This window comes from Anser cygnoides, chromosome 24, assembly GCF_040182565.1.
Source record: "Anser cygnoides isolate HZ-2024a breed goose chromosome 24, Taihu_goose_T2T_genome, whole genome shotgun sequence".
NCBI lineage: Eukaryota > Metazoa > Chordata > Aves > Anseriformes > Anatidae > Anser > Anser cygnoides.
Genome location: NC_089896.1, coordinates 5,493,056 through 5,756,811, shown reverse-complemented (window position 1 = coordinate 5,756,811; position 263,756 = coordinate 5,493,056). Strand labels below are relative to the sequence as shown.

The following is a 263,756-nucleotide window of genomic DNA, read 5'->3' as shown; positions in this document are numbered from 1 at the left end:
CTATTATCTTCACTTCGGTCTCTTCTGTTAACCCCTCTCGCCCCTTTCTTTCCTCCTTCCCCCACTCCCTGCTCTGCACAAGCCCCGGGTTTGGTGCTCGCTTGCGGCCGCAGCCCAGCACCGTAGGAAGGGAGTGAAAGGAAGGGAAAAGAGAAGCATCACAACCTACAAACGGGACGAAATCCTGTCTGCTGATCTCTGAAAGAGGCTGCCAGCCTGGGAATGCGGGGATCGATTCTTGCCTTCGGGGCCAGAGGAGAGATGACAAAGGTGTGCCAGAGCTGCTCAGGACTGGCAGAGCAAGAGGAAAACCGGCCTTTGAGATCCTGAAGGGCTGTCTCAGAGCAGAAGGGGCTTTTATTTATCATCCCTTTGACTCTCGAGGCGAAATGAACTTTTGTTCCTCTTTCTTCCTTTCTGGCACAGGTAGGGAGGTGCATTGAAAAGAGGGTAAAAACAGAAGGAGCCGAGTGTGCTTCGGGGAGGGGAGCGGCTGCAGGTGAGCCTGCGAGGCGGGGACCTGGCTTCCAGGAGGTCCAGGCCGCCTTCCCCTCGCACCTTCAGCGCTGGCCTCAAAATTTGACAAGCCGTCAATGCCTGGATTCTCCTTGTACTCAGTGCTCGACCTGGAAAGGAGATTGGTTTCTTAGCCCCTATCATTTTATGGTAGTGTAATTTTTTTCTCCCCTGAACTCTTTGGGAAAATACGGCTCAGCGGTTTTGGTTCTTTTCAGAAAGAAAAATAGCAGATTTGCTCGGGGCACAGCGACTGCTTCCTCCTTGGGACAGGGAAGGGACGCAGCCTGTCCCTGCACTGCGCCACACACGGCCCCACCGGGCGCCCCAGCAGGGCTGATGCTTGTGGAGCCAGGGGGCTTTGCTGGTCGGGGTCTGTAGGATTCGGGGCCTCAGCCTCCCCCTGCCGTATAAAATGTCACCTCGGTGTGTTCAAAGCTAAATTCATGCTTTGCTGGTTCAAGGCCTGTAGGAATGCTAAAAATGCATTAAAAACAAATGGGGAAAAAAAAAACACAGCTTAACCACCTTCTCTTCCTACCCACTGGGCAATTACCAAGTGAATACGGAAATAAATAAAACATCCCCATAAATAGAGACATGCAGAAGAAATTAAGCACCTTCTGTTCACAGCTGTTGAGCTGCCGGGCCCGGCACAGAGCTGGCAGCTCCCCGCGCCCGCCTTGCTGCGGCTGGGACCTGCGGGGCCCTCGCTGTCCGACCGCTGCTGGATACGGACTGACCGCTTTGCAGGGCAGAATTGTTTTACCTGCTCTCAGTGACGCCGTGGCTGATCCGGGAAGGCAAACTGGATCCTGTCCTTCAGCAGCCCATGCTTGCAGCACCCACCAGTGCCCTCCTGCTCCCGTGTTAATCCCATCACTCCAGATCCCGGCCGTCCCCAGGGAGTGCCAGGACCAGCAGAGCCCACATGGAGCAGTTGTGAGCGGCCGACGACGTCGCATTTAGCTGCACAAACAGAAGCACTCTTTGCTTTTGCCCCCACGGATGGCAGTACCACAAGTCCCAGCCTCCCGGCTTCCCCAGCCCCAGCTGGCTCCGAAAGGGCAAAGCCTCGGCGAGCAGCACAGCTACCGAGGGGAGAGAAAGAGGAAAACGTGTGTGTACTTTAGGAGAAGAAAATCCTGAAAGAATATTGACAGTGGCTGCTTTTTTATTGCGACGGGGAAAAACACCCTAAGAAAAAATGAGGCTGTGTTCTATATAAAGCTCTTCGGAGGCTAAGATGAATATTTGCTGTTTAAACATGTAGCATTTAAAAGCCAGTACTTTCTCCCCAGCAAGATACGGAAGGTTTTTATTGGAAACTTGCTGTATCTACACTTGGCCAGCTGCGAGGAGCCGGGTCCCTCTGAGCCTGCAGCGGAGGAAGGCTCAGCCACTACTGCAGCCGCGCAGCTCGTCCTCGGCCTCTTCCCCGCTCCGCACAAAGAGGAATCAAAGGAGCCATAGGAAGCAGAACCCTGGGTCCGGGGCTTGTCTGAGGCCAAAATGAACCTCAAACAACTCCCACTCTGCTTCCTTTTGCTTGGGCCGTCGGGAAAGGTGGAAGGCTGCGGGGTCACGATCTCCGTCTCTTATCTCAGTGTTTCATCCCGCTGCCCACCAGCAGCGTACCAGAGCATTTGCCACGTAAATCAATAGCAACAGAGGTTTCTTCATAGACTTCATGGCATCAAGGTTAAAACTCAGCTGCGTATTTCCAGATATTTCTTTAATTTTTTTTTACTTTTTTTTTTAGGATTTTTTAGGAGCTTTTTGATCGTTTATATTTAAGATCTGCGAATTACCTTTCTTATTGGCTGGAGTTTGCGATCAGGTATCTTCAAAGCGCTTACGCAATAGGTGCTAAATAGGAAAGGGGAGCAGGAGAGGAGAGGAGAGGAGGAAAGGAGAAGCACTGTGGCAAGGAGCCAGGTGCTGGCAGCGGAGGTGCAGCCCCACGGCCGGGCTCTGCAGCACTGCCCTGGTGCTGGGTGTGCTGGGCTCTGTCTGTCCCTCCCAGCCGATGACGTGCCCCTGCTTCCCACCTGAATCTGCAAGCAGCTGTGTTTGAAAATGCTTTTTGAGTGACTTGTGGAGCTGTGAGCTTCCCCTCGTAACGCACCTAGAGCAGTGTAAGGATGGGGATCGGGATCGGTCCAGCCTGGAGCTGGTACCCCCGAGCGTGGGCTGGTGGCAGAGCACCACTCCAGGCTCCCTGTCTGTCCGTCCGTCCTGCCGGATGGAGAGGCACAGGGTCAGCTCCGTCTCACTGCACTGATGTTTGGAACAAGATGAAAGCAGCGATACTTTTATTAAACCTGGAAGTGGCCAGGAATTTGCATTTATGCCTCCTTTCTGGCCAGCAGAAGCCTGCACTTATGCAGAACATCAAATTCTTATCTCTGTTAAGGCAAATATTCGCTCTTGACCACAGAGGAAATGAAAAGTCTCTCCGTTATGTATTTATCTGTTTTAAAATAACATTTTCTAAATACCAGAAGACAAGGAGAGGGGAGTTGGAGGTCTGCTCTGATGAACTAAGTCAGTGTTTTGAAGAGGCCGTTTCCTGCACGACCAAGTCCTTTTCCTGTGCTGATGTCTCCCTTTCTGCACCATAACCTCCAGGGAGGGTGGCACAGCTGCAGGACCAGCAGCCTTCACTGATTACAAGCCCTCCCATGCCCCCAAATAAATCAACAGCTTGAGCTGGACTTCATGAGATGATAAAGGAAATAGTGCTGTTCATGTTGGCCTTCTCCTTCTGGAGTCTTTCAGACGGTGCTGTCCAGCATTCACCCACACACAAAGCACCACGTAAAAACCAAAGCCAGGACGTCTGCACCACCTCCTCTTCAAAGGGTCCAGTTCCTCCGTAGGTAACTTTAAGCTCAGTCACGCCTGACTTTGCTTGCAAAGAAATCTTGCGATGCTTTGAAAGCCTGGTGCTGCCTCATTTGCTCTCTGTCACGCAGCCTCTGTGCTGCACAAACACACGGAGCCGTGCCGGCTCGCTCCTGCACACTTCCTGCCAAGCAGGGAAGGATTCAGCGTGAAGAATGAGTGCGATTTGGGAGGAAGCCCAGCAGAACGTAACTTACCAGTGCCAGGATTTATGGTGCTCTTCTTGTGCAGCCTGTGTCTCAGCGCCCTCCTTTCGCCAGGCTCCGTCCCAGTGCAGGGGCTGAAACCTGGGCTCCAGCCTCTGGGGGTGGCAGCATCCCCTGCTCCATGCTCTGCGAGGATCGTCCGAAATCCCCTTTTTTTTGCCCCGTTTCTGAGCATCAGGATCTGGCCTCACCTTCCAGCCCCTCTCCCACCACTGAATTTGAGCCACATCAGACTTTTGGGGGCAAACCCTTTCTGTCTGGCGTCTGTTTTATGAAAATTGGGCCACGATTACTGATCAGACTTAACTGCTTGCAGAAATATCGAGCAAACATGAACAAAACTTAAAGCAGAAAAAATATTTCAGGAAAGTCTAAGCTCCAAAACAACCCCGTAATAATGTATTATTAATATTTTCATGTCAGCATTAATAGTAATGCAGTTTTGCAACTGTTTTAGTAATAACGCTACAGCTTTATGTATTAATAAGTGTAGTAATATTAATGCTGCTTTCTGCGATAAATAACATTGAAAATAGCACTGCTTTTCAGGGGTTGTTTACAACTTCTGCTTTTTGCACGTTTTGTCAAGCCAATGCCCCTCTCCAGGCTGCTAAGGGGTCTGTTTTTGTAGAGCATGCTCTGGTACAGCACGTCACTGCTCTCAGCACTGAATTTGTACTGTCCTGGGTAATTCCCATGCCTCCAGCTAGGGCTAAAGGTCCTCTCTATGTTTCTAGGTTTTCCTTCTTTATTCCACATTCCTCTGCAGGAGCCTCCTGTTCCGCCACCAACAGAGGCTCAAGGACAGAGAGGAGCTGGTCTGCCACGGAGCCGGTACGTGGGTTTCAGGCTGGTCAGGGGAACAGGTTGTGATTAAATCAGGAGCTCCATCTGGTTCGAGGCTCTAATCACAAGCAAATGACTCTTTCCACCTGGTGCTTAATGATGTTGCGGCTGCCAGGGGGCTCATAGGGCTGGTGGGCAGGGGGGAGCTGGCCACGAGCAGTGCTGGGATAGCCCAGGGGCGTGGGGATGGTGAGAGCAGAGTCCGACCGACCCAGAAACGCGCAGACCCTGACCTGGGGCTTCCGTGGAGCTGTTGTGGTCCTACGTTGCCGTAAGTATAAGGGGATGTACTCATTAATGTACTCATTAAGCTTGGTCAAGGGTTTGAATCCTGTTTTTTCAGGTCCTAGCTGCTGGAAAGCGGCCGTCAGAAGCCTCCTGGCTTGTTTGTGGTGGCTGTGCTGTGCAGCGAGGGGAGGTCAGCCTGGGCCTATTTTTTTTTTTTTCGGAGAGCTTGTGAGCCTGCAGGCTCCTCGTTGCTGTTTTTCTTTCTTAATTGGCTTTGAGTGTGGATGTGTGGATGTGCATGTGCCTGCCTCCCTCATCAGCAGCACCCCTGGTATTCAGCAGAGTAATTAGAACATCTAAATCTTCCCTATATGTCATCCAGACTTTGTAAAATTAACTGTGATTACTGGCACCAGCCTGCAGACGTGCCGGATTCCACCCCAGCACTCCCGATAAGCATAATTGCTCCTCATTGTTCCTCTGGAAAGTCTTGTGCTCGCTGCCATGCGTGCTCTTCTTCCTGCTTGCTTTTATATTAGTGCCGAGTTAAATGGCTTTGCTTTTTGTTGACTCGGGGAGGATTTATGAGGAGCTGCACACAACGGAAAGCAGAAGCGCTCCTTGATTGCCGAGCAAACAAAAGCCCTGGGTTTGGGGATGGCTCTTGCAATGAATCCTTCCCTGGGCCCTCGCTGGATCTGGGAGCAGGCAGAGCTCCTCAGCGCACAGCAGGTGACTCGGTCCCCGCTTCCCAAACCCTCCAAAGCCACACAGAGCAGAGGGTCCCCTGCGTTGTCACCGGTGCTGGTGGCACTGCTGTGCCCAGAGCCGGGGAACACTATCCTGCGGGGCTCGGGGGAAGCACCGCTGCTCCCTGCGGACTCCTGGGGCTGTGTGAGCGGCACCTCCAGCCGGTGTGCTTGCCCCTTTGAGCTTGAAAATGAAGCAAAAAGTTCGGGGCAGCAGGGGAGACCCCTGGTAGAGCGAGATGTTGCAGGAGCTTGGGTTTGGGAGCTGTAGCAGGAGTTGCAAATGTATCTGGCCGTAAGAACGGATGAATGCCGGGGGCAGAGCTGTGGGCATGTGTACGTGTGTGCCGAGGCTGTCTGGGGACCTGGCTCATGGCTCGCCCCAAGGACAGCACTGTTATACAGCCCAGAGGTGCTGGTTGAACACAAGCAGCCATCCGTGGCCTGGCCTCGTGGTGTGTGTCTGTGTGTGTGTTAAGGACCTGCCCTGGGAAGGTGCCAGCCCAGTAATTAAGTGGGGGCAGGCGAGGCTAAGGAGCGGGTATTGATCCTTACTAGTTTCTTGTTAAATGAGATGTGACATTGACCACTTGGCTGCCTGGTACTGAAACGGGCAGGTGGAGTGAAGAAGTACAGAATTTTTCCCTCTGTTTACTTTTTTTTTTCCCCTTCTCTTCCCCCCACCCAGCCCAGCCGGCAGGCAGAGACCAGCACCGCACCCCAGCTTTTCAGCTCGAGAGCTGCCCAGGTGTCTTTGAAGTTTCTCTCACTTCCCTTGCAGATGCTGGGTCTCTTTCACACCATTCCCATTTAAAAAAAAACCAACTCACTTCTTTAACAACTGTTAAAGACATCTCAGCATCATGGCTGTTCTCTCTGCTTTCAGGAGCAATATGGATTGCTGTCTTTAATTTTTGTATTGGATACAATCCCTCATGTTTCTCCTTAGCACGGCCAGCAGTGGGAACAGTTTGATGTTTCTTGGTGGTTTCTTGGGCAATGCCGGGGGCTCGGAGCAGGCAGGGGGCTCGCATGGCTACTGGCAGCGGGTCGATGCTCACAGGGACCAAGAGCAAGGGATGTGGCTGGATAAGGGAGGAGGATGCGTTGGGTTATGGTGACGGCGATTTCCCAAATTGGTTTTCTTTGGGATTTTCGCAGCCCTGGTGTGCAGTGGCACGGGAGCAGAAGGGTGGCAGGCAGCTGCCCAAAGGGACCCCTCGCTGCAGCCATGCGCCTGCAAGCACGGGTTTGCCCAGCGACCGGGGATCGTGAGGCCGCAGCAGCAGCTCCTGGGTGATCTTGTCGGCGTGTCGGCGAGGGCAGACCGCGGGAGCCTGGAAACACTGCTAATTGTGGGAAAACTGCTTCAAAACTCAGCCGAAAGAAGGCAGAGTGGCATTTTCAGGGAGAAGGTCTAGTGCTCTGTGCCTCTCTCTGCTCTCATTATATACCTCGCAATTGCTGTTATATATGCTTCAAAGGTTAATATATGTTTATGACGAGTGTACTTTTTATAAATGTTAATTAGCCCTGGTGCTAATTCGAGGGATTATTTCCTCAGTAATAAATGCTTTTTCTGTATTTTTAGGCACCGTTTTTATTAGTACCTGCTCCGTCGTTTGTCTAGGCAAGAACTGGAGGGACGTGGCTGGCGGGGGCTGCAGTTCCCCCCACACGCAGCAGGAATTTGGGCATGTCAGGGGGCTCAGCATCATCCTGCGGCTGGGCTGGGGCAGTGGGGAGGCACCAAGGGACCCCCCGAGGTGGCAGCTGGTAGTGGTGCAGGATGGCGCAGTGTCACGGTGGGATTTGGGCGTCTGATGTGGGGAACAGGGATCCTGGTTTGTCCTCCCAGCCGGGGCTGGGGATGCTCTGCCTGTTGGTGGGGGGCAATGGCCCTAAAACCTTGCGGACCTGAGGTCTTTCTGTCCTTGATGCATGGCCCAGGTCCCCCCAGCTGGCTTCTGCTCAGGCCTGTGGTGCACACGAAATGCTCAGGGATGGGGAGACCTGAGACGCAGACTTCATCTCTGATTTCCGTGGGTTACTCAGTGAATGCCCTTCCATTTACAACGTGGGGGGACAAAAATGGGATTTCAATCAGTGAAAAGGGAGCGGCGATTTCCCAGCTCCCATTAGCTGATAATAATTGCTTTGGGAGCGGAGGTTTAATCGCAGGATTTCATAGAGGAGCCACCCCCCTCTGTGAAATCTGAGCTCTCTGAGCGAGTTTCCAGCGACGTCCAGGCAGTAAATGTCCTCGGCCACCCGGGTGCTGTGGTGGTGGCCCTACGGGGAGGGCTGCTCGTGCGCCCACGGCAGTGGCGTGGGGTCTCGGGGCAGGCTCCCCCCTCCTCGCCTCCACCACCGTATCTTTGCCACACAAAGGTCAATTGAATTCATTACAGTGTAAAAATGAAGTTCTTGGATTGATTGAAGGTTCCTCTTTAACACTTCAAATAAATGTGTTGGTTTTACTTGATGGAATGCTTTAAAGGTCCATTATAAAGCACCCTTTTATATGAGAAGTAATTTCTTTACATCATTTTTCTTATCCTTAATTTTTGTGGAACATAATTATCCTTTCCCCCCCTCACTTCCTTTTCTTTTTAATCATTTTTTTTTGTCTTTTCCCTCCCCAGTGGAGAGCAAGCAGCATTATTTAACAGGACATTGGGATAAAATACAGTGGTATGATGGATACAACGGATGGAAAAGTAGATGGATCCATCCATCTTCGGTTTTCAATGGCTCCCATTACCATAACACTGGTAATATCCAAAAGCACCTTGGTCTTTAATCTCAGAGGCTCCGGGCTCCCCACCTGCTCGTGGAGACCTTCACATGAGCATCCTCTGGAAGGGACAGCAGCCTGGGCAAGACCACGGTAACTTTGATTTCAGATTTTAGGTTCGCTTTTAGGGTGAGCAAACCCGAAGGACAGTGGGACAGTTGGGTTCCCACATGGCATAGGATGTGCGGTGTCCCTGTCCCTGCTCCTGCTGGGGAAGGGGATGCCAGGGGGGTCCTTGGAGCTGCCAGTCCCATCTCCAAGGCAGCCCCTCCACCAGCAGCCTTCCCCCAACCAGCTCAGCCGTGTCCTGCTAAAGGCAGTGTGGTAATTCCTCGGGGCACGGTCGTGGTGCCCACCTGAATGGCGAGGAGTCATCGTCACAATTAATTCCTCTGCCCTGATTTGCCTTGCAGAGAATCCTGCTGAAAGGAGATTTGCTGCCCATTTGTGCAGCAATGCTGAGACGGGAAAATGGGGACAAAAGGGAGAATGTTCCCATTTGGGACTCGGTGACTAACTGCTCCGCTCTCTGGGGGAGGCTGCAGCAGCGATTATAATTCATGACAGAGCCATGATAATGAATGGCTCCATCCAGCTCAGCCGAGACTAAATAGCAGCGCAGTGCTGACACTTGAGGCATGGCCTCATGTGAAACCAGCGGTAAACAGGAGCTCGCTGCTGGCAGGGTTGCTCTCTCCTTTAAGGGCAGGTTACACTGACATTGCCCGCATCTGAGAGCATCCAAATGCTGTGATTCCCTCCTTGTCCCTGGGATCTGGGCCGGCACGTGGGGGACACAAGCCCCTGCCCCCTGAGCAGGCAGCTGGGGTTGGCTTGGGTTTGGCTGAGCAGCGCTCCGTGCCCCTTGGGGGGTTAACGCCAGAGCCCTGGCGCTCCGTCCTGCTCCCTTTGTGCTTTCGGTGATATTTGGGTTGCGGTGACATTGCCAGCAGTAGTTTGGAGCGACTGTCACTGCACAGGGCTGAAATGCACCCGAGGCCTCCCCTCCTTGTCAGCCGTTGGAGAGTCACTGAATTGCTCCAATAACGGTGAAATGAAGGGAAAAAAAAATAGATGGACCACAAATAGTGTCTGAGCACGAAAAGCAGGGGTTAAGGCGTGCGGTCACTCCGGGGAAGAGATGATCTTTAAAGCTGGGCCTAAGAGACCAAACTGAGCACGCTCAATTAGCCGTTGATTGATTATAACATTAATCAACAGGAGTTACGCTGCGCTGACCGCGAGCAGCCGGGCGGGCGTGCTGGTCGTGCCCAGCAGCAGGGACGGGGGCTGCGGTTCTGGGCAGCTCGGGGGGAGCATCACTGACGTGGCCAGAGAAAATCAGGGCAGAAAGAATGCAGAAATTCATTGCCTTTGCCCCAAGATGGGATCAGGCTGCAGAGGCAGGCTCTGCCTCCTCCCCAGGTGCCCAAGTCGGGTCTCTTGTTACGCTCGGTGCTGGAAAACTTCGGGTGTGCTTTGGAAAGGTGCCCTGCCCCTCCTGGCCATGCCTTCCCCTGTGCTGGGATGGAGTTGGGGGTTCCCTGCTGGCTCCAGGGCCGGGCTCATCGCTCAGCAGCGCAGAGGAACCAAAGCAGACAACGTGCTTAATTCCCATATTAAGGAAAAAAAAATCCCAGCGTCTGTTGGTGCCCCAGGGGATGGTCAGCACGGACCCGGTGGCTGCCAAGGTGCCAGTTGTGGCGCAGCGCGAGTAATGCTCCTTGTCAGCTCCCATAAAGCCTGAAATCCATCACCGGCCCTTTCCTCCAAAGGTTTTCTTACCGAAGAAAGTAATTACAATTTGTCCTTAATTCCAGAAGTGTGCCGAGGAAAAGGGTGGGGAGGGGGCTGCAGGAGGGCAGGGCTGGGGCAGAGCCACAGCGGCTGCCACCTCCCTCTGTCCTCAGCAGCCGTCTTGGTACCGGGTCCTCCACCCCCCTAAATAATGGGGGGACAGGGCAGGGGTGGCCCTGGGGACCCTGCGGTGCTGATACCACAGTACCCAGCCACCTGTCTGTGCCAGGGGGGAATCGTGTCCCCATTCCCATCCCTCAGGGTGCCCATCTGGGGCTGGCTGGCCCGGCCCCGGTGCTGATGGATTGCGCAGAATTTGTTTTTCAGCCCCGGTTGTTCCAGAGGAAGGGGAAAACCTCCCTCTGCCCGCGGATCTGATGCGATGAGACATCTGACGCGGAAGATGAATTGAGGAGTGCATCTGAAGTGCCAGCTACATGATACATCCTAAATAGGCTTCATTAGTGGTAACAATTAAAGTTACCATTGTGGATTGGGTACGGTTTCTATTAACTTTGCCCTTGTCTCCAACTTGGACTCACCTCGCAGTAATGAGCGGTGTCACTTCTGATCTATTCCTCATAATAGTTCCTTTCTCCTCTAAATCTGGGCAAAATATGATTTATGGGCAGCGCCGTCATCGCTGTGCCAGCCTCACGGCTCCGCCGGTGGGACGGGGTGAACGCTGCGCGGGGCTTCCAGCCTCTGCTCCCCCCTGTGTTGGGGCAAAAGCTGCTCCGGGGCACGCTTTGGGGTGATGGGCACAGGCTGTTCAGGGGCAGGAAGGTGCTGGTGGTTGTAGGGCAGGAGCAGGGCAGTGTCCAGCCGTGCCCAGCAGGAGCCCGGGGGGGGCAGAAAGCTGTCCTCTTGGAAAAGCAATTCTCCTGCCGGGACACAAGGAGCGAGACTGTGTCTGCGGGTGAAGTCTGGCTCTCTCCCACCGCCTTAGTGTTTCTTTTATCAAGGGGATTTATTGCTCGGCGAAATAAATTTTTAATTCCCTATTTTTTATTTGGGAAGCTGAACAGGAGCGGGGAGGGCAGCCCTGGTGCCAGGTTTCGGTCTCCTCTTGTGGCTGCGTTGGAGCAGGGCTCAGGGTGGGCAGGGGGTGGCGGCTGGGGGCAGAACTCCTGGGCTCGGGGTGCCCCCATCCTCCCTGAGGGCGTGCTCCTGAAAAACCCCAATTTGAGGCGTAAAGCCCCACAGTGCTCCCAGTGTACCTAGTAGACTTGCCCCTCGTCCAGGTCCCCTCAGGTACGGTCCCTGCACTCAGCAGATGCTCCCCCAACCGAGCGAAGTTTTCCAGCTGTTTTTCAGAGGTTTCTTTGCACCTTCCTCGCTCCAACCCTGAGGTTACAAGTCCTGCTCTTCGTGGGCACGTCGCACACGTGTGCTGCCGCTGTGACAGCGTTGCTCCCACCACTTCGTGCTGCTTGTGGGTGCTTGGAAGCCTGCCCCTGCCTCCATCCCCATCACCTCGGGGCTGCAGCCACCCAGAGCAGCCCCTAAGCCCCTGCCCAACAGAGAGCGAGCCCCGGGAGCAGCAGGAGCCCTCCTGACAAATACATCCCCCCCCCTCCTTGCAAAGCTGGCTGTCATCTCATTATATCAATAGTGATTAAGAGAGGAAACTGGCAGTTAATCCCCTGCAAGGTATTTTGATGATTAAATTGAAAGTGCCTGGTGTAAAGCTGTGGCATATTAAATTTGACTCTGGGCAGATCAAAAGGGAGGCAGCGGCTGTATGACCCTCCCGTCCGGCACGGCGCCTTGCAGAGGAGCACTCTCAGCCTGGGCATCTTCTCGTTTAAATAATTGGGTTGGGTTTTTTTATTATTATTATTTATTTATTTTGAATCCTTTGTTCAATGCAGGTAGAGGCGGAGATGGGAGAGGTTCCCACCTGGCATTTTGTCACCTTGCTCAGCTGAGAACCTGCCTCGGTCCTGGCTCAGGTATGGGACCCAGGCAGCAGATTTGCAGCCCCAGCACTGGTCCCGTCCCTTGGGGACAGAGAGCCCGGGTTTTGCTGCAGCTGTAGCACAGGGTGCCTCTCCTTGGGCTTGTCACGTCCCTGGAGCCAAACGGCTTCACAAGTGCTGGTGAGCAGGTTGTGTCCCCATCCCTCCCTGTCCCTGAGCCCAAGGAGGGAGCGGTTATCGCAGGGGGTCTCGGAGCAGCCCCCTGCAGCCGCACGCCCTGTCCCCTTCCCCTCTGCCCCACATCGGTTTGTCTTTCCAGATGGTTTACTCTGTTTAAAAAAAAAAAAAAAAAAAAAAAAAAAAAAAAAACGCAGGAAAAAAAAGTAGAGCCGTGACAAATGTTTCCATCAGCCTGAGTTAAACAGAATTTGATGCTTCGGGACCTTTCCCGATAATTAAAAGCCAAGTGATGGCTCCTTGCTGGTGAGAATTTATTCTGTCACTTGGCCGTAGAGAATCCCCCTTGCCAGGAAGCGTCAGGCGGCGGTGCCAGGGCTGTGCCCGGAGCTGCCGAGGTCGGGCTGGGTGTCTGCCCCTGTCAGGCTGGGGGGACAAAACCCTCCCCTCGCCACTCAGAGCCTTGCAGAGGCAGCGAGTGTGGCTGCTGGCCCCGTGTGCCAGGGCTCGTTCCTGCCCCTGTCACCTCCTGTCCTTGTCACCCTGTCCCTGCGTGCCAGCATGTCCCCGAGCAGCAGGAGCTGGGGCGTGGGGGACGGGGTGGGCTTCGGGGCTCCCCACGGGCTGCGGGTCACTGCTGCCTCCAGGGCAGCTCCTGCACGGAGAGCTTCAGCCCGGGGAGCCCATCGCTGCATCACCCAGTGCCTCTGACGTGGTCCTGGGCACGGGCAGGACGGATGGGGACAGCGAAAGTGGTGGCTTTTGGGGGAATTTCTCCGAAGCTGGGGAATTTCTCCGGTGCCCAGTGGAAGCACTGGGGGGGGTGCAGAGCGTGGCTGGCACTGCACCGGGTGGTGGTGGTGGTGGTGGGGATCCATCCCAGCAGGATGAAGGCAGCATCACTGCCAGCACGTGGTTGCCATGGCGATGCGTTTCTGCAGAGCCCCGAGCGGACGATTATTGTTATTTATTATTTTAATCTGGCCCTGGTCCCCGCTGCCGGAGGTGGCCTGGGATGCTTTCCTATTTGGGAGGGCGGACATCCGCACCAGTTCTTCTTTGGTCTGACCACGCACCCCGGGAAGGAAGGGGGGTCCCAGCCGGGGGCCCCCATACTCCTACCTACCAGGGACGGGGACCAGGCTGGGCTGGGACCTCGTGGTGCAGGATGCTGAGGTTGTCTCGCCCGTCCTCACATCGGTCGAGGAGCGCAGGGGAGCTGGCGGCTGCCCCCTCCCTGCTCCCACACAGCAGCGCTGGGGCTCTGCCGCCTGCACCGTCCCTCTGCCTCCCTCCTGCCCTTCTCTTCCCATTTTCCTTTCACCCTTTCCAACAAGTTTTTAATGAATTGCTGCTGAACTTTATAGGACAGAAGCAAATCCTGGGGACGGGGCTCTGGGTGGACAAGCTGCATTTTCCCCTCTGTAAAGCCTGGATGAGCTCCCTTCTCCTTCGGGCAGCGCAAGGGCCCTGTGATGGAGAGCGGGGCTGTGATGCCAGCCTGGCCTCTGGGTTCTCTGGGGACCCCGCGTGCTGTGCCAGCACCGCCCAGCGTGGAGCGGTGCAGGAGGGAAGTCAGGACTGCCTCCGTCAGTGGTTCAGGCTATGAAATAGTTTGTCTGCGTTCGTGGTGCTGCTGCTGCCTGCAGCTGCAGCTCGGTCAGCTCGGGAGCAGCACGCAGCTGGTGGAGCGCGTTGCTCCTCCTGCCGCTGTTCCTGCGCGGGCAGCAGAGCGCTCGCAGGCAGCACGGTGCGTTCAGAGGCACGGGCGCACGGAGCCGTGGGTGCTTCGGTGGCCTTGCACGCTTTGATATCCCAGCACCTGGAGGACGCCCCTGGATTTTTCCTCGCATGGATGCGTGCAGGGCACGCGTGTGCCTGGTGGTAGGGTCCCAGCAAAGCCCACGGACTGCTCCCGTGCTGAAAATCTCACCCAGTCCTGTGCGGGGATCGGAGACCCCGGTGACAGCCCAAGGCCACGGGGAAGGTCACAGCAGACCTCAGAATTGAGATTTCATCTTCTCGAGCCGCTCGATGCTTTGCTCTCAAAGCCATCCTTCATCCTTCCTCAGGGAAGGCGCCGCCTCGCCCAGTGGCGCGCGGAGCTTTTCATACACGCGGTATCAATCTCCGTGAGGGAAGCACTTTTATATTGAAGATCTGATGGAGGAATAAATTCCCATAGAAGTAGGAAGCAGAAGCTAATAGGCTCTTTCACAATAAAAGAATAGATCTGCTGACAAAGGCATTTCCAGGGCATCAAAATAAACTGTATTTTTTGCAAAGGCAAGGGCTCCTCCAGGGCTCCTTCACCTCTGCAGGCAGCTCAATCACAGCCGGCCCCGGGAGGCTGGGACCTGCCTCCTGATCCCAACCAGGGGTTACCCCAAGCTGTCACCCACGCAGAGCCATCCCCTGCGTGGTGCATCTCGGCTCAGTTACCTTTGCTCCTAAGCTTTGGTCTGGTTTAATCTGTGATTCCTTTTATTCCGGCGCATTCCTCCGATTCCCTTTGCTGGCTCTCGCTTCGCTTTTTGGGGTGAGGGCATCGTTTGCCCTGACTCTTGATCCCCAACAGCACCCTTCTGCACTAGGTGTGGGGTCCAGGTCCCGCTGCTGCAGGATCCAGCTGCCCCTGCGTGCCCCTTCCAGCTGGGGCTTTGCCTCGGGCACCCTACCTGGGCTGTCCCAGCTCGAGTCTTGGGCCATGGCCCCTGTTCCCCTCCCTCTGCCCCAAGCAGCCCCCGCTGCCCGCGCCCCTCTGCTCCCCAAACCCAGGGCACTTCTCCCAGCACCTCCCGTGCACGGCGCTGCTGCAGCAGCGTCAGCATCGCCCCGGCGTGGGGAGGCGTCTGCCCGTGGGGCCAGTGCCTGGTGCCCAGCTCTCGTCTTCATTTCCCCTTTTGAAAAAATATGCGTTAATTTGTCTTTTCTATCAATTGATTTTGCAGTTAAAACTGCTCTCTGCCTGCCCTTGATTCACACCCTCCAGGAAAATAAGCCCTATAAAAGAAATGGATACCCCCATTGCTTAAGAGACTAAAATTTACTGAAGACTTATGCGCTCCAGTCCCCAAAGGGGGCGAGAGGAAATGATTTGTTCAATTAATTATAAATGTTTTAATTTAAATGGCTAATGTAGAAGATAGTCAGATATAAAACAGCAAACTACTGAAGTGTTTTATGGGTCCTTAAAGACCACTAAATGCTTGTTCTGATTCTGCTAAGATCACTCAAATGACTTTTCTTCTTGCGTTCAGGGTAGGGTGCAGTGGGAGGCAGAGGGGGAGGCACGAAGGGGAGAGATTTCCTCTTGTATTTTACATACCTCCAGGCAAGTTGTGATCAATGTTTGCCGATTCATTTCTTTGGAGCTGGAATTTGCCTTTGAAAAACAGAAATGTGTCCTGTACAGTGGAGAGGTGAAAAAATAAAATAAAAAAAAAAAATAAAATAAAATAAAATAAAATAAAATAAAATAAAATAAAATAAAAAAAACAAAGCACAAGCAATCGTGCTGGGTCAAGGTCGGTGCCTTGCAGCAGGATCTGCCCCGCACCTGCTGCATCCCTGGCGTCCTCCCTGATGCCTCCTATAGCCCCAGCTGCAGAGGACGGTGCTCCCTTTAATTGCAAAGTGCAGATAATTCACGTGCCTTTGTCTGCTGCTCCTCCGCTGGTGTAAGCCAGCGAGGCCCTACGTGTCTCACCAGGAGCGTGCCGGTTTGTACAGGAAGCCTCCCCAGCCTGCCCTCTGTCTTGTCAGAAACTATCGACTTCAGAAATGCGGAATTATGGGGCTTATCGTGGGAAGAAATACTGCACGGAAAGAAGGAATCCCCAGATGGGAGTTTTCTGAGTGCATGGGAGGCAGAAGGAGCGTGTCGGTGTGCACGTGTGTCTGTGTAGGCTCAGAGCAAGACAGGCATAGGGAACCTGTGCGGTGCTGCCACTAATTCTCCTCCATGGTTCCGATTTTGATGCTGGAAAGGAGCAGACATGGACTGGGAGGAAGTAAACTGGCTGCTCAATAAGCACGTTGTCTCAATTTGTTTCTCCTTTTTCCTCTCCTTCTTCAAACTGCCCTGCCCTGAAAAGCATTTTCCTGGAGTTCTCAGCGTGTTGACCCCTAAAGCTTTGGAGCTATTACCTGACTAAATGGCTTCGCTTTCCATACCTCAGCAAAATCCCCTGCATCCAGCACAACCCGTCTCCTCCCAGGCCGCACAAAAACAATTACGGCAGCAAAAGCTTTACACAGCCGTAATTAGGCGCCCTTGCCATGCAACAGCAGGCTGTGCTCCGGGAAGGTCCGGGGCTTTGGCTGCTGCTTGTCAAGGGGGTCCTCATCCAGGTGGGCACCGAGCCCTCCCTGCCGTGCACCTCGTGCAGTGCTGCCCCTGGCATTAAGGATTTAAGTGGTTGCATTCAGGGGCATCTAGAAGAGGGCTGGGCTGGGAAAAGTGACCTGTCCTTGAGCAGAGACCACGGCATCGGGGGGAGCTGGGGCTGAAAGGTGGGAGAGATGAGAGGCGGCAGGAAAGCGAAGGGAAATTGAGCAGTTACGTTTTATTGAGTGAAATGCAAAAAGTGGGAACGAGCACTAAGAAGAAAATGGGATTTGAAAAATTATTACTTTGGAGATTATTAAAATGGAAATATTTGTGGCAGAGCGCGGAAATTGGTCTCTAAAAGCGATGCTCCCTTGAACCCAAGTGTCCTTGCGGGTAAGGGACTGATCCCCCCCGGGCTTAGGCTGTGCGTGTAGATTTATTCACTCTTACATCGGTGTTTGGGGCCTTTCCATTAAAAGCACCCTGAAATCCTACTGAGGTGAAATATTTTTCTCTCACCAGGAGAGGAGCATTGAAATGAGCAGGGGGAGCTGCCGGTGCCCTGCCGGAGCTGCCCGGTGCCGGTGGGACCGCATCACCTGCAGAGCGCGGTCGGGAGCGGGGGCGTGGGGCTGCTCAGAGCACGGGGGAGCTGCGACCCGTCTTGTTAGAAAGCAGAACGCCTCTCACAAATGGATTTCCAATTTCCCGTCCACCTGCTTAGCTGAGACAGATTTCTTGCTTTATAATTACTTTTTGGGTACTTACAGGATCCGGTATCCAGGCAACTTGATGCCTCCTAAATCCTCTCGCAAATCTGTTTGTTGGTTTGTTTGGTGGTTTTTTTTTTGGTGGTTTTTTTTTTTTTTTCTGTTGATTTTTAGGTGATGGAAAAACATCAGCCATATTCTTAAAGCTTTTTTCCCTGCTGCTTTCCTTCCCCAAGCCTCCTGGCTGGGCACAATGTCACGTCAGCATCTCAGGGCTGGGTTTTTTGGTGTGGCAGCCCCAGCAGGGCAGGGAGCTGAGCTTGTGCGTCTGCTCGGGAGCACTCAGCCACGTTTCCAATAAGGCACCGGCCAAACCCAGCTCACATTAGCAGTGCATCTTGGTGGCCAAACAGCATCCCAAGGCAATGGCCTCTCCCTGCGGTGCAGCCACCGGGATTCGGCTCCTGGGGGCTCGGCAGCTCTGGGTGTGCAGAGACCTGGGTGAAAGCCACCTGGGAGCCCACGGCACGCTACCAGTGAGCCCAGGCAAAGCCCATGGCTAAGTCTGTCCCTGCTCAGTAAACCATCTGGGTACATGCTCAAGGCTGCTTCATTTCAGGTTTTGGGTTTTTTTTTCAATGCCCTTCTGGACCAGGGCCCCATTGTAGGTGCTTTTGTTAAAAGAGATGAATTTAATGAGGCAGGCAGGCTCCTCAGCACAGCTCCTCTTACCTTCCCGTGGGAGCTGGACACCGCCGGCTGTGCATGGGCTGTCCCGTGGGGCAGAGAGCTGTGGCCCCAGGAGCTGTCGGGCATCGGTTTGTAGCTTTGCTCAGTGCTTTTGGGGGGAAGCAGGAGGCGTCAGCAGCACTTTCCCGGAGCAGGGCTGGAGGTCACCCAGGCACCGCTCTCAGCAGATGCAGGGCTGCACAGAGACCGAGCATCTGACCTTCCCCTCCTTCTGTTTATTTAAATGTTCATGGACAAATGAAGGAGGAAGAGGGGAGGGGAGGAACAGCAGCATTTGCTGTTGTTTACAGGCCCCAGCAGCCTCTTCATTAGCATGCAGAGAGCAGGGGTGAGTCTACACACCCCACAAAAGGTTACGCATCGAGATGCATTCGAAGGCTCTGACCTCTGTTGTGCAAAGCGTAATTTAATTAACTTTTGCCTGACTGTTCAAATGCTGGAATAATTTGGAAATCTGCATGTGGGTCACCTCCCAGGTGCTTGCTGGATGCCCCGTTCTGCCTGGCTCGGAGCCTCAGGGGCGTTTTTCTCTTCCTCCCTCTCCCCTCCGGCAGGCCGGGTGTCCTGCGGCGCAGCGCACCCGGGCTCCGAGCTCTCGCTTGTGGCCGTGGTGGCAACAATTAGGACATCAATCAATAAACTAATTCTCCCATTTACAGTCATTAGGGACTGCGGATCTAAGCATCTGCTTTTGCTAATGAGTTTAAAAGTTGGCTAAATATGGCAGACCTGCTCTCGTGGAGAGGGAACAACAGGAGCTCGATGCGGAATTGGACTCTGGTGAACACGACATCAATTTTAATTAGCGAGCTTCCACGGTTTCCCAACTAAGCCGACATACAGAGGGAAGGGGGCTGCGGGCGCTGCTGCAGGTGGGAGCCCAGCCCCTCTCCTGGGCTGGCCCCCATGGTCTGGGGGCATCCACACTGTCCTGGCCCGGCTGCAGCCCTTTGCTGTCACATTCATCCTGTTGTCTGGCGAGCAGTGGGTTATTTACACCTCCGGGCCTAACGCCTGCACTGCCACGGGGATGCTGAAGCTGGAAAAGCCCTGTCCTAGAGCTTAGAGGGAAGGGAGAAAGCTTTTCCTCCACCTGCCTCTACATGACCGTAAATATTCCTTAGAGACCTTGGCTCACGGGGGGACAGTATCTGCTGGGCTGGTGTTTGACCGATGGGCGCCTCCATCTCCTGCCCTCGCGGGGCTCTGCAGGGGTTTGGGTGCTCTCAGCAGAGCCCATTGGGGCTGGAGCCTGTGCAGGAGCTGCCCAGGTACCAGATTCCTCACTGGGATGCAGCAAGGCCGTCCTGGCTCTGACCCCGCTGCCCCACGGGTACCCCTGCTGCTGCGTGCCCACCTCCTTCTTAAGGCGAAGGAAAAAAGAGAAGCGCGGAGCCGTGCACCTAAATCTTCTCATTTATGACTTATGCTCCTAACTTTGACAAGTCCTTATATAACGGAAATTAAGCTTCAGCTGTATTAAATCTTCAGTGAGTTAGGCCTGCAGTTATCCTATTCCCTTGAAGATTTAATGACCGTCCCCGTGCGCCTGAGCCGCCAGTGCCCCGGGCCCGCTCCTCGCAGCGCCTCCCGGCCTGGGGTCAGCCCGCGATCCTTCAGGCTGGCCCTTCTCGGGTGGGAGCAAAAAGCAAAGGTGAAATCAAACTTCTCCTACGAAGTTCGCTCGTTTTGTGCCGTGTTTTGTATGATTTACTGGTGGCTGAGATGCCCCCAGGCAGCCCAGCTGGAGTGCCGGCAGCGCACGCAGCACAACGCGCCACGTTTCCACCGACGAGCGTTTTCTGGTGAGAAAGGTGCTGGGCGGCCGGGGGGTCCTGGTGCTGGTGCTGGCTGCAGCCACACAGGCATGCTGAGAGCTGAGCAGTGTTATCTGCCTCAGCCAATGCTCTTCTTCCTCTGGGCAGGCTAACAGCATCTGTCACGAAAGCGAAGCTAGTTTGGAAAGGCAATTATGCAAAGGCAAATGTGTTTTTAAGACAATGTGGAGCATTGTGAGCAGCAGCCCTGGCAGCTCACCTGCTCACAGCGATGCTTCTCCCTACAATTCGACAGTGTGAGCTGCTCGGTGCCCTGCCTGCGTGTGCCATCCCCGCACCGTGCCCTGTGCCCAGCCACGCCGCGCTCAGCCCGGGAATGTTCGCCAGGGTCTTGCCGGGCAGGGGAAGAAATGTTGCTCCTTGCAGCGCCAAGCCCCTGGTCCTCTCAAAGCAGCGCCGTTAGTTTCCTGATAGATCTATTTCTGCAGCACACCAGACATCACGTTTTCAGGAATCTCATGTTTCTCGGCGCGGGTTAAAACGGCAGATAAAAGGAACCATTTGCAAAGTCCTTTCTCCTTTTCTTGAGCACTCTTCGGTGAGTCAGATTGAGGCATTACCAGCTGTCAGAGGTGTTTTAAGGCCTGGCCTTCTCCGGATAAAAGCAAAGTCCAGGCAGAGGCTTTGGCTTTCAGCGAAGATTTCTTTTCCTGAGCTGTCCTCCCAGCGTGTTCCTGCGTCCGTGCCCCGCGTTGCGCGCCCTTGCAGAGCTGGCCGATGGGGACAAGGAGAAGGAACGGGCAGCCCAGTGCTGAGCGTGCTTTTATTTTAGCTCCTCCGAGGAAGTTTTGGCGAGATGAAAAGGGCAAAAAATCAGCCCTGTTTCATAAGGTGATTTTTTTTTTTTCAGTACCTGTAGTAATTTGCTGAACCAGAAAGGTTTTGGCACGGCTGAGAATAATTGCTGCACGTAGGGCACAGCTCCTGGCGGCCGCTCCGTGACAGATGTGTGCAGCTGGTGGGGAGAGCAGGATGCAGGAATTCGTGTTAATTGCCTGCAAAGGTCAGATCTGGTGGGGGGCTGGGGTTTCCAGGCTGGGACCCCCAGACAACAGCCTTGAAAGGGTGAACAAGCACGGCACGTGGGGAAGGCTGGGTGCTGGGTAGAGCTGCCGCAAGCCTCCTTAGCCAGCGCTCTTGATGCTCTTTTTAATACATATATTAAAAGGGTGATAATAAGCAAATCCGTCAGTTATGCAAATGAGTGGCAATTGCATCTTGAAGAGCATCCCACAGTTTAATTACATCATAATTGCAATGTAACACTTTAATTACCATATGCATTACAAAATCATGAGCACTGTTTTTAATCTCTTCACTAATATTTCAAATCAAACAGATTGCACGGGGCCCGCGCTGCAATCCTGCGAACAGCGGCACCGGCTCCGTCCCCGTGCAGCGGCAGAAGCCGCGCGGTGCCCTGGTGGTGGCCGGGAGGCTGCTGCCAGCAGGGCAGAGCTCTTCGCAGGTGGCTGGGTGTGTGCGGAGCCAGGCTGCATCCTCCTCGGGTGCTGTCCCCAGCTAAGGGAACCCGCTGGGGTCTGCAGGAGGCAGCACTGGGGCTGCGTACACCGGTGCTGTCCTCCAGCCTGGGAGCCCAGCACGGCACCAGCTGCACTGGAGGAGAAAGGACAGATCCGTGCCAGGCTCTGTGGTGGTAGGCAAGGCAGCAAATATGTGGTCACTCTTTAGAAAGCCAGAATATTTTAAAAATGCTGCAGGATATTCGCTGGAGCCATTTGGCTGGGCTCGCCCTGGAGCCACACGGGTCCGCCCCCCCACCCAGGGATGGCCGGGTGAGGTGGCTGCTCAGGGACAGGGTTGGGGGTTGCAAATGGACATTTTGGAAGAGGCGGTTTGATGAAATGCTGCCCTTGATCTTTGCTTCCCCTCGCAGCTCAGGAAAATGAATTTTGCATTCTCCTTCTCGCCCCCGAGAGGGAAACAATAATGCTTTCTGGAACACAGCTTTAGCTGGAGATTTGTGAATTTGATTTAAACCAGATTATTTCATAAATATTCCAAGTTTGCATGCTTCACTTTTCCTCCCATCCAGCTCCTTTCTTTCCCCCATAAAGGGACATCTAGTAAGTGACTTAAGAAAAATAACTGGCGGATTTAAACAACGGACTGAAATTCATGCCTGGAGACGCCAGAGAGGACTGCTTGTACGCAGTGATGTGTGCGATCGGGTGGCAGACGGATGGAGAGGAGCAGACAGGGGAGGTGAAACCACTGCTGTCATTGTGGCCATGCCCTGGCTCCCTCCAGCCCCAGCTTTCACCGGGCTGGGCAGCTGGGGGCTCCCCGTGCCCGGCCAAATTCCTGCTCCTTGGTACCACCGGCCCCATGCTGCCTGCAGGCAGCTGCAGCGGGGTCTGCAAAAGGACAGCACCGACCCCTTGTCCCCTTCCTCTGCAGAGGGGCTGCGAGCTGGGCAGGTTCTGCAGCACCGACCCCGCTCCCTTCCCTGGCACGTGGAACAGGGCTAAAGCCACCGCCGAGCCCTTCGCATCGCCACTGCTTTTACTGCAGATCCCTGGTGTGCTTCGCCGTGAGCTGGCAGTGATTTAAAATCATCCTGTGCTAATCCATATAAATTCTTTTAATCGCAGATTTAATCTCTTAAGCACGCAGTAATTAAATTACACGCCAGCCGGAGCCACACCAACGTAACGCGTGAGGTTCGCGGCCCCGGGGGCAGCGGGGAGAGCTTCGGGACGGAGCCCTGTGACATCTGCGTGCCTGCTCCTGAGGCCTCAACCACCATTTCCTTGTTATTGTTCCCCCGTTTGCTTTTCCGACCGCCTTGAGCTGCAGGGAGGGTTGTGCTCCCAGACAGCCGACGCAGGGCTGGGCACCTGGCTCCAGCGGCATCGCCCTGGGCAGGAGCAGGGGCTGGCCAAGCTCCAGCGGGCTCCTTCCTCCGCAGGACACGGTGGAGGCACAGCTCGCGCTTTCCGTGTTCACAGACTCTGGAGGAAGAGGAGATGCAGGGGAGGAGAAGAAAAAGCCCCAGCACCAGCTAACGGCTGGGGCAGGACCTGGAGCACAGCCCCATGTCCTGCGCTACTCTCAGAAAACTGGAGCCAGAGAGCTGCCGAGCTCCTGGGCAACTTGTGATCATCTGTTCTTCTCCTTTGCTCCGCTGCAGCCGTCCTCTTTCACCCAGCTGGACAGAGCCGTGCGTTTTAATGGGCTGGCATTAACAGAGGGAAGCGCTGTGACACGAGCAGCACATTAAGAGATTAAACTTTGTGGTGGGAAGGGGGAAGCAGAGATGAACTGCTGGGTGGAGAGATGACTGGCTTCGGGATTGTGACAATTACCGTACTTAATATTTTTTAACATTAAGAGCCAAATAGGGGCATATATTTAATTCATTAAAACAGTATGAAGTAGCTCCCTCCATCCCAATGCAGTTAATCGGTGCTCTATAGAGAAGTATCAGGGAATAAGTGTCTCCTAATGAAAGGGTCCCTGTAAGGTCAGCCTGCCGCTTGTTAGCTAATCGGAGACTTATTTGTTTTGCAAATTGCTCTCCCATTTTGAACCGCTGTGCAGTAATTTCCATGGCGGGGAAGCAGGAGAGAGTTCACGGGGCTGTTCTTGAAGCCCTCAATCTGTCACTGGGAGGAGGATAAAAATAGCCTGGAAAAGAAAAGGAGCAGGCTGCTGGGGCCGTGCCAGGCGTCCAGCCCTGCGCTGCGCAGCCGGGGACGTCGGGAGGCGGCGGTGGCACCGTCCTGCATGTGCCCGGGTGCCCTGCTCCTGCCATCCCATTTCTACGATGAAAACCACATTAACTGCAGTTTTGTGGATGGAGGAAACCAAACTGCTGAGAGCAGCAGGCTCTGATGGAGGCCACCGCACGGGGAGGCCAGCGCACGCCTGGGGACAGCTCAGAGCCCGCAGTGGGTCGGAGTCGTACCACGATGTCTGGCATCGTCTGTCCTATCCGTGTGTGTAAGGACGCAGTTATTTCACCCACATGCACGTGGGGATGAGCCAGATGTCACAGCGTCCCTTCACATCACCATCCCGAGCCGTCCCCTGGTGAATATAGCACCGTGCTCGCTCCCCTCTCGGACATGGGTGTTGCTTTTGGGAAAGAGGGAAGTAACCCCACTTTTTCAAGCAAAAATACAGAGCGATGCGTAAATTGGGCTGTCATCCTTCCCTCAGCAGTCTGTCAGCTCCGGTTCAGCAGCCCACCCCTCTCCAGGCTGTGTGCGGCGGGGACCCAGCGGCTGCCACTGCTGCTCCTGCTCACGTCTCTGCAAATAAGGAGCAAGAGCGCGGCGCCCGAGCTCCCTGCACGTGTGTGGGCGATTGACACCATGCGAGGGCCAGGCCTCGTGCATGGTGGTGACAGACCCCGGCACAGCTCTTTGGCTGCAAACTGCTGGCAGTGTTTCCCCTCTGGTTTCAAAGCAGGGTGACTGGGAGCACTGGGAGCTGCCCCTGGCTGCGCTGCTCTTTCCACTTGGCAGTTGCTTGCACGCAGCAGCACGGCAGTTAGGTGGCAGAAATGACCTTTATTTCCCAGTATCGTAGGTAAAAAATAGCCTTTGCTTTAATTTCCCCCTAAAGTAATATAGAGTAAGGGAACCTTCCAATGAGGCAGATCTTTTTTTTTTTTTCTCATATGTCATGGAAATGGAAGAATTTCAACAACTGTATTTGTGTGCAGGAGAGGTGGAAGCAGGTTAAGTGTCCAAGGCTGCACTGGTCACAGCAAGAAGGGGCAGCGCGCCACCCTGCTCTCCACGGGCCTGTTTCCCTTCAGCATCTCCCCCGGAGGCTGAACCCCAGCACACCACAAGCTGGATGTCCACAGGCTCTAAAATCCTGAAATGAAAGAGGCAAGTGAGAGGATGGAGCACGCAGTCCCTGGTGCCGGGGCGAGATCGGCACCGGCTCCTCAAACACAGCACATCCATCAGCAGGAGAGCAGAGCCTCGCTCAGGGCAGCACTGAGAAGTTCCCAGGGAGTGAAGCCAGCAGTGAACTTCTACAGAGTTTCTGTTTCTCTGCAGGAACATTTGGGGCTGCTTCTGGGTTTGACTTCTGGGAAGAGCTCCTGGATCCTTCCAGATAATGAGGCTGATTTCCTGCAGCTGTATCGAACCAGCACGGCGAACGTGCTAGGAAGGAGCCCGGGAATAACGATGCCTCTCCCAGCCAATTAATAACTCATGGCCTCCTGCTCGCGTCCCTGGCCAACGTAACCGTGGCTGGGCTGCCTGCCGTGCGGGAGGCCAGCGGCCGGATCCTGCACCCGCCAACGCGGTGGGGATTGGCGAAGAGCGGGCGGCAGGGCTGGAGGCTGCACTCGCCTGGTTCTTCCTCCTCCCCGAAATTAGCTGTGGTCATGTTGGGTTTGTGCAGTGATGGGATTTGGTTAATTCCTGCAGGTTTGTGAGGACTGGAGATGGCCAAGCCTGAGACGGAGCCTTCTGGTCGCAGACGGGAGCTGTGAGCACCACCAGGTGAGGTTGCTGCTCCTTGGTCGCTCCCAGGATTGCTCTGCTCGCTTGGCTTCAGCGGTATGGACGGACGGCAGGCGGCAGCCCCGAGGGACATCGTGCCATCATAACCCATGGGTTCTCGCTTCTCTCACAAGGACTAGAGTTTGGGGCAAAGTTGCCCAAGGACTAGAGAGACTCAGGCTCTCTCATGAGAACACGGGGGGATTTTTAAAGCCCAATGACCAACATTTCCTACCAGAACCCCTCTTCCCAGAGCACAACCTCCGATGCCAACACAGACACAACACCTCCACTGCCCGCAGCCATCTGAGGGGATCTGTGATTTCCAGTCAAGCGTGAGCCAAGGCTGACCTTCCTCGGCGTGCGAGAGCTGCCTCAGCTCCACACCTGCACGTACAATTTCAGGCTCCCCGAGCCTGAAAGCCGCCGCGGCGGGGTCGTGCCCCGCAGCTACCCCGGCCCTCGGCACGGCCGCTTCCCCGCCATGCCCGCCCGACGCCGGGGCTGCCGGCATCAAGGGCAGGCGGAGGAAACGCTGCGCCTTGATCCGGAGGGATAAGAATAGCGAGCGGCAGGCGGCGGCCGGTGGGGTGCAGATGAAAGGCGGCCGGCTCGCATTCTTCCCACGGCCGGGGCGATCTGCCCCCGCTTTCTTCCAGCCGTAATTGCCTGCCACGCCGCAGACGAGTGTCGCACTCCACCAAAGCCCAGGGCACGGCGAGGCCAGGACTCCGGGCTCTCCGTCAATGAGCGGGGAGGCGGGGAGGATGCTTTGATCCCGCTCTTCTTCCTCTGCGGCGCTGAGGAGTTGCGAGGCTGTGAGGAACGCGGCGCTTGGGCTCCGGCTTTTTGGGGACCGGCTGCTGCTCTGCCGTTTCGGGAGGGCTCTGGGCGGCGTGGTGCTGGGTGGTGGTGCTCAGCCAGCCACTCTCGCAGAAGACTCTCGCTGCCCCAAATCACAAAGCCAACGTCCCCGAGCACGTTGCAGCCCCCAGCCGTGGGGACAGTGGGCGCTCGCGTGGCCCTTTGTGATGGCAGTCCCCAATAACGCTGGGAGGCTGAGCTACTCCGTGTCCAGGCAGTAATTAGATCAGTAATTAGGGATGGCTCGGAGCCGCTGGCTCCGTATCTGCTTTGAACCCTTCTCCAGGCTGCTGGGCACCAGGAGGCAGGGCAGCGGGGCCGGTGGTGCAGAAGGTGCTGGATGTCCTGGCTCTGGTGGTGCAAGTCCTCCAGGAGCTGGGGCACGGCACAGCCGTCGCTGCTCACGCCTGCAGATGATCGTGGTGGCATTTCTTGTGTTAAACCCAGCTTTTTAGAGGATTCTCGAAAGGGCAGAGTGGCTTTTGGTGGCTTCTCCTCGCAGACGTCCTGGATTATTGGGGCCCTCCGAGGCGTTGTGGTGCACTAGCACCGAGATTTCCAAAGCCAGCAGCCGCGGCAGGGCGCTATGGCCTCTGACTTCCCTGTGGTTTTTCAGGTGCTTTTCTGTATTTGCTTTCATTAATTTGCCACACACACACAGCATAAGGAGGCTCGAAGCTCCATCTCCAGCCGCGGCAATCCAATACTTCCCCAGCGGAACCCCCCTGGAGAGCGTGCTCTGACGGTCAGCAAATTGTGAAGAAATTCACTGCATCCTTCAGAGCAAGAAATTATCCTGGAGTGGAAGTTATGGCTCTGGCAGCCTTACACTTACAGAAAAAATCCGAAATATAAAGGGTGGTTAAGACTGGAGATTTAACAGGTGCACTAAAAACCTGTGAGCAGGAAACACCTCAATCTGGGAGAACTTCAGCCGTGCCTTTTCCCTTTACGTGAAGGTGACCTGGCAGCGCTGTCCAAAGGAGATGAAAGGCAAAACCTACAGCCACGGGGTTTGGAAGAGCCAACAAGTGCCAGAAAAGGCAGCGTGCCTGGCAGGCACTGGATGGCCCCGTGCTGGGAGCAAGGAGAAGAGGCCTGAAATGTTGGGCAGAGGGTGGGAGCAGGCAGGGGAGGAGGCGGATGCTCGAGTCTTCTCCAAAGGATGTTTCCCGGGGCGAAAATGCGTAAATGTTCCCCAGAAATGTCAGGCTGGGGAATGAGCTCTACAGGTCGGAGCCCAGCCTGGCTGGGCTGTGTGCTGGGCAGCATGGCAGAGGGATAAGCTGCCCCTTCGGAAACACCCAGGGCTCTGCACAGCCGCCCTGCTGCCTGCACCCCATTACTGAGCAGCTCTTGGCATCGGGGGAAGCAGAAAATCGCCCGCCCCAATGCCCCCGCCTGCCCCGCGGGACAGCCGCTGCCCATCAAGGATGCAGAAGGAGGCAGGAAATGGTGGGGAAGCCTCCTCGTCTCTTGTTTTCTCCTGTTTTTAGGAAATGCCAATACGGAATGGGAATTTTGAGGGGGTCTCAGAGGCAAAAGGTCAGCTTGGACAAATTTCTCAGCCCGAACTAAAAATGGAAAGGGGCAAACCAGTTTGCTCGCTGATTTGCCAGGCAAACCCGCTCCAGCTTCAGATGGCAGCTAATTAAAGTGCTGACATTTTAAGACACAACGATGCAAAATCTCTTGCTGCAAGCCAAGTCTGGGCCCTTTTCAGAGTTCAGTTCATGAATTTGCTGCCCAGAGGGCCCAGGAGTGGCACAAGCAAGCCAAGCAGGCTGAGAAGGATTTTGGGCCTGGTATTTTTCTTAGGGTGTGAGCAAGCTTTTAGCCTTTGGAAGAATGCTGCAATGCTCCCCAGCACCTCTCCCCTGTGCAAGCAGAGCAAGGTGAAGCCTGGCCATCCTGCTTTGAAGCAGCTGCTTTTCCAGAAGGCTGGGGGGGGGGCTTTTGGGGGATCTGAAGGCAGCGGGGGGCTGCGAGCGGTGCCGTGCCATCTGCCTGCTGACACCGCGGAGGGGAGACGCGGGCTGCGAGCACGGGGCTGGCTGGAAGAGAGCGAGCTGCAATCAAGAGACATATTGTGGCTGTTTGACTTCCTGCGCGATGCATAATTTAGGAGACAAAATGCAAAAGTCAGCTCGGCTCAGCGGGGATTCGGGAGTTGATTTGGGGGAGTGTAGGAGCGGAGACGCCGTCCCTGTGATTGCTCGGTGCGGGGGGAGGCTGACAGGTGATGGGGAGCAGTTGGAAGAGGAACGATCCTGGCTGATCCTGGTGGTTGCAGATGGGCTCCAGCTCCGACTGATGATGTTGGCTCACGGGGCACTGCTGCCAGCAGCTTTTTGGTGCTGGGACGTTCAGCATTTCCCCAGGCTGTTCCCAGGAGGGGCCCCTCCTGCGGCGGCCTCGGGGATGCTGCAGCGAGATGAATAAATGGTGCTGTGCTCGATAAACAGCCAGGCGAGGGGGAGAAGGAGGCGTAGGGGGGCACCTGGAGCTTGGCAGGCTGCTGTGGAGGGGGGATTGATTGGGGCAGGGGGGTCAACAGCCGGAATGAAACAGCGGGGTGGCTGCAAGCACTGCCCCATGGCAAAATGTGGCACTGGGATGCGGAGCACTGGGATGCCCTGGTGGGGGCATTTCAAAGCAAATCATCCCACGAGTAGCCCTTTGGGGCCAGAGGGATGGCAGGAGGGATCTGCTCTCCTGCGGTTACCAGTGCCCTGAGCCCCTGCATCGGATGTGCCCCTGCTCCCCTGTGTACCCATTATCTGCTGGTGGCTGGGGATGCACCTGCCCCAGCTGCAGCAGAAAAGCTTTCCTCTCCACATGATGGAGCTGCAGCTTCTGGGTCAGCAGGGCAGGGACGGGCCAGCAGCAGCTTTCGAATTTGAACTTGCTTTAAAGCCCTGCTCCTCCTCGCCATTGCTCGTGCAGGGCAGCTGGGTTTACGTGAACCAAGCGGAGCCCGAGAGCAGCTATTTCCAAAAGGCCTCCTCCAAACCCAGCACCAGCTCTTCGCCTTCCTGCTCCCCCCTCACAGCCCTGCAGCAGAAATCTGGGAGGTGAAAGGAGGCTCCCAGGGCGAGCCAGGCCTGACTTTGGGCTACGGCGCTCCTGGAGCAGAGATGTCAGGGGTAAAATTCCCCCAGGACAGGCAGCTGCAGAGCTCCTGCTGCGGGCAGGGGCAGCTGAGCTCCAGGGAGCCGTGAGCGGCCGTGCAAGGTCCAGCCTGCAGCTCCTCGGAAAATAAATAACGCCACGCAAAGTGCTGCGTGAGCTCAGCTCGGAGGCCACACGCCGCGAGCTCCCGCAGCGCTGCCTCGCTCCCCCCGGGCAGCCGCGCAAGGTTGGAGCGAGGGCTGAAGGTGAGCTCCATCCTCACCCAGGCACAGACATTTTCTGCTCCGTCATCCTGAGTTTTCTGCTCTGCTTTGCCAGATTGTTCCAGGGGAAGCCGGGGAAGGTGCGGGCGCCGCACGGCGCGTTCTTCCAATGCCATCTAGTGTCTGGCGGCAGCCCCGGCCGGCTGCGTTGTGGCACCAGCCTTTATTTATTGCAGAAGGATCTTTGAGGGCCAACAGGCTGCTCCGGCTGGTTATTAAAAGCAGTACCTGCAGCGTGGATAACTAACTGGTCGGTGCACAGGTTGGGCTTGATTATTATTTGCTATCGCTTCCGTTTTGCAATAAAAGCTCACCCCAGCAGGATGGATGGCGAGGATGCGATGGTGTGCCTGGGGTGATTAAAGTCTTCCAGCCTTCCACCGCTTGTCTTGTAGCCCCAACATCACCTGGGGCTTAATCACTCAGAAAAGTGCTGTCATGTCTTATTGTCACCATATTGGGAGCACGACCTCTTTCCCATTTAGCTGCCATTTCAAAATAATACGACTTGCCAGGGGACAGGCATGACTCAGGAGGCTGGTAATAGGATATAAAGACTTTGACCTGTGGGTTGGCCATTTGGATGCTGCCAAGGTCAGCAGCAAGGGCAAAGATGTTGCTCGCACGACGATTATTTTGCCAAACGACCCAATACAGAAATAACCCGGCCCCTTTGCGACAACCAGCAGGGTCTGAAGGCTGGGTTGTTCCCGTTTTGAAGGCACCCCTGGATGCCTACCTTTCTCTACCTGGGTATTAGGATCCGATAACTGCCTGTGGCCCTGAGCTTTGCTTGCCATCATTGCAGGGACCTGTCTGGACAGACTGGGAGCTCGTAGTTCTGCCCTGGCAGGGGCGATGTGCCGCAGCAGCATCCCCCTCTGTGCCCCTGAGTTGCTTCCAGCGCACAGCAAGCTTCCACAGGACAGCATTCCTGAGCACCCTGCTGGCCTCGCGCCCTTCTCTCCATCAGCTGCAATGATTTAGGGCAGCACTGACCTCGCTTCCATCCTCAGCCACCAGTGACCGTGCGAATTTATCTCCTCGGTAGCAAAGCATCTCATCCAGCCCGTTTGATTCCGTGATTAATTAAGCTCTCACTAGAGATGAGGTTGCTCCCTCCAGCCACGCTTATAAATATTAGCAGACGAAGGGGTCCTGGCCGTGTGAGATGGCCGCTACCAGGCCGTGCTGTGGAGAGGTTGCCAGGGCAGAACTGCAGCAGAAATGGGGCCGCTGGAAACCCTCTGCTTACTGAACCTCAGCGCCTTCGTGCTGCAGCCCCCTCCTCATTAGCACACTACCCTCACCCCGCTGCTGCTCCAGCCAGGTCTTTAATTGCTGTCAGCCTCATTAGCAGTGACACCTTCTCACCATCTTCCCCTTAATCATGGGCTGCCTCCTTCCCCAGCCCCAGGAGCGCCGCATGGAGTGTGTTGGGTGAGAACCTCCCCAGGGCCCTCCAGGACCTGGTAAAACGGGGCTGAAGCCCTATTGCCACTGCTGTAGGATTCCCACTGAGCCCTAGGCTGTGGGGCTGTGGCCATGCAGGCTTTTTCCGTGAGCACCAAGCGATGGGGGTCAGCCCCGTGGCTTGTGCCCTGAGCCCCCAGCAGCTGCAGGGCCTCCTGCTGCAGCTTGCATTAAATGGGTGAGCCTGCGGTGCTGGCACCCCCAGGAAGCCCTGGGCTTTTTGCAAGGCTCCTAAGGTGTATTCAGTGCTCAGAGGTGGTGCCCATGGGAGCCCCATGGTAGGTGAAAGCCTCCTGTGGGGCAGCGACGGGGGCAGCAGCAGCAGGGCTGGCCTAAGCACCGAGCGCCTCGCCGCTCGCTTCGGCTGCAACAGCGCTGGATGCTCACCGGCTTTCCCAGGGGTTTAGGCAACATCCAGCCAGCTCCGCGTGTTTGCCTTTCACTAATCTGTTTGGTTTTTTTTAATTGTCTGCAAACAAGGTGCCTCCTTCTTTGCATAACAAACGTGTCGGGTGAAACCAGCCGCGGGTGGCCGCGCTGTGCGCCCAGCGGCCCTGCGTGCAGGCTGGCGTGGGGCCGTGCCCCTTTCTGCTCTCGGGACCCGGGTTTCCTTGGGAAGCCCCCGTTTTCCATCACTGCTCCCCACCTGCCTCTCCCCACCGTGCTGACTGATGGCCGCCAGGGTCCAGAGAGCACCACGAGCTCGGAGCCTGATGCTGCTTACACTCCGTAATTTCACCCCGAGCCTGTTTTGCTGTATTTATCCAGCATTAATAATGGGATTCTGCCCTACTAAAGAGCATCTGTGTGCAACAGAATCGCAGAAGCGATTCCTGCTGAGTTGGTGTGTAAAAGCCTTTGCAATCATCTCGTGCTGCAGACCTGAAGGACAGTTTAAATACAAGGCTCTTTAATAAGATGAAAACAACCTTTCCCCACTGGTATTCTGCCTGCTTTTTCATGCTGTGGGAACCCTCTGGTCAATACCAGGCCAGCTGCCCGTGTGCTGAGGGGTTTCCCTGGTGCTCCACCGCATCCCTTCCCTGCTGCCCCTTTCCTGCACCATCAGCACAGCACCAGGGAGGGGGCAGCGGCTCTGTGCCAGCCCCCAGCCTGCCCAGGAGCAGCTGCTGGCTGCGGGTATTTGGGCTGTACCCCACCCCAAACTTCCCTAGCTTGGCTTCTTAAAAAATAAAAAATAAAAAATAAAAAAATCAATTTTTTCAGACAAAAATAACAGCCATCACAGGTGCTTTCAGATGGGTGAAAGTGAAGCAGGGCCCTCAGGACACACCTTTGCTGGGTGCCCTGTGGAGTCCCTGGGGTTGGGGAGCCCAGCAGCTGGTCCTGGGGAAGGGCTGCCAGAATGGGGGGGCCTTGCCCAACAAGAGGAGCCAGGCCGCTTGCCCTTCACAGCACCAGCACCAAACGCATTTCCTCCCTTGAATATTGTTTCTAATCCAGGTAAATAGCTCCCAAAACTGTGCTGGCAGCACCGATGCTGCTTGCCTAGGGGGAAAGGAGCTCTGGCGGCCTCACCTACGGCAGGCAGAGGACAACGCCGTGCCTCGGCGTGTGCAGCGGGAAGATGGGCAGGACCGCTCACCCACCGCCTTGCAGAGTTTCCTCCGCCGTGTGATTCATGTCAGGAGCTTGTTGGGTGACTCCGGGATGAATGACGCTATATAAATGCAAAGCGTTATTAATATTTCATGCGGTAGGGAAAGCGCACAACTGGGGCTCGTTCCTGCAAGCCGAAGTGCTGCCGTCGGCGCACCTCCCCGGCCCCGAGCTGCTTTCCTCCAGCAGAGGGTGCAGCCTGGGGCAGCTCCCTGCCCCTGGAAAACAAATCTGTAGCAAACCGAAGCGGGAGAGGCAGCTGTGGGATGCCACCATCCCTTACGGGCATCCGTCTGTCCTGTTCGGGAGACGACGCAAACGCCCCGTCCCTTCCCTGCTTCCTCAGGAGGACATCCACTCGATGTGACTGCCCAAAAGAGAGGGTTTTAACCCAGAAAGCGGCAAGCCATGAGAGCCTCTTTGGATATCTGCAAGCCTGGGGCAGGGGGCTCCCTGCCGGGTGCTGTGGGACGAGGGGGCTGCCCTGGGATCCTGCTCCCAGAGGGGCTGGGAGCCCCCTTCCCATCACAGCCGCTGCACCGGCGGGTTAAAAATAAATAAAATTAGAAAAAAAAGGGCTTGTTTGATTTCAAACTGCAGAACTCTTCCCTGGAGCCATCGGCAAACAGTGGTAATTTACTTTACAGCTGTTTAGATTTGTTTCTCTCCATTTTTTTTAAAACCCAGCGGAATTGCAAATGAAACGTGTATGTGCTCCTCAGATGACTCGGGCTCTACGTGAGCTCTCGCACCCCACGCAGCAGCAGCCGCTCCCCGGACCCTCACCCCCCCCCGATCCCTGCGCCTGCGGTGCCCCGGGGGGGGCCAGGCCTCAGAAAGAGGCTTCCGTGGGAGGGGGTCCCCGTCCCGGGAGGGTCCTGGGCTCTGGGTTGGGGGGGCAACGGGAAGGGGACTTGCACCAGCTTGCAGCACAGGTAAGGGGAGCATGGAAAAGGTGGTTAATTAATTCCCAGCGAAATAATCAGCTGCCACCTACTCGTCAGAAGGCAGGGAGGGGAAAATGCTCTTATTAAAGCGTTGGCATGGTGCAAAGTCTGAGTAAAAGGGGATTACGAAGGGTGGGGTTTGGCTCCCAGGGCTTTGGCCACGTCACCCCCTGGGGGTACAAGAGAGGGAAGATGGGGAGAGGGCAGCAACACCCAGGCTGGCACCGTGCTGGGGGACCTTGGTGTCCCCAGGGCAGCCAGGGACAGGCAGCCCCGAGCCCCTGCCCTTCCCCACGGTGGTGCAGCCGGTGCTGCCCGGGGGCAGGATTGGGCCCCACGCAGCGCGGCAGTGCTTGGCCTGATGGGGCATGCAGGGATCTGCCTCGAAGCCTGTCCCTTCCCCCGGGAATCTCCTCCTCGCTCCCAGGAGCCCCAGGATGACTCACGCAGCACCTCGGCACCGGGCGATGCGCTCCTGCCGCGGGCGAGCACCGACCGAGCGGCGGCCTGGCCTCTGCTGGGACGTCCCCAGGTAAGGGACAGCCTCAGGGGCTGGGGGATGGCCCCCTGAAGCAGCACCCAGCCCTGGCAGGCAGGGTGGGCTGGTGGGGGGGTCTCCCACCGTGGGTGCACACAGCTGAGCTCGATCTGCCGCAGGGCGACCGGCACTCCCCGGGCTGCTGCCGGGAGCTTGCACGGGAAAGGTGAAAGCTGGATTTTGTGTCCCCAGTCCTGAGTCCGAGCCTCCCTGGCTCCGTCCGACCCCACGGATCGAGGCAGCGAGAAGGGAGCTCCAGGTACGTGCATGGGATCGTGTTGGAGGGGCCCCCAACTTACGGGCCAGCCCCACAGGTGGGTTTGGGCAGCACGGGCTGCGCAGAGCAGCAGGATCTGTATGGCGCTGCCAGCGAGGGTGAATCCTGTTATTTTATTGATAGAGAAGTTGTTTAAGGAGAGTTGGTGCCAAACAGCCCCGGGAGTCCTGCTTGGCCATAGACCCGCTCCACGTGCAGCGGGTTTATCAGGGTCAAACAAGCCGCTCGGGGTCCTGGGGCTGCTATGGGCTGAGATTAACCTGAGCTGATGAAATCTGGTTATAGTGGGCACCCAGCCCCAGAGCGGCACCTCTGCAGCGTTGGTGCTGAGCTGGTGCTGGGCTCCTGCTGTGCTGTGGGGCGGGGGGAGCGGAGGAGCTGTCAGATTCCAGCGATGGGAGAGGACGACGTGGCGGCGGAGCTGCCGGGTGAGTCAACGCCCTGGCCTGCTCCTGTTTGTTGTGCCGAGCCCGGCAACGTAAGAAAAAGAAATCACAAATAGCTGGGCAGCCAGGCGAGAGATGGGGAGGATGGCACGGGACGGGGGGAGGCTGAGCTGGGCATGGACCACGGTGGGCTGTGGCTGAAGGACTTCGCTGGGTCCCTGAGTCCCCGCAGATGGGGACGGAGCCCTGCAGGGGGACACCTCAGCCTTAGGTCAGTGCTGGGCACCTTTTGGTGACTTGGGGCACATTTTGTTGCCTTGGGGGACGCAGCTGCTCGGATGGGGACATCCTGCTGCTTTCAGGGACAGTCGCTGTCACCGTGTCTCCTCTCTTCCTAGGTTAGCTAACAGGACCAGGGGACCATGAACTGGGGGGTATTCGAGGGGCTCCTCAGCGGGGTCAACAAGTACTCCACGGCCTTCGGCCGCATCTGGCTCTCCCTCGTCTTCATCTTCCGCCTGCTGGTCTACGTGGTGGCGGCCGAGCGCGTCTGGAGCGACGACCACAAGGACTTTGACTGCAACACGCGGCAGCCGGGCTGCACCAACGTCTGCTTCGACCACTTCTTCCCCGTCTCCCACATCCGCCTGTGGGCCCTGCAGCTCATCCTGGTGACCTGTCCCTCCCTGCTGGTCATCATGCACGTGGCCTACCGTGAGGCCAAGGAGCAGAGGCGCCACGCCGCCGCGGGGAGCGACTACCGCTGCCTCTACCCCAACCCCGGCAAAAAGCGGGGCGGGCTGTGGTGGACCTACCTGCTCAGCCTCATCTTCAAGGCTGGCGTGGACGTAATCTTCCTCTACATCTTCTACCGCTTGTACAGGAACTACACCCTGCCCTCCGTGGTGAAGTGCGAGCTGCCCCCGTGCCCCAACATTGTGGACTGCTTCATCTCCCGGCCCACCGAGAAGAACATCTTCACCATCTTCATGGTGGTCACCACCTGCATCTGCATCGCACTCAGCCTGGTCGAGGCCACCTACCTGATCGGCAAGCGGTGCTGCGAGTGCCTCCAGGCCCGCAGCGGGGAGAGCTGCCAGCACAGCCGGGACTGCACGCTCTCCTGCGCCGAGCCTGAGGACACCGGGGGGCAGGGTTTCCCCCCGGGGGACTGCAAGCCCCCCACGACCTCTATCCCCAAAACCTCCATCCCCACAGCTTCCATCTCCAGAGCCTCCATCTCCACAACCTCCATCCCCACGGCCCCCATCCCCACGGCCTCCATCCCCACAGCCTCCATCTCCACAACCTCCATCCCCACGGCCCCCATCCCCACGGCCTCCGTCCCCACAGCCTCCATCCCCACAACATCCATCCCCACAGCCTCCATCCCCACGGCCCCCATCCCCACGGCCCCCATCCCCACGGCCCCCATCCCCACGGCCTCCATCCCCACAGCCTCCATCCCCACAACATCCATCCCCACGGCCTCCATCCCCACGGCCTCCATCCCCACAGCCTCCATCCCCACAACATCCATCCCCACGGCCTCCATCCCCATGGCCTCCGTCCCCATGCCCGAGCAGGAGCAGGTTCCTCCCTAGGGCTGCCCGTAGCCGCCTGCCTGCCCCAGCCCCTGCTCCTCCAGGTGGGACCCTTCGAAGTCCTGGTCGTGGGAGTGCCGGGGGGGCTGCACCGTCAAGGTGGGGGTCAGCCTCTCCCCTCCTTGGGGCAAGGCACTTTGTGTTATTCTGATGAATTTAGGATAAAAGGAGGTGCTGCAGGACGTGTGGGTGCTCTATGAGAGCCAGCAGGTGCTGCAAGGTGAGGGACGAGCAGCTCCATGGCAACTGGGAGCCAGCACCGAGCGCTGAGTGCGAGCCTGTCCCAGCTGGGGCTGGCTTAGCCGATCCTGAGTATATCCCTGCAGTGAATAAAACTTTCTGTCTCTACGACGTGACAGACAAATTAGTGGTTTTCCTGCTTTTTGGGCACAAAACTTCATGGGAGCTCTTGTGCCGAGAGGGGTGCAAGGACTGTGTCACCCCCAAAACGCATTGTCCCCACCGCCAGCAAAGGGACCCAGATGCGGGCCACAGCACTGAGCAAGGTGGACAGCTTCTTTACCCCCCTGTAACCACAGGCTCTATAAAAATTTAATAAATTCTTGATGACCAACTGGGACAAGAGCGTGTGCTTGGCAAGGAAGCGCAGGGGCAAGGAGCTGGGCGGGCAGAGCCCGCTGTGGGCTGCAGGCTCTTCCTGCAAAGCCAGAGAAAAACACACGAGCGAAACAGGCAAATAAAGGAGAGGAAAAACACCCCAGCCATTGATTAAACAATAACATTAAATGGCAGAATATGATCTCGTTTATTGCTGTAATATGTCGCGTTCTGCCGTGACTCAGGCTGCTCTGCAATTTCTAAGGCCATCAACAGTAACTGAACATTAGCTGGAATGAATAATTAACAATAATTTCATGGCGAATGCACTCATAAGTAACATTAACACTGAACAAGCAGCTCGATCTGTTACTGGTTTCGCTGTATTTAGAGGGTGCAATTATTATTTTTTTCCGTGTGCACAGAAAGCCCCAGTGCTCGCCGCGCCTGCTGCCGAGAAAAGGCACGGGGGGGATGCCGGCACCCAGCCCTTCAGAGCAGGTCTTTGCTTGGCAGCCCCTCATGGCAGCTCCTGCAGTTTGCAGCACCTCTGAGCCCCTGAACCTGGCCTCGTGTGAGCCCCTGAAGCCGATCTCACCTGAGCCCCTGCCTCTGCAAAGCGGTGTGTGGAGGTGGAGGGACCCCCATGGCCAGAAGCCACAGGGGGCCACCAGGCAGGAGCCAGCATGGCCAAACACCAGGGTGGAGAAGCGTGGGGGGGGGGGGCTCTGCCACCAGGCTGGGACCCCCTGAGCACCCAGCAGCTCCTTGCACCAACACCGGTGAGTTTGGAGACCCTTGGGGTAATGAATACAGTGAATATAGGCGGGTTTCTTCCACCCCTTTTAGGGGAAGGTGTGTTGATCTCTGGCTTCCCTCTGTCCTCTCTCCTTGCTGGATCATCCACCGGAAAATTTTCCTTGCCGAGACGTTCAGCGTCAGAGGACTGAAGTTGTTCTTTGTGTGAGCCCTCGCCTCTCGTTTGAAGAGCTGGGGCTGGGCTGTTTGTTTTCACGCAGCGCTGACTGCTGCTGATCGAGGCCGTCGTCCAACAGCAAAACCCAGAGGTGTTCCCCAGGTGGAAGCGATAATCGCTGCAGGAATGGGACGCATCCAGCTCAGCCCAGCTCCAAACACCTCTGCCCCACTTCCACACATCACAAATGAGACCTGACCGTCCAGGTGCCACTTGCTGGGCCACGTTATCTCGCCCCGAGCAAGCGTCGCGGCAGCTCTGCAAAGCTCCGGGTGCCTTGCACCATCCAGAATTAGGCTCAACAGTGGCTGGCATCAGCCAGGGTACCAGCACAGTCACTTGTCTTGTTATCGCAGGTGTGTTTCTGTACCAAAGGGAGCCGAGATCACGCTGGTCAGTGCTGCAGGAGCTGGGGACTGTGGCACCTTGGTGGGGCGCAGGGCACGTGGCGATGGGCAGGACTAGTGTTGGTGGCACAGTAAATAAGCTGGGGGATGTTACAATAAAAGCTGAATGTTTTCTACTCTTTGCATCATCATCCGGGGGACTGGTTTTGCTTGGGAGGGATGCCCAGAAGCCCCCGGAATTTTTGGGAGGGTGGATTTAAAACAAAAGCATGGCGAACTCCAGCCTAACCAGAGACACAGAGGGGCTCACATGCCCTGCGGTGCCGGGCAGGGCAGCCCATCCTTCCCAGCAGGGTCGTGTTTCTTCACGGTCTGATATCCGCCTGCTTGCTGGGAATTGAGGAGAAAACGTCTGATTTATGGCCAAATTGCTTGAGCGAGCTGCTGCCCCGCTCCCACGCTCCCGGTGACTCCCACACCCCCAGCGCCTGCGGGGAAGGTCAGGGCCCCAGGGATGCGGCAGGGGCACGGATCAAAAACCGGGCCAGGTCCCAGCCCTGGCAGGCGACCGAACGCCTCCATCTCGCAATGCCCCACTCAAGACCCTTTTAAAGAGACTTTGAGGTTTTTTTCCGATGGCGTTCGGAGGCTGTGTGCTCCGCCGCTTGATTATTTCCTTTATGGAGGACCCGAGGTCAGGCCACGGGAAGTCACTGGAGGTTTTCAGCATTCACGTGCGGCACCGACGGGGACGCGTAGGCAGGACGGGGCGCACGGGGACCCTCCCAGGGATGCCAGTGGATCTGGGCAGACTCTAAGGGTCCTGCTCCAGCTTGGGCATGAATTCAAGGGGTGAGCTCAGGCATATGGCGGAAAAGGGAACCCTCCTGCGGGGACTAGGAGCAATCCTGCTGCTCAGACCATGGCAAAGCCTGGCCACGGATGGGAGACTTGCTCACAGCAGGGCCGCCCAAATACCCGGCTGAGCGCTGCAAAACACGGGGTGTTTTCCTTCCCCACCCAATTGCCGTGGGGGAAATCTTCTGTCTGTGTCAAAAGGCGCTGAACTTTCTCACCGTGGCAGCATCGCCAGCCAGGCTGGGAGCCTCGGGGCATGCGGCCCCTCCTGAAATGCCCAAATTGCAGCCGAGGGGCTGTCGGGGTCTATGGGGTTTGGGGGAAGGGAGGCAGGTGCTGCCCCAGGAAGGCACCAGACCTGCTGGGTGGCTCTCAGCTCCTTGCTTCTTCCTTCTCTCAGGCCACAGCCCCCAAATTCCTGCCCCGGCTTGTGGCTTGCTACAAAATAGCTCAAATTCCTGATCCTGCCGATAGGTGCCCAGGGCTGGGTGGGTTCCTGGCTGCTCCGGGAAATGTGGGGAAATGGGTGCCTGCGCCTGCCCCTCTGATCTGCGCACCCCCAGACTCCCACGTCAGCGCCCCATTGGGGTGCCATTTCCCCTCTGCCTTTGGGAGAAGAGGGAAAAAGCCAGGAAGGGCTCAGGGTTGCAGATTTGGCACAGGGACTGCAGCCAGGTGCCATGGTGCTGCGGTTGTACAGGCACAGGAGCGAGCCACCAAGACAGGGAGAGGTGCCCTGGAACCCCACTGGGGTTTCCTTGGGGCTCCCCGGCCCCCTGCTCCCCACCGTGCCCCCAGCCTGGCCCCTCCAGCTTTGTTTGACCTCCTGGCGAAAAGAAATGCCGCAGGGCTCCGGCATCTCAGGGAGCAGCTCCTTGTCTGCCACGAGTGCCCTGAGCAAACCTCTCAGAGCATCAAGCACCCGCGGGGCTCTGCAGCTGGGAGGGGACCTAGCACGGTGCCGCGGGGCTCCAAGGCCACAGGGTGCTCAGCCTGGGGCGTGCCGGAGCAATGCCAGCCTCGGGCCAGCCGCAAGGCCAAGTAAAACGCAGGCAAGCGGAAACACATTCCTGCCTGGGCCACCATATTCCTGCCTGGGCCACCACATTCCTGCCCAAGCCACGTCCAGAGGCGTGAAATGGGGCTGCTCAGCGGGGAGAGGCAGAGTGGGGACATTTGGTGCCACTTGGCTGCCTGGGCAGGAGGATCTGACCTCCTGGGAGCCCCCGGTGCTCTGGAAGAGGGGTGTTCCCCTTAGGGACATGTCCCGGGTCCCCAGAGGATGGGATGGGACGTGGTCAGCAAGGCAGGGTCGCTCTGCAGCCGGTCACTGCCATCGGGTTTGTGCCAGCCTTTGGGAAAGGTCCTGGCTGGCAGCGCATGGAGCAGGGCGGTGGCCGTAGGATGCCGTAGGTGGGAGATATTGATGTTCTCGGTATTAGTAAGGCAAAAGCGTTTTAAAAATAGGTTAGAGTTGCATAATTTGTGATTCTTAGCAACCGGTGCTGTTGCCCCACTCGCAGCGGGTGCGGCTGGGGCTGAGGTACGGTGAGAGCCCGGTGCTGGCTCCCAGCCCCCTGCTCCCTGCGGGTCTGCTGCGGGTTCACCGTGCTCGGAGCCCCCGGGCACGGGGCATCGCCTGGCGGGAGCCACGGGTGTCACCGGGGGAGGAATCCAGCTCTGTCGCTCTCTCTGCAGGATTTGACCTGCCTTTATTATTCAACCTGAGCGTGTGCGTGCATGTGCGTAGACAGTAACCTCCGCGGAGCTGTTTGCCAGACTCACCCAGGTGCTAGGAGCAGAACAACTCACCCGCCTGCTCCCGACACACACGCTCAGCGCTGCGGACGAGACCCGAGCACACAGGGAGGCTGCAGAACACGCAACCAGGAAAGGGTTTCCCCACTCCAAAAGGAAGTCCCGCTCCCTCTGGCCACGTACCCGCAGGGCAGGTACCTCTACCATGGCTGGGGCGGAGGTTTTGGGGGGACATGAACCCATCAGTGCTAAGGGGGTGCAGGTGGGAGGTGTGTTACAGCCGTAGCTGGGGATGTGGTGCTGCAGTGGCTGAAGCTGGGGACTTTGAGCGATGCCAAGACCCCACAGGTGGTGGTGGGGACCCTGCCCCACGGGGCTGTCCATGGTGGTGCACCCACAGCCGAGCGCATGCACCCAGGGAGGCGATGCAGGGGGCACGGCACCCTAAGGAGCAGCAAAGGCCACCCCATCTCTGCTTCTCCATCCTGCCGCCTACTCCGGGGACCAAAAGATGCAGAGCCCCTCTCTGTTGCATTCACACCCCGGGCAGAAGCCAGGCACTTTCGGGCCCAACGCCCTGCACCCACGCGGGGCAGCACCCGGCGGTGACGCAGCGGGCTGGCACGCAGCGGCGCTGGGTGCTGCCAAGGGAGCTGGGCTCTGGGGGAGGCAAACCAGCGCTGGGGGCAGAGCCCAGCACACCTGGAGAGCAGCCTCTGCTCCGCCTGGCCCCCAGCCAGCACCGGCCGGGCCGTGGGGCTTGCACAACGCTCAGCACCACGCCCCGCGGGGCTCAGCTCCCGGCCCTCTCCCTCCTGCCCCGCTGCGGACCCATGGCTGGAGCTGGCACCGGGCTGAGCTGGGCAGGTGGGTGCTGGGTGGGTTGGTGCCGGGTGGGTGGGTGCTGGGTGGGTGGGTGGGTGCTGGGTAGTGTCACCCATGGAGCCCCAGGAATTTGGGGAATTTGCAGATGGCCATCTGGGGGGCTGGTGAGAGGGCTCTGGTCCTTGCGGGGTGTGCAGGGGTGACGGGCTCCAGCCTTCGCTCGGCAGCTTTTGGGTGCGGAGGGGAAAGTGGTGGCTCCCTGCTCCTGATCCTACAGCTGATGTGGAGGAAGGGCCGGGAGGGAGTGCTGGGCTTGCCCCCACCCCGGTGTGTGCTGCTGGGGGTGGAGGCTCTGCGGGGCTCAGACGTGGTGCAGAGGCACGCAGGGACGAGCAGAAGCACTGCCCTGGTGCAGGACCCCCAGCACAGCACCGTGTACCCGAGGCCGTGCTCCTTGGGGCGTCCCAGCACCAGCAGCACAGGCTGGCCACGCACACCCTCAGGGCTGGGCTCTCAGCAGCCCCACGGGCTCTGGGCAGTGCTTGAGGCTCTGATCCTTCCCCACAGCCCCGGGACACCGTGCTATACTGCACAGCCCTGCCCAGATGTAAGAGAGCAGCGAGCGGACCCCGAGCACCCAGCTGTGATCGCGCCACCAGCCATGCCCCGAGCTGGGCACTTCCCCACCCCCAGCCCGCGGTAAGCGGGGAAGGAGCCGGATTCTCTTGCAGGTATGTCTTGGAGGGTGCTGGGTTGGCAAGGGCAGCGCTTCTTTAGGGTGTGGAGTGTGGAAATGTTGGGCTGGTGATACTGGGAAGGGTCTCCACTGGAACCATATCTCCTGCTGGGCTGGGCTCACCCCTGCGCCAGCCACGCAGGCACTGGCTGTTGCCAATCCTTGGGGGGCTGCCATGGCTCGCAGCAGTGGGGCTGACCCCCAGCAGGGCTGGCAGGGGACCTGGGGCAGCCCCAGGCTTTGCCGCAGAGCCATTTCAGCCAGCACAGGGCCTCAGGGCTGCCGGCAGAGCCATCAGGACCCTGCCTGTCCCAGGAGCAGGGTGACAGCCGGGGTGACAGCCGGGCTGACGTATGTAGGCTCTCACTTTCAGCAGCTTCGCTCCCACCCAGGCTTGGGTTCCCTTGCACATCGCCTACAAGAGAGAAAACTCGCGTGTCCTGCCGTCCCCAGCTCTGCTGCAGCTGCTTCCCCTTGGGGCTCTCAGCTTTAGCAGGGTGCCGCAGCCATTTAGCCCAGTTCCCCCAGGTGGAAACTGGCCTGAGTGGGGCTGAGACCGGCAGGGTCAGAGTCTGACATCCCATGGGAAGAGCTGTGCCACCCTGCTGTGTCCCATGGGGAGCCCTGCCAGCTCAGCCCCGCTCCTGCCAGGGAGCTTCCCCCGCTAAGTGACTAACGGCACCCGTGGGGCTCCCCGAAGCCTCCCCTCCTTCATACCAGGGCTCTGATGTGTCTCAGGCACATGCAGCGACGTGCCCTGAGTGATCACACGTCAGTCGGTGTCTGGGTGTCCCGCAGCCAGGACAGGGGCTGGCAAGGCTCCGCAGGGCTGGTGCTGGTGGCCTTCAGCACTTGCCCCTTTGGGCAGCGAAGGAGGACGTGGTTGGGGGGATGGAAATGCAGGGTCCCCTCCTGCCCCCATCCTGAGGGGCCTGCCAGCTCACGGGGCTGCTTTCTACTTAAGGCTTTACTCTGCTGAAACACCCAGCACCACGCGCAGCCCCGTCATCCTCCCAGGGCACGGCCTCTCCTTATTTATCCTGGCCCATTCCGGGGAATTTTGTTGCCAGTTTATACCAACATACGTAATCGGGGACAGCGGGTGGCAGGGACTTTGCCAGGCTGAGCATCTCTTACGGCAAAGCCTCTATCAGAGGGAAGTGCAGAGAGGTTGAGTCACATCTGAGCGTCACCGTGGGAGCGCGGGGTCGGACATGTCCCCATCAGCCCAGGCTCTGCGTGCACGAGTGGGGTCGTGCCCCGTCCCCAGTAATGGATGGGGGAGAATTTGGGAGGTCAGTGGGGTTATGAGGGTCCAGGCCCTGCTGGAGCACAGCAGAGGAGCTGCCCCACTGCTGTGTCCTCCAGCTGCTCTTTCCCCAGGTTCCTGACTCTGGCTGCCGCCAGCGCCGGTCCCCATGGATTGGAAAACGCTGCAGGCGCTGCTCAGCGGGGTCAACAAGTACTCCACGGCCTTTGGCCGCATCTGGCTCTCCGTGGTCTTTGTCTTCCGCGTGCTGGTCTACGTGGTGGCGGCCGAGCGCGTCTGGGGGGATGAGCAGAAGGACTTTGACTGCAACACGCGGCAGCCGGGCTGCACCAACGTCTGCTACGACCACTTCTTCCCCGTCTCCCACATCCGCCTGTGGGCCCTGCAGCTCATCTTCGTCACTTGTCCTTCTCTGCTGGTCATCATGCATGTGGCCTACCGAGAGGACCGGGAGAAGAAGAACCGGGAGAAGAATGGGGAGAACTGCCCCAAGCTTTACAGCAACACGGGCAAGAAGCATGGCGGGCTGTGGTGGACCTACCTGCTCAGCCTCTTCTTCAAGCTTGTCATAGAGATCCTCTTCCTCTACCTCCTCCACAAGATGTGGGACAGCTTCGACCTGCCACGGCTGGTCAAGTGCTCCAATCTGCTGCCCTGCCCCAACATTGTGGACTGCTACATCGCTCGGCCTACAGAGAAAAGGGTCTTCACCTATTTCATGGTCGGGGCCTCCTCCATCTGCATTGTCCTCACCGTCTGTGAGATCTTCTACCTCATCTTCAAGCGGGTTGTGCAGAGGGTGCGCAAGTGGAAGAAGGCCACCAAGCGCTCCGTCAGCTACAGCAAGGCCTCCACCTGCCAGTGCCACCTCAAGATGGAGGAGAAGGAAAACAAGTCCCAGAATAGGTGTGTGGCAGCCCTACGGGCCTCGGCTCCCAACCTGACTTCGATCTGAGGGGGTCGTGGAAGGGGAAGAGGGAGGGAGAAGTGTCCTGACGTGAGCTGGGGATGATGGGCCCTGCGGGCGGCCACCAGCAATGCCACCACCAGACTTTTCAGTTTGGTGGCTCTATAGGGGAGGGTGACACGTCAACAGGAACTCTCCTGCTTGGTGGCCCCATGGGAACAGGACTGGTGTGAGGCCGTCGGGGGCACAGGGCAGGTACTCAGATGGGTGCAGGCTGAGCTGGGACACGCAGTGACACGGGCAGTGGATGAGGGGGTCCCTGTCCCCCACCGGACAGGATGGACACCACCAGGACTCATGACCATGGGCACGTTCATGGGGTGCCCCAGCAGCGAGGGCACGCGTGGTGGTGGCAGGGTGCCTGCTGCCCGCGGGCACGCCTGAGAGTGTCTGTTCTTTCCACAGAGGAGAGGAGCTGTGATCTCCCCTGCCCCACCCAGCTCGCCTTCCCCTTGGACCATGAGTTTTTCAAGCCTACACATTTCCCAAACCCTGGAGATTTGACCCTTTATGAGAAATGGCTGACCCCCAAGAAGGTTCCCCAAGAGTGGAGCATGGGGTGCCCAAGAAGATGCAGGTAAGGCGAGGGCAGCTTCTGAGCTCTGCTGGCTGCACACGGCGGTGCTGCAGGGCTTGGACACCACGCCGACACATGGACACGGGCCACGAGCTCCAAAAAGCAGCCCCCAAGCTGTCCCCAGTGGGGACGAAGCCTTTGCACTGGGAGGACACAGGGGACTGGGGCCAGCAGGGGAGAACAGCCGGGGGCTCCGATGTCCAAGAGCTTCTCTTGGGTCCTCCCGTGGTGACAGTCCTGGCTTGCTGTGCCTCGCATACACACAGACCCAAGTGCTGTTCCATCCATCCTCCTTTTTTTTTTTTGTACCAAGAAACAAAGAAAATCCTGGGCGCAGCTCCACAGCCAGAGCCTGCATCGCCGCCTCCTTCATGCTGCCAGCGTGAAGGTGCGAGCCTTGGTGTGAGCTCTCGGCGCACCCGAAGAAATCCCCGACGGGCAGGGCTCCGGGCTGCTGCCAACTGATTGTTCGTCCCCATTTGCCAGTACCGGGGCAGGAGCAGCTTCCCTCTCTCCGCTCATGCAAGCACCTTGCTGACATCCTGCCCAAGTGGCTTTTCTGGCTCTGCTGCTTCCCTCGGTGCCTTTGTACCCACCCCTCGGCTCGATAGATGTGTCACTCACAGCATTAGCTGTGAATCCAAGGGGCCAATAAACGTTACGCTGTTTGTGGACATTGGGATCTGCTCTGCGTGCTGGAGGTTGCAGGGGGGGGAGAGGTGAGGGCTGAAGAAATGCATTTGCAGAGGTTCCCCAGGAGCCTGTGGCCAGGGCTGGCAGGTCGAGCCCTGGGTCGCTGCCTGGCGGCTGCCTGCTCCCCCAGCTCCTCTTGTCACACGTCGTTACACTCAAATTCACCAGAACTGCATGCCGGCCCTCCAAGGAAATCAAGGAGGGATCAGCATCAATTATTTACTAAACCTCGATAAATATTAAAACAAATAGAAATGATTTTCACTTAATCTCTCCTTAAGCAGCTCTGTGTGGAGGGGCTGTTGGTGTTTCTCAGCCCCAGCTCCACAAACGTCTTGCAGCGTGTGCCACCACGGCTGGGGCTCGTGCTGCTGGCAGGGGGACGTGTCTCTGTGCTGGGACATGGGGCAAGTGCTCCCAGCACAGGCTGCTCAGCGCCGTGCCACTTGTGGCATCGTGGTGCCATGGGGCACCCCACACCAGAGCAAGGATGCTTTGGGATGATGCACATCGTGGGGTGTCTGACTGGGAAGCACCTCTGGAACCAGTGTGGGGTCTGTTTTGGGGTGTCCTCCCTGTGGCTGGTGTGGGTGAAGCACGTGCTGGGCACGGTCCTGCCGGTGGGTAAAGCAACGTGGGAGCCCGTGCACCCAGAGGTGGGGGCAGCTCCATTTCCTTTGTGGTTCTGAAGCAACCAGAGGTGATCATTTCCTCCCACTGGGGGCTGGCAGGGTGCGGAGTGTCCCCGAGGACAGGCGCCAAGCAGGGACACGTCACGGCAGGGGCGGTGGGAAGGGGTTAGCGGTAAACCTGGCGGGCTGGCTGGGAGGCGGCGCTGGGCCTCAAAGCACCCCGGTGCCTCGGCACGGGGCAGCACGTGGGTGTTACCCGAGGCACGGCAATTATGTTCTATTAAACATAACGATGCTGTTCCGGCTCCACCACCCTCTGCTCAGACCTGTCTGCAGGAGGAAATGCCACGTCTCGCTGCAGGACGGGCAGCAGCTCCCTGGCCTAGTTTCTGCTGACATTGCCCAAGCCCAAATCCTGCCACCCCCAGCCGGCCCCGTAAAGCCTGCGGTGACCGCGCCAGCCCATCGCCGCTGCTGCGGGGGCACAAATGGAGTCCCCCTGACCAGCAGGATTTCAATCAGCGCGTAAAATACCAGCTTCCACTCACTGCTTTCCCGAAGCAGAGGCTCTCTGCCAGCCCCGCTCAGGTCCCCTTGCTGGGAACAAAGTCCCCGCTGCCACCCCAGGGGCTCCCCGGCCACCCGCTGTCCCCATCCCCACGCCGGTGCCACCACGTCCCGTGGCTCCAGCCCCACTCTGCCCCCTGCACGCCCCGTCCCAAAGCCTCCATCGAGCCCAACCTTTGCCTAAAACCCGACGGCGGGGCGCAGCCCCCCCGAGTTTGCTCAGCACCGGGCAGGAGCTGGCTGAGCCTCGGGGCTGGAGCTGCGGCGTGGCTCCAGCACCACCCAGTGCCCACGCAGGGCACGGCCCCGCTGCCCCACGGAGCGAAATCCCTCGGACACGGCCCCCCCCGGACACCCCCCGGGCTGGAGCATCCCCAGGGGTCCCACGGCCCCGAGCCCTGCGCCCTGCGCCGCCTCCCGGTGCTGCCCCCGGGGGGATGCTCAGACCCCAGCCGAGCACAGGGAACTCGGCCCCCCCCCGCTCCCCCCGCAGGATTTTGGGGGCACAACGGGGCTGGGGACACCCGGGCACGGCCGATCCCACCGCCCACCTCTCCCCCTGCCCCCGCTGGAGCAGCCGGACCCCCGCTTTGCCCCGCTCAGGTTTTGTCTCCCCACGACCACGGGGGGGTTTTCGGTCCCCCCCCCAACATCTCTCCCCCCGGCAGCCCCCCCGGGAGGTGCTGGCCGTCCCCCCCCCTCCTGCTTCCCCGTCCCGGCCCCGCTGCCCACACCTGCGGCGCTGCGCTAAGCCCCGGCCCCCGGTTTCCTGCCCGCGCTCCTCCTCCGGCTCCCCCCGGCCCCCCCCGGCCCTACACGGCCACAGCCGCCCGGTCCCGGGACAGGCGGGACGAGCGCGGAGCTGCGAGGGTGAGCGGGTGGGTGCCTGGGGGGTGCGTGGGTGAGCGGCCCCCCCGAGCCCCCGGTCCCCCCCCGGGAACTGCACCCCCCTTGGGGGCACCCCTCCCTTGCCACCCGCTCCCTGTTTTGGGGTCACCCCTTCTCTGCTTGCAGCCCCCTTTCTGCTTCGCGTCCCCCTGCCGCCCGGTGGGATGTCCCTTTAACTGCCCAGCTGGTGCCTCTGGGTGCTTAATTGGCAGGGGTTAATTAGGAGCCAGCACCGGGGCATCTTCCTCTCTCCCAGCTGGGCTGCAGGGCTGGGTTCCTGTGGGGCGATGCAGGACGGGCTGGCTGGTGGCAGGGGGTGACACTGGGACAACTGGGGGGGTCCCAGAGCAGGTCTGGGTCAGTGCACGGTGAGTGGCTTTGGGGTGGTCGGGCTGGTGGGTATGGGGGAGCGATCTGGGGCTGGGGTGCTATCGCCCCCCAGCAAGGGAGCTGGCGGGAGGCTGTCCCCTTGGTCTGGGGGGCAGCCCCCCGGGTGGTGGGGTGGCTGCTGTACCCGAGGGGTTCGTGTTCCTGTCCCTGTGGCTGTGCTGCTTGCTGCTTTTTAGTGGAAGGCTGTAGGGCGGGGGGATTTGGGCAGCCCCTGGCCAGCGAGACCTCTGCCAGGGCAGCCCCGAGCTGTGGGTGCTGTGGGCTGGGTGCTGCTGGTGAATGGTGAACTTCTATGAGGTCTCTTCTCCCCCAGCCCCATATTTCCGTGCTGGGCAGTGGGGTGGCTCCTTCCTGGGCACCCCTGGGAGCTGGGCAGGCTCTTGCCATGGGCACAGCTTTGCTGCTCCCTTGTACAGCAGGGGGAGGTGAAATTAGGGATACCAAGGCTGGTGCAGCCCCGTGGAGGTGTCTCACCGGCCAGTGCTGCCTACTGCAAAAGAAATTCAGCAAAGAAATCCTGCTGGGCTCCCTCCCTGTGGTGTGCCCCGTGGGATGCTCTGCGGTGGGCTGGCCAGGGCACTGCGGAGTGGCCGTGTCCCGAGAAAGCCTCGGGTTTGTGCAGCCCCAGCTGCCCTGAGCTCCCCAGGGTGAAAAAGGAGGTTTTTAACTTTTTCCCCTTCCGTCTCTTCTTCTACCAGAAGCACAAGGCTCCCTAGAAGATGGGTGACTGGGGGTTCCTGGAGAAACTGCTGGACCAAGTCCAGGAGCACTCGACGGTGATCGGGAAGATCTGGCTCACCGTGCTCTTCATCTTCCGCATCCTCATCCTGGGCTTGGCCGGCGAGTCCGTGTGGGGGGACGAGCAGTCGGATTTCGTGTGTAACACCAAGCAGCCCGGCTGCACCAACGTCTGCTACGACAAAGCCTTCCCCATCTCCCACATCCGCTACTGGGTGCTCCAGTTCCTCTTCGTCAGCACCCCAACCCTCATCTACCTCGGCCACGTCGTCTATCTGTCCCGGAAGGAGGAGAAGCTGAAGCAGCAGGAGAGCGAGCTGCGGGCTATCCACAGCAAGGACCCGAAGATCGAGCAGGCCCTGGCAGCCGTGGAGAAGAAGATGTCCAAGATCTACGTGACGGAGGACGGGCGGCTCAAGATCCAAGGGGCGCTGATGTGGACGTACATCGTCAGCGTCATCTGCAAGAGCATTTTTGAGGCTGGCTTCCTTGTCGGGCAGTGGTACCTCTACGGCTTCTCCATGGTGCCCCGCTACGTGTGCAAGAGGGACCCCTGCCCGCACCAGGTCGACTGCTTCATCTCCCGCCCCACCGAGAAGAGCATCTTCATCATCTTCATGCTGGTGATGGGCCTGATCTCCTTGGTCCTGAACCTCCTGGAGCTCTTCCACCTGTGCTGCAAGCACCTCTTCAGCACCATCAAGAAGGTGTCGGTGCCGGCTGGCCCCAGCCGGGACACCTTTGCTGATGACCTGGCGTCGGGTCCGTACCCAGCCAAGCACTACCCGTTCCTGCCCATGGCCGGCAGCCACACGCCGCCCTTCCAGGCCTACAACAAGCTCTCCAGCGAGCAGAACTGGGCCAACTTCCACAACGAGGAGAACCTAGCGCTCAGCAGCCCCAGGCCCCTCTCGGACCCCTACGCCCCCAAGGCTCCCGAAGCCCCAGCCCTGGAGGAGAAGCTGTGCAGCCGGCCTGGGAGCTCAGCCTCCAAAAAGCAGTACGTTTAGTGCCGGGCTGGCCCTGGCGGGCTGGGGACTACCCCTGGTCCCCAGCTGAGCCCTGCTGCGGAGGATGTGGCTGCCCACCTTTGGGACCCGATGCTCACGAACTCGGCTGGGTGCTCCCCGGCCCCTGAGCAGAGCCTCGGCTCTCTGTTTTCCCCATGTACGCTGCGAGGAAGGAAACCACGCGGAAACTTCGGGCTGTGCTGGGACGGCGTGTCCCGGGTGGAGGGCTAGCTCCTGCCGTGGGAAAGGGAGCAAATCCCTGGGGATGGGATGGGGGCCACGGACTGTCCCCAGGGCTGTGCCTGGGGTCTCCTGCCCCCAAACTGCCCCCTGGGACTCGACGGACCCCCTGCCAGTGCGGGAGTGAGCGCACAGCCGTGGGAAGCCGCTCGTGCTGGCCATCAGCCGTCTCCTCTTCCTGTGACCCCTGGCAGAAATCCAGAGCTGCCAGCACCTCATGGGGGGGTTTTGCTGCAGGAGCTGCCCCCATCCCCATGGACCTTGGTGGGATTAACCCCGTGCAGCTCCACGTTGTCACCCTGAGCACCCCGGGAGCGTGAACCCCCCCCGTGTCCTGTCCCCAGACCCTTTCCCACGTGATGTCTCTAAGTTATTTTTAACCCGCTGGCCCCAGCATGGAGCTTTCTGCCTTACGGGTGCAGCTGTGCAGGGGAGTTGTGTGCAGCCCGGTGTTCCTGGGGGAGGAATAATTAGCCTGGCAGTCTCTGGTTTGGGGGGGTTCCTGTTTTAATTACTTTGCACTAGTTATCTCCTGCTGTGGGCTGGCGGGGGCAGAGGGGCTGACCGCTGCCACGTGAGCGCTTGTCCCGGCTCTCCCAGCCCAGCAAAGCTGTGACATGAGCAGGTGCTGCAGGCTCCTGCCCCTCCTGGTGCTCAGGACCAGGGTGTGAGCACAGGATAAGGGCATCACTCCTCTGTTCTCCTTCCTTTTCCCCCCCCCCCGCCCGGCTTGGAGTGTTGCGTCTTGCTGAATAAAGTTGGATGAATGAAAACGTGGAGAGTGCTGTGCCTGTGCTTTGTGGCTGGGGCAGGGATGCTGACATCCCCAGGACGATGGGGTGGGGGCGAGGATGTGCCAGGTGAGCTCTGGTTATTGCTCATCGCCAAAAGCCAAAACCTCCCTGCTATAGTACCCTCTCCCCCTGAGCCTCTTCGTGGTTTATCATGGGGCGTTGCAGTGCAGGTTCTGGGTGAAGCAGAAGGGTTTTGGGTGGCCCAATGCAGAGCTCGGCCCCATAGCAAGGGCCTCTCGCCCCCCTGCCCCAGCTCTGCTGCAGATAAACCTCGCTGAGGCTGCGGAGCTGCTTGCTGCTGAATAATAGGTGGAAATGAGCTGCAGATAAAGGCACGCAACGCGCGCTGGGGCTGTGTTTAGTTTCCCTGGCCAAGTGAGCCCAGGGCAGAGCCTGCTTTCTGCTGAGGGCCTCTTCAGAGAGGGTGGGACAGACTAAAAATACCCTGGAGAAAATGAAATATGGGTGATACGGGGCGATATCGCTGCCATCGACCACCAGAGGAAGCGGAGAGGGAGGCACCCTGCTGCGCTGCGCCCAGCTGGGGCTGTGCCCAAGCCTCTCCCTGGCTTCCCACCCCACACTGGGATGGGGACACGTCCCTGGAGGGTGCCAAAACCCCGGGCACACTGCTCCCTGCACCCTCCACCACGACACCAGGGCAGACCCCTCCGCGGGGACCTTCCCACGTGGAGACCCCCAGGACTGGACCTGGGCTGGCTCCCACCAGGCATCAGCAGAGCCACGAAACCCCGCAGCTCCCCACGCTCAGCCGGGAGGAAATGCCAGTGTGAAAGGTAACGGCGCAGCCGTGCTGCGGCCCCGCAGCCTGTTTACCCACCGGGCAGCCGCTGTTTTCTCCCCTCGCCTGTCCCGGGCTGATATTTTTGTTGGCACCGGGAGCGCATCACGCTTTTCCAAACAACCCTGCAAGGTGGAAAACAAGACGGCCGCGAGCCCCCTTGTCTAGAGGCAGCAGCCAGCAGGGTCATGCGTGCCCGACCATGGGGGCTGCAACAACACGGCCCCGCACGCTGCTATTGTTCCCGTGTTGGGACGGGGGCAGCCGCAGTGACCCCGCGCCGCCGGGACCTGCCCTCGGCGCACGCCAACAACAACAGCCAGGGCTCACCTGCACCATGGGGCCGGGGCGGCCGCGGGGCCGGGGTGGGCACGAGACCCCCCCCCAAAGGTGGGCAGGCGGCCCTAAGGCAAATAAAAGTTTGGAGCTGATAAGAGTGCTGGCTGGCCCGGAGAAGCCCTTTCGCAGAGCTCGGGGACAGATAGCGGCGGGACAGACGCGCGCGGCCTTTCTCACACCTCCGCGCTGCCTCCTGAGTAAACAGGCTCCTCCGGTCCCTTTCTGGGAACTGCACTCACTGGCCCAAAGCCCGGCCCTGTGCCATGGTGCTGAGCCCTGCAGGGGCAAGGGCAGGCGGGGGGCAGCGGGTGAGCAGCTCCCCATGGGCACCCGCGGCGTGGCCGCTTTTTTAGGGTGCTCGCACCCACCACCCCCCCCCGGGGCTGCTGCCGCCAGGACAGGCACTGCTTTCACCAAGCTGCTCTTGTACCCCCACCTAGGAGCCTGGGGGGTTTATCCCAATCCGAGGCTGAAGGGATTTTCAGAGGTGCAGCCCCCAAAAACTAACCCAGTGGGAGACCTCCCCGTGCCGTGCCCAACGTGCACGCTTTGCTCCGTGGGTGCAGGCAGCAGCGTGGGGCTGTTTCTGCACACACTAGAAGAAAAGCGAGTGCCCAGAGAGCAATGGGATGTGTTCAAGGGCAGCAGAGAGGGGGAGAGGGGGCTGTCAGCGGGACGTGCACCTGAGCTGACCTCCAACAACCTGAAGCTCAGGATGCACAGACGTGGGTGTCCCTTGGGCACGTAGCCATGCACCCCCAGTGCCATGCTGCCAGTTTTTGGGTCGCCACTCAGAGCACCTCCTAATCCAGGAAGAATTTGGGGGCAGCTTTCCAGCCCTGGAGAGGCTGTGCACTTCCCAGGACCCCAGTTCCCGCTGGGGCCATTGCTCCAATGCCAGCCCCAGCCCCCAAAAGCACTGTACCTGCGACAGCCCCAGGACCACGGGTTTGCAGGGAGCATCCTGCCCTCTGCTTGGGGCCAGGCTGGGTTCCCCCGCACAGCCCAGCCCCAGACCGGGGAGAGGAGCAGTGCGAGAGCTGCCGCAGCACGTCCCGCTGCAAGGATCTGCCTGAGGAGCTGGCTGAGCACCAAGGAGTTTATTTTTAAGCTTTCCCAGCATAGAGAAAAGAGCAAGCTTCTAAATCCGACTTGCTCACAGGAAGAGCGGCGGCGGCGGGAGCAAAATTGCAGCTGGGAAGGGAGGAAGGGCAGAGGCTGGGCAAGGTGATGCCAACTGGGGCCACAGCACGGCCCCCCCGGCCCATGGGGACCCGGAGATGGCCAGGGCAGGAGCAGTCGAGCCCCTGGGTGTTCACTGGGGGCTCGGCTCTGCCTGCAGCCCCCCCCCCCCCCCCCCCCCCCCATGCCAGCAGCACCCTCCTGAAGCACCCCAGAGCCCCAGCACCCACCACGGAGGCAGCACCAAAGCAGGGCACAATCCTGCCCTTGTCGGCCCCGCCACCAACAATGCGCAATGAAAGCAAAGCAGCCCCCAGACCCACTCCCTTCCTTCCCCCGGCGCAGGGCTATATTTAGCCCTCCAGGCATGGGCACGGCAGACAATGCGGCCCCCTCGCCCCGTGTGAGAACCGCGGGCGAGAGGAAACGCATTCAACAGCCCCAGCGAGTTCAGGCATCCTGACATTGTCCGTTCCCTCTGGCCACCTCTGTGTGAGCAGGCAGCAGCACCAGCACGGCCAGCAGCACCCGCAACCCGTGCCCACCCGGGGATGGGGTCTGGGATCCAGCCCCGAGCTGTGGCCACACAAAGAGGTGACACCGAGCGGGACGTGTCCACCAGAGCTGTCCCAGGCCAGGGCTTTGGGGAGGCAGCTTGATTTAAACCAGAGCTGCGCCTCTCTAAAAGCACTTCAGAGCTTTTGCTGGCTGCAGGAAAGGAGCCGGCAGCAGCGATTTGTGGGACCGTGGGCCCTGCAGCGAGGCTGGGATGCTGGGAAAGGACAAAAACAGAGCCTGGGAACACAGCCTGGGCTTACTGGGACAGAGAGCAGCGGTCCCCAGGGGCTGCGGGGACACGCCGGGGAGGGACAAGCCGTTTGCTAGCCAATGTCCCTTGGGTGAGCACACCTCTGCATCTCGGGGCTGCCGGCACGTCCCGGGTGCCCTGGGGTGACGGTGCTGCTCCAGGACAGGACACAGCAGTGGGAGTCCCCACAGGCCCCCTCTTGTCCAGTCTCGTCCCACAAAGCCACATCGCTCACTCAGGGCCTTGCTGGACGGGGAGCGAGGTGCTGAGCAGCCCCCGTGCCACCGCACGGTCACAACATCCCCAGCCCCCTGCAGCTGGCGCATCCCCGCGCTGATCTAAGCGGACATCCGCTGCGGCTGCCCAGGTGTGCCGAGCCGTGCCGAGCAGCTGGGGGGGGGCTCTGGGGTCCCCGTTCTTCCCCCCCTGCCTGCACACACAGCAGCTGGTGGGCTGGCGAGCAGCGTGCGGAGGGCAGGAGAGCTGCCTGGCTCCCCGTCTGCATCCTGCCTCCGGAAAACACAACCTGCTCCTTGCGCGCTGCTGGTGATGGACCCCCGGGGAGCAAACACAGCCCTGGCCAGGGCAGAGGCTCAGCTGCTCTCGGAGCTGGTGGGGAGGAAAAATGCGAACGAGGCAGGGACAGAGAGCCCTGAAACAGCCGGTGGCCCCAGTGCCGTTCCTGCCCTTTGAGCCGGGCACCAGCCCCTGCCCTGCAGCACGTGGGGACACTGGCTGACACCGAGTGCTAAGCCTTGGGGGGGGGGGGGGGAAACACCTTGCTGGGGAAGAAGGGCTGTGATGTCCGTGCAATTTTGTCTCAGGAGTCGAGCGCTGGCTGCGTGGTGCTGTGCACAGACCCAGCCGCACCACCAGGGCTGCGTCCCAGGCACGGTGGCATTTTGGCAGCTGCTGGCTTTCCTCCCTGCTCTGCAGCACGCTGCGAGGTGCAGCCAGCCTGCTGCCACACAGCTCCTCGAATTCAGACTCCTGGTCTGATGACAGGAGAGCATCCTCCTGCAAAGCTCCAGCCTCCGCGCTGGTCCACAGCAGCGCCTTGCACGTGAGCGGCTGTGCAGGAGCTCCCGTAGCCAACTTTTGCCATAATGGTTTATTCAACAACGCTTCCGCTCGCTCCTAGAGAGCCCCTGTGTCTGCCTGCCCCGTCCCTCGGTGCTCGCCGGCTCCTATTCTTGTCCAGCGAGCGCTTCCCGGGCAGCACATTGTTGGGATTCAATGGGAGGAAGGGTGGGTGTGCGGTACCGAGAATTTAGGAGAGCTGGGGCACCTTCCCAAACTGTGGCTGCTCTCGGGGAAGCCCCAGCACCTAAGGGGAGGCTGTGCCTCGTCCCCGCTGCAGAAAGCAGCTGGAAACGTGGAAGCACTGGCAAGGCAGCACGGTGGGCGCAGGGAGCAGCAGAGGCCGGGGCTGCCCAGCCTCGGTACCTGCAGAGCTGCTGTCGGGGGGGCCCCGTCCTTCCCCAGCATTGTTTCAGCGAGCCGAGTGGGCTCGGGAAAGGAAACGGGCCAGCGAGGCCCCAACAAAGCTCGATTGTGCCCTGCGGAGCCGAGCCTGAGAACAGGCAGATCAATCGGCTATAAACAGCCAAGGGAGCCGCGCTGTCGCGGGGTGAACAAAGGGATTTCGGAAGAAGTTTCCAAGCTGGGTCCGGCTGGTCCCAGCTGGGGGGGGGGCGAGGGGACCGTTCCCACCCCTGAGCACAGCAGGGACCAGCATCACCCCAGCCGGGCTGGGAAAGGCAGAGGCCAAGTGTAGGGGCCGCTGGGGTGGCAGCAGGGCATGGGTCAGCCCTTTCATTGCCCCGATTCCTCCTGCACTGAACACTTGTCGAACAGGCAGCAGCCACCCAGCTCCTCCCGGCTCTGCCTGCCTCAGCTCCCTTGCAAACAGCTCCGGCCGTGAGTTCCTGGCGGCGAGCTCGGCCAGAGGGCAGAGAGCCAGTCCCGAGGAGAGCGGGTCCGGAGGTAAACAGCCGGGGAGCGCAGGCAGTAAAGCTGTCAGCGGGGCAGGCCGGAGCACGGCAAAATGCTGAACTGGCTGCTGACATCAGGGCTTTGCGCGAGACACAACAGATTTATCGGCCTCGGGAGGGGAAGGCCAGGCTGGGGCAGCAAGCAAGGCCTCGCTGCGGGACCAGGGAAAAACAAAGCCGGGAGGGAGCGATAACCCCAGCGAGGGCCCGGCACGCTGCAGGCAGAGCACAGCAGCAGCACGGAGGGGCAGGCTGGGGGCTTGGTGCCACCGTGCTGGGAATGCTGCCGAGGCTCGAGGGGACACCACCAGCCCCGTGCTGGCTGCAGGTCCCCAGTGCTCGCTCCCCAGCACAGCACGTTCCTCCCCCTTGTCCCTCGGGCCCCCACCCAGCGCTGCCACCACCCTTCTGGTCTAGATAAGGAGGCTGAGGGGAAACAGTGACGTGACCGGGGGAGCCAGGAGGGAGGCACAGCAGCAGCGTGGGCTGGTATTTTGGTGCTCCAGCTCCTTCCTGACCACCACCCCTCCCTGGCTGTGCCAGGCGCAGCCCAGCTACAGCCAGGACACCACTCTTTGTAGAAGGGGGGCTTCCTGAAAACACCAGGATCTGAGGCAGGGTTTTGGCCAGGTGGCGATGGAGAAGAAGACACAGAGGCCCAGGACTCACAGAAGTTTAATCTGGCTGTTCCTGTACAGAGCAAGGGAGCTCCTCGTTCTCTATACATCTGAGCTTCACATTGGATGCAGTGCCAGGACACCCACCTCCCCTGTCCCCCTTTCCTGCTGCAAAGCCCTGGGACGACGCAGAGAAGAGCTCCCAGATTTCTTTCGATGCTCAGGCTCGTGGTGACAGTTCGGTGCTGCGGTGCTGCGGTCTCTAGCAAGCCAGTCTGAGTTCACAAAGAGCACGGAGAGCTGAAGGCAGGATGGCAGGCCCTCCTCGCCCCCGCAGTCAGCCCCCAACCCCACGTCACTCAGGTCCAAGCGCACTTCGGAGAGCAAATCCCTTCTGTTTTCATGCCCACAAAGAAACCGAACCTAAAGCGATGTGGGTGGAACCAGGCCAGGAGGGTTTTATGTATCAGGGGCCAGGACAGGCTGAGGGCTGCCAACTTCCACATCTCCAAAGCATCCTCCCCATCCCCGTACATTATGTGGGATGGGGTCTGGCTGCCGTCTGTAACACATCCACGGGGTGGGCAAACCCCGAGCCCTCCGGGGAGCCCAGGGAGGGTGAAGTGCAGCAATGGGGGCAGCGTGCGGCCCAAGCACAGCCAGGTGCGGGGGGGTCTGGTTGAAGACGTGCAGGTGACAGAGGAACCCCCCCAGCACCACGCTGAGGGACGCGGCCCCCATCCAGCTGGGGGTCCTCGTCCTCACCGAGCCCCCCCGGCGGGACGAACACCTTCATTAGCTCTTTTCGGGGCGGTTCCTGTTCAGCACCGCCCGGGGGGCGAACTCCAGCTTCTCCTTGAGGCTCACCACCTTGGTCAGGTCCTTGCCCGCGATCTCCTGCAGCTTGCGGTCCTCGCGCCGCTCCGAGATGCTCTTCTCCTCCTCCTCGGGGGGCGGCGGGGGGCGGCCGCGGAGGAACCACTCGAGGTGGTAGCCCACGGCGCCCACCACGAAGGCCACCGGGAAGGTGACGTAGGGCGCGTGGGTGCGCACGGCCGTCCACAGCACGGACCACATGGCGACAAAGGGGACAGCGCCTGGCACGACGGGCACGGGCACCAAGCTCACCACCGAGGCCCCCCCGAGCCCGGGGCTGGCCCCCGTGGTACCCCCCCGGGGCCTCCCGTTTAGGCCGCACCGAGCTCCGGCCGAGCCCGGCCGCGGTCAACGGGAACCGGGAGCCCCCCGGGGACCCCCCAACCGGTGTCCCCCGGGGTCGGGCAACCGGTACCGGGCCCCTGCGGCCCGTGCTCACCTGGGCCCGGCCGCAGCCGCCGCCGCCACCGCCCCTTCCGCTGCCGGCGGCCGGGCGAGGGGCGCGGGGCCCGGCGGGGCGGTGCTGCCCCCCGGCGGCCTCGGAGGGAGCCGCGGCGTCGGAGGAGCGGCCGGGCTGGGGCTGGCACCGGGGGAGGGACGCGGAGGGGAGGCCCGAGGGGAGGCCGTGGGGAGAGGAGGCCCCGGGGGTAGCCGTGGCAGGCCCACGGGGGGAGACCCACGGGGGGAGACCCACGGGCACCTCTGCGCTGCTCCCCCAAACACAGGGGGACCCACGACCCACTCCTGCCCCAGACAGAGCCCATCTCCAACCCTACAGACCCCTCTCACATCGCACAGATCCCTCTCCTGTCCCACAGACCCCTCTTCTTCCCCACAGACCCCTCTCCCTCCCCACAGACCCCTCTCACATCCCACAAACCCCTCTCCTGCCCCAAGGACCCTTCTCCCACCCCGTGGACTCCTCCGCCACAGACCCCTCTCACACTCCACAAGACCCCTCTCCCACTCTATGGACCGCTCTCCTTCCCCACAGACCCCTCTCACACCCCACAGACCCATATCCTGCCCCATGGACCCCTCTCCTTCCCCACAGACTCCTCTTGCACCCCACAAACCCCTCTAACACCCCACAGACCCCTCTCACACCCCACAGACCCCTCTCACACCCCACAGATCCCTCCCTCTCACACCCCACAAACCCCTCTCCCACCCCACAGACCCTTCTCACACCCTATGGACCCCCCTCGCACCCTACAGACCTCTCTCCCACCCCACAGACCCCTCTTTCATTCCACGGACCCCTCTCCCACCCCACAGACCCCTCTCGCACCCCACAAACCCCTCTCCTGCCCCCTGGACCCCTCTCGCACCCTACGGACCCCTCTCCCACCCCACAGACCCCCCCATAGCCACCCCACAGACACGACAGGCACACAGACCAGGGAAAGGCGAGCCGGGCACCAGCCACGTCCCCGCGGGGAGGCGGCCGCTGGCCCCGGAGTAACCAAAGTCGTCTTTATTAATTCTGGCGGTTTTGTTACAATAAAAACGGAGCCACGTGTCACGGTCACTGTACAGTGCTGGCAGGGCCGGGGGGCTCGGGGGGGCTCGGGGCGTCCCTTTGCAGGCACAGTGCTAAAGCTACGGCGTGGAGGCGGCAGGGCCGGGCTGGGGGTGGGGGCTGCTGGCTGGGGGGGCTCAGTCCCGGGGCAGACCCCCCTCCTGTCACCAGTGTGTCCTTTGCAAGCAGCAGCCTGGCTCCCGCTGCCCGTGGTGTGGCTTCTGTGCCCCCCCCCCCCCCCAGTAAGTGACACCCAGGTCTTTAGCACCGTCTTCTCCCCAGGGTACAAAGCAGCCTCCCCAAAAAGCATCGCCCTGCCACTGAGCCACCCACACCCCCTGCTGCAGGGGGGCACAAGCTGAGCCCACCCGCCCCAAAATCCTGCGGGGTTGCCCCAGGCCAGGGCTGGCCACGGGTTTGGGGAGGTGCCCAGCACCCATGGGAGCTCGTGGGCAGGGTGCTGGCGTGGATGGCGTCCTCCCCTCCTGCCACCCACCAGGACAGCCCGTGGGGAGAAGGGGGCTCGGGGAGGGCAGCCCTTGAAGGGGTCACAGTGCAGGCAGGCGTCCCTTTGGGGCAGGGGCTGTGGGAGCGGGCAGCTGGGGCTGTTCCCTTTGGCAGCTGCTCTCCGAGGGCTGCCAGCACGGATACACCACACCCCTGCCCCATGCGGGCTGTGCTCGGGGTGGGGACACCGTGAACGTGCTCAGGGATGGGGACAGATGCAGCATCATCCCTGAATGCCCCAGGGAAGCACCCGTCGGGGATCTCCTGGCTCTGCGCACAGAGGCAATGGAGCTGGAGCATGAGGGCTGTATCCCGGGATGTCCCCTGTCCCCACAGGGCACCAGGGACATGACAACCCCATCTGGGGTGTCCCATCCCCGCGGAACACCGGCAGCTTGGGGAGAAGGGGGGAACCCTTCAGGGAATTTCCATCAGCCCCACGCTGACAGCCCTGTCCCCGTGTGCAGGGGATGCCGAGGCCAGCCCCGGCCGGCAGCTCCGTGCCCGGCGTGCCCGCTCTGCTGTCCCCACACCAGGGCACTGCATGAGCCCGGCACTGTGGGGTCCTGCATGAGCATGGGGAAGTCTCCCCAACACTGCCGCCTCGCTCGCACGCCCTGCACCAGGTCAGAGAGTCGAGGGGGAACCGTCTGCCCTGTCCCCGAGGTGCTCCAAGTGTGCGGACAGACAGATGGACAGATGGGAGAAGGGGGCAGAACGGGTGCAGGACGCCAGTGCTGATGCTTGGTGCGAGGGAAGCGGGGCTGGGGGTTTCTGCTGCTCTGGTCCATCCCGCCCGCCAGAACACAGCTCTGGTCGTGTGTAGTTTCTGTTTTATTCCTTAGGTTATATTTATATATGTGTATAGGTCAGGGACCCCTGGGTTCCCCGCACACCGGGGCAGGAGGCGGGGAGCGGAGCGGGGCTCCGGCTGGGCACGGGACTGGGGGGCTCAGGGGGGCCCGTCCCCACGGCCGCGGGATTGCACTGAGTTACAGAGAGGCGGGGGGGGGCCTGCCTGCAGCCCCCTCCCCTCCCACCCAGCAGGGCTGGCAGCTGGGGTCACCTCTCCTTCGGACGGGACAGGGACCAAGGGGGGCCAAGGGACAGAAGAGCTGAGACACGGCCCCAAAGAGGGCAGGGGGAAGGAAGAGCCCTGGACCCTGGCAGAGGCGGGCAGGGGCATGCGGGCGGGGGGGCGACGGGACGGGGCAGAACCGGGTTGGTGTTCATTCACCGTCGGATCCATGAAACGTCTACGATAGAAAAAGAGAGAAGCTGTGAGTGGGCCAAGCGCTGCCCCCAGGGTGTCCCCGCGGCCCCCGATCACAGTGAGCGATGGACGCGCCGTCCAGTCCGGGTAGAAAAGCCGAGGCCCCCCCCTTGTCACAGCCGGGTCTGCGCCTCGGGGATGTAGATCTCGATGCTGTCTGCGCTCTCGGTGGCCGAGTTCTGGCGGAAGGAGGCGGCGCGCTTGGCTGCCAGGAGCCGCTTGCGGGCCTCCTGCCGCTGCCGGTCCACCGAGTCCAGGGAGCGCTCCTTCACCGGGTGCACCTTGGAGCGCGGCGGCTTCTTTGGTATCGGGGGAGGCACCTTCTTCTCCTCCTGCACGGACAACGGGGGGGCCTCAGGGTGGGCACGGGGCCGACCCCTCGTCCCCCTTAGCCCCCCTGCATGTGATGGGGAGGTGAGATGAGGCCGCGTGTCCCTTCAAACATCGGCGCGGGGCTGTGCGCCCGCAGCGTGCACGTGCGCGGGATCGTGCCTGGCCCTTTGCAGACAGCGCTGCCCAGAATCCAGCTGCAATATCACAGCAGAGGAATGGCCTCATTTTTTCCTGTTCTTTGTTTTTCAAGTGGTTGCTGAAAGCACCCGCTGGTTCTGCCGGCGGTAGCTTGGCAGCAGCAGTTTGGCCACAGATGTGTTTGGGGATGAAGAAGGGAGGGATGCGCACAAGCACCAGCCCTGTGCTCCCCTACCAAGCCCTGCCCTTACCTTGGGCTCGATGATCTTCCACCCGTTGGCCTTGAGCTGCTGGAGCTCCGCGAACTTCATGCTGACATCCTCAATGGAGAGCTGCAGCAGGTCCCAGAAGCCAGCCAGGTCTTGGAAGGTGGGCACTGGGAAGGCATTGGGATCCTGCGGGGACAAAAGGGGCCACATCATCCCACAGAGCATCGGCTCTGCTGCCCCCCAGCCCACCAGGCTGAGCTGCAGCCCCGCTCACCAGCCCCAGGATGCTGGGCAGGCACTCACCATGTTCTGCTGGCAGAGTCGGTAAAACTGCTGCACCTTCTGGGACATGAGGAGCTGGGCGCTGCCCACGGCGCTCCGGATCTTCTCCAGGACTGGCAGGGCCCAGGAGAAAGCAGACGGTCAGTTCTCCCATGGGGGCACGAGCATCCCTTCCCCATCGCTTGGCAAGGACCCTGCTCCATCATTTGGGGTCCCCAAGGTAACAACCCTGACCCCAACCTCTTGAGCCAAGTGGCATCACAGGGGGGATGCTCCAAGGCACTCCGCAGGTGGGAACCGTGCCAATGCAGCCCCAGGGGAGCCCGGCCCCGCAGCCCAGCCCCACTCACTCTCCTCCGGCAGGTCGTAGTCCTCGGCCTCCCGCTCCATCTGCTGGCACCAGCCCTCCATCTTCTCCACCTCCGCCTGCAGCAGTTTGATGAACCACTCGCCGTCGCGGTGGCACGGGGAGGCACGGCCGGAGTCGGGGAGGCTGCGGGAGCCCCGCTCCACCCAGGCGTCGCGGCGGGGCACCTCCACCGCGTCGTACTGCATCTGGTAGTCCTCCCGGTACGCCCACTGGCCTTGCGTGTGCACCGTCTTGTACACTGCATACTGCCGGCCGGACTCGGGCTCCGAGGAGTGCCGCTGGAAGGGGCGCCCGAACTGCAGGGCTTTGTCCTCGGTGGCCACGGCCAGGCCGGCGAAGCCCTCCAGCTCCAGGTCCGCCTGCACGCCTGCCGTCACGCTGTTGGAGCGCTTGAAGCGAGCTCGCCTGGGGAGAGAGAGAGCACGTGGGGACCCTTGTGGTGGCTGCGCCAGGGACGCAGAGGGTCCTGAGCCAGCCATGACGTTCCTGCCACCCCTGTCCCCCCACTAGTCCCATCGTGGGCATATGTGGGGTGAGAGAGGCTCGCAGGTGAGGCTGGGGATGCACGGTGTCTGCAGGGACAGCCCTGAGCAGCTGCATCTTGCCAGTCCTTCATTTCCTGTGCTCTTAGCCCGTTTCCATGGCTACCAGTGCTGGACGGTGCTGGAGGATGCCGAGGAGCGTGCACCGGGGTGGGTGGGCACGGACCCAGAGCTCGCTTCCTGCGGGCTGTGCAGGTTCACAGGCTGTGAGGCTCACAGCGCTCCCATCCCAGGCGAAAAATCACATTTTTTTTTGCAGAAAAATGCAGAGGTTTCACCTGGGCCTGGGCCAGGTTCCAAGCCCAGGGCTGAACCCAGCAAAGGAGCCCCCAGCACAGTGTGGGAGCAGGAGAGCCCCTTCCCCGGGCTGTCCCTTTGCAGCAATGGGGTGTGAGTGCGAAGGCCAGATCCTGCCCCATACGGGGGCAGCCAGCCTAGGATGAGGATGGTGCTGAGCTCTGGGGGAATCAGCTGGGAGGAGAGAGGGAGAAGATGCTGCGGCAGGAACCGGGGGGATGTGAAGCTTTGCAACGGGGGAAAGCCACGGCCAGGAGAGCTTGGCGGGGCTCGGCGCAGTGCTCGGGGCACGGCACGGCCTGGCCCCTCGGTACCTTTTGTCTTCCTCCACCTGCACCCCGATGGAGTGGAACTCCCTCTGGCTCCGGCTCTCCGTGTCCGAGTCGGAGATGGCCTCAACCTGCCGGGGACAGAGGGAGAGTGAGCTGGGCAGCCCCACACCTCGGGCGCTTCGGTGTGCAGCACCAGGAGGAGAAGGGTGCACCCTTGGGAGAGCAAGGGCAAGCTGGCGGGCACAGGGGTGGCATTAGGGCCACCGTGGGGACACACCAGCAGCCAGGGGACATGCAGCAGCCGCTCAGCATCACCCACACAGCTTGGGCAGACTGGGATTTGGGGCTCAAACCCAGGCAGAGGAGCGAAGCCCACCTGGACGCCGATGGAGGGACGCCATTTCCTCTGCCGAGCCAAGCTCCGCAGCTCCTCCCGGCCGGGGATGGCCTTGATGATGAGCGTGGAGGGCTTGGGGGCGGCGCGGGGCTGGACGGGCGGCAGGTCGAGGGACACGGCCGTCACCTTGGAGCTCTCCAGGCTCTCGGCCGAGTTGCAGCGGGCCGCGGCGTCTTTGGACCAGGCGGGGCTGCGGGCGACCTCGCCGGGCAGGTAGCTCTCGTGGGCAGACTCGGTGCTGCTCTGCGCCGTGACGGAGATGAGGGGCTTGGCTTTGGTTCCTGGAGGGATGGGAGGTGGAGCTTTTCTGTAACTGAAAGCTGTTGTGGGAGAGGCGCAGGATGAAAAGGCGCGTGAAAACACAGACACTTTCTCATTTCCTACCGCGAGCGAGGGCCCCGGGGAGCGGCGCCCACCTCCTCCCGCAGCGAAGGGCCCACAGCCCGGCCGGGTTTGCACCTCGGCTGGCGCAGACCAGCAGGGCCACAGACACCAGCTTGGGTTAGCCCTGCAGGACCCCAAGTGGCCATTTGGCCAGCTTATCCCCAGAAAGGGACAGGAACCTGCCCCGGCCCGTGCTGGATCAATTGCCACAGCATGCAGCAAGAAGGGGGAAAGAAGCAGAGGGAAGGACAGAAAATGGATGCTGGGGACGCACAGTAGACCCCAAATGAGGGGCTGAGCTATGAGCAGGATGCTCACACCCCACGCTGGGGGCTGCGGGGGGCTGGGGCTTGAGGGGGGCAGCAGCCCTGGGTGAGCAGGTGGGGAGACGCGGGGACCCTCGCGCTGCCGATGCCCTGCCACCCCCGGGACTCACAGGTGCTGGGCTTCAGGATGCTGCTGGTGATGGGCGGCCCAGGGGGGGCCGACATGGAGAAGAGCGAGAGGCAGTCGTCATCCTGGGAGCAGCCCGCCTGGATGGCCCGCAGGTAGCTGTGGCTCCGCATGCGGAAGCAGCCGGGCAGATCCAGCGCCTCCACCGCCTGCGACTCCACCTCGCCGAAAACGGACTCGCACACAGCCTCGAACTGGTGGTTGAGCTCGTCGTTGATCTGGGGAGAGCGGTGGGTGATGCTTGGGGTGGCGAACGGGGGACGGAGCCCAGCGGGGCAGGAGGTGCTCAGGGGAGCGTCTGCCCTCGGTCCCCGTCTTGGGGACACGTCCCAGCTGGGACAGGAGGCCCTACCTGGCCGGTGGTGAAGGAGCGCCCGTAGCCCTGTCCCCGAGGGAGCATTCGAGGTGGCGTGCCGCAGCTGGGACAGTTACAGATATATGAATCAGAATAGTGCCTACTTGCAAACCTAATGAGAGACAGTGGGAATAGAAGGGATGGCACCAAAAGCAACACATTCCAGCCGAGCGTTTGGAAATGCAGCCGCAGCAATGCTCCCGCAGGCCACCACTTGCCCCCCGAGCTCTTGTGAAGACCCCTTCCCACCTCCCCAACCTCCCAGGGGGGCCGGGGGCTTCCTGGCTCCTGCCGGAGGTGGAGGCTGAATGCCGGTCTCCAAAATCGTGCTGCACCACGCCTGCCTGGTGCTTTGCTCTCTGCCTGGGTCTGGCACAGAGATGCTCAGAGTGGGGTCCCCATGGCAGCCCCCCCGAGGTGGAGCTGCCCCTGGCACGGTGTCACTGCGCGTGGCTGTGGGCTCTGGGCACAAGCGGTGGCAGCAGCACATGCAAGGTCCCCGCTGCAGCTCTGCACCCATGCACGCAGCGAGAAGCTGCAGCGAGCGCTCCTGGCAGCCTTGCAAAGATGGGGGGGTCCCCAGCAGGGCATCCTCACCACCCCAAAAAGCCATCCCGGGTCCCCACTGGTACAGAGCCATCGGGAGAGGGGCAATTCCGCGCGACAGGCAGCAGGGACAGGGACAAGGACCAGGCCCGTTTTCCCCCTGGATCTGGGTATTTTGCAGCCATCTTGCAGTTTCACCTCTTCTCCCAGCCTTCGCACGTGGCTGCGGCCCAGGATCCCTCCCCAGAGCCCAGCACCAGCCCTTACTTGCTCCTGGCCTGGTCGGCGCTGGAGGAGCGGCGGTAGCTGTCCCGCCGCGTGGCCGCCCGGGGTGATATTTTGGCGCTGGCGTCCGAGTCGGCGCTGTCCTCGTCGCCCATGGCCTTGATGTAGCTGCCGCTGCGCATCCGCCGGCAGGGGATCTCCCCGTCCTTGCCCACCGCCGGGTACCCGCTCCACTCATCCTGCGGCACCTGGGGCAGGAGGCGAGCGTGGGCGCGCGCGATGCCACGAGCCAGCCCGAGCCCGGCGTGCGCGCCCAGCCCGAACCCAGGGTGCGTGTGGAACCTCTCCTCTGCCCTCCCTGCCCCAAATCCCAGAGGGCTGCTCCTTCCTGGCAGCCTCAGCTGCGTTCCCTGCTTGCCCCATATGGGGTTGTTTCCCAAAACCCGCTCCCACCTCGCAGCCCCCCCAGCAGGCGCGGCTGGGCCAAATCCCACCCATGCCAGCGCGGCCACCCGGCTGGTGGCCGTGCCGCCGGCACCACGGGGTCCTTACCAGGCTGCGGTGGCAGGATGGTGTCCCTGGGCCATGCGGGGAGGGCGATGGGGCCGGCACCCTGCCCCGATCCCCCCGCTGCCACCCGCCCTCGGATTGCCACTCACTGTCTCCTTCCCCCAGGAAAGGGAGCGAAGAGTTAATTAGCTTTTAATTGGAAGGGGGGTGACCTAGAAGGGAGCCTGGTGACGTGACGGGCCAGGCGGTGGCACTGGGCCAGGCACTAGAGGGATAAAAGCCCAGATGAGGGAGAGGGCACAGGGCTGCGAGGAGCCTGTGCAGGCAGCGCTGCCTCGACCCCAACCCACAGGACTACGGGGCAAGAGATTGCAGCGGTGCTCTGCGAGGAGACCCACAAGGAGAGGGGATAACTGCAGCAGCGCAGGATGAGGCTGCGCTGGGGACAGGGAGCAGAGCTGGCGTTGCATGGCCCCACACCGCCAGGGATGGCCAGGATGGAAGGATCCAGCCCCAGCTCGTCCCACAGCATCTCTGGCCGTGGTCCCGTGGGGCAGCCCTGCCCGGCCCCCTCACCTGCAGGTACTGGTAGGCTCTGTCTTTGGCCTTTGCCTCCTGAAGCATCAAGGTTTTCTCTGTGCCGCCGGCACTGGGGTAGGCTTCGCGGGCTTGGCTGACAGTCATGGTGTGCCAGGCACTCCTCTTGAGCGTCTGGCCGTCCAGAGACATGGACATGCCGGCGCAGGCCAGGCATTTTCCTTCCCCACCGCTCTTTAGACTCTTCAAGGTCAAGTCTCTGAAGGCACTTTCGGGAGCGTCCACGCAGTACTGGGTGCCCTGGTCCACGGCGTGCCGGCCGGACACCATGTAGCTGCTGTCGCTGTCCAGGTTGTCGTCGGAGCTCCACCAGCCCATCATCTTGGACCGGTGCCGGGAGTCCACCTTGCGGTCCTTGCTCTTGCTGCGCTTGCCGTGGCGGGACTGGTGGTGGTGGTGGTGGTGGTGGTGGTGGTGGTGGTGGTAGCCGTCCCCGCGGCCGTCCATCTTGGTGCCGTTGTAGTCCCGCTTGGCCGGCGCCTCCAGGGAGTGCGACTTGGCGAAGAGCTTCTGGACGGAGTGGACGAGGTGGCGGATGCGGCTGGGGCTCTCGCTGCGCGGCTCGGCGCCGCCGGCCCGCGGGTACTGCAGCGTGTGGAAGCCGTCGTGGTGCAGCGGCAGCTGCTTCTCGAACTGGTCCAGCAGCGTCGGCGGCAGGCGGTTGATCTTGCTGGCGGGGTGGGCGGTCGCCATGCATTCGTCGCAGGAGTCGTAGGGCTGCTGCTGCGCGTGGTGCATCCTCGGGAAGGTGCTGCTGGCGCTGCCGGAGGGCGGCTCGCTCAGGGGCCCGCCCGGGCACTCGCCGGCCGCGCCGGGGCTCCGCGCCGGGCAGAAGGGATGCTCCAGGGAACACGGCTCGCTGGGGCTGAGGAGGTACGGCTGCCGGCCCTCGGGGCCGTGCGCGACGTAGTCCGCGGGATGCTCGCAGTCCTCTGGGATGCAGCGGCAGCGGTGGCCGGAGGAGTGCTGTGCCTGGCTACGCTCCCCATGGTAGCCCTTCATGGTGTCAGCACCCGCCCCGTAGCCTCGGCATCCTGCAGGGCTGTCCCTGCGGGCTCATCTGCGGGGACAGACACGGGCACACCGTCACACTCCCCTCCGCCATCCCAAAACCCCAATCCTGCACGGGTAAAGTGTTTGGGCTGCGCTGTGTGGACAAACCGAGGAGGCCAGGAAGCTCCTGGGGCAGGATCTGGCCCTGGCTGAGCCCCTGAAACCCCACCTGGCGTGCTGGGGACCCGGCCAAACCGGGGCACAGACAGGCAGCGGTGCCAAGCACGCGCGGGGCTGCGGGGCTGCCTCTCGCTTGGCTGCCCGGGTGGATGCCGAAACGTGGGGATTTCTAAGGAGAAGCAGCAGCCGGCTACGAAGCATTCAAAGCAGATAGCTTGCAGACGGTGAGGGAGGACATTTCAACATCATCAGAAACTTGTTTTCTTCCCCGACACCAAATATTATGAAGTGTTTTTCCATTAGGAAAACGGTTCTGGCTGAGTTTTCCAGCCGTCGCGATTCACAGAGCCGCTAATGAGCTGGAGCGGGGAGCAGGACCGGGGGGGCTGCCGCGGCGCTGACATCTCCATCCAGCCCGTCCTCCCACCCAGCCGCCGTGCTGCCTGAGCGCCGCCGCCACCCCGCATTTACAGCAGCTCCCTCGACACCTCGCGTTCCCCCAGTGCCTCCATCCTCTGCCACCACGTGCCCAGGCAGCGCCACCACGCTCGTGTCGCTCTTGTTTAACCATTTCCTTAAGCAAAAGCAAGAACATCGCATCAGCCCTGCTCCAACAGAGTGCCTCTGCCTGGTGGCTCCGGGACTGGCTCTGTCCTCGCCACGTCCCCAGCTGCACCACGGTGCCGTGGGGATGCCCAGTGCCATACGCACCCCTGGGGGATTTGTCTTCCTACAGCCCCTCCAAGGCCCTGCCTTGGGTACGACTATAAGTGAGGAAAGTGCTTATTCTCCAGTGTAGCTTGGCTAATTAACAGGCATCAATTAATGCACGTTATCATATTTAGCGAGGGTGACTTGGGCACCTTGTCTCTGGGATCAGATTCAGGCGAGGTGGCTTCGCACAAAGCCGGATCAGCCTCCAGCCACGGTGACATGTCCGGGGACAGCCCCCAGGGGACACAGCGGGGACGAGGAGCCCTGGGGGCCACAGCCAGCCCAGCCGGAGCATGGGAACAGAGCTGTTGGGTGGGGAGCTGGGGGGAGGATGGACGAGGGCCCCCCAGGATGGCCGGGGGTGTACAGGGATGGAGAGGGAGAGCTCTGGGAGGGGACAGGGACTTGACGCCTCCAAGTGCAGCATGGTCTGATGGAGCTGCCAGCGTTGGCAGCAGCCGGGGAGTGTGCTCTCCCCCCCGGCAAGCCTCTCCCCTCGCCTTTCTTCCCAGCTTCAAGGCTGGATCACTCGGTCCCACTCGTCTCCCCCCCGCCCTCGTAATCTCGCTCCTGCTCTAACGAGGCTCACTAATTGCTGCCTCTTAAGACGAAGGAAGCTGCAGCCTGCTACAAAAAAGAAAGGCCTCTGCCCTCCCGGGGGAGCTGCGGCGACACGGGCGGTCAGCAGCAGGATGGATGGATGGACGGACAGACGGACAGACAGATGGACGGACGGATGGATGGATGGAGAGATGGGTGGTGACCACAGGCTCCCTCCCAGCCCCAGCTCTGCCTCCGCGGGCTGAGCTATCATCTCACGCTCACGGAGGGAAGTGCTCAGCTGATCCAAATATTGCCACCACATCAGGAAGAAGGAGTCACAACAGCCGAGCAGCCCGTTATTAGGAGCCGGGCGGGCTTTTGTGCTCGGGAATGGGAGGAATTAAACAAAGCCAGCGCTCCGGCGAGGCAGCGCCACGGCTCCCCCACAGCTGCTGGCAGCGGGAAGGGGACGGGAGCGCTCCTGGGGGGCTCTGCATGGGCAGCGTGGTTGGGGGTCCTATGCAGAGACCCCTGGGAGCCTTCCTGTCCCCACATCCCACAAAATCACAGACTCAAAATGGGGGAAAGAACCCAGCACCAGCTGAATTTTGTGCCATTTAACACCAGGGTAATTACCACCATTGGGAACCTACCACCCACACAATTATGTGCTAGGATAAACTGGAAGAGCATAATTACCATTACAAATAACTCACTTCTTGCCTTTATTGCATCCAAAGCCCGGAGAAACTCCCAGCAACAATTCCCTCACCACCAACTTCCTCCTGACTTTTGCTTCTGTGGCTTTCCTGCCCACCCCAGGGTCGGGGGGAAGGACTGGGGCTCGTAACCCCCGGGGTGCTGCAGGGCTCACCCAAACTCAGCTCCCCGCTTCACTTCCCACAGGGGCCCTTAGTAGAGGTAATTCTGCTTCCTTACACCGCCTGGGGAGATCTCAGCCTCGGCAGCAGCGCCGTGCTGCTTCCCCCAGCTGCAGGTACCCGGTGCAGCCCCCACGGAGCCCGGACCCCCGGCACCCCCCCGACACCCCAGTCCCACCCAGCACCCCTGGGCACGCGATGGGGAGGGGACAGGATTGCAAACCCCGCTGCAACACCTGGGTCTGGCAAAGCGTTGCAGCGCAAAACAAGGCTTTGCAAGGTTTCCAGGGCACACCCAGAGAGGCAGGACCCGGCTGTGCACTCACCGCCCGGCGCTCAGGGGGATGCTGTCCTCATGGCCCGGCCGCTGGCTCCTCCACACAGGGTGTCCCGGGGGCACCAAGGTCTGCAGGGAGAGGAAGCAGAGGGAGGAAGAGCAAGAGCGGTTGTCCCCAAAAAAGAGCCTGACCCAAATCCCCCGGGATTTTTAGCAGTGCCTCCTTCCCTCCTCCGACCGAGGCAGTCCCATGGCCAGCGCAGCCCCGCACGTGTTTCGCCCGGCTACGCCCCAAAACCATCCCCAGCCACATCCTCTTATGCAATTCCCTGCCAGCGGGCGCCGGAGCCGGCCCAGCGGCTGCCTCGCCGTTGACTTTGATTTGCTCTGGATCCGGCCATATGCTCCACAAAGGCTCCTCCTGCCACCTCGGCTTTCCAGCGCGAGCAAAGTGATTTTTTACAGCCGCTCGCCCGGCAGAGGCGCGCAGCGAGGATGGCGCGAGCCCGGTCCATTCTGCTTTGCAAATTAGCGACAAGTTTGGCAGCGCGGTTCCTGCTGGGGATCTTTATGGCTCGTGATGAAAGCAAGAGAGAACAAACACGCAGCTTGAGCTCCCGGCACCGCGTGCGAGCTGGAGTCTGAAAAAAAAAAAATATATGGTCTTCCCACTTAGGAGCTGAGCAAATTTGATCTACAGTCGCTGGATGAAAATAAATACGGAATACCGCCAGGTCGGTTCCACCGTGCTTTTAATCTATTTACTTTTTCCCAACTAGTTGTAAGCGAGAAGGATTGCAGAAAGCAAACATTTTATTTTATTACTAATTACTCTGTTATTTTATTAGGCTGTATTAGTAAAATTTACTCAGCCTGAAAAAAAAGGGGGCTTAGTAAAGGAATCACCTAATTTAGTACATAATTCTGCGTCGGGTAATTATTTTCTTAAAAGTTGAATTAGCTGAAAGCAGCTCATGGATATTTCATTAGTTGTGTCAGGCAGGAAAGAGATAGTGTAATTAGTCAGAAGTTTGTCATTCCTGTAAGTAATTACTTTACAGGGAAGGGTGAGGGCAGCCCCCTTTGGCTGTGCTCGCTCGATGGAGCCCATCAGGGTCCGGGGGATCCTCCCCAAAACCACAGGGGGGGATGAGTGGAAGCACCACGCTCCCCTGGAGGAGCCAGCTACGGGATCATCCCCTTCCCAAAGCGATCCCTGGTGCTGTCCCCCCACCCCGACCCCTCCTGGGGTCCCTCTCCCCAGGGACCCCCTGGCCGCCACAAGCCCAGCCTCAGCCCCGTTTGCGCAGAGGATGCCGTGCCCAGCGCCGTGCCCAGCGCCAGCGCTCCGAGAGCGCGCTCCCGTGCAATATTTATGATGCAGCAGGCACGGATGGAGCACAGCCGTGAGCGGGGAAGGTAGGTCAGGAGCTCCGGAGCACCGCGGCACCGAGCTCATCCAGGAGCAGAGAATTCAGGGAGAACAAAGGCAGCTTCGCCCCGAGCAGGGCACGGAGCGGTGCGCAGCCCTCTGCTTCCAGCGGCGCTCGCGCAGAGGGACGGGACCCAGCCCACGTGCTGCCCCGCCGGGCCCTCGGACAGGCAGCCGAAGGAGCCCCAGGAGAAGGCAAACCGGGACACCAAGCGAGCAGGATGCAAAGATCACAGCCAGCGTGCTCGGTGTGCTCAGGAAATCAAAGGCAGCTACCGGGAACGAAACAAAAATAGAGGGCTGAGACGGGCCCTGCCTGGGAAGAAACCAAGCAGAAACAAGGGGCAGAACCCAAGCAGAGGCAGCTTGAGATAAATAAGGGATGAGGATATTTTTTTAAAAAGTCATGAAGGACAAATGCCAGCTGAAAAATTCCAAATGTGGGCAGAGCAAGCGAGAGTCACCGAGCCTGCTGAGAGGGGCCAGGGCAGCCGAGCCTCGAGCACCACGTCCGGACACCCTGAGCCAGCTCCCGCTGCCTTCGTGCAGCCCCAGCCCAGCTGCAGGCAGCAGAGCCTGAATTATTCCCCTTCACTGATGCCGTTAATCGCAGGAGCTGCTCCGGCCCTGTGTGCAAGGAAGGGACCATTCCAGCTCCTCGGCCATCAGCAGGACCCAGCAGGGCTCAGCATCGCTGGGGTGACCCCAGCCGGGGACAGCAAGACCCCGCTGTCCCCGGGGAAGGACACCGAGCGTCGCTCTTCCCATCTGCCCCGCTCCGCGCGAGGGGACTCCGAGGACAGGTTGTTTGATGGGAGTAGTTTATTAAGCACATGATTAATTTTGGCACCGGCACCAGCTGCCTGACAGCTCCTTCTCCCAGAGCTGGGGAGAGCGAGCGCGCGAGAGGTACTGCCTCTGCTGATGCAGCGGTTGGTGGGATGAAAAATCCTGCAATGCAGCACTGCTTCTTAATGAGCCATTTGTCTTTGAGTCTTCTTGACTCATTACCATGCCGGGAGAGGGATGGGAGTTGCCCCAAGTCCCCATCTGAGCAATTACTCCTCGAGCAGAGCGAGGAAATACTGCCACACCATGCCCCAGCTGCCGGGGATCCCGCACGGCCGCCAGCACCGGGACTCCCCGCCGCAGCGCCGCTGCCTCCGGCTGCCGCTGCCACCGGTGCCGGGGGGAGCAGGGCCCGGGGCCCCCGCTGCTGCCACGGCCTTGTGCCAGCGCTGGAGCCGATCCCCGGGGACAGCAGCCAGGCTCTGTCCCCAGCTGGAGCATCCCCGTGCTGCAGAGGCAAAGCCAGCGGAGAGGGGACCCCAGCGCCCCATTCCCGTGGATCCTCAGCATGTGGAAGAGCTGCTTCACAAGCAGCAAAACCCTTCACAAATGGGAGGGGATGGGGCCGGCAGCCAGAGCACCTGGAAGAAATTGGGTGGGAAAGAAAGGGGCAGGAGGAAGGGGCTGGTGCGAGCATCCTGCGGTGGGCACAGGGAAGGGACAGACAGGGCCATGGGGCTAACTCCTGCTCCCTGATGGGGCAGTCAGAGAAGCTCAGAGATGGATTAATGCACAGCACCAGCACCAGTGGCCTCAGGGTGCTGGGAGGAGCAAGTAATTAGGGATGAGTGAATAATTAGGACAGGGGTAGCTGGGAAGGAAACGCACCTGGACAGCAAAGCAGTGCGTGCCAGCGTCCCCCCAGCTCACCCCTTCCCCAGCCTCCCTGCCACCGCTGCCCAAGCACTGTACGGCAGCAGGATTTGTGTCCCCACGGGGGCTGCCACCGCCCTCCGGTGTCACTGCCGAGCAGCTGGCGCGGGGCTCAGTGCGCTCCGACGCGTGCCCGTCGCCGGTGATGCCCACGGGCAGCTCCCCTCGCACGCACACCCAGCATCTGCCCGCACTGCCCAGGGCAGCAGCAGCCGGCACCCTGCCCCGCTGCCCCCCCGGCGGCTCGGCGAAGGTGACACTGGGGTCCCAGCGGGATGGACAGCCAACAGTACCTCTGGAAGCCCATGCCCCATGGACCCTTTCAGGCACCTGGGATGTGGCAGCCCCAGCAGGGACCACACGGCTGCTGCCAGCTGTGCCGCAGCCCCCAAGCTTGCAGCGGTGCCAGACGAACCCCCCGTCCCCACCCGCAGCCCTCAGCGTTTCCATTTCACCCTCCACATCCCCACCACAGCCCGCTCCGTTCCCACCACAGGGAAGTGCTGCGTCTGCTCCAAAAGCCACTTAGCTCCCCGGCCCCGCGGTGTAATGACTTAAGCCTGGGATCGTTTCAAAGCTGCTTTCGCGAGCTCAGGGCACGCGGCCATGCCAAAAGGCTCTGAACGGCCACCAGTGCTGCTCTGCGCCCTGAATTCCCCCCCCACGTGCCACCCCCTGCCCCGACCTCAGATGCCGCCCAGTAAAACCAGTTTCCTTCGCAGCACCAGCCCTGTTCTGCGTCTCTCCCTGCAGCAGGCCACCTTCTAGCAAGCAGGCTCTGGGCACAGTGCAGCAGCAGAGCCTGAGGTCCTCACCAGGAGGGATGTCCCAGGCCACCGAGCCCCCCCTGCCAGGCTGCAGCCCCCACCCCGGGGCCAAGGGCTGGGACGGGCACCACGAGCCCATCGAGCAGAGCTCACCAGTGGAGGGCCCAAACTGCCGCTTTAATCGATGGGCTTAATTTGCAAAGCTGATGAAAAGCTAAATATTTAACTACATAATTCTGCACGGTGCTCTCGGCGTGGGCCCAGCGTGGGGGCAGAGCGTGCGGGTGGGGGGGAACGCGAGGGCAGGGCGCAGAGCAGCGAGGAGCAGGGGCACGGCGGGGATGGGGGACACTGCTGGGACCACATCGGCACCGGTGTCCCCATCACACAGGGCACGGGGGTGGCACAGCCCCTTGCCCCCGGGCTGGGCAGTGCCATGGGTGTTCTGCTGCAGGCGTCCCGTGTCCTGCTCCCCACCTGCCTCCCAAGCATCCCCCGGGAGCCATGCGGGAAGGGGAGCGCGGCCCAAGACAGGGAGCTGCAAAGGGCAGCAGGACGGGCCCCCGCGGAGATTACACCCCTGATATTCCTGCTACAAGAGCTTAGAGATAAAAGAGATTTACAGGATTTACCAGCAATACAAATTGAATATTTAATTTTAGCTGCAGGGGACGAGCCAGGGCTCAGCCCCAGCAGCACACGGAGGGGCGCAGGCAGCAGGCGCGGGGCCTCCCGGCCTCCTGGGGAATCGTCTCCAGCGCTCAGGAGAAAACCAACGTCACTGGGAGCCGGGGGGGCGGGCAGCCCTGTGCTGGTGGGGCCAGGCACCCCCTGCCCCAGCCTGCCCCTAATCCCAGCAGCCACTTGCTGACTGCACGGCACAGCCTGGGGGTCCCTGGGGATCGTCCCCAGTGCCGTCCATGCACGGCCCCAGTGCCAGGAATACTCTGGGGGTGCTCAGGAGGGTCCCTGGATCCCACTTTCCATCCTGGAGGTGACACTTGCCTGCCTCCTGCTTTGCCACAGGAGCACAGGCTGATGGGCTGGGGACAGCAGGAAGGGACAACCAGAGCTGAGCACCCTCCAGGATGGGATGGAGAAGCCCCAAAGGGGACCTGCCCCCCTCCTGCCCTGGGGACAGTGCTGCACAGGGTCCCCGGGGTGCCACCCAGCCGGGACCCATCCTGCCTCACCTCTCCTCGGGTGCACAGCACCGGCACAGGTCCCGCCGCGGGGCGGGCAGGGGGAGGACAGCGCAAGATGAATGAGGGAGTCGAGAGGCTAATGGCATTGTCTGGAAAGTAGGTCGTGTGCTGAGCAAAAAGATATTTATATCAAAGCTCGGTCCCCCGCAGAAGCTCCCGAGCAGGGCGCAGGCAGCGCCACGAGCCCACGGCCACGGCCTCGGCCCCGTGCGGGCGGCACGGCCCCGGCACCCTGCACCCCGTGGCACCCCATACCCCCACCCCACTGCCCCGGCCAGGGGTCGGCACCCGCTGTGGCCCCGGCTGGGCTCTCACAGTGCCCCGGCTGTGCCACTCTCAGGGTGGAAATTAGAGATGTAAAATTATCCCGACCGCGAGGGAGTCACGGCGGCTCCGCGCCTCTCGCTGACCTGGCTGATGGCTGCGGGCACCACGTGAGGAACCGCGCCGGGTTATTTGTAATGTAGCTTTTGCTAATGTGTAAAAGGTCCCTGATGCTCCCCAGACGGGCAGCCAGCGCAGGGAAGGTCGTGGTGGGATCTCACAGCCCGCACACCCCCGTCCTGAGGCCTCAGCCTTGTTGCCATCCCCAGCCACGTCCCTTCCTGGGGGGGAAGATGCCCCGCACACAAAGCATCGTCCCCAAGGTCACCCCAGCTCTGCTGTGGGTGACCCGGGTACCAACCCTGCTCCACACCATGTCCTTCGTTCACACCCGCGTGCTTCCCATAAACCAAGGGAACCATCCCCGAGCACCTGGCTGGAGCCTGCCCAGAGGTTTTTACCCTTTTCCCCTGAATTTCCCCCACCCTGAAGGCTGCAGGTGCCCCCCAGCCCACGCTCGCCTGTCCCCATCCTGCACCCGGGCAGCCTTCGATGCGCCGGGCCGGCGCGGGAGCAGGTTGGTTTCCCATAATAGCTGTGTCGGCTGAATTTACAGCCTCGCTCCAAGTTATTAATAATAATGGCCTCACTCTTAAGTAGGGCTTTTCATCTGTCTCAAAGCCCTTTCCAGAGGACGTCTGCGGCATTATCACCATTTTATTAGCGTTTCGGCGGGCAGGAGAGCGAGACACGGAGGGAAGGGATGGCCGTGCCCACCACCCGGCTGCAACAGGGGCCCTGTGGGGAACGGGGACCCCGGAGCCCCCCCCATGGCGCAGCCCCATGAGAAGCGTGGCCAAATGGGGACCGAACGGCCCTCGGTGCTGTGCTGGAGGCACTGCGGTGATTTACACGGGCGGCGAGCCCAGGCCCTGCCGCGCAGATAAATCCACTTGAGGCAGCGATAAAACAGTGTCACCTCACCGGTAATCCGCAGCGCTCCCAGCGCGCTGAAAAATCGCGGGGCACGGCACCACCCGGCTGCTCCGGGCTCTGCATCGATAAACGCCGGCCCCACGCCAGCCGGGGCTTGGGAGAAACCCGGGGTGTAAATCCTCTGCCCTGGCAGAGCTGTGGCAGGAGAGCACCCCTGGGCGAGCACCCCTGGGCGAGGGCGAGCAAGCACGGCGGGTGCCCGACCGCATCCTGACCCCTTGAGGTTTAGGATTTGCAGCAGCCAGGTGGGACCGGGGCCGTCCCCAAGCCAGCCCCGTGCGCCCCCGTCTCCCCGGGCAGCAGCGATCCTGCGCTCCTCTGCTCCTCTCCCCGCCGATCGCAGCGGGGCTCCGCGGGCAGATTTATTTCCCTCTAAAAGTGCTTTGATCCGAAGTTATTTTTTGTTTACTAGCAACAAGGTATTGTAAATACATCTTTGCCGATAATTATAGAGTCTGGGTGCACACCTTAATCTCCATAAAATATCAGATGCTACAATTTGCCTGATTTAATGAGATCGGAGGCCGATACGCCGCTAAGGTGAGCTGTAAACTTGGGGAGGGGGGAGGAAAAAGATTGAAAATGCAACGAAAAAAGTGTTTCCCCCACCTCCTCCTCCTCCTCTTGGGGTGCAGCACCCGGACCCCACAGCCCCCCGCGGCACCCACCTCCTGCGCCAGCTCCCTGGGTGGGCCCAGGCTGCGCCGCAGCAGCTTCACGCAGGGATGGGCATTTAGGGCAAACGGTGCTTTTTATACCGTTTACCTCATTAAAAACCTCCAAAAGCTCAGAGGGACGCCGAGGCCACGCCGTGCACCGCGTGCCGGTGGAGGTGCGAGGACAGGGCACCGGGGTGGGGGGGGGGGGCTGCTGCTGGCCCCATGCCCCCCAGCGGGTCCGGGTTATGGGGCGGGTAGGAACAGGGCAGAGCCACGCGTGGCAGGGCTGTGGGGTGGCTGTGGGGTCCCACACCACACACCAAGGGCAAGCCGGGGGTCTGGGGGGGCCGTGCTGGAGCAGATGGGGATGGGGCCCAGGCTGCAGGAGCTCAGCACCCCCTGCCACGGCCGTGCCGTCACCCCCCTGCCGTGCCCCTCTCCGGAGGGGGACCCCCGGGCAGGGGGCTCAGCGTGTCCGGGCGGGGGTCCCCTCCCCGCAGCAGGGGGGGGCAGCCGAGGAAGCAGCAGGCTCCTCTCCATACCGAACACCGCCGTTTCCACAGCAACCTTAAAGGCCTACAGCTTCCGCCTCGCTAACGAACCCGCGCCGGTGACGTTCCCGGGGGACGCCGAGCCCATCACCCCGGCCTCGGGTCACGGCACCCTCTCCCTGCGCCCGCCCCAAACCCGTCCCCCCCACGGCCCCCGCACCCAGACCCCAGAGACGCAGGGGCTGGGGAGCCTTGCGCCCAGCGGGACGGGCACCCCAAAACGCCCCCGCTGCCATCCAGAGGGCACCGTGACCTACAAACGTCAGGCTGACGGGTTAATTAATTTCCTCCTTCCTCAGGCCGTTATCAGCTGGAAGAGAACATCACCTGAGACTGTTAATTGGGCTAATTATTCCAGGTTCAGATTTTGAATAATTAGTTACTGTTGTCTCCAGCCTTACTTCCACAGTTCTCTAAAAAGGGCAGGCGCGTTCCAGGCTCCCAGAACAAGGCAGGTGCCAGAGAGGGCAGGGGGCTGCGGTGGGGTCCCAGAGGGTGACAGCCCTCGCTGGGGACAGGAGGAAAGGAGGAGAGATGGGGTGAGAGGAGGGCGGAGGGGAAACGCCCCCAAATCCCCCAGGCACCCAAGCATGGGGCCAGGATGCTGGCACCGCCTGCTCCATCCTACACCATACAGAGATGCCTGCCCCAGGCCGAGCTCCCCCCACTTTAGGAGCTGCCCACTCACAAACCACTCACAGCAAATTCCCCCGAGGGCTCGCACCGGTCCCCTCCGGGCATCCGACTGCTCCTCGGCTCCGGTCGGGCTCCCCCTGGTAAAATCTCAGCCCCGTGCTTTCAGGAATCGGGATTTCCCCCTTGGGTTTCCCACTGTTTGGCGTGGAAATGCACCCTGTCTGGGCAGGAGGGCAGGCACCCACCCTAAAAAGGGCCACAGCCATACTGGTGCCAGCCAGTACTGGTGGTACTGGTGCCCGTGGGGACGCAGGGACCTCCTGCCACCCCTGGGGACATGGGTGGCGGGTGCCACCGGGTGGCCCAGGCAGGGCAGAGGGGCGAGCCGAGGCAGCGCAGCCCCCAGCCTCCCATACCCCAGGAACACCGCGCTTCCTCGCAGCCTCGTCCCCCGCTATTAATAGCCTTCGCTAGCCTCCCTGGGAGCCATTTGCATATTTGATTGCAACTCCGAGGCGGGGCAGGGCCCTTCAATCAGCCGCTCCCGCAGCCTCATTTGCATGGGTTGACATTTTGTGCCGGGAGCGCTGACACCGCCACCGGGCGATGGGGACGTGGCTCCGGGGGTCCCAGCTCCCCAGCCTGTGGTGCAGCCCCCAGCACCCCCTGTCATCTGCTCTGCACCCACCCGGGGGGGCAGAGCCCCCAGCACCCCTCCAGCCTCCCTAAAACCCCGTGGAGATGAGGGAGCTTTGGGTGGCCCGTGTCCCCAGGTGGCCTGCGTCGTCACTTTCCAGCCCGACCCGCGCCCCGGCCCCGTCCAACCTGCCCAGCGGGGTAATTACCTGCCCGGCGGGGTAATTAGCAGCGCCGGCAGCAGGGCAGGGTGTGGGGTGTCAGGCACACCGGCGGGTTGGCTGCTCGTCCTGCCAGCCTGTCTGGAGCTGCTGCACATCAAAGGCCGGTGGCAGGCTGGGATGTGAGGGCCGGGACGTCCCCAAGGAGACGGGGGGGCTCCTAAACCTCAGCGCACCCATCCGCATCCTCAGGAGGGACCGAGGGGACACAGGGACATGCCACTGATTGTCCCGTTTGGCCACATGGAGCTGGAGCAGCAGTTGGAGCAGCTGGACCCAGCACGGCCACGTGGTGCCGGGCTGCACAGCACCGGGGGCAGCTTCTGGCCACCACCAGGCCACCACCATGGCCACCACCACAGCCACAACTAAGCCACCACCACAGCCACAACTAAGCCACCACCACGCCACCACCACGGCCACCACCACAGCCACCACCAAGCAACCACCAAGCCACAACCAAGGCCACCACCAAGCCACCACCAAGGCCACCACCACGCCACCCCACAGCCCCGCCGCCAGCCCCTCTCGCAGCCCCGGGGCCAGGGAGGCAGCTGCAGGAGGAGCCAGGCAGCCCCAAAGCCCCAGGCACACGGCTGGGAGCCGGTGCCAGCGCTGCCCCAGGCCATGTCCCAGGACGCCCTCGCCTCCCCCCGGCTCTTGGCATCACGAGGTGCGCGCTCGGCAAGACAAAACAACCCGGGGCGAGGCGTGGGACCGAGCCTGAGGACGGTGAGGATTAAGGGGGAGTTCTGCCACGTCCCTCCCTGCTGCCTCAGTTTCCCCTCCCGGAACACACTGGCGATGCCGGCTCATTGAAGGGTTTTGGTGGCAGGGGAAAGCCGCACGGAGGGACCTGAGTGCCCCAGCCAGGCTGCCACCAGCACCGTGCTGAGGAGCGAAACGGAGACAGGCAGGGCTGGAAGCACAGATGTCGGCACCGGCTGTGCTGCTCCCCGGCAGCGGGGCCGTCTGGCAGGCAGACAGACGTGGGGCTCCCCGGCTCCAGCAGGGGCTGGGAGCAGGCCCCAGGGGGCCCCCATCCCTGGCACACACACCGGGGTGCAGCCCTGCCCTCCCCGTGCCACCACGGCACACTCGCTCCATCCGCACCGGGAATCTGCTCGGTGCTCTGCCATGGAGCAGGAAAATCCCTCCGGAACGCGACGGTTGGGCAAACAAACGCCCACCCCAACCCACCCCATCCCATGGGGGGCTTGGGGAAGGTTTCCCCGGCTCCCCAGCCCCTGCTCTCCCAGCCCCAAGCCCTGGGCTCTGATCTCTCCGGTGCTGGGCCATCGCTCCCCCTGCACCCCTGAGCACAGGACGAAACCTCCGGTGTGCGCACAGCCCCGCTCCCTCCTGCCCCTCCACCGCAACAGGGACACCCAGCACTATGTGCCACAGTGCAGGGGGGCCTGGAGCAGGGGGCACTCACCTGCATCCTAACCGAACGCCCTCACAGAGACCACCACATCCACAGGGGTGAGCGCAGCTTGTCCCCAAGGGCGAGCCCAGCTCGGGCACAGCACCGGCTGCCACCGTGCACAGCCCCGGTGCGTGCGGCCCCCGGCCCCGGCACGCACAGCACGGGGCTGCGGGGAAGGGAGGAGAGACCTCAGGGCTGGGCTGGGAGCTCCCCATCCCGGCCGGGTGAGCTCCAAGCTGCGCCGGGGCTTGTCTGGGCGAGGGCTGGCCGGGAGCCATACGCTGCACACCGAGACGAGGAGGTGGCTGCCAGCGAGGAGGGCTCGGCCAGGAAAGGGTTAGGAGTGGCTCCGCAGGGGTGCGGGGAACGGTCCCGGGGGGTCCCGCTCAGCCCCCCCACCCCACCCGGCACCCCCTTCTCCTTCCCTGCGCCCCACTCACCCTTCCCCAGCCCCTAATCCGTGCAGTCGCCCATCCACGCCCGCCGGGAGCCGGAGGACGTTCGAGCGGCGGCGGCCAGGTTCGCTCTCTCCCCGCCAAATCCCCACGGGCTGCCCATGCCACGGCGGTGTCCCCAGGGTCACGGCCACCCGAGGCAGCGCGGCGGCCGCTCTCCCGGCCAACACCGGCACCTTCCAAGCCGGCGAGAGGCAGCGGCGGAGCCGGCGTCCCCGCTCTCGAGACACACCCCCGCGTCCCCACGCGCTCCAGCCGCCCCCGCGCCCCGGGAAGGGGCTGCCCACGCCAAGCAGCGCCCGCACGCCCCCGCGCCGTGCATGGCTGCGCACGGACGGACACGCGGCCCCGCCGTGCGCACGCACGGCTGCACAAGGCACGCGGGCACCGCCGCTGCAGCGCTCTGCACCTGGACGGCCACGCAGCCGCTCCCGCACCGCTCTGCGCCCCCCGCGCGCCCCCGCGCAGCAGCACCCCGCGCACGCCCCAGCGCTGCTACCCCGCTCCTCCTGCATGCAGCCCTCGCCCCTGCCGGCCCCGCCGCGCGCCCACGGCCCCCCAAATCCACCCGCACGCACCGTGGGGCTGGCTCCCCTCTCCCCCAGCCCCCCGGGGTCCCAGGGAGCTCGGAGCAGAAGCGAGCCGGGGAGCGCCGAGCCCTGCCTGCTGCCCCGCTGCGCCGATGCCGGCAGCATGCTGGGGCGCATCAGGCAGCCCCACCACGGGGCCTCATCCTGCCCCACCATCATACAACCACGGTGAGGACAGCCACAGCCAAGACACGCAGCGTTTCCCCATCGTGCCCCCAAACAGAGGGGTCCCCAGCCCCAGCAGAGCCCCGGCAGCCCCCTACAGCTGCAGCAGCGGGGCCGGGGCAGCGGCAGGTCCCCCGCCAGGCATCACGCCGGCATTCGGTACCTTTCAGTTTTCCGACGCGGCACCCCCGCACTCCCACGGCCAGGCTGTTCTCCAGCTCCGCTCTGCCCACCGCAAACTTCAGCTGATTCCAGCCCAAATGGCTCCTGGCCCCACCAGGAGAGGGGCCAGGCAGGGAGCGCAGCCCCTACCCTGCCCGGCTCCCCGAGCTGCCTTTTAGGGCCGGGCAGACCCCGGGTGAAACGCCGAGCACTGGCACCCGCGCCGCAAACATCTGCTCTTCCAGCGGCCTCATGATTCACAGGTTATTAATTGGGGCTTGGCAGCGCTGGGATTTGTGTTTGCATCCCCTGGCTTCGCTCGGAGCCACAACTCGCTGCCGACAAGCTTCGGGTGCCAGAGAAGGAGCCAAAAGCAGCAATGCACCGGCCGCAGAGGAGCCGAGCCAGGACGGGCATGCGGGGCCGGGTGCCCAGCCGGGAGCTGGGTGCGGGGAGCAGCGCAGAGCCAGAGCCAGCGCGACGCCCGCAGCAGCACCCGGGGCTCGCCGGGAGCCCAGCACCACCGGCGGCGGTCCCCAGGGGGGCTGCGGCCCCCGGGTTGTGGTGGGGAGGCTGCTGCCTTGGCTCCCACCCGGCTGCTCTTGGCAGCAGCCCTGGGTGCTGTTGGTGCAGCCTGGCGAGTTCCCTGCCACGAAGAGCGCTTTGTTTGGGTAGGGTCTCCCGGCTGCTCCCGCGAGCAGGGCCGAGCTGCTCGGGCACCGGCTGCTAGCGAGGCTTCGAGGGAGAACTGCAGAGCAGCTCTCTGCTCGGGCAGCATCAGACAAAGGCTTTGAAAAGCCTCCTCCGAAGAGAGCCAAGAGAAATATGAATTCAGAAGCTGATTAGAAACCATGTCATGGCTCGTTCCAACTCCAGCATTTGGGGAGGAGTGAGCTGGCGGGGGGTGGGGGGAAAACGTGAGAAATTTAATTAGGATTTAGGGAAGGTTTTAGAGGCACTGACACAGGGAGAGGCTGGAGCACATCTGCTCGTGGGGTGGGGGGACACCAGGTGCCTGGAGCGCCCCCGGCCCTGCGGAAAGGTGGAAAGTACAAATTAATTCTCCTTAATCCGACGGGCACTGGCTCTGCCGCCACGTGCTGCCGCCGCAGCTGGCAGCGAGCAGCCCGACCCCCTGAGGCTGAGCCCCCTCAGCACCCCATAGCTGCCACCGTACAGCCCCAGGTTTCGGGGACCGCAGAGCCCCGAGGCCACGCTGATGGGCACTACGCAGGTCCAGGAGACCCGGCACTGCTCTGCGTGTCCCCATCCCTTGCCTTCCTTGCCGTGCCTGCGCCACGGGGTGTACGAGGGATGCAGGCAGCCGCCTCCATCCACCCATCACCGGGATCCATCCGACCACCGGCTGCATGCCCAGGCCCCCCCGGCCCCCCCGGCCCCCGGCACGGCTCGGTGCTATTCTTAGCTCCCCGGCTCTGCGCTCTCCCAGGCAATGGCCCCGTGTATTACTATTATTGCTCGCTGCCAACGTCTCGAAGCAGGCAGCCAGGATCGTGGTGGGGCTTCCACACCCCTGTTGACCTGTCATTCGGTCCCTGTTGGGGTTTGGTCTTCAACAGGCTATTTCGGGAAATCCAATTTTATGGTCAGGAGGAGCACAAGGCACGCATTCTGCCCCTGAGCCGGGTCCAGGCTCTTCGCGTCGCTCACAACCAGATTTTAGCTTCGCCCGTGATGGAGAAGAGGGCCAAGAGTCACCTTTGGCTCCAGATCCCAGTTGCTGGCTCGGTGGGATCCAGGGTTTCAGTTCAGCTGACGGGAGAGATGCGAGCGCCTGCAAAACCTGGAGCTGGAGCCCCCGCCGCCGCCGCAGCACCTGGGCACTGAACCCGAGCGCGGGGCCTGATCCTGCCCACGCTGCCGGGCAGAGCCGTGGGGACCCCGCAGCAGCACAGCCGCTGGCCTCACGGCTCCTGCAGGGGCTCCAGGCCCCGCTGGTCCCAGCACGGCTCTGCCCCGAGCTGGCGATGGGGATGCAGAGCAGGACCCCCGGTGCACCCCGCCTGGCACCCCCCTGCCCTCTCCTCCAAGCACTGCCAGGGCTCAGTGGGGTAACGCAGCCCGAAATGCAGCTCACGCCTGTCTCTCCCCCTCGCCGATGCTCTCACTACCCCCCTAACTGGGGTGCTCCACACTTTGATGGCTATATTTTCCCTCCTCCACCCTCCGAGCGTGGCTGTGCCCGGCTCGGTGCCCCTGCTCGAGGCCGCGGAGCTGCCTCACGGCCGGGTGTCCTCGAGGGCCGGGGGCCGCGGACGTGTGCGGGAGGATGCTCGGAGCAGGGAGGTGAGGGACTGCGATGGACAGGAAATGACATCCATTTCCTAACGGAGAACCTGCGCTGCCGGCCGCATCCTGCCCCGATTTACACCAAGGGAGGCCTCCTGCTCTCAGCCCAAGCTCCCGCGGGGGCTGCTGGTGCCCGTGCCCGGCTCCGTCCCTTCCTGCGCGCTCGGGGCTTCGAGCTCGGCCCCGGCAGGGAGGTGACGTGCGGGGCGTCACGGGATGGAGAGCGGAGAGCGGTCCCGGCGCCAACTCGCTCTGCAGGATTGGCACCGGGTGGAGGAACAAAATCCCATCATCCAAGGGGAAAGAAGGAGAGAAGAGCATGGCACCCGGACCCCGTGCACCCAAAATCTCCCGGTCCTTGCCGGCGGGGCCGGCTTGCGCCACGAAGCCTGGGAGCGCGGTGAGAGCCACGGCGCGGCTCGCACCCCACGGCACCTCCCGGCATCTGCTGGCACCCACCCGGCTGGGACCCGGCTCCACCACCCCGCACCACACCCCTCCCACCCCACGGCACCAGAGGCTGCCGAGAAGGGAGACCAAGGGGCTGGGGGGGCCCTGGGCCTGCCCGACCCGTCCCCGAGCCCTCCGCAGCGGGGCGAGCAGCGGGATGGCCGGCGTCGCCCCGCTGAAGCGCTGCCAAATCCTGCCCTGCCCGGGGGGCACCGGGAGGTGGGAGATGCCGGGTGCCCCCCTGCCCTCCCCACGCTGCCAGCAAATGCCCCCAGCCCCCCCCCCGCACCCCATAGCTCCCCTCCAGCGCGGTGGGGCCGAGCGGGGACCCTGCGGGGCCGGGCACCTCGCGTGGAACCGTCCCGCGTGGACCAGCCCCGGGGCCCGGCGGGGAGGGCACGGAGCGCCCAGCGGGGGCGGCAGACGACCGCGGCTTCCCCGGGAGAGGCACGGGGGAACCGGGAAGACCGCGACGACCGTGAGCATCCCCGACGACCATACCCCAAAACCAAGCACCATCCCCGAGCATCCCCCCCCCCACCCCCCGGTGCCCGCTGCCCCCCCCGCGCCGTGCTCCGCGCCCTCGGCTCTTACCCGGTGCCTACATCCTCCGGCCGGGACCGGGGCCGGTGCCGGTGCCCGGCGGCTCCCCGGCGGCCCCCCGCAGCTCGTTCGGGCACGGCTGGGCACGGCTGGGCCCGGGCCGGTGCCCCACGCGTGGGAGCGCGGCGGGCGGCAGCATGCGAGTGGCGGCGGCCCCGCAGTGCAGCGCCGAGCGGCGCAGCCACAAGACGCGGCGATGGATTTTCCCCGGGAGGCAGAGCGGGAGGCGGCGGCGGCGCAAAATGGCTCCGGTGCGGCTCTGCCGCCGCCTCCCGGCGCCCCGAGACCCCCGCTCCCCGCCCGCCGGGGCTCCTCGGCAGGGCCGGGGGGGAGGAGGTGGGGGAAGCCGCGGTGCCACGCGTGGGGACGGGGGGGATGCCGGGCGAGGGGTATCCCCCAGACCGTGGGCATCCCCCCCAGACCCTGGGCATCCCCCCCAGACCCTGGGCATCCCCCCCAGATCCTGGGCATCCCCCCCAGACTATGAGCATTGCCCCCAGCCCGTGAGCATCCCCCCAGACCATGGGCATCCTCCCCAGACCGTGAGCATCCCCCCCAGCCCCTGTGCATCCCCCCCAGCTCGTGGGCATCCCCCCAACCCCTTGACATCCCCCCCAGCCCCTTGGCATCCCCCCCAGCCCATGGGCATCCCCTCCAGCCCATGGGCATCCCCCCTAGACCGTGAGCATCTCCCCCAGCCCGTGGGCACACCCCAGTCCATAGGCATCCCTCCATCCCATCGGCATCCCCCCCCAGCCTGTGGGCACCCCCCCAGCCTATAGGCATCCCCCCAGACCATGGGCATCCCCCCAGACTGTGAACATCCCCCCAGCCTATAGGCACCCCCCCAGACCATGGGCATCCCGCCCCCCAACACCTCCCCCGGGACCCCGCTTGCCTGCCCGGGTAGCGCTCCAGGGTCTTGGGGCTGCCCACGAGGGGCTCAGCCTCCCCCGGGCAGCCGCGGGGCTGTCAGCAGCCGCCCGCCCGCAGAGCCCCTCGCACCGGGCGGTGTAATTTGCTAATAATAATAATTAAGGCGCGTGCGGGTTACAAGTGCAGCGGAACAATGAGCCGGTTAACGCCTCGCTGCGCGCGGTGGCGGCAGCGACACGGCGGCACGTGCCCGGCCCTGGCATCGTGCCCTCCCCGAAGCCACCCGCTGTGCCGGGGCAAGAACATGGCCCAGAGGAGCTCCTGCGGCTCGGTTTGAAGCAGCCGTGTCCCAGCGCTTCGTGTCCGTGTCCCGGGACGGCCGTGTCACCAGGCAGGTCGGCACAGCATCTCGGCACTCAGCAGCCTCGTGGTCCCCATCGCTGTCCCACCCCCGCTGAGCAAACCCTTGGGGGTCACCAGAGCCCGAGCTGGGGCTGCCCAGCCCCTGGCACACAAGGACCCCCCCCCCCGGTAATCCCATTACACCCCGGGCTGGTGAGCCCCAGCCCTCGTCCGGCCCCGCAGCGCCGGTGCTTCCACCTGGCACGGCAGCTCCTGCGTGCACGCGGGGAGCAGAGCTCTGCCCACCTCGCTGAGAAGTTACATAAAAAGGATTAATATTTAATGCGTGCTCCAAAAGGAGAAGAACGGGGCGGGGGGGTGTCGAGCGTGACTGGGACAGCCCTTACTCCAGAAGGAGAATAACGGGGTGGGCTCAGCGTGCAGCACCAGCGTGGCTCTGCTGAGACAGGGCACCGCAGCACGTGGAGACCTGCTCCGTCCAGCCTGGCCACGGGGCTCGGCTGTGCCCCAGAGCTGAGCACCCAGGTGCTGTGGGCATCCCAGCACCCTGAGAATATCCATGTCTGGGTCTCCCAGCTTCAAGATTGCACGTATTTCTCTTCAGCACGTGGAGACCCCTCTCCCCCAGCTTTGCTGTCCTGCAGCCTTTTATGAATCACCGCTGAGCTGTGTCTCTCAAGCGCAGCTGTCACCCAGCAGCACCCACGGGACAGAGCCCCCACCTGGGTGCCCACGTGTTTGGGGTGCAGCAGCTCTGCCCAGGGGAGCACACCCATAGGGGTGCATCCGTCCCTCAGCGGGAGCAGCACAGCCAGTGAGCACGGCTCCGTGCGGACACAGTGACCAGGACACAGGATTTGGGGTGCTGGGGGCGCTGGGGGGGTCTGAGGCCATGCGGTGCCAGCAGGACTCCCCCCAGCCCTTTTGCCCCTGCCTGATGCCTCCCCTTTCCTTCCAAAGCTCTGAGCACACTGAGGGCCCTGTGCTGGGGGGTGACACCCCCAGGAGGGGGGCACCCGAAGCCCCCGCGTCCCCCCCATCCCCACCACCGGCCCCTGCCCCTCGCCACCCTGAATCCCACCCGGCTGCGCAGCGCCCACCGCTCACCTTCGCACCGTGCCGGGGAGGCAGAGCTGAGGCAGCAGCAGGAATGAGACAGGGCTGGGAAAACACCATCTTCCGCCCCTGCAGACGCCCACGGCCCTGCGCCGGATCCGCCGCCCCCGCTGAGCGCGAGGGCTCTCCGGGGAGGCAGCGGCGGCGTGAGCGGGGCTGGGGGCTGCGCTGCCCACGGGCAGGGCACCGGCACCCCGGGAGGCCTGCACCTAGCAGGGGTGGGGAATCGGGGGGGCTGCTGGGCCCCCCGTGGGTGCCGGTGCAGGAACTGGGTGCGTGGGGATGGGGGTGCCGGGGGGGGTCCCCCTGCCCGGCTCTGTCCCGTCCGCAGGAGCGGCCGGTGCTGCTCGGCGTGCAGCGCGGCGCCCCGCCGGCAAAGAGACTCGGCAGCCGTTGGCTCGTTCATTTTTAATCCTGGCAGGGAGCAGGCAGGATGCGGGCGTGAAGATGGGAACGCCGCGGGATGGGGCCCCAAACTGCCCCCCCAGGCAGCCCAGCTCAAAGCGTCGGTGTCTTCATGCGTATCCCTGCAGGATGGAGCCCCCCGGGAGGACCCCGCACGTCACCCCCCGTCCTGTCCCACCGCAGCTCAGCCTCTCCCCACCCTCGCCGGGGAAGGCGCCCTCCTGGTGCTTGCAAACGCTGGGTGCAGGATCCGTGCGAGAACGGAAACCGTGGGCCGTGAGCGCGTGGGGATGCGCCGAGAGCGGAGCGGGGGTGGACGGAGTGGGGGCGTGCAAGGCAACAGCTCCCCCCTCGCCTCTCCCTGCTGCTGGAGCTGGTCCCAGCCGTGCCCATCGTCCTGCTGGGGACCCCAACCCTCTGGGACCGCAGCAGCGGGAGGGGGGCAGGACCCCAGCACCCCCCCCAACCGCTACGAGGAGGTGAAGGAGGATGCACGGATGCTGGGCACGGGCACGTCGGGGGCCGGAGGGGAGAGCGGGAGGCACCGGGCGGCTTTGCGCAGGGTCCGGCCCAGGTCGGCCCTGAAGCGCCGGATGCAGAAGCAGTAGACGAGGGGGTCGAGGCAGCTGTTGAGGCTGAGCAGGGCCACGCTCAGCGCGTGCAGCACGTCCAGGGCGGCGGGGGGCCCGCAGGGCGGCACGGGGGGCCGGCTGCCCACCCAGGGGGCCAGCGTCAGGTGGTAGGGGGCCACGCACACCGCGAACACCAGCAGCATCCCCAGCACCATGGCGCGCGCCTGCTGCCGGTGCGAGCCCGGCGAGGCAGCGGCGGGCGCCGACAGCGAGCGGGCGACGGAGGCGTAGGTGCCCAGCACCACCAGGAAGGCGGCGGCGAAGAAACCCACCATGGCGTAGGCGTAGGCTCGGTGCCGCGCGTGCTGCTCGAAGCAGGTGGTGGCCCCGGCGCGGGCCGGGAAGGTTTGCCGGGCGGCCAGGGTGGGCACAGCACAGCCCAGCCCCAGTAGCCAAGCCAGGGCGCAGGCCAGCGCGGCCCCACGGCGCCCGGTCAGCGGCAGCGCCGGCCGTGCAGCCCGCACGGCGCAGTACCGGTTGAAGCTGATGAGCGCCATGAAGGTGACGGCGCTGTAGGTGGCCACGTAGTAGGCGGCCCCGGCCAGGCGGCAAGCGGCCTCCGAGAGCAGCCAGTCCCCCCCGGCCAGGTAGTAGGGGATCCAGAGGGGCAGGGTGAGGTTGAAGAGGATGTCGGCCAGCGTGAGGTTGATGAGGTAGATGCGGATGGCCTTCCTCACCTTGCCGCTCTGCAGGAACACCAGCAAGGCCACCAGGTTGCCCGGCAGCCCCACGCACAGCACCAGGCAGTAGACGGCCGGCACCAGCACGAACTGCACCGGGTCGCGGGGCACGCACTCGCCGGGGAGCTCCGCCGGCGGCAGCCCCGGTGCTGAGCTGTTCATCCCGGGCTCCTGCAAAGACGGGAGGACAGTCAGGGACCTGCAGCACATGGCGGGGGCATTGGACCGGGTGGGACAACTCCAACTGGTGCCTACAACTGCTCAGCACCGGACACAGAGCTGCCCCGTGGGGTTGCTGTCAAACAGGATCAGCTCTTCCCCACCCCGAGGGAGCTGACGGGCTCCGGGAACCATCCCAGCCCCCCCAGCCGCATGCCCCCACGCCGCCAGGCAGCCGGGGGCTCCGCCAGCCCGGCGCTCCCCGGGGACCAGCAGGCGCAGCTGCGCCACGGCCCAGGGGCAGAGCAGCAGACGGCGGCACCCGGAGGTGCTGAGCTGGCTCCAGCTCGCAGCTGCGGGGCTTAACGCCGCCTAACGCCGCCCTCGCAGCCGTGAGCTTGCTGGGGGCTGCACGAACCCCTCCAGCCCTGCTGCTGCTGCAGCTCCCGCTTCTTCCTGCTCCCAGCGCCCCAAAATCCCCGTGGGGAAAGTCACCCAGCGGCTCAGGGTGCATCGGAGCACAGAGATGACGGTGACGGGGAGGGGGGCACCAGCACGGGGCAGGCACCCCCTTGTTCCCCAGTCCTGGACACGGGAAAACCTCTCTCTGTTGCAATTCCTGTAGCCCAGGGCTGCAGCAATTTCACCTCTCATCACGGCCTGCCCACACCTTGCCGACGGCTCTGAGTCACCGAGCAGGCGTCTTCCAGCACAGCAGGGCCAGATCCGGTGCACGCAGCACCCAACGCCGCGCCAAGGCACGGAGGGCTCGGGCTGCTGAGCAGGTGCCACGCAGGGCTCATCCCAGTGGGCTTGAATTATTTCGCAGAGCCACTGAAGACCCCAAAAAATCCCCCAGCTCCCTCAACACTCCCTTCTTCCCTTTCCTTTTTCCATCCTCGTTGGCACAGGGATGCATCTGCCCATGCTGCACCCCATAACCAGGGGGTCGCCCCAAGCTCCCTCCCATCCCCGGCTCAGCACCACGCTGCGGACACGTCAAGGCGCTCGCTTACCCCGTGTTCCCTCCGGCTGCTCCTCGCTGCCTGGCCGAGCCGGGCTGCTGGAAGCTTTAAATGCTCAGGACGGGCTGGGGGAGGCAGGGGACGCCTCATTCCAGCCCCCCCCCGGGCCCATGTGGGGGTGAGAGTGTGCGGGAGGGCAGCTGGAGCAGGGAGGCACCTGCGTGTGTATGTAATGGGGGCGGCCACGCTGGAGCCATGCTAAGACCCCCGCACCAGTGCTGGCTGGGGGCACGGGGGTGGTGGTGTCTGTGTCCCCCCCAGTGCCCCCATCCCCTTCCAGGGCCATTTCCCAGGCCCCACATGAAAGCAGCGGAGGTCAAGTTTCTGCACTCAGCAGCTGGGAGAAGGGGGGCAACCAGAAAGGGATCAAAGCAGGAATCTGCCTCCTTGTGCTTTTGTTTGCTTCAAAGGGGGATTCAGCAGGAGCAGAGCCCCAGGGCCCCCCCAGCCCTGCAAAGGGGACGCTCCCCCCTCTCTGCTGCCTTGGGACAGGGACCCTGTCCCCTTGGTTAGTGACTCAGATCCTGGTGGTGGCACTGGGGGGTGCTGCACCTCTCTGAGAGCCTCGTCTCACGCCAAATCTGTCCCAGCTGCTTTGCTGTAAGATGCACAGGGTTCAGATGTGATATTGGGCTTCTGCCCATCCCCAGGGGACTCAGTCTGTCCTGGAGAACAGATGGGTCCCTGCAGACCCTGCCCCACTGGAGCAAGACCCCCAGAAGCACCTGCCTGAGCCCGTCCAGGCACAGGGCTTGAGGGACCTTGGGGCTGCTCTCACCCCGCTGGGTGCGCAGCAAGTGGCCTGGCACATTGCAGGGTGGCTCCAGACAGCCGCAGGGCTCCTGCCCCACACAGGCTCTCGTTGCTGGCTCTCCACCCCGGTGTGCTGCCCACATATTTCCCAGTCCTCATCCCCAGGTGCTGCTCCGGGACTCAGGGACCTCCCAGCCTCACGATGTCCCCTTCAGCTCAGCACCGGGGGAGGCAGAAAAAAACAGTGGAGGCAAAACATGAAAAAACAGAAGCTTTATTCCAAAATATGAAAGCCCCCACGAGAGCCAGCGCCAGCCTGGCATGGAAGGACCCGACCACCTCATGCTGGTTCAGCCCTGGAGCGGCAGCGGTGCCATGGCGGAGCCACGGCTTCCATCCTGCAGCGCCCTGCTAGCAGCAGGGCCGCACCACCCAGCAGCGCCACGTTACCTCGCAGCCCCCCAAAACACCACAGGGGTCTCGCCTCCCTCCATCCATCTGTCCGTCCGTCCTTCCTTCCTCCGGTCACTCGAATTTGGGCTTGGCGGGGGCTCCGTGGCCGCGGATGTTGAGCAGCAGCAGGAGGCCGAGGCAGAGCGTGGCGGGGGCGCACATGGCCAGGGGCTCCCGCAGCACCAGCAGCGTGTAGATGGCACCTGGAAGAGGGGGTGCAGGAGGCGTCAAGGGGGGTGCTGGGGGCCACGAGCCCCCCGCCCCGCCGTTTCTCACCCATCATCACGATGCTGAGCACGAAGTTGCTGATCTCCTGCAGCAGCTGGGGGCCGACGGCCAGCAGCAGCCCGGCCACCGCCTCCACCCAGCCGACGGCCGCCAGGTACGGGTCGGGCTCGGGGGCGAAGCCAAAGTCCTTGAGGGGAAAGACCTCGGCGAAGCGGACGAACTGCGCCTGCTGGGGACGGCGAGCGGGGCCCAGCTCCAGCTCTGAAGCCCCCCTCAGGCTCCAAAGCCCCCCTTATGGCTCCGAAGCCCCCCTCGGTCTCTGAAGCCCCCCTTGGGCCCTGAAGCTCCCCACAATCTCCGAAGCCCCCCACAATCTCCAAAGCCCCCCCTAGGACTCTGAAGCCCCCCTCAAGCTCCAAAGCCCCCCTCGAGTCCTGAAGCCCCCCTCAGGCTGTCCACGAAGCCCCTTTCAGGCTCCAAAGCCCCCCTCAGACTCTGAACCCCCCCCCTATGGCTCCTAAGCACCCCTCGAGTTCCAACCCCCCCCCCCATGGCTCCGAAGCCCCCCTCAGGCCGCCCCCAAAGCCCCCAGCCCCCGGGGGCCGGCTCCCCCTCACCATGTGCCGGTGCACGTCGGCCGAGAGCCGGTCCGTGAGCTTCACGGCGCCGGCCAGGAGGAAGAAGAGCCCGAGGAGGACGCGCAGGGCGGCGAACACCGCCGCCATGGCGGCCGCGGGGCGGGGACGGCGACGGGGGCGGCGCGGCTCGGCTCGGCCCTGCCCGGCCCCGGGAGCCGCCTCACGGCCTCGACCCCGGGGCTCGGCTCTGCACAGGGCCCGGAGCAGGGCTGGGGGTTGTGGGGGGGCCCGGAGCGGGGCTGGGGGTTGTGGGGGGCCCGGCCTGGCAGCCCACCTCCCCCCCCCACCCCCGTACCCCGGGGCCATGCCGCTGCGCGGTGCCGTTGTGGTAAACCACAAATTATTTAATTTTCAAAGCCTGTAAACCAAAAGTGTTAAAAGCCAGTGAGGGGAAGCAGCGAGATGGCAGGGGGCATCGCCTGCCCCGACCCCACGCTCTCGCTCGGCTCCCTTGGGGCGCAGCAGATGTCGGTGCGGAGCTGCGCCCTGCGCTGCTGGAGCACGAGCAGGCAGCCCTATTGTCTAGCAGAGCCTCTCGGGGGAAAAAGAGAAAAATAAAAGAGCCCAGACCCTGACTGAATAATGGACTGAGGCGCTGAGGGCCATAGCACATGGCGTGCGGGGTTGTGTCGTTGCTGCACGAAGCCCTCATCGTTTCTCCAGGCCCATTGTTAGTGCGCGGGGGGAGAGGAGCGCAGCGAGGCAGCTCCTGAAGAAACCATTTTCTGTTAGCTTCAGGAGAATTTGCTCTTTTCCTGCGACAGCAAGGTCTCACCCGCCCCCGAGGCAGAGCAGGGCCCGCTCAGGCACAGGCCGAAGCTGGCTGTAGTTTCTGTGCAAAAGTGCAGCACCGTTGCATCATCTGTTTGCTTCCCCTCCCAGACCCACACGTTTGCCTTCCCCAGGCAGCCAGCACCAAGCACGGGTCACCCACATCATGGTCCGGCTCTGGGGGGGGTCACAGCAGCCATAGGACAGGGCAGGGTGGCACCAGTGGCACCACGGCTGTGCTGGTGGGCACAGCCCCTGCCTGCGGGAACACCCGTCCTACACCCAGGGGTGCTGGAGGAGCCGGGCCTGGCTCACAGACCTGGAGCAGTCGGTGCCCCCAGGGACACCCGTCCTGCACCCAGCAGCGGTGGAAGAGCCGGGGCTGGCTCGCAGACCAGGAGCAGCCGGTGCCCCAGGAGCCCTCTGATGCACGTCACAGCAGCGAGTGACTCAGAGCCGGCTGCCGCTCACCCAGCTCTCTCTGTGCAGGAGGGAGAGGAATAAATAACTCGCCCTGCCTCGGTGCAATCCTACCCCAACGGGAAACATCTGCACACAAAATATAGTTCCCTCTTTCCCCAAACCCCCCCCAGCCCCAGCTGGGACTCTGCTATCTTTAGATTTATGAGCCCAAGCTCCTCCTATGAGTCATTCATCATTTGTCCATAATAAAATGTCCTCCTGGGGGGCAGAACTGTCCCCCCCCACCACAGAAGGCTGGAACGCAGTGATCTGCCACAGGTTCACTCGTTCATTTCATAAATTCAGCAGGACAATGCCCTGCTTTCTGCCCATCCCAGCTCTAAACCAGCCCCACACCTGACCCCTGGGGTACTCACACACACACAAGCTTTATTCCCCCCCTTGTACCCCCAGGAATCGCAGCCCTGGTGCCGCTCCGAGGCATCTTGGGCTGAATTGCAAAGTAGATAAATACAGTGGCTGTGACAGCACTCCACCACCCTCCATGCCGTGCATACCGGCTCTCAGCCTCTGATGTTTATTACAGGAGCTACTTAGACTAATGAAACATGCAGTAGGACCAGGTAATCAGCTTCACCAGCCAGCAAACAATAACCTGCTGGCATGCTGCCCAGATGTTATGCCATATATGCTCTATGCTAGTCATCTATCAGGTGATGATATAATGGCCTACACACTGATGAAAAAAGCAAGGGCTTTCTGCAATTCTCCAAAACATGCGCAATTTCAATACAAAAAGCAGAACACCGTTTGATTATAAAAGGAGTTGTAGGAGGGGAAGTTCATTTAGAGTGCTGGTACCACTTTTAGGCTTAAAGTTTCACATAAGCTGCTGCAACAGGGGAAACTAAATCAGGACAAGTTACTGGAAAATAACAGAATTTGAGGAAAAAAAGGCTGCATGCGGCTGCAGTAGCTGTGGAGACAAGACAGTGAAACCCACCCACGTTCCTGCCACTACAGGCCTCTGCTGCTTTGAGGCAGCACTTCCCTCACCAGCGAGACACCTCGTAAAGGCACAGAATGCAGGGGGCTCCTGCTTTCCAAGCCCATCCTCAAAGTGCTGTTCCCAAGAGCATTGCAGTGCTTGATCCTTCCCAGCACGAGGTCAGAGGGCTGCTCAGCCTCTGCGGCAGCTTCAGCACTGCACACAGCACAGTGCGTCATTTCTACAGGTAACTGACCACACAGCTCTTCAATTCCTTCCCTCAAGGCTCCTCCTCAGTCAAAGCTAAGGTCTGAATTAACAGGTGAATAACTTAATTTTTAAACTGTGTGCAGTACTTAATGAATCCTGCAGCGGAACCTAATTAAGATTGAACCTGTCAGCTTGTTAACAGCATGTAATGCAGCACCTTTTCCATCGCACCTGCCAGCAGCTGCAGCACGGCTATCGAGGAACCACAGAACCTCTTCTCTAAGAAGCCTCTTCAAAATCTGGACAATAGCATGAAGATGTCAAATCAATGAATGAATTCTCTCAGACTATCCTGTACCTGATTGCATGAAAAAGGGAAAAACAGCAGATAAAAGCTTTTAACGCAGCATCCACCTCCTGTGCTGTAAAACTCAGGCACAGTGAAATACCAAGGCACCCCCTGCTGCTGCTCACCCACTCACAGCAGCTTGCAGATGCCTGCAGCTCGATTTCTTTCCCTCTATAACCATGCCTTGAGACACACTCATGACTGGCATGGAGCCACAGGGCTGGCAGTCCAGCAGCTGCTCGTCTAACCAACTCTGAATGCCTGATGAGTAGAGGTGGGCACCAGGGCTACTCATCTACACACACTGCTACAAAACAATATTCTGAGTCAGAAATGATGCAGTAGCAACCAACACTATTAAGTAATGAAACCTCCTCAGTTGGATGCAAGCAAACTGTATTTAAGACAAACCAGAATACATTCCTGACTGGCATTTGAAGCACAGGTGAACTTGTTCCCAGCCAGACACTAATACTTCCCCTCAGTGAACACCCAGACACAGCTCAAGTGCTGCACGCAGCCTTGCCGCATTCAGTACAATTAATTTTGATCATGGTAATCTCACAACAGTTCCTAGCCAAATGTTTGTGACTTCGTCTGCTGTAGGGGGTAACTTTGTTATAATGCAACTGTATTAACAGAGCCTACTGTTGGCCTATTTTAAACACATTAGCAAAAACTACTTGATATTTAAACAATGGATTATATTTAATAAATGACAGCAGGAATTATGCATGTGCACAGAGTGGCTTTACAGCTGTCTTCAAGCAGTAAAGCAATTTGAACCCTGGAAATCTGTGCTTCAAGTGCTAAAAACAGCACTTCTCTGGCTTTCAAGGAATTCCAACACTGGCAGCTCAGGCTTAATTACTACAGTCATCACTGAGTAAACTATTACAAACCAATCAAGCATGTGTAAACATTCAGAAACCTAATATATAGAGCAGTACACAGAACTCTGGAGATGGGGGATGGAGTGGGTGAAACTTCCAAAACCTCCTAGGGGTAAGAGTAGTTTATAAAAAAACCTAAGTCAGTCATTTTAGCAAAAGCACACATGGCTACACACTGGTCAGGAATACATCTGACCCCCAAACTGAAACAGTCCAGCTACAAGAATAAGTCCACAGCATATTCCCAGCAGAAAAAAAAATATTGTATTATATATTTGTTATAAGTGTGGTTGTTTCCTACGCTTCTCAGTGTAGAACTGGATCCAATGACCCAAATCCATCCTTACTCCACCGCTCCAAGCACATTCTGCATCACCTTCTACAGCCTCATTTGTGGCAGTGTTTCTCAAATGCATCCATACTGCATTATGCTCAACAACTTACTGAATACGCGCCAGAATAAAACAGAAGTCATTAAGAAAATTTAAATATTTTATTTGTAAAAATCAGTATGTTCCTGGCTCCTCTTCACTGCATTTGGACTTCTTCTGCAAGTGAAAAACACAGAGTTAGCAAGAACTTTAAAATTCCACCAGAAATCACACACAATGACATGGAAAGGGAATCAGTGCACCACACAGAAAAGGTCATGCACCTACCAAATAAATACTCTCTAGGATCATAAGTTCTTACATCAGACTCAAGATAAAATGAATAGCATTCATGTTTTCATCTACCTCTAAAGATCAAGTGGCTTTGTTTTACTACCCCAAAAACAAGGGCAGCAGTGACAAGTTGCACAGGATTCAATAGGAGTTCACCAATTGAATCTCGCTGGTTTCACATCTTACAGGTTCAGCTGTGGCATAGCTAAGCATTACTTACCCCTCACTCATGTGTTAAGGTACTTTTGCATGTTGCTCCTCACACAAGATTTAAAATATCTGAAGCTCCCCTTTGTAGTTTAAGTAACAAATTAGAGGGAAAATTTCATTAATTCCAGCTCTGCAAGTTAGTTTATTTCCCTAAACAGCTGTTGGCTTGCGTTCTTGTATGCACTAACCTATCTTGCAGGTAATTTTGAAAGTTCAATGTTCATTAACTATTTCAGATAAGTAGCACTTATAACAACTTTTAGCTAGATTAACATATAAGTAGCTGCTTTATTCCTCTGTTTCCTTGTTGACCTATCACTCCATCGTATTCACACTCCTTCCATTTGAGCCTTAACTTAAAAATGCTTATTTCTTGTTTGACCACCTACAGTGTTCAGATGACAGTTTATTTGATGCTGCAGGGCTGAAAAGCCTCAAACAATGGTTAGATCTTGGCTCTACAAAAGAAAGATTCATAATTTTTATATAAAATTGAGATTAATAAGAGGCAAATTCCAGGCAGGAACTACCTGACATCACAGAGTGATGCACTGCTCTAACAGATCGGTAACCTAAGGACAGCATCTACTTACTTGTTCACTTGTTTTCTTGGTCCATTCACATATCACTGGACATCGTGCTGGATGTGCTCATGCTCGGCTCCTGAACTAGAAAAATATTCACAAGTTTTATTTACAATGATTTTTAAATATTTTGTACAAACCCACATCTAGAAAGGTGTTTTTAACCACTGCTCTCAAGATATCAAGCCCAAATGGAGTCCAGGTACTAAACCCCACACCTTGAGAGCAGGGTACTAAGTTCTACCTTATACATTTCACATATTCACTAATTCAAAGTTACTTCGTGACTGAACATCAAGTGTCCAAAGGCCTTTATTATTTCACCCATACAGAACAAGACAAAGTTATGCTTACTTCCAATGGATGAGCACTCCAGTTTCACTCAGCTTGCATCTTCACCTAAAGGATAACAATTGAAGTTATTATTATAATACACAGCAAGTTATGACCATTTCAAAACTAACTTAAAAGCAAAGTTTTAAGATATGTGGACTGATTAGTTATGAGGGGGAATTTACAAATTATTCCAAAATATTAAGTGGAAGAATAAGGGGCAGAAACAGACTAGCCTAAACATTTGTAAAGAGGTGAAAGAATATGCATGTAGTTGCCTGAAGAACTGCACCTTGTCTGAGCACAAACCGTAAATCACCAGTCTGAGTACAATGAAGTTTGATTGCAGCCAGAGGTATACTATCCCTTATGTGAAGGCATTAATTTTATCAAGCTACTTCAACTATTTTAACCTAGTTTGTTTCCTGTGCAATGCCCTCTCTTCCTTCTGCTTCGTGAAGGAGTGCAATGTCCCTAATTCCTAGCAGCCCTCAGTTCAATAGTCCTAGAAGTGCTTCAAAAGCCAAAGGAAGACACTATTGATTAGCATTGTCAGTCGACTGCTTTTATTCTAAGCAAGAGATTCTTCCCTTCTAAAGACCCACCCTTTTACTATAGCTAAGTTGAGGGCAAACTGCAATAGTTAGCAACTAGGGAATGTAGTAGTACAACATTCTGTGCACACCTCTAGTTGGGAGGCAAATCACACTACGGCCACAATGTGATTTGACCAGGTAGGGACAAGTTCAAGTTTAGTCTCAAACCCACCACCTGGGTTTTATCATGGCCCTCAGGAGCAGAAGTATAGTATGCACATTTTGTTTTCTATGCCATAGCAACAAACACCATGCATAAGGGATACTATATCTTTGTGCATCCTTTTAACACTCCAGATTCACTTATAGGCACACTCCTCCCAACCCTCCCCAGTTAGCTCTTCAGTACTGGTGTTCAAAAGCAACATTTATAGAGATGGGGTATTCACAGACCACTGCGGGATTGCACAGCCAAGTCCTAACATGTCAATCATTATCTAGCAGCAATGACAGAAGTGGGAGAAGGCCAATCCTCCCTTTTTATTTTTTCCTTTTCCAGTAAGCAGCTATTTAAGAGCCCCACTAACTGGCATGGAGAGAGAAATCTGAAGCTAATTAGCAGATTCCAAACTTGCTAGTAGTGGAAGAAGCCAAGTATTTACCCAGAACAGCATAACTTTTTATGCATCCTTTCCAACATGCTTAGCCTTATTTAAGAGAATGGAACAAAACACTGGCCTTCCTGATCATGTCACTGCAGCTGGCAATGATTAACAGAGACATGCAACCCCATTACTGCTGAAGTCCTAAAACTACTCACAGGCCTCAGTGTTTAGCTATGGGGAAAACTGCAAGCAAATCAACACTTTGTATGCTTAATGTTACAGTAAAGCCCCCATACACACTATGCTGTGCTCTCTCCTGACAGCACCAGATTCTGGATCTGAGGGCCTAACAGGTACGCATATGTATTCTGACACCACACTTCTGAGCTTCAGATAAGCTTTACATAAGCTTTTTTGAGAAAAAGTGTATTTCACACACAGGTATAAATTCAAGATGAAACACAATGCAAGCACTTTAATGTCATTTCTTGGTACCCACTTGTTACAGGCTGGCTTTTAAGTTATCTACCACACCAAGTTTCATTACTGCAGACAGTCAGAGCTAGTATGAGACCCATGGTTCAGTCACAGATTGCTTGCTCCAAGAGTGTCAAAATCCTACTAGTTTAAGTATGTAGAACAAAGCAGATGTGCCAATAACCCCTCCACGACATTCCTACAGGTCAAGTATCCAGAGCACACTGGAAATACTAGTTAGATCTGAGCACTGGTTTAAGGATTAGCAGTTCAGGTTTGCTACATGACAGTATGCGTACTGTCATTAGTTTTGCTACTGGATTCTAGTCACAGATTAAGAGTAAGCCATCACCAAAAAGCCGAACTGAATGTGACAAATGGTGTCACTGCTTGACTAGCTGGAGTTCAGCTACACTCACTGTGGTGTAACCAAAGACCTGATATTATGATCTTAACTTTAAGGTGCAGCTGCTTCCAATGGAACATTGAAAAGCTAACTACAGCAGAGGGCAAGGCTGTCCAGCAGATCACCTGTTCACCAGCAAGAGTCTTTTCTGGAAGGTAACACAGAATGGTCCAAAATACCAGGAACGAGTATTGCAAGGCAGACCTTTGCAGAACAAGGGGGAAAATCACATTACAACACCTCTGAAATAAACTGATCAGACAAGAGGCTGGATCATGTGCTGAAACGAGGGACCTTGAAATTCAGGTTCAAGAACTAATGCAAAAGAGCTGCAGATCAGCACGTCTGGATGTCTGGAAACATAAGCATGTTTATCCTGAAACACTACATTCAGCATTTTTAGCAATGAAGAGTTTAGAATTACATCCTCGAGACTGATGAAAAATGAAATTGCGCATTACACTACCAAGATGACTAAGAGGCAGAAATACAGAATCTCACCACTAGCAATTAAAGGCAAGAGAAATATGGTATGCTTGTCAATCAAGGATTAATTAAAATAAAGACAACTGAAATTTCCAATAAGCTCTACCAAACTTTTTACAGGGATATTCGTTCAAGCACTCATTTGTATGTCCTGAGAAATATTCCCAATCAGTCTTAAAGCTGGCCGTATTAGTGAGCTTTGACTATCAGTTCACAGAGGGCTAGAGCAGTGATTACTAACACATTTCCTACCGAGCCAAGACTCTACAAAGGGATGCACTGCAGATGGGCCGCTTTGTCACTACAGAAAGTTTAAACGATGCTTTTCTAGGCACTGATAGCACCTAGTTGACTAGTTAACTGAGTGTAAGGTCACATTCCCTCTTCCCCACAGAGCTTGTCTAAGATCATCTTTGTTACATCGTAACTCAGAAAAATTCACACAAGCCGAGTCATATGTACAAAGGAATCGGGTCTGAAAATACTTATCTAAGAATCACAGTAAGTTGCTTATTGACTCTGAACAAGACAAAGCTTAACACCGAAAACCACGCAGCTTTGATGCAAGTTTAGCATACAGGTATGAAGAGTGCTGCACTGTAATTCCACAGTCAGAAGTGTGATGTCAGAATACCCACAGTATAAGATTACATAGAAAGTCACCAAGTTATATTATATTGCTTGTTACCTACCTGTACGCAGTCGGCAATGAGAATCTTGGAGCAAGCAGGAATACTACATCCGGGTCCTAATGTCCATTGCCATTTGTGGTACTACGTTCCTCACAGTTATGAACTGCAGAAATGCTGGCTAAGTGCAGTTATGTAGCAGGCCACTAGTTTTAAGTGTAAATTGCAGTCTCAAAAACTCCAGCAAAAACTTGCTGCCACAGTAAATGGTTGCCAAGGAGAAGCCAAGAATTTTTCTACCACAAAAATACCACAAAATCTCAAAAGCAGATTCAGTTTCTCGTCAGCTGTATAAATGATTAGTGTAATGTGTCTACACCAGAAGATAAGATTATTCTGTATTCATTTCTGAGGAAGCGTGAAGATATGAATAACGATACCAGTTTCTACATGCTGCAGTTTTTAGATATCTAAGTGTCAAAATGGGCTCAATTTTGTTAAAGCAAGCTAAATTGCAACAGCCAATGTCCTCCAAGTCCAGTACAAAAAGGTGTTGTGCGCCAGACCATCCAAAAACAGGTCTGACCAACCAAGCACTTTTCTGAATTGTTTTAAAGATTCAATTACATCAATCTGATTTTATGAAAAAAAGTCCAAAACCTCATAGGAACAGATCAAAGGAACATAACCGTCTCACCTCCCACATTTAGTAACTTTATCAGATTTTAAAATTGACATGTTTGCCAGCTTTTAAGACACCACCTTTAAAAGGTCTTGAAATCGAGTTGGCTATTTAATTGTCTGCCTGTTGAATACATGCAACTCAAAGCAGAACTTTAGAGTTTTAGAAATTCTGCTTATGCAGCTACAACAAAGCTTCATTTAACCAAACTTTCAGATGTTTTGAAAACTGCCGATTCTTCTATAGATTTACTGGTCATGGTTTTGCAACTCATCGATTTTTAGTACCTAGCAACAGTAGCTTACATACAAAACAGGGGTACCAAGAGAGAACCTCTGAAAGGTACAAGGACATCAGCATCCTTCACTCTTCAAAGTTACAGAGCTACAAGAGAACATACTTTAGGATATGCACCAGCATCTCTTTAATAAAGAATGACATGTAATCTGAAAAATAAACTGAAAAAATTAATTTAATGTTTACGTTCAGAATTCCCCACCTCAGACACCTTCACTTTTTGTGGGTGTCCCATGAACACCCTGCAGAAAACATATGCATTATTTAGGACTACTTAAAGCAAATTGCAGTGGGACTGCTGATTTTTAGGCTAAGTATCCAATACCAGTACTCTCAAATACCTGGTCTGCAGTTTAGGAACTGCCAATTCGGGATTTCCTGAATAGCAATTCATTGTCTTAGCATGTTATCAACATCCACACTTTTCTGGGAAAATAAGAAGCATTCACCAAACCAGCTGAGTCACTATTTAGTGCACTGAATATTCCAAAGTCAGTGTTACCTGTTATCAGCATTTCACAGCCTGCTACTTTTTCATTTGAGGAGTAACAGCACTTACAGTGAGTACTTCAAAAGCGATCATCCGCACTCTAAGATACTGCAATCTGACAACTTTTAACCACAGAGAAAATTTAGCATAGAATTTAGAATTAGCCAATGCTTCGCACAAGGAGTGGAAAGATCTTTGTAAGGTTAAAGCTACTCACAGAATGCTCAGTAGTTGGGCAGTGGCATGAAGGTACAGCCAAACTAAGTTTACCTACTTTGTGCCAAGCAGGTTGATGTATCCTGCATTAACACCAAGGCATTTTATGCTGGGAAGTCACGTTCCCAGCTCATCTGGTACAATGTCATAATAAGCAAAGCAACTACCTTATGAGTCCAGAATGCTTTGAAATTCTTCTGGGGCTTAACAAAGTTAACAGCAAGCTAATGAATTCATCAGACCTACAAAACAGCCTTGAAGGGAGTTTATTTGTACTGTGCAGTATTAACTGTTAGCTCCAGATTTAGATACTGCTTTTGATGCATTACCTCCACACATCAATAATAGCAATAACCATCGTGCAAGAATGCTCGTTTCTCTGTATTTTACATACAGGCATTTAGGATTTACCCACCAGCTACAAGACTTAAGACTAGTTCCTGTAGGCCCCATAATACAATTGAATTCTGAACTATGCAAATTAGTCCACTCAATTAGCATGAGGACACAAGCAAGTTACAAGTATGAATTAGCAGGTTCTCCCCTCATCACTCAAGTAGCACTTCTGGTCTTTTTGCCAAGCAATTTCAGGTAGATATACAATACGGAGCAAGGCCAGATCCTGGAATCTAAAACACCTTAAGAGCATATAAATATCTCAATAATAATCCATAAGATAGGAAGTCAGTCAATACAAGTCTTTCTACGGATTTATTTTAAAATAACCATTGCTAAGTCTTCCGCTTAAAGACTTAAAAAAAATTCCAAGCAGTAACTGCCAAGGTGGTAAGTGCTATCATCCCACCACCCATTATCCATAGCTAAAATATGAAATTCGTTACATACTGCATTACTTGCAGTGTAGCTTTCATGACCATTATCTTACAGCACCTGCAAGATTTCCATTTGCTTCCTTATTGCAGCACAATTAATGTTTAAAAAATCTGCACCTACTGGAAAGTTAAGCTACTGTTTGACCCAGTCTTAAGCTAGAGGCATTATGGGAAGAGATCTCAACTCTTCACTACAGTTCCACACCCTGGTCTAGTTTGACCTCTGTGGCAAGACTCTTGGGTTACTGCTGAAGGTGTGGTATTTAGCCTCTTAATTTAACCATGAATGGCAAGAAAAGTTACTACATTTAGTTTTCTATTTATTTGAAGCACAGTAAAAAAAAGTTGGTACACTTTGGGAATTCAGTGGCACAAGGTACACTGCCATCAAGTTAGGGACGTTATACATCAAAAAAACAGCTAAATTTGCTTTGAAACACTGCATTACATAATTAAATTGTACTCGCCCAAACAGACCACTTACAAATATTAGGTCAGTAAGTTTCTAACATCCATAAAAACGTAGCTTTCTTACTAAAATGCAAGAATTAAAAAGTTGGTGTCTAAACAAGACAGACAAAACAAACTGGAATGAAACTACAGGTCACATCTAAAATCGGGGCTTTTTGTTTGGGCCTTCATATTCTTCTCTCCCTCTACCATATCCTGTTGGCGTTCCAGGCCCCATTCCTCTAGGACCCTGGCCACCCACAGGCCCCGCACCTCCCTGCCCAAAGCGTTCAGGACGCTATTGGAACAGAATTAACAGTTCATTATATGTAGTTGATGTCCATGTGTGTTAAGTATATATTTTTAGAAGGTTCCGTAGTCAAGGTTCGTCGATACAATCACCATTGAGCCGATCCACAGGTACCGGGAACATAGAAAGGAAAAAAGGGTAATTTAAAAATTAGTTTATTGTAATACATGCCTTGAGGTATGTTCCCACTTGATGCATTCTCATACATCTGTTACAAAGAACAGATCCTCCCTGTAGTGCTAGAAATGTAAGCATTAGTGCAGATGTGAATTAACAACTTTTCCAAATGAGCTCTAGCAATTTTCAACCAAGTTAATGCAAATAGCTTGCAAACTTCTCACCTTTAGTGCAGTAAAAGCTTAGATTACACCACTGTCATTTCCAATAAGCCTAGCCAGAGAGAGTATCTTCAGTTCACTGAAGTACAAGCTGACATTCATAAAATGTCATTGTAAACAGAATGCCTACTCACCAGTTAATGGCATGTGCTGCAATAGAGACCATGTGCTTTTCAAGATGGGGTTAAGACTACGGTCTGCTGACTAAGCTGCAGAGGCCTTAGGCAGTGATCAAAACTGATAGTGAGCACTACTGGATTACAAGAAGAAAAAAATGTGAAAAAGCTCATGACCAGTGATTTACCTAACCAACGCAACTGCTCCATCAAAGAGACTTGCTTTTATTAAATCCCACGTACTCCGGAACTGCTGCTGTATATGCAAAATGTGTTCAGAGAGCTACAATTTATTCAGTGTTTCAGGTTAGAGCTTATGCACAAAGGGTTCTGTGCATCCAGTCAGTGTACCCCCCCCACCCCACCTTCACCACATTCACTCTTGGAAAATTCACAACTTCAGTGTTGAAAGCCTTCACACCAAGATGTAAAAGCTAAATTGCCCTGCAATAAAGCAGAGGCTTCAGGTATTTTTGCCAGTAGCTGTAAGTTGCATGTACTTCATTCAGATACTGTATATCAGTAGGTGTGATCAGCGTTCAATCTACAGAACTGACAAATTATAAAGTCAAAGGTAGCCTTAAACTTCATTTCAAGCAAGTTTTCCACTACCGAGTAACAGAACAATGGTAGGTTGCTTGTTACAAAAGGTACCTGCAACCAAAAACTTTTACTTCAAGTTCTTGACTTCTGAAAGTTTGTTTCAATCCTTCCAAGAAAGGTATTTCAGAAATACTACCTGGGGTCTTTCTGCCTAAATCACGGCAGCTTATGCCTACCTCCAATTCTGTTTATAAAGATAACAGCCCAGTAACTGTGACAGCACTGTGTGGCAGAGATCCCCATCCTAAGAAACTCATGGCAGTTAAACCATCTTACTGTCACACATTTTGACCATATCATGTTTTCAAGTATTCCCCAAATTCAGCATGCACCTGTACCAGGAATTTCAGGAGGAGAAAAATATGCACAGCATTTACCACAGACTGCCTAACTATTCATTGTGAACTTCGGAACTGCCTAAATACATCAGTAGATTATAGATACATTAAGGCCACCGGCACTGTCTACTGAATCGATGAGGCTCTGCAAAGTTATGATTCCAAAGATACGGTTCCCATAAAAACAGAAGATATTTGACAAGCTACTATGGTAGCTCACCAAGATAAGCCAGAGGCCTAAGCCCACCCAAAAAAATCATTTACTTCAGCTTGTGCAACACAGTACACCCTTTACGAGGAGGGTGAAAGCACGCTAGCATCACCGCCTAAACCAACATAGATTTCCATTATACTCATTAAGCATTTCTTTAATCTATATCGGTATTGCTTCAGTGTGATAACACCAAGCAGGCTCAAAGCCCATTCACACGTATAGTGTGCCAAAAATAGTCATTTGGAAACATACCTCAGAACATGAGATATGCAGGAGCTTTAATAAACTCTACCTATAGTCACACCCAACAAAGGAAACAACAAGAACAGGCTATCATTCCTGTGTGAGCCAGGAACCACAAAAATGGCTACAGCCAAGGATCACTGGAACATGCCTAAAACCTAAAAAAAACCACAGCATTTCTGCTTTTCTGTGGCAAACTTCAGCATACAGAGTAAGTGATATGCTGTTCACCATTACTTAAGTTAATCTGCTGCTTAAAGAAACATGAGCACAGATTTTTGAATTAACAGCATATCCATACCAACGCGCATCAATTCTAACTAGGCTTGGAAGGGCCAAAAGAAACACAGCATTAAACTTTGGAAAGGAGAACAAAGATCTCACTTGTCCATACACAATGTCAAATTACTGAACAGCTAGTATGTTATTTTAACTCTGAAAATTGTCAGGTTATCTAGAACTTGTAAGAATCCTTCCAAGCCTAAATATGATGCAGAATTTCTGAAGTCCAATAAAGTCAGAGTTAATTGCAAATATGCTTAACAGCACATTTGAATTCACTTACGAACAACTTCCAACTGTGTAAGCTACCATAATGGTTAACTAAACTAGTACTACATACTGCCAAACTAGTCTTCCATGTTAAACACCTGACAAGAAAGTCAGCAGTTAACAGTGATATTTGCACAACCATCCGAGCACAGAACTCAATTCCCAACTGCAACATTTCCCTTGTGCTAAACTAAAGCCACCACAGGATACATTACCATGTCACTTCCCATCATAGAACCACTCATGGCTGCTTGGCCAACTCCTGGATTAGCTTCATAACCTATGCCGCCACCACCTCCCAGAGGTGGAAATTTCTGGGCTGCAGAAGCATAAGGATCTAAGAGAGAGAAACATATAATCATATTCTGGCACTTTCTAAGGTAACCACATAAAGCAATTATTTAAAAATTCTTTACCTCCCATGTTCATTGTGGTGGCACCACCCATTCTCATGTCTCTCTCCCTCTGCATAGAAGAAAAAACTTTTAGCACAGAATCTTACTGAAATCTGTACCTTTCAGGAGATAAAGCACACATACGGCCCACAACTATCATTTCACTTACGCTAAGACATCACATCATCTAACCTAAAGGAAGCAAAATGCATCAGTCTCAAAAACATCCAAAGAATTCCAGAAATCCCCAAGCACAGTAACATATCCAGAAAATACCACGTTTTCACTTACTGGATCCATGTAACCCATTCTACTATAATTCTCTTCCCTCTGTCTTCTCATCTGTTCTTCCATCTCTCGCTGACGTATCATCATCTCTTCTTCTCGCCTGCGACGCTCCTCCTCCTGCCTGATCATCCCAAAGCAGACCATTAAACTACAGGAGCAACGCTTTCAACATCTCATCAACATCACACGTATGAGCAATTTAACACTTCAGCAGAAGAGATACCATATGATGCTTAAATACTTGAGGAAAAAAAAACTTACACTGCAGTTCAATTTCTCATATGCAAACTGAAGTCGCAATGGAGGTTCTTGACAAAATAAAAGTTTTCACATTTAGTTTAAAAGAAGCAGATGTACAACTGAAAAATCCTGTAAAAGCCAGACCAACCTCAGCTGGATTTCCTTGCGTTTCTGCATTTCTTGATTATGGAGTTCTTCCATACGTCTCAGTTCCTCCTGACGCCTCATAAGATCTGCAGAAACCAAGCTTGTCAGCAGCTGTTCCACAAACTCAGACTTAAATTCAGATTTCAATTAGATCAACCTCATTTATACGACAGCAGACAATATTTATAACCCTATTTTTAGGTATACTTCATTTAATTTAAAACTGAGAAACCACAATTCTCTTTTCTAAGACTGAAACTATCAACCTCAGGTTCACAACAGGAAGCATGAATTCATTCAAAAAACCATTAAACAGTCAGTCATACATTTAAGCTGGCATTCAGAGCAAAAAGCATTTAGAGACAGAACTCAGAGCCAATTACCTTGACGCAAGAGGTTTGCCTGATGCTCATGATAAGCATCTTCCATCTCACTTTCAAGTTTGTCCTTGGCATCTTTCATGTTTTTTGCCACTTGTTCTCTCTGCTGTTTTTCCATTTCATCTAAAGATTTCCACCTCTGGGAATATTCAAATTCAAAACTGCCAGGCTGAGCAAAACGGGGAGGAGTCTCTCTTTCCCTGGAGAAAGGAAGATACTCAGTCAGGCTGCATAAGCCTGGAAACTGAAGGTCAATAAAAGACCACAGACAGAACAGCCAAAGTACTAGGGAACATCAAAAAAAACCCAAAACATCAAAATACGACCTCACTGATGTAATATAAAGCTTGTTTTGACAGAATGATGAAAACAGTACAGGGTCTTATGGATTTAAAGAACAGCATTTAGTCCACAGACTACCAAACGCAAATGAGGAGACTCCTGCACTATATCACATCCAAGCAAATCTCTCTGCTTCCAGTTCTACTGCTTGTTTATCCTGTTCTTAACTCCCTCCTCAAAACACTGCTGGTAACTGCCAGCTGCAAAATCTTCAAAAACAAGACCTTTGCCTAAATAGCTGTTCAGAACACCTGGATATGGAAAGATGAAGTTTTCAGTACCAACTTACTGGTTAAAGAAGAACTGTAATATTTATTTTAACTTAACTAGTCCTCAAAACACCTGACATCTCATTCTGTCATATAAAGTAACTAGAGTTAAAAATTCAGTAATTAATGCAACAAAACTAGAGAAATTTAAGAACTTTTCATGCATTATCAATTTAAAGTACTTCAAGATTTCAGGAAAAACACTGATCTGCATTGTTTTCAAAGACATTGTTGCTAAGCTGTTTATAGCTTTTGATCTTAACAAGCCATTTTGAACACACTTGTTTCAAGACCCACAAGATCTTCCCTCTCCACTCCCTTTGGCAACCTGAAAAACATTTCTCTAATAGACTTACTACAGAAGTCTTAAGCTAACATTACTAGAGGAAAAACTCATCTACCACTGCATTTTTCATGTGCAGCAGTCAGCCTCATAAGGCAAATCCATTGGGAACTTTATTAGTTAGGAAACAAATTAAAATTTTAGTTTTCTTTTTAAGTAATAAACAATTTACTGTTCCCTTTCATATCAACATGCTATGTGCCTTAAGATAACTTTCAACAACAGTATGAGCAAACAACTGAAGTCTAATTTAAGAGCTGTGCAGGTACACTTACCAAAAAATATGTTAAAAGGCTGATATTTATGCACTGTTTCTTTGGGATATTCAAAGCCAGATTTGAAAAACTGCTAACTCTTTCAGAGTCTGGGATCACACTATGTTATCTATATACTGTTTATAACAAAAGACAGTGCCTACTTTTGATACATTGGATTCTTCTGAGCAAGCTTTTCTGGAAGACCATCTTCATCATCCAGTTGTTCCAGTGGTTCCACAATAACCGGCCTAGGAGTGCTGAACACAAAATACACGTTTTACATTTCCATAGCAATCTCCACTCCGAAAAGCTAGAAGCAACTGACAACTCTATGCAGCTTAAAACTAAAAATCCTAGGAAGCAAAACACTTACGTTGTCAACAAAAACACTCCTTCAGTACACCGTTCAAATGCTTTTCGAGCAGCTGGCTTTGATGCAAACTCAACAATGCCTTTTCCTGTTGATCTACCTCGATCATCTACAATCACAACAGCTCTTTCCACTGGACCAAACTGGGAAAATGCTTCCTCGAGTAACTCGTTGGAGACATAAGGTGACAGATTACGCACTGAAAGAGCAGCAGCATGTGTGGCAAACCGAACACGAAGCTGTCGACCCCTCATAGGGGTATCATCCAATTCTGCCTTCGCGATTTCTGCAAGAGCTCTGGATTCCTGAGGGAAGTTTAAGACCCAGCTTTAGAAAATCACGTTACAAATTACTATTTCGGGAGAATTTTAAGGAGGTGGACATACAGTATGAAAGCCTACCAGTTTAATGAATCCAAAGCCTTTCCCTTTGTTGATAAAAACCTCTCCTGGCTCCCCATACTTGGCAAACAACCTCTTAAAGTCTTCATCCGTTATATCAGCAGGCAAATTCCCCACAAACAAACGACAGCGCTGAGTATAGGTCTTCTCCCCGGGCCGCCTCAGAAGCGAGAGATTCGCTTTAAAACCCTACGAAGAAGCAAAGCGGTTCGAGCCATCCCTGCGTGATCGCGGCCCCGCAGCTCCCCAACCGGTGGGGGGCAGGCCGATACGGCCCCGTGGCTCCCCCGAATCCCCTCAGGCGGTCTCGCCCCGCGGCCCGGCGTCCCCCGGCCCCGCTGCGCCCCCCGGCCCCGCGCTCCTCCCCTCAAAATGGCGGCCGCGGCGCGCGGGGCCCCCATGGCGGCCGCCGCCATCTTGTGGCTCGGGGAGGGGGGAGGGCGCCATGACTCACCTCGTCCGAAAGCTTTTCGCCTCCGCCGCCTCCGGCCGGGCCCTGCTGCGACGAGAGGCTCTGCTGTCCCTGGTGCTGCTGCCCGCGGCCCCGCGGCTCTCCGCCCGGCCCGCCGCGGTGGCCCGGCCCGCCTTTATGCGGCCCGCCCGGCCCCTGCTGGGGTCCGCCCGGCCCCTTGGGCCCGCCGCCGGGCGACTGTCCTTGGCCTTTCTTAGGGCCTCCGGCCGGCGTGGGGCTGGGGCTCGGCTTGGGCTGCGGCTGAGGCTGCCCCCCGGGGCCGGGGGGAGCTGAGGCGGGCGCGGAACCCTGCGCCTGCTGCTGCGGCGGCTGCCCCGCGGGCAGAGCTGCCGGCGGAGGCGCCCCAGGTCCGGGTTGGCTGCCGGCGGGCCCCGCCGTGGTAGAGGCGGACGAAGAGGACGAAGGCGGCGGAGCCGAGGTCGACGCGGGCGGCTTCGGCGGTTCGGGCTTCGGGCCGCCGCCCGGCGGGCCGCCCGGGCCCTGCGGGCCGCCCCCCATAGGCCCGCGGTTCTGGCCCATCCCCATGCCGGGCGGCGGGGAGCGGAAATCGTGGTTGGGGCCGCCGCGGCCACCGCCGCCGCCTCGCCGGTGGAAGCCGCCACCGCCGCCGCCACGGCTACGGAACCGATCCCGCGACATGGTGGTGGTGGTGGTAGAGGAGGAGGAGGAGGAGGAGAGAGGGCCCCCGCTGCTGCTCCTCGGAGCCCGCTGCGCAAAATGGCGGCGAGCTAAACGGCCTCACCGCCGCCTTTGTCCGCCTCTAATATACCTTCCCCGCCCCCGGAAGCCGCCCCCTAGCCCCCAATAGCCAATCGCCCGCCGCGGGGGTGAAGACCGATAGGCCGAGTGGCCAATCGCGTGCCCCTCTTCCCCTAACTCTTTGATCTTATTGGTAAAGCGCCTGCCCTCAGCCGATTGGTTCATTTGACCGCCGACATAGGGGAACGATGATCCGTTAACCTCCCGCGTGCTGATTGGGCAGTTTGAGCGGCGGGAGGCGAGCTTAGGGCGGAAGCGCGGCTCCTGATTGGCTGCCCACGGAGTCAGTCGGGCGCGAAGCCGCCGGGGCTACGGCGCCCGGGCAACCCCGGGGGTCCCGGCCTCGTCTCAGCAGCCCCACAGCAGGGGAACGGGGCCTTGAGGAGTTCGTGTCACAGCAGCCGCAGGCTTTAGCTGAGAGAAAAAACAATAAATAAATAAATAAAATAAAATAGAATAAAATCTGGGTCTCAGCTCTCTTTTCAAAACGATTTTGGCTCCTTTCAGCACAGCTGGCGCCTTTCCCTCCTACTTTGAGAGCACATTTGCCATACGAGTTTCTATTTGTTCGTTCGAAGCGGGCGGTGTTGCACAACTCCTGTCAGGAGGTCGCGGCTGCGAGTGCTTTCACCCAATTTTGTTTGAAAAACCTAACAGGGAAGTAGCAGAAATGGATATTTCAACTGATTAAAGCCATTGCAATTTGCAAGCGCCTTGCAAACAAAGGACACAGCTCTGTGCTCATCACCTTCGCTGATAAGAAAGTGGATGTCAATTCCCCCAATTTTACAACAATGTAAACCACTTCTTTCAGTGGTATACGTGTCTGTGATTTCTGAGTAGAAAAACAAAGATGCTGTAAAAACTTGTAGCAGTTATGGTGACAAAATTACACATTCTAATACAGAAAACAGGCCAAAAGTACTTTCCATGTATTTAGCATCATTGGTTTCAGTGGTGTTGCACTGGAGACGCATTTAGTGTGATAATGTTAGAACAACATGACATTTTCAATGAAGGTTTTCCTCCATCGAGGCTCCCAGGCTCCCACTGATGTTTCACATTCAGTTTCAGATCACAATAAACAAACTTTATGTGAAGCCCAAGTGAAAGCCACATGCTTGCCTTATGTGGACAGAAACTGTAACTGTTGCATTGCTGTGATAAAATATTATCAAGCTATCTCAAAAATATTTGTGAAGCCCTGGGCAAAGGCAGACTTCATTGCTTCAAACAAAATGAATTTCCCTGTGGCTTTAAAGTTTTAAAATAAAAAATTGCTAGAGATCCATCTTTTCCCCAAATCGGTATTACACCAGGTTTATGACTTTAGCCACTTCCAACTGCAGCAGAAAGAAAGCCCCAAGTCCTGTTCTAAAATGGATTCTCCCTGAGATGTCAGCCCCGCAGTACGAGCAGTAAACGCTTCCACCACGAGGTGTCTCAGAGGTTAAAGCGCTGGAAGAAGAAATTTGGGACTGGCTCCTACTGCACAAAAACTGGCACGGCCTCGTTGCAACACTTGGTTGTTTCTGTTCAGAAAGCAACAAAAATACTGAGTATAAAAGAGTTGTTTTCACCTTTGTTGTGTCCTAAGTACAAGTGAACTATATTTTAGGGAGGTATTCACTTTTATCATCCTTTGAAAGAAATAGTGAGTAAAATTCCAGTCCTTGACCCGCATAGATACGGACAACTCATCTGAAGTCTACAAAGTAGCTTTAAACTTCCATGTGTCTAGTAGTGGCCTGGATATGAGTACCTGCTTTTGTAACACTGTAACTGCAATGTGAATGTTTACCCTGGCACTGAAATCAAACAAACACCAATATAGGTTCCAGGACTTAAAATAAAAATGGCTTCTGCTAACAATCACCTGATTTTGTAAATATTCACACTAGGCAGCTTGCTGTTCTAATAGAAAAAAAAAAAAAAAAAAAAAAAAAAAGAGGATGTTCTCCACAGCATGTCCCACTCCAAATAAACATTGTGCCTGAGACTGGAAACTCATCAGGACAACTTCAGTGGTCTGCAGCTGAAGAGAGAAAAAGACCTGTGGCAGGCTTTGAAAGAAATATTTGAAGGAAGGAATGAGGCTGACATGGAGGTCTGAGGTTAGGAATGTCTCAGTTGCCATCAAGCGAAGGGTAATCTCCAGGTAAGAAATGCATGGATCTCAGCAGGTGGTTCATTTAGATAATTTTTCCCTAATCCATTTCCTCCTCCTATAAACATAAACAAAAAACTGACATGAAGAAATCTTATCTATCTCTATATTATTAATTGCAGGAGGGAAGAGCTGCATGTGTCCAACCTGCTAAGTAAGAATAATTACCCCATGAGGTTCTGTTTCCCATCTACAAATACTAAAATTGCACGAGTCGCAGTAAAGTACACCACCAAAAGAAGCAATTAAATGTTGTGAGGAGATGCTGTGTCTGCATTTCCTGGGTATTCCCTGGGCATTTTTTTGATCTAGGAGGAAAGTTTAATGGCTGTTTGCAAAAATTCACGTAGTAACACTGAACTGGACATCGATGTTCAGCAATTTAAAAAAAAAAATCATGAAGCAAAAGACAGGAGCAGACAGAGAGATCACAGCAGTGAGACACCCAGAAATTTGGAGCCTGCTAAAGGCTCTGCTAGTCAAGTCTGTGGTGCTTTCTGATAAACCTGTCTGGAACAGCAGGGATTTCTGCAGAACGTTTTCATTATTCCAGGGCTCAACAGTTTCATGAATAAGAGCGTCACCTTTAAAGAATAAAGGAGAAAGTAAAATGCCTACAGCAACCTCTGGTGCATAATGCTCAGAGAGGGGATGAAAGGAGTGGCTAATAGCTGCAACAGCCGTTCAGCCCCACAGCAGAATGCTCAGCAACTTTCCTGTGGCACTTGATGATGAGAGTTCTCTCCCTCCCTCCTCCACTGTTTTCACTCCCTGCTTGAGTACTGATTAAATCTGCTCTCCGAGAGGTTTTTCCTGTACACTATGACAAATATGCCCGCAGGCCATTTTTTAACCCAGATGAGTGAAAGTAATGCAGGGCCAGATAAGAGATTACAGTGATAGTAAAGCAAATGCAGAGAACGACTGCAAGGGTTGATTGTTTTTGCACAGTAACATCATTGATTTCATTGGATATAATCTTGATTTATAGTGGAATAAATGAGATCTGAATCAGGCTGAAGAGTCTACAGAAAAGATAATATAGGATCTGCAGGGAAGTCTGCTGTCTGACCATTACAGGCACCCACAGTTCACAAATTCTGCTGGAGACTGTGTTCTCTCAACCTGAAAGGGTTAAAGTTCAGGATTTTCCATTTCTAATGTCTCAGAACTAATTAAAATTCCTGAAATGTCTTAAGTAGCAGAAGTTCCGAGTCCTCTATCAAAATCCAAACAGCATCAAAGTCACATAAACGAGGTCTTCTGCAAAAGAAATATTCAGTACAGCCATGAGAAAGTGCAAGAGGAACTTTGTCTCCTTTCCCTTTCCTTTTCCCTTTCCCTTTCCCTTTTCTCTTTTCCTCTCCTTTCCTTTTCACTCTTCTCTCTACCCTTCTTCCCACGATGGGCAATGTAGCTGGTGTGGGAGGTCGTAGGGGAATCTCTAGCCTGTTTACCATTACTTTGCAGTGTTTAGCAGATCCAAGAACATTCCTTCTCTCCTCAACAGTGCTATGTGTTCCAGTGTTTGTGAGGGACAATTTGGTTGGTGAGACTGGATGGGTAAGACAAGGACAGGGCCTGAAAAGAGAACCATGAATCCATCACTGAACCCAAGAAGGAAACATTATACACCACTATTATAACCTAAGAAGCAAGCACAGCTATTTATTATTCATAATCACGCAGTTCCCACTGCCATTTTAAGTGACCATCTCACTACCTTCCACATTTTTAACGTCATACCCTGACTTAAAAATAGAGAGCTCCAAGATCGGAAAGTCCTGTCCAAGATCACAAAGTCCGTAAGAAGGTGAGAAGAGGATTCTGGGGTCTCAGGGACTGGCACATCTGGGCTTTCCCTCCCCTAGCTGCGTGTTTCCTCCTCTCTCAGCAGTAGCTGTGTTCTGCCAGTGGCCAGAGTAATGTTTGTACATATTGTGCATGTCTGCTGAAGGCACACTTGAGCGTGCCAAGTGTGTCTTCCAACAGGCTCCAAGAGCCCTCTGTTTCCAGTGAAGTCAATTGGAGTTAAGGATGCTTACTGGCTTGCAGGAAGCACTCAGCAGAGTTGTATGACACAGCAATCGCTCCATACATCTCCTTGAGCTTCGAAGAGACAAAAGATATGCATAACTCAGATTTATCCTGCTGCCATACATTAACAACTTCCACGTCTTCTATTAACATAATTTAAAGGTTTGTTGCTGACAATAACTGTGTGACAAGAATGGAAGGTTAAAGATAATCCTATTCTTCATTCCCGTGTACAAAGAGATGGGCTCAACAAAAAATACATCAGCTCTGCAAAAATCCCCGCGGCTCCAACTTGAAGTTTTGGTTAATGTTTGCCTATGCAAAGAATATCAATGGGGCAGAAAAAGTGAGTAGACTCGTGTGCTACTTAATCTGACTGCCACGACTTTCTGAAAAATTTAAAGACCGACAATGTCTTTTCTATTTTTTTTTAATCCACTGTTATTTCCAAAACATAAACTCAAACAAAAGAGGGAACATTGGAAACATACAGCAAAGATAACCATAAGAGAACAAACAACCTCTCTTTTTATTTTTTATTTTTATTTTTTTTCCATAGCATGAAAATGGTAAAAGTATTAAAATCAACAGCTTTACCCTGTGTTTGGGAAATGTCATGTAGTCACATCAGCACTTCTAAGTGGGCACTCCTACGTAACTTTCAATAAAGAATCAAGAAAAGGTCTCCAAACAACAGAACTGGCCAAAACCTCCATAGTTTATTCATGTCAAATTTCAGTAGCTCTCAGAAGGCAAAGATAAAATGAATACTGCTGTAACACCAACATAGTAGAGTAGACTTCCCAGAGAATTACAGGTCTGACAACCTAACACCTATCCCAGGCAAAATTTGTGACCTTGAGCACATTTAGATTTTGCAAAAATCTAACATTTCCTTTTTCTTTCTTTTTTTTTTTTTTTCCCAGTATTAGCTTTGGCATCTTATTAAGGCGCATAGTACCCTCTACACATCATCACACCACAACGCCTATCAGAGGCTGGGAGCAGCCTGAAACAATGTCTCATTGAGCTCTTTCTAATCTCACCCTTTATTACTCTGGACGCTCGGACACGACGCTCGGTTGCCAACACTAACTCATCCACTGCTGATCAAAGTAGCGCAGGGCTGTGCTGCGGGAAGGAAGTTGATGTGGGGTGGGAGTTTACATTTTCAGCAAGGAGACAACAGCAGGTGAAAACAACAACAACAAAAACTAAAGACACAAAAGCAAAGACAAAAAAGCAAAGAAAATTTTGGTATGACCTCTTTTATGTCTCGAAACAAGAATCTGTTATGAACCTGGTCTAAACTTCTGCTACTACGAACTGAATCTTCATTGTAAAACCTTACCCATAAATCTACAGCAGTAGCATAAACAAGGCCTGAATGTAGCTGGAAAGTAGTTAATGACCACATAAGAATACTTAGAAGATGAGTTTTTTGTTTGCTCTCTGTACTACCCTCCTGTGATTGCTATGGATGAGCTGCATCAATGCCTCGAGGATATATCTAGCTCCTAGTTCTATGCAGTTAAATAAGAAGCCCAGTGCTCTTCTCCCTCTGCATTTTTTACGTCTGCCATACTTTTTCACAACAGAGCACCCAGTGCAAAAATTAGCTTCAAAAACTACTGCAAGAACTAGTGAGTAGTGGATGGCATACTGACAAGTCTTAAGGCTACAGAGTAAAAAAGATGGGGAGTCTGGCGCAGAGCAGCATCAGCTGTTTATAGTACAGAAATAGCTGTAAAAGTCTAGCTACCAGATTTGCACATGTTGGTCACTATCTATTTAAATATTTCATGATGTATGCAATTAAGTTTCTTCATCATCGTTGGCTGTGTGATTTTAGAAACCCAATGTATTTATGACTATCTGCGTTCTTGGCGTAATTTCACATTTCTGTGGGGCTGCAGAGTGGCAATGAATGAAAACAATTTCCTTTGTATTTACAACCAGATTCACTTAGGGGACCTGAGAGCTGCCATAGACGGTGTGCAAAAACTGACGTCTGGCATGTTTGAAAACAGAAGTCTGTATTGTTTAGACTTAGAAAGGAGATGCAGAATGGATTTATAATGATTGTAATTAGAATAAAAGCATGATTGCACTGAACTTAAACTCTGGTCCAAATTTCATACACACCCACAAATTCATCCAAATAGAAATTAACTTCATAATTAATACTGGATCATTCCCATTACAAAAAGACACTATTAATTATTGATGATGCTCGTCTCTCTGCCGAGTTGTTTACGTCTTTTCACCCTCCAGTTCACAGAGTGCTTTGGATAATGCAGCATGTACAAATCAAATCCCTGGGAGATGTGTAAGCAACCACTCCATGCTTGTCCTGCCTGCACCCAGGAAGACCCTGCCACTGTCCCTTCTTATCAAGCAAAATACAGAGGGGCATTTGTTTGCACGAGTGGAGCTAGAATATTCTCTTTTGAGTTCAGCTTCCTCCTTTCATCCCACCCACCATCAGACACTTCCTGACATTTCTCCTGCAGGCAGAGTAAGGCAACTGCCTTTTTTTTTTTTTTTTTTTTTTTTTTTTTAATTTCAACGGCTGCTCCTCCAGTAATCTGTGGGTGGTGGGGGAAGGGGATGTTATCTCAAAAGCAAACACAGCCGAGCAAGTCTGGGACGTGAGGGGGAGCTTCAGGATGAAAATAGGCCTCTGCCACCCCTCTTGTGTTCGTGTATCTATGACTAAGCACTCTGAATGCGTTGCTTTTTAAAACTTGCCTTCTCTGTTTCCTTGATCTTTGTTGTTTCCAAGCATCTAGATCCCCTTTGTCCTTGCAGCCTCGGGGGACCTCACTGTGCAGGCCCCTGACATCACCAGTGCCATGGAAATGCAAATCCCGCTTGGCCCCGTGGCCAAGGCCCTGGGGGACAAAGCCGGGGCACCCTGGTGCTGGGAGACAAACCCACCTGGAGCGCTGCTCCGCTTGGGCACCAAGAGGAGACTCCACTGGACGTTTTTCCCTCTGCAACATCTCCTGGTTTTGTTCAAGTGCTTGCAGCCCTGCCTTGGAAGCTGTTCGTGTCGTCTGCAGCGGTGCCATCCAAAACCAAGTGGTTTTGGTAGTTCTGCCCATCTCCGGGACAGAAAAGGGTGCTGGCAGCTCAGCCTCCAGAGCTGGCACCGCTGGGTGGGTGCCTCCAGGCTGAGGGCAGAGTGCACCACACACACAGCTGCCAGCCGTGGGCTCCCTCGCCCAGGGACGACGCTTAACCTCGTTCCCCAGCATTGCCTCCTCGGAGCTCCAGGCAGCCTCCTCTGGTTGTGGACGGAGATTTAGGGAAGCCGCTGCTCCCTGTCCTAGCACTGCCTACTGCCTCTCTTCACGTTTGATGCAGAGTTGGCCTCTCGTCGCCTCTGGTCTCAGTCCCTCCCAATGCCACAGACAAAGAAGTGCCCAAATCAACGCATTTCAACTCCAAGGCCTCCTTCCCTTTGACTCTCCTGTTCCCTCACTTCTCCAGGCTCTGCTTCCTCAGCCTCCTGGTCACTGCTGTCCCTGCTCTCAGGTCATCCCGGCCCACAACCACACAGTGCTGCGTTGCTTCAAGCAAACTGGCACTGTCCATTCTTACAGCAATCCTACAGCGTGCTTTTGAGTCTCTGCCTGACCCCAAAAGGGGGTGCAACATGTGCACCAGCCACATTTCTCAGCCCACCCTACAAAGCCTGTCCTATTAGGATACTCACTGAGCTGACCGAGAAGGAAACAAGATTTTCCATTATTGGTAATTTGTGTCTGGCCAAAAGCATGCAGCAGTACTCGGAGCACCTGCAATTCTCTGAACAGAACCTGAGCTCGGATGGAGGGAGTGTCTCAATCTTAATATGTAGGGCTGGCAGGTTTTCTGGGTGATCTATATTCAGCTGTACGTGCCTGTGGGTATGTGGAAAGATCATTCATCCAGTTCATTGAACTGCAGCCTGCATGCGAAAGGAGTTTCATGGTTTCTTTTTTAAATGTCACTGTTTTAAAGACAAATAGTCTCACGCAGAATGGTACAGCAGATTATAATATGGGCACTCCAGGGGTAAATTAAAAAGCAATTCAGAAACAATACACTGTGGAAAAATCTTATCTTTTCCCTGTCTTATCCAGGCATTTATCTGGGTCTGTTCTACACTAGTCATCACCACATTATCTACATATTATACAGTGTCTTTTTTAGCCACATTAATACATACACAGCTCATTTAGAGTCAAAATTAAGTCAGGTCTGAACAAGCTGGAAAACATGCTGCAGTAGTTCAAGTGCCCTATTCAAAGGCCTGAGATATGCCTACACAGCATACATACCAGTGACGAGAGACTTTTAAATGCTCCGCGCTTATTGTCACCCTCTCGTCTGTCCACACTATCAGTTTAAGCAAACCTACCATCAGGTATAGATTTCAGTAGCATCTGGTTTTATTGTGCTCCATGTTAATGACAGGATCTGTTTTTAACAACGTATTTTGTTTAGTGGTCTGAAAGCATTGTGAGTTGAATATCGAAAGCTCAAAATATTTCCATCAGCTCCCTGATTTACTTATGAGAAACATGCGATGAAATAAAGATGTCTGGTCACGTTAGCATGCTCTGAGCAAATTATCTGAAATTTTCATTTTATAAAATACTATAGAAATGTAAAATATAGCCCAAAGAAATTATAATAATAGTTTTGTCAAACCTTCTGATGTTACTGGAAGTCCCATGGTATTTGAGGTTATTCTGAATGCCTGAGCTTTTGGAGCTGTGCTTACAAGAGAATAAATGTTTAGTTAAAACAAACAAACAAACAAACACGCATACAACTTCTTCCCTCCCTCCCCCTGCCACTTCCTAAAGTTAATCCTGAAAATGTGCGGGCAGCGCACTATAACGTCTCAGAAATCAGAGGTCAAAAAGAAAAAAAACAAGTTTGTTATTCTTAAACTCTTAATTCGTAAACTAATCTCATCTTTTAAGGTCCTTCTCCTGACTTCTGAATAGTTGGATTTTTCAACATCGTTACTAATTGTTTAGATCATTTATAAATATTTATATTTTAACTGGGTTCTTGCCTTTTTTTCCCTCTTTCTTTGTATTTTCTGCCATGCTAGAAGATCCCTTTCAAAGATAGGTGCATTTTCAGTGTTTAGATCATCTACACATGTACAACACATCTGTGCTGCTACACTTTGAGAAATCTGTACATGTTCAGTAAGTCTCCGATGGAAAATTAATATGTGGCAGCCCTGTACTTAGAATTTCTAGCTATTTGAGAATCAAAACTAATGTAAATATTGCCATATAAAAATCTTTGATTGCTACTATATCTCGTGCACATTAAATTGATTAAAATATTCATTCTTTTCATCTACAGCTATCTAAGGATAAATGTAATTTTTGAACAATTACTTAATTTCACATCAAGCTCACAGTTTACCTGTGACATCCTCTGACATACAGAATCCCAAGTTCCTTAAGAAATCTCACAAAATGACATATCAATGAGAGCTACTTCCTGAGGATGTGAAAAGCATTATTCGTAACTTATTAGATTATTACTTTCATTAATTATTTCACTGCCATTGGAATGCTGCCACTTCTAAAGAAAGACTTGACAGGATTTCCTAAACGAATCCTAATATTATGTATCTAACATTTTAGGCCAGACGAAGGACAGTGTTTACATAAGATTCATTCCATTCACGGCTGAAATGCAGCTGCTGCTGCTTAATACCACCCTTTAACTGTGCAAATCAGATAAAGCTAGGAAGTGGAGATTTCTCTTTAAGACAAAGTTTTAATTAGCATTTAGATTATTTAAATAGTAAGGAGAAAGGAACACATTGTTCTTATCAACTACTTGTAGGTGCTAGTAATGTTTGACTGTTCACAGTCAACAAAAACAGCAACAATCTGTATCTCACTTGTAATTTCATATTTTTTCGTAATAGGCTAATGTCTTGTTAACATTTTGAGTGTCTTAAGTATTGGAAAGTATTAAAACGGCAGGCAACGTTACAATGTTTTAAATATTTAGGCTTTAACCTTGAAAAGTTATATTGACTTTTGAAACCAAAACGTGACCTCTCAGGTATTTCAGGTTAAAGGGATACGCAAATCTTCATGGGATTATGTCCTCCGAGTTGGTAGAAACAACCCTCACATGAACTTTTGATTGATGCCAGATGAGGAGAAATGCGGTCAAATATAAAACATCCATTCCAACATTAAAAGCATGTCTGGTTTACAGTTGTACCAACAAACGTTAAATTAACTAAAAAATTACATAATAGTTCATTCATGAGTGATACAGTAGGGGCACAATAAATAAAAAACAGGTCTGTCTATATTCGTAGGCTGATTCCAATGAAGTGAAAAAAAACAAATGTCCTGCAAATACTCCATGCAGTTTTCAAAACCACCGTGCAGGCGTTTCAGCACAGGAAGGAAGAGCTCTAGACTCCACAGCAGTGCAAAATTAAGAGTGAACCGACTTGGGTTCAGAGGCGCATGACATCCTCTCACTGCAGTTGGCTTGTGATGCGCTACCGTTGTAAAATTACGCTTTGTAGAGTGTGGAGCATCCCGCCCAGCGAACAAATAGAATCCTAGAATCAGTAAGGTCGGAAAACACTTCCAAGATCATCTGGTCCAACCATCACCCTACCACCAATGTCACCCACTAAACTGTGTCCCCAAGCCCCACGTCCAACCTCTCCTTGAACACCCCCAGGGACGGTGACTCCACCACCTCCCTGGGCAACCCGGCCCAACGCCTGACCGCTCTTTCTGAGAAGAAATGTCTCCTCATTTCCAGCCTGAACCTCCCTTGGCGCAACTTGAGGCCATTCCCTCTAGTCCTATCACTACTTATTTGCAATAATAGATAAAATACATACCGTCTCCAACAGGAAGGCCACAGGTCCAAACCGCCAACCTCTGCAGTGTTCCATAAAGGGAGGCGCGGGGATCCTGCTTCACCCTGCACCGCGGGACCGATCACGGCAGCCTCATGGTGCTCAGCGGCTTGGGTGGCGGGCGGTGGGTGGGTGCTGTGTGCTGCTCTGAGGTGGCAAGGACACGTTGGGACTGGAAATGTCGGAGACCTCGACCTCTGGCGGGGTGAGAGGTGAGGTGGGTGAGGTGAGGTTGGGTGAGGTGAGGCCAAGTGTGGTGAGGTGAGGTTAGGTGAAACGAGGCCGGGTGAAGTGCCACCAAGGGATTCCAGGTGACACGAGGCCAGGTGCATGACACCAAGTGTGGTGAGCTAAATCTAGGTGACACGAGGCCAGGCAAGGCCAGGCGGCCATGCCACAACCTCATGGGCCACTTGGCCACCATGGTGCCGGTCGAAGCCCTACAACGCTTGCCCAACTGCCCAGACGGTCCCTCACTGCCCCATCCCCTTCCCCACCTCATGTTCCCCATGTCCCTCCCCTCATGCCCCCCCCCCACGTCCCCCTTCATCCCTGAAGTGCCCCCAACGCGCGTGCGCGGGGCTGCCCCGGGGAGGCGGGCCCGGGCGGGGGCGCGCAGGCGCGCGGCGCATGCGCGCTGTGGCCCCGCGCTAGGCTGGGCGGCGCAGCTGGCAGAGGGCTCGCGGCCTGGCGGCTCCGACCCCCCCCCCCCCCTTCCCCTCCTCCTCCTCCTCCTCCGCCCTGAGGGAGCCGCCGGGACCCCCCCCCTCCAGCCCACGGCAACGGCTCGGGGCCGGCCCCGGCACCCCGCGGAGCCTCCCCCCCGAGAAGAGGGGGGGGGGGGGGGGGGGGACACACGCGAGGTTGAAAGGGAGCGAGGAGCCCCCCCGGGCCGGGACAGCTGAGGGGGGGGCGCGACATGGCGGAGGCCAAGGAGGAGGGGCCCGGCCCCTGCACCAGGGTGAGTGGGGGGCGTCAGGGGAGGACACGGGCGGGGGGCTGCGGGCGGGGGGCTGAGGGGTGCAGCCTGCTGGGCACTGCGCCGCTGTCCAGCACCCTGACGGGAGGGCTCGGCAGGTGGGGGCGCGGGGTTTGGGGCCCCCCCGGCCTGGGGACGGGCTGCCGTGGTGGGCATAGTGAGGGGTTTTGTCCCTCTGGGCCTCCGATCCGGCTGCCCCCAAGGTTTGTGCAGATTTCTTGCAGTTGCCCCCCCAGCAGAGCATGTAGGCATCGTTTTGATCAGCATCTTGGCGTCGCTGAGCTAATAACGGCTAACGAGGATCTGTCATAAACTTAACGGCTAACGAGGATCTGTCATCGCCAGCCAGCCGGCCAACTTGTTCAAACCACAATGTTCTTGTTGCTTTTTGTCGATGTATTTCACCCGTCCTTGTCAAACCATAGCGGGCCGTCAAGATGGCAGTTCCATCCAGCGGTTAGGTACGCGGACGGCAAGCATCGCGGACTGCAAGTGTCTCAGGACCATTAGCGGTGCTGGTCCTGAGACATGGCCCTTCGTTGTCGTGGTTTGGTCTGTAAGTACAGCGGGCATCTGACTCTGCTTGAAGAAACACTTCATCCTTTAAACAAGTGGAAGGTTCTTTATTGCCCGTGTCTTGTAGCCCGTGAAGCAACCGAGGGAAAATAACTTTCTAAGCAGTGCTCATGGTAGTCTTGCAACAAGTGAAGGCCAACTTCTGGCACGCATTGTAACATTTGATTGAAAACTTTCTGATAGAAGTGAGGTTAAGTTACTGCTAATGGGCATTTCAGTTTGTATGGAAGGGTCTGTAGGCTACTACAAGTCTCTGAGCTGTCCAGATCCCTTTTCCCAAAGATGAAGAAGTTTTCCCATTCTCTAGCCTTGCAAAAGGCAAGAACACTATCTAAAGTTTCCCATTCCTGTGCTTGAGAAGAGTTGCTTACTGAATTTATTGCAGGGAACGTGAAACTTGTGATCACTGTGAAACTAGTTGTTGCTAAGCAGAATGGTTGACCTTCCAGGGTACAATTGAAGGAGTTGCACAGACATTTGGCTATGCTGCAGTCATGGAAGTGAACTTCACAGCTGAACTGTCTTAAAGCCATGTCTTTCACCAGTTGCAGTTGTTAATGAGCAAACTCATAAAATTTTGTGGGATTGCTCACAAGAACTATGTATCACTGGAGGATCAAGATTTTGCCTGTCTGCAAGAAGTTTGAAGGGATGTAGCTGGATGTAAGACAGTAACTTAAGAAATCTTAAATAAAACTTCATTCCCAGTAACTGAGATGTTAGTGGACATAAAGAGAAACTTTTATATCATGATGACAGTCAAGCATTGGAAGAGGTTGCTCAGAGAGGTTGTGCAGTCTCCATCTTGGCATCTAGTGGTCTCATCGTGCCCATTGCCTTGATACGCACGTCTTACCTGCTGACACGTCACCTGGCATTGCCCAATGGAAAAAAAAAACAAACCACTTTTTTCTTCTTAAGATTGCCAACTGTCAGCTAAGAAATACCAAAGAAAAGCACCTTCGAGTCAGTATCGTCTTCATTGGTCTCAGGAAAAACTGGTTTTGTATTGGTTAGATAATCATCTGCTAAGTAGTAAGTCCCGAAATCTTCATCCATTGTTACTCCATGTGTCCCTGTGGGCATTACGGAAAACCTCTTACGTGCTGTTGGCACTGACAACATGCTGGGTTCCTGCAAAAGCAGAGACTGTGTGTGGTAAAATTTACAGATGATCGAGGAAAGTGGCACTTGCCACAGGCAAATATGTAAGGAACAGTTTGCCAATCTAGCCTGAAGGAAAAGACCTTTCTGGTCCCAAGTTTGACAGCAAGGTTGATCTGACCTATGCCAGAAAGGCTTCTGTGAGATTTTAATATAAATAGTAGCACCGAGGCACCACATTCTATCAGTGTGTAATTTTCAGAGTCTGAGAGATGAATTTCTTCATCATTCCCCATCTCAAAACCAGCTTATGCACCAAGATGTTCTTGAGGAACATGGGGAGAAGTGAATCCTTCCAGGCTGCTCAGGTGACTGATGGAAGAATTAGATTAGTATGCAGTACATACAGCGCGCTTACATATCTTCCATTAAAACAGTAAGTGATGAGGTCTTGGAAAACCTGCATATCCCATTTCTCTTCCCCTATGTGGTCCAGTTCCCGTGCTACAGGTAATTAAGATGACAGACTCTTTCAAATGCTGTGCCCAAGGAATAACAAGCATTTGTTAGCAAAAAATTTGTTCCTTTGTATAGGACAAATAAAGATTGATTTAATAATTTCTTCAGAGAGGAACTTTGCAAGTGATGGTGTCCTTCTCAATATTAAAATCTTTTGCAAAGGTTTTTATTCCAGAAGTGCATGCACCGAGACTGGCGTTTTGCAAAATGCATCAACAAGCAGGTGCCATCTTTTAGCTCAAGCCAAAGCAATGAGCAACAAACTGAAAAACAAGGGTTTTGCCAGTGTAAGATAGCATCCTTAAAGTTCTTGTGGCTAAGTTGTTGTTTTAGAGAAGGTTAATTTCTACTTTAACCTAATTTATAATCTTTAATTTCTAAATAAATTACATATATAGATAAATACATATTTTATATAATATATTCTAAAGAAAATATATCAACATATTCAACTTTTTGAGTAATATCAAGATTAACTTTATAAGTTTTTTTTTATTAAAACATCTGTGGCACATCAACTGTAATTAATATGTAATATCGCTGTCTGGAACAGTTTGCATTATGAGTAGAATGACCATTTATTCACAACAATACTTGGTCAATGCATTGAACGAGGCAGGACAATTTGTGGTGTATGGTACAAGCTGCTGAAATTTGACCCCTGGGCTCTTGGAAGTCAACTTGGTGTGAATAGGTGAACACCTGGATGTCTACGTCTTGCAAAAGATTTTAAGTTTTGCGTGGCTTTATTCAAAGATTGAAGGATATCATCTCATTTAGAAAGTTTTGCTACTAGACTACTCTTAAATGGGGCAAAGACAATGAAAACGGATTTGTGCAGCTCTCAAAGGATGCTTTGCCATCATAATCCTTGAACTTGCCATGTAAAAGAAGCATAAATGATCCCAGTGTTTCATGTTAGGGCTTTTCACATGGTATAAAATAAGGAAAAACAAAGTAAGCTGTTTATGCCCACTTGAAGGCCGCTTGCATGGTTAGAATACTGGAAATTAATTATGATATCACTCCCAACATTCTTAAAAGCGGTTATCTCAACTTTTTATTAATCTACCGACTGTTGGATCCCATCATTTCTTCCAGTTGGATCCCATCATTTCTGCCAGACATTCCAGTTCCCTTCGGCTTTTCCATAAATGCCTTGTAGCAAATTTCACGTAGTGAATTCTCTTCAAGGCTTTCTGTCAATGACTAACTCTGTTCAGGTGACTTCCATCATCCATTTTGTAACGGCGTGGTAGCTGCATAAAAGCAGCACTCGCTCCTGCTTTTGCTCATAACATTTATTCTCTGTGATCATCCAAACTCCTCGAAATAAGGTTTCTCCAGCAGAGCATATTTCATCAAGGGCATGTCAGCAGAATTGTGTGCTCTCTGTGTCTCATCTTAGCCTGTGTTCTGCCTTGCGCGCTCTAATAGAAAAAAAGTGTTTCCGCTGGGACAGAAGAGGGAGATGGCTACAGTACACCCACAAGGTTGTTTTTTTAATTAGTTGTCCAGTGGAAAAAGAAAAAAAAGAGTGAGCAAGACTCAATCTGGGAAAGTAACTTAGGGATAAAAAGAACTCTGTTACTGGAAAGGTCAGGAAAGTGCTTCATGAACTCTGTAGGTGTGAGGCCATGATAAAGTAATCCTTGCATGTTGCTGATTGCTGGAGCAGTTACGTTATTTGTAGAAGCTCGTGCCAAGGTGAAGCAAAAGTCACATCACAGCTGAGTCTGAAATAAGTTGAAATCTGCTATCATGAGCTGTGGTTTAGCCATATCGGGGAAAAAGGAGACGGATTTAAGTGCTAAGCAGGCTGCAGATCGGTAACCTCAAGACCTGGCGTAGATGACCTTTGCTGCCACACTCTTTTCCAATAACTCTCACTCTGGAAGTGCTACTCAGAAATTTCATGGGAAATAAAGATGTTAGGCTGTACTTTCCTAGACTAAATTTTACTTTCCCAAACTGGTATTGACCCAACTATATTCTATATATCCAACTGTATGTCGATCCATGCTATATTTTGTCCTTTCTGTAAAGACTAACGGAGGAACAATGCTATGTATCTAGTTTTGGTTACCGTATTTGCTATTTACTTTAGATGCACGTGTATAATTTTGGAAGTAGTTTGAAGTTCTGAGAGGATTTCTATATAAATTATCTGTAGTGTTCTTTTAAAAACGAAACCAAACCGTAGTCAGTGGGTATTGGAATGGTTTATTTTGTTGAATAGTCACAGACAGAAGATGAAGAAATCTGCCTGTGAGTCTTTTCTGCCCTCTGACAGTACTGTCATTAACTTAGTAATGCTTCGGTAGAAAAGTGTGTTTGGAATCTCAAGAGTGTAGAAATAAGTATATTTTCCATTGGCAATCTTTGTTTGTAAGCTGTATCCATAAAAAAGTTAGCTGTGTGGCCTTGCCAAGGTTCTCTGGACTCTTTCTGCCATCAGTAAAAGAGATGGGGATCTCTCAAAGTCCCAGCACAGGAAGAATTGCTTCTGGATTGCATCTTCATTTCCATCGAAAAGAGAGAAAACCTGAATCAGTAGATTGATCAACTAATGTTTAGTTGTCTAAATTTAGGTGAGAAGAACCTGAGGCAGAATTAGGATAACTGGACATAGTTACTCCTACAGGAGAAATTTTGGAGTACTTACATTATTTCATTAATTTTCGATAGCTTCCTACTCTTTTGTACATTGATATTTGTTAAATCAATCTAAAAAGTAAACGGATTTCAGCTTTATTCAAAGAGGTGCTACGCACTCAAAAATTCACACGTGTCTTCAGTAAGTTCAATGTTGCCTGGTAGGATTTGTCGTGTTCCATGAAAAAATGACACTTTTGTGGTTTTTCACGAAATTTCCATGGTCTAGAAACTTACCAAGTTGTTTGGTTAAGTAAGTTTAAGGAAAGTTTTGTTGGGCGGGTGGGATTATGTAGGCAAGTTTCACCTCTGTGACTTATTGGGAGGTAGAAGGATCGAGCAGAGGTGGGTCTCTCTTCTTGGTGTCTCGCTACGAGAGTTCATTTCTCAGGCATCGTGTGGACATCTTGGTTCATGTCACGGGGCAGCTGTTGAGCACGGCATGAAGCAATCGCAGGAGCTTCGCTGAGAGCTCTGATCACACAGTATTGGTGTTCTTTCTGCCTGTTTTTACAGGGGTTCAGGCATTTCATTCTGAAGAGCCTTGGATACCTGTAATAATGCCTGCAAAGAAGGTGGAACACGCAACTGTGCTGCCTATTGTAAGAGCCACTTCTTCGTAGGAAAAGAAAAAGTAGAAGCCAACCAGGGCAACAGCTACAAATGGGACTGGAATTGTCCATCTGAAGGAGAGAAATACCAATTTTGATAAGAGCAGGAGAGGAGAAAATCATAGGACTGGGCAGGAGCATGGAAGAGAAGTGGAACAGGCGAAAAGAAGCCTGAGTTAGGAAGATCCTTTGAAGAATAAAGTAGATCATGTTTGCTTTTTTCTCTTTAAGAACTAAAATAACGAAGGAGGGGAAAACTGCATACACTTAGAGGCTCTCCAGTTCACCACCAATTGTTGTTGTTGGCACCGAACTCTTACAGGAAGGGAAAAGACTTGCAGTACCTAATGGTAGATGAGATGATTCACCAGTGTGGGCCCATTAACATATAAACCATCCTGGGAAGGAGGGCTGATAATCCCTGCTGTGTTTATCAACAAGCAGAAGGTGCTACATTTGTAAATTGTCCGGATTTGCATGCAAAGCCAGCTTGTAGGCTTCTTAATTTGAGGGCAGATTATAATGAAAAGCAGATGACTTGGGTTTTATATCACTTTCTTTGATTTACAGAGGTGGATTTTTATTACTAACATAACCAGTAGCAAACAATTCCTACCATGGTTAACTGTCCTCTTGGGGGAGACATTGAGTAGAGGGATCTTTACTGGGTTATAGTGCTGGTCCTCGCGCCCCAGGTTGTTATCCTCGGTGTTTCTTCCTTGTAGCATAAGGACTGGCTTTCCCTTAAAAGATGTGGTGGTGGCTCTCGATTAATGAGATACTCAGCTTCTAAGTTAAGTGGAATAAAAGGGGCTGTGTGCTTTGCGGAACATAATCTTCCAAATAGCGATGCTTTTGGAAGATGTGGCCAAAATATGTAAGTATACACTTGTATTCTGGGAACTGCTGTCTTCTTGTGGGATGCTAAAATACACGGCTGAAGTGAAATATTTGGTTTGGAGTAATTACTCGCCTAGTACCACAACGCAGAAACAGGCTTTGTTATAACGGAGACCCAGGTCTGGTTTTGGAGATTTTTACGTCCATGTAACTTTTCTGAACAGTTTAGTTTTTCTGGCGTATGCTGTGAAAAGTAGGAGTTGTCCTAATTTAATGTCACGTAGAGATTTAGGTTAACCCAAATCGCAGCGCCACTGGTTGGTCGTAGAGTGTCTTAACCTGTGGTAGGAAAGCTCAGCACATAGCTGGGGTGAGGGTTTGAGGAGAGAAATTATTTGTTTTTAAAAGAAGGCCTTTCTTGTGGATGCCTTGGTTTGTTTGCTTGATTTGTGGTGTGTGTGTTTCTTAATTTGCAGAGCCCGAGCATCCAGCGGGCTTTAGATCAGCACGTCATATCTGTTGCCTCTGCAAAAACAGTTGCAAGGTGAAGGCTTTCCGCAGGGAGCTGTTTCCTTCTCAAAGTCCTGTTTTTTGGGGGGAAGGGAGTGGGAGAAGGACTCAAATCTCCCTCTGTTCTTTACAGGTATAGATAAAAACTTTGATCATTCAGAAAAGATCATTCAGAAAAGATAAGGCATTATCAAGTAATGTTCTGTTACTTGGCAGGCTCATCTGCTTGGCCCCATATAGGCTGGGAACAGTTTGCAGCTCGTGTGCGTGTGTTTGGGGGAGATGCAGACCATAAGGTCGACAGAGGCTTTGTTTAGAGTCAGCCCATGAATATTCAGGACTCTCAGGAATCTCAGCAAAGTCTGGGGATAGAAAGGGCTGATGCACTTTTGTGCCGAGCGGCTCCCCATGAGTCCTGGTGATTCATTCAGAATTATAAAAAACTAAAGCGAAATGCCTGCAGCACACGCCTGAATGTTGTTTTCTGAAACTTTGTTGTTTAGATGCGTAAAATTTAAGTCGCAAAAATTTCAGATGCGTAAGGAGGTAGGATGCAAAGTAAAACCGCAGCTCTGGAATAGGAAGGTAAGGAGCCACAAGAAACAGAAACATGTCTGCCTTTGTCTTTTTGCATGTATAGATGCTGGTTTGGATTTTGCCTTTGAAATACCTATTGTAGTATCCGTCTCCTTACTCTTAGACTAAACCAGTGACTAAAACTAATCCTTCAAAGTCTTGAGCGTGGCTCAAATGCCTGCTCAAGCCTGAGCACAAACCTTGCAAAATCTGCAAACTTCACGTCCTCCTGGCTCTGCTCCTGAAACGCAGGCTCTGAGCTGCGCTCTCGCAGCAGAGCCCACGCCGAGCCTCCCGGCACCCCAACGCGGGGCTGCTCTCGGGGTGCCGGAGCCCCGATGCCTTGGGTGGTGGCCGGCGAGTGTCCGGCGTGGAGCCGGGGCGGCTAGGGGGCTCTGCAGGCCCGCGCCGAGCGCCCAGCTCTATGGCTCGCCTGACCCCGCCGGGTTCTCTTCCTGCCGCAGCCGTTCTTTTCCTGTAGCAGGTATCTGCAGCAGGCTGGCTCTTTGTTACCCTCTGCTCTTCCCTCCCTAGGTGCTGCGAAGGTATGACTCGCTAGGTCTGTCTGCGTTTCGGCAAAAGCAGCTCCGGGAAAGACCTGCTGCTGAATTCTGCTCTCGTGCCGCACGGTTTTCCCGCAGGAGAGGTGCAGCGCGGCTGGCTGCCTGCTCGGCATCCCTTCTAGGGGTGTCATGTGGAAAAGGTCAGGGGATGCTTCCTGGGCTCCCTGCCCCCGGTTCAAGAAGAGCAATCAAAATTTAAATCACTTCTTTGAAAGACCTGCATCTTCCTTATCAGTTTGTTGAATTGTGAAGCCAGGGGGAGGTGTGCTGCAGTGTGTAGTGCAGGGCAACTGGAAGGACAAGGAATTGAAAAACCTCTGACTATTTTTAATTGCAGTTTTCTTAATGTCTGCTTCCTTTCCACAGTTTGCTTATGGATGCAGTAAAACCTAAGATCAAACTTCAGCAGACTTGCTAGAAAGATGTGTGCCTATGTCTGTAAAGTTGCTATGGGGTTTGGGTTATTTTTTGTATACCTTATTTTGCATACAAAACAAGGTTGGAGCCATAGGCAGCTTCTCTCTTTACATTGCACACTTGCATACAAAAAACATCTATTAATTGTCAGATTTATGGATGCTATGGCAACTTCGAATGCTGTTAAAGAATTGAACAGGTTTTTAGTTATTTCAGATTAGCACATTGTATTAAACTGTAAGCAGTGTCCTTTTGTCACCTGCTCAAAGCAAGGAAGGGGTTAATACTGAGTCTGGTATACAGTTAAAAAGAAGTAGAATGACGTACCTAGTGGAACATCTCTTTGTAAAAGCAGAGCGTTTTCTGGCTGTGAAGAATAGTTAATTTAACAAAAACACACAGCTTCCAGGAATACCTCATTGTTTTGTCATCCTTTTGTGTATTATTTATTTATTGCAGCCTGCCTAGGCTGAGCATTGCTTTGTGTACAATGCTAGCTAGTGAGGCAGAGTCACTAAGAAGGATATATATTAAAACATTTAATTTTCCTTCTAGCATGCTTGAACTGTTCTGTTTTAAACTCTTAGGGAACGCTCACTACCTTAAAAGCACTAAGTATCACTAAGTTACTCCCTGGCGAAATATTATCTGCAGTGATTAAATGAAGGTGTTCGAAAGTATGATAGTCTTGAGTTTAGTTTTAAAGCTGGAAGCGAGTCGTGAGGGCTGTGTTGGGAATTTGAAGCCTAGCGTGTAGTAACCGAAACCTTTCCGTTCTGGATACTTTCCGTTCTGCAGTTATCTAAGACTTAGTGTGGGATATCGAGGTGCCTCTTCGTAGGTCTGGCTCAAATGACCCGTAGGAAATGCCATCTGATGAATCAGTTTCGTGTTTACCTCTGGAGTCCTTTTGTTCCATTTTAATCACTGAATCTTAAAAAATCTGAGCAGAAGAAATAAAGGGAATTAGGAGTGAATGGCAGCCATCTAAGGAGGAAGTGTGAGGAGTGGAGAGGGGAATTGTCTGGCAGAGATGTGACGGAATAATGTGGTAGTGGTAAGTTGGGAGTTATTACTTGGATTTCTGTGTAATGCAAGAGCATAATCCAATGAAAGGCAACTTATTTAAAACTGATACAAGGTGATATATATAATTTTAGGTACCTCTTTGTTGATATACAAAATTTCCTTCTGATAAGGCATTAAACAAGATTTTAACAGGATTCAGGATTGGAATAGAAGTATATATAATCGAGAGAATACCCTACACTAATTCAGAAAAACATATATGAGCCCATTTCAGGGCATACTCCAGTTATGGAATAAGTCATTTATTGAGGATATAAATATATTTCTGTATGTGTAGGTATGTATGTGTCCACACACACAGGCATACCAGCGCTTGCTCTGGTTGCCGGTCTTTGGATTTACACTAAGTGAGAGTGCCGGTGCTGTTACCATCAGAAGCGAGATGGTGGCTTAGAAGAGATTGCTGGTGTTATCAGATGCTGCAATTCTGTTTTATAAATAGTTCTAATGTAAGCTTCTGACCACAAACACAAACCTTTCTCTGTATCCTAAAACATCTTAAAGAAGATGATCTTCAAGATCACCTCTTGCTTTGACAGCCTCACTAAAGGAAGAGCAAAGACATCCAACGTAGCGTGGGTTTTTTTGGAGGATGACCTTGTGGTTGGGAAATGTCTTGGACTCTTTCCAAATAGATTGTAAATGTTGTCAGACTTGTTCAAAATATTTATGGTAGCACCTAATGTGCACTTGCAGATGGCCCACACGTGCTAAGTTGTACCTTGTCGTTTCTGTGAATGAAATCGTTAATTAGGGAGGCTCAGAGAGTTGCACATATGAAGCGAATGAGATTGTGGTAGAGCTTGGAATACTTTCCCACAGGTACGTGGGATCTCAAAAGAGTCAAGGAGCTACTTTGATATAAATCTGCTTCAAGAAAAGGATGATCTAGTGCTTCATCTCAACTAAGATCTTTTCTCATCCTACCAGCAAATTGTCTGAGACTTTTCTGCAGACAAAACGGCGTTACTGCTGGGAAGCAAGAAAAGGATCAAGGAGGATCAGCGTGGAGAAAAGGACCTACGCTAGACGGTTTTGTGTCCCAAGGCTTCATGCTCTGATGTTATTACCAAATGGCAACAAGTTCCCTTTTCTGTTCTGTAAACACAGTACAGCACCGCTCTCTTTGTCCTCAGCATCTGGTATTAGAACTAAGTATATCCAATATTTATGGGGATTAATTTTACACTAGCGTAAACTTAGTTGACTACAAGTGGACTCACGGATCAGTGCTAAACCTGCACCTCCGTATACACTCGTGGGATCATTTTAGCAGTAACTCAGGCCTTGCAAACTTTCCTGGAAGGCGTTTGCTCACTTTTTTATTCGTCTAGGTAATTGCGATGAACAGACTTGCATCAGTCTTGAGGACGAGTATAACGTTATTTTCTCTTTTGTTTCCATATTTCACTTTTCCAGCTTCAACTCTCTCTGCTCAGAGAAGCTGAAAAGTCTTGGTGCAGTCTCAAATTGTCTTGGTATTTCCAGAGCTGGACACATCCTTGCTATTCCCTGTGTGTCAACTGAGCTGGAGGAGCTAACTCTTCTTTGTAGACCTGCAGGCGATATCGGAAGGAGACTGATGGACTCCTTGCCATCAGATGGATCCCGTGACAATATGTTGTCATCCTTTCCTGGAGCTGGCTGCTACCAAGCTGGTAGTTTCCCGTCACAGCCCTGTGGAATCTCCAGTTTATCAACAAGTTCAGTGAAATTAGAGCTCATCCCTCTGCTGTCAAATCCCATTACTTTCCTTAACGTGGCTTAAGGATTGAAGTGTGAGTGGGACCTGCCAGGAAAGAAAGCACAGAGCAGGAGATGCAGAGAAAGGAGAGCTGACTTAATTGCTGTTATTGTTTAGGCAGAAATGAGGAATGCTAATAAGAGTTGGACATCCTAAAGAGAACTTTAATTATTCTCAGTGCTTACACATCTCCAGACATGCTGTCAACTTTAACATCTGTCAGAGAATGTTTAATGAAAGCAGATGTTTTGTGCAGTGCTCAGTCATCATCTGTTTCTTCGTCAGTTATGCTCCTACTGATACTCGTCGTCTCGTTACTGTTAGGAAGTAAGCGTTAGGCTTCCCAGTTCCTGGAAAGGGGGTGGTCCCTGTTAGAAGGACTGAGCCTCTGGGTCTGTGCACCCCCATTAATGAAAGCTGTACATGCTGCTATATTTTCATAACATTTATTTGAAATGAAGGCTTGTAGAGTGTCAGAGAGTACAGAAGCCACAGTCTTGTCCTGATACAAATATCTCATGTAGGAGTGAAAATTCTGACGTTCCCTCCCCTCCCGTCTCTCCTGCACCTCCTCAGTTGAGCAAAGCTAATTCTCAGTTTTTCTTCTGGCATTTTTTGTGCGTGCTTCTGAACTTCTGGTAAATGTGACTTCTCAGTAGTGCAAGAGTTTAAGTCGAACTTTGCTTGGGGCAAAAAAGAAAGGGGAAGAGTTGTGATTCTTCATGTTGGTTTGGTTTTTGATTGGGTACATTTTAGCAAAGTGCATCCGGGCTGACCGAGATAATGATATAGTGCTTTCCTTTTTACAGTTTGAAGATAAATCTGATGCGGTATTTGATATTACAGAAAAATGTAAGTATTTTTATTTATTTACATAAGGCCGTAGTTCAACTAAATGCTACTTAGAAGTATCGCTGCTGTCAAAAAAAGCTATCTTGCCCTTCTCTTAGCCCTTGCTACTTGTTCCCTCCCTGCACTGCCTTCTGCACAAACGCTACAAATGATATGAATTAAAGTTAATGTTTTTTCTTTCTTTGGTTAGTTTTACTCAGTTGAGCTAGTGTTTTACTGTGTAGTGAGTGGGACAGAACTGTTTGTCAGCAGTGTTTCATCAGTAATGTTAGTCCAAGAGTACTTAATGGCTTCAAGAAATTGCAACATTAGATTAACAAAGGACACTTAGAGTCGTCTTTGTTACATGTAAAGTTGGTGAATTTTCTGATTGTTGTTGTTTTCTTCTCCCTAGGTGGTGAAATCCTGGATTCAGAAATGTCTGAGGACACTGACCACAACTTAACAACTGCCCTTGACAGCGTATCGTATGGAATACAGAATCGAACAGGATCTGAAAACTCACTGCTGGATGATGATGATGATGACGATTATTTTCTGAACTCGGGGGATCTGGCAGGCATACCTGTTGTTGGGAGTGACAACGAAGATGATCAAAACTTCACTCCAAAAGACACGCTCCCTTCCACAATTCATGCTGAAGACCATCTAGAAGAGGGCAAGAGGGTTACAGACCATGAGCTGGACAGTGAAAAAGATATTCAGATTCAAAATGCAATCCAAAAGGATCTCACTTCACCATTCGAGCAGGGCCCTGTATTTAAATCAATTCGAAAAGATTTTAGCATAACGAGAGATAATGGCAAAGAGACTTTTTCAACAAAGGACAAGAATAGAGAAGGACATTTTCAAGAACGTGAAAAACGGTTGGAAAAAATCCCTAAAGATATGGATTCTAGATTGAAAAGCAGTTTTCTTGACAAAGCAGGTAACTGTTGGCATCGTAGACCTGGCTACCCAGCAAGGAGGAAGAAAAACTAGACAGGGATTAGCACTAGGACTAGTTATTAAAAACATCATCTTGGTGAAGATAACATGCATAGCTATATGGAGGGAAGCATATTATAAAGAATCCTGCAACACAATGAACTCTGTGTTAGGACTAGGGGCCTGGCAGCATTAGGGGGCATCTCATCATCTACAGCTTGTTTTGAAGCCTCATCATATCCTTTGTTGTTACGGTTTACTAAACCAAGCTGGGTGACACCTTAAGCTTCCTCTTGTTTTCCTGTCATCTCTAGCCCTTGGAACTCCTTTACAGAATAGATGATGGTATTTAGGTTAAGCTGGAAAGATATTTTTGTGCAAAGTGCCAATTCTTCATTAGTGCATATGCTTAAAGCAGCATGCTTTTCATAGTAACATCACAGAAAGGCTTGCTAGAAATATATTAGTGCCTGCAGGAAGTCAGCCAGGGAGTAACTTGAGATCTGCTTTTCCTGGGAGACTGCTCTCCTTTTTCTTCAGATACTTATGTCTTGGACTTTGTCCAGCCAACATGGAGAGAACCAAAGATGTCTGTAATCCATTTCTCATTTGAGGGAGCCTGAAAGTCACCAGTAGTCTTGCTGCCCACAAACCTGGCTTTGATTTCCCAAGCTCTGAAAGTTAAGTTAGAACAGTGAATGAAGGAGTTAAGAATAACCGGGCTGGAACACGGGGTTTAATTTCATTCAGAAGACTGTGTGGAGAGAGGGTTGGCCAACAAGTGAGAGCCTCCTGACTACTTGCTGAGATTTACAGCTTACAATTCTCATATTTAAACTTTGTACATATAACAACAGCGTCTTAAAATCAGTGCTTCCAGGTTCCACAAATGATAGAGAAACAATACATTTTTTTTTTAAATAAAGAAGAGTTTAAGTTGTCTTTTTACTCTTGCCTTCAGGTAGAAATCAAGTAAAGAATATTTCTGTGCAAAAGACATATTTCAGAAAATTGTAAATACCTACCGTTACAAGATTGTGGCTGAAAGCTGTGCAGCCTCAGGTAGAGTAGCCAGTAATTGGAACAGCTTTAGTAAATGCTCAAAGGCAGCATCCAGTATCCAGGCAAATCCGATATTTTTAAAAAGATACTTGCTAAAAATGTATAAGCTGCTGTTTCCTGAGAAAAGGGGAAGAGGCAAAAGACCTGCAAAGAAAAAGATGGAAGTTGTTGCTCTGAAAAAATATTTTCTGATTTAAAAGTAGAAACGTGGCAGAATTCAGAAGTCACTGGGGTGTAGAAGATCTGAATGAACAATTCTGCCTCAGATTTTTCCAACTGTTCTGCTGGAATGGGAAAATAATGACCCAGTAGAATAATAAAAAATGTCAATTCTCTTTAAGGATCACCATCTTATTTGCAGGGAAGAGCAAGGGAGTAGTTTAATACTTCTGAGGTGCTGTCAGACTACGGGGTTGGGGAGCAGTATGAGACTCTAGATAGTTTTAAAGGAAATGCATTGGAATCTGTATTCATTTATATTTAATGTATATGTTTTCCTCAGTTCATAATCAAGTAGAAGAAACATTACGGACGCAGTTAGCGCCACAAACTCCAGAAACTAACTTCAGGGTAAGCTATAGATCTTTCAAACACTTTTGCAAGTGCAGCAATATACTGGAATAATTCGAAGTACTTATTTTATATTTGAGTGTAAATTTGAGTGTCAAGAAAACTGACCTTCTGACTCGTAGACATCTTTGCTACTTAAAAAGTCTGCATATAATTTTGTAAAATTTTGCTGACCCTCTCTTTGAAGTGAGGATTCTTTTGATAGCCACTTTGATGTTCAGCATGGTCTGACTGTGACTGGTGAGCCGATTCTAGACCTGGATGCATCCATCTGACCTGCTGCCTTTTTTCCAGATGAGACAGGGAACAGCTCTATCAACACGAGACACTGCCCAAACAACGAAATGCCCTTACTGACAACCAACTTAGAGAGCTGGGTGGCTTCTGCTTTGTCCAGAGGAGTGAAAAGAATTGGGGGTGGGATGACAGAGGGTGCTGCAGGGAGGTAGAGGCAGCAGCTGCTGCCTTTCATTTCTCCCACCTTCCAGTGGCAGGACCCATTTCGCTTGGTCTGCAACAGAAACTCCCCTTGGCAGCAGCCCAACTCCTCATGGCAGATGCAGGAGGGTGAATTCTTTTTCATATTATTGTTTCAGGAGTCTAGCTACCTATTTTCTAGTAAGGAATCTATTGGACAAGAGCTGGGGAATTCCTTTGCACCAAATATTAGAATTAAGGAGGAGCCTTTGGATGACGAATATGATAAAGCTATGGCCCCACAGCAGGGACTATTAGACAAAATTAAAGATGAACCTGATAATTCTGAGGTAAGTTTCCCATTGCATTTCTCATTTTGGTCTGACAACTGACCGCATAAGCTGGACATAAGTTCAGCATTTTATTTGGTTTGTTGACCGAAATTTAACTTGAAGAACATAGTTTAGTAGAAGGATTTTTCCCTCTTATAGCACCATGAAACCCAACCCCCCTACTTTTTGATGTCATGTTACCGTGTCGCTGAAAATGTGATGCTTGTCGGTTAGAGACAAAGCAAAGTGCTGTAAAACTTTCGTGATGAAATCTGTGGCAATATAGACACTTCAGCTCAACTTGATCTCCCTAGAAAATAAAATACAGATCGTGTTTTATTGAATATTTTGTGAATTGTCAGAGTTAGAGCTGTGTAGCTTAAATAGTGCTATTCCTGCTACTTCCCTCTTAACGGTTGTCTTTGCGAGCACAATGGTTCTTTGTTTGTTTTTGTTAAATTAATACTTAGAGGTCTTACCTTACAAAAATATTTGAATACATACAGGTCAGTGAAGTCAAGTGATTTTCTCGTTTGAGACTGACATCTTTTATGATGATATAGGTAAGAGTTCAATAATTGCAAAATGGAGAAAGTCTGACCTATGGATTGTACAGTGCTGGGGCAAGGATTGCTGAGCTCTCACCTGTCTCTTTGCCACTGGTTTGCAATGTGACACCAAGGAAATGATCCATGTTGCAATTCTTGTCTCCTCACTGCTGATAATTTGGGTTACATGCCAAACTTTACATGCATTATAGGTGCGCAGAACTTCCCAGGGTGATTCATCCCACTTGCATTGATGGTAGTTCTGGTGTTCTTGTTCAGGCATTAGTTTTTCTAGTATCATTCTATGTACTTCTGCTATACCTCATCTTATTTCTGGGCCTGTCTTCCCAACGTTTTTTCTTCTCTTCCCATGCTACTCTTGGCTGAATAAAGTAAAGAAGTAAACTGTGTACTTGAACCTCTTCAGATTTCACTGCCCTTCTGATTTGTTCAGTGTCTATGAGATTGTTCATTTTTATTTTCCCTTAAGCATAACCAATGTCAAACCATGTGTAGATTAGTTGAATCTGTCTATTCCTTTGTCCTCCCAAGATGGCAGCTGCTGTGTGGATTTGTGTGGAATGTAGTGCAAGATGTCCATGGTTATCAAAGGTCAAATTAATGCGTAAAAGTGAAGATGTTGAGAATTTGAACTATCTTATTGATCAAAATACTAATTCCTGGAGTAAAATCCTTTGCCTCATACTGGAGAAGTATGAGAACTGATGACAGTTTTTTGTTTTGATTTAGATAAAAAATAATATGTTTTAAATTTTTTTTCCATGCATCCTGAAAGAGAAGAGTGTTTCTTGCTGTAACGGATAGTTGGAGCTGAAGGTTTTTGGCTTCCAACAGTTAAACTGCTATGAAACTATTCTTGATCACGCACAGTTGATGCTAGGGTTTGCTTCTGTTTCTATTACTAGTATTGACTAAGGATAAAACTGCGGTTAAAATGCTTTTAAAAATTGCATTCCTATAAATAACTAGCTTTTAAATTGTATTATTGAAAAAAAAAAACAACCCATGGTGTGGATTTGAATGTTTCAGTCTGATAGATAAACTGATCTGATAAACTAACGCTGCTGAATATTCTCCTGGGAAACCTGGTGAGAAATAGTTTGGTCATCTTAGTCTAGAAACTTGCAATTTTCCCACGAAAGTGCTAGGAAAAGTGCTAAGTTTTAACGTACATTATATGGATGCCAGGGTGTGATTTTTAGGAGGTGGATTAAGCTGAGGGAGCAGTTCACTGCCACTGAAAATTGAGAGCTTATTTTTGCCCAGTGATTTTGTATGGGCTTACCTTGCAGTCAGACAGCAACTGTTAATTTAGCTCAGTCATAATATGACATCATGGCCTCGCTATTCTCAAATGGCTGTAAGTAGGCTAAATCTTATCATCTCTGTAGTTCCAAGAGATTATTCTTTTCAGCCTATTAAGATTTACATGCGGAGTGTTACAAGCTGCTTTATGGTTCAAATTTCTAGTTAGAGCACAGGCAGGAGACATGGTGTCAAAGTATGAATAGCTGCTGTGAGGTAAGCTAGTAATTTATACTGTATCAGCTACTCCACCTGCAACTGTCTGCAGGGATTTTCTCATCCTGGAGAAAACGTGAGGTTATTCCCCTTTCACCGAAGCCAGTCTAAGTAGGGATTGTGATGGTCTGCCTGTAGTGCTGCGAGCTTCACACAGCTGGTTTGTGGAGCTAACCAAAAAAAAAAAAAAGTTTTTACTACAATTATTAGTTAATTTTTGACTCTCTCAGTCAGTTCTGCATCCTGGTCCAGGATGGGAGGTGGGGCCGAATGAGGTTGTCCCAGTTTAAAATTTCTTAATGTGCTGTGAAGCTTCACCTTGGGCTCCTCCAAGGTGCTCAGCCTCCCAGTTAAGTGCAGAATGCTTCTCACCATCTGGGTCTCAGTCTGTATTCTGTTTTTATTATCTGTGAATTTGGAAATAGAGCTTGTTTCCAAGAGTAAGGGTAAGGGCTGAAGAACGCTTCTAGATGGAAAGTCTGTGTAACTGGAAAGTGGAGATTTCTCTTAAGCTTTGTTGATGCTAAATTCTAAGGTGTCTGAGAATGCAACTGGAAAAGGGAAGGCACCAAGCAGTCACTTTCCCATTTCTACGTGATGCTCTCGTTGTACACTTCGCTCTGAACCTCTGAGCAGGTTCTGCGTGTGGTGCTTGTACAGCAACATCTGTGAGCCTAGACCTCGCAACAGGCTTAGGAGATTCTCTCTTTCCTTCCTGGGCCTTACGATTCAATACAGCATTATGAAAGATTGGAAATCATGTCACCTGTTATTACATGTGTGTATTTGTTCTCCTTTTCCTTTCCCTTTGTTTTAGGAGTACGGCCAACAGCCAAAAACTCAGGAAGGGGAGCTGAAAATCAGTGCTGTATTTTCAGTCAGTGGCAGTCCTCTTGGTAAGGAATAGGCAAGACTAACTTTATTTAAATCTATACAGTACATCACCTTCCCAAATGGTGTTGCAGTTTATGCTGCATTTCAATTGCTAGGTCTAACCCCAGTAGGAAAAAAGAACTGGTTTTGTTTTAAAGACAATCAAAATCAGAGATTTTGAAAAATAATTGTATTTTTGAGGCAAAGGAGAATTGAATGTGAAAGGGATGTTAAAAGTGCATTCTCGATTTTAAGAGCAGTTGAAACAATCTACTCTGCAGAAAACCAGTGCAGGGCATGTATTTTTAGAGAGTTCATCTGCTATTTAATTCTCCCTTAGACCTTGACAATCCCAGTGAAGTCATAAGCTTTGCTCTTGCCCCCTGCACAAAAGTGAATTATGTGTAATACAAATATAACAGTTACTCTATGTTTTCTCTGTGTTTTTTTTTTTTTTTTTAGCTCCACAGCTGTCATCAGGTTTCCAGCCTGCTGTGGCATCCTCTGGCATGAGTAAAATGCTTCCTTCAGTTCCAACCACAGCTGTTCGGGTTTCCTGTTCTGGCTGTAAAAAAATCCTGCAGAAGGGGCAAACAGCATACCAGAGGAAAGGCTCTACCCAGCTCTTCTGCTCCACACTGTGCCTCACTGGATACACTGTTCCAGCTTCTCGCCCACCAGCTTCTACCAAGAAAACCTGCTCAAGCTGCTCAAAGTAGGACAGCGTTTTAATTTGTTTGAGTAATAATTGATATTCAGGCAGATAATGAAAAGGCTTCAGTTCACTTCTTATACGACATGCTGTTTCTCTAATGCCCACTTCTGTTATGTTTCCCTTCAATAAATCGTGGCTGATACTGTTATTTGTTAATTGGTCTGTCTGCTTTCAGTTCCATTTAGTTAGTTGTGTTTTGCATACAGATAGATTTAAAAGCCTCTGCTGTGAAGTGTACACTTTGTCTCTTTTTAATTTAAAAGAGCCAAATATTATATGTATTTCAAAAGGTACTCCACTTCCCTTCTGATTTAAAATGTCATTGCAGTTGCTAAACAAGTACATTTTCAAAAAATATTTCATGTATTATTTCTTCTAGATGAAAATAGATTTACTGAATCCATAACATGAAATAAAACATGGGTAAATTAATATATTCCAGGCAAGATATTTCCTTAGATTCTACACAAAAAGTAGCTTTCCGGTCTGGCTCCCTTCTGTGAGCTCAGACTTTTGTAGGTTTTAGCTCTTCAAAATATGTTACTGCAGCTATTATTTAGTCACGGTTAAACCTTCATAATATGTACAGAGATTAAATATAGTAAGAATTGAGTGTTTCAAGTAGTTGGGATTTCAGTACCCAAGTCAGTTACTTTCTACCTGGGCCTAGAGTGGAACGGCAAGGTTTTCTTTTCTGAGCCTACTTTGAAAAAAATCTTGAGAAAAGAAGACCTACATTTTTCACAGTCCTGTTGGAAACACCAGCATGAATCTTCAGCTCTAAAACAACACATTTTAATTATTAAAATCTTGTTTTCATTTATATTATCTTCAGATTAGCAAAAAGAGACTTCTGTGGCCAGCTCTTTAAGCTGTCATATTACTATACCAGAACTTGAGGTGAACAAATAACCTCACAGAGTGATTGTGCTAGGGTCTGTTTATAGAGGACAGTTATTCTTATGCATTATTTTTAGTAATGGAAGTTACTTCACAAAGTGAACACTGCTTTGTTCATGCATCGTTTCTTCAACAATAAATTTACTACTTTCAGTTTTACAAGGTCAACTGAACTTAAACTTGAGACTTCAATTAATTATTCTTTTTGCTTGCAGTCTCAGCGTGAAAAGACCTTGTAATAAAGTTTAGCAGTCTTGGCTGTAATTTGTTTCTATTAAGTTGAAATGTGATCTATATGTGACAAGACAAGAAAGAAGGAGGCATCCTTCCATCCAAGGAAGTGATACAAAGATTTGCTCCTAATTTTTTGACATAAGGTCTTTGAAAATTTTCTGTGAATGACTGTTTCAAAAGAGAGAAGGGAAAAGTTCAGTTTATTGAATCCAGCAGCAGACACAATGGTAGATTAGAGGTAAAAGGAGGAAAGGTACGATACAAGTCAGACCATTTAGGGCTGAACTACATGGCAATTAGAAATTCTGACCTTTCATTTTTTCCCTTTTTTCCCTATCCCATTATTACTGATAGTTTCATTGTTAAAAGGAATTAATCTACATATCCTGCTTTCTATTTTTTTAGTAAGTACTGTACAAAATGGTTACCTTTTACCAGTGTCTTTTAAAAGGATTAAATGATACAACCTGGTGTGTTTATAGTCCACTCCTAATTCCAGGTAGAAAATGTTTCACAATATATCCACTTGAGAATTGTACTTCTTAACTACTTTCCTAACAGGAAAAGACAAGTACTTAGATCGGCAAAAATAAAAGCTTTAAATCAAATAAATAAATCCACCCTCTTCCAGAGAATGTTTAGTTTGCAAAAACAGAAAGGAGAACAAGTTGACATGGAACCAATGTTTATCTCTTTGTATGCTTGTTTTTCTTTTTTCTGTAGAGACATTCTAAATCCAAAGGATGTGATCACTGCCCAGTTTGACAGTACAAATTCCAGTAAGGATTTCTGCAGCCAGTCGTGTCTTTCTACATATGAACTGAAAAGGAAGCCTGTTGTTACTATTCACACTAACAGCATTTCAACCAAGTGCAGCATGTGCCAGAAGAATGCAGTGGTAATTGAAAACTTATTTTTCATTTCAATTCTCTTTAAATCAGGGAACTTGCTATCTTAGAGATGAACTTAGATAATAATTCTATTCTTGTTATATTTTCTTTCTTTTCTTCCAGATTAGACATGAAGTGAATTACCAGAATGTCGTACACAAGCTCTGCAGTGATGCCTGCTTCTCCAAGTTCCGCTCAGCTAATAACTTGACCATGAACTGTTGCGAGAATTGTGGAGGCTACTGCTACAGTGGGTCTGGCCAATGTCACATGCTTCAAATAGAGGGACAGTCAAAAAAGTTCTGCAGCTCAACGTGTGTGACAGCGTATAAGCAGGTATATTTTGACACAATATTAAAAGTACATCTTAGGTTAGATTTTAGGTGTTTTAAGAAATAGGTTTTGATTTATTAGGTGATTATTTCAGTTGCAATCTTGGTCTAAGATACTCGTTTTCCCGTTTGCTGCTTAATTTTTGCCCACATACATTGCTATGTTTCCCTTACCACTGAAAAGGCTACCAGAGTACTCCAGTGTGAGAGAAGATATAGTGGGACCACTCAGCAACAGTTGACTCTGACACATTTGGGCCAGCCTCTCAGGAGATGGCCATCATCTGACAAAGCACACAAACCTCATGAGCAAAGCTCTTTTTTGATGCTCTTTGAGATGCTCTCTGAGTATTCTCCATGCTGTGGCAACAGTAGTGTAGTTTCTCATGAGCTGCCTAAGGATCCTTAAAAACTAAGAGTAATTTAACTGTAGGGTATCTCACACTATGACAGATTCTTCTTGCCGCTGAAAAAGAGATTATTTCCAAAAATTCCAGCTTTCTAAATATATTGTCTCAGACATGCTCCACAACCTTAAGTGGGTACGTTAAATAATAGTAAGACATGAGAGGACATTTCATTTTTGACTCATTTCAGCTGTTAAAATTGTGGCATTTGAACTAAGTGGATAGGAAAAGTAATAATTAGTTGATCATTTTGATGTTCGTTTTTAAATTTTTAATATTTTAATTTCAATTTTAATGGTGCCTCTTAAAGAACTGAGCAGTTGAGAGAACCTTTATTATAATAGCTCATTTATTTTTGACTTATTTTAATGCAATTACTTTAGGAAAAAATTGCCTTTTGATAAGATAGTGTAACTGTACATTTTGTGGCTTGACTTTGCTGCCCCGTTATTCAGGGCACTTAGTTCCCCATTCTGCCACCTCTGTGTTTTTTGTTTTCTCTTCTGCTCAGTAGTAATATCGCTTACATATATAGCTGATGTATTAAGTCACAAGCAAAATGTTGCTTTTCAGTGAAAATGTTGAAGGTTGATACTTGCTCTTAAAACACGCATTGTATTTTATACTTGGAGGCCTTTCTCCTAACAGCCTTGGTACTGCTCAAGCTGGCCTGCAAAAGTAGCGCTTACCCTGAATGACAGTGTCCACATCTCAGATGATCAAAGTGTAAATATAACAAGCAGAACTCAAATAAGTGTATATGCATCAAAAATAATACAGCTGTAACTTAAGTGCTGTTGCAAGTATGCTGGCTCTCATTTTTGTAGACATTTTATGTGTTCATGATTAATTTCCTGTTTAATAAAAATAATAAACTTCAAATGAATGACCAACTTTACTGTTTCCACAGAAGTCGGCTAAAATTACACCTTGCACACTGTGTAAATCCTTGAGATCTTCGGCTGAGATGATAGAGAGCACAAACAACTTAGGCAAAACTGAACTGTTTTGCTCTGTTAACTGCTTGTCAGCATACAGAGTAAAAATGGTTACTTCTGCAGGTAATTTTATTCTTTTACTCTGTTAGAAGCATAATGTCACATAGCTTATATCCAAACTTAATTTGTCTTGAAAGTAAGGCTTATATTCTTTTTGGGGTTATGGAAAGTGGTTTTGTTATTTTTTTGTTTGTTTTTTGAAGGGAAGGTGCTGAGATGGAAACATAAGGACTTGCTAACATAGATAAACCTAACAGTGACAGTGTCGCCATTTTAGCTTTGTTTTTATAGCACTTAAACATGATAATAAACCTTAATCTATTTTCTGCTCTTGTAAGTGAAGCTGGGGGGTTTAGCAGCTAGACAAATCTTGTGTGGGCATAAGCTATACCATCACTGTGACTCTTCTGCCCCCGTTCTCCAGGGTGATTAGCTTAGATATCTCTGCCTAATTTTGCTTTGAGCTAGGCAAACATATTCTCAGCTATTTTTCTTGTAAAATAGAAAAATGCATACTGACATCCTAGGGATACTGGGAGATTAATTAAAGGATCTGGTAAGCAACAGGCCCTGCATCTGCAGTGTCTGCTTCTGAATCTGAAGAAATGTTGTCTTGTGCTTCTGTGTGTACCTTGACTTGTCATTCAGAATCTCTGTTTTTGTATGCACAGTGCAAAATTATCTGCAATATGACTCAGTGTTGCATAAATCACTTTTTCTTCTCTGTTTCGCTCTCAGGTGTTCAAGTTCAGTGCAACAGCTGTAAAACTTCAGCAAACCCTCAGTATCACTTGGCTATGTCAGATGGGAGCATACGCAATTTTTGCAGCTACAGTTGTGTAGTAGCTTTTCAGGTGTGACATCTAGGATTTCTTCTTAGCTTAATAGAATTATAAATTGGTGGTATAAGTATCTGGGACGTTGGGGAAAATATGTAATATTGTAAAATAAGGTCTCTTTCTCCATTTGCTTTCCTGCAGAATTTGTTCAACAAGCCTGCAGGAATGAACTCCTCAGTCGTACCCCTATCGCAAGGTCAAGTCATTGTAAGCATTCCGTCGGGGGCAACAGTATCAGCAGGTGGCACCACCTCGACTGTGTCTCCCAGCTCAGTGAGCAGTTCAGCTGCAGCTGGTCTACAGAGGCTGGCTGCCCAGTCCCAGCAAGTCACTTTTGCCCGCACTGTTGTAAAACTCAGGTGTCAGCACTGTAACAGATTGTTTGCAACCAAACCAGAACTGCTTGACTACAAGGTAATAAAAACTAGGGCTTTTCAAGCTCATCTTTCTCAATCAGAAACACAAGAAATTGTAATTTTTGTGCTGTGGTCTGTCAGGTACTGCTCTATTGCTTGCTATAACCTGCTATGGAGGAATTTGGTACTGATTTTGGTATCATTTAACCATTATCAAAATTAATACTGATACTTACTCTTCGATCTTAAAAAACAGAAACAAAACAAAAAAACACCACACCATTGCTTGGCTAGATAAGCACATTCCTGATTCTGGTCCAAGAGGTGATCCTTATAATTCCTGGAGAAAGCACATCGGTGAGGGCTTTCTACAGAAAATGGTGCTGCCTTTGCTGAAAAGCTAAATGAACTTACTTGCTAGTGCTGTCAATTGTTAATTTCCAAGGGCATAAATATGCTTCTGGGTTTTTATTAACTATTTAAATGTAATATCTGGGTTGTGAAACACTAAAACATTGAAACGAAAACATTCTGGCTGTGTTGCAGGGTAAAATGTTTCAGTTTTGTGGGAAGACCTGCTGTGATGAATATAAGAAGAGGAGCAGTGTAATAGCATTGTGTGAATACTGCAGAATTGAGAAGATTATCAAGGAGACAGTGCGATTCTCAGGCATAGATAAGACATTCTGTAGTGAAGGTAAGAAAGGGTAAGACTTTCTCTCAGATAAACCAAATCAAAAATATCTGGTGATACTAAAAAACCTAATCATTTAGGTATAAAAAATGGATTTTAAGTCTGGAAACCTGTAACTTCATTCAGACTTCGTTTTAATGGTATGTTTCAACCAATTATTACACACATAACTGAATTTCAGAACTAGAAATGACCAACAAATATCATTTTGTTACTGAAGGCTGCTTTTGTTGTTTTGCTGTTTTTTCTTCTAGGTTGTAAACTGCTCTATAAACATGACTTGGCGAAACGCTGGGGAAACCACTGTAAAATGTGCAGTTACTGTTTACAGACTTCCCCCAAACTGGTCCAGAATCACTTTGGGGGGAAAATGGAAGACTTTTGCTCAGAGGAGTGCATGTCTAAATTCACAGTTTTGTTTTATCAAGTAAGTAATATTCTCACATAGCATCCTCTGGAATATAAAATTGTTAGCAAAAGAATCTTTGAACGTTAGGAGCTGTGTGAACTGCCTGTAGTTGACCTGTATGTCCATGAAACATACATATGTTACATACATGTGAGAGATGAGTAAATCCTTCTTAACTGCTGAGTACCAGTTTCCTATATAAAGAAAACCTAATATTGTTTGTAGAAAAAAAAACAACAGTGTTCTGCTGCTTTGTGTTACGCTATGAAAATGATGCACTTTTACAGATTTCTTTACCCTGTTTATTTGCTGAGCAGGATATGAAGAGGTCTGTGTGCAGATACTCTTTGTTGCTTTTTACATTTGTTTGATTTCTTCCTCCCTCTGTTTTCCTAGATGGCAAAGTGTGATGGTTGTAAGAGGCAAGGTAAACTCAGTGAGTCCATGAAATGGCAAGGGGAGATCAAGCATTTTTGCAATCTGCTTTGTATTCTGATGTTCTGTAATCAGCAAAATGCTTCTGACCCTCCACCCACAAACAACACAGGTAAAACAGGATGTGAATGGTATTACCTCTTGGTGTGTGTGACGGTGATAGGAGCGTTTATTTAGAAATTCAATTCAGTGAAATTTTTAAGATACATCCTCTGCTGGGGTGCATACCTGTTGTCATTGAATGGGCTCAGTTTTAGATATCTGTCTTTCTTCAAGTAGTTTCAAACTTCCACAGGTGTGAAATGAGATTGCCCATAAAGAAAACCTATGCTCTGATTTTCAAGATTGAACATAAGCACTAACTTTTCAATCACTTTCAACACCTTTGTAAAACTGGGCTCCAGGCATCTCTCTGAACAGGAGGCTGCCAGGATAATGAAGTGCCTCAGGAACACTGTTTTTGATGAAACTTGATTATGTTGCTTTCACATGGAAAGAACCTAAGAATTCCTCTAACTGAGAGTCTCATAAAAATCACCTCATTCATTACGTGTCAGGATCTTGACTGTGTCCTATACTACGGATGTGTGGTGCTGAGCACAGTGAGGCATCCACTTCTGTTGTCTCTTGAGTGCTGCTGTAATACACATACTATTAGAGACAGAAAACCGTTTTCATGCTGTGATGAACTTCTGAAATGTTTCAGTGACTGGAAAACAGCTTAAGTTTGCTTATGGAGCCAAGTCCTATTTAAACTGAAAACCTGCAGTTTGACACCTACGTACTCTTCTCATAAAGCAGGCTTTTTCATCTGGAGATAAAGTTGGAGGGTGGGTATTGTTTCTAAAATGCTGCTTTGTAAATTATGTGATTGCTTATTTTAGTTTTCTTCTGTTCGTTCTACCCAGCAAACCTTTCTATGGCACCAGCTTCCTCATCAGGCCCACCTTCTTTGAGAAAGGACTCAACCCCTGTCATAGCAAATGTGGTGTCCCTTGCAAGCACCCCTGCTGCCCAGCCTACGGTTAACTCCAACAATGTTTTACAGGGTAGGACTACTGAATATGATTTCTTTATTTTTAAATCTCTATTCCTGGATGTTTATAGTTGTTCAGGGATCTTTTCCACTGAGGACAACAGCCACTTCTTCATTATGCTTCCCATCGATACAGAAGGTTGTGGTTTTGTCCTTCCTTTCCTTACGTATAAATAATTAGTTAAATTTCTTTACATATACTAGGGAATAAGGCTTAAGGGGAATTCTTTTTCTTGACTTTGGCAGAGTATGGGTTGTGGTCCTTGACGATAAGTACACAGGCTAATCTTGTATGGTTTTCTTCTTCACAGGTGCAGTCCCTACTGTGACAGCAAAAATAATAGGAGATGTAAGTTTTACAAGAGACTCTTTTTCTCACTTTCGTCCAGATTGTATCAATAACAAGTAAAGTATCCAATAATTTAGCACCTTAATTTTGTAACTGCTTTTCCTGGTTGTGATTGAGATTTAAAACTTACCCAATTTGCAGATGTATTTTTTTGTGTGGTATAAAGGTCTTTTTGTGTCCATTGACAGAATGATTTGATGTTTTAAGACAAAGATTGTCAAATTGTGGCTCTTGAGATGCCTAGCTCTCGAACAATTTGTGTGTGGCTTCAGTACTTGAGGTTACCTTTTGTGGCCAGAAGTGGGATGTGATGCCACAGGAAGGGCTGCCACAAGAAGAAGGGAACCAGAGTGGGCTGCTGGGGCTGACATTACCAAGCTCTTGCAGCTTAGCTGTTCTTCCCCACTCCCTGTCGCTGTGGTAGTGGAGCTATGGGGAACCACTGTCACTTCTTATCTGTGAACAACTCCTAGAGTTCCAATTCTTGAGAGATCTTGCAACTCTCTTGGAATATATAATAAAATTTTGATTATATAGCTCTTTGTTTCTGGGAGATGGACACCCTTACTTTTAGCTGAAAAGTCATTTATGGATTAGAGTATGAATTTCCCCTAATGAAACTGACCCTGTTATATGAATGCACAACTGAAAATTACAGATTGCAGGACATGAAATTAGTACAAGCATGAATAGTCAGTCTGTGTATAATCAGGAGGTGACACTGATATTGCCAGCATTTGCGTTCATCTTTTATTTGTATTCTTTTTCAGTGGTTTTGCATAGATTTACTAAGGGTTTTTTTTTGCATATTTGTATCACCCAATATTTTAGTCATCAAAAGTATCTTAAGACTTTTTTAGATCTTTACCATCAGTAAGATTCTAAGATGAAAAGTTTATAGAGGTTATTTGACTACAGAAACCAAACATTCTTGTAGATCTCTTCTCTGCACTGTTAGCAACAACAACAAAAAAAAAGCTCTTTTTACAATAGTTTTAAATGATCTTTTTTATCAACAAAGAGAGTTTTAAATTGTTTGACCTTTCATAGCAGAGAACAAATATTAATCTTATGACAATACTAATCTTACGATATCCTACTACAACCAGTGCTGACTCTGCCCTCATTTATATTTTTCCAAACAGGCTAGTACTCAGACAGATGCCCTAAAACTACCATCATCACAACCACCTAGGCTTCTAAAAAACAAAGCATTGTTGTGCAAGCCAATCACACAGACTAAGGCCACCTCGTGCAAACCTCATACACAAAACAAAGAATGCCAGACAGGTATGTATTTAATCTCCAACCCATTTTATATGTCTGTATTGCAGTGGTGAGAGTAAATGATTTATGTAACAAAAACATTTTTTAATATGCTTTAAAACTTTAAATAGTTTTCAGGTTATTGCATGGTGTTTGCAAGTTGCAGTTTGCCTTACAGATGTAAAATATTTGGTCTTTGAAATTCTGAAAGCTTTATGTCTGATCAAAGAATCACAGAATCATAGAATGGTTTGGGTCAGAAGGGACTTTAAAGATCATCTAGTTCCAACCCCACTGCCATTGGCAGGGACAGCTCTCACTAAAACAGGTTGCTCAAAGCTCCATCCAACCTGGTCTTGAACACTTCTACAACTTCTCTGAGCAAACTTGTTTCAGTGCCTCATCAGCACCACAGTGAAGAATTTCCTCCTTAAATCTAATCTAAACCTACCCTCTTTTAATTTGAAGCCATTCCCCCTTGTCCAATCACTACACCCTCTGACAAAGAGTCCTTCCCCAGTTTTCCTGTAGGCCCCCTTTAGGTACAGGAAGCCCACTGTAAGGTCTCCCCGGAGCCTTCTCTTCTCCAGGCTGAACAACCCTAACTCCCTCAGCCTATCTTCGCAGGAGAGGTGCTGCAGCCCCTTGGTCATCTTTGTAGCCCTACTCTGGACTTGTTGTAGTGATGAATCTTGAGATTGGCTTTAACTCATCTTTAGTATTCTGCAGTCATCTTAACTGTGGAGAATGAAGGGTGATTCTTAAGTGATGTGCAGAAGGTTATGGAGGGAACTTGTTTTTCTCAGGACAGAATTTGTGAGTTCTTAGCTCCTCCAGCTCAAGCCACAAGAGCAGACTCATCCTCATGAAGTGTGTGATGTCTCAAAGGTTGTTGTAATTCTCACTTTCTTTTAATTACTAGATACGGATAATAAGAACTTCTGAAATTAATTCACTAGTTCTAAGATCATTTCATTAGATTTATATTTACCCTAAGATCTCTCTGTGGCCAGGAGAAAACTGAAGCACTTTCAAAGGCTATTATGTAGTCAAGACTGCTATTGAGGAGTGCTTTTTTCATCATTGCCAATATAGAAGGAGCTCGGAGTATCGAGTCTTGATGTAAACATCTCAGTGGGAGAGATGAAGCTAAGTGGGAAGATTGTTGTTGTTTTTTAATGGTACCTTTGTATGGTCTTCTAGTTAGTTGTGAGATAATTGCAATAGCACACCATTTACTTGGATGCAGACCTTAGTATTTATTTCCTCTCTCTTCCCTTCCAGCATTCATGTATATGGTCACAGTGCTGTTTATTTCCAAACTCTAGTATTAATACTTGTTACAACAGTGCTAAAGTGAAAGATGGCTGAACAAAGATGTGGTACTGTGCCCACTGAGTTACAAGCAGAAGTCACCAGTAGTGGAACTCCAAACAATTATAATGGACACTCTGAAGTGTACTGGATGGTCATATGGTCAAACCATTTTTGTTTTGTTTTTAACATAACAGAAGAAGAAGAAGAAGTTCAACCCCAAATCATTGTGGTACCTGTTCCTGTACCAGTGTTTGTGCCAGTACCCCTTCACCTCTACACTCAGTACACACCAGTTCCGCTTGGGATGCCAGTACCTGTAAGTTATACTCACGTTCACTGGAGAACTGTTTTACAGTCTTGGTTCTGAACAGGGCATAGAGAAATGTCATTGGATTTTGTGATTAGTCATACAAGTGGTATTTGGAGTCCTCAAAGCCATTTCTTTCCTTATCACATCATGCTTAGTTAAGCATTATCAAACAAAAACACCATTTTGTAGGGTTATTGCAGAAAGGAAAAAGGTTGTTCAGTTTTGATTTATTTAAAATTATATATAGTCCTAAAATATAAGTAAGATTAAATGAGAAGAACTTCCCTTGGTGTTTGTTGTTTCCCTTCATCCCTAAACGAGGTCTAATAATTTTTGCATGTCTGTGTAGGTACCAGTTCCAATGCTTTTCCCAACTACCCTGGATAATGCTGATAAGATCATTGAAACTATTCAGGATATCAAGGAAAAGATTCCCACAAATCCATTTGAAGCTGATCTCCTTCAGATGGCAGAAATGATTGCAGAAGATGAGGAGAAAGAAAAAACACACTCTCATGGTGGTATGTGGTGTTTTTAAAAGGAAACTAAATGCAGCGTGATGGTTGTCCTCTCATCACAAAAAAGAGGTAGAGAAATAGATGTAGAGAATGTATTGGCTGCTTCCCAAGTGTCCGTGCCATGTTGTATGGTCCTGTTGTCCTACCAACATTTATTTTCATGATGAATGTTCATGCAGGTAAAGTGCCAACCTAGAGAGGGCTACAATGCTTATGTCATGACTTAGTGATTTTGATTATTTATTCTTTTAAAAGCCAAACTGCATATTTGGAGATAATTTGGAGATTATCTATATAAATACTCTATTATTTTTTTCTTTTGAGAATCATTTACTCTTCTTCGGTAGTCTCATCACAAGTGGGGTATACTTGCACGTTTCTGAAGCTTTTGTAATTTCACAGAGGTTTCTCATTCAATTTTCAATAGAGCTATGCTTAGCATAGAACCCAAGTTAGATACTGAGCAGTGCTTTAAATGTCTTCGCATTCCCTTTCCCTGATCCTAGGTGCTGATTTGACTTTCGTTGACAGTAGCAGGTTGCTAGCAGTAGTAATATCCAGATAAGTATATCATGCGCTAGCGGAAGAAGGAGTCAAAGTCAAGAAGGCAGAGCAGCTGCTTTACAAGAGTATTTTCCTATCAAGCTTTTTGTAGTGGATTCTTGGAGGGTGATGCAGGTTAGAATGTGTTGGATAGTGATCATCCCGTGTAATGAAAGTGGAGCAAGATAAAAAAGAAATGAACAAAATATCCTGTTTGTCTACAGATGACTCCAATAACAAACGTGGAGGGATGGAAACATTTAGAAAAGTAAACATGGGTTAATTCTGCATTTCTGTTTTTCCATAACAGCATGACCTAGGTAGGGAGCTGGTAAAAGAACTGTATTGAAGATGATGTACCATTTTTGGAAGTACTATGACTTAATATGTTATTTTTTGGCATTCAAAATTTTGTATTAGTTATGTAAGCTGTCAATCATTTGCAGATACGTATTTCCTTCTTTTTCTAAAGGATCTCAAACGTCTGAGCATGAGCTCTTCTTGGACCCCAAGATATTTGAGAAAGGTCAGTTGGATTTTTTTGCAAAAGGACTTTGATCCTGCTATAGCTTCTCTTTAAACCCTTCTTTTTGTCTATCCTTTCTTGTAGCACATGGTTTATCTGATGACTCTCATTACAGACCAAGGTAGCACTTACAGTGGAGATCTAGAATCAGAAGCAGTGTCCACTCCGCACAGCTGGGAGGAGGAGTTAAATCACTATGCCTTACGATCGAATGCCCTGCCGGAACCAGATCCAGAAGTGAAGCAGTTCTCCAAAGGTGATGTGGAACAGGACCTGGAGGCAGATTTTCCATCAGGTCTGTATAATGTAAAGAAAAATGCATAATTGTATAAAAGTACACACAACTTTCTGAGTAAACATTGTGGCAGTAGTCTGCTTCTGAAGGGCATATGTTTTCATTTAGTAAAACTGGATATTTGAAGCAGCAGTAATATATCAGCTCTACTAAAAGTTACTTTGTTTTTTAAATATTACTGATATCTTTAAAGACAGCATTCTACAGAACCACCGACAGGATTAGCAGGTAGTCTTGCTTGACTTCTTTGAATTATCACTTCTGTGTCCCTGGGTATAATCCATATTAGTGGTGCAGAAGAATATAAGTTTGCCTGAATAAATACATCCACTACTCGGGGGGGACTTCTTTCCTCTTATGAAAATTTATTTACACAGAAAGTATGTTTATTGCCTAATTATTCAAGCATAAAGCATTGTTTGAATATATAGATGTAATTGGCATCTTTAGGATATTCAGTAGTATTTAAGTGACACTTCTACTTGGGCATGTTAAATCATACAATTAAATTCTTAATGGTGTTGATTTGACTTCAGACTCATTTGACCCTCTCAGTAAAGGACTGGGTTTGCAGTCACGTTCACGAGCAAGACGGAGACATAGAGATGGCTTCCCACAGCCGAAAAGACGGGTAAGAAAGTACTTGTGGACCATTAGTTCCTTGCACTTAAAGTAATAACATTATGTGCATGCTTATTCTCAGAAGTAAAAAATATGCTCTAGGGTGAAAATGAGAATTCAGTTTAACTGCTGTATATTTTTTTTGTCCTGTTTTGCTACATTATATAACGTTTTCTTTTCTCCTCTACAATTAGGTAGAATAAGTGTTTTCTGTTTTCGGTGCAGAACATTTAAAGAATGTTTATCGTTTCAGAAACTGCAAAATTCTTGCTTTTAAGGAGTGTAATAATCTACAGGAAAGAAGTAATTTTTCTTGTGTAGTGGAATGTATTTCTGTGCATATTTATCACAGTGAGAATTACTATAATTCGTTGTACCTTTTCTGTACAGTGTTGCTGATACTTGTCCAGATATTAAAAAATACATATATATACATTCTGGTTCTGTCAGTAGGATTTTATTATGTCAGTGTACTGCTCTTTTTATGTGATATCAAATTGAGCATCCATAGATGAAATACTTACTAAGCTTTTATTTGCTTTGCTTTGTTTGTTTTCCTGTAGGGACGGAAGAAGTCTGTAGTTTCTGTAGAGCCCCGCAATCTGATGCAGGGCTCCTACCCAGGTTGCTCTGTTTCTGGGATGACCCTAAAGTATATGTATGGGGTAAATGCCTGGAAGAACTGGGTCCAATGGAAAAACGCACAGGAGGAACAAGGGGACCTGAAGTTTTCAGGTAAACTTTTTCTCCATCTGTGGAAACAGAAATAATTAGTTGAACGGCTCTTGGTATCGTATGTTTCTCAAGAAAAAATTAGGATTAGTTAACGAGTTTTAAAATGACCATGAGTGGAGAAAAGATTTTATGGCATATTATGTTATGTCTGCCTTTTCATGTGTTTAAAAATCTCGGCTATTAAATTATAAATTGCTCTGTTTCCTATTAAAAGAGACTTTAAAGTATCAGATTTCTTTTCAACATTATAAATGTTAGTCTTTCAACCTGCCCTTTCTGTTCATTTGCATGCAGTTATTTCTCATTTCTAGAACAGATGTTTTATGCGGCTGCAAAGCCTTTACTGATCTATTACCAGGCCGTAGTTCTAAGCTGACTACACTAACTTGTCCCCATCTTTTTCATCTGTAGCTAACACATTCACAAAGTATTTGTTTGTTAGCGTAACTGTTTGCTTTAAAAAAATGTATGCCAGTCTTAAAGTCTAATACCTTATTTCCAGGTTCACAGATGGAAACAAACCTTCTAAAAGTGTACCCATTCTGTGTTGCACCCTGCCTACAAATAACTTTAGAAGGCATTAATTGTTCCTTGTGTCTCACAACGGTGGTAGATAATGACAATATAAATGTCACTTTTGTTTGTTTTTCTAATTATGGATTTATTTTTGTTTTTATTTTTTACAAAAGCACAGCAGTCCTGGGGTTTGGCATTGTCTAACTCCCCTTGTCCCTGGTCTCAGATGTGTCTTACATGTTTGCACTGAGAGTTTTGTGGGCAAGTTTTCAGAGTGCAGCAGAGAATTTGAGTTAGGATTATAATTGAGCTTTCTGGGGACAGTTTGGAAGAGAGCAAATAACATTAAATACTTCTGCAATGTAAAGAACTAAGCATGGCAAAGCTTATATAAGAAAGATCCCAAAGGGGAAACGAGCTCTGCATTTTCCTCTCTTATTTGGAATTTTTGTTGTCATTACATGAGAACAGCTGGTTTTTGTTTCCCAGAAGAAGAGCAATCACATGAATTACTATCTTTTTCTCCTGGCTAATGAAAGAAAGATTACAGACAGTTCCAGGAGGCTATATCAACCCCCACAGAGAGGTTCCCTGTTCAGTCCCAAGCAGTCACTCGCGTGAGGTGTGGAGCAGCCAAGCCTAGTAATTTCACTGCTGATTCTTTGATCAGTTCTCTGCTTGCTCTGCTTCCCTTTCTGAATCCCATGGCCCTTTAAACTCTTCATTCCTTCTCCCTTTAAGGAGTCGAATATGCTGCTCTCAACTCATGCCCAGAACTACTAGGAAATACTCAAGATCTTTTTCTCACTCAGGATTCACCTGAGTCCAGCTATAAAGGTGAAGCTGATTTTATCAACCCTACATCTCCAGCCTGAGTACATGTTACCGTTGCCTTGCCACATCTTTGGGTTCAGTGAACTTCACTGAACATTTAAATGCCTTAACTTTAAATACCTTCAGTCTTACTACTCAGTTGCGGCTTTTGTAATGGACTTACTACTCAGTTGATGGCTATACAGACTGCTGATTTTTTTTTTTGGCCAAATAGTCATTTAATTGTTAGCCAAGAGATAGGAAATAGTTCACACATTTAGTCAGACAGGGAACGTTGTGTTTGAGATAGATTATGTAAAGATTTAATCCGTTGAATTAAGTTAATTTTCATAATAATTTTCTCCACTGCAGTTCGTCCTGTGAAAGTCAAGGAGGACATTCTCTCATGCACTTTTGCTGAACTGAGTTTTGGCTTGTGCCAGTTTATTCAAGAGGTGCGGAGACCAAATGGAGAAAAATACGATCCTGACAGTATCTTATACCTGTGCCTTGGAATTCAGCAGGTAACTCAGAGAATTAGGATATTGCTGAGAACATCGAAGCTTCTGGTGTTTTTTTATGCTTTGTATCCACAGTCCCAAGTAGCTGCTTGTTTTTTTGTAGAGGCGAGAATGTATCTGTTTTGTGCTTCATTCTTAGTTTGTCTTAATCTCTATTTGGCTAATTAGTCTGGACCTTGTTTTGATTGGAGTAAATAGGCCTCTTCTGTACTTGGGAGGAATATGGTGTGGAGGCCTAGGTGTGTCTATCTAGATCCAAATCTTTTGGTTTGGTACCTTATTTATCCTATTTACATATGGGACAGATTTGTAGAAACCTGAGGCTCCTCAGAAGAATTGGCTATGTAATTAATTGGTTTAGTTCTAAAATAGCTGCACAATGCTCTTCCTATACACAAGTTTACATGGAAGAGATACCCAGCAAAGGCTGTGCTCATTCAGTGGCTCCTTCAATGGGAATAATAGCATTGTACTTAATGAATACTGAGAGCAATGTAAAGAGTCCTTGCTACCTGCCAGCGGAGGTCAGTTTGAAACAGCTGCAGAACAAATCCAGGATAATATTATCTTCTCTTGAACACTCAATATCCCAGTTCAGTATACTACTGTTAGGGTCATTTTGTTGTTGTTAGAATAGCCTGTTTGTTACTTTCCTTAAACAGTCATTTGGAGATAAAGAATCAAATGCTACTTGTAATGTAAAACCTACCATTTGATTAGGCAAGGAATTACCTTTTTTGTTTCCTGGCTATACATGAAAAAATGTAGAAAGAGTTAGAATTCAAAGTGCCATTGATAAGGTCTAGGAGTATCAGAATTTTTTGTGTTCCAGTTCTGACTTATTTATTGATACATGCTTCTGGCCTCTAGAAAACTTTCTGGTTTGTTTGCTGCTTGACAGAAGTTTAAGGGACTTTTATGTTGATGCTGTAAGTTGAGCTATTTCAGCAGCCTAGCACTGAGCCTATATCTATTGTCAGAAAGTACTAGCATGTGAAGTTCTTTTCAATAGAAGGGTACTCAGTACCTCTTCTGTTCTGTATATGCAGACTTTGCAAGGATAGTTAATACCTAGATGATGATTTTTTCCAGAAAAGAGCTCTAAAGCTTGAAATAGTAACAATAATTTTTGCTTAGATCTCATTTCATACCAGGGAGGTCCCAGTCCCTGCAGAAAATCTGATTTAATATCTTAATGAAGGTTTCAACAAGGTATTTTGGACCATTGGACACTTGGACATAAGAAAGGAAGAAATCTGATGTCCTGTATCTTCTCTGCAATGTTATGTAATCATAAATTGTATGTCTTCCTTTTTTTCTCTCGTAGTACCTGTTTGAGAATGGTAGAATAGATAACATTTTTACCGAGCCCTATTCCAGGTTTATGATTGAACTTACAAAACTTTTGAAAATCTGGGAACCTACAATTCTTCCAAATGGTAGGACAATTATTTTATTTTGTGTAGCTGCATGACAAAACCTTTAATTGAAATTAATATTTTCTCAATGCCATGAAGAAGCATGTGATCTGAGACATTCATATTAGTCTCCTCTTTCTCCACCATGCAGTTGTTTATAGTAGACTAGAATCATGGCTTTTGTGTCTGTCTCCAGTTACGGATTACACTTAAATATGTCTTTGCCTCCAATCAGTCTCTCAGCTCCTTTGAAAGAAAGGTTTCCTATTCCTGTGGTGAAAATACAAGTTATTTTCCTTCAAGTTTTAGCTAATCTTTTTGAATACAGGTAGCCAGAACTGTGTGTACTTTTTGAGATGAGTTACTCACCTCTAGTTCCATGTAGAGTTGCACTAGTTGTTCCATATCAGTATAGGAAAAACTTCTGATAAATCAGAGGATCACATTAAAAAATAGTAGGAGACTTGTTTAAACTCCTCAATTCCAAGTTCTTCTCAACTTGCTCACTTCCACATTGAGTTCCCAAATTCTGCAGGTATTTTTAATTGGTCTTCAAGTATGATCATGCAGTTTATAAAGCTGGACACTGGTAATATAAGTATGCAAGATCTTTTTCAGAGTACCACTGAAACTTAAGTGATGTTGGCAACTCCAACTGACTTTTCATTTAGAAATCAAACTTTCTATTAATACAGAAATAACCCAGTTACTTATAGATAGTATAATATATAGTATAATATTAGACAGTATATAGTATATAGTGTAATATAGACAGTGTAATATAATATATAGTGAAGTTTTCTTTCACAGCAGATCTCTTGTAAGGCTCCATTTCTCCTTTCCTAACTAACTTACAACAATCAAAATGGTCTATTTGTTATGGATGGTACATTTTAAACTCGTGCTCCATGTCTTAGGAATTTCACGTTTTTGCAGTTGGATGACTGGTTTAATACAGTGAAATTAAAACTTAGTGAGATTCTGCTGATGTGTGCAATCTTCCTTTATATCCTTCTCTCCATTCTTCAGGTATTGGAAGATCATGCTGTTCCACAGCTTGGTTCTCCACGCTCCCTCTTAGGTTCATGCATGCAGTGCTCTTGATTTTATATTACAATTGCTTATGATAGGTCTGAATTTGATCTGATATGCAGGTCGTTCATATACAAGGTGAGCTGAAAGAGGACTTATATGCATCTTTGACAGAATCTGCCAATATAATTTAACTCTTTTCTGCCTTCCTACCCTGCTCATATATGATGCTTTCACTTCCTTTGGGGAGATTCTGAAAATCTGCTAGATTGCCAGTGGTCCTTAAAAGCTGTTTATTTGTAACTGAATATGAGGAACTGTCCTAAACTTGCATAAATATCCCTCTTCTTTTTCTTTGCCCGTTGTCTCTAGGTTATATGTTCTCAAGAATTGAAGAAGAACACCTATGGGAATGTAAACAGCTGGGTGCATATTCCCCTATAGTTTTACTGAACACACTTCTATTCTTCAACACCAAATACTTCCAACTAAAGAATGTCAGTGAGCACCTGAAACTGTCCTTTGCCCATGTTATGAGACGCACCCGGACTCTGAAGTATAATACTAAGATGACATATTTACGTTTTTTCCCACCCTTTCAAAAACAAGAGGTAGAATCAGGTAAGTGAATACTTTCTGAACATTTGAATTTCTGCAATTATATTTGTGTTGTCTACTCCTTACTTTAAAAAGGGCTGGGGAGAAAAAGATATTAGGGAGTAGGCAGAGCTATGGGTAATTTGATTTCTGTTATTATCCGGCACATTTTCAAATTTTTTCACTGTAGGATGGTTTAAAGGTAAATTCTGATGGACCAAAGGCATCTAGTAAAAACTTACAAAATAGGTGCCAATGTTTGCCAAGAAATACTGTTTTTTATTTGCAGTTATTTTTTGCTGTTTTGAAAAGGGAAATGTTCGATCCTGAGAGGGGTAGCAGAGAGTATTTCGGTAGGATTTATTAGAAAGATGGTTGTGTTCAACTTCTAACTGAAAACCTGGAAGTTATGCTGTCTGCCATTGTGAAGTGACTTTGTAAGGGTATCAAGTGGGATCATGAAACTATTGGTTTCTTCAGTTAATGGTTCCACTGTGTTACATTAATTGTCCTTTATTAAGAAAAAAGAGATTCTCCATATTGTTCTGCTAGATGCTGGTTCTAGAAGAGGAATGGGCTGTGGACACCCTATAGCTTATGTGATCTTTTGCCCATCCAGCAGATCAAAGCAGTGGACTTGTATGTGGTTTTGAATGACAGATAATCACTACAAGTAGCATGCATCTGTGTGTTGCACAGTTGCATCAGGCTGGTGCTAGGCTAAGTGACTAGATCTTATTCTTAAAGTGCTGTTCTTCACTGAACTTCAGTGATGCCATTTTTGTGTATCCAGATAAATTATCTGTAGGCAAAAGGAAACGCAGTGAAGATGAGGAGGTTTCAACAGCAGTGGAAATGGCTGAAAATACAGATAATCCCCTGCGGTGTCCAGTCCGACTTTACGAATTTTACTTGTCAAAATGGTAAGTGATGGAACTTGATTTTTGATCTGTATGTAGACTAGAACAGGTATTTGGGCAAGTATCCCCCCACAGACATCATGTTCCTTGTGAAAGATGGTAGGAAAAGTGTGAATTAGATAACAGTGCTGATGGCTTTTGCCTGCTGAAATGGGAGACTAACTTTATTTAGGAGTTAGAAATTAGACTATATAGCAAGGACATAGATATAAATCATTTTGTCTTTCCCATTTTGTATAATTTTTAGGTAGATCACTGAGCAGGTATGGTGTTCTTCTCTTTTCAAAGAAAATACACCAAAAAAAGTAAACAGGATCTCATTAGTGTCAGCTACAACTCAAATAAATCACCCTCAAAAATGCACCTACTGAGCATACTACAAATAGTCCCATTACTTAGGCAAAGGCATGCCTAGCAGCTGTCCTTACTCTTTGTCTCCCTCTTCTTATCTTTATTGTACTCAGTTGCATATCATTAGAAGCTGTTAGTTGTCCTTGGGCTGTGAAAACATTTCCATGCTCCTCATCATATATCATAGCTCCTGCAGAGCCCCTGCAGTGGTGCAAGCAGCAGTAAAAATTCACTTTGCTGTTTTAATGTGAATATTCCAAAGCCAAGCAGGAGGAATTCTTGCTCTGGAGGACTTCGTCTCTTCCTACCAGCACCTGAAAGCTGCCTCAGAGTCTGACGGTCAGATGGGCTCACCATTCTGCAGCACGAGTGGGCAAGCTAGGATTTAGTTTTGCTAGTGCTTGAACGTTCATTGCCCCGAAGTACAGCAATTCTGGAATATTAGAACCTGTTTTATTCAGAGATTAAATGTCAGATGCATCTGTCAATCGTACCAAGACACTAGTATTGTTAACTGGATGATAATATGATTGAAGAACCACGTCTATAAAGAAGTCATGCAGAATTTCTTTGTTTCTTTGTAAGCAACTTAGAGAACCTGGAAACAACTTAAATGTTCACTGTAAGATGAAGGGGGGAAACCAAATCACAAAGAAATAGATTTTAGTTATAGTGCTTCAACTGTGGTGTTGTAGTCTCAATGTAACTTTAATTTCCTTTGCTGTTTCTCCATCACAATTTTTGTGACTAGGACTTTTAAAGCCGCCTTCTGTAATGTGTTCTTCCTTTCTTTACGTTGACAGTTCTGAAAGTGTGAAGCAGAGAAGTGATGTATTTTACCTTCAACCTGAGCGCTCCTGTGTACCTAATAGCCCCATGTGGTATTCCACATTGCCAATAGACCCAGGAACTTTGGACATCATGTTAACACGTATTCTTATGGTGAGGGAGGTACACGAAGAACTTGCCAAAGTCAAATCAGAGGACTCTGATATTGAGTTATCAGACTAACTGAAGTGGGGTATTTTCCTTTGAATACACATCAGAAGCACCAAACTGTGAATACGTCCAGCCTTTGGAAAAATGTGTATTAAATAAGCCAAGATAATGTCACCTACAGGCATATTTTGAACCACAGCGGATGTACAAACTGGAACTGGAAGGAGGCAAGCTATGTAGGCTGCAAGAAACAACGTCCTGTGGCAGGCAGCGATAAATCCTCTGAACAAATTCAAGATGAACTAACCTATTTAAGTGGTGCATAAATCCTTCATCTGTTTAGGGTTTTAAAAAATTGTGAGATATTTTTAAGGAAAATGGTTGTGTAAAATCTACCATGACGATATCGGGCATGGAGAGCTAGACCGTGGCTCTCGTGACCTCGCAGCCTGCTGGCTGGCAGTCCTTGCTGCCAAAGAACACGTGGAGATCTGAGAGCTCTTCACGAGGACAGGAAAGCGGTGGTATTTAGACAGACAGACACCTTCCGTTATAAATACACGTACACATATGCTTTTATAATATTTTTTAAAACTGGGATCAAATGTTAGCAAGGCAGAAGCCGCTGGCGTATCTGCCAGGGAAGCTGTCTAAACGTACAACTGTCTGGCTGCTGTTCAATGGTCACACAATGCCAGAGTCTAGCTCTCGGTCCAGGCTAATAGCTAACTCTACCTGTTTGGTCTTCAATGTGGAAGAGGTGCTGTAGGTCAAACTTCAGAGTGATCATGTTACGGGACGGACATTTTTGGGTTATGTACAGGAGAGTGACTGTCCTGGGGTATGTGCAGAAAATCCCTTTACTAGCCCAGTAGCTCTGCAGTCTGTTGATTATAATCTAGCAAATACTGTGGTGCGCGGAAATTTTTTTTCCCTTACGGCAGCTTTCCTTTCTCCTCTTTCCCCTACTCCTATGTTTTTGGTTATTTTGTAAGGCAAATCTGGAGGGCCTTGTCATTTCAAATGAAAGTTACACGCACTCTTTCTCTTTCCACCTTTGCAACACGTGCAGTGTTGTACAAAGGATGCAGTATTACTTCTGACAACAGAACTGTGGTAGAAAATTACCATGTGTGTCTTTTTCCCACCCCACCCAAAGAGATTTAGTCATAGTGTTGGAAAGCAAAAGAGACTTTTTTGAGGCTCGGCTGTTACTGCATCTTTCTGAAGAGAAAAGCTCCCACGTTGTGTTTAGAGGACAGGACGTTATCAGATACTGTCTGTACCTCCATTTTCTCAAGCTATAGATGTTTGTTTCTGATGACGAGTTACCGCAAATTCATTGGAAACCCAAACTATTTTTAAAGAAGAGAATTGTATGGGTTTTATCTAGTTCTGGTCAGTTATCCATCTTCTGTAACAGGGGTCTGATATTTGATCTTGTCACTAAAATTTCAAGAGATGAAAATCAACAGCCTTGAATTATATTTCCTTTTTTTTGTTTTGTTTTGTTTGTTTTTGTTTTTGTTTTTTTTTTTAATTATTTTTTTAGCAGTAACAAAAGTAATTTAACAAAAATAAAATCAGAAAGTAGTCTATTGACGTTGTGTACTCGGTAGTCCTGTCCCTGCCTGTAACAGATTTCACTGATGTATTTTTTAATACAGAAAACTATGTGAAAAGTAAACCTGCCCCTGATTCTGTCTGATCAAAGCCCATCTGTGTCTGTCTTTTCTGATCAAAGATGCTGCTTTCTCCATGTCCTGGCTTGGCACTCCCGGGGGGAAGATACTTTGGCTGTAATATGTACCCTTCAGTAACCTACCGTGGCAGCACTTGGAGGTTCAGTGGTGATCCTGTAGGTTAATTTCATGTTCTGTGAACACTAACCTGTCCCTCCCCATAGTTATATTAAAATAGTTTAATAGCAGGCACAGTATTTTGTATTGGAATGGTTCATAGAATGTTTCAGGGGAAAAAAAAAAAATCGTTCTGGAGAGATTAGTGTATAGGGGATTAAAAAAAAAAAAAGCCTGAGCTGTGTTAGTTGCACACAGGTGTGCCCAGAACCTCAATATTAGTAGGAGGCAGGAAGGATCCAGGAATTACGGTATTTTCTGGGCATCCCACGTACGAGTGCAGCAGTTCATGTCCGTATCAGGTTGCCTTTGCCCTTTCGTTTCCTTCCCCTGACATCTCTACCTGGGAAACGAGCAAGGGCAGCAGGCAGGACAGGCACTGGGAGGCCAGGTTTCAGTTGGGTGGAGCAGAGGCTGTCAACAGAGTAATATCACAGCTGAGTTTTCCCTTAATAGACGGGAAGCATTCCCATAGAATAAAGTAGTATATTTGTATATTACGAGTAATGTATTCATTTTGCTCCTCTGAAGACCCTCACTTTTTGTTGTTTGTGAACACTTTCACATATGTTGATTTTTTCCAGGTACTTGGAACGACAGATTTTCGCCCCTCGCGTTCTGTCAGCAAGGAGAGTTAAATCACGTTAAGCTTGACCGGCTGTAAGCAAAGTTGTTAAACATGGTACTAACTCCTTTTATTTCATAGCTCTGAGATGAGAAGGGGTTCAATGCAGCATCTTTTGGTGATATAATTTAACAGAACAAATAGTTTCAGTTTCCATTTCTGGAGCCAGACACCTCCCGCTCGGGGGCCCTTTGTCAGCGGTGTGCTGGGGTTATCTCAGCCTCCTGAGCCATTCGTAGTCAGTCTGGCTAGAGTTCATGCTGACTTGCAAGGTCAACTCATTATCTCCAAGGATTGAAATATATTTGTGGATTATATACACAGTATTGAAGGTCTGACAAAGTTGTTTATAATAAAAAGTAGCTGAATCACTCTCTAGCCACGCAACACTGTTTGTTACTTGAAATATTCTTTTAAGGAGAAAGATCATGTGTTAGTCTCAGTGTGGACAGAGAAACAACAAAGATGAGAGAGAGACAGACAAGTAGAAGGTAATGCTTCCTGTTGACAGGGTTTCTTCTTTATCTGTGTGCCTTTCCACTGCTAGAAACACATTGTTTAACCGTCTCTTAATTCTCTGTGTGCGGAGATGACAGCACAGCTGTACAGGCTGTCTAGTTGGAGAGTTTGGAAGTGAGCGTGTTACTCGTTACCGAGGATATTCCTGTAGAGAATTGCAGTTCTGGCCACTAATGCAAGTCTTGGGGTTTTGCAGAGATTTTTATTTAAAATGCTTCCTGGAGTGCAGCGGCTGCCTGTGCAGCGCTGGCGTTTCCCTAGCCGCTTTCATTCTGAGAGGTGCTCGGTGCAGTGCGTACATTCCTGGCTTCAGCTGACTACAGAAGGAATCTGAAGGCACTTTGAATGTCACAGCTAGGTGCAAAAAGAAGCTAAATTATCATAGGAATTATTCTGTCAACCTGATTAATGACTGATCTGAAAGAAAACCCTGAATTTCTCTGGCAGTAGTCTCCAGCCAAGTGCTGTCCCCTCCGAGACTTGAAATGAAAGGGCAGCAAAGTCATTTGTTTCATGCTTCCTAAGGGTATGTACAATGGCGAGGCACCACCGACGAAGTTTTAGTGCTGGGGTTACAGAAGTGCTGCTGAATGTGCAGTAAAGTCTTTGGGTTTTGGTAACAATCTCAATAACTCCTTTCAGTCCCTCGAGCACTAGTTTTGCTGCTGCCTTCAAAAAGAAAACAACAAATGCTATCAGATAAAGTCTTTATGGTGCTCTTTTCAACCCCCAGTCACCATGCTCTCTGTGCAAATTGGACTTTCGAGTTTTGCTAATATCAGCACAACAGGTGTTCCCCCTGCTCTTCTTTGTCTTTCAGCAGCCATCCATTTGAAAGAGTTGTAACAGTTAGAGCAGAGGCAAAAATTAAGATTTGTTCTCTTGTATTAAATTGCTGCTAATCTACAGTATGTCCCAAGTAGAAGGGACAAGATTTGCAAGATTTGCCGTACAAGACTTGAAGAAATAACAAGTTTTTGCAATCAACTTAGATTCCCTGTTTCTGCAAGGATGTTTACCACCAGTCGCTGTAGAGGCTGCAGCGTTCTGCAGGGCAGTAATCTGTGATGCCCAATTACGATGATGGAAATCTATTGAGTATTTCTCTGCTTTTTTTTTCCCCCCTTTCTTTTGCATAACAAACCACCCAGTTTTGAAGATGGTGATTTGTAACCAAGGATGAGCACCACAGTGTGTAGAAATCATGGACTATGGACAAAAAAGTCTAGAAGTTTTAGAAAAGAGGGAAATTGTTCATTTAATCTGTCTTCTGGCATGAAGGTATCCCTTCTGCCTTTGTCCAGGGGCTTCCGTGGCAAGCCCACACCACTTGGCTGAGCTATAAGACCTTCAGTTTTCTTCCTCTCCATTTCCATGAAGCATTCAGTAACTTTTATGTTGTGCTTTATGAGGAAACTGGTTTGGACTTGCCAGGAAGACAGAGTAATAACGGAGCACACAGTGGAAGAGAAACCACTGAATGGTACTGACGGGTCTGTGCAGTGGAGTGCTGTTTCCCTATTTACTGCGCTGGTTTGCTCAGGTGGGTGGTTGTATGTGGCAAGAAACTAAATTAAATAATATTTAACTGTATAGGTTTCGTCATTTTATATTCAGAGCTCCTCGATTAGATGCTATTATGAAAAATACGTGAATTTGGGCGCAGATCAAAGATGGGACAAACATAGAGAACCTGATTTTTAAAGGTGTCTGAGTTTCTGCACCCAGACTGCTAGCTTTTCTGCTGATTTGTGGCGAATAGCAAAATCTGCAACAGCTTTTGAAATTTTATCTTAATTATCATCAATAGATGCTGCAGCTGTTGAGGTCATTAGTGCTCAGTTGATTGCACCAGTGCTAGATCTGGTCCAGGGAGTACTGCAGAGTTGTGGAACGGTTTTAAAAGTTGTAAAGGCTTTAAGGAGCCCAGACATCTTGGATTCTTCTAGTCACAGTACTTAAATTTCCATTGGACAATAACGGTCACTAAACTAATGGTTTTTCAGCAAAGATTTGTTTTTTTAATAAAGACACAAAAACTGGAGTATCTTAGATTATCACTTGCTTGGAGGGAAAAAGGGAATTTATTACAAGAAACTGTCAAGCCAAACAAAGCATCAAACACCAAATCTCAAAATGCCTCCCAAGTGCATGATTTTAATTAACAAAATTCCAGTCCCACTTCCTCGTGTTCAGACTTAATTGATGCAGGCTGCGATACCCACAGTAAGTACAGCTTGGTAAACTTTGTGATTTATATTCGCCTGTTAGATATGCCAATGAACAGCATACCTAGGGCCTTCGGTCTACAAGACTTTGACCTTTTTACTCTCTCTATATTAGTAACACGAAAAGCCGGAACGCTTGGAAAAGGTCTTTTAGGGCTGGAGCCAGGATTCTCCGTCTAGGAAGAGGGTGTGGGTGACTGCTCTTGACGTGATCCCCAGGTGAGCCACTGACTCATTCTGTAGCCCAGGAGCCGGTGTAGACGTAACTACTGTTGTATAGCTGAAGCCTCATGTTTGGTCCCTTGCCAACCTGTACCTCGGTTGTACCCATCTGTAAATTGGCCAGACTTTCCTACCTCGTTTGGGCATTATGAGGCTAAATTCTGTAGGATGCTTTGCAGCCCCGTGATGAAAGGTGCTATATAGCTGCAAAGTGTTACTTCAAAAGATTTAAATAGGTCACCAGTGCATCATAACCTATATTAAAAAGACTTTTCTTATATGAGAATTTATAGAGTTCAATGTATGGTATTAATAAGTGAATTACTGAGACCCCAAAAATAGTTTTTGTTTGAATCGTATCTGTATTCTGGAAAAGTGATTAAAAACCTTTAACCTTAATAAAAGAGTACATCCTCATTTCCTGTATTATGTTGGAATCTAAGTTCAAAAGCAGAATCTCCTATGTTTTAAGGGGGGAGGGTTTCGTTGTTTTTAAGCCAGCATTGAAATAGCAGCTTAATATCTTCACAGCAAGGCTTGGTCTTTCCCGCATGGCTGCACGGCAGCTCACACTGCGTTTTGCTCCTTTTTGAAGCCTTGGGGATTGGCTGTAATTAGATCAACCATCACATTTGTCACACACGCTCCTTCCCCGAAACCAAAAGCAGGGGCAGTGGTGGCTTGTCCTCCACCTTTGCAACTACTCTGCGCTAAAATGTCAAGCTTTTCCCTGCTTTTCAGTTAATTTCCATGCTATTGCTTATTCTTCTGCAATGTATCTTTTCTTTATCAACGTGTTTTATGCAAGCAGAGGGAGAAATAAAGCAGACACCCGTTCCTGACCAGGGAGGAAACCAAGTGCCAGGATGTGCCAGCAGGGAGCCGGGCAGGGCTGGCGCTGCCCAACGCATCCGCGGGCAGGAGGACTCCTCGGCACTGGGTATCCCAATTTCTCGGCTATCCTAAAATCCCAGAACTGGCCCGAGAGCACGCAGTAACAGGGAAACAGCACGGGCGACCTGGAAGACCCCATTGAACAGAGCTCGATGTGGCTTCCAGCAAGGGCAGCGAGAGCCCTCCTGGATTTCTGAATGCGGTCCCTCGCCGTGCTCTGAGGCTCTGCCTGAGCTGTACCCTGCTCTTTAAATAGTGGGGTTCTTGCTGCTGTTCCCAGGTCAGACAAGCAGAGCCCCCCTGGGCACAGCAGGTCACACAACCCTCAAATTCAGGCACGGGGAAAATTAGGCTCTCCCTGGTGTCTCAGCACAGCAATGGCATTTTACAGCTCTTTGGAATTCACGAGTTGGAAGCCCCAAACCCCCAACCCTCCTCCTTCACAACCACGCGAACCTGCGGCCATGCCTCGTGCTGGGGGGAGGGGGGCAGGATCCACGCACCGCTTTTCCCTGCGTTATTACAGTCACCGCCAGCTGAGCGTGAAGGAAGAAACATGCAGCTCCAAGGAAGCTGCGGCCCCGCTGCACGGGAGCCCCTCTCCCACCCTGTAGAGGGTTTATGTGGCAAGGTTTTTGGGGTGGGGGGCATAGGGGTGGCTTCTGTGAGGAGAATCCAGAAGCTGCCCCATGTTAGATAAGGGCCCCGCTGCTGGCCAGAGCTGGGCCAATAAGTGATGTTGTTGGTGCCTCTGTGAGGGCAGATTTAAGAAAGGAAAAAAAAAAAACATCTGTGGAACAGAAGCTGGGAGAGAAAGAGGGGTGAGAAGCAGCCCTGCAGCCCCCAGGTCAGTGCAGCAGGGGGGCAGGAGGTGCTCCAGGCTCACAGCAGCAGTTCCCCTGCGGCCTGGGGAGAGGCCCCTGGTGGAGCAGGCTGTCCCCCTGCAGCCCACGGGTCCCACACGGAGCAGATCTCCACGCTGCAGCCCGTGGAGGAGCCCCCGGTGGAGCAGGTGGATGTGGCCTGGAGGAGGCCGCGGCCTGTGGAGAGCCCCCGCAGGAGCAGGCCCCAGGCCAGAGCTGCAGCCATGGAGAGGAGCCCATGCAGGAGCAGGGGGCCTGGGGGGAGCTGCCGCCCGTGGGGGACCCGTGCTGGAGCAGTTTGCTCCTGGGGGATGGATGGACCCCGTGGTACGGAGCCATGCGGGAGCAGTTCCTGAAGAGCTGCTGCCTGTGGGCAGGCCCCGCAGGCTCAGTCCGGGAAGGACGGCATCCCGTGGGAGGGACCCCACAGCGCAGGGGCAGAGAGCGACTGTGAAGGAGCAGCAGGGGACACACGCCATATATTGACAGCAACCCCCATTCCCCTGTGCCGCTCAGGGGGATGAGGTGGTAGAGGGTGAATGGGGAAAATATGTTTTAGTTTGTTTTGTTTCTCACTTCTCTAGTTTGTTAGTAATAGGCAATAAATTTCTCTGATCTCCCTATGCTGAGTCTGTTTTGCCTGTCACGGTAATTGTTGAGTGATTTGCCTGTCCTTATCTCAACCTTTGAACCCTTTCCACCGTATTTTCTCCCCTTTCCTTTTGAGGAGGGGGGGTGAGAGAGCGGCTGTGGTGGAGCTCAGCTGCCCACCGGCGTAAAACCACCACACACCCCTGACACAGACACACATGAGCCACCACGACACCCCCACGTGCAAAGCCATTTTTATTATTTTCCATGTGCTCAGTGCTCAAGCGGGTCGGCAGCTCCCTGCATGGCTGCAGAGGGGCTGGCAGGGCACTTCCTGGCACTGTCTGCTGCCTCCTGGCTTTCCTTGGGTTTGCCACCTGGAGCTGTGCTCCCCTAGAAGATCTTGGCTGCAATTGCTGCACCAAGCGACCCCAGGGTTGATGACAGCCCAATTTTGGCACCAAGAGAGAGTCCTGCGGCTCCTGCAAGGACAGAAAGAGGCATGAGGCCTGGGCCCATTGGTGCTCACTGCTGAGGGACAGAGCATAGGACAGAGAGAACCGAGGACTTCTCCTGACCAACACCTGTGCACCAGCCTGCAGGTGCTCTGATCCCTGAGCACGGTCGAGCCCTTCCAGCTGCCCCTTCTGGCAATGGCCAGAGCTGCCAACAGGCACAAGCGCTCCTGGCAGAAGAGCAGACTAATGTCTGCACAGGCCCAGATGTCTTCAGCACAGGGTCCCATATCCCAGCAAGCTCTGACTCTTCCTGCTACACCAAGGATTTATCCCTTCCCCATAGGTTTGGATGAATGAAAACCAAGGATGCACTGAAGGGCACAGGCTCTGCAGAAAGCTGAGTTCACAACCCCATCACTCCTGCACGTGCAACGCTCCAGGCAGGGTCCCAGCGCAGCTCAGCACCCCACCACTCACCGACCGACTGCAGCACGGCCACGGTGCTGCCGGCAGCCACTCCTCCGTTGTTGGCTATGGCAGCCGCCGACATCATCTTGGCAGCTATGGACCCCGCGGCGATGCCGGCCGCCTTAAACCCCAGCGCAGAGACGACTGCCGGGAAGCCAAAGAGCGCCACTCCTGCAGCAGGGACACCAACACATCTGCTACCCGCATGCCAGGTCCCATCCCAAGAGGATGGAGTGTCAGAGCAAAGAGCGGGGGCTGTAGGGCACAGGGTCGGGGACGCCCCATCCCCAGGGAGAAGGGGAAAGGCACGCAGGGCTGCGGCAGGGGCTGGTGACGGGTTCCCCAACACACCGTAGTCCGGCTGAAGCCTCACTGAGTGCCCAGCCCAGGCACGGGGCAGCCCTTGCCCCCGAGCTCTGCTCACCCACCCCATGACACGGGTGCTCCGTGGCCAAGCCAGGGGCCAGCTACTTACCTACTGTAGCAGTGGCCCCAGTAATCACTTTTATGGTTTCATACATCATCGCTAGGACAAAAGGTGAGAAAATGTCACTCAGAGTGGGCAGAGCTCACCCCCCAGGCAGAGAAGTTGCTGCAGGACCGATGGCTGCCCCCGTCCACCACCTCCTGCCGGCTTCTCTCCACCCGCAGGACCCGCCGTACCTGCCTGCTGTGCTTGCAGTGCCTGTCTGCCCTCGGCACGCCGATAACACGGATAAAAGATGATGCAGGGAGTGTCCCATCCCACCCAGCACTGCCCCGGGGCCGCCCCGCACTCGTCACATCTCAGCCCAGGAGGAGGAGGCCGGTTTGTTTTCCTTGTGGTTAATGTTCAGCTTTGTCACAGGAACTGACATGGTTTCGATTTGTGTAGAAAAGCCACACGGGCGACACAGCAGGGCTCGGGCAGCTGCTGAGAGGTGCTCAGGCAGGCCAGGACGTCCCCATCCTCAGCGACCCTCAAGGGCAGCAGAACTGACCCCGGCTGCCAAAGGGAGATCCCATTTTCCTATGTCACTGTGCTCAGCAACAAAACTGGGCAGGGGAAGGTGAAGGAGGGGCTGTCGGAGCGAGGCGCTGGTCTTCCTGAGTCAGCACGACACGGATGGACTCCGATTTCCTAGAAGCGGCCCCACTCCTGCGTGCCTCTGGGAGGGAGCGAAGCCCTTGTTTTGCTTTGCTTCGGGTGCAGCTTTGCTTTACCTGACGCGCTGTCTTTATCTCAAACCAGGCGTTTTCTTGCTTTTACCTTCCTGATTCTCTGCCTCACCCCACGGGGGCAGTGAGCAAGCGGCTGCGCGGGGCTCAGCTTAAACCACAACAGGATCAACAGGATCCGACGCCTTTATTTGGAGGCTCAGATCCAGGGGGGGGGTCACAGGAGAGACCCAGGGGTCTGTGGGGGGATCCAGGGCAGTGGCCACAGACACCAGTGGGGTTTTGCTGGGGATCCACGGGGTCGCAGCAGGGACCCGATGACAGCCCTGGCAGCTGACGCAGCAACGCTCAGAGCCGTGGGGGTTCCTGATGCCCCTGAGGAAGAGGAGAGAGTCAGCCGCAGCCCGGCCCACCCCCCCTGTGTGCCCCATTGCCTGGGGGAGCATCACCCCTAGGGCACCCTGAGGGGCAGCAGCCCCCCCCCAGATCTTGCCTCCCCTTGGGCGTCCCCTGCAGTGCCAGGAGGCTGTGCACAGGACCCTGCGTTTTCTCCCAGCCCAGCGGGGACAGCGGCCCTCGCTTGCCGCTCTGATTTTGCTCCCCCATCTAAAAGGGGGTGCAGCCCCCAAAAACCCACGGTGGGGTCCCCCTCCCTGCTCCCCTGACCTGCCCGGTGGGGGCCCAGCGCTGGGCTGCGCCTCGCTGCCTGTCAGGGGAGGCAGCGGCGACGTAGGGGAAGTGGATTTCTAGGAAATCAGTCCCTTTGGTTTCTTTTCGAGTTTCCCTGGGTTAGTCCCGCGGCTTAACCCTTGCTGTGCCCGGCTCTCACGGCACCCGGCTGCTCACGCGGGGCGCTAAGTGCGGGCAGGGGCCTCGCTGGGTGCTGGGGTGGGTGCTGGGGTGGGTGGGTGCCCCATGGGTGCCCCCTCCCTTGCCAGCCCCCCACGGGAAGCAGGGCCGGGAGGTGCCAGGGCTCTGGGGCTGGGCATGGAGGTGGCGCAGGGCAGGCCCCCCCCTCGGTGCTGCTGCAGGTGCTTTACCGGGCGCTTTGCAGCGGGGTCAGGAGCTCTGAGCTTTCAGCTGAGCAATACAGGCAGCGGGGAGCTTTCCGGCAGCGGTGGCACTCACAGGCACCTCCCTCTCCTCCACCCAGCAGCCTCAAAAAAAGGCCCTAAAGCCACCTTTTTTTCCTCCCCCCCCCCCCCCCCCCCCCCCCCCCTCGGGCCCCTTCCCCACTCCTTACCCCAGGACCGCGGGTCCGGCCGCCCCCTCCGTGTCCCCAGGACGCCGCTCGTGCCGCTGGCCCGCGGGCACCTGCAGCGCGGGGACGAAGCGAGTACGCAGCCTGTGCGCCACCGCAGCTGGTTGAAGGGGACCAAATCCAGTTGCAAGTTGATCTGGTTCCTTTTTACCAGCCCCAGGGACGCACTTTCTCTCCGGAGGTGCCACCGGGGCCGGCGCCGGCACCAGGGTCCCGGCGTGGGGGTCCCAGCCCAAAAATACATACTTCTTAACATTCCATAACGCCGGCCGACTCCATATGGGCATATGAAGAAGTATGTAGGGTTGGGAGGGAGAGGCGGCAGGGAGAAGCCCCCAGCCCCGGCATCCCCCCTGCTCTGCAGCGCTGGGGGCCAGCCCTGCCCCTCTGGGGAAGCCGGGGGACATGGGGCGAGGGTGCCCAGGGTGCCCACGGTGCCCAGGGTGCCCAGCCGTTGTGCTGGCCCCAGGGCTCGCAAGCGGGCAACGCGCCCACGGGGGGGGCTTTTCAGCAGTGGCTGCCCTTGGTGAGGCTGTGGGACACCCCAGAACGGGCAGGGGCTCAGCAGTGTGGGCAGCCCCCCCAGCTGAGCGCCACGTCCCGTGAACCTGCGTGGGTTGGGGGTTCCAATGCTCGGAGCTGCTTCCTGGGGGGCTGCAGGGGACCCCCCCATCAGCTCCGGGACTTGGCAGCCCCCCCTCCTTGCTGCTGCTGTGCTGGGCCAGGATGGACCAGCTGCACCTCCCCAGCACCCTGCACCCCCCCGCAGCACCCCAGCACCCTGCTCTGCCCCAGCCCCCTCCCCGCTGGCCAACCTGCTGCAGTCCAGGGTGCCAAAGCAGCACTTGTGGCCCCGTCGCTCTGCAATTTATGGCCAGGTCGGGGGCAGGGGGGGGGGAGGGGAGGGGGCTGCACCCCTCTTGCACCCCCCCCTCCTTGCCCAGCTCCTTGCAAGGCCAGGAGATGGATGCAGGGGTCCTGGTGCTCCGCACCCCCAAACTGCAGCCCAGCACAGCAGGCAGGGGAGGGCCGAGAGGCCGTTGCTGATGGGGGGGGGGTTGGTGGAGGTCCCTGGGGCTGGAGACCATTGAAGGGGTGCAGGGGGGGCTCAGCAGCCCCGAAAAAGCACAGCCAGGGCAGGGCGATGGAGGAGACGAGTGTCACAGCAGCCCGTCCACACCTTGACCCCGGCGACCTTCCTACCCCTAAACTGGGAGCTAGAGCGGGGCAAACGCGGGGACCCATCCCAGGAGGGGGGGTGGCGCAGCTGGGGAGGGCAAGCGAGGAGTGCAGGGGCTGGGGGGGCCCAGCGTGGCCGTGACTCAGCGCCGTGACCGCCGCAGCTCTGCAAGGAGCCGGTGGGTGCCAAGCAGGCGCCGGCCCCGCTCGCGACACCCGCAGGCAGAGGAGAGGCTGCTCGGTGGCCCCCGGAGCCTCCAGCCCTTGCTGCGGGGTGGGGAGCAGCTGTCAGCACGGCCGTGGTGCCCCCACGGTGCTCTGCTGGCATCCTGGGGCTGCCCCGTGGCTGTCCCCTGGTCCTGGGGACCCCGGGGACACGGCTTTTGGGAGCCCCCGTCCCCAGCCTGATGGCAATGCTGGGGCAGAGCGCGTCCGGCTGCGCCAGCACCCCTTTTCCCTCAAAAAGCAGACAGAGTGGGTGTCCCGCGGCTGGACACTGCAGAGATGTCCCCGCTTAACCCCTCGGGTTCCACCTGCCCTCCAGCTTTGGGCTCCCGCAGGGCTCTCGGGGTGCAGTGGGAGCTGTCAGCCGGTGGCTTTGCCCAGCGCTGAGCCCCCGCGTCCAGGGTGCAGGGGCAGGGCTCGCGCATCCCGGCCCACCTCAGCTCCAGCCGCCTCGGCTGCCCTTGGGCATTTCTCCCAGCACTGCGGCGTTGAGGTGCCCCGGCCCCAGGGGACCTTCACGGCTCCAGCCCACGGCACAGCCCCGCAGCCCTTGGCCGGGCTCTGCAGGTGACCTTGGAGGGCCGCACGCAGCCCCATGAGCAGCTCAGAACCATCCTGCCCGGAGCCCCCAGGCCCTGCACCCCACCGGGAGCAGCTCCCTGCCCCAGGCACGGGGACAAACGGCCCCGCAGGGGTTGGCAGCGGAGCCGGGGGGGTGCCGGGGTGGCCGTGGTGGCTCAGGCGCTCGCACGGCACCGAACAGCCCCAGCCTGGCTATAAAAGGAAGCGACTTTTTTCCACGCTCTGCCCCAGCCGCGTGCCCGGCCGCCCTCTGCAGCCGCTCGCTGGCGGCGGCCTCGCCAAGTTTCACCGCTCGGCATCTGCCCCGGCTCAGCCAGCACGGGGCAAGCCCCCGCCTCGGCCGCTGCAGCCGAGCGGGAGGTGGGTGCACAGCCGGGGGGGGCCTGGGGAGCGTCCCCTGTCCCCAGCTTCACTCGTGGGCACCGCACGCTTCGGGGCTGCGGCCGCATGGCTCGTGGTGCCCCGGTGTGCCCAGCACCCCGCACACGGGGCTGCGAGGTGGGGATCCTTTCCCCTCCCATCCCATTCCATCCCAACGCATGGTCAGGGGGTGCTCCAACACCCCCCTCAACCCCACCACGAGCTCGCTGCCATCCCCACGCCTCCGCCTCCACCTGCCCAAGGCACGGGGGGCCGTGGGGACCCCCCAACCCCGCAGCCCTCGGGCTGTGCCCTCCCTCCCTGCCCGAGCTGCTGCGAGCAGCCGAGCCCAGGCGAGCGCAGGGGCTGCGAGCAGCAGCGGCATCCCCAGCCCGAGCGGGGCTCGGCTCCAGCCGAGCTCGCTGAAGGTTAAACGCTGGCGGCGGGGAGAGCCCCGCTGCCTCCCGCAGCCCCCGCGCCCGCCAGCTCCCTGCGGCCACTTACTGTCCTGGAGGTGACACCGGCCAGGGCTGGGCTCCGGTGGCAGCAGGCTGCCGCGTCCCCCGGCACGAGCACGCCGCTTCCCAGCTCGCCTTGACTTTGCCACAGGACTCCTCCAGCTCGTCCGCAGGAGCTTGCAGCATCCTCCAGTTCAGCAGGAGAAGTTCCTCGCCGGGGAGGGAGGGAGGAAGGGAGGGATTTAAGGCAGCCCCTGCCCGGGCTGCGGATGCCTCCGGGTGCAGGTGAAGCCCCTCGGCTCGCTGGGGCACCCCACAGCCCCCTCCTCGCGTGCCCCATCCTGGGCTCGGTGCCCCCGGCATGAGCTGACAGATGCGGGGAGGCACCGGGGGTGATCCCTGCTACCGAACCTCTCCCTCCCGGCCCAGGCACCGCCGGCGTGCGGGGCACCGGCCACCTCCACCTCCTGCCCCTCGTCCCCTGGGCGCACAGCGGGGGTCCCGGAGCACCCGCAACGCCTCTCCTGGGCCCAGCAGCAGCTGGGGGGCTCGGAGGGGGAAACCTGTCACTGCTGCAGCCACACAGCTCCCCGGGGACCCCACGGACACGGGGACACCCGGCTGCCCTGTGCCACCCACACACGCTGCCCCTATCGCCCATCGCAGGGGGGTTATAGGGTCCGGAGCAGTGCAGAGCAAAGCCAGGGGTGCGGGGCTGTGCTGCCCACCCCGGGACCCCGCGCCCCCGATGTCCCCCCACCCTACCTCTGCGTGCAGCCGGTCCCTGGCCCAGAGGGGACCCGGGGACACACCTCGTCCTGGCCACCAAAGGGCGAAGGCAGACAGACAGATCCACGGCATCCCTCCCGCGGCGGTCCCCGGCGGCTCCCCGCCTGCCCCAGCGCCCTCCCCAGCCCGGGTGCGCTCTGTTTGCCTGCTATTTTTGGCAGCCTCCTAAGAGCTCCTCTCAGGCTATTAATAATGAGAGTGCGAAATTCGTTTGGCCTCTCCTATATAAGGAAAGGTAGAGGCTTAGAGGCAGCTAAATATACTGGCGCGTGCGGGAGCGAGCGAGGAGGCTTTGGCACCGAGTGTGGAAAAGAGATTGTTTGAACAATGGAAAGACGGACTCACTCGGAGCGCAGGGCCCCGTGCGGACGGACGGAGGGACGGAGGGACGGATGGACGCAGGGATGGTGCCCGTGGGCCTGGCCAGGCCCGGCGCTGCAGCACCCGATGCCCCCGGGGACCCTGCTTCTGCAGGACGGCAGCGGGAGCAGGGGGACGCGCCTGCGGCGGGGATGCTGCGGGAGGTCCGGGGCTGAGCCGGCCGAATTTTCCCCAAAACACGCGACGAAAGATCCCGTAACGAACCCGCTGGGCCAGCAGCACCCCAGGCTCGGTGCCTGGGCAGCAGGGACGTGCACTCAGCCGCCTTCAAGCCCTGCTGCTGCTCCTGGGAGCCCCGGGCTGGGCCAGGCGCTGACCTTGCCCCGCTGCCGGGGCCCGGGAGAGCCCGGCTGGAGCAGGGAAAGCAGCAGCAATTCGGGGAATCCTGGTGGCAGGAAGGCACGGAGGAGCAGTGCCAAATTCACATGGTCATAACAAGGACAGCACAGGCAGAGGGGTGAGAATATGCATGGAGCAAAAAAAAAAAAAAGTGCTCTCCCCCTGAGCTCCATAAACAGATTTTCTAATTTTTTTTTTTTAATCCTCCTAGGCAAGGTGTTGTGTAGGGAGGGCTGGGGAGCCCTGGGTTGTGCCTGCAGCTACACCGAGCTCCCCAGCACGTCGGCCTCATCCTGGGCCGTGGCACGGTGGTGCCAGCACGGGGAGAGGCCCCGATAACGGACCTGGCGTTGCTCTGAGGCTCCGTGCGAGCACGGAGACAGCAGGGAAGGGGCATAAGCAGAGCCCCCTGGGGCACGTCACCCAGCAGGTGACCCTGGGGGGGGTCCCAGCACCCCGGAGCCCCCCGTGGTGGGTGCCGCCTCCCGGGGAGAGAGTCCCTTTGGGACTACACCAGCAGCTCCAACCCCGGACCCCCCAGTCCTGAGCACCTCGCTCCCCGCGGCGCTCAGCACCCGCGCTTCTCCAAGCACCACAGCTGCATCCCGCCGAGGAAGGCGCTGTAGGCCAGAGGCTGGTGGAGGAAGGAGCAGCTGCTTGCCCTCGGGGCAGGGAGAAACCCCCGGCTGGCTCCATCGCTGCCCTAGGGGCTGGTGCAAGCTTTTGGCTCCAGAAGCCAAGCCCCAAGGGCCTGCAGCTGGGGGACTCCTCGCCCGCAGCCGCCGCCCGTCCCACACCTCTGCAAGGAGCCAGCAAATGTTAAGTGGTGCTGAGCAGACAGCACAGGCAGCTCGGCTGCAAAGGGGCAGCCTTCGGAGAGCTGCATGCAGGGGCATGGGGAGAGCAGGAGGAATAAAACCAGCAGAGTTGGGTGACACGGAGTGGAGCGGGAGCGCAGGGGGAAGGCATGGAGCTGGCAGCGCCGCTGGCAGAGGGGCAGCAGGCTCCTCGGGTTCGGCTCCTTGTGTCCTTAGGTGACAGCGGTGCGAACCCCGAGGGCTCCAGCACAGCCCCTCAGCCATGGGAGGTATGGACGGGCGGAAGGGCGGCTCTGGAGCTGTCTCCGTGCTTTGAAAAAGCCACGTCCCACAATGTAGTCGGGCCCCTTTTGGCTGCCATGCATTCCCTACAGCAGCCAGCGACAGCTGGGCAGCCTTGATCATCTCCTTCAAGGACTCCACTAACAAATGTTCCCCTGCTTCACTAAGAGGAACACCTACCCTGCAGCTTGAGCCCCGACGCTTCTGCTGTTTTGCTTTCCAGTGAAGTCAGTGATCCCCATCCCTCCTTCGGCTGTCGGAGAACAGCCCCGGGCAGATCCGTGGCACTCTGCACCCACGGCCCCTAAAGCATCACCGAGCCCCAGAGCCCAGCAGCCCCCTGAGGATGAGGAGGGACTCCCAGCTCCCGTCCAAGGAGGGCAGTGGTCGCATTAGGACCCATCCCACAACTGAAACTGGAGAAAGAAGCAAGATGAGCAGCAGCAAAACATCTTCCCTGTTTATTTGCAAGAAACTTTTTGTTTAAAAAATTACTTTTAGTCTTGCTCCAAGTAACACTGCAATCAAACGTTGTTAAACCAAAGTTCAGACAGGTCGGGCAGCCCGCCGCTACACGGAGGAATGAAGAAAAGATTTAAGGGCAAACTATTTTAAAACTAGATCGTAACGTTTGCCTCAAACATCTTCACAAGTGTTTGAAGTTCATTCGTGTTAAAGAAGAAAATAAAATCAAGTGACTCCGATGGTTCATCTAACAGATGTCTCAGCTTTTAGCTTCCACACATGGGTAACTTGTAGCCAGCGTCTCTAATTGTGAAATCAAAATGCATAGCAATGCAGAAACCTTCCCCGTGCAAGGTCAGAGCGGGACCACGGTGCTTGGGTAACAAATGAGCGATGATATTGGTGATGCTACGGGGGAGAAGGAGGCGAAGGATTTGGAACACGTTTGCTCTACATGCACACACCTTGGAAGGAGGTCTGTGTTAATGGCGCACCGAAGCAGCCTGCCCTGCGCCTCCTGTGCCAGAAGTTACCACCTGCAGCTCGGGAGGGTTCCCCCTCATCCTCTGCAGGCCCTCGTGCTCCGATGCTGCCGGCGTGGCGCTGCAGAGGGATGCTCAGAAGCACCAAGGGTTAACAAGGGGAAGAGGGCTCGGGGAGGGGCGGCCGCCCGCTGCACTGCTGCACTGCGAGGGAATACCAACGGGGAGCCAGAATTATAAAGGGGAGCTCGCGCTGTGCTCCGTCACCAACCTGCACTCAGCGGTGACAAACGACTAAGGAGGGAGGAAGCTGTCCTAACCAAAGGGCTCGGAGCAGAGGGAATGCCACAGTCCACTGCAAAACCTTCACGGAGGCAGACAACGGCTCTCCTGCATAGGGTGGTGCTGGCAGCTGCCTAAAGCACCTCATCCCGAAGGTGTTTCCGCACAGTGAAGCGTAAAAACAAAGCCGACCTCGGCTAAACAAAGGTGTTGGGGAGCTGCAGCTGCACAGACTTTAATTCTTCCCTCTTCCGTAATAGGAAGCCAGGCTTGCTTGAATGCACGCACTGCATCTCCTGTGAGGGTTTCTGATCTCTGCAGCAAGGAATGCCTGAACCACTGCAAGCACCGCTTGCTCGCTGCAGAGGGGATTTCCCCAGGACGGACAGGAGCAAGAGACTTGAAAGGCATATGCCCCAGAAACAGCTGAGTCCAACAGCGTGGAACGATTTCAGGCACAGTCCCAGGACCACATCTGGTTAATCCCTGCAGCTTCCAAACCTCGTTTTCTTGCAGTCTGTTCATCTTACATCCAAATGAAGGGAAATGCCTCAGAGGGTGGCGTCACCCAAGAGTTAAGTGTTTGGCCAGGAGCAGGGTTGCAGCGAGGGCTCCAGACAAGCACTGGGCTGTGACCCTTTAAGGCACGGCAAGGGGAGCATCGTCCTGCTGTCATGCCATCCCCGTGTGTGGTCCGAGGCGGGCTCCTCGGGAAGGAGCAGTTGTGAGAGCGGGTGCAGGAGGAGCAGCCCGGGCAGGGGCCGCTTGGCGCTGAGCACCAGCTGCACGCCAGACAGACACAAACCGGAGGGTGGCCTGGGCTGTGACGCAGGCAAGCGAGAGGCAATCCCCGTCCCAGTGCAGGCAAGAGGGCACGAGGCTGTTGCCCCACTCGGGACTCCTCGGGAGAGTGCCTGGCTCCAGCTCTGGTGCCTGCGGAAGACAGCTGATTGCCCAGCAAAATAAACTTAGCAGCAGCCACGACTACATTCAGCGAGGGGACATTCCCTCGCATTCAATAGTGTTTAATCTTCATCTTGCTCAACACAAATCAGTAGTGCAGCAATATAAATACAACTGAGGAAGTTAAAGCCTTCTGGCTTTCATAGCTCAAAAAAAAGCCAATGAAACGAGTTTCCAGTTTTTAAATTAAACACAAAGAAAGGCAATAAACTGCCCGCCCATCCGTGGAGGAACAGCGGCATCCTTCATGCCAGTAAGAGGTTGATTTCTGCCCGAGGACAGGGGTGCAACTCATGAAAGCAGCACAGTGAGATAAAGAAGCAGGTATGGGAAAGGACCACCGCACACCTGGCTCCCAGCAAGGCCTTTCCCAGAGTTCAAGCAGCAGAGAAATACAGCCACTGGCTGCTGACACTCGCCGTGCAGTGCCACCAGGTACTGAGAATTCCCTTTTCCACTGACTACAGGACACCAAATGTACTTCGCGCTGTACCAGGGGCACACAGGGCTATTCAGCTGTAATGACAGGAGGCCACTAAGCTGCCAGCCAGAGGGAAGAGCCAGCTGCTTGGAACTGAAGACACCAAACCCCGTTTGCTTGGGTTGTGCAAGTTTTAAGGAAAAGAAACCCCGCGTGGCATTTCGTAATTGAGATACAGTTGTTGTCCAGACTCATGGAGGGCTTAGGGACCAACAGAAAATGCTGCTGAACTACACCTCATAGCTTTGGAATTAAGTCAGCCATTAAGCAAGTGTACCAAAGGCGAGTGTCCCATCCCTGCTCTGGTATCCAACAGGAGAGCTTGCTGCAGGAGGGGGGCTCCCAGCCTAGCTAATTACCACAGGCAGGTCAGCTTTTCCACATCTGAACAGCCACCGTGTCATCAACACTCCCAGTGAGAAAAGCCTAACAGTTATTTAGAACGGCTACAAAACCCTCTCCCCTACCTGCAAGCTGATGGATTGGGACCATAGTGTTTAGATTCCTCCTACTCTACACTCCAAAAGCAGCCAGTGTATGTGAAAGGACAAATCTAAATTAAAATAGTGCTTAAACCATTAGGGAAGGTGGGAGTAAAAGAAAACAGAACTGTCTGACAGCAGAAGTAGTTTGTGGCGGGCTATTGGAGCCGGGAGGGAGCTCAGAGCACTGCCTTGACCTTCCTTCTTCAAAGAGCTTCCAAGGTGAGTGACCTGGAAGTCCACAGGTGTTTCTCTGCTGCAGTCTGAGGTGGGCCAGGAGGGTCCTGCACATTCACAGTTGCTCCAAGTGGTTCTGTCCTGCCGCACTCCAGATGCCAGCTCTGTCTTTTCCGACGCTTCATCTGCGGTTCACAGTTGTCTTCTCCCTTTGATTTCCCTTGGAGTTCAAATTCAAGTACAACCAGTTTTAACTGAATGAAAAGAAACCCGCAAAAACAAAGTTATTTTCTGTGAAACAAGTTAGCAGCTGTTGTCCTAACCAAACTGGCCTCCAAAGGCCCTTGCAGAATAGGGACGGGAGTGGCCTTCTCTTTCCCATTGAGCTCCAGCAAAAGGCCACCTAAAGGGAGCTATAGGATTTCCTCCCTCTGGTTCTTGGGTTTTAGCATCACTTGTCCATTGCGCAAGGAGCCGTTCTGGCTACGGAGCAGTTTCCCTTTCTCACGGTCAGGCCACGTGAAGATGGCTTCATCGCTGTCCAGTTCAGACTCGGAGTGCATCAGGCTAGTGTTGAGGACCTGGGCTTTCTGTCTGCCACCTTTGAAGGAGAGAGATTCCCAGGTTAAAACTACCTTTAACACTGGTCAAACACCACAATTTAACCCCGTTCCCCCTCTAAGTGTCACGTTCCTGTCACATCAAGGGATGCAACACAGGAAATAAGACTTTCCTGTGTCCGTCACTATTCCCTCAAATGCTGAACCCGAAGACGAAGCGATCCTGCTTCAGATACCTTGGCATGACAGAGGTCACGCAGACATTTCCAGATAGTGCAAAGCACAACAAATGGGTAGGGAAACAAATCACATTACCAGAAGGGGCTGTGAGAACTTGTGGGATCTCTGTCTCCCTGACCTTGCTTGAGGGCATTGTCTAGAAAGCTCTCTGAGGGCTAACGGCTGTGGTAAAGGGAACACGCAGGTGTGCAAGAGAAGATTGCTGCATTCTTACTACCCTTCCTACTCTCATCTCACTCCTCTTTCCTGCAAAGGGAGGGAAATAAATTAATGGGCTGAATTTAGATTAATGCACAAGGACAGGAGAGAGACATTTACTGATATTGTCAGCTGTGGAAATATTTAAATTCAGCTTCTCCTTAATGGAGAAATGCAATATTTCCTCTGTTATCAGAATGCTCCCTGGACGTATCTAGCAGGGAAAAAGACTTTAGTCAGCAGCCAGCCTTGGAAGAGGCAGGATGGGTTTAGTTACCAGAGAGCAAATGGTTGAGGCACATTTGCTACCGACTGCAGAACAATGAGCCCTTTATTTAACAGTGGGGCTCTTCTGTGCGGGGTGACAGATGGTCAGATGAAAGCAGAGTTGGGTGCAAAGGGAGGGAGATCCACCCGTTTTTTCTTCAAGGGTATCATGCAGTTGGGATGGCCCAGTTCTCAGAGGAATTATCTGCTCAGCTCTGTCACTGCAATGCCCTTCAATGCTGTCGTTAGGCACCATTCACCTTCCTGGAACACCATTAAATGGGATAATACTAGGATGAGCAATTATTTTCCTCTAGCAAACAAGGACCAGGGACTATTTTCCACATGCAGTTATTTAGAACGGCTACAAAACCCTCTCCCCTACCTACAACCCCTCCTGTTAGAAACAGGACTAAAACTCTTACTCGAACTGCCTATTTCAGCAGCTGAAGCACTACCCGGCATTTGGTGGGGCTGTGCTTTGTATAAACTCTCCCACTTCTCCCTCCTCTCCTGGTCAATCAGCAGGTGATAACGGCTCGGTTCAGGTATCAGATACAATCAGCAAAAACACTCCAGCCTGAAATAACTCAGTGATCTTTGCAAAGCTCCTGACAAGCACCCTCTAGGACAGCAATGCGGACAGGAAAACGCTGGCTAAGAACACTGAAGACAAGCGATTGCCTTTCTGGAATGGGCCGATGGGCCTGTAACCACATAGAGCACTGGGGACTAAGATAGGCATCTGCTTCTAGGAAAAATTAAAGGATGAGCTGAAATGTGAAACTTTCAGAGCCTTGTGCCCACAAGGACAAAAATGGATATGTTTAAGAACAAGTAATTTGGGGTGGGAGAATATTGGGGCAGAAATGAACAGCAGTCTCTCCGGGCCACCGAGAATTTTCATGTTGCTTGGTGTCCCTTTGTTTACCACAGAAAGTCGATCAGTTTGGTGAAATGCTTAATGCCACTGAATTCATGCTTAGCTGAAAAGCCTTGCCAAGGAATTGCATACTGGCAAGAAGCAAACTGACTAAAACAGAGTACCAGAACTAAATGAAAAACTTCAGAGCAAGAGAAGCTACAGTCAATGCTCAGTTTTGGACTTCTTGGATTAGGCCGGTCTCTGAACTGCTTACATTTATCTGCTTTGTGACAGAAAGTGGAAACATCAGGACTATACCAGTTTCAGCCCCAATTTTTAAACCAAAGAGTTAGATAACGACTAAATACCCTGTCTACTGATTAGAAACAAGCTCTTAGATCTTCTGAGACTCGTCTGTCAGTACCTAACATCATGTTTGTTTCACTCTGTGATTTTTAATTCCACTGAGGAAGAGTGTTCTTAGTCAGCATTCTGGAAATGCTGAGCTCTTCCCTCTCATGTTTTACCTGCTTTGGGATTTGGTTTTAACTCCAGGCTTTCTTGATCCGTTGCATCCAAAATCTTATATTTGCTTTTTCTTTTGGATTTTCCTTTTCGTCTAGGAAGAAAAAGGAAGAAAAAGAATTAAGAGGCAGTTCATTTCTAAAAAACCCAGAAGAAAAAAAAAAACAACTGATCTTCAAAGTACTTGCTTATTTCAGATTATGTTAGTAACAGAAAGCAAAACATTAAAAACACTGCTTTAGTTGCACATTTACAGGCTAATCCAAGTCTCACTTCTTAACTGAACCCAGAGTTTTAGGACTTCAGTATTTCACTTCAAACACCAAGTGACAAAAACTAACATCACAGGGCTAAGCAGCCAACCTGCCGGGACTATGGGTTTGAATCTCTTTCACCTCCTAATGCAGCTACTTGGCTCTGAAGCACGGACACAGAGAAGGTTATGACCTCAGTCCCACCTCTTGCAACAGCAGATCACCATCCAGGATAAGATTCCAACGGCAACCACAATGAGGAACGATGCAATGATCACATACAGCACACTCCACTCTGAAAGCAAAACACCGCAGAGATAAAGACGATTTGGCAACTCATGCAGTTGAGTGTGCACTTTAGATGGCTACTCTCGAGAAAGAAAAAAAGAAGGGCCTGACCCTTTGCAGAATTACAGAAGCTACTATCTATCACCAGCGGGATCACTAACTCACCTACAGAAGCCAAAGGCTTAAGATCCAGTGTGCAGATTCACTGCACAAGGTTGTTTTTTTTTTGCTTTCCTAAAAAAGCTCTTTTCAATGTATGTTATTTTTCAAAATTTGCTTTCCTGGGACAGGAAAGCCCTTATAGGGTCACAATTTACACACTGAGAATAGACTCAACTCTTAGTGAGTGCTCACCAAAAGGTTCCGAAGAGGAGTCACTTCTCTATCAAATATTTCCTGCCTAAAAGGTAAGTTTAGTGAGACCAGGACAGGGACCATCTCCTTGGGCGAGCATGGTGTCAGAGACACTGGGGGAAAGCAGGTACCTGTTACACAGCATACCTTGGGCTTCACTTTTTGCTTCCTAAAGGTGAACAACACCAGGGAGATTTCACGTACCACAGTTGCTTTCGCCATCCCCCATCTGCACCCTGATGAGGTTCTCCATCCAGAACGGGTCGCAGACACAGCGCTTGGTGAAGGAGTCACAGCGGCCGTGCTCAGAGCAATTCAGCTGACATGCTAGGGACCGAAACCAGCAAGGTGAAATAAATGACTCACACGTGAGGCAAAAATCGGATAATATAGTTCAATATGGCCAAATCACAGAAAATTCAGAAAACTCCTGCTTCGCAAGCAACACAGCACACCACACATAACATGTTACAAAAATTTTGCCTAATAAGATCATGATTTTGATATAAAGTCTCAGAATTTGTACATTTGTTAAGTAAATGTTTTAAAAAAAGGTTTTGACTTTCAAACTCAAAGCCAGTCTGTGAGACAGACTACAAGAAACAGATTCTTTAAAGTGATCACGAATCACAGCACGAAAGCAGAACTGGAATTTTAGAACTTATGGTTCTGTGACCTTCAAAAGCCAATCAAAGCGGTATTCCATTAACACTGTACTTTAGTTTCAAAAGTAACAATCTGCTTTTGATCTTCTGAATTCCCATCTTCCCATCAACATTACAAGTAACATTTGTATGTTTAACAAGATAAATAGTGACTAGTCATAAGCAACTGGTAAAAAACTGATTAATTTGCAGTCTAATGGACTTACTTTTCCGCTTCCAATTTAATAAGATACAAAAGCTACCGGAGTATGTGCGTGTGTATGCACACGCAGGTGGGTTTAGCACAAATGAAGGACCATACTCTTTGCAAGCATCTGAGACGAGGGGAAAAGATGTTAGCTCATACAACAGCAACTCTTACTTACTGACTGTGTTAATTTCTAGTGCCCGGAAGATGAGGAAGTCTGACTGCTGTTTCCGTAGTTCATTTTTTAGTGTCCAGGCTACCTCTCGTCCTTTGAATATCTGATGGGGAGGCTGGTTCTGTACAAAAAACACCATCTTCGTGCTGGAAGTCAGACAAAAAACAATCATCTGCTACTTCTCCAAACATCAGGCAGAGAACCATTCTCCCCTCTGTCATTACAGGGGCTTGCTCAGAATCCCAAATTTGCTTGAAAGTCAAACTTCTGGCTCCCTCTTGAAAGCAATAATGATAAACCTGGTCACAGAGTAGATGTCCCTTTAGGACATCAGATCCAATCATACTTTGAAAGCTAGGGCTGGACTGTTCTTTAGTTTGATAATGGTTTTGTCAAGCCTAGGTTCAAACATTTCCAAGCATATCTTTGCATGTTCACACTAAATATGGAATTACTCAAACTTTCTGGTCTTCCCATTTTCATAATCTCCTCCCTCACTCTGGGATCCTTAGACCTTATGACCCACGGAAGTCACAGGCTCATTTAACTGTTCTGCACAGAGCTCCAACAACAGAGAAAATAATGAAGATTTACAATCTTTTGCACATTGCAAAGCTTACTTTGAATGCAGGGTTAGAGCCAGGAAAACAAAAAAGTACTGGTACAGAGGTTGCTGTATTCTCCCTCTTTAATTCTATGAATTTTCTAATAGAAGAACTTGCTCCCCTAGGCTTGCAAGCCTTGCAGAGCTCTGGGTATCCTTCAGATTCACAAAGGGATAACTCAATGTTTCAGGTTTATTATTACCAGTGATCTTTTGAGTGAGTCAACAGCAGCTGGGGGAAAAAGATCTTTTTAAAAAGTACAAGTTACTTTGATAGTTGAGGCAAAAATGTGATGTTAAAGCCATCTGTCAGAAAATAACCTCTGCTCTTTTATCACACTTCCCACTCTTTTGTCTACTTAATAAACATAGATGAAGTGTTAATTACAAGAATGCCTTACTTGTCTTTTTCAGTGGAAGAACAGTGGCAACTGGTCTGGTCATGGCAGAGATAGAAAGGTAATACTGAAAACAGAAAGTGCTGGCTCTTCTGTTCTGAGCTCTTTAGGTTTGCACGGACAATGAATTCTGATTTTACTGCTACAGCAGGCAACACGGGCATGAAGGAATCAATACATTATTGAACTCAGGAAAGTCTGAAGCATAACTGAGGACTTATTTCTGGCTTGCTGCATGATTTTAAGCATGTCACAATTTTTTTTTCCTCAGTGCTTCATTTACCTTAATTTTTAGTAAAAGTGGAGTAGTTTTAAGTGTAATACTGCGCTTATTTCAACAGATTATCACCCTGTCCTCGATAACTTAGTTGCCACGCCACTCAAATTCACATTCAGGCATCCTCAAACATACCTATGGTAATGATGGATTGCTTTTAGTACATAGATATGTATTAAATAGACATTTCAGAACTAGTTGCTGAAGTTTTCTGCAAAATAGTGAATTTCCCAGACCAACCATTTGTACAGAGGTGGAAAGCTGAATTTGACCAGGTACTTTCATGCCAAAGCAGCATGAAGAGGATCCAGCTGGGCTGAACCATCCTTTGTATGACTTGCTGGTTACTCTACTTGAAGTTGAGTAGGTCCAGGCAGGCAACAGGACCCTGGCCTACAGCCCTGCCTATATGCAGATTTCCACTTGTTTAGAAGAGACCAGCTGTAGTTTATTTTAAGCTAAATCACAATCAAAACCAAGTTTTTGTCTTCTGTTCAAACGACAATTACACTGGCTTCCAACATTTCATTTTACATTCGAGTTGTGCAGGCAGTAAAGCCAATATAAAACTACAAAGTTGGCATGCGAAGCTACTGCTAAGAGCATTGCTATGCCAGCACTGTGCACTGCTCTAGTGTGGCATCAACTTTTCACTAAGCTACTCCTTTATCAAGCCCCATTATTTGTCCAGTTATAAATCAGTTGTAGAACCTCCTTCAGACAGTCCTCACAATCCTCATAAACAAAGATTAGTTCTTATTTTACAGATCTGTGGGGCAAAGGCATTAACAGCAGACAAGAGCTTTGAGGACAATGCACCATCTCCAGATGGAAAAGATAGCCAAGACCTGCTTGGCAACATGCCTCCTCTGACCTAAGCAAGCAGGAATATCAATTTTAAGCAACATCTTTGTACGTTCTGATTATCCAATCTGCTTCCCAAGAGAAAACAGCCCTTCATTTACTAAACCCTTACGCATTCCCCCTCCTTGTACATTCACAGACAAACCCTACCTTTGCTCAGTGTACGGCTGGATCTTTTGCACGGTGATGTCTGAGTCAAGGACCCCCAGCAGAACCCCTATTTGTCGGATGAACATCCCCTTCTGCCTCTCAGTCAGCTGGCTGACGTTAACATCCAGAATGATTTCCACAAGGTTATTTTTTCTAGGATCTAGTGAGAAGATTGATGAGATAAATAGACGTTCTAAAGATCTGTATTAACGGTCTGGCTACAAGTCAGGCGTCTAGCATCTTTCCAAAATGTTTACGCTTTGAACACAAAAGTACGGAATCTTGCTGTAGGGAGAGATACAGGTCTATGACCTTCACAGCTAATGGCAAGTGGCAAGAGTCAGCCTCCAACAACCACACAAAAATACAATTATTTCCCCCAGAACTTTTGATGTTTGACACTTTTGAGCTGGATCTACAGTACATACTTAGTACAGTACCCTGACTATGTAACCATATTTACAATATGATCCTATGATACCCTAACTGTCTTCAGAAAAACAGAGGGCTTGCTAATAGGCTGTAGGCAAATGTGGTACAGCACAGAAACAGACTCACCCGGTTTGACTTCCACTGTTGTCCGTTCTACATCACTCTCTCCTTTGGCATCTGTTACTCTGAGATGGAATGTGTAGGTCCCTTCCACCAGATTGGACAGGAGAAGGATGGGATGATGGTCTGAATTATTTAAGACTTCCTGGAAGGCAGAGCCAAAAAAAAAATAATCAGGAAACCAAGCCACAAACTAGCTTGATATATAACCATATTTAAGGATATCACTAAAAGGTAATGGGTGCAATGATCAGCTTTTTATTTCCTCAGAAGTTGTCAGTGCTACCTCTCACCGACTTCTATGGTGCTGCAGACTGCCATTTAAAAAAGAAAAACTCACCCCAGCTGCAGGGCTGCCCTCATCCCGGGTCCACAGGTAGCTGACAATTCCCTTATCATCAGAGGATTTTGATCCATCCAGTTCGGCTGTATTTGTAGGCAAGGTGATGACAACATTTCCCGCAATCTTTGCAACAGGTGGCTTGTTTATCTCTAAGCAAACAGAAATAAAGCAGTTGGAGGAAAATTTGGTAATGCCCAATGAAAAACCTGCTGCCTTAGATCTCTACTGCAACCCAGAAATACTTGTCTAACCCTGGGGGAGAGAAGGGCAATTATGTGCTGTGGGATTTAGCTGAAGACACTATTCCTCCAGAGAAGGATAGACCCCTGACTTACAGAAGGCCATTTCAGTGCTCTACACATTATTCTTCACCCATTCCTGCTAAGCTCGCCTCTGCTCAAACAGAACCTGGGTCTCAAGCAGTTCTGCGTGTGGCTGGACATACCTTCTTTGACAATAACGTTGACCGAGCTTTGGCTCTGCAAGTTCCTCTCATCTTTAACTGTCAGAGTAAACTCGTATGTCCCAACTTGAAGGCCTGTTACAGTGGCAATGCTGCTGTTTGCATTCTCCAGCTTGACACCATCTGGGCCCCTAAACAAAGTACACAAGGATCAGTTTAAACTTTGTACAGATCGTTGGAGCTAGCCTCACAACAAACATGAGGCTCGAGCAGAGTTTATGGAGATGCAAGCAGACAGCTGCCTGGAAATAAAAAGTCCATGACAAAAAGCAAAATTATTTTCTTCAGTTACAGCAAGAAAATCAAAAAAGTGCATCATTCAGAACAAGGACTACACTATTTGGTGATTTAGTGGTTTTTTGTTTGTCTGTTTGTTTTAAACCAGGGTAACACTGATATCTACATTTAAGTAGGGTTTAAAAAAAGCAGAATTCCCAGCAAAATGGGCTCATGTGAACTGCATAATAAGCCAACTTTTTCTTTTAAGAAAAGGTACAGAGCAAAAATAGTTCCTGCATTTATAGGAGCTTTACACAAACTTTTGCATTAGCAAATAGGAAAAGCTACTGCAAGTTGCTCCTAGGCTCTTTCCTGAATTCTCTAAAGCACTTTCAGGGAATTTAGAGTCTGAGCAGCAGAACACTGCCTCTTTCAAATATATTGCAAAAGTATTAAGTCAGAAAGCCCTGCTGTTATTTGATTACGAGAGTCAGCCTCTTCATAAGATCAAGACCACATTACACCAATTCAATTCAAACACAGCCGGTCTCCTTTACATGTCACAACCACACTGAGAATGGGCATCAGGCCTAATGCTCGAGAAAAAACTCCACCTCTCTCCAGTTAAACCTAAATCCTTGTCTCATTCAAGTCATTGGTGAAGCTTGTCAGGCCCGATGAGACCAGGATTTAACAAAAGAGGGGTACGTGTGGTGTGTCTTGTTTGAAATTAAAGACCCAGATACTTGCAGAAGAATGGTCTGGAAGATGATACACACCGTGTTTTTTCCCAAAGAAAGGAGACTATTTTCTGGTCATCTGAGCTCTTGCTGCCATCTAGAGTGGTGCTGTCCACAGGCAGAGTTAATTCTTTATCTGGACCAGCATCCGCCTTTGGAGGCTTATTGTTCTCTGAAAAAGGATTGCAATACCTTTTTACACATACGCCATAAAGGTGGAGCTTACTCCCCCAGCATTAAGAAGCTTCTCCAAGATCCCTAGTATACTTTTTGTCCATTATTTCTCAGAATACTCAGAAAAAAGTGAGTTAAAAAGCAGTTAGGAGTTCAGATCAGTTCTATTGACATTATTACAGAAGCTTTTCTGAAAGAAACACAAAGCTACTACAAGATCTAGAATATATTAACAGAATGATGCTCACCTCTAAACACTGGAATTGAAGTGGCAAAAAAACTAAGGGCAGCTTACCTGGCTGGACTATCACAGTGACCTCTGCAGTGGACTGGTGCCCAGCAGAATCAGTCACTATTAGCTGGTACGTGTAATCACCTTCTTGCATTGCAGAGAGCTGTAAGACTGGTGTCCTCACCCCCTGCGAGAAAACATAGTAATGTACTGAGAAGACTCCTTACACCAATCATTATAGATCTGAAGACTGTTTTTAAAACAACTATTATCAGCAGATTCTAGGGGCTTATTATTAACCCCTGCTGTGGGACCAGAAGCCTGTGCCACTTAAGCATCTGCAATACTCACACACAAATTTATGCACAGCACCAAGGACACTGTTGTGGAACAAAGTAACAGTAAAGCCACACAGGTAAGGTAAACAGACCCTTTGAGATTCAGTAGTTAGCAACCCAAACAACATTCTCTGGAACCCTGGTCAAACCACAAAATTTGTGAACCTAATTAATGGACTTCCTTATTCCATAAATGTGACCTTTGTAATGATCTTTAAAAGAAAAATGATGATAGGGAAACAAGTTCCTGCTTTATACTGTTTGGGACTGAGGAGTGGCTGGTTAGTATCAGCAAAGTTGATACTCCAAAGTTGAACTCAAAAGGTTCATTTCACTGTGTTTGCCCGTGACTTGGCACAAAGGGTTATTCTGTGAATCTAAATGCCAAGAAGTATTCGAAACTGCATTGCTCAAGAAAGGAAATAGGATGCCGTTGAAAACACGTGGCTAGACTGGTGCTGGTACCGGCTCAGCCATAAGCCAATACCATCGTCACATGGTTTTAAGTGTTTATTTAACCATTATGTGCACGCTCTGTAGGATTCTAAGAAATACTTGATAACAGCCACTTAAAAATGGGTTGGTTATTGAAAAAAACAACAGCCAATGAGTGATCCAGGATGAGCACAGGAGACCCGCACTGACCTGCATCTCCATCACCTTCCCTTTGCTGTTAGGGCTGAGCAGCCACTCGTAGCTGACAATGCTATGATCATCGGTGCTCTGATTCCCATAGAGGGTAATGGAATTCTGAGGCAGGGTGATCACTTGGTTTGGGCCTGCATTCGCCACTGGAGGATAATCCACTGCTTTGTTCACAGTCAGGTTGGCAGTGGTAGAGTTGCTGGCACCATCTGAGTCCACTACTGTTAGACTGAAGAGAAAAAATAAATTGTGAAAGCAGTGAAGAGTCGTAATTATCAGAACAGAATATAAAACACTGGCTGGAATTAACTGAAATGCAAAAGGGATAGAAACTTAAGGCACTTAAGGACAGGATAGTCTTTTTTTTTTGGAAACCAGGCTAACACTTCAGGAATCTTGTACATTTCATTCCTTTATTCTTAAGGGATGAGAGCAGGCCAACAGGTCCAGGCAAAACCTACCTGAATGTGTAATTCCCAGGTACCAGGTTGGTCAGTGTCAGTATGGCAGTATCGCTAGAAACCTTTTCCTCCCGCAAAGGACCCTTCAGTTCTTCCCAATGATAACTGACAATTTTATCATCATCAGTGCTTTCTGTTTCAATTAGGAAAGAAAATGGACATATAAAGAGTTGGAAAATAATGCTTCACAAAATCCAGATGTTCAGTTCCCAACTTCGGTCATAGGCTTAGGGGGCAAAGGCATTTCTGGTACAATCCCCGTGGTCTCTCTTACACTCAGATACCCAAACAGTATATTCTCCTCTGCCCTGTTTCACAGGTACACTTGAACACCCTTAATCCCAGGTTTGTGTGTGTGTCGGGGGAAGAAACAAACAAAAAACCACTAACAAAATAGTACTAGTGATGGACAAGACAACCTGAATATATTTAAAGAAACTCCTGAAAAGCTCCAGTGTGGGCCAGGATCAGTAGAGGTGGTGTGATAGCTGGCCAATATGTTTGAAGCTTAACACAAGGTTTTTTTTTTTTTTTTTTTTTTTTAAATTCAATTCTAAGTAGCAATCTCTAGAGCTTTCCTTTTCTAAGAGATTCACCCAGGTGAGTCCCTTCCAGAGGAAACATGGATAGGTGCTGGTGTGTGCATTCCCCTCTCCTGGCAGGAGAAGCTGATTCTTTTCACTAAACTTTACCCAAAGGGCCAGCCTAGAACCACACACAAAGAAACCAGGCTTGCTGGACTAAGGCATTTAAAACAGCAGGTACTCACGGCTGCCATCAATAACAGTTGAAATGGTTGGCAGTGAAATTTCCTGGAACTGTGGAGAGACAATGGCAACTGGAGGCCGATTCACCCGAGGCTCTGCAACAACGACAACCAAGCTGTTACAATGACATCTACAGGCAGAGCACGATACAAAACCCTGACTAAGGAAATCTACAAAACTGCTTTGCCTTTGGGCACTAGGAGTGGCAGTAGAATACATGTTGCACATCACCTTCCCCCTTCCCAGCTCTATCTACCCCTTCAGTCCCTGCAGTCATTTAATCGACAGCTCAGCAAGTCCAGGAAGGCAGTCCAAGTGTGGAGTTGATGTGCCATGCAGCTTCGAGACAGCCACTGATCAGACTGACTGCAGAGAACTGCATAATCACCAACAAAACGATCCTTGCTTCCAGCAAGTTATGAACCAGTGAAGGGAAGCAGTGCTAACAAAAGGGATTTTAAAAAAGGAAGGTGAACTGCAACCACGCAAGTACTCTGGAAATGGCCACAGTGCATCTGTCCTCCCGTTCTGAGACAAGCACTCAAGCACAGACTATTCTAACAGCAGCACCTAGAGCTTCTTGCCAAAGTTTGGCTGCTGCTCTGAAAAATGAATGATTTTGATGCATGCTGCCAGCTGCGGATTCCCTGCTTATAAGGAAATGATCAGCAACAGCATCCAAAGAGCAGCCACACACACTTGCTAATTTAGGGAGCGCAAGAGCAATTCCTTGCCCACAAAAGTTCTGGAAGAAGTCTTGCTGAAGTGTACAAAATAAAGTTCTTTTGCATAAAAGGAGATACGGAACATGTGGTTCCCTCTTTACGCAGCCCATCTAAAAAGTAAGAGCTAGTGAATGCATAAGCTACTGTATTTATACCAGCTCATCTGCAAACTATGCTTTTAAAAACAGTGAGGAATGAGATTTGACTCAACCTGCCTGTGGTTGGGAACGATATTCTTTACTGGACAGGGAAAAAAAGAACCTCCAAAGGAGCTTCAAAGCTCTGGCTTCCTTTCATTTTCTGCTCCTGCTGCTATAAGCTTTTTACCCGGTTACAGCTAGTTTCTATTGCTGCAGTGGTCTTCCAGCATGAGGCATTTAAATGCTTTTGTATCAGTATTCCAGCTCTTGCACTGAGTGTTTGACCTGGGTGCTGTATAGCAAATAGCTATGTGTATTAGCATGGCTTCACATTTCAGGAAATGACTTAACGCACATACATATATACTGAGTTCACTGCACAATGACTTTTCATGATGTTAAACTAGGGTCTAGTCAAATAAGCAAAACAGAGACAGACGAAGTTAAGGAAAGATACAACCCCACTGAACTCACTTGGATTCACTGTTACGTTCACATAACCTTCTCCATGTGCATTTTCGCCATCAACGACAACTTTGAATTCGTACAGACCAACAGTAAGCTGAAAAGTAAACACAATTATTAACCTTCAAGATGCTAGCACCTTGACTTGAGATACTGAAAGGTCAAGGTATCAAGCTTTGGCACAGCACTGTATTAGCAGCATGGAACAGGCAATTCTGCTCCAATCTATGCACACAAGGCAAAGGATGGCTTCCAAGCCAAGCTATTATTACATGTATTTCAGTTTACAATGACTACACAGCAACCAAAGAGTAATATTTCTTATCACCACAGGTGACAGGGTTGTCAGTCAAGCTTGACTTTCTAGCAACAACAGGCAAACAGAAGAGATCTAAGAGATTAGTTCAGGTTGTCTGGGCACAGGAATCCATGCTAGCAGATTGCATTTGAGATAAAAAAAAGCCTGCACGTAAGAAAAGAAATTCTCTTCTTGTGTGTTTTTACAAAGGAAAGTATTTTTTCTCTTTTTTCTAGGTGATGTGAGTGAGGCAGTCACCCCTTCATCATTCACTGTTGAATGAGATGGAGAAGGACTGGGTGCTGGACAACAATTATGGTATCCAAAAGGCTGAAACCCTGACAGAAACAGACATGCTCCTTTTGAAGGGCTTTTCTCTGCATAGTACCACGATTAAAGCCTGCAGTTTTTTTTTTTTTATGAGTGCAGTAGAATCCATGACGCTTAAAGGAATGTCTCATAAAATCAGAACTGTACATTCATGCAATATTTAAAGTCATTCCCTTGTTAAGAAAACCCATGTGCAGAAACTAACGATCCTTTCACTCTGTTAGAGCTAAAAGCAGCAGCCAGGTATGAGGTATTCCATCGCTCTAAGCTAATGGAGTCAGCAAATCATTTTTCAGAGGGTAGTACAAGGCTTCTGACCTAAGCAGACCACTACATTGTTTCAGCAGTAGAAATATTCACAACCCTTTGTTAAATTGTGCCATTTTTACAGTTTGACACACTGCTTGTAGGCAGCCTTTAGATCCTGAAATCAATTTCTTTCTTTCCCTCATGCCAGAGCAATCTCTTTTTTATAAGAGACTTAGAAGAGCTTGTAGTCAAATGTTGGCTGCCTGCCCATCACGCAATTCCCTATTCATCCTGAAATCACAAACAAGTCTTTCTTGACTACCAGGGTCCCCGTCTTCTCCACTAGGCATTCCATACAATAGGATACTAAGCAGCAAAATAAGCTTTACCTTAGATAACTTAAGGGTCTGAGAGTGCTTCCCTTCCATTTCTCCACTGTAGTCTTTCGGATGAGTAATCAGTTCCCACTCGTAGGAATAAGTGGTTCCTTAAAAAAAATAAAAATAAGAATCCAAAAGTTAGTTTTTAAAAGACTGCCTTTCTGCCATGCTGAAAAAAAAGCAAAGGTATTAAACATTTACAAGGCTCATTCTGCTGCACTACAGAGAAATGAGACAGCTTGGAGTTTGGACTGTAGATTTTGGGAATATACCCAGGAAAAGAAACAATCTGTGCTTCTAAACACATTTACTCAGGAGCCAAAATCCATCATTCTGCCTCTAAGGCACTGAAGAGGTTTGGAACAATCACAGCTCCAGAATGATAAGAGAGAAAAGCCTTATTGTGCCCTCAAATCCTGCAGGCACAACATAATGCCGGTTTTTGAACAGGAATACATCTCATCTACCCCTGTTGCTGCGCAACATGTAGCTTGCTCGCCTCCCCTTTACAGTCTCTCACTGCTATTGTGGACCGAGCTATAAGCACGAACTTCACAAATACCCATGAAAAATTCGTATGATGATATGAAAACTGCATAGGAAAATATTCTTCAGTTTGTCGAGCCCACCAAATCAGATTTAAATCCACCAAATGAGAGAATATGTGCTAAGAGAGGTTGTCATGTACCAGCAAATATCACTAATACACACTGAAGAGCTGCTTCTTCACATGGCACTGAGAATATGCTGCCTCCCAAACCTAACCTAATGATTTTGTGGCACTTTCTATGTTTTTTGTCTCTTTCTGTTTTCTGTGAGAGGCAGCATATGAGGCAACAGCACAAGAGGAAAAATTTTTACAGGAAACTCTTCTTTGACAAAGATGTTTTCAAGACTGCCCTTATTCAATGCTTTAGGTAATGCCTGTTTGTCATTTCACCATCACAAGCCATTAGCAGAATTCTCAGGGAAGCCTTACGAGGTGGTGGCTCGGGAAGCACAAACGCATTCAGCTGAACTTCGTTCTTTGGCAGGGTCACTTCGACGCTGTCTCCAGCAGAAACCACCAGCTCCTTCACAACTGAGAGGGAGAAACACAGAATTGAAAGAGGAACAGAAAAATTAGATACGTACATAAAACACCACCCTGGCTTCACAGTCTGTGAAATAAAGATCAGCCACAACTGGCTGTATTTTGTAAACATCCCCATCACTCAGTATAGCTCCTGTTTCAGGTTTCAGGCTCATTGTTAAAGCACAAGCACTAATGGGGTTTTACAATTACGAGGCAAACCCAAAATTACTCAGTCACCTCCAGCTCTTTGCAGACACTGTGCAGCTCCTGCTCCTTTTCTAAAGAGCTGAAACGTGACCCCTGGGCCCTGCACAGGGGCCTCTATTCAGCCAGGTCCAGCAGGACGGGAAGGGTTTCAGCTGACAGGTTTTTGGCAGAGAACCCAGCTGCAGCCTCATGGCAGAGCAAGACAAACACTGCTATTTACCAAACTGCATTTTCAGTTCTTTACAAATATACGAAGAATCCAAGGCATTTCTTAGTTGAAAAACTGCTTGCGGGCTACGAGATTTTCTAAAATCTGCATAGCTACCACACTGCGTATGGGAACTCAAAACACAAACCTTTTTTTCCTTTTATTTACATTTTGTTTTCATCCACTTCTTTTCCAAATAGGACAGGCCTGTAGCATTTCTTAAGACTTTTCCTGCAATCCTATTTCAAATAAATTAACAGGTAGCTTGTTTTCAAAGACTACTAGGGAAAGACCAGAAAATTATGGCTGGTGACTTTTTTTTTCTGCTTGTTAGCATTAAAATGACCAGAAAGTTCACTGCATTTCTTAAGAGTACCTCTCAGCTTCCTCCTCTTCCCATTTATTTTTGTCTTTTTTATTATTGGGCCTGGGAATTATGCACAGAAAACAGGAATGTAAGTTTGCTATTTCCTAGTCTGACCCCATCAAAGACAATGTTTCAGAGATATGCATCAAAAATCCAAGTAAAGATAGACACAGAAAATGTCAGTAAACATTTAGCCTTTCTTCTATTTAATAGCTATTGGAATTAACCAGTTAACTAAAAGAAAACAAATTTTTCAGATCCTTTTTCCCCCCTTCTCAATTACTCCATCTCCTGGGATTTTATAACTCCAGTAGTCTTTCAGCTGCAAAGAATTCCAAGGCAAAAAGAAATCTGACCTCAGTAGAAAAAAAAAAATAAAACAAAACAAACAGACAAAACCCCAAAACTCCTCTTAGAAAAAAATACCCTTCACATCATCCTCTCTGTATTATTTAGCAAAACAAGGAGGCCCTGGCTACATTACATTTCCAGCACAAGCCACTGAAGCTGTTTAAAATAAGTTTTCCAGTTTTAGCTGGGGTAAGTCCTTAAAAAGAATACTGTTAGCACAGGCATCCAATCAGCTTCCTGCCAAAAATGTCTTTGGATGCAACATTTCCTTTACACTTTCCATTTGTTCCCTTGTAAGGGAAAAGAAACCCTAAATTCAAAAGAAATTCAGCAAACTGGATTAACAGAATTCTGAGATATCACACGACCAGTAAACATCATTCGATGTAAGCACGCATCCTTATAGGATGAGCTAATGGCCTCGGCGGGTTAACAGAACTGTCCAAAGTGCATTTTTGTTTTTATACATTCTCAAATGTTTGCTTTAAGAAATACCAGTGTGAATAGAAACGTGATTTTGCTGCAAAGCAACATGTGGGCTAATGGCCAAGTGCACTGCTCTGTGGCTGAACTGTGCATTGACATTTCAGGGATGGAAGAGAAAAGAATCGGATACACCCCATCTCTGTCACTAAACTTGAGAGACAGCAGTGTGTCGTGACTGCTGAAAGAACGCTTCACATGGCTGTGCCTCGCACCCCATCTCGACTTGCATTTTGGGAACGAAGATATCGGTTACTTCCAAGCTGTTCCTGGAAACAGACCCAAGGGTCACGTGCAGATTTGTGATGCTGCAGTCCCGTTCCAGGACCTCATCAGTTAACGGGTACCAAGCACCCCAAGTGCTGACACACATCTCAGCACCCTTTCAAAAGTACAACCATTTGTGAAACTACCTCGTGTTTTTCAGTGCTGTGATGGCTTAACAAAACCTAACTAGATGACCTCTGCAGAAGCACTGCATGTTTTCACCTGGGGTAGTGGCAGTAGTACTCGGTGATGCAGCAGTGTTGGTCTGGACTGTCGAAGCACTAGTGTTTGTGGGAACACCGCTTGGCACAGAAGTAGCAGTCTGCAGCTTTGTTGTGCTTTTCCCCTGCACAGGGCTGATGGTGGGCAGCGTATCTGAGGAGTGGGGATGGATGAAAGCGTCATCTGGCTGCTCAGGCTTCTCCGTCTTTCCAGTAGCTGTCAAGCCCAGTGCTACGGGACTGGAGAAAGTAGTCAGCGCTGACAGCTCTGGTGTGGGTGTTCCTGTGTGGGTCTGGAAAGAAAAGAGCAGTCTTAGTTTAATTGAGCTCTGACTGTCGGTTTTGTTTGACTGTGTTCGTTTCACACTGGACCCAAATTCCTTTGGGTCACGCTGTAGAATAAACTCCACCAGAAATTGCACTTCTCCAGTCTGGAGGAAGCTGAAAAAAAGGCCCTGGTTTCTTTTCCCGCTAAGGAGGAAGCTTTACTGCTTCCACTTTTAGAATGTTTCTCCATGTCCTTCCACAGCAGACAGACCGTTTCTAGCTCCATGGAACACCAGTTAAGATCCTAGGTCCAAATACAGCTTGCTATTGATGTGGCAAACACGACAGAAGATCCAGGTTCAAAACTGTGAGTGAGCGGGACTGAAAGAACAGAGCTGGGATAAGGCAGGAGCAGGAAACACGGACCGGGAGCTGGGGTACATTTTGGGTATTTACCCAGGCCATGTAGTCCTTTTCCTAAAAACGTGCAGTTGTCAAGCACAAAGGAGGATGACTGCAGTGGCATTTTTATTTAATAACCCAATCTTTTCAGCAAGACGGAGTTTATTTCAGAACCATTCTTCAAAGCAAAGTGGCCTGACACAAACAACTCCCTCAGTGCATGCCAGAGGAGATGCTTTTGGGGCAGGGAGCTGAGCTTGCGGGCAGAAAGGTTGCTCACATCCATAGAGGATGAACCACTTTATTGAAAATAATCAAAGTGGCAGGAACAATTTCCTTTCCTTCACCAGAAAATTCCTTCTGCAGTACCTAGCCCTATTCCAGTTCTTAGTCTGCCAGGCAGTACTCTTGACAATTCACCTTTTACCATAAAGTACATGTGTGTAGCATGTTTTCTTGAGCTAAATCTATTTTGGGAACATCTGCTAAATATTTAAAATGAAACAACTTACCATCTTTGACTTGGGAAGCGTTTTGGAACTGGATTGCCCACCACAGGAATTGATTAAAAGTTCATATTGAAGGAAAAATTATCAAGCTTTTATACTATACCGTGCTACTGGCATTCAGTCCAGGAAACAGGGACTGTAAAAGCGTTTTAAACCACCGTGGGCAACAATCTGTTAACATTGGGCTGTGCTTATAACCATTCAATGCCAGTTCTAAAAACAAAGCCATCCTGCACGTACTGGAACAGCCAGCCAAACCAGGAGTACCGATGAAGGCACTGAAAGCTTCTCTGCAAAAGCACTTTTGCAGACTTGGGCAAATCGTTTCCTCCCTCCATATCTCAGCTAACTTTCCCCAGTGATGGAGTTTCAAACACCTCAACTCACTTGTATGTTCAACCAACTTTTGAGCTTCACGGACCAAGGAACCAAACACTATTTATTAGTGTTAAGGACATGAACTGTTTTTCTTTATTTGCTTACTTGTTGATGGGCTTCCTCCATCTTTAGTAACACTGCAGGTTCTTTGGAACAAAGATGCAGCAAAGCCTGACACTGCCCTGCGCTGCTCTTCAGCAGCAGCGCTGGGACCGGTAGGTGTCCCAGCCAGCACCATCTCACAGCAACCCACAGCTTTAGCAACTGGAGATGGTGACACACTTCTGCCAAGTACGTGAATAAAATAAAGTCAGAAATGCTAGCATGACAAGAGCTGAACAGCCAGGCACGAACTCAAAGACACTTGAGACAGACTGCTCAGGAAAGGCACGGAAGCAGAAAGTCTCCACGGCTGCAGACCACAACAGGGAGCCGCTTTTTGCTTACTGAGAACCAACCCACCCGGGTGCAACAACAGCTGTCACAACCAAGGCACGGGAGACCAGCGTCCGCCTGCTTTGCACAGCAGCTGCGGCTCTACTTTGCTCAGTAATATTTCCAGTGAGCTGGATGCTTCCTCGCCTTCCTCGCCTCACTTTTTAATGCCTAAAATACTCTACAGTTAACAGAGATCCTCTTCTTCCCAGAAGTCTTCGGGATGAATCAACCGCCAAATGTCTGCGGACAGCTCGAGTTAGATAAGCTTTGCCTGGAGCAATGTAGCAGTCCAAAATGCCTCCAATGCTTGCAAGCTGAGGCATTCCTTATCTTTACTCCATAAACCCAAATTCTTTAAAGCAAAGAACAGAAGACTTCATTCTTGGGGATAAATGAGGGGGAGAGTAGAAGTTTGCCAGCTGTCCTATCTTATTAGCTTACCAAATAGAGAGAAGTGACAGACTGGCCTGAGAAAACATGTGTCAGGCATTTATTCCAACCCCTAACTGCCTTTGTCCTGGGACAAGTGACCTCTCCCCCTCTCTGAGGGTCTTACATCTGCAAAACTCAAATAAAGCAGGCTACACGCATCAGAACCTGCACTGAACCTCAGTTACTTGAAAGAAAAATACCCATGTCAGGAGTTTTATTCCATTGATTAATGTAAATGGGTCTTTCCCGGGTAAGCCTAGTCTGAATTTCTGAAATAGTTTCTCTGCAGCTTAGATTGCATCTTCGATTGTTTGCACCAGGTGTAGCGTCTGCAGAGACCCTCAAAATTTTGAGTAACCTCAAAAGCATCACAGAATTAGTGCTGGGTGTGAAGAGAGACCTTTCCTCCTTCCTCAGAGAGCAGACTAGGCTTGCCAGGGCCAGGAACAGCCCAAGTTGCGAACGCAGGAACGAGCTCTCTGGCTCTGCTCTACCAACTCCACTTTAAGGGCTGCAGCCTTTTCCTACAGTCTGCCTGCAGGACTACTGCAGTGCTGCAGGAGCCCTTCTCATCAGCAGCGCTGCACTTCCACGCTTCTCCTGAGTGGCCATTAAATGCATCGCTAGGTTTTATCAAATGCGTCGCTAGGTTTTAAAATTGGCAAGTGTTTCTGCAACAGGGCAGAAAGATTTTGGTGCTTGGCAAACATCACTCACTAATGGAAAAAGCACACATTTCTCTTCCTTAGAGAAGGAGAGATGAGCAGGGTGCGCTGCGGCTTATCCTGGTACATTAGAGCACTGGAACACAGATACAGTAAACCCACAAATGAATGCTTGCTGCACATTAGCAAGTGGCGCTGCAGGTGGCTATGGAGCCGTCAGAACTCCAAGAGGAAAATTAAAACTCAGTGAGGCAATGTTGTGCTAAAAAGTCGCTTGAGTTTTCCCTGGGTCTCTAGGAGAAAAGGAAAAGATTTACCTTGCCATGCATTCAATGCTCGTAACAGAGGGGGAGAACACGCACATTGATTTCTTTCTCGCCTTTCAGGGAGGAGTTGAGCCCCTCTGGCCTCACCTGTCCTCTCCCACTTCAAATGTCTGATGCTCCCAAGCACGGACGGCTTCGCATGCAGTAATGATCCAGCATCCTCCCCACCTTCCAGCCTACCTGCCAAACCTTTGTTACAAACAGTATTAAGCACCCTGCATCCACCTGCTGAAGCAGTGTAGCACTTGACCAAATCTAACCCAGATGATATTTTATTGATTTTAGTATATGTGTAACTGTAACTTTACTTATTTTGGCCCATAACCAACCCAAGTTGGAAAATTCCCTGTTTTAGCATCTCCCTCCTGCAAAGGCTGGCCAGGTCCCAAGTACGCAGCCTCAAACGTTATATCCTTGGCCTAAATTAAACTGCTCTCACACCAGAAATGCAAGGACAGCTGCATAGCTTGACTTATATTTTGCCTGTGAAAGTTGGATGGTTCGATAATCAAGGAATTAGCCCAGGGCTGGGTAGGATTAGCTTTGACTCAATACTCCTGTTAAGGTGGATTTTTATTTTTAATTCTTTCCCCTTCTTGAGAACTCTACCCTACACCTCAGAAGTGTGATTGCCACCAATTTCATCACAGCTGGTACTTTTCAGTAAAAAGTTTTTATTGTGACAAAACGGCGTTTTGTCAAAAGATCCAGGCTTTCTTACTAGCAAAAAAACAGCAAGAAAACCCCTTCCCCCTGCATACCTCCAGTGGTGCACCATAATGACAAAGGAGAGCACTTCCTAAGGATGGGAAACCTTGGATACTCAGCACTATTCAGCAGCTGATTAATCCATGAAATGTAATATTTGCAGCCAGCTTACTGAGAAGGCACCGAACTGCAATAACACGAACAAACTGAACAAGCAGGGAGACAGCAACTATTACCCAAGAGCAAAAGACAACACGTAAGGCTGGCTGTCAAGAAGCCTCGCCAGACATTACGTACGTAATGAATGAGAGAATGGGGTCACCGAGGAAATCTCAGATATTAGGAAGAAGAAAGAACAGGCAGGGTAGAAATGCTGCAGTACTGCAGGGGAGGGAGAAAGCTGAGATGTTATGGCAGCCCTGAACGCTGCGAGGTTCTGGAAAATCAAACATTTGCAAAGTATTAGTGCATGATTTCACACGCCACCCGGGCTGCCCTGGAGCTCTCAGCGGTGTCCTTTGGCTGCTCTCCACATCCTGCTCTGCAGGGTGGTGGCTCACACCAGTCACAGCCGTACCTGGAACCAAGATTTGCATACAAGGGAGAGAAATAAATTCAGTCAAGTTTCCAGAACAAGAGTGTAACAACAGGAAAAGGCAGCAGGCTTCAAGGATTTAGAAACAGTTTCATGGAATAGGATTCTTCCTGTTTCACCGTCACCCGTCTGGGCTTTTTCTGTATGATTTTTCAAAAAAATATTAGCAGATTCGAAAATACAACTATCATTTAGCTATTGAAATGTGCTTTCTCTTGAGACTAACATCTGGATTTACTAGATTAACACTGTACGTGCTTGGAATAGACACTAAACTGGCTTCATTCAACCAGTGCCAATGTAAGCTTTTGTGGATTTGAGAAACTGAAACTGTCTTCAAAAACAGAAGGAAAAAAATAAGATGCCAAGTCAAGCAAGCACGCTGACATGGGAAACCCGACGCAGAAGTCTATAAATAACGTACTTAACTGCCTCAATCCAGCACTCAAAAGCAAACAGTTTACCCAAAAGAAAACAGTTTATGACTTCTGTGGATCTAAAAAGGTGCTTTTATAGGTAAGTCTTCAACTCGCAAGCGCTTCCCATTGACATCCTGTCACATCTCACCCTTGCGCCTCATCTCTGTGTACGTTCTGTGATTATACAATGGATAAATAAGCCATATCAGGACTTCCACCTCTCCTCATCTTCTCAAAGACAGTTCCCAAATAGGAAGGAGGAAAATAAACCCACCCCCAACAAAACAAAAAACACCTGCCCTTGCTCTGTTGACTGAGGGCTAGAAGGTTGAGAACAGACATCCAGAAAGTTATCCTATATTTAAAAAGTTTCCAGTCCAAGTCTGCATACAGCAAGAGCTGGAGGGTGACAGCCGTCCCAGAAATCCCCCTTACCTGCGGAAAGCCAACACTGTCTGCATCACTTGATCCGTTCACAATATCGCTTTTAGGAGGGAACGGGCTTTTGGTTTTCTCATCGTCCGGCTCCTGCCCATGTTTCAGTGAGTCTTTCCTTTGCTTTGGATGGGTTTCAGGACCAGGCCTGTCCTCCACTAAGCGCCTCAGTACTTGATCCTTCAAGCGCTCCGTTTCACTTCGGCTCTTTCTAGGTTTGCTGTCTGATGCTCTGGCCGCAGCCTCACCACTGGGGCTCGCTGCTACGTCCCCTTGCAGGAGTTCCACCCCGTTATTTGCCAGGCTCCATTTCTGGAAGGACCTCCGCAGTCTTTTTTTCCCTGGGACAGGGACGCCCCAGTGCAACCACCTGCGAAGCCAGGTCTTTGTGTTGCTTCCTGTTTGAAGCTTTAAGTGCTCTGTGCTTTTGGATTTCTTTAAAAACACCAAAATGGAATCAGAAGAGCCAGTCCTGTTCGCCTGACACATGGCAGGCAGAGTGCAGTTCACCTGGATGCACATATTTTCCAAGAACCAAAAGGCATCACAGGTGGGGCTCTGGCAGCAAGCAGTCTGACAGGACTGTACAGTATGAAATCCTTCCAGAAGCTGTAAGTGATGATCCTCCCACGATCCCAAATGTCCACCAAGCAGGATCGTCCCTGGTTCACACTTAGATCTGTTCCAATTTGCATCTGGGAAAGGGAAGACAAAAAACAATTCTCAGTTTTTCAAAGGAGTGGACAATAAAACCTCATCGCTATTGCCAAGATGAATTCAGAGCACAGAAGTAATGTGGGAGACAGGGTGCAGAACAGCTCGACAAGGGCTTCCTGGAATCCAGACCTGGTCTTAAGTGTCTTTGCATCAGGTTTTAGACATTAATCTGCTATCTGCACATCTTCTATCAAACGGACCACGAGCCATTTGACATAATTTCAGAGGCAAGTTACTTCAGACCTCAGATCAGGGGCAAAGCAGCAACTGCTCTGCACATGGATTTTTCTTTTTAGCATGAAAAATTGGAGTGCTTGCAGGGATCAATGGATTAAAGGCTTCCAAAATTCAGAGCTCTACAGATTAAGGACTGCCTAAAAATAGACTAATGACCTATGGGGCTGCTACACTGTGCTGTGTTCAGCATCCAAGGGATAATAGGTCACTAGAAGATTACTTTACAAACTATGTCACTGGACTCCGAGTTGTGCAGCTGGACACTATGCTCCAGATCTGGCTCCCTGTCAGGAAGGGAGTTCTTGAACACAATGCAAACGGGAAAAAACCTTTTTCTCTGTTATAATAAAGAAGCCTGAATTTAAATCCTAATACCCGATCGCCATTTCTTGACAGCATTTAAAGAAGAGTTCAGTAACACACTGTTGTTTCAGCAACTCTGAATGAATACAGAATTCATGCTGAATTATAGCCACGCTCACTATAGTAGGACTAAAACTAACAGGCATGTAAGTAAGGCTGCTGATCCATCTGTCTGTCTCCACTGAAAAGAATTCTCATCCCACTTCTTCTGGCACTTCCAAGTTACAAACACATTAAAATAGAATCTGTTGAGGCCCAGAAGAAAAGCCACACAAATCTCCATGTCGTTATCCACCGAACAGAAGTGATCTGGTGACGGCACTGCAGTGTGTTTTATCAGGCTTGAAAACAGTCATGCAAGGCCCCCCGCCAACGCTACTGTGACACCCTGCTGACCAGGACAGGCTCAGGTCGCAAGAAGCTTTCCAAGTGCCAAACACTACACAGACAAAAGTGGAGAGGAGGAGATACTTCTCTGATCAAATCTGGAGCTCACAAGCAGTGACCGACCTCCTGGAACACCAGTCCTGGAAAACTCTGGGAACACACCGATACAGGCAACTGCATCTTCCACCCTGGACATTTTAGGTTACTTTTGATTTAAGGACTTTAAATCCCTGCCACAGGCACTTACCTCACACTAATGATGTGGCACTGAACTCTGCCCCTCTGAATCACAGCTAATACCCAAAGGTGGCGACACAAACGTACTGTGACCTTCCCCCTCCTCCTGCACCAACCCCCAACATCTCCTGAATAACCTCGTACGACCCCAGAAAGCAAGCAGGGATGATGGAGGATGCATTTCATTGTAACTCAGTTATCCCAAACACCACAGTAGGTGTTATCAGCTCTTTTCCCACTGGTCATTAACGATGTCCAAACGCAGTGACCTTCTCACCCAGAAGGGATCAGACAATTGCTAAAAATAACAGGTGACGGCCATATCCATGCTCCTTCTTTGTGCAATCTCTTGCAACATCGAGAATCTTAACCCAAAACGGGAACTCGCACCACACGGAAAGTTTCTTTTTGAGACATCAGCAAGGAAGAAGCAGAAGCGTTATTTATAGCTTATTTGTGAGGCCAGCTCAGCAAAGACGAGGCTCCAGAAAGCTGGCATCAGCTGCAACAGAAGGCGCTCGAGATCTGTGCCCAAGCCACGGGGGACCAAAGCTCTCTGCAGGTGTCTGAACCCAGAGCTGCAAGGAAGGAGGGGAAGCTCCTCTCTTGAGAAACGTCCAACTGCAACGCGTAAGTGAAACGTTGCGTATGTTCAACAGAAAGAGACGTTGACAACAGCACCTTTAAGATCAGCGCCATCCTTGTCACTCCTCATCAGCAGGCAGCGCTTCCTTCGAGAGCAAACAGACGGCAGCCTGCCCGGGGCAGGCATCTGACCTCGTTCCACTCCGAGGTGCTCGGGCTGACAGCCACCCTGCCACGAGGCCGCGTGCGCAGGCAGGGACAAGCACCTGGCACCAGCCTGACGGGCCTGGAATGAGGGCAGAGTCCAAGGAGGGGGCTGTACACACAAAACGTACGTGTGGATACAGGCCACACGCACAACGGACTTGGAGAAAGAAGTAGCAAATGGAAGGATAATGCTCATGCTGTGACCTTCAAGAGGATCTTACCTGTAAAGACTCAAGCTGTCTAAAAAAAAAAATAAATCACTGCCTGTGAAAGGTGAAGCATTGTCCCTAATACATCCCGTGCAAAAGGGAAATGGGATGCTTTCCACATCCCTAAAACCCCTGCTCCTCCTCCTCAGGCACGAGCCCTGGCTCACACATACCACACTAATTAACTAAATACAGAACCCAAGGAAGCTCATCAGGAGCTTTCCAGCATCAGCCCTGGAACTAAGCACAAACAGAATGTAGCACATGTAAGAGAATGGATCCCAGATACTCCGTGTGAGAAACTACCACATACACAAGAATTACATTTATTCATTTAAAATTTAATACCTGAAACCCCACGAGCATCTCCTAGGTATGCCAGAGCCATGACTGAACCCAGATGACAAACCACCACCATGCTGAGAGCATTCTGCTTCTCTTTTAACTGCTAAGTCAAGATGCAGAGTTGGAATTATGTTTTGGCCAGATTTCATTTCCAGTGCTCTGCTAATGCCCACCTAGGACATGTTTATCTGAAATTAGCCAACACGGTTTCCATATTGCTGTACACGGACAGCTTAAAACTCAGTTAACTCAGAGAAACAACAGAAGCTAAAAGGCAACCTGCAATGCGCTGTGACAGCAGTCTAGATGTGCATTTCTCACAGAACCATACTGATTTTCAGCTGCGCAGTTCCTACGGCGTTTGGCAGGCACCGCAGATTCACACAACTTTACTGAAGCACGGTGGCAGAAAGCAGAGCTCTTCAATCCACATTTGCATTTCATCTCCGGTCTGCCAGGAAAATTCACACAGCCTCTTCACGAAACGCTGCCTCCCTGCAGTCCTACAGCAGCACCCTAAGGGCCAGACGAACGGTGACGGGAGCCCCACGCTGCTCCCTGCAGCCTTGCAAACAGGGATCTCCCCAGAACTGGGTGCAGCGCCTGCCCTCGGCAGGCATGGGACTGCACCAAACAGGAGGCAGCTGTGAGCACAGGCAGAGTTACCAACTTCAGTCTATTAAGACAGAAGCTGTCCGTTCAGCCCCTTCCAGTTCTTTGTGCCAGACACACTGTTTCTGTCATTTTCTTCTTCTCTAGGACCAGTAAAAAACGCTCTCCTTCTCAATCTGTGGAGTTCCTGCCCCTGCGGTGCAGCTCACAGCTGAACAGCAGGAGAATGAAACGGGTAGGAACAGTTTCTATTAATAAGCTCAGGTTCATAGACTTACTCAGGCAGTTAATCCCTAATGATACCAGATTAATGATTAAAGACTTGACTGCACAGACTTTTTTTTTTAATCTGTCACATGTAACCAAGTGTGTCAACATAATTCCTCTTAGGTAATGCCACACGATCACGTAAGTTTCCATGCAAACACGATTCCTCTTCAGTTTAACAGATCTGCTGCTTAAGTGACACATACGAAACCAGAAGAACAGAAATGCTCTATACATAATCACTTTTGTTTTCATACAAGCATCAGCCTTCATGGTTTTTAACTCTCCCAAGGAGGTAAACACTCAAAGCCACAGCACCGGCCAGAGCACCGTGCAAGATCAACATATGATTCAGAGCTCTAACTTCTAGGATATCGCTAGAGACAGGAAACGTTAAGTACAAAGTCCGGTCTACAAGGAAACACAATCCATCTGACACACCACTGAAACACAAAGTGCTGAGAACACTTTACTAGGAACAGGAATACAACTCCGTTTTTCCAGGTTCTAAATTAGCAGATTAAGATCTCACAGCTCGTTAGCTCAGTCAAGCTTACTGGTAGGTGTCAAGAAATGCCCCGTGAAACAATAGACATTGTGGCACCCTACAGAACATATCCAGGGATGGAAGAAGCAGAGCAGAACAACCCCCCTTTTCCTCTCTTGCTGCCATTAAGACATTAAGACCTTCCTGCAAGTGGGAGCTGTCACAGGGGTTAATAAATACTGAAGACACCACTGCCTTCAGCCTCTAATTCACTGCAAATTGAAGAAAACAGCCACAGAACAAGCTTTCTTCACAAAGATCTGGTAAATGCTATGTGAAAACATGGTAAACCACCACCTCTGAGTGAAGACGTGTCTTCAAAATACTCACAGAAACTTAACCCATCTCTCCGAAAAAAGAGAGAATCTGAGCTTTTTTAGATACAAGAAAAAAATCCCATCCAGGCCATTACATGAAAGCAGCCATCTAAGCTGCCGATTCGGTTATTTACTTGAGCAGGTGGTTGGTTACTCAAGTTTGAACAGGAAATAAAAGCCAAACAATATTCACCAGTAGACAAATACAGACTATTGACACTGGGTTTGGGGGAGTCTTAAATATAAGAGGGCTAAAAAAAAAAATGTTCCTCCCTTTCCAACCTCTTTTGGGTATCGCTTAGATTAAATTATTATCCAGAATATCACTTGATTCCTTTTGGGAAAAAAAAAATAAAGAAAAAAGACGCTTGCCTCAGAGAAAACTCTCTGTGAGAGACAGACAAATACCCAAAAGACAGACAACTGCCAACTACTTGGTTACTCAAAATAACAGTTGGTTACGAGAGCGATATAGCATTATACAAAACACCCCCCTCGCGCCCCACACCTGTCCACAGAGTTTTATTTATTCTAGGACTTTGACAGATCGTTTAGCAACTATCAAATTTGTTTTTAATCTGCTACAAAGTCTAGCTGCTAACAATTTCGCCTTCCTTTCAGAATATTTCAAACAAGCGAGAGGGATCAATACAATCAAGAACAGATACGCGGCCCCAGACAGAACAGAAGAATCACCTGTCGAGGAGCACAAGGCACACAGGCAAGCACACAGGTAGAACAGCTGCAGACTTCTCAGCTCCCTTGCAGGTCTTTCCAGGCAATATCGCGACAGAAACGGAGCGCTGATGCTGAACTTGGCTTCCAGCCTCTTCTCCATGGCCTTTGCGGGCAGCAACAGGGTTCTAGAAATGTATGAAAAACAGAAAACATCTACTGGCAACTGGAATATTGTCGCAAGGACCCAGTCAACATAACGAAGAGCATGAAGCACTTGTGGACGAAAAGGAACATCTAATCTTATCTGCTGTGACTTTGTCCAGCTGCTGCTAAGTAATTATCAATGTCACCAGGCGAAACCAAGACCTTTAGCAGCAGAATTTCCAGTTGGGAACTGCAGCAGTTCACCCTCTCATCACCCCTGTGATTTCCCCTTCTAGTCTCCACCACTTTCAGCACCAAATTATCCAAAAGCGCAGTCTGCTGGATTCCTGAGACACATTTGGGTTCAGATATGCCACGGGCGATAGCTGCCCACCCAGCCCCACCGGGGGCACGCGGACGTCGATAAACCCCGCACAGCTGCTCGGCGCCGTCATCGCTTGCACGGCGGTGCTGCCTGGTGCCAGCCACAAACAAACAGAGACGAGAACACAACGGCGCCGAGCTAAAGCCCCGTTTTGCCTCGTATTTCGCTCTGCAGGGTGCAAAAAATGAAAGCATCGATGCTCCTCTGCCTTTCTAGGAGAAAGGCTGCCTCACGTGTTCCTGAAACCCACATCAGCACTGGGTGATGTGTGCTAGAAAGAAACGTATCTATAAAATATCTAATGTATCTATAAAATATTCTATATATCTATATAGAAATCTATATATTTCATATACCTTTTTATATCTCTTATTTATATCTTATTAGTTATTTATTTACTAGTTATTTCTTACTAGTTATTTATATCTCTTTATTATCTAGCTCACAAGCAATAACCAATATCTATTTCCAAGGAGAAATAAAACGCTGTTAGGCACCAGGAGCTCAACCTGTCATCACCGAAGGCTCAAAAAGGAGCATCAGCGCAGCCCTGACCAGCGCACCGCTTAAACGCTCGTTATTTGCTATATTTAGGGGGAATTTGGCTCCAACATGGGCACCGGGAGGCACACAGGGGGCGGGAGGGAAGGGGTCCTGAGGGTGCCGGGTCCCGAGGGACACCGCCGGGGGGCTACGGGACGAGGGCTGGGGGGGCCTGAGGGGGGTCCCCACACACTGGGGGGGTCCCCACAGACCGGAGGGGTCCCCACACAACGGGGGGGGGGGGGGGGGAGTCCCCTCGTTCATCCCCCCGCCTCCCGGTGCCCGTCGGTGCCCCGGGCACGTACCAGCGGCGCACGGCGAGGCGAGGCGAGCTCCGCTGCTCCTCGGCGGCCTCAGGCGGGCGGCGGGGCCCAGAGCGCGGCGGGGCGGGGGGCGCCGGGGCCGCCTCCTCCTCCTGCCCCGCGGCCATGGCGGCGGCGGCGGCGCCTCAGGAGCGGCGGTTGCCCGCTCCCCTCCCCTCACCCGGAAGCCCGCCCACACCTCCCGGAACCGGAACCGACACCGGGGCGGCCTGTGAGGGCACCGCCTCGCCGGTACCGGGCCCTCGCAGCCGCCTGGGCCCGGCTCGGTGCAGAGTCCCCCCCTGTCCCGCTGCCACCCGCCGGCCTGGCCGTCACGGGTGGTTTGCCCACAGTCCTGCGAGGGGGCCGTTGGCTTCGGGGACTGCTCAGTAAGGTGCCCGGCGATTGGTTGGCGGAGCGGAGGGAGAGCGCGGTTTGGCTGCGAGGCGGAGCGGGGCCGTGGGCCGTGAGGCCGGGCTGGGGGTGGAAGGGCCGCGAGGGGATGGCGTGACGGGGTGGGTGCTGCCCCGAAAATAGCGTAATTCGGGGAAGGTCGGGGTGCTGCGGTGGGTTCCTCGGCAGCGAGGGGAGCTGGTGGCGTTCCTCAGCTGGGCTACGGCCTCATTCTGGGTGTGGGGTTGGGGGCGTCCCCCCCTCAGCGTTCCCCCCTCAGCTCCCCGCCCTGTCCCTTCAGCTCCCTGTCCTTTTTCCCCTCAGCTCCCCGTCGTTTCTGCTCAGTTCCTGCGCCGCCGGCCCCATCGCCATGGCCTCAGGCTCCGGAGCTGCACCCAAGGGTGCTGCGGGTGCCAGGAGCGCGACGCTGAAGAGGTGCCTCGACGTGCTGCGAGACGCCAGCAGCGACAGCGAGCAGTTTGCTGCCTTGCTTCTGGTAAGGGTCAGAAGGGCAAGATGCTTCAAATGGTTGGTTTGATGCTCCCGCCAGCAAAGTGGGCATCGTCTCTCCTTTGTTTGGGTATGGTGATGGTTAGTTAACGTTTCCACAGCTCTAGAAGCCCTGTGGTAAAGCTCTGGATTAGCACTTTGACTAGCGACCAGCTCAGCAGTCAGGGGTTCACTTTTCTGCACCCATGAAATACAATTTTGCTTCTTATTTGATAATTCAGTTCTCTAAAGTTGTTAAAGCCTTAGCAAAGCTTCTTGTTATGCTGTGCCCTCACCCCTGGTTTGCCTTACAGGTGACCAAAGCAGTCAGAGCCGGAGAACTGGACTCAAAGACCCGTCGCCAGATCTTTGACGCAATTGGATTCACGTTTCCAAATCGCCTGCTGACTTCCAGGGAGCCCCCTTCGGGCTGCCCCGAGCACACCTTCAGGGCACTTGGCCTCACTCTGTTGGCATGTTTCTGCACCGATCCGGAGTTAGCTGGCCACTCCCAGATCCTGAACAAAATCCCAACCTTCAATGACGTCCTGGTCTCCCCTTGTAATCCGGACAGCACTTCCATGATCGATGATGCATACCAGTGCCTGACTGCTGTCATGGCCACTCCCAGGGGTCCCAGAGAGCTGGTGACCAAAGGAACAGTGGCTGCCCTCTGCCACGCCTATGTGAATGGCAATTACGGCTCTGACCGTGCCTTGACGCTGCTCTTGGGGCTGCTCGCTGTAGCAGAGGTGAAGTGCTGGCAGAGAGATGCTCCGCACCTCCTGGCCGTGCTGAGCAAGCTCTCTGAAGAGTTTCTCAAGGCTGAAGACATGACCAAATTTGAGCTGTGCGAGCTTTTGCCTCACTTTATCCCCCTTTCATCACCTCTCACACGGGACTCAAAGGGCTCTGAGTGCCTCCATAGAATTTACAAAGGGCTGGCCAAAATTTTGGGCAGTAAACTCAGCCATTCACAGCGGGACCCTGCTCTGAAGCTTGCTGCCTGCCTCATGCAGGCCTGTGGGTCAGAGTGGATCCCAGCAGGGAGTACTGGTAGCAAGTTCCTGGCCTTGCTGGTGAACTTGGCTTGTGTGGAGGTCCGCCTGACCCTAGAGGAGCCAGATCCCATGGAGACGGAGGGGAAAAAAGAAGTGGTAACAGCCTGCTATGTCCTCATGGAGATGGGCATCCAGGAGTGTCTGAAAGAAGAAGAATCGCTGCTGGAAGAAGCACAGAAAATGCAGCTCATAAGGATCATGGAGGAAGCATTTGGAGCCGTAATATTTTACCTGAGGCAGGTAAGGCAGAACTTTCAAGCAGAGGGCACGTCTGATGTCCCTTTGTTGTGGTTTAACCCTGGCAGGCAGCTAAGTACCACACAGCCGCTCACTCGTTCTTCCCAGGAGGGATGGGGGAGAGAATCAGAAAGGTAAAAGTGAGAGAATTCCTGGGTCAAGATAAAAACACTGGAACACTAAAGTGGTTCTTACTGGTCTCAAAGCTACGTGTAGGTACAGGATGATGTGGCCAGTCTGATAGATCACAAGATAGCAAATTAATAACTCCATGATCGCCGTGATTCTTGTTTTTCTATTCCATCCCTTTCCTACCTCTAAATAATAAAGAGAATTAGCGTATGCCATGGCTGCAGAAGTCCAGAGTGGCTCTGTCAGCTCAGCAGCTCATGGACATAGCTGCATAGACCAAAATACGCATCTTGGCACACTGTGGTTTTCATGCCTGAGGTAGCTTGTGAGGACAGGGGCTCTGACATGTAATTTTCTGTCTGCTTCTTCACACAGGTTAAAGAGGAGGAGCTGCAAGACCCTTTCATATTTGCTTCTGTCCGAATCCTTGGAGCCTGGATGGCAGAAGAGACGTCCGCCCTCAAGCAGGAAATCTGTGAGCTGCTGCCTTTCCTCGTTCGTTATGCCAAGAAGCTTTTCAAAGAGAGCGGCACAGCTGAGGGTCTTCCCCAGACGGATGGTGTGCAGGCAGGGCTGGCCAGCACTGAAGGCTCTGTCTTACCCCAGGACGCTCTGAGGTGTGTATTTTAAGCACAGAGCTGATACGTTTCACCACAGAAGAGCTCAACTCTTTTTTCCTGGGTCCAGCGAAACGCATCCTGCATTTAGGTCAAGTTCTTGTTGATCCTTTCCTGTGAAAGAGGCAACTGGAACTGCCGCAGCGCGATGCAGCTGTCCAAGCCCTCTGTGTATGACTAATGTGAGATGGCAGCTGCTTACAAAGACTAAGAGGCAGGGAAGGACTTGTGGAAGCTGTGTGTCAGGGCTTTAGCTGTAGCAAGCAGAGGAAAGAATAGGGCCTTTATGGAAGCAGATCAGCCTACATGGTCTCTTCTTTGAGGTTTCAATACTTTCCCTGAGGCGTGAGGAACTCAGCACTGTGTTGCTGCTTGAGCTGATTTTGAGTCATTTCTCTTTTCTGTTCTCCCTGCAGTACCGATTCTATGGCCCCTTTTTTCTCCTGGTTGGATGCAAATGCAGGGCTTAGATCCAGCTCTCTGCGTTCTACCTTGTGTTTTCAATTTCTTTCCCCTTCTAGATTTCTGCTGCCTGGCTTTTGCCATTTAACAGCCGAGGACAGGCCCAGGGAAATCCTCATCTCAGAAGGGGCACCGGCGCTGCTGTGTGACTACTTCCTGCATCAGTGGAAGGTGCTGACCTCCGAGCCTGGGTCCCTAACTCCCCTGACAAGCACTGAAATGAGCCTGCAGACTGCCTGTGGGATTTTCCTTAACCTGGTCGTGACTGCACCCGAGCTCATCAGGTAACAGAGCTGCAGAGGCTTGTTTTAAAGCTTGTCAGTCAGAGGGTGCAATGTGAAATGAGCTTGCAGGATCTTTTAAGACGCTGTACTGAAAAAGGGATGTCCCTTTTCTCAGTGCCCATCACATTACCTTTTTGACGCTGCATTTCCCTTTGAAGTTTTGAGGTGTGTCCGGCTCTGATCAGGAAGTGACTCAGGGTTTGCTTTCTCTCTAGGCAAGAGAAAGCCTTTTGCTCCTTGATGGGCACGTTGCTGAAGTCTCTTCCATTTCTGCTACCTCAGAAGGATCACCTGGTCCTAGCAGCCAACATTGCCACTCTGGGCTTGATGATGGCCAGGGTCCTCGCAAGTTCAGCAGGTGAGGAGTGTTCCCGCTGGCAAAGCTGGGCTCTGGGTGGGTAGGCTGGAGAAAACAAACACGAGGGAAGCAGGCCCAGTTTCAGGCGAGATTTCTGGCACTGAAAACGTGACGAAGGCAAAAATCTGGAATATGTAGAAAATTCAGCAGGCTGAGGGGCTGGGAAGCCACACGGGTTAAGAGATTTCTACAGCAGGAGCGTGACGTTCTGCTCCCTGACAGCTCTGCTGCAGGCAGATGCACTGAAGCATCCCTCCGGTAGCCGAGTAAGCGTTGTACCAGCTCATTCATTTCGTTTTCCTTCCAGTTCTTCAGGGAACCCAGTCTGCCAAGGAGTTTTTCGGAGCTACCATTCGCTTCCTGTCAGAGGCCCACGTCACCCAAGCAGACCCCAGCAGCTGCTGCTCGGCCCTGGCCGTGTCCCCTGCCTACGCAAGTGCCTGGGGTGACATCCGCGAGCTCTGGTTCCTGGGGATGCAGGCCTTGGCCGGCTGCGTGCCGCTCTTCCCCTGGCTGCCGCAAGCTGTCCTCCAGGCGCGGTGGCTGGAAGGTCTCTCGGAGGCACTGACGCGCGTTGCTCCAGCCTCGGTGGATTTTGAACTCGTTGCTGCTTTCCAGGGCGTGCTGCTCGAGCTGGCCAGAGCCAGCAAGCCGTGCAGGGAAGTGATCCTGTCCCACCACGGGGAGGAGTGGGCCAACCTGTACGGCATGGCAGCTTTGGAACAGTGTCTGTCCGAGCGATAGAGCCTCTGTTCGGCAGCACCCTGGTGTGGCAAGCGAAGCCAGGCACCTGCGCGAGATCTGTTCAGCATTTCTCACGCACCCTTTGGTACCAGTGACAACAAGAGGCGTTTTAATGACCAGCTTCATAAAACTGGAGCAATGCAGCGGAGCTCAACAGGATTTGTTCTGTCCAGAACCCGACGCAAAGAACTGTTGGTGCCTCAGAACATTTCAAGATGTCCCTGCTTGACCTTCTGTCAGTACTTTGTTTTAAAAACAGCCCATTTAATTATTAAAGAGGTTTTCTATTGCGTCATTTTTCAAACTCATGCAGTGCTGGGATTTATTTCCGCTTAGGGCCCTGGGTTGTCGCCTGCTTCTCCCTTTTACATGCTTCCCAATTTTGTCAGAGTAATCGCTTCAGAATGTCACCTTTCCTTCTGTCAAAGGTCCGTGTGTTGGTAAAGTAGCTTGGCACTACAAGTAGAAGTCTGCAAAAGGCAGGAACATGAAGAGCTTTAAAATATACCGGTGAGAATAACTCCATAATTTGGCACAGCTGTCCCCTTCTGGTTTGGGGGTGCCCAAAGGCCCTTTGTGTGTTCCCACCTGTGACTAGTGCCATCACCCCACATCCATGCCTAGAAAGAAAGCCCTTACAGCACCACTCGCTGCCCCGTAAAACACCTGCACAACGCCCGGCCCTAATTTGTGCTGGTTGCTCACGCTCCCTCTTGCAGCAGGGATGGGATGTGTAGGGAGAGCTTTCTGGTCTCGCAGGGAGCGGAGTTCTTCAACCTGCAAAGACCTTGGCTCTCTTTGGAGCCTCAGACAAGGATTAAGAAACAGAAACGGATGAATCACACCTCACCGTCTCCCTGCAGGCTTTGCAGAAGAGGACGGCCAGATGTAAGAACGTAAGCGATGTACGATGTACATCCCTTGCACCCTTGGCTTTGCAGCCTGGGCGGTCAGCCCTAGGGTGCCCCGTGAGCCTAAAAGCATAAAAAAAACCCCAACCAAACAAAAAACAGAACTAGCAGCCTGGATGGAGCGGTGGTTCGAGCCGGGCTGATTCCGCCAGGCGCAGAGCTCCGTGCTCGGGCTGCAGCCGGGCACTTCGAGGCGTTTCCACCAGGTGTCACCCTAAGAGCTCTTTGGGAGCGGCATCGTCAGCGGGGACCGGGTCTGGCAGGCGGGACAGACACACGGCACTGACCCCGGCTGCCTGCAAAGCCCTGGGGAGCGGGGACCCGTGGAATCGCCAGATTGAGAGAAAAAACAAGCGAGGAGCTGTCTCGAAAAGAGGGCTGACACCGGGAGCATTCCTGCTTAATACCGTATTTTTAACTCGCCGTTTCATGAAAGCAAAATGCCTTACGTAACCGGAGAGGAGGCGTCTGCTGTCTGCTGTTGTTCGGGAAAAGTATCTTTCTGATCTTTCCAGCTCAGCCCTGAAAGCTTAATGCAAGTTGAAACAAAGGTAGGTGCTACCAGCAGAAAGCGATGCAAGCCAAACAAGCAAATGAGGCTCCTGGACTTGGAAAAGAGCATAACTCTGAGCACGCGTGGGCTGGAAGCCTCCCTGTGCTGCCAAGAACAGCTCATCCCTGCAACGCAGCGAACTTCAATCCGCTGGAACAGTCAGAAATACACTTCAGATTGTAAGAAAAAAAAAAACAAAACACATTCAAACACTTTAGCTTCAACTGTTCCCCATCCCTCCTGCTGTTCTGCCTCTGGTCAAAGGGTGTGAGCTTCCAATTAATAGAAGGCTATCATTAGTGTTAACGAGAGGCAGGCACCTGTATCAGCAGGAGGGTGCTCCCCATGCCCCCAGCTCCCGGGGGTTAGCAGTGCTGGCCTGGCCGGCATTAATCCCCACGGGAGCTACTAGGAGCTCCTCCGACACCCAGCAGAGATCCCGTCCCAGCCTGCAGGACCTCATCCCAGACCAGAGCAGTCCTAGATCCAGAGGCCTTTCACTGTTGCCTTTAATTCCCAATTAGGCCACCTGCTAACGGCACAGCCCCACTCCCTGGGAGCAGACCCAGGGCCGCGGGATGTCCTCCAGGTCATCCTTCAGCACGTGCCGGGCAGCGGGCTTCAGCCACGGGCAGGATCCCGGAGAGGACCCTGTGTTGGTCCCACACCCCTCGTCCTCACCCTCTTCAAGGGAAAATCCCACCAGGTGTGAGGACAATGCCAGAGCCCTCCTGAGGCCCTCGACGTCCCTCGGGAGTCTTGTTTCTCTCCGTGCCATGAAACATCATCCCCATGGCTGCCGCGAACTGGCAGAGGACAGGAGAAGAAACTGGTGCTGCTCCGGGAGCTCTCCCGGGCTGGACACCGGAGCAGAAGCGCTGTGCCGATGCCTTGAGAATGACGAGTGCCCTCTCGTCCCAGGACACCACCTTCTTAACCCCTTGCTGGGACAGAGCACTCCTGAAAGGCTCATTTCCCTCCTCTGGGCCCTGGCACCCTGCAGCAGGTCCGGGCGCAGCAGGCGGAGGCCTCCTGCCACGCGAGCCTCTCCGCCGCCTGGGTTCGTGCCCGGCTGCAGGTCCCGGCGTGCCCCAGCTCGGTGCCCCGGCTGCCAGCAGCTTGGCTGAGGCTTCAAAGGCTGTGGGGGGGGCACTCCCGGGCCACCCCAGGCTCTGCAAGCCCAGCTGCGGGTCCTGCCACCGGGATCTGGCACCTTCGGGCATCCACCCCCCAGTGCCAGGGGTGGGCGATGGCACCTGCTGCCCGCGGACCCCTCTCCACCGCGGTGCTTTGAGATCCCGGCAGGGAGCAGGATTGCAGCCGGCGACACCCAGAGCAAGCTCTGCTTTATCTCCCGGTGCATTCGCGACGCCGGGGCCAGCTCGCCGGGAAGCAGCCAATCCTTCACCCTGCCTTGGCCAAGCAGAATAAGGCCCCCGAGGAGCAGATGCACGCTCCGTTTTGCCGTGACAGCTTAAATGTCATAATGCCTTTGCGAGCCCTCCTGTGGCATGCATTATCTTACTGTGTGTATCCGTAGCATCCCCAAAGCCCTGGCAATAAAATTAAGTCTTTCAGAAAGTCGCTGCACGGAGGGATACGGGAGCAGCCCCCTCCCACGAGCTGCAGGACGTAATGGGGGCGGCGAGGGTGCGGGGGCGGCTGCCCCATCCTGGGGCAAGGAGCTTTGTTCCCTCCTGGATTCCCAGAGAGGGGAAGTAGGAAGGGGCGGGAGCAGCCCACATTTCTCTGAGCTGCCCATGGGAGCCAGGTTTTGGGGAAGAACCAGTTCGGCTTTGGCTGGGGCAGTGAGATGTGAGCACATATTTCTGTTCCCGTGCCCCTAGCACCCTGTTTTGGCATGGCTTTTTTTTTTTTTTTTTACTGTTGACCCCGAAAGCAAAGGTGGCTCCCTCAAGCCCCTTGCACACTCCTGGAAGCACACATTGATCTGCCTGGGAAGGAGAACCGGGACCCTTGTCACAAAACCAGTTTTTCAGAGTTTTCTGGCTTGGGTGCAAACGCAACAAGTGGGCCCTTGGGGCTGGGAACGGGGCCCAGGCTGGTGGCAAAAGCTCCCCGTAGCCGGGGGCAGAGGGGACAGGTCTCCACCTGGGTCACATCCCTCCTAGCAATTATGGAGGACACCGAGCAGAGCAAAAGGTGAGCCCGGCTGGACATGCACGTGGTCTTTAAGCGCGGAGGCCGAGGAGCAGAGAGCAGCGGGAACTGCGCGTGGTCGCGGTGCACTCGGAGGATCCCCAGCAGTTGCTGCGGCCGCTCTGAGCCAGCAACGCCACCAGGCAGCTGCTGGGACAGGGCGTGCATGGCACCAGCAGCCCCACCGGGGACCTTGGGACAGCAGGTGACAGCATTTTGGCATCGCCACCGGTGTTTCCCAGGCTGCCTTCTGCCCCCGGAAAGCCACCGTAAGGGTGCAGGGCTGGGGCGGCCAGGATCGGGGCCACCGCGGTGCCGAGCCGCCGAGCTGCACCCAGAGGCATCAGGGCAGCTTTTCCTGCTGGTTTTCCCTCCCTTCATCCGTCAGTTTTGCAGCTTTCCTTTGCTCTGCCTCATTTTGGGGTGGAAGCACGGCTTCCCCCCGAGCTGCCGCGGGCAGGCCGGCTCGCTGAGCGCACCGCCAGGGCTTTGCACCGCTTCACCTCTTTGAGACGAAGAAAGGATCGGCTTTGTGCGGGCTAGACGAGCGAGGGACTTTAAGAATGAACTGGAACATAGCTGCAAAACACGGCACGTCCAATCCGATTTTTCCTAGCAAATGAAACAGATCTGGCGGAGAATAAACACGAACTTTCAGGAGCGGCTTCCCTGAAAAGCGTTCGAGGGGGGATGAGGAGATTGGAACAGATCAGCCCCTTACACCCCTGCACGGCCCTCCTCCCTCCCCTAAATGCCATCTTTAATAGAAATAAATTAGAATAAATGATCAGCCTCTGCCTCCTAAAGACAGGTGGCAGGGTAATATTAAAAGAAATGAATAAAAATGCATTTAATGAGCATTGTTAATTAAACCTGGAAATCAAAGAGGTCTGAGTTGTGGGAATTCAGAGGAAAAAATGAAAATGAAGGGAGCTGTAGCTCGGGGCAGGAAGAGTGGAATTAAATTAAATGTAATGTGGGATTGTGTTTGTTAATGTCTATCACACATCACAGTGTGTTACAGTTTAGGGTAAAGTGTTTGTTCTCTGCCTGCACGCAAATTACGCGCTGCCACGAATGGAAACTCCAGCATGGAGGAGGGTGGCCGGGGCCCACGGAGGGTGGCACGGTGAGGACGGCGGGGACAGGGGCAGCGGGAGCAGGGCCCTGCCACGGAGCCGCGTGTCGCCGGGGGTGTGCGAGCGTGTGCCACGCGTGGGGCGGGTGCAAGGGTGAGTGCCCCAGCGCATCAGGGTCTGCGTGTGCGTGCCCCGTGCGTGTCACCGGGGTGTGTGCATCGATGGGGGTTGTTCCCTGCTGCGGACAGGGCTCGGTGCCTGGTGCTCGGTGCCTGGTGCTCGGTGCCTGGTGCCCTGCGCAGGGACCCGATGCTCTGGTCCTGCCTCACCCTGCACCGCAGGGAGGGCCCGAATGGAGGAGGAGGGAGGGATGGGGAGGGATGGGGAGGGATGGAGAGAAGGAGGGAGGGATGGAGAGGAAGAGGGAGGGATGGGGAGGAAGAGGGAGGGATGAAGAGAAAGAGGGAAGGAGGACGGAGGGGAGGGACGGAAGAGGGGGCGCACGCTGCTGTCGTTGCTCCCCGGTTTTCCCTCGCTCTGTCGCGCCCCGGCTCCCTCCCTTCCCTCCCTCCCGTCCCCTCGGGCAGGAGCCAGGCCCGGGGCGCCCCCAGACTTTTCTCCCTCGCCCCAGGCCCTCGCTGGGGCTCCCCGGTCCCCGCCGGGCAGGCGAGGGAAGCGCCCCGCGGGGAGCCCCGGGCCCTCTCCCGGCGGCACCGGCCCCGGGCCCTGCCGTCGGGCGGAGGTCCCGGCCTCCACTGGAGGCCCGGCCGCTGTCTCACCGAGGCCCTAACACCGCGCTCGGGCTAATAAAGCGCAGCCGCCTGCCCTCACCCCCAGCACCCCCCCCCCCCCGGCCCTCGGGGCTCGGTCCCGCTCCGGCCCGGGGGCGCTCCCCGAGGGGGCTCGCAGGGGACGTCGGGGGGAGCCCGGGGGGGGGCGGTTGAGGGGGGACCTTTGGGGGGGGTGACACAGAGGAGAGGGGGACACGGGAGCCGCGTCCCCGGGGCCGCCCGACGGCGCTGGAGCAGCCCCGGCCGCCCCTCGCCCCCTCCGCCCGTCGGGAGCCGTCGGGGCCCCTCGGGAGCGGGCGGCGCGTCCCCGGCCCCGCTCGCTGACGCGCGCCCCCGGCGCGGCGGGCGCGCCCCCGCCGCTATAACTGGCGTGCATGGAGTCGGGGCCGGCGCAGAGGAGCGGGCGGGCGATGGGAGCCGCCGCTCCGGCGGGGTAAAAGAGGGGCGGAGACGGGGGCGCCCCCGGGGCCCGGCCCGCCCGGGGCTCGCCGCGGGCCCGCACAGATGCTGGTGCACAGCTACCCGGGCATGGTGAGTGCGGGACGGGGCCGCCACCGGGGCTGGGGTTGGGAGCCGGGGCCGGGGGTGGGGGTCCGCACCCGACGGGGGGGGTCGGCACCGTCCTCACCGCCGCTGTCTCCGCCGCCGCAGGACCGCGCCGAGGGGCTCCCCGGGGCACCGGCCGGGGCCCGCCTGCCGCAGCTCCCCGCTCTCAACCAAGCTCCCTACGGCTCGGCTCCGCCGCTCTGCCACACGCCCGCCGCCGACTTCCAGCCGCCCTATTTCCCCCCGCCGTACCCGCAGCCGCCGCTGCCCTACCCGCAGGGCCAGGAGCCCGGCTACCCGCACCTCGCCGACCCCTACGCGGCTCTCAGCCCCCTGCACCAGCACCAGCAGCCCGCCTGGCCCCCCCAGCGCTCCCGGCAGGACGACGCCGGGCTGCTGGCTCAGACCCACCGGGCCCTGGGGCTCGACCCCCGCCGCGAGTACCCCGCCGTGCCCCGCCTGCTCCACGGCCTCCCCGACGGCGGCCACGGCCTCCCCGACGGCCCGCTGGGCCTCCACGGCCTCGGCCACCACGGCCTCGAGGACATCCAGGTACCGGGGCGACCGGGGGGAGGCCGGGCGGGGGGGGCGGGGGAGGCCGGGGTGGTTTGGGGTGAGGGGGGGCGCGGGGTTGCTTTGGGGTGCCGCGGGGCGTTCGTCCCCCCGGGGCGCCCCGATACCGGGAAGGAGCGGCCACCGGGACGCCGCGATGGAGAGGGTGAGGCCGCGGCTCCGCTCCGCTCCCGGGGCCGCCCGTCCGTGTCCCAGCGGTTCCTGCTCGCCGCCGGCACCGGGAGCACCGGGAGCACCGGGAGCACCGGGAGCACCGGGAGCACTGGGAGCACCGGGCCCCGCCGCTCTCCCCCGGCTGACGGCTCTGGCTTTGGTGCTTTCAGGCCGTGGACGACGGCGGCATGAACCTGCTCGATCAGTCCGTGATCAAGAAAGGTAAGAGCGCGGCGGCACCGCGGGACGCGGCCCCCGGGCCCGGCTCCTGCCCTCGGGGCTCCCCCCACGTCGTTGTTTTTTTTTTTTTTGTTTGTTTTTTTTCCCCCGGGTCGGTGCCGAGCGGGGCTCAGCCGGGACCGGGCAGCTCCGGGGCGGCGAGGAACCGGCGCGGGGTCCCTGCCGTGTGCCCGGCTCCGGTGCCGCTCGGAGCCTCGGCGGGGGCGAAACGAAAGCGGCGGGGCCCGGCGGGTGGCTCTGGCCGTTTGTCCGGGGCCGGCCGCGCTCCGTCGGGCCGAACCGGGCCCGCTGCTCCTTCCCGGTACCGGGGGACCGAGGGGCTCGGCCGGGCGGCCCCGGCTACGGGAGAGCCCCGGGGGGCCGCGGGTGGTTGGCGGGGGAAGCCCCGGGGCCGCCCCGGCGGGGCTCGACGGCAGCTCCCGGGCTCGGCGCCCCGGGGCCGCGCAGCGCGGGCACGGCGGAGCGGGGCTCGGCCCGGGAAGGACAAAACGGGGCCGAGGATGGTTTTGTGCTGCCGAGGCTCCGGGACCGGAGCGGGGAAGTGAAGCCGCCGGCAGGGCCCCCCCCCCCGGTGCCAGCCTCCCCGAATTTATCGCCGCTTCTCCCCGACGTGTTCCGCAGCCCCTCCGCTTCCACGCGAAGCCCCGCGCTGGGAACCAGCTCCCCTCCACCAAATATATTTTATAAGCTCTTCTCCGCCCAATTTATTTTTGTTTTCTAACAAAAAATCCCACCGGGGCGTTGTTGGGAGCGGGAGGGGGACACGAGCGATTTGTGCGGCAAGCGAAACGGGCAGGGCAAATAAGTGGTGCAAGGCAATCGGGAGCCGCTCTCGGGGATTTTTTTTTTACAAAATGAGGGGGGTGGAAGGGACGGGTTCAGCGGCTGCCCCCCGCTCCGGACCCGAGCACGGGCGGGCAAACGGAGCCGCAGCCGCTCGCCCCGGCGCGGTGCGGGGTCGCCGGGTGCCGGGGGCGAGTGGCCCGGGGTAGGGAGACCCGGCCCGGCCCGGCTCGGCTCGGCTCGGCTCGGGGACGTTTCCCCTTGCCCGGTGCCTGCTGATTCCCCGGGACCGGCGTGGGACCGGCCTGGGACCGGGGGAGAAGCGCTCCCGGTGCGCTCCGGCCCCGTTTCGGGGAGAATTGCCGCTCCGGGCGCCCGGCTCCATCGCACGGCGTTTCGGCGGAGCGGTCAGGGCGGTAATTATTTGCGCTTTAATTAGAGCACACGGGAGGCATTTCATCAAACCTCCTCGCAGGAGGGATGGTCGCAACAAGCCGCAGCGTGCTCTGCCGTGCCGCCGGGGCGCTCGCCGGCTGCTTTTCGGGGTGCAGGCAGCATTAAATTCCCTTTCAGAAACGCGTTTCGGTGGGAGCCTTTGGCTGCGGGTCCGGGTGAAATTATAGTCTTGGTTTATTATTATTATTATTATTTTTTTTCCCCTCCGTTTTTCAAAACGTGCGATTAATTAGGAATTTTCCGTCTTTCGTCGGGAGGAATTGTTGTGGGAGAATCTGTTGCGGCAGATTTGTACCTAAAGGTAGGCTCCCTCTTTCGAAACAAAAAAACAACAAGAACAAAAAAAGAAAATAGAAAATAGAAAATAACCCTGGCTGAAAAGCAGGGCGTTGTGGTACAAACCGTCTGCAGCCTCTGTGCCTACGGACACTTTGCCTTTCCCGGTCTTTTCTTTTTTTTTTTTTTTAATTATTATTATTTTATTTTGCCTGCTGTGTTTGAATCAAAATACAAAGTGCGTTTTGGAGAGCAATCAGGTTTCGGCTGCAGCCTTGGGGCCATGTCCCGCCAGGGTTTCCCCGTCTCTCCCCGGGAGCTCAGAGCATCAAAAAGCGAATTATTTTGGGGGATCCCGGCTCCTTTTCCCCGCAGCCTCCAGCTGCGACCCCGGCAGAGTCGGGGAGGCGGCGGTGAGCGGGGGGGGTCCCGCAGCGGGGCGGCAGCGCGGGGACCCCCGGCCCGGTGCGGGGCAGCGCTGGGGCTGCCCGGGGCCGCATCCTGCGCCGGTGCCCGGGACCACCCTCCCGGCCCCTCCGGAGCGAGCCCTTCCCGGCCTCCCCGTGCCTCCCCCGGCCGAAATTTCGATGTCTGCGCCCCCCCTTTCCCGGCCGGGCTGCTCTGGAAGCAATGTCCCGAAAACCGGAGGAAAGCTCGGGAATAACGGCAGCTGCAGGCGGGAGGGGGACAGGGAGGGGTCGGGAGTGGTGCTGAGCGCCTCGGGGCCCCCCCAGGACCGGGGGTTTTGCTCCGTTTTCCAGGGCACTGCTGCGCGCAGGAGCCGCGCTCAGGAGCTGCGAGCGCCGCTGCCCCGTGCTCGGAGCGGGAGGATTAATTAATCCTCAGCCTGATTTCTTTAATTTAATTTTGAGCTAAGAGTGGGGCCGTTTGGGCTGTCTGAGTCTGCCCCGAGCTGCGGCCTCAGGCACCGTGGCTGTCGGGAATTGCCCCCTGGGAAAAAAAAATAAATTAAAAAAATAAAATAAAATAAAATAAATCAGGGGCAAAGCCCGAGCCTCGCAGCCGGGCAGGCAGGGAGGGCAGCGGGCACCTCTCGGTACGCCTCTTCCCGTCCCAAGCTGGGGGAACGGTGGAAAAAAAAGGACGTTTTTATCATAAATTACGCTGAGATCTCAAATCCCGCAACCGGGGCTGCTTAATCCTTGAATTCCTCCCCGTACGGCCCTCGGACAGAAACCCGACCTAAAGCCGTGCGTGTGCAAACAGATAAATCTCGCCGTAATGAGCCGCTGAGGTGCCGTGGTCCCGCTTCAACGAAATGCCCCCCCCCGCCTGCCCCCCGTCCCTGCAGCCCCTGTGGCAGTGCCCGTGGGCGAGCGGGGAGCGCTCGGTGCCCGGGGACCCGATTTGTGCCCCCTGGGCTCCTGCAGCGGGCAGGGGGCGCGGGGGGAGATCTGGCGATGCTGGCAGAAACCAAACGTGACCACTGGGCCAGGAGCCCCGCAGCGGGGGCTTCGGGATCCTAAAAAATATGGGGTGAGCTGCCCCCAGGACTGGGACGGCAAACGGGAAACCCGTAGTTTTGTTTGGGAATTAATTGGGTAAAATCCTGCACGGGGCGGCAGAGATTTTGTGATTATCTTTCGTGTACGCGTTTGTTTGTTCTCCCTCTTTTTAAAAAGTATTTCAGAAATGTTTTTCTGTCTTTTTTTTTTTTTTTTGGTGGGTGTTGGTTTGGTTTGGTTTTCCTTTCCCCCCCCCCAAGCATTTATGTAAGAGCAGGACTATACTAGGCTTGAAAACATTATAACGAGCTCGGAAAAAGTTTGGTCTGGGGCTGCGGCTGCTGCAGGCTCCGGCTGCTGGAGGCGTTTTCTGCTGCGTTCACCTGCTGCCCCTGTGGTTAGAGGCCCGGGCCAGCTGCTCACGTCCCGGTGCAAAACCCCACAGACAAACTGCAGCACAGGAGAACCCGCCCGCAAGCCCCCAGCCGCCGCCGGAGCTCCTGGTGCGGCTTTTGCCCCGGTCTGAGAGAGCAGAGCGGGATTTTCCATTTATGAAATCAAGCATTACGCCATTGCGCTTCTTAGCGAAAAAAAAAAAAACCAAACCAACCCTGCAGCTTGGTCATAAAATAAAGAGGGATTTCATCGCTTTGACATCCTTCCAGGCTCAGCAGAAGAGCCTCCTTTTGGGAAGGAAAATAAAAATCCCTCTCCCCAGCACCAAAGAGCACCCGGGGTCCTGCTGGCGATGGTGCCAGCGCATGGAGGCCGGTGGTGAGAGACGGGGCCCTGCGAGCAGTGGGAGCAGAGAAATCCCCAGGGCCCTGCACCCTGCTCGCAGGGAAGCTGCTCCCGGAGCACCACCAGGGCAGGGTGCCGCCAGCACGGGCGCGTGCGGGCACCCAGGGGTGCTGCTTGGCCGATGGGGACCCAGCTCCTCTGGCTTCTCTTTGAAGCAGCAGGGTTTGGCCGCCGTGCTCTCCCTCGTGTTTGTGACTCGTTTAAATTTCCATCCGAGGCTTTTTAGCTGCTCCGGAGTGGCGGTGCTAGCGTTTTTGCTCAGGAATGCGGACCTGTTTGGCTGGATGCTGGACGGACAGATGGAAAGCTATGCCTCGGAGTGCTCCGAGCCCACATTTAGAAATACTGCAAGAAGTGGCTGTCACTCCTAAAGAATGCAGCAGAGGAGGGAGACTAAGGCTGAGCTCCTTCGATCCACTCGCCACGGCATGCAAGAGCCAGGTTTTGAAGCCAGGTCTCGCCATGGGGCTGCCGGAGGGATGGGGTCTGGCGTGGGCTCGGGGCTGGTGGGACCGATGCTGCTTCTCCTCCGCTTTGGCGCGGGGAAGATCTGAGCTGTAAGAAATGTCGCGTGAAGCCAGATGTGGCAGGGGAAAAAAAAAACTCCCCAAAGAACGATACTTGCAGCAGATTAGATAAACATCATTTCCTGCGATGAGAAAGGTAATAAATGAGGTCATCCTATAAAACACCTGGGGCTGCGAAGACTTGTCTTTTATAAGACTGTCCACAAAGCGTGGGCGGAGGTGCTTGGACGGCAGTCAGACGTACGGTGCTGAGCTCGGGCTTCTCCCGCCGAGCTGGCAGAGCTCTCCTGCTCGCCGCAGCTTTATCTGCTGGGGGAGTTGGCCTGAGTGGGAAAAGGGGCTCACCCGGGACAAGCCGGGGCTTGAGGGAGGCTTTGCTGCCTTCCTCAGCTCCGCTCGCAAAGGCTTTAAAGTTTCGACAAGCCCTCGCGCAGCCGGCGCGATGCGGTGCTCATCAAAACGCCGCCGCACCCCCAGACGCAGGCACCGCTCCCTCGCGCACACATGCGCGCGCTGCAGGAGCCCCAGCTAATCAAACAGAGAAACTTGAAAGAAAGTTTTCACTCTGAACTGCGGCCAGATCACCGTTCCTCCATTAAAATTATATTTTTAATGTCCTATAATTGCACCAGGATAAAACCAGGTGTGTGTTCATGCGAGATAACACGCTCGGGTACCGGTGAAGGCGCTGGGCTTTGTCTCAACCTTCCCGGTGCCTCCCAGGCATGCGTTATCTCCAAGTTTCATGTACCTTGTCATGACTTACTGTTTAATTAGATGCTTCTAAATGATTTTTTTTTTCTTTGTTAGAAGTAAAAAGCAGCTCTGAAAGGGTAGGTTCAGAAAAGCCAGCTTGGGTTGCTTTTTTGGCATGTGGCTGGGGAGTCAAACCAACAGGAGCCGGACTCCAGGTGCGGTTTCCCCACGGGACGGCGCCGCGCTGGGCTGGCCCTGGAGGAGCGATTCCTGCACGCCTCGGCTGTGGGGGCTGTGGGATATTTTGGCAGCCCGGGTGCTTGCCTTGAGCTCGGGTGCCGCAGCCCCTGCTCGTCGGGGCGGGCAGGGCGCAGCCGCCGGGCGCACTCGGGGGCCAAGGGGCCCTCGGGAGCCGGCGGCACACGGCGGCAGCCGGTCACGCGTGAGCTGCTTGTGGGCAGGGACGCGGTCAGTCGCCAGCTGCTTCGCTGGGGAAAACTCGGTGCCTCTGGGAAGGTCTTTCCTGGGGGCATTTTAGTGCAATATCAAGTTTTTTTCTGCTCCTTGCTCAAGTCACTGGTCCTGGCCAAGACCAAGTTGACCTCTTCCTGTGCTCCGGTTTGCGCCCAACACCCCAAATATCGCGATCCAGCCCTTTCTGCTCATCTCACCCTGCAGATCTTCTCTTCCTGCCCACCCTCCCACCCCCCCATCAGCAAGACAGTCTGGGGAGGGCAGGCAAAGACCCCCCAGCACCCATTTTGGCTGCTGAGCTCAGCAGCTCCCATTCCCGTGGCCCTCCAGCTATGGTGCCGATGCCTCCAGCTCGCAACGTGCTCCAAAAAGCCACCGCCCGGGCGCTGCTTGGCCGGGAAGCCAGGCCCGGTGACGCACGCCCCACAAAGGAGGCGGCGCCGAGATCCTCGGTCTGCAGCCGGGGCTGTGCAGGAGGCACGCGCCTGGCCAGCACCCACGGGACACCGGTCCACGGCCCACGGTGGGACAGGCCCACGGTGGCACAAGCCCACGGGGACCGGCTCTGCGCCGCCAGCCGGGGACGTGCCCAGGGTCACGCCGCGACCGCGGTGGAGCAGAGGCAGAGGCAGAGGCAGAGGCAGCCCATTCCTCCCTGTTTAGTAATGTTCCGAGATATGTGATCTCAGGAAAAAAAATGCGCGCAATCTGTCTTAATTAGTTAAAGAGCCTAAACGAGGTTCTCTGAAGTCCCAGACTAGTGCCGTAACCACTAAATCATCCCACCCTTTCCTGTGTGATCCTAGGGAATTACTCATTCTTGCTGTCCTTCCATTTGTTTGTTTATTTTAATTCTTAATGGAGGAACTAATTAGCAAGTGTGGATATAATGCTTGGAGCTGCTGCATGCTCGGCTCTCGGCTCCGTGCCCTGTTCCATGCCCAGTTCTGCCCCGTCCAGGTATCGCCTTTGGTTCAGAGAGAGGTTAAGTGTTGGGGCTTACAGGAGAAGAGCAGAGAAGCAGTAGGGAATGAGGAAGAATTGCTAGAAATGATCCCAAACCACCGTCTGCAATCAAATACAGCAGCGTTCAGTTGTGCCAGCGGCTCCGGAGCTGGATGAGGGGAGCTGCGTGCGGGTTCACCTTCCCCAGCTCCCACAGTGTCCGCGGTGCGTGCTTGGGATTCCAGCGGGGCCTAGGCTCCCCGCCCTCTATCTCAGGCATTTATCTGGCATCAGTCACCCGAGTGCCGAGGCGCCAGGCAGCGAGGGGTCGGGTCAGGCCCTGTTCCCTCCGGACTGGTCGGACAGGAGCCGTGTCCCCGGCGGTGTCCCCGGCGAGGCGGCTGTGTAGGGGACGGCGTATCCCCGGAGCGCGCACCGGGACAGACTGAAGTCTTGGGGTTGATGGGGTGCGAGCGGGGGATCTGAGCAAAGGTGTCCAGGTTGCTCCAAGCACCCAGCTCAAGCAGAAGATCCAGGCTAGCAAAGCGTTGGGGCAATCGTTGGAGAAACATCAGAGGGTTTGCAGACACCATAAGGCTGCCCCGCGGTAGCCTGGGTATGGATGTGTGCCGTCCCAGTGGCCAGCTCGATGCCTCCTGCTGCCGTTTCTGTGGCTGGCCGGAGCTGTTTTCCCTTTAGGAGGATTCTGGTGTTGCTTCTTCCCCCGGGTCTCCCTGGCACCGCCGCAGTCCCCGTGCTGCTACAGAAGGTTCTTGACACGCATGTCCCCACGCCGCGTCCTGGCACCCGGGAGCGGGGTTGCTGCAGCGCGGCCGCTTGGCCCGACCTGCCACCGGTGCATGGCTTTACAGCCCCAGGGCATCCCTGAGCAGGGCAGGTAAAAGCAGCTTCACTGTAACACCATGAAGTGGTGTCTCCCCCAAAAGCACTCCCCAGGCAAGCCGGTGACTCCAAAAGGGCAGGTGAACTGACCTGTGTGCGCTGCTGCGGTCTGGGAATCGAACAGAAACCTCCCCAAATGCTCCGCGGATTGGCAGCGAGTTCCGTGTGAGAAGTATTTTTCTATTATTATTCATGTCTAATCTTTGCTGAAGGGTCTTATGCCCCTCAATAATCTAAATACATTTTAACAAATTGATAGCAACATTACCATGGCTTACGCAGGATCCACCGCCGTTTGCAAGAGACACAGCATCTTTGTTCTCCCTTTTTAGATTATGTAGATCCAAGCCACACAAATTCAGGCGCTCCTATAGGGAATACAGGGAAAACCTCTCAAGCATGTTACTGTAAAATGGATTATACTGTTTAAACACATAAAGATCCCATATACCGGTTGCCAAAATGTAATGGGAGTTTGTGCTGCTAAATGAATAAACCTGTGATGCCGAACGCTACGGGGCAGAGCGGTGCAGTGGGCGCAGGCGGGAGCGTTCGCTGCTGGGGCGACGTTTGATGAGAAACTTTCCTTGTCGGCTGCATGGAGCCGTGCAGATTTCCAGTTCCTTTTACCTAAATCCTACAGCTCTCCAGCCTCCCGCTTTTTTTTCTTGCCTACCTGATACCTGTGTAATTTCTGTGATGTGAAACGCGCTTTTTCTATACAAAAAGAGGCAGAGAGTCTTAGATGTGTCCAGAGCAATTAATAATTGAACCGAATTTTAAATAGTTGTTATTTTTCTTGCTCAGATGGGAAAGAGCTTAGCTGCAAATTCAGAAAAAAATACTGAATTGGGAGGGGAAGTGAAATAATCTGAATCCCTGCAGTAACTTTTCACACCGTAAAGGTGGCAGGGAGAGGCGCAGCGGTGCAGGAGGGGTCGGGGCACAGCACTGCCAGAGCACTTCTGCTGGTGAATAGCAGAAAACAGGGGCAGAAAATATCTGCAAGTGAGCTTTGACTTTCAAAAGCAGCATCCGAGTCCTTTTTCATTCATTTCTGTGAAGCTTTGGGCACTTGGATTTCATGAGTTAGGAGGACATTTTAATCTTTAATGCTGCTTTCCGAGGTTTTTATCCAGGCTGCTTCGTCAGGTGCTCATTGAGGCTCCCCCGACAGCACGACGCAGTCCCTAAATCCAAGCCCAGCAGGGAAACTTGTGGCACTCCCAACAAACTGTGATCTGTTCCCAAATTCACGAAAGATTCTGAACAAGCGCATCTGAGGTCGAGTTATGCCTAAATGGTAAAGCAGGGAAATGCAGGAGCTGGAATAATTAATTGCAAATCAGTTACTAATCCCCTCCCCAGTCCTGAAGGTGCTTTTGCAAAGGTGTGAATAATTTTGGTTGTTCTGTGGATTGGTTGTTTCTTTAAAGACACATAACCAGGTACTGTCTTTAATGGGATGCTGAACCAGCCCCAGGGAGGCTGAACCTCCAGCCTGAAACTCCCCAGAAACAGACAAGTGCCCGGTAAGACACAGCAGGCACTTCAGCGGCTGTAACAGAGAGAAAAATCGCAGTTAATATCACACGGCACCTTAAAATTTAGTTCATAACTTAATGTATTGATTTGCATTGGAAACAAAATGTTAAGTGGGGGAGCTTTGCATAGGCATGGGACCTCTCCTGATTACCTTTCTCGTGGGAATGGTTTGGGGCTGCTGACTTGCACCTCTGCTCCCTCACCTCTCGAGGGTCCCGGACCCATTTCCCTATCGGGGCTCAGCAATCTGCAATGCCCCGAGATAAAAAACAAGATTCTTTCCATCCTTCCATTTGAAAAGGCCTTTGAGCCGATTACAGCGTTTCCTAGAGAGGCTCCCTTTGACATGGGGACTCGATTCAGGTTGTGCATTCAAGATAAAGAAAATACCTGTATAATCCCCTCTGGGAAGAAAGGATAATTACAGACTGCGGGGTTGAAATATGGCTGATGGCACTGACCTCCTTCCCCGGACCATCAATAAATACCTCTGCGCTGAAGCACCAGGAAATTGAAGAAGCTGAACTCCGCAGCACCTCCTCGCCGAAACAGGGCTTTTAAAGCCACGGCAGGAGCAGTCGCCTCTGGCTCACACCCACATGCAGCCACTTCTTTATATATGTATCTCGGTCGTATAATTTACATCAGAGACATTCAAACTAAGGCTAGATTAGTTCGCTGAACGCTCTTCCTGAAAGACGGCGCTAACCCCGTGCCTTTTCTGAAGCACCTTTCATCAGGGGCTGCCCACCAGCACAGCTTCCCAGCCAGCCGAGGCTTCCCCACACCGCGTGGAGCCGGGCAGAGCCGCAGGCACCGAAATCTGGGCTGGGCCCTCGGTGCCATCCCCGGGCACCGATGCCCGTGGCTCGCCTGCTGCCAGCGAGAGGCAGGGAGGCAAAACAGCAGCAGCTGCAACGAGGAGCAGCCCAAATTGGTTCGTGTGGTGCCGGCGTCCCTGGCACGGAGCTGCCCTGCGGTGCCGAGACGCTTTAGGGGTGGCTGGAGATGTGAAATTGAGTTACAAGGTGGGCTCCCGGGGGGTTACCTGATAGCGCTTTAAAATGCGATCTAAGCTCCAGCACGCTCCCGCTTTTAAAAGAGGTGTCGCAACAAAAGCGCCAGCATCCAGGGATTCGGGAGGAGGATTTACCTGTAATGTATCCAGGGAAGGAAGAAAACAGCCTTGTCAGACGGCAGCGATTTGCATGTTCCCTCTGGACTTGTTTTTCCCCTCGCAGCACCCCGAGCTTCGGCTGGAAATGGAACCGGGCAAATAATAGCACGAAAAGCAATTTGATTTCCAAGCGCCACAAATTTTCCTGCTTACAAATTATTTCGCAAGCAGGCAGCACATTTCTCAAATGGAAATGAGTCAGTATTTCATCTTTTTTTTTTCTTTTTTTTTTAGGTAAAATCTCTTTTCCCTTAAAACAAAAAAGCTGGCGGGGCGCAGTCAGCATCGGTGTAGGGGCACGGAGCAGCCGCGGGGCCGGTGACGTCCCCATGGGCACAGACCCTGCATGGGGTGGCAAGGGGCTAGCAGCAGGTGAAAGTGGCTGTTTTCAGGAGTTGGGAGGTGGTTTCAGACAGTTTGTGAATACGGACAGGAAGGAGAGGGGCGAGCAGGCAGCAGAGCATGAGGCTGCAGGTCCGGCTGTGCTGAAACTCCCCAGGGAAAGGCAGGGAATTCCGGCTCCTTGCATAAAGGCCCCTGAAGAGCGTGCTGCTTTGCTCCTTCTTCTTTGTACCTGCAATGCGAAAGCCTCAGGACCCACCTCTGCCAACCAGACCGAAGCTGTCAGAAGATTCCTCCCAGGACACCTCGGCCGGAGCTGGAAGGCGCCAGGCTCCTTCCCACCCAGCAGCTTCACAGCTGGGCACTCACCAGGCCCCCGGTGCCTCTCTCCTTGCACCCCGCTGCCCAGTGCCCCCAGAGAAGCAAGGTCTGGCCCCCCGTTACATCCCTGGAGCTGCTGGGCCTTGCGTCAGAGGGTTTGCCTCCCTACCCCAAGAGGCATCACCACGTCCTGTGCTCAGGCACCGGACCAGCTCCTGCTGGCTGCATTTCCCACCCAGGGGCTTCTCGTCGGGAGGAATCCTTCATCCAGGGATCACTTGGCCAGCGTTAATTGTGTATCCCAGCGTCCGTCCCAGGTAGATGTTGGTATCTCCTTTTTGCTGACGGAGACGGCGGAGCCCAAGCTGCAGAGGTGAACCGTGGGCGCCACAAAGAGACTCCTCGGCTGCAGAGGAGGCAGGAGGAGAAGTGCATGGCGGTGGGATGCACCCAGCAAGAGAAGGGACGAAGCCTTCGGTGTGCTTGGAAACCAGGAGCTATCCTGAAATCACTCTCTCTGAATCAGGAGTTTTCAGGCCAGAGCAAATTGAGCTGTGCGAGTTTCATCGCCGCTGCCTGCTACGCCCAATGTGTGCTTAAAAGGCAAACTAGATCCAAGTCAGCACAAAAAACGCCTCTCTGAAAGGAGATCAGAAGCTGCTTGGGCTCAAAGGGAAGACAAACCATGCCTACCCGCGGAGTTGCAGCAGGGCCGGTGCCACTCTGCGATGTGCACGCAATGCACAGCGAGTGGCACCTCCCCTGCAACCTGAAAGGAGGCAGCGAGGCGGTGAGCCTCGTGGGAACGCTTCTTGTGGCCATCCACAGAAGAAATTAGGATCGTTTTCCTTCCCACGTTCGGCAAGAAGTTGTAGAAGTTGTACACCTTTTATTGGCACTGGGACGTTCCCAACAGCTGACTTCAAAATGCTAGGGCACCGTGAGACAAGAGGATGCAGTGACAAATACAGCGTTATTTCAGGGCATTAAAGAGATTCTGGTGTTACAGAAGCAGGGGACGTACCTAATCAGCTTTCTGTAGCTATTGCCCAATTTTAGGAAGTGCTGTAAAGCCCGGATTGCTTATAAAAGCATTCCCACAGACCAGAAATGCGTGCATTCAGATCGTGCTCGTATGCCTGCTCTTTGGTAAATGATTTAACTTGTTCTGTGCCTCAGTTTTCCCCGGCTGCAGTAATTAGCCAGCTCACCGAGGCACCGGGAGCGAGGCAATGACTCAAGCGGCAGGTCCTGTATCAGCGCTGGGCTGGGGATTAGCTGCGGGAAACTCTTTGAGGTCTTGGGGAAAGGGCCCTGTCAGAACAGCTGTGTTTCAAACTCGGTTTTTCCCTCCTGGTTGGATCCCCGGGATGCTCCTGCGCAGCCCAGCAGCGTTTCCTTGCAGCCCTGTCACTCCCCAGCCTGGCAGCAGCGTCCCCGGCACCAGGCGCTCACCGGGGCAAAGTGTGGTGCTGAGGCTTTGCCGGGGGAACCCAGCAGCTGAGTTCCCCTCTGCGTAAGGAGCTGAGGATCAGCAGCAGGGGGCAAGACGTTCGGATTTGTTGGGTTAGAAGGAACAGCCTAAGTCCGAGCTAAGCAACACGCAGAGTAAAAACTCCCCCATGGAGAGCAGAGAGCCCTGTGGCTACAGGAAAGGGCGAGCAAAGCTTAGGGGGGGCGCAAGGCAGCAGCCCAGACTCAATGACCCAGGGGCTTTGGGGAGCAGAAGGATTTTTTTCCCCCTTTCTCCCACGCAGACACGTCCCTGTGGCTGTCCCGTAACTCACCCCTGGGACTCGGTTTCTTCCCCAGCATCCCCAGCTCCCTGGGCTACAACAACCCTCCTGGCAAGTCAGCAGCTCATTTTATCAAAAGCCCAACACATTTAAATGTTTTTTGTTGAAAACCAGCCTGCCAGCAGCCTCGCACGGCTGCTTGCCCTGCCACTGTCCCAGGTCCAGCTGTGCCTTCGCCACGAGGCCCCTGAGCAGAGGCCACCAGCACTGGGTCCAGCTCCCAGCTTTGGGCCCCCTGCCTCACCCTCCAGTCACCGCTGTGTCACCGGGCTGCAGAGCTCACGTGGAGCTGGCAAGGCAGCCGATATTCCCATAACAAGGAAATAGCGATGAGATGTCCTGCCCGTCACAGCTTCCTGGCGTGGGACACGGTGGGCCCAGCTGCGCCCAAGCTGCCCCTTGGAGGGGGCCAAGCGCCTGGGCACCCCCGCGGATTGCGCACGAGCACCCAAGTCCTCCCTTGCTGGTCTGTGTGTGATGTGTGGGCCCATTCCTGTAGGACCAAGCAGCCTCTGGGCCACGTTTCTGTCCCAAATTCCACCCTCTGCGGCCGTGAGCCTGCCCGAGCCAGCAGCTGGTACCTGCCCGCCGTGGGGACTGGTCACACGCGGTGATGGGGAGCAGAGCGAAGGGCGATGTCCCTGGAGCCAAGGGCAGGAATCTCCGTGGCCCAGCCCCAGGAAACCTTAGAGGGGGCGTCCAGTGCGGTGACACCAACACGACATTTCTGCTCCCAGCTGTGCCGCCTGCAAAGCACCCGGGGGGCTCAGCTCCGTGCCTTGTCCCGCAACCCCGCTCGGACACGGTGGCACCGAGCTCTTCCCACCCGCATCCCGCCTGCGCGGTGCCCAGAAACAGTGGTGAGCACCCCTCCCTGCCCCAGCCGTGTCTCTCTCTGCACCATAGCTTAGGTGACACCTCGGTGTGACGCCGTGCCAGGCACCCCGGGGTGCTGCCCTCAGGGCTCAGCTGCCCGCACGCACCCACCGTGGGCTGGATGCGTCCCCTGCTCCTGCCCGCAGCCGCAGGACACCGGGGCCGGCACGCTCGGGCGCTGCGCCGGGTGCTGCGCCTGCAGCGGTCTCATGCTTCCTTCTTGTCTGCAGGCTGGCTCAGGTGCTCCGATCACCTGCTGCTTGCGGGAACGGGAAAGCAGCAACTGAAGATCGAGGGGGACTTTTGGTTTACTCAGATGACAAGAGACAATTTTGGTTCCCCCAGAGCCAAGGAAACAAAGCTGTCAGGCTTTAATGGTAGCTTGTCTCCCTCCTGCAGCATGTTTATGGGCAAACAAGCTGCAGATCAGACCAGGCAAACAGCAGGTGAGGCCAAATAACAATAATTAATAATTAATGGCGAACGTGGCTATGTTTATTCTTGTTGTGTTGAGGCAACGCTGTCTAATGGCTGAAGCACTGTTACAGGACTCAAGAGGCCGGGCTCGGTTTCCAGCACTGCCGCTAACGCCTGCGTGATGCTGGGCTGCCACCCGCCCCGTTCCCCCTTGCCATTCGGTGTGCCGTGCTGCCGAGGGTGCCAGCTCTGCCCTTGTCCCATCCATGCATGCTCATGTCAAATGTGATGGGGCCGTGCTCTCAGCTTGGCCTCGAGGCAGAAAAGCGATGCCAATACTCACGGTCCGGTCCGGGCGCCTCGGTGCCAGTGCCCGTGGGGCTCCGTGGTGCACACAGCAAGGCTGGTGCAGCTGCTCGGGGCATCACCTGCACCACTGGGGGGGCTCTGGGTTACAGCTCTCCAGGGGGATTTGTGTCTGACCGTAGCGTCATCCCCAAAAAGGCCAGAACGTTTCCAAAGTGTCGTGTCCCCATGCCATCACCCTGCTGTGCACCGGCACCCATCCGTGCTGCCTGCACCCACCACCCCATCCCATCCCTGCAGCCGCCCCCTCGCTGATCTCCAGGCCAGTTTTCCGTAGGTTCGGGTGTTTGCTGCTGGCACCAGCGAGGTTTGCCTCCTTCCCCAGCTGCCACATTTCATGGGCACGCATGGTGAAGCATGAGCCCCTCTCCCGCATGACTGCTCGGTCCCTGGTGTGTGTCCGCAGGTCCCCGGCCATGCATGCAGGCTCGGATAACACCACTGCATGATTCCAGGCATGCACAAACGTGTGAGTGTATAAATGATGCAGAGCACTGCAGGCACTGATAAAATACGTGGTGCAGCAAGCAACCCTGGGGTCCCCAGGGGTCCGGTTACAGGGTGGCCCCGCTGCAGCAGGAGCCACACGTGCTGGGTGCCTGGCCCTGCCGCGACACATGCCTTTGCAGTACTGCATGGATATTTGTAAAACATGCTCTGACTTTTTATTTCAAGGGTAATTTAGAGACAAATATAACCTGTTCTGGGCCTGGGAGAGAAAACTTTGAAGTTGCTGCTTCCTGGAAATGTCTCTGGTTTCCTCCGTCACGCGGTGATGTTCCTGTGTTTGTTCTTCCCTTGACATCCCTCAGCCAGCCAGTCGTGGCACATGCCAGCACCGCAGTTACCGACTCCAGCACCTTGCCCTTCAGTCCCCTGACTTTGCCCAAGTTTCATGCTAGAGGGAGCTTAACGTACCTTAGCTCATTTCCATTCATCTTTCAGCCCTAAAACATTAGCCATTTTTATGTACCATGTGCTGCTTTTTATTGCCACGCTAACAAGTTGTTGAGCTCTATTTACAATATGCTGATTGTAAGAGTCCACTAATAGGTCCAGTCTACGTAGCCTTCCCAATTAGTTTTCGGGTTTTCTGTTTCATTTTGGGCATGCGTATTTCCTTTATAAAACTTGCATCTCACCCTGGCATTCGTTGCTGCATTACTTGAACGCGAGCTGTTCCATTACCAAGGCACCACAAGGAATGCCAGGGCTGAAATGATCTGGAGCGACGGCATTTGCAGTCCTCTTTGGATTCTTTGAAAAAACCTGCTTTTTTTCCAGAGTTAAATTGGTGATTAATTTCAGAACATGAAAGCCAGAAGAGATTTGGCACAAGCGACAGCCGTAGCTTGAACCTATAAACCTTTACTGCGTCTCAGAACGTTTCTCACTGGGGTGACGTATGGGAAAACCGTGCCCGTTTCAGCCCGGTGCGATGCCGGGGCCCGGTGTGGTGCTGCGTTCACCACTGCCCGCCTAACTTCTTTGCTAACCGACTGCTGTCCATTGAGCAAAAGGAAGTTTGTGCTGGATTAATCGTGTTTGATCATCTCAAGCTTCCTTTCAGCCCGGCATGATGAGAGTTTAGGGCTGCGGCTTGTTGTGGGGCTAATCCCAAAGCTGAAGCCTTTCCCCTGTTCCTACAGGCAGGTGTTTGCAGGCACGGTGCTCAGCCCTCCCGGCACCACCCCGGCTTTCTGCAGGGCAGGAAGGTGGGAGCTGAGCCCTGCGGACGCAGGCTGGAGGGACGCAGACGGGGGCTTGTGCCCCACAGCAGCTTCCCAGGCCAGGAGAGAGGAACGTGCACCCCTGCGAAGGGCCAGTGCTTTGCTGCCACCCACGCCAGGGGACACAGGGCAGCAGATGCAGCCCGATGCTGCGGGCAGACCTTAGTCTTCCAGTAGACCAACCCGAAACCCCGGGTTTAATCCCACTAGAGCTGGGAGGCGTGGGAAAGCAGGCGAGAGCAGAGCCTGGGCTTCTTCCATTCTTTTTCGTTTTTAGTTTGGTTTCATCAACCCCACCTCTCTTTTCCTTCATTGAAGAGAACACGAACCTGAGCTATCGCAGGCAGCCACGCTTACACCTCCGGCTAGCAGCGCTTGTGCTGGGTGCTAGAAAGCTGCCAGCAGCCACCGAGCTGCTTCCCGAGCTCCGGCCTCTCAGCCCCCGTCTCCCCTTCTCTCCCCTCCTTGTCTCCCAGTGCCCATCCCCTCGAAGGCGAACGGCACCACCATCCCCGCCCTGTCCATGAACAAAGACGGCCTGATCGGAGGGGTGACGAATCCCAACGAGGTCTTCTGCTCGGTGCCTGGCCGCCTCTCCCTGCTCAGCTCCACCTCCAAGTACAAGGTGACCGTCGGGGAGGTGCAGAGACGGCTCTCGCCCCCCGAGTGTCTCAACGCCTCCCTCCTCGGCGGGGTCCTGCGCAGGTAAGGGGCACGGTGCTCCCGGGAGCTCCCCAGCACGCTCCCTGCTGCGGGCAGGGGATGCCTCCAAAGCCAGCTCGGTGTCCTGCACTGGGGTTTACATCCCATGTTAGTGGAGAAGAAAAATTGTGGGTGTATGGCTTACCGGGAACAGGATTTTGTTGCTTTCCCTTCAAACCTAAAAGCTTAAAGTGGAATTATGGTTATTTTAACCTTAATTACATCATAATTATTTTTCCTCCATTCTTTTCAGGGCAAAATCAAAAAACGGGGGTCGGTGTTTAAGGGAAAGGCTAGAGAAAATCGGACTAAATCTACCTGCAGGAAGGCGCAAAGCTGCAAACGTCACCCTGCTGACCTCGCTGGTGGAAGGTAAGAGTCTCTTCGCTCCCTCGTAAGACGGGAGTGCCGAAACTTCAACACCCTTCATTTGCAGCTTTCCACAAACGAGAACACTTAAAACAAAGTATGCAGTGGTCACCACTAACTGCGACTGAGACTGGAAACATCCCCGTGGAAGTCTCCCTGCTGATTCAAACATGTCTGTCCTCTGAAACTGAGACATTTCTGTCGGACCAGTCATAGCCCATTCTGGAAAAGGCGCTCAGGAGCTGAACTGGGCGGAACATCAGAGCTGCAAGCTCCCTTTTGGCCCTGCCTAAATTTACCAGCCACTTCTGGGAACTAGTTTTGGTAAAACTTACTCAAGATCACAGAAACCAAACACAAAAAGGCTTGAATAAAGCTGCTGAGGTTTGAGCCTGGCAGTTGTCCTGTAGCACCACGTGCCCTCTCGGGCCACAAAATCGCGTGCTGTGATTGTGCCCAAGGACAGCCCAGTCCTTGGGCAGCACCGACCTGTTCTGTTGGGGCTGCGCAGCACAGGTCCTTGCCTTGTGTCCCCTAAGAGGTGCCCCATATGGGAGCCAGGCCCTCCTCTGCTGGCACAGCAGGGGACAAACAAGACACAGAGGAGATGCCACGCGGCTCTGAGGTCTTGCAGGTGAAGATGAAGTTTGTGGTGGCTGAGCCCAGCACATGGCATTAAGGGCTGAGAGCAGCTATAGGTGCTGTGCAGCTTGAGGTGTTCAGAGCCGCCTGTTCGTTTGCTCCCCTCCTACTTTTCGCACTATGGAAATGACGATGTTGTCTTTGGAGAAAAGGGCACGGGACGCAAACAAATGCAGTGACAGCTACGACTCCCTTCCAGCTCCGGAATCCATTGTGTTCGAGCCCAGCGTGTTGGAGGCAGCTGCCTGCAGTTTCTGAATAGAAAATCATTTCCATTGTTGCCAGCAAATTAAATGACCCGCTTCATTAGGCGGAGGTTGTTACTGAGGGCAGTTGGTTTGTGCTGAATGAAAAGCTGATTTCCATTAAAAGAGAAGAAAGAAAAGAGTGAAAGAAAGAAAGGAAGGAAGAAATGTACATTTTGATTTCAGGTGGCTGCCGATGTTTTGGTTGCTGCTTACCAGCTCATAGTAAATAAAAGAGTAGCGCCATGTGTGCTTGATGGATATAATTTCCTCCTGCAAGTAAGTGCTATGGTACTGGGAGATGTTTCATGCAGAGGAAGGTGTCAGTGCTTTGTCATTACCCAGCACACAGAAACTGGCTTGTCCCTCTGTGCATCAGGCACTGTCTTCTCTTGGATGTTTGCTGCCTTACTTTAATATTTTCTCCCCTCTGTTTTCCCAATGTCTGTTCATTTTTAAAAAATACTAGGTGGGTTTTTGGAGTGCTAATAATATACTTTTTGTTACACAGAAGACCCAAAACTGTTTGTATAGATGGGGGAGGGTGGGGGCTCGGGAATCCAGGGAGCACTACAAGGGCTGCACACAGGTAGAAGCGCAGCTTCCTTTGGGAACTCTTCCCTTCTCTTGAGCATCTGCCCTATCAGGTAGCTCCAGCACAGGCCTGGATGGGCAGTAAGGCTGTATTTCAGCTTCAGAAGCATGCCCAAGTTCTCAGAAAGAGGCATGTGTTCAGGCAGGCTGCAGGCTCCTGCCTCCAAGCCCGCTTGTTCCCTCTGCTGAAGCCTCTGTAAGCCAGCATCTGAATTGCCTTTAAAACTTTGAGCCATTCCCACACACTCATGGGAGGAAATAAAGCCAGGCCCTCGCCACGAGGTCATACAGTCCTTTTTTATTGTCACGATAGCTGTTTTTCAGCAGCCAGTATGTTTTGATTGTTTTCTAACATATGAACAACTGCAATTCCAATTCTCTAGGTTTACCTTACCCGTTGCTTCTTTGGCAGAAGAGAGAAAGTGGAAAGCATCAGCTCTATATAGAAAGCACAGACACTTTCCTCGTGACATGGCTTCGCAGAGCCAGCTCTGGGAGCTGGGAAAGCTGTGGTAGGATCTAGGTTAATGTTATCAGGATGGATGGCCTAATACGTGTGAGCAGCAGGGGGCAAGTCAAATTAGCTCTGCCTGCCCGACCAGGATTTCGGGTGCTGGGCATGATCAATTGCCATCAGCTCTGATTACTTCCAGGGGGACGCCCGGAGATGGATCAATTTCATCAATGGGTGGGCATTTCCAGGGGGTGATGGATATGCTGCCTGCGCGCCCAGCCCGAGGGCCCTGCTTGCTGTGGGAGGACGTAAACACCTTCCTTCGTCTCCTTCCGTCCTCACATCCCTGTTTTTTCTGGCAGTAACAGGGCTAAGGTTGCTTTGCACCCTCCAACCCGTGCTTAAAACTCTAGGACTAGTCTATGATTTGCTCAGTTTGGAGAGGCCAGCGGGAAATTTTGGAAGAAGTGGGGAGAGACAGATACAGCTAGGGAAGCAGCCAAGTCAGAACCACCTCTGCTGTTCTTTTTTTTGGAGGAGAGCAGCTTAGCGAGTCACACATCCTGACCCAACGCCCGCCACCACCCGCTTGATGCGTTTTAAATTATCAAAGGAAGGGACCGGCTTCTGTTTAGAGGTGGTGATGGTTCAGTCGGACCCATATGGACTCAGTGTTTTACAGATGGGTACAAGAAACTCTTAGTGGTGTCTCTGCACCAGCTCAAGAGCCAAAGGTGGAGAGAGCTCTTGGGTGGTGATTGAGAAAGGAGAGCACTGCAGTCCCGTGAGCCATGTCAGTGAAATGTCTGAAGCTGCTACAGAAAATGTCCCCTTTCACATAGGTGTTGACGCAGCTTGTCAATCTGTCCTGCTTGTAGGTGAAGCCGTCCACCTGGCCCGGGATTTCGGCTATGTGTGCGAAACAGAGTTCCCAGCCAAAGCAGCGGCAGAGTACCTGTGCCGACAGCACTCCGACCCCACCGAGCTCCACACCAGGAAAAACATGCTGCTGGCTACCAAGTGAGTACTCACCCGACCACAGCGTGGCAGGTACACGCAGCCTGCAAGGGAGGGGCGGCGTTAGCTCCGAAACCTTCCTCTTCTGCCCCGAAAGCTTCCTTTTCTGGCCTCATAAACTGTGCACAGCCACACCTGAAGAACGTGCAGAAAGATGAATAATTAGCACGGAATGAAGGGCTTGCTCCTACATGGGAGAGGTTAACCTAACCCCAGGGAACGTTGTGGCAGTGCTGTACGTGCCCCTTCGAAACAGCAGCTGCTGCACCAGCTCTGGCTGTACTCAGGGGCTTTCTGCAGGCTGGAGCAGAAAGCTGCTTGTGCAAGGAGCAGAAAAAGAAACCCCAAACACGCCCAGCAGCAAACACCAAACTTTCCAGCAGCATTTATAGTAACACAGACCTTTCTCTTTCAGGCAAATTTGTAAAGAGTTTGCAGACTTGATAGCCCAGGACCGCTCACCGCTGGGGAACAGCCGCCCCTCCCTCATCTTAGAGCCAGGTGTCCAGAGCTGTTTGACTCATTTCAGCTTGATAACCCACGGCTTTGGTGGTCCTGCCATCTGTGCGGCGCTCACAGCCTTCCAGAACTACCTGGTGGAGTCCCTCAAGGGGCTGGATAAAATGTTCATGAACAGCACAGGGAACGGGCACACGGCTGGAGACTCCAAAGCATCAGAAAAGGAAGTGAAGCATCGGAAATAACGCACTGACTCCCCAGCCTTCCCCGGGAGCAATAGGAAGGTTAAACGCTGCGCAGGGGGACGAAGACCCAGGGCAGAGTTTTTCTGAACTGCTACATTTGAACTCGGGATGAAACTCGTAAAGCAAACAAAGAGAAGAGAGAAAAGATTTAAAGAATTTAAGACGAAGAAACCAACTCTAATGGACGTAGTGAGAATGAGAAAATAAGCCAGGTTGATGGCTTTTGGTTTTTGCCTTTTTTTTTTTTTTTTCCTTTAAATCGTGGATGCAGGAAGCCAAGTCATGTGCAATTTTTTATTTTTTATTTTTTTTGAAAGCCCATAATGAAATCCTGACACGCTCCAGGAATTTGTTCTAACTGAGAAGAGCGAGAAGAGGCCTCCTCAGTGCAAGAAGCAGAGGAACGAGCAGAAGAGGGCAGGGAGTTGGGTCGCTGGCTGTACCTGGATTTATCAGCTGGTTTCAACAGACAAACACGGAGGAAACCTTCCTATTTCCCCACCAGCCCTAAAGCCAGGCCAGGAGAAAATTGCCAGCAGAACTGCTTTGGATTTGAAGCAGTTTCAGACTTCGTTTACAGTTTTCAGACAGACTCCACGTGTGTTTCCCAGGGCCGTGGAGCCCTGAGCCGTGCCACGAGGGGAGGAACAAACCTCACCCCAGTCCTTCCCAGGGCAGGAACCGACCGCGGAGAGCTTCCAACTGCTACTGCAGGGGATAAAAGCAGGTTAAGTCATACCCGGGACTTATTACAACTCCACAACCTACAGATAACAGCACAGAAGTTTCTAAAATTAATAATAATAATAATAATAATTAATAAAGCACAAGGAGCAGAACTTGAACCAGGCCAAACCGAACTGTTCTAAATCTGTATATATTTATTTATGTGTAATTAAATCTGAAAGTTTTAAGATGTCCAGTGCGAGTTATTTATATCGAATTGAATCTTTTTTTTGTTTTGTTTTGTTTTGTTTTGTTTTTGTTTTGTTTTTGAAAGATGAAAGTCTCTGGTTTTTCTGCCATTAGAAATGGGAATGAAGTTTTGGATACACAAAACTGTAGCATGGACAAGATAGGCTGTGATAATAATGACTATAGAAGTTCTGCAGGATTTTGTACTTGCTGTTGTTTCTCTTAATGCTGCAATAGATGTACAACACCCACACCACAATGTCATTCTCATTATCTTAATAAACCTCTTTTTATTTGAAGAAAGCACCTCCATCGTCTTTGTGAACAAGGATCCTTCTGCCTCTGTGGTTGTACTTGATATTTCTTAAATCTACAAAACTATTTCCTTCAGTTCCACGGCTGATATTTGACTGATCTGTGCAGTCAACAAATAGAAAGTTCAGAGAATGGCAGGAGAATGGCGTTCATGCCCTGACCTCACAAGTCACAGCAGCTGAGCAGGCCGGTGCCTCTGCTAGTGCTGGAGATGAGCAGTGAAATGATGAGCTTGCAGATGTTTCAGAACTACTCGGGATAGTCAAATCTAAACCTGTCTGCAGAAGGACCTCATAGTATCAAGAAAGTGAGTGATAAATTAGAAGATAAAATAACCCTCCTAGTCTATATGCAATCAAGCTCTCTAAATTAGCTTCTACGTTTGTTGCGTTATTATGTGCAGGACTGCAAAAACAGCCACCTCATATACCCACAGGAGGCTAAAAATACAAATAAAATGAGGGGAACTGTTAGAAAAGGTTTACTAAGCCAGGAAATGGATAGTGCATCGCATACCTGTGTTTGCACAGTATTCCTCTGTCTCGAATGCCACTCGCAGATCTGGCCAGCCCAACTGGTAAAGCCATGGAGAAAAGCAGCCAGGGTGATCACAGATGGGAACGGACTCCTGCAGGAGGAAAGAGCAAATCAAATGGGTCAGAGCTGTGCTGCTTATAGAGGACAAGAGCAGTATGGGACAGGCATGGCTGCATAAAACTAGAGACAAGACACCAAATGAAACAGGCAGCTGGCTTAAATAAATGAGCAGAAGACAAGCAAGCAGCCATGGCAATCCATGGAAGCAGACGTGTAAATGGCGTTTGACAAAACGGAAGATGGGTGGTTTTAGAAGAAGAGATGATAATAGAGAAATAACCAAATGGTCCTAAAGGGAACCGCAGGCTTCCAGAGGGACCTTCCTTTCAGCAAAGTGTGAAAGGAAACATTTTATGTACTAATATAATTTGTGGAGATGGCTCAGAGTCAGAAGCTTGCATCTAAATACTCCTTTCAAAAACTTAAGGATGCACGTAAATTGGGAATCAGATTGGAAACGTACCTTGGTATAAAGCTTATAAAAACAAAGACCTAAATGACGGGCTCTGCAGGCTTGGTTTTGCTCTGGACCTTCCCAAAGGAAGAGCCAAAGAACAGGCAGGAGCCAGGGAGCAGAATGGAAATACTAGAGACACATTAGAGGCTTGTCTACACTTCAAAGCTCTTTTGGCTAATGCAGGGTGTGAGCCAAAAGCACAAAAGCTATTCCTATATAAAATTATTCCAAAATAGGAGTGGCCTGTTCTGCATCATAACCCATTTTAAACGTGGATTACGATAAAGGAGAACAAGGTGCTTTTGTGCTAGAATACAGGTTTCCCTGCATGGAGCTACTTAGCATAACTATCCTGAAATAATTCAATTTGTAGGCATCCTGTGGTGCGTGGTATCAGAGCACAAACTGCAGTCCAATACATGATGAAAGTGTATGTGTGCACACTGTAATATACAGGAGTGAAATGTTTCATAAGGTAATCATGTTATGAAAACCTGACTTGGTTAGGGCACTCTTTGAATATCAAGTAATTCTTAGACGTAGCAGTGATGAGCAATACAGACAGAGAATCAGGATATGCCTAAGGTAATTACATACCATGTCCATCAGGTGGAAAAAATACCTCCCTCCTCATTTTCCTCTTTGGGTTCTGCAAGTCTTCTGAATGTTTTATGAGGTGTTTAACAGTCTGGTGCCTGAAAGGCCGGGATGCCACCAATTACCTTGTAATTGCGAGGAAGTTTGATGATTTGGATTCACTTGGTGATTCTGCCACAGATGCTCAAGACTGACAGTGGAGACATGTCATGTGATGTCACCTTTCTGAAGGTATCGAGGCTTCCACTTCCCCAAAAGAATAGAAATTTTGGACTTCTTATGCCCACAGAGACACCTGAGAAGAGCATGACTTTTAGAGGTTGTGCCAGTGCAATTCCTGTTTGTAAAATGTTAGTGCTGGAGTTCCCCTCCTGGGGACACTGTCAAACAAGGCCATCCCCTGATGTGTTCTTTGCCTTTCCATCCTAAAAGAGAGAAAGGCTTCTTACACAATTCAGGGCTCCACCCTGGTATAAATTCCCACACTGATTACAAATATCATCGTGGGAAAAGACGTAGGATTATGTCAAGGAGTAAAAATAGATTCAGGCTCATGGTTTCTACCCTCATTATAGAACACTGTGGAATTTCAATCCTAAAGGGGAATTGAAAAAAAGATTATTTTGAATTAATTTTGAATGGATGACAAGTCCAGGAAAACCACATGACAATCCTTGACAAGTGAAAAAGAGAAAGAACATTTACAAAAACTCTTCATTCCCTACTAGTCAGCTATCCCAAGGGTAAACTGAGGTTAACACTGAACTGTGACTCTATACTGTATCATTAACGTAAACAAGCAGAAGTTGTGTGTTGGCATTCTGCACGGCTTTGGACAGGCTAAATTACCTTTAAGCAGGCTACCTTAAAAGCAACATAATAATAATAGCTCTCCATACTAAAACAACACAATAAACAGATTTTGCTGACCTGTAGTTAATGCATTCTTTCATATATGAGAGAGTCCATTAAATTCTGAGCTTTACGTATAGAGTCCAAGGATCCACACAGCGAGCAAGGGAAGTTTTTCCTATTAATGCAATTGAATTGAGACATCCAAAATGAGAATGTTTTCAAATCAGGCAGTAAAACAAATGTTATCTGCAAGGGGGACAAAGTGCTCGCTTTAGAGATTATTGGTTTAGCAGCCTAGACAATGTTGTGCGCAGCATACCACTATTGCTTTAATTATCCTAACAGACTTCAGGAGAAACAGTCTAAGCCCAGTGATTACACAGAATCCAAACATGCTGAGCCAGAAGGTATCATTTTGGTCTTCCTGCCTGACCTCCTTCGTAGTGCAAAGAATTCCCACTGTGGCCACCTGAGCATCACTGCATTTTCAGTAGGATATCATAAATAGCAATAATAATTCCAGACATTGAATGCACACCCAAGCTTTGACCCCATAATCGCTGTGCTGAAGCATCCCAGTAACCTCTCTCAGAAGCAGGCAGGGAAAATGAAGAGAGTGTTATCATGGATGGCTCCTCCGTATGCTTTATCCTGACACCTTCAGGTGCTTCCTATTTGATTCTTCCCAGCAAAGAAAAGGTTGAAATTATATCCTGAAACTCAGAAGTATTTCCCTTAAGGATAGCTCCATTTTAGTAGCAAAGGTTATAGCCCAAGATTTGTTAAATGAAGACAACTCAGCTTTTTTAAGGTGTGAAATGAATTCAGAGAAAGAGCAAGCTACTGTTCCAAGTTCAGAAGATCTGCAGCACGTTGATCTGTGTCTGGATGCTAGTCTTCTCACCTGATGATTGGACTGACAGTGCACAAGTGTCTTGGGTTCCCCTCCTGAGGTTTTTCACTATGCAGAGCCTGAAATTGGTTAAAGAATCCCCACAAGGCAGCATTTTCTTGGTATGACTCCATTCCTGAATGACCTGAACTCAAAAGATAATCAGTCACCATCCTCCTCTGTTCAAGCTTTCTTTTATTCTATGTGGTTCTATATTATCTCACAAAATAGATAAGTTTCTGCTAGTTCTGCAACGGCGTCGTGGATTTATTTATTCTCAAGTACATGCTGTAAGATGCAAGCCATGTTCTTCCATAGGCAAACTTGCACTCTGTTACAGCTCTGGTCAAAATGGATCCATGGAGGTTTTATTTTCAGACCACCAGTGGCTGAAATACTATATGCTTTTATTCTGTAGTTCACAAGAGTTTCATCAGACCTTGGAGATCCCACTCATTCTTAAAGCTACGTGGAACTGTAGAAAGGATTTCTCTATTTCCCATGCAGGTTGGATTGCGCAGGCACATTTCTTTTCCACCAACTTTACAGCTCAGCATGCAGTAAATATTTTCAAAAAGGAGCATCTCCCACAAAACCATTTAATTGTCTCATACAACCAGCATATCTGGCTCCTTACGTTTCAGAAGGGTTACATTTGTGCTCCAGTAGTACCTTGCTGTCCCACCAGAAATCAAATCCACGTTGTATTAAGCCCTGTACAAAGGGATCTTACCCCAAAATTTCCTTTGTCACCTTGCCTACTGAAAGAGAGAGGGTTACCTGCATCTTACAGAACAGGGACCTGACGTGCAGTTAAAGTGATTTGCGGAGGGAGACGCAGGGAGCCTGGGGTAAAGCTGGGATCCAAACTCAGATAATTCAAGTCTAGCATTGTAACGACAAAAACAACATTTCAACGGTGGTTCAAAGATAGACTTTACATTTCTTATTTTATTTCCAATTATATTTTAAAAGCCTCCTTTAAGAATCCCCATTCTACTTTGCTGTCTGTTGGCTCATGGCAAAAACAAAGGCAGAAAAGCATTGCAGCTAGGGAGGCAATACATATCAAATGTTCCCGTGCTGCAGGTGCTATAGGCGCTGCCGAGGAGACTAGTGGAAAGGCCAGTTTGCTTAGTTCGGACAACGAAAACAGCCTCTCTTACTCCCTCCTTGTAATGTGCTGCTGCTTTGAATCTTAAATGGATCCTGGCACCACAGGGAATTGCTTCCGTCCAGGCCTCCCACTCCTGACCCATTTTCATTTCATTTCCTCCCCCCCGGCCTCGTCATACACCGTATTACACCTTTCAGAATTTCCTGCTCATTCGGTCCTTGTTGCGAGCCTCCCGAAGAACACTAATTACTATGCTAAAATCAGCCTGGTCTTCCAGCACAGATAACTTCCACTGCGCCACATGCAGGATCTCCCTGGGAGGAGACAGTTTGGGACTGATCTTTGGAGCCAAAATGGAAGCAAAGCACATCTGTACCCTGATGGGACAGGCAGCCCATCGCAGCCTGGGCATCGCAAAAGAGGTAGGAAACCTACAGGGCAACTTCCACAAAATTAGGAAGAAAGACAAATACGAATAGTTTAGATAATCTCTAAACTAGGTCTAGCTCTAGGTCTTGTTTGGTAATGTCCAAAGACTGATGAAAAGGTAGAAAATAAAGGAACATTCCTGCTTTAAGTATATATAAACTCGTTGTGCCTTTGAATCTAATGAGTTAAGGAGTAATTCATCCAAGAGCTATGAGGGGGAAAAAAAGCTCTTTAGTTCAGGGCAAAGATTTTTTCTATTAATGCCATGTGTTAATAAGCTTTTTCACAGCTTTTGAACATAAAGAACCTTTTGGTTTAGTTCTCTGCAAATTTTGGAGCCAACATAGAAACCAAAACCAAAAACGTATGGCTTTACGGCTCCTAAATACATCAGCAGAGGTTAACCTCAAATCTTTAACCAGCTTATGTAAACATCTGAGATGAAGGCAAGCTGACCTCTGGCAGTGTTCACACAACCAGCTTTCCTGATGTTTCATCAAAGCACGGGCAATAAACACTGAAGTAAATACTAATACACAAACCTAGGAATATCAGATGTACCCGACCAAAGCCCCAAGTGTGCTGGTTTGGGTAGGTTTCTCATGTACTTTGAGTGAATACTGCAAGACAAATGAAATTAGAACCCATTTTTAATTGTTTTCTTCTTGAAGGTATCCACCGAGAGCCACACAAGTTTCAGGATGATGACAAAGTGAAACAGGTTTGAACTTTCACTTTTTAAAATGAGATTAGAAATGAGTCATTCCTGGAGATCCCTCTAAATCCTGTACTTGCCTTTGCCCAGTAACAGAAGCTTGAAAGATTCAAAAAAAAAATGTTGTTCAAAAAAAAAGTACACCCACAAAACGATCTGACAGCTTAGGAAATGTCTCCCCAATTCCCAGATGCCACAGGCTGGTTATGTACTTCAAAGGTTCTGATTCCCATAAACCCCAACCGTGGGCATTTAGCTACATAAACACGTGCATTTTCTGCTAAACCCATTCTGCACTACAATGGCATCTTTCAGCCATGGCCTCAACACACCACATTTGTTGGGTAAAAGTAGATAAATGTTACAATATTCCACATCCCAAAAGAGCCATTTCAGAGTTTTCCTTTTTTTCTTTTTCTTTTTTGGGCTCTGGGACCACAGAAGGTTCTTTGAAAATAGCATCACATCTTGCTGTAGCTTTTCCTTTTCGTCACACTGTTGACAATAAAATCCTGCACGCATCCTCACTTCAAGCACTTAGTAGTAAACATCAAGAGTAGTCTGCAATGGAGGCTGGCATTGTCTTAAAAAAAAAAAACACTAAAGATGTGCTTTAACTTTATTTCTCTGCTCATTGCTGCTTGGACTAATTAATAGTGGATGGATTCCAGCTACTCTTCTAGGTCATTTTGGCAAGTTACTAGCTCTTAGCTTTCACTTCCCTGCTTGTGAAGACACAGATATCATCTGTTTCACAGGAAAACTGTCCAACATGGTTAAAGATGTACCTCTTCCAAGGGAAGAGAACCTCGTACATCTCACCTGCCACTGCTGTGCAAGGTATTTACCCGTTCTCCATAGTGCTGAGTTTCTGTGACCACCTGATGATCTGCACAGAGATGAAGTGGCCAAACAAGTCTGCGAGGAGGAGACAATGTGGATGCAAGATCACTGCCCTCTGCTGAATGGAAGAGGCTCTTGAGAGGCACAGGTTTTCTCCACAAAGTACGACTGAGCCCGAGCTGTCCATCTTCTTGTAAATTAACTGAAGGAGATGCACTATTTTCATGTTTGTGCATAAACACCAAAGTATTGATGACAGTTATAGAACCAAACTTATACCACACTTGCTGGTATTCAGATTATCCACATTTTAGTTTCACCTCTATGAAATTTGATCAGCAGAGTTTAATTTTTATTAAAACTTGCTAACCTTTGACGTTTTACCATACTACACAGGAAGAACATACTGGAGATTCTGCAACAGATCCTTCTCGGCATCCTTTCCCTCCTCACCATTCCAAACAGTAAAGGGTTTTCTCTATTCCTCCCACAGCTGTCTTGAGTTAGGCTACATGAATAAGCTTATTGGATAACTACCTAATTGCACATTAGCACAGAAACAAAACACTTAAAATGTCACTTTACATTTTCAAGACAACTAATTTATTTTTTAACATAGCCCTCTGCAGGTTGGGAGTACGCCAATGCAGTTCAAGATCATGGAAAATAGAGAAGCCGTACGGGTTTTAATTCCACCGCTTCCATTTTGCTTTTTTAAAAATCTGTTAGAACAACTTAAGTCTGTTTAGTTTGATCAGCGCTCACGTGAGAATTTCCTGCACTTAGTGGCTGTTGATGGCAGCCCGATAACAACATATGGAACCTCTGAACGAGGTTAAACCTCTGAAGAATTTAAAATGGCTTGAAGGATAAGTTGTTTGCAGGTAGGATAAATTCGTTTTTCCTCACACAGTGCTTGACAGGTAGCAAAATTAGAGGAAGTTTTTCCATCCTTAGAGCTCAAACTATTTTATACAAAATAAATATTCTGTCCCTGCTTCAGCTTGGAAAACTGAATCAACAAAATCCCAAGCACCATGAACACAACCCATAATGTCAGCCTTGGCATCTGCTAACACTTCTTACAGGAACCTACTGCCAAAGCTAGAGACATAAGCAAATTAAAGCATCCTTGGGAGTTTAACCTGATCTCTCCCTTCTGCTCCTACATCTTCACTCTGAAAATTGGCAGCTCCATTTTGTTGCAAACAGCTCCTGCCAGTGACCATTTCATCATTTTGCTACAGACAAAAGTCAAACTCAGAAGACTGCTTGGGAATACTGGACAGAATAGCTCCAGACATGCCTTAGTTCTAATTTTCTTGGCTATACAATTGCTGCATAGTTTCTATATTGGCTTCACTGGTTTCTACAAGCACACCTGCTGAGTGTGCACGCAACACGTTTTGCACAGAAAAGGCAGTCCCTGTACAAAGCATCTCAGCTACCCATGGCTGAAGCTTCTCCGCTCATTTAAATGGATGGGGTCACAGATTTTTGGGACTGGAGCAATCTAGGAAACTGTTGGTGAACAACTTGAGGGCACTCACTGCCACCAGTTGTTCTACATAAGGGCTAAATACAGCAAGGGGGATGGTAGTTTTACCATTCAACAATTTCTGCTTTTAATTGCTTGTCTGTGCTTGGCTGTCACTCCCCACCCCCTCTGGGGAGAAGCTCCATCTCTCAGGAAGGCTTCTAGCCACCTAGCCAGCTTTAGGGCTGCAGAGCTGTCCCGATGACATTACAAACTTTGGCTAAGTACAACTCTGTCAGCCTGCTGTCTGAGCACAGATGAACTCCCCATGCTAACGTGGATCTAGTAAGCGTGAAGCTTCACAAGGAAATGCAGATTTTCCTCCATGAAAAGGCATAACTAACACTAAGGAAAAAAAAGGCATCTTCTGACTGCATAAACTACACCTCTGCTAGGGTCTGCTGATACAAGCCAAGCGCTCATACAAGCCAACTCCTGCAGCACAGACCAAACCCAGAGCACTGCACCTACCTCACGTACTTCTTTCAGCAAAGCACTCCTAACATCAGCATGGCCTAAGGCACATGGGCTCTGTTCCCTTGTAAACTGATCTTACAGCAGCCTCCCAGCTCTTGAAGGGATGAGCCGGTGCAATGATCTGCTGCATGCACAGCGCTCAGGAAAAGACTATCTTTAAACAGGAAACCCAAAATGAGAAAAAGTGCCTTGTTAACTCTTTAGGCCCTGAGGCTTCGGTAGAAAAACATACGGTGAGAATTACCAGCCAAAGCAAAGCAGACCAGCTCACTGTGGATACAACAATACCCTGCAAATGTCACCTTGGTTTACAACTTTTTTTTTTTTTATAAAGAACCAAAAACATATTAGCTGAAAGCAGTACCTTTCTGCAGTGCTCAATTCTTTCAGAGATCTCTTAGAAAGAGAGGCCTGTCATGAAAAACAAATGCTTTTCAAATGAAATGATGGATTGTTCCCAGAAGGTATTCCTGGATTTTAGGAAAAAATGTTGTTTCCAAAAGCTTTAGCCCTGAAGGTGAAGCAGGTGAGAGGTTCTCTTCCCCTTTGTGCAAAACTCAAAACTTTTTTTTCTTCAAAAGAGATTTTATGTATTAAAACTAGAAAATAGAAAGTTGAATGTTTCTGAATTTTCAATCAACACCGTAGACCCGTAAAATATTCTACAAAGTTAGACAGCAAAAGTATTACACCTTTCCTTAAAAAGCATAATTCTTGGAAAGTCCTTTAGAGAATTCTTCTTTAGAGGCTAGAGATCAGCTTCACTGTGGGCCAATTCTTTTGTTCTACTGCTTTGCTGTATTTATTCCTTTCTAGAGGTTGCTGCTGTTAGCTTCTGATGCAACCCCTTGTATCTTTCACTCAATGGAGGATTCAGATCCTGGTCGCTGCCCTCAGGCAAAACATATGTTCCACTCCAACCTGAATCCAACTGGGGTGTTTGCAAGAGAATAATTGTTTTATGTTTATTAATCACCTGCATGCAAATAGGTGCCAATAAAAACTCCAGGCAGATCCTCTGCCAGACTAACATGATCTTCTAGCACCACACCCCAGTTTTGGTGTCTGAAATAATGAATGCATCCAATAAGGAGGCATTGCTACTTTGCTATGCAGTGACAAAAATATCACATCAGCTCAGTCACTCTGCAATGATGACTTTGAAAAGAGAGACAAGAAACCTGCAAAAACATTCGACATCAGTGGTAAAATAAATTAGAGATGTTGCATGTTAAGCTAAATAAATACATTAATGCAACATGAAAGGGTGAGATTTCAATCACAGAACTAGAACACTCAAAGACACTACTCATGTTAAATGTGACCTGCCAGGAGAAAATCATGTCAGGGACTTCCTTAGCGTAAAAAAAAAAGTTTGAGATGGGTTTTAAGAGAGTCAGATTTAGTGAAATGTTTCAGTTATGCCATCAGCTTTAAATAAAAGCAATTGCAGCCAGGACTGCAGCAGAAAGAACCAATAATTACTCATTCTGAAAACAATTAAAGACTACAAAGCCTGATGAGACTTTGTTTCAGAATTAGATTTAAGTAAGCGCAGTCTTAAGAGGCAGGATGAGTTAAGGCACCAGAGTCACAAATTTATTCTGTGACACTAAGCAAGGCCCAGTCTCTAATCCAGTTCGCAGATGTTCAGTAATATGGGAATACTTGGTTTAAGATTGGCAGCTTTCTGAAGAGAGTGACATTCTGTATCCATTAAAATCATGGAGTTCTCACTACTGCCTTCAAGTGAGACAGGATTTCAGGGTAAACCCATATGGCACCAGGAGCAGTGGTGCTCAGCCACACCTAGTCTCAGCTGTACAAAGAATAGAAATGGAAGTACCCTGGAAATGCACTACTGAACAAGACCAAAAAAGTTCTGACAAACAGACTGTTAGGTCTGTCATTACCTTTCCCATGCGTGGGAACTTGGATGTGATGCCATGCCACACAATCCAGCCCACATACGATCTTGTACACATCCACCTATTGCCAAGATTCTTTTTCCAAACTTCTGCAAACAAAATAAGCACCCCAACAAAGCATTTTAAATGGTTAACTCAATACAGTTTCAAGTAGGGAATTGGTCTCAATGAAAATTCTTCCCAGAAGAATCACTTCTGTGCACATTGTAAGTATCAGCCACATGAAAATCATTTACGGCTATTTGCTGACTGCAGTTTTAATATGGAAGCATCATCTAAACCCCAGACAAGATCAGTGATTATTCTCAAGGAAAAACCTCTAGCTAGATGAGAATAATCCTAAGATTTATGAAAAGCAATGGAATTACATTTTTCATTAAACTTGTAGAAATGATTAAATTAGACAATAAGTCAGTTTATATTTAAAATACTTAATATAGCTATGACCTAATGGTGCCAGAAGGAGAATATTTTCCTGGTAACAGAACTGTGGCCACATGAGTAAAAAGTGACACTAGTATCTTTAAATCCATTCTATTTATTGACAACCTTTCTTTCCACTTGGATTAGATTGAAACCAAGAATAACAAAAGCAAAATTAAGTCTTTGAAAATCAGATTTTTATAATGCAAACAGTAGTGAAATCTTTGGAAAGATGAAATAGATGTTGCTATGTTTAGCATAAAGCACTTGTCTGCTGTTTGCTGAGCTTTAATACCCAGTGTGAGAACAGATGACAGCAAGTTCTCTTCTAGAAAAATATAATACTAGTTTTCCCCACCCATAAGAAAACTTAAGAGGGGGAAGTAAAAAAATTTCAGAATAGCAAGGAAAGTAATCTGAACGTGCCACCATTACCAATAAATCATGTTTCGTCTTCATTGCAGAAGGAGTTACTTAAATATTCTCATGAAGGACCAGTGGAATCAAAGTGGAATCAAAAGATGGAACTGGCTACATAAATGTCAATCTTTATTCAATCTCCCAGCACAGTACATGACTTGGGTGCTTCAAACGAATATTAAAAACAAAACTGAACATAAAAAGAAGACTGCTGAAGAAAGATCTCAGGGGTTAGGACATTGCTTTTGGAAGGGGTATATTGTCCACTTCATGGATGCCGTCTTTGTCAATGAACCGGGCATTGAAAGAGGTCAGATTTAAGATGAAGCGTTTCTTAAGCTGTTCAAAAGACAAAAAGACAAAGGAGATGAGATTCATTCAAAGCTTAAAAGAGGAGAGCATAATTTAAGGAACATGCTGTTGCTCATCAAAATCTCCATCCTGGTTCTTGTTCCTAACAGTCCTGCTGACCTGAACTAAGGTGGTTTTCACAACTCAGGAAGCGTTTTGTACAAGTTTCTGTTATAATACTACCCCTGTTAGACGAGTCTAGGCTAGAGGTGCAAAATACAAACGCCTTTTAACATAACAGGCATTTAAGGAGGGAGACAAACAGAGTGGGCTACAACTTCGGGCACAGTGTATGTATCAAAAAGATACTTTAAACAGAACCTCTTTAGAATACTTCTTTGTAATGTTTCCCTAGAACTTTCTTCCCAATTATATTAAATTCAAAGACAAGGACAGAGAATGTTTTCCTACAATAAAAGCCTTGGAGTCTGAAAGGATATGTTTACATTAAAATTGATTATGAACTTTAAGGTCAGATCTTCACCCCAATTAGACTTAGATATCACTTCACAAGCTGGAAGAGAAGTACACTTGGAAGTATCTACTAGTTAAGTGTAACACAAGTAACAGAGGGATGCTTGCATTACATTCAGAAGCAACATAAAAGAAAGTCAAAGACAGTCTGTATCAATATTATGCTAAGCATGAAAGAAGCAGAAGTAAAGAAAGCAATTAAGCTTAAAGTTTATGTTCTGGAGGATGTGAACCATGCTAAGACAATGCAAGCACCCACAAATCCTTTTCCTCAGTAGCTACTCCACATCTGGTCAATATGCATTTATTATCCCTTCTGGCAAAGACAGCCAAAAATGCAACAAGAAGAACAGGAAAATATCAGCAAATGAACGCAAACAAACATTCCTTTCTCAGGTTCACAAGGGCCCAAGTTTGGCAACTCACCTCCTCTAGACATTTCTTTAGGAGCTCCACAGCTTCCTCACGTGTGATACCTGAAACAAAACATCCACAGATTGATTTAATTAGAGGCCATCTCTCTCAACAGAAACTTTATTAAATTTAAACAACTTTTCAGCTGAGCACCAAAAACTCTACTTCCCAGCTCACAGAAAACAATTTCCAGATGTACTGAGGACGTCCTGCGCTGAAGCACTCACGCTGCAACAAGCCATTGAGAATCAATTTGTTACACTGAATGGGAAGCATGACGGAATTTTGCCTCCCATGGCCAGGGACCGGGCTTCGGAGAAGTCCAGCCGTCTCTCTCTCCTTGAGTTTATTACAGTTTTAAATCAGCTCCATCTGTCCGCAGCCGGCTGCAAGTCAGTGATAGTAGGCGGAGATCGGTTTTGGTGCTACGTTCCCTGCTGGGTATTAGTTTTAATAATGGGAAAGGCACGTGTGCGATGCCCCTGCTATTCTCACACATTAGGATAAAAAATCCAGCGCTGTGTAAGGATGGCAAGCCATGACAACCTATTGCAGTTCCCTGCTTTTCTTTCCACAACAAGTTGTAAAAAAGGAAGTACTATCATTTTCTAGAGACATGGCCAGGAAGCAGTTAAGCTCTGTGGATCTCAAAACTTATTTCTAAATTTTGTTCCAGACTCGCATTCATTGTTCAGGAAGAACTCCCATTAAAATAAATCTGCCAGTTCACAGCTTCTTTTCTTGCAATGGATAGATGAAAGGATTACTAAGTAAACGTCTTTGCTATGAAATTAAACTCGGCTTTGCACACAGTAAGGAGTAAAGCAGTTTTGTGGCTAAGGCCAAAGATGTCAGATTAACCATAGTGCCAGCTTAGTACATTTCCTCTTCTGTAAAATGGGGATGGAGCCATGTTTATTCTTTGGCAATGTAGGAACTGGATCACAATTCTAAAATTAAGACTTTAGACAGTTACAGACATACAGGAATTACGACCAACAGCTGCCATATGGATAAAACTGTAAAACAAACCAACTGATCTTCATCAACACTTCAGAGCTGTGAGATAATCTTGCTAAGAAGAAATAACTTTTCACCTGTATATTTTTAATATATCATACAGATATGTTGATATCTGTATATTAACCGATATATCCAATCCAAGATATGGAGCAAAAAGATCTGGGACTGCACTTTGAACATTGATACTCTGGGAAAATCTTTATCATAGCAACAGACAAGCAAGTAGAAGATAAAGTTATCAAAGTGCTATTTATTAAAACCAGACTACTAGCAGCAAGCGGTCCAGGAAAGTCTAGTCATGTTCTAGAATAAATTGGAACTTCCTTCGCTTACAGTCTGTTATGCTTCGAACAGGAAAACACTACGGAGTTGTCTAGTTTCACATTACCATTTCAGCAAAAACAGAAGGCAATCTTTAAAGCTGCATTTAGTCTAACAAAGTCAAGTTCAAACCTGCAGCACCACAGCAATTGTGCTGGACCACCTGACTCAGCAAACGTCAAACTCACACTTCAAACCTTTACGTTATTAATCAGTAACAGGAGAATTTTCTTCTCCACAGGCTCCACTTACCTGGCTTGTAATAGCGGTCGAGGATGCTGAGGGTGAGGAACGCACCGTATCCGTGTGCTGCAAAAGGAGCTTTAGCCAGAGCTGCAAGATAATCCATGTAATAAAGGGCAGGACCTTCATGGTCGTCATAGCCAGCCAGGAGAAGGTTGACGTGGTAAGGGGTCTACAAACAGAAACAAGATTTTCATTAAAGCAGACACACCCAAGTCTTTGAATCCTAATTACCACCCATGCCACACCCAGAATTGCAACATAGCTGGTTTCACAATTCTTTGTGATAAAATGGCTAGCAACTCCATCAATACTGTCCGCAGGAGATGCCGGGCTTCGATCTAAAAGCAAATCAAATCTTTCGGTAACATGGAATGCAGAAGCAAAAACTGTACTACTCCCCTGATTTTTTTTTAAAGCTTTCATGGCACATTCAAACTTAAAACGAAAACTTTAATTATGTCTCCACATAAGATTCTTTCATCTGAACATAAAACTTGAGAATTTTTACTGTCTGCATGGCAGCACAACATGAACATTCTGCGCTTTATAAGAACTTCTTTGTTAATTTAATGTGCTCTTTTCTCAGTCACACTACTGTTAACCATTGACCATTTTAGCACATGAAAGCTCATATACAGTGCAGCGTGAACAGCTGTATACAGTGTTACACTGTCTTGTTAATTGGCAGTTAGGTTTTTATTGCATGTACCAAATTTAATCTTTACTATTTGGCTCGACTGATCACATGAAGATCTAAAGGAACTGGTTCCTTTCCATTTAAAACTGACTATTAAGATATGACAACATTCCTTTAGCAACAGCTTTTTGTTTAGTTGGAAATGGTTTACTTTTTAAACTAGAAATTCAGTCTGCTTCAGATTCTCTTTTCTGATTCTTATTTATGACTTCAGCAACACCCTATCGGGTAACATTAGTAAATAGCTCTCTCTTACCCCAAAAGACCACGGAACTGCATTAATGTAATCATGCCTTTTTATTGTTCTTTACTTGCAAGCTTAGCAATTCCCGAGCAGTTTTCTTCATGTTTTAGGCTTACTGTGTTTTACCATAATGGATAAAGCAGGTGTCCCCATGTCTTCCAATATAAACATTTTAAGATCACGAGGCATGTATATACTGTATTATTTTTAAATGTAAATTCCAGATTTTTATGAGTTTTATACCTTTTCTAAAACTGCCTTTATACACTGCTGGTATTTCCCATATTTATATATTTCTTATTAATTATAGTAACACAATATCTCTTAAAATGCTTGAAAATCTAGATCAACAAAGCAGCAAAATTAGGACGTTATTAGAACAAGCAGACAATTTCACTATAAAACCAAAACATTAGCTTTAGCAGAGGAATAAGGTCATTTTGATGCTAAGCATAGCGAATTTGCACTCAAAAACCACAGGATGCTGTACTTTGACTTTCACCAGATAAAAAATAAAG

The 263,756-nt window shown here is 51.9% G+C and overlaps 14 protein-coding genes and 1 long non-coding RNA gene across 41 annotated transcripts in view; 7 read left to right on the top strand and 8 right to left on the bottom strand.

Annotated features, from left to right (window-relative positions):
• Positions 1–4,230: 4,230 nt before the first annotated feature.
• On the top strand, positions 4,231–8,437 carry LOC106037952 (uncharacterized). The gene is made up of 3 exons (XR_001208342.3): positions 4,231–4,746; positions 6,141–6,200; positions 6,614–8,437. It is a non-coding gene; the product is annotated as an uncharacterized lncRNA (long non-coding RNA).
• Positions 8,438–30,356: 21,919 nt separating this feature from the next.
• On the top strand, positions 30,357–36,736 carry LOC106037937 (gap junction beta-5 protein-like). 3 transcript variants are annotated; one of them, XM_048052744.2, is made up of 3 exons: positions 30,357–34,099; positions 34,298–34,364; positions 35,167–36,736. In XM_048052744.2, exon 3 carries the CDS (start codon positions 35,191–35,193, stop codon positions 36,370–36,372), a length of 1,182 nt encoding a protein of 393 aa, XP_047908701.2. In that variant the 5' UTR covers positions 30,357–34,099; positions 34,298–34,364; positions 35,167–35,190; the 3' UTR covers positions 36,373–36,736. The 3 variants fall into 3 exon arrangements, with proteins under 3 accessions (XP_047908701.2, XP_047908700.2, XP_047908702.2); XM_048052743.2 differs by having other exon boundaries at positions 34,225–34,364; XM_048052745.2 differs by lacking the exon at positions 34,298–34,364.
• Positions 36,737–40,764: 4,028 nt separating this feature from the next.
• Positions 40,765–45,918, top strand: LOC106038079 (gap junction beta-3 protein). 4 transcript variants are annotated; one of them, XM_048052761.2, is made up of 4 exons: positions 40,778–41,063; positions 42,262–42,425; positions 43,814–44,606; positions 45,073–45,918. In XM_048052761.2, the coding sequence occupies exons 3-4, from the start codon at positions 43,849–43,851 to the stop codon at positions 45,086–45,088; spliced, it is 774 nt and encodes a 257-aa protein (XP_047908718.2). In that variant the 5' UTR covers positions 40,778–41,063; positions 42,262–42,425; positions 43,814–43,848; the 3' UTR covers positions 45,089–45,918. The 4 variants fall into 4 exon arrangements, with proteins under 4 accessions (XP_047908717.2, XP_047908715.2, XP_047908718.2 ...); XM_048052760.2 differs by having other exon boundaries at positions 40,765–41,063; positions 43,799–45,918; XM_048052758.2 differs by having other exon boundaries at positions 40,768–41,063; positions 43,814–45,918.
• Positions 45,919–47,881: 1,963 nt separating this feature from the next.
• On the top strand, positions 47,882–51,179 carry GJA4 (gap junction protein alpha 4). 3 transcript variants are annotated; one of them, XM_066982508.1, is made up of 2 exons: positions 47,882–48,006; positions 49,113–51,179. In XM_066982508.1, exon 2 carries the CDS (start codon positions 49,134–49,136, stop codon positions 50,160–50,162), a length of 1,029 nt encoding a protein of 342 aa, XP_066838609.1. In that variant the 5' UTR covers positions 47,882–48,006; positions 49,113–49,133; the 3' UTR covers positions 50,163–51,179. The 3 variants fall into 3 exon arrangements, with proteins under 3 accessions (XP_066838609.1, XP_066838610.1, XP_013039811.1); XM_066982509.1 differs by having other exon boundaries at positions 47,930–48,014; XM_013184357.3 differs by lacking the exon at positions 47,882–48,006 and adding an exon at positions 48,158–48,392.
• Positions 51,180–56,978: 5,799 nt separating this feature from the next.
• Positions 56,979–58,360, bottom strand: SMIM12 (small integral membrane protein 12). Its single transcript, XM_048052764.2, has 2 exons — positions 58,254–58,360; positions 56,979–58,035 (listed from the first exon to the last, which is right to left on the bottom strand). The coding sequence occupies exon 2, from the start codon at positions 58,013–58,015 to the stop codon at positions 57,734–57,736; it is 282 nt and encodes a 93-aa protein (XP_047908721.1). The 5' UTR covers positions 58,016–58,035; positions 58,254–58,360; the 3' UTR covers positions 56,979–57,733.
• An 858-nt stretch (positions 58,361–59,218) lies between these two features.
• On the bottom strand, positions 59,219–86,168 carry DLGAP3 (DLG associated protein 3). 6 transcript variants are annotated; one of them, XM_048052752.2, is made up of 12 exons: positions 85,919–86,168; positions 70,664–71,255; positions 67,006–68,086; positions 65,962–66,167; positions 65,146–65,260; positions 64,777–65,011; positions 63,936–64,276; positions 63,602–63,687; positions 62,429–62,853; positions 62,100–62,191; positions 61,839–61,982; positions 59,219–61,448 (listed from the first exon to the last, which is right to left on the bottom strand). In XM_048052752.2, exons 3-12 carry the CDS (start codon positions 68,026–68,028, stop codon positions 61,230–61,232), a joined length of 2,886 nt encoding a protein of 961 aa, XP_047908709.1. In that variant the 5' UTR covers positions 68,029–68,086; positions 70,664–71,255; positions 85,919–86,168; the 3' UTR covers positions 59,219–61,229. The 6 variants fall into 6 exon arrangements, with proteins under 6 accessions (XP_047908709.1, XP_047908708.1, XP_066838604.1 ...); XM_048052751.2 differs by having other exon boundaries at positions 70,664–70,743; XM_066982503.1 differs by lacking the exon at positions 85,919–86,168 and adding an exon at positions 82,566–85,350 and having other exon boundaries at positions 70,664–70,743.
• Positions 86,169–88,218: 2,050 nt separating this feature from the next.
• Positions 88,219–91,266, bottom strand: LOC106037898 (platelet-activating factor receptor-like). Its single transcript, XM_013184077.3, has 2 exons — positions 91,175–91,266; positions 88,219–90,170 (listed from the first exon to the last, which is right to left on the bottom strand). The coding sequence occupies exon 2, from the start codon at positions 90,159–90,161 to the stop codon at positions 89,157–89,159; it is 1,005 nt and encodes a 334-aa protein (XP_013039531.3). The 5' UTR covers positions 90,162–90,170; positions 91,175–91,266; the 3' UTR covers positions 88,219–89,156.
• A 928-nt stretch (positions 91,267–92,194) lies between these two features.
• On the bottom strand, positions 92,195–93,394 carry TMEM35B (transmembrane protein 35B). 2 transcript variants are annotated; one of them, XM_066982678.1, is made up of 3 exons: positions 93,235–93,394; positions 92,666–92,846; positions 92,195–92,592 (listed from the first exon to the last, which is right to left on the bottom strand). In XM_066982678.1, exons 1-3 carry the CDS (start codon positions 93,340–93,342, stop codon positions 92,462–92,464), a joined length of 420 nt encoding a protein of 139 aa, XP_066838779.1. In that variant the 5' UTR covers positions 93,343–93,394; the 3' UTR covers positions 92,195–92,461. The 2 variants fall into 2 exon arrangements, with proteins under 2 accessions (XP_066838779.1, XP_066838780.1); XM_066982679.1 differs by having other exon boundaries at positions 92,666–92,843; positions 93,235–93,376.
• A 3,973-nt stretch (positions 93,395–97,367) lies between these two features.
• On the bottom strand, positions 97,368–112,151 carry SFPQ (splicing factor proline and glutamine rich). Of its 3 annotated transcripts, none has more exons than XR_007159634.2 (12): positions 111,389–112,151; positions 110,935–111,123; positions 110,537–110,838; positions 110,325–110,420; positions 108,956–109,152; positions 108,574–108,658; positions 108,189–108,306; positions 107,919–107,967; positions 107,718–107,839; positions 98,703–105,086; positions 98,358–98,432; positions 97,368–97,437 (listed from the first exon to the last, which is right to left on the bottom strand). XR_007159634.2 is itself a non-coding variant. In XM_048052731.2 (11 exons), exons 1-10 carry the CDS (start codon positions 112,043–112,045, stop codon positions 98,727–98,729), a joined length of 1,836 nt encoding a protein of 611 aa, XP_047908688.1. In that variant the 5' UTR covers positions 112,046–112,151; the 3' UTR covers positions 97,368–98,432; positions 98,703–98,726. The 3 variants fall into 3 exon arrangements, 1 of the variants encoding a protein (XP_047908688.1); XR_007159635.2 differs by having other exon boundaries at positions 98,703–98,747; XM_048052731.2 differs by having other exon boundaries at positions 97,368–98,432; positions 98,703–98,747.
• An 11,946-nt stretch (positions 112,152–124,097) lies between these two features.
• Positions 124,098–170,296, top strand: LOC106038019 (zinc finger MYM-type protein 4). 6 transcript variants are annotated; one of them, XM_066982677.1, is made up of 30 exons: positions 124,099–124,249; positions 136,281–136,323; positions 136,718–137,251; positions 138,815–138,882; positions 139,479–139,649; positions 142,539–142,617; positions 143,057–143,309; positions 145,167–145,341; positions 145,457–145,669; positions 146,983–147,133; positions 147,809–147,924; positions 148,051–148,323; positions 148,812–148,962; positions 149,214–149,386; positions 149,765–149,915; positions 150,712–150,852; positions 151,151–151,188; positions 152,334–152,478; positions 153,966–154,087; positions 154,431–154,602; positions 155,615–155,668; positions 155,784–155,963; positions 156,500–156,594; positions 157,148–157,319; positions 158,577–158,672; positions 159,021–159,172; positions 160,497–160,608; positions 161,992–162,240; positions 163,010–163,139; positions 164,291–170,296. In XM_066982677.1, the coding sequence occupies exons 1-30, from the start codon at positions 124,208–124,210 to the stop codon at positions 164,496–164,498; spliced, it is 4,659 nt and encodes a 1,552-aa protein (XP_066838778.1). In that variant the 5' UTR covers positions 124,099–124,207; the 3' UTR covers positions 164,499–170,296. The 6 variants fall into 6 exon arrangements, 5 of the variants coding, with proteins under 5 accessions (XP_066838778.1, XP_066838774.1, XP_066838775.1 ...); XM_066982675.1 differs by lacking the exon at positions 158,577–158,672 and adding an exon at positions 129,638–130,179 and having other exon boundaries at positions 124,139–124,249; XM_066982673.1 differs by lacking the exon at positions 158,577–158,672 and having other exon boundaries at positions 124,100–124,249.
• A 2,168-nt stretch (positions 170,297–172,464) lies between these two features.
• LOC136786907 (interferon alpha-inducible protein 27, mitochondrial-like) lies at positions 172,465–175,482 on the bottom strand. 4 transcript variants are annotated; one of them, XM_066982681.1, is made up of 5 exons: positions 174,978–175,482; positions 174,357–174,686; positions 173,629–173,679; positions 173,163–173,324; positions 172,465–172,709 (listed from the first exon to the last, which is right to left on the bottom strand). In XM_066982681.1, the coding sequence occupies exons 3-5, from the start codon at positions 173,675–173,677 to the stop codon at positions 172,621–172,623; spliced, it is 300 nt and encodes a 99-aa protein (XP_066838782.1). In that variant the 5' UTR covers positions 173,678–173,679; positions 174,357–174,686; positions 174,978–175,482; the 3' UTR covers positions 172,465–172,620. The 4 variants fall into 4 exon arrangements, with proteins under 4 accessions (XP_066838782.1, XP_066838783.1, XP_066838781.1 ...); XM_066982682.1 differs by having other exon boundaries at positions 174,403–174,686; XM_066982680.1 differs by lacking the exons at positions 174,357–174,686; positions 174,978–175,482 and adding an exon at positions 173,817–174,121.
• Positions 175,483–183,199: 7,717 nt separating this feature from the next.
• On the bottom strand, positions 183,200–214,742 carry KIAA0319L (KIAA0319 like). The gene is made up of 21 exons (XM_066982383.1): positions 214,548–214,742; positions 213,189–213,355; positions 207,463–208,157; positions 201,890–202,181; positions 199,689–199,790; positions 198,719–198,816; positions 197,462–197,549; positions 196,125–196,217; positions 195,356–195,488; positions 194,895–195,123; positions 193,975–194,098; positions 193,545–193,677; positions 192,529–192,677; positions 192,081–192,232; positions 191,747–191,885; positions 191,189–191,348; positions 188,899–189,041; positions 188,073–188,195; positions 187,431–187,521; positions 186,975–187,066; positions 183,200–184,918 (listed from the first exon to the last, which is right to left on the bottom strand). The coding sequence occupies exons 2-21, from the start codon at positions 213,328–213,330 to the stop codon at positions 184,731–184,733; spliced, it is 3,366 nt and encodes a 1,121-aa protein (XP_066838484.1). The 5' UTR covers positions 213,331–213,355; positions 214,548–214,742; the 3' UTR covers positions 183,200–184,730.
• Positions 214,742–219,625, top strand: NCDN (neurochondrin). Of its 3 annotated transcripts, none has more exons than XM_048052756.2 (7): positions 214,742–214,933; positions 215,262–215,433; positions 215,741–216,727; positions 217,232–217,473; positions 217,995–218,219; positions 218,435–218,577; positions 218,885–219,625. In XM_048052756.2, the coding sequence occupies exons 2-7, from the start codon at positions 215,308–215,310 to the stop codon at positions 219,319–219,321; spliced, it is 2,160 nt and encodes a 719-aa protein (XP_047908713.2). In that variant the 5' UTR covers positions 214,742–214,933; positions 215,262–215,307; the 3' UTR covers positions 219,322–219,625. The 3 variants fall into 3 exon arrangements, with proteins under 3 accessions (XP_047908713.2, XP_047908714.2, XP_013039815.3); XM_048052757.2 differs by having other exon boundaries at positions 214,781–214,938; XM_013184361.3 differs by lacking the exon at positions 214,742–214,933 and adding an exon at positions 214,954–215,059.
• A 5,549-nt stretch (positions 219,626–225,174) lies between these two features.
• TFAP2E (transcription factor AP-2 epsilon) lies at positions 225,175–248,172 on the top strand. Of its 2 annotated transcripts, XM_066982494.1 has the most exons (8): positions 225,175–225,346; positions 225,467–225,913; positions 226,258–226,309; positions 239,942–240,157; positions 242,701–242,929; positions 243,180–243,298; positions 246,109–246,250; positions 246,663–248,172. In XM_066982494.1, the coding sequence occupies exons 1-8, from the start codon at positions 225,320–225,322 to the stop codon at positions 246,949–246,951; spliced, it is 1,521 nt and encodes a 506-aa protein (XP_066838595.1). In that variant the 5' UTR covers positions 225,175–225,319; the 3' UTR covers positions 246,952–248,172. The 2 variants fall into 2 exon arrangements, with proteins under 2 accessions (XP_066838595.1, XP_066838596.1); XM_066982495.1 differs by lacking the exon at positions 239,942–240,157 and having other exon boundaries at positions 225,179–225,346.
• An 11,408-nt stretch (positions 248,173–259,580) lies between these two features.
• PSMB2 (proteasome 20S subunit beta 2) overlaps positions 259,581–263,756 on the bottom strand; it is an 11,632-nt gene continuing 7,456 nt past the window's right edge. Inside the window, exons 4-6 of the mRNA XM_048052750.2 lie at positions 262,304–262,466; positions 260,720–260,769; positions 259,581–259,807 (exon numbers count right to left, since the gene is read on the bottom strand). Coding sequence (XP_047908707.1) covers positions 259,700–259,807; positions 260,720–260,769; positions 262,304–262,466 — 321 coding nt within the window. The 3' untranslated portion in view covers positions 259,581–259,699. The remainder of the gene's footprint in view (positions 259,808–260,719; positions 260,770–262,303; positions 262,467–263,756) is intronic.

What these genes read in the sequence shown, in the direction of transcription:
- LOC106037937 (XM_048052745.2), top strand. Translation starts at nt 35,191, where the DNA reads ATGAACTGGGGGGTATTCGAGGGGCTCCTCAGCGGGGTCAACAAGTAC.
- LOC106038079 (XM_048052760.2), top strand. Translation starts at nt 43,849, where the DNA reads ATGGATTGGAAAACGCTGCAGGCGCTGCTCAGCGGGGTCAACAAGTAC.
- GJA4 (XM_066982508.1), top strand. Translation starts at nt 49,134, where the DNA reads ATGGGTGACTGGGGGTTCCTGGAGAAACTGCTGGACCAAGTCCAGGAG.
- SMIM12 (XM_048052764.2), bottom strand. Translation starts at nt 58,015, where the DNA reads ATGTGGTCCGTGCTGTGGACGGCCGTGCGCACCCACGCGCCCTACGTC.
- DLGAP3 (XM_048052752.2), bottom strand. Translation starts at nt 68,028, where the DNA reads ATGAAGGGCTACCATGGGGAGCGTAGCCAGGCACAGCACTCCTCCGGC. An exon ending in GCTCCTTCACCACCGGCCAG is followed by an intron (nt 65,012 to 65,145) that starts GTAGGGCCTCCT and finishes CGCTCTCCCCAG; the next exon opens with ATCAACGACGAGCTCAACCA. An exon ending in CAGGTGGAGGAAGACAAAAG is followed by an intron (nt 62,854 to 63,601) that starts GTACCGAGGGGC and finishes CTCTCTCCCCAG; the next exon opens with GCGAGCTCGCTTCAAGCGCT.
- LOC106037898 (XM_013184077.3), bottom strand. Translation starts at nt 90,161, where the DNA reads ATGAACAGCTCAGCACCGGGGCTGCCGCCGGCGGAGCTCCCCGGCGAG.
- TMEM35B (XM_066982678.1), bottom strand. Translation starts at nt 93,342, where the DNA reads ATGGCGGCGGTGTTCGCCGCCCTGCGCGTCCTCCTCGGGCTCTTCTTC. An exon ending in CCGACGTGCACCGGCACATG is followed by an intron (nt 92,847 to 93,234) that starts GTGAGGGGGAGC and finishes CGCCGTCCCCAG; the next exon opens with CAGGCGCAGTTCGTCCGCTT. An exon ending in GCTCAGCATCGTGATGATGG is followed by an intron (nt 92,593 to 92,665) that starts GTGAGAAACGGC and finishes CCCCTCTTCCAG; the next exon opens with GTGCCATCTACACGCTGCTG.
- SFPQ (XM_048052731.2), bottom strand. Translation starts at nt 112,045, where the DNA reads ATGTCGCGGGATCGGTTCCGTAGCCGTGGCGGCGGCGGTGGCGGCTTC. An exon ending in GCTTTGGATTCATTAAACTG is followed by an intron (nt 110,839 to 110,934) that starts GTAGGCTTTCAT and finishes AACTTCCCTCAG; the next exon opens with GAATCCAGAGCTCTTGCAGA. An exon ending in GGCAAACCTCTTGCGTCAAG is followed by an intron (nt 108,659 to 108,955) that starts GTAATTGGCTCT and finishes TGGTTTCTGCAG; the next exon opens with ATCTTATGAGGCGTCAGGAG.
- LOC106038019 (XM_066982677.1), top strand. Translation starts at nt 124,208, where the DNA reads ATGGCGGAGGCCAAGGAGGAGGGGCCCGGCCCCTGCACCAGG. An exon ending in ATTTGATATTACAGAAAAAT is followed by an intron (nt 136,324 to 136,717) that starts GTAAGTATTTTT and finishes TCTTCTCCCTAG; the next exon opens with GTGGTGAAATCCTGGATTCA. An exon ending in CAGTTTTCTTGACAAAGCAG is followed by an intron (nt 137,252 to 138,814) that starts GTAACTGTTGGC and finishes TGTTTTCCTCAG; the next exon opens with TTCATAATCAAGTAGAAGAA.
- LOC136786907 (XM_066982681.1), bottom strand. Translation starts at nt 173,677, where the DNA reads ATGATGTATGAAACCATAAAAGTGATTACTGGGGCCACTGCTACAGTA. An exon ending in TGGGGCCACTGCTACAGTAG is followed by an intron (nt 173,325 to 173,628) that starts GTAAGTAGCTGG and finishes TCCCTGCTGCAG; the next exon opens with GAGTGGCGCTCTTTGGCTTC. An exon ending in GGCCGTGCTGCAGTCGGTCG is followed by an intron (nt 172,710 to 173,162) that starts GTGAGTGGTGGG and finishes CTGTCCTTGCAG; the next exon opens with GAGCCGCAGGACTCTCTCTT.
- KIAA0319L (XM_066982383.1), bottom strand. Translation starts at nt 213,330, where the DNA reads ATGGAGAAGAGGCTGGAAGCCAAGTTCAGCATCAGCGCTCCGTTTCTG. An exon ending in CACTGTGATAGTCCAGCCAG is followed by an intron (nt 193,678 to 193,974) that starts GTAAGCTGCCCT and finishes ATCCTTTTTCAG; the next exon opens with AGAACAATAAGCCTCCAAAG. An exon ending in GGATGGCGAAAGCAACTGTG is followed by an intron (nt 187,522 to 188,072) that starts GTACGTGAAATC and finishes TTTTGCTTTCAG; the next exon opens with AGTGGAGTGTGCTGTATGTG.
- NCDN (XM_048052756.2), top strand. Translation starts at nt 215,308, where the DNA reads ATGGCCTCAGGCTCCGGAGCTGCACCCAAGGGTGCTGCGGGTGCCAGG. An exon ending in AGTTTGCTGCCTTGCTTCTG is followed by an intron (nt 215,434 to 215,740) that starts GTAAGGGTCAGA and finishes TTTGCCTTACAG; the next exon opens with GTGACCAAAGCAGTCAGAGC. An exon ending in TTACCCCAGGACGCTCTGAG is followed by an intron (nt 217,474 to 217,994) that starts GTGTGTATTTTA and finishes TTCCCCTTCTAG; the next exon opens with ATTTCTGCTGCCTGGCTTTT.
- TFAP2E (XM_066982494.1), top strand. Translation starts at nt 225,320, where the DNA reads ATGCTGGTGCACAGCTACCCGGGCATG. An exon ending in ACGGCCTCGAGGACATCCAG is followed by an intron (nt 225,914 to 226,257) that starts GTACCGGGGCGA and finishes TGGTGCTTTCAG; the next exon opens with GCCGTGGACGACGGCGGCAT. An exon ending in CTCGGCGGGGTCCTGCGCAG is followed by an intron (nt 242,930 to 243,179) that starts GTAAGGGGCACG and finishes CATTCTTTTCAG; the next exon opens with GGCAAAATCAAAAAACGGGG.